This window comes from Aquarana catesbeiana, linkage group LG09 (assembly GCF_042186555.1).
Source record: "Aquarana catesbeiana isolate 2022-GZ linkage group LG09, ASM4218655v1, whole genome shotgun sequence".
Lineage (NCBI taxonomy): Eukaryota > Metazoa > Chordata > Amphibia > Anura > Ranidae > Aquarana > Aquarana catesbeiana.
The window spans coordinates 231663255-231878140 of record NC_133332.1 but is presented as its reverse complement, the minus strand read 5'-3'; the positions used below and the strand labels follow the sequence as shown (position 1 = coordinate 231878140).

Sequence of the window (214886 nt, the reverse complement as noted above, 5' to 3'; positions counted from 1 at the left end):
CACTCAAGCATCAAAAACCACCAAGTTAGTTTTCAAAGCCAACAACAAACTAAGCATGTTATGGATGATTCAGCCAACTTTCCAAATTTCTAATTTCTACATTAGGCTTAGTCACGTAGGGTGATATGTTCACTCATTGAGCAGCCAGGGGAATTAAAGTTCATTATTTTTTACACAGTCAGATTCTATCAAAAGAATGATGGCTGTAATGGAAAAGTATGCCATTTTTCTATTCCTTCAGTTTTTATATAAAAATTACAGTCCATTAGCACCCATGGGCACATATATTTTCCTAGCTGTATGTACTCAAGAATACAGGCCATCTACTGTCAATACAGAGAATTGGGTTTGCACCAGTGTATTGAACCCATCAATGTCTTGGGTTCTGAACATTCCAGTTCCAGATTTTACCAAGTAGTCCATGCCAATGCTCTCTACAAAGGTGTCACTCTTTCACCTCTGTTTTAAACATACTTTATAAGAAGATTCATGTCATCATTTGATAAATAGCAACAAGAGTGTGCACTGCAGTGAAAATAGCTCACCAAAGAGCTTGAAAAGTCATATAAGAAGCCAGCATGTAAGTTGATTTGCCAGCAACCACACAAATTGAAATAATGTATAAAAAAGAATACTAACGTTAAAGTAGATCTTTGCCCAAAAATACAAGGTCTTTCTATTAGATCTGGCCCTCCTTCACCTGTAAAAATCACTGCATATAGGTGGTTAAAAACTGTACCCGTAAGAAAAAAGTTAAGTTAAAACCGTACCTTACCTCCATCTTCCACCATAGTGCCTAGATAAGCATGGCGTCATGTTACTGTTTGGGAAATCCTAATGGAATGCAGAGCAGCCCAAATATTGGTGTAGGCTTAGTATATAAACTATTTTTTTTTGTTACAGGTACAGTTTCAAACCACCTATATGCAGCAAGATTTACAGGGGGAGGAAGTAAATTTCTATTTATTACAATTACTTTTATAGCGCCATCAATTTATGCATTGCTTTACAAGTACAGTATATTACACATTCACATCAGTCCCTGCCCTCAACAAGCTTATAATCTAAGGTCCCTAACTCACATTCATACACACTAGGGCCAATTTGAACAGGAGCCAATTAACCTACCAGCATGTCTTTGGAGTGTGGGAGGAAACCCAAGCAGGCACAGGGAAAACATGCAAACTCCAGGAAGTGCCATGGTTGGGATCCAAACAGACAACCCTAGTGCTGCTAGGTGGAAATGCTACCTGAAGATATACAATTCTAATTCTTCCAGAAACCTAGAATTGTCACAATTTAAAAAGTCATCATTTCCAGCAATCCAGCAATTGCATGTTAAAAAAAAATCACCATTTTGCATCAGCAATTGATAGATTATAAATATTTTGTAGAACTGTATAGGAACCTTAATGCTGTCAAAAATCTGCGTTGCAACAGCTTTGAGAGGTTTTTAGCTAATATGATGACTTTTGTCTAATCGCTAGATCAGAGATTATGTTTTGGATCTTTTGAGGCATACTTTATCTGTTATGTGCATTGTAATTTTGTCTAATTAGGCTTAATTTGTAGAATGATAGAAATAAAGCTATTTATATACAGATGTTTGAGTTTGGTGTCTATCCTGTTATTCCACTTATCTTTTGGTGTTTTCAATGATGTGAAAAAGCAAGTGTATATAAATCTATAGTGGGGCAAAAAAGTATTTAGTCAGCCACCAATTGTGCAAGTTCTCCCACTTAAAAAGATGAGAGAGGCCTGTAATTGTCATCATAGTTATACCTCAACTATGAGAGACAAAATATGGAAACAAATCCAGATAATCACATTGTCTGATTTTTGAATGAATTTATTTGCAAGTTATCGTGGAAAATAAGTATTTTGTCAATATCAAAAGTTCATCTCAATACTTTGTTATATATCCTTTGTTGGCAATGACAGAGGTCAAACATTTTCTGTAAGTCTTCACAAGGTTGTCACACACTGTTGCTGGTATGTTGGCCCATTCCTCCATGCAGATCTCCTCTAGAGCAGTGATGTTTTGGGGCTGTCGCTGGGCAACACGGACTTTCAACTCCCTCCAAAGGTTTTCTATGGGGTTGAGATCTGGAGACTGGCTAGGCCACTCCAGGACCTTGAAATGCTTCTTACGAAGCCACGCCTTCATTGCCTGGGCGGTGTGTTTGGGATCTTTGCCATGGTGTAAGACCCAGCCACGTTTCATCTCCAATGCCCTTGCTGATGGGAGAAGGTTTGCCCTCAAAATCTCACGATACATGGCCCCATTCATTCTTTCATGTACACGGATCAGTCGTCCTGTTCCCTTTGCAGAGAAACAGCCACAAAGCATGATGTTGCCACCCCCATGCTTCACAGTAGGTATGGTGTTTTTTGGTTACAACGCAGCATTCGCTCTCCTCCAAACACGACGAGTTGTGTTTCTACCAAACAGTTCTACTTTGGTTTCATCTGACCATTTGACATTCTCCCAGTCCTCTTCTGGATCATCCAAATGCTCTTTAGCAAACCTCAGACGGGCCCGGACATGTACTGGCTTAAGCAGGGGGACACATCTGGCACTGCAGGATCGGAGTCCCTGACGGCGTAGTGTGTTACTGATGGTAGCCTTTGTTACGTTGGTCCCAGCCCTCTGCAGGTCATTCACTAGGTCCCCCCGTGTGGTTCTGGGATTTTTGCTCACTGTTCTTGTGATCATTTTGACCCCACGGGTGAGATCTTGCGTGGAGCCCCAGATCGAGGGAGATTATCAGTGGTCTTGTATGTCTTCCATTTTCTAATTATTGCTCCCACAGTTGATTTCTTCACACCAAGCTGCTTGCCTATTGCAGATTCAGTCTTCTCAGCCTGGGGCAGGTCTACAATTTTGTTTCTGGTGTTCTTCGACAGCTCTTTGGTCTTCACCATAGTGGAGTTTGGAGTGTGACTGTTTGAGGTTGTGGACAGGTGTCTTTTATACTGATAACGAGTTTAAACAGGTGCCATTAATACAGGTAATGAGTGGAGGACAGAGGAGCCTCTTAAAGAAGAAGTTACAGGTCTGTGAGAGCCAGAAATCTTGCTTGTTTATAGGTGACCAAATACTTATTTTCCACCATAATTTGCAAATAAATTCTTTCAAAAATCAGACAATGGGGGTTATTTACGAAAGGCTAATCCACTTTGCACTGCAAGTGCACTTGAAAGTGCAGTCGCTCTAAATCTAAGGGGTAGATCTGAAATGAGGTGAAGCTCTGCTGATTTTATTATCCAATCATGTACAAGCTAAAATGCTGTTTTTTATTTTCCTTGCATGTCCCCCTCGGATCTACAGCGACTTTACTTTCAAGTGCACTTGCAGTGCAAAGTAGATTTTCCTTTAGTAAATAACCCCCAATGTGATTGTCTGGATTTGTTTCCACATTCTGTCTCTCATAGTTGGGGCATACTTATGATGAGAATTACAGGCCTCTCTCATCTTTTTAAGTGGGAGAACTTACCCAATTGGTGGCTGACTAAATACTGTTTTGCCCCATTGTATATGCATGTTCCCTGTAAAACTTAGGGTGTACTCGCACTGGGTGGGCACAGTTTAACCAAACCATGACCTAGTTTGATTGCTCTCCCTTCTCACTCCCAAAGCTGGTCTGAGGTCACACTGTGCTTTAAGCGATTTTTTCCTAGGCATGCTTACATCATTAACTCTGCTAACCAGACTACAATTCTTCAGCGTAATCTATACTGAGATCTGTTCTCAGGCACAGTTTGTGCTCAAACTGAAGCAAATCATACTAGACTCCAAGTAAACCATGCTCAAGACCACTTTTTCCAAGTCTTCACACAAGTTGCCATTGCCAGTTGAGCCTGTCCCCCTTACAACTTCTACTCAGCCCCTATTCCTCATATATTATACGTATTGTCAGTAAGTAAAGTGATCTGGAAACAATTCACTATGATCAAAGTTCAATATATACAGACAGGTGCAACAACCATTCTCATATGGTATGCCGTCTTTAGAACCTTCTGCCACCATTCAAATAGCTGAGTACAACGCAACACTCTAAAACAAGGATCCTCAAACTATGGCCCTCCAGCTGTTGCGGAACTACATATCCCATGAGGCATTGTAAAACTCTGACATTCACAGACATAACTAGGCATGATGAGAATTGTAGTTCCTGAACAACTGGCCATAGTTTGAAGACCCCTACTCTAAAATAAGGATTTTCAGGTGGGTGGTCTCTCAATGAGAAGATCAATACAACACACAAAGAATCTCATTTATTTCATGAATCCATGAAATCAAATCAAAACCCAATTTTTTTAAAAATCCTATACAGTACACACAGTATGAGAATTGTCACAGAACATCAACCCCCTCAAATATATTTCTAAACAATGATGTCTCTAACCCCCATTGTCGATAAGGTGCCAATTACATGACTATTTATTGTTGATGAACAATTCACAGACAGGAAACCGACGCATTTCGCCCAAATGGGCTTCTTATGGGGAAAGAGGGGTTATATGTTCTGATTAGCTCTCAATCCAAAGTAAACTTGCCCATAACAGCTGAGATCAGAGGCAGCTCTAGGCTTTGTGAGGCAAAACTTAGACATGGGGCCCCACTCACGTCCATAATGGAAAAAATAAGCTCCAGAGCTCCAGAAGTCTTAGGTCATGCGAGAGGTGAGTGTGACAGGGCTCTTAATGCTGCCTGTGCACAGCAGCATTAAAGTGTCCTGTCACCTCTAAAATAAAGTCATGCTGCAGAGTCCTAACTAGAACCCTCAGGGCCCTGGTGCAAAAAAACATGAAGGGCCTCCCAACCTCAGTCTGGGGCCCTTTACTCCCATTACAGGGCCCCTTATTATGGTCTTGTAGCGGGTCCTGCTGCAAGAAAAGACACAAGTCCACCTATTTCAACCATAAAAATAAATTAAAAATATCGAACAATCCCATATACCCACAGTTGATCCAGAGTAAGGCGAAAAACCCCAGCAAAGCATGATCCAATTTGCTACAGCAGGGGAAAAAATCCCTTCCTGATATATTACAGCTTACCATTACTTAATTGTGGAGGCTGAATTAGTTTTATTTTTATGCTTTTTTTGTATTTTATTTTCACCTAATGATCCGGCCAGTAATATACAATACTTCCTGTCTAAGGCCCCTTTCACACTGGGGCGGTAGGGGGCGTCGGCGGTAAAACAGCGGTATTTTTAGCGCTGTTTTACCGCGGTATTCGGCCACTAGCGGTGTGGTTTTAACCCCCCGCTGGCGGCCGAAAAAGGGTTAAAACCTCTCGTATAGCGCGGCTATAGCCGCGCTGTCCCATTGATTTCAATGGGCAGGAGCGGTGAATACACTGCTCCTTCACCGCTCCAAAGATGCAGCTGACAGGAGATTTTTTCTTCTCCTGCCAGCGCACCGCTTCAGTGTGAAAGCCCTCGGGCTTTCACACTGAACAAACAGTGGAGGCTGTTTAGGGGCGGTTTGCAGGCGCTATTTTTAGCGCAATAACGCCTGCAAACCTCCCCAGTGTGAAAGGGGCCTTATGGTGTCTTCACTCTGGATGGAGGGGCCACTGAGCCACCTTTGGACAGCAGCATTGTCAATTTGGGGAGAGGATAGTATTAAAGACGGAAAAAAAAAAAATTTAAAGTCAGCAGCTACAGTATTTGACTTATAATATAAGAGCACTTACCTGTCCAGGGAGCCCGCGATGTCAGCACACGAAGTTGACCCGTCCATTGGCTCCGGGTGCAGGCACCGGCATCCTTCTAAGGAAAACTGGAAGTGAAGCCTTGCGGCTTCACAGCAGGTTTCCTACTGCGCATGCGTGAGTCTTGCTGCTCTTACACACAGGTCCCAGAAGGCGACGGGGGGAGGAGAAAGGCACCAAAAAAAAAGCGGAAGTGATGTACCTTGCTGCGACACCATGGGACGGAGGTCTGAAGAAAAAGGTATGAAAAAAAAAAGAGATCCAAAAATGAGGTGGGGTGGGGTGTTCTTATGTTTTCAATGGAGTTACATTTTTGCCTAGAACTCTGCTTTAAGTACACTAGCAGATTAGATGGACTTGACTAACAAATTAAAAGCGAACTCCAGCTAACACTTTTTAAACAGTTACAGCAACAGTTTTTTTTTTTTTCTCTTGGGATATAGGTTTGCCTCAACCCTCTAACTGCCACTTTTGCTGAACAGCTTGTTCTGCTAAAGGAAGCTGAAAAATGACAGACTTACTGGCCAGATCCCTAGGTGAAAATAAATGAAAAAAGCCTGACAAAAATAAATAGAATGTGACAGTTGATGTACTATTTTCTGGAAGAACACAGGTCTTATTTTCATATTCCAGAACACGGATCTCCTGAGAAAAACACGCTGGTCAGATCATGTTGACCTTGGCAGACGCTCCAACTGAAACTGGCACACTTCATTCCTCAGATTGAATTCTACAAAGGATCCTGTATTCACTGAGAGCCATAAGAGAAAACACAGCATACTTCACTTTCTAAGTCTGTTACATTTTAAAACCAAAAATAAACTTGATGACATGTTCCAATTACATAAATACAGGAAGAATAATCAGTGATAAATGCTGTATTTATGAAATGATGGGGCTGGGTGGGGGTCTGATTAAACCTATTTTACAATCCCAGTCCTATTCATTGGCAACAAGTCTCATTTTACTGGCCAGGCCTGCAAGATATCAGCCAGGTGACAACCCTCAGCTCCATCCACCCAAAACTGATATTACCATTACAGGTAGAATCCCAGTGGCAGAGCATAGTTTAACCACTTAAGGACCGAGCCTCTTTTTGAGATTTGTTGTTTACAAGTTAAAAACTTCTTTTTTTTTTTTTTCTCGAAAATTACTTAGAACCCCCAAACATTATACATTTATTTTTTCTAACACCCTAATGTTACGCCGAGTAAATTGATACCTAACATGTCACGCTTCACAATTGCGCCCGCTCGTGGAATGGCGACAAACTTTTACCCTTAAAAATCTCCATAGGCGACGTTTAAAAAAATTCTACAGGTTGCATGTTTTGAGTTACAGAGGAGGTCTAGGGCTAGAATTATTGCTCTCACTCTACCGATCGCGGCCATACCTCACGTGTGGTTTGAACACCGTTTTCATATCTGGCTGCTACTCACGTATGCGTTCGCTTCTGCGCGCGAGCTCGGCGGCACGGGCGCATTAAAAAAAAACACTTTTTTTTTTCTTATTTTACTTTTACACTGTTCCTTTAAAAAAAAACATGTCACTTTTATTCCTATTGGCCTGAACAGATTTTTTTTTTTGGATATTTATTATAGCAAAAAGTAAATAATATTTTTTTTTTTCAAAATTGTCGCTCTTTTTTTGTTTATAGCGCAAAAAATGAAAACCGCAGAGGTGATCAAATACCACCGAAAGAAAGCTCTATTTGTGGGAAAAAAAAGACGTCAATCTTGTTTGGGTACAACGTCTCACGACCGCGCAATTGTCAGTTAAAGCAACGCAGTGCCGTATCGCAAAAAATGGCCTGGTCATTAGGGGGCAAACGTGCCTGAAAAACATCAACCGCTTAGATGGGAACCTAGACTAATTATCACTCCAGTGGGTGGCAAATCTTCATAAGCTAATTCCTCTGGCCTGCACCTTTTGGGTGTGTTGAGTACCTGTATCCCTCCCATGCACTGTGGTTCCTTCCGCCAGTCCCTACATGCCTTCAGACCACAGCAGTGATGTAGAATCCAGTGGGAGGAACCACAGACCATGGTGGGGGGGGACACAGGTACTCAAAACCAGTGGCGGTGCATCCATTAAGGGTGCACTGACGCCGCTCCCCCTCTCCAGCCACCCCCTCTATGAATAATGGATATATTCCTGCATTGCATGAATCTATCCATGGCCGCCACCGCCACCCCCTATTCAGGCGTCCGGCCCCTTTTTGGCGCCTGAATTCCAGCGGCGGGGGTGTTTTGTTGAAGCACCTGATTAGAGCCATAGGTGAACTGCGAGTGCAGAGCATTGCGCTTGCAGTTTACCCAGGTGTGTTGGCACAGCAAATGAATATTCGCTGCTCTAACACTGAACTGCCTCTCCGCCAATCAGGAAGCGCGGCTGTGTTACCCATCACCTGATTGGCTGAAACGTCAGGCGCTGTGATTGGACACCTATCAGCAGGAGGAGAGGAGATGCATGGAGGACACAGCTCGCCGCCGTCACCCGCTGTCCCACTGAGATAGGGGTAGGTGTCGGGCAGATGGCGAGCGGGGTCACAGTGGCGGTATTTGATGGCACAGATGTTACGTTTGATGGGCACAGTGGATGTTTTTTGTTCTGAATTTTTCAGTTTGTTTGCGCTCCCCTCAAAATTTTGAACACCAGCCACCAATGGTCAAAACCCCCAAAAGTGTGGAACGCTGAAGATTTTAGCACATGAAGACAGCAAAGTTCATATTTACGAGGTAAATATTGTCTTTTCTATTGCAAAACGCACTTTTTTAGAAAAGTATTTATCTATTCATTTATTTCTTTATTTAACGGAGCGCAGAGGTCAGCCACTCCACATTGCCTCAATTGAGCCGCCTCAGCTTTTATACAGCATCCCTGTAGCACGTGACCCCTCCCGGCACCGCCTCCCAGCAGTCACGCGCTCAGTCCCGCCCCTCTCTGTTCATATACCTCAGCCTCGGCTCCGGTCTCCATAGTGACCCCGGAGCGGAGGATACCCGGGTTAAGGAGGCTTGTGCGGTTCCCATAGTAACGGGGGGCGTATGGAGCGGCGGCGGGTGCAGGAGGCCGGGCAGGAGCAGCTGCTGCGCTTCTGGGACGAGCTGACGGCCGGGCAGAGGGAGTCCCTGCTGGGGGAGCTGAGGCTGCTGGAGCCCCGGGAGCTGAGGGAGCACTGCCAGCGGGCACAGGAGGCCTATGTCCGGGAGAAGAGCTGTCCGCAGTGCCTGGACCACACCATGTGCCCGGTACCCGAGGAGTTCGTGGGCAGTGTGAGGAGGAGCGACCCGGGGGAGCTGAGAGCCTGGGAGGAGGAAGGTGAGATCCTAAAGAGACCATACACTGTACAATCTCCACACACTGTACAATCTCCACACACTGTACAATCTCCACACACTGTACAATCTCCACACACTGTACAATCTCCACACACCGTGCAATCTCCACACACCGTGCAATCTCCACACACCGTGCAATCTCCACACACCGTGCAATCTCCACACACCGTGCAATCTCCACACACCGTACAATCTCCACACACCGTACAATCTCCACACACCGTGCAATCTCCACACACCGTGCAATCTCCACACACCGTGCAATCTCCACACACCGTGCAATCTCCACACACCGTGCAATCTCCACACACCGTGCAATCTCCACACACCGTACAATCTCCACACACCGTACAATCTCCACACACCGTACAATCTCCACACGCTGTACAATCTCCACACGCTGTACAATCTCCACACGCTGTACAATCTCCACACGCCGTACAATCTCCACACACTGTACAATCTCCATACAGTCCTACTTAGATCTACCAAAACAATCCAACCACTTTGTACCCAATCACATGGAGATTGTACAATCAGATTGTATGGTCAGCTTTGGGGAGATTTCTCCTCACTCCTTGTCCCTGTGATGTCAGTATAGGAAATAATGGGGGATTATGGATGTCACCAGAATGCACAGACGTCAAAAGTTTGTTTTCATCTGTGTTCCCATTGAAGGGATTTCACATCACTTCCTGTCCTGACAGGAAGTCAAGAGAAATCTCCCCATATGGGACAGAAGTGATAACTAAAGCTTCCCTGCTCCGTAAAAACGACATAGAAAATGTTTTGGCAGGCGCTGGCCTTTAACCTCTTGACCCCCCCCGGCCAATACTGACCCATCTCACATGAAAAAAACTGCATTTTTATGCTAGAAAATTACTTAGAACCCCCAAATATATCTTTTTTTTTAAAGCAGAGACCCTGGAGATTAAAATGATGGATGTTGCAATTTTTTATGGCACACGATATTTGTGCAGCCTCTTGAAAAAAAATTACACTTTTATATTGATTTTTTTTTTTTTAAACACAATATAATACTCAATATTTTGATAACGTATAAAAGATTATGTTATGGTAAATATATACCTTAACATGTCAAACTTTAAAACTGCGTATGCCCATGGAATGGTAACAAACTACAGTAGCCAAAAAATCTACAATTGAAAAGTTTTAGATTTACAGAACAGATCTGGTGCTAGTATTATTGTGCTCACTCTTTTTTTTTTTTATTTTTTTTTTTAACACTGTTCCGTTTTTGTTTTATCAAATTTATTGCTATCACGAGGGATGAACAACATCATTTATGATAGCATGAGCAGTGACAGGTCCTCTTTATGGGGAGATCTGGGGGTCTATGAGATACCAGATGTCTTATCTGACCTCCAAAGAATCTGATCAAACCAAGATCAGTTGTGATAGCACGGACAGTAACAGGTCCTCTTATGGAGAGATTTGGAGTCTATGATACACCAGATGTCTTTTCTGGCTTCCAAAGCTCTGATCGAACTGAGATCAGGTTGATCGTATGTTGTACAAGCCCAGAACTGTTTGTAAACAAACCTGAAACCAGAAGTGAAAATCCTTGTCCCTTCCGGTCTCTTACATCATAGAGAGGAGGCGGGTACGGATGTTCCTTCCTCCCCTCTCAGTGCTTCACCAATCGCGTGGGAGAGCCCTGTAAAGGTGTTAGGCTGAGATGGGAGAGGGTGACCCCCTTCCTCACCCTGTATAAGTGATCAGGGGTTGTAGAACGGCTCAGATCACTTCTAAAGCAAAGCCCATCGCTGGCTGAAAAGTTTGGAACCGGGATGATAACTGCAGCTGCAGCCATTATCCTTGTACAGCCAAAGTGGATATGCATCATTTCATATTTAGCAGAATAACTACAAAAAAAATTTATTTTTTTAATTGAAACTGAATAGAATAAAATAAGGCACTAAAATACTTTCAGTGCTGTTCTTGTTGATACTCGTGTAGTAAAAAAAAAAAAGCAGCTTTGTAAGACCTAGAATGACCTCCCTGTAGCCGGCCCATTGTTTTCCTTCAATCTCCCTTCCTGTAATTGTTTCCAAGTACTTGTCCGCATTGTGTGTAGGCAATAGAATGAGTGGGATGTCAGTGTGGGTGAAACATGCGCCTGACTTTATTGGCGATGGTCACACATCTTGTGTATATGTGGAAATTTAGTTCACATGGAACTGAAGACATTTTTTAAAAAATTTACAAGCAAGGGAGCTATTTATTGCAACAGAGACATGCCCCGTCCCTTCTGCAATAAAATACACCTAACTGCCTGCTCACTGTCTTCTGTGACATGCAAAACAAGCTGCGCAGCATCACCAGTATGGTCTTTGTGATGTGTCCTGTGCATGTGCAGTAGTTACATCATCCCACATTGACCAATGAAGAGGCCCGAAGACTGGCACCCAGAAGAAGCTGGGGAGAAGATGCTAGTGCTAGTGAGGAACCCCTCACAGATTTTGGACTCGTAGAGAGAAGGTAAGTATAGGGAGTTTAGTTCTGCTTCAACCACTTCAGACTTGTGCTATAGCTGAAAGGCAGCTACAGCGTGGCTCTCTTGTTCTGGGAGGGCATACGTGGAAGTCCTCCCAAAACTACACCCCCGCTCCCCCGATCACAGCAGTCCTTTACCACGTGATCAGCTGTGTCCAATCACAGCTCATCACATGTAAACAAACTTTCTGGTTATCGGCAGTCCTTTGACGTGCTGTGACAGCGTGAGGAGAGGAGAGCCAGGAACTGGCAAGTGTGACCGGGGACATTTACACAGATAATCAAGTCAATGATCATCAGTGCAGCCTTATTAGTGCCACCTCATCAATGCTCTGATTATCAGTGCCGCCTCATCATTGCCCATCAGTGCCGCCTCCCCAGTGCTGCCTATCAGTGCACATCAGTGAAGGAGAAAAATTACATATATGCAAAATATTATAACTGCAACTAAGAAAACCTTTTTTTTTCAGTCTTTTACGTTTGTATATAAAAAAAACCCAGCTGTGATTAAATACCACCAAAAGAAAGCTCGATCTGTCTCAAAAAAATGCAAAAAATGTCATATGGGTACAGTGTTGCATGACTGCACAATTGTCATTCCGAGTGTGACAGCGCTGAAAGCTGAAAATTGGCCTGGGCAGGAAAGGGGTAAAAGTGTCCGCTATAAAAGTGGTTAAAGCCAATATCTAGAGATGCATAATATACACAAATGTGACAAATGAATGCAGCTTTGTAATCATTCATACATCATTACACTGGCCGCACTGTAAAACACTCTGTTTTATGTGGGGATGATGTCAGCTTTGCCAGGTGGTGAGGAGGCAGTGCACTGTTTACATTTTTTTTACTTTATTAAGTGTACAAAGTTACACTACACTCAGGTCTTTGCACTGTAGCGTCTTGAGCTGCTGTGCATTGCGGTGACCCGCAGTGCCATCCAATGCCCACATATCGCACCAGCATTGTGAACTATTTTTCTTTCTATGTGCTCTTGAGGTGACTCTTGAGGCTTTGATCAGATGCAGAAAAATACCAGTCACGCCACATATAGTGAACAGGCTCTAGATGTATCTTTTAAATACAAGCAGTGTGAGTACCTGAATATGACCTGGTATCCGCCTCCTGCAGTCCACGTACAGCAGGGCTGGAGTGTGAGAGCAAGAAGCAGAGCAAGTAGTCATTCAGTTCATGTGCTAACAAGTAGCATGCTGGTTTTCCCCTACAGGATGCATGTGAATTTTTTATTTGTTTGGGTAAGTTTGCTGTTTGGTCCTTCCAAGGATGTCATGAAGTGGAGTTAGCCAGACCCTACCCTGTCTGACTGTGTTCACTGAGGAGCGAAGTCCGAGGGACAGGTAGCATTCAAAAGAGATCATAGCTGGGAACTTGCTGAATTTGACCCGGAAATGCTAGAATTTATCTCTGGCTGACAGGTCATTACCAGGTTCCTTACTTGAGACATAAACTAAGATGTAAACGTGTGATGGAATTTTTTGAGCCACCCACACAGCGCTCTGCTGATAAATTCCAGGAGGGGTCGAGGGAGGAGGAGGAGCTGTGCCTCTGTTGGAGCTAGGGTAAAGTGGACCGATGGCTGGTTGTGCCAGCAGCAAGGGCATGGAGGCACAGTGTTGGCAATGTAGTGTACTGGGGTGACACTGCCTGGCTGTAAGGTCCAAGAGGAGCAGAGTTTGGCAAAGTGAACCAGGAACAGTGCCAGCACCCAGGAGTGATAGGTAGAGTGTATCAGGAGTAATAACAGAGGATAGGAGAGATAGACAGAGTGTACCAGGGATAGTGCCAGCACCCAGGAATGACTGGAGGCATGTACCAGGAACTGTGCCAGTGGCCAAGAGCAACAGAGTGTACCAAGGACAGTGCCAGCTCCCTGGAGTGACTGGAAGCACGTACCAGGAACTATGCCAATGGTCAGGAGCAATGGGTGGAGTGAACATGGAGGTAGTGGCTGCGGACGGGTACGGGAACCAGGAGCTCAGAGCAGAAGAACACCACCAGTCTGTCCACAGAGTACTCCAGCCCTTCAAGGCAGCTGTCACATGACATATAGATATATTTTTAGGCTTTTGATGAAGGCCTAAGGCCGAAACCCATCAGCATTTTTGGATGATGTTATTGGTGTAATGCTTAAATAAATATTTTCTATGGAGAAGCTGTCGAGTTGCCGGCCTGTACTTTCTATAGTCACATGACATGGCTCTGGCTGAAACACCGGGACCAACAATCAGTCAGAAGTGAGTGTGTCTGGAACCCTAGGAGATATGCTGCTGGAATGGGGACTGTAGCCCACACAAGGGATTTATATACCTTTTGTGTCATTCTATGTTTCCTATAAGAATGAAAGAAAGCAATTTTCCTTGTTCTGCCCTGGTTGTTTTCTATGTATGCCCACTTACTGTATTTTCTACTGTGAAAGCCTTATGTAATTTGGTGCTATTAAAAGAAAAGCTTACCCTGCTGTTATGATATACCATTTATGTCTGTTTATTTCAGGTTTACACCAAATAGCACAGAATAAAGTGGCGGTTTTGCTGCTTGCAGGGGGTCAAGGTACACGCCTTGGCGTGACATACCCCAAAGGAATGTATAAAGTTGGTTTGCCAAGCGGAAAAACTTTGTATCAGATCCAGGCAGAGAGGATCATCCGACTGCAGCAATTGGCTGGAGAGAAATATGGTACCAACTGCTCCGTGCCGTGGTTAGTATTACATAGTATAACTACCTTAATTCAGATTTGGGGACCTAGATATGGATATTTAGGAAAGGGGAAACTTTTTTAGCTTTTTTTTTTTTAATTTTTTTATATATAAGATAACTCATAGACTAGTGTACTTATATAGACGGTAGTTATATAGCCAACATTTTAGTTTGATGCTGCCTGTAAAATAGTTGACCATTTTAGAATGTAAATTGAGGTTCTACAGTTTGCTGACTTGCATGGCAGTAAGTCCCCTTTCACACCGAGGGCGTTTTGAAGGCGCTATAGCGCTAAAAATAGCGCCTGCAATCCGCCCTCAAACAGCTGCAGCATTGTCTCCAGTGTGAAAGCCCGAGGGCTTTCACGCCGGAGCGCTGCGCTGGCAGGACGGGGATAAAAAGTCCTGCCGGCAGCTTCTTTGGAGCGGTGAAGGAGTGGTGTGTTTACCGCTCCTCCACTGCTGCTCCCCATTGAAATGGGGCGGCGCTGGGATACCGCCGGCAAAACGCCGCTATTGCGGCGCTTTGTGGGCGGTTTTAACCCTTTCTCGGCCGCTAGCGGGGGTTAAAAGCGCCCCGCTAGCAGACGAAATGCGCTGCTAATCCGACGGTAAAACGCCGCTATAAATAGTGACGTTTTACCGCCGACGCTATTGGCGGCCCGGTGTGAAAGGGCTCTTAGAAGTGTAAATCTACACATAAACTCATGAAAACAATAACAGACAAGTGCATTGGTCTATCTTCCCTGGCCCTCCTAATCTTAACTAACTTTAATCCCTTTATTGTAAAGTCTTCAAAAAAATGCATCAGCACAACAAGACAGGGAATACAGCATCCACAGCTAATGCATTTTATGCTAAATCAGCGCTTAATCATAGCTATGAGGACTTTACAATTAAGGTGATGTTTTAGATGTGAGAACGGCCAAATCCTTTCTCTTTTCCCACTATGAAGACTTCTGCAAACAGGACCAGCACCCAACAGTGTGTCAAGGAAGGGGGAACAGTTCTTTTTTTCAACTTTTCAAGTACAACTGTGACCTCCTTTGCTGTTTAGAGCTTTAAAGTCCAAAATGTTCTCCAATGCTGTTGTCCACACTGCTGTGTCATACACAATGAAGTAACATTTATTGGTGGATACAGTCCATATTTTCAAACTGTACTTTGAACAGCAGCAGATTATTTAAAAAAAATGTATCCTGGTACAGGAAAGGTGTAAGATGGCTAAATTGACATGGGAAAGGAGAAAAACTATGATAGCCTTAGGCTCATACATGTCTTCAGATTGTTATCCTGCGGGTAGCCTAATATAAAATGATCAGTCAGCTTGTAGGGTAACCTTACGGGGAAGGGGGTGGGGGGTGGGGGGGGGAGTCACCAGGCAGGGCAGGCCAGACACACCTCTAGCAGGTTATAGCCTCCAGCACCTTCCAGATATACCAAAGTCTGTTCCCGTGAGGATAGAGGTTCTTCTAGTCTGTCTCTAGTGTGTGGTGTGGTCTACTAAATGGTTTAAATTTGAACTCCAAACATACCGTAACATCCATGAATAAAATACATACAGTACATATTAATGCAAAAAATAAACATCTGCTTCCTGAAAATCCATCTAACATCCATCTCTCTATGTGCATGACCATAGCTTTGCCCAGCTGTAATAGTACCATTCAAAAAAGGTCTGCATGCTCACATCCAAGCATGAGAATGTGCTTGGATGTGAAGCTGCTATGTGTCTGTTGATTCAAATAAACTTTCTAAAGGTTGGATGAGTTCATGCACATGACTTTCTTGAATAGAACTAGATTTGGAATTTTCTAGTTATTCCTGTAATGCTTACACCCGCCTTCACCACTTTCTGGTGTGGAATGGCCTCTTCTGGATCAGCTCCTGTTTACTGGACTGAGGGGATGGTGCAGAATTGGTAAACCAGGAAGATGAATTCCTTAAACCGGGACTGTGTGTGTCATATATCTGGCTGTACAGTGTGGAAATTCAGTTATGTATTTAGCTGTTCACCTGGAGTTTCCATGTAATTTGTGTAACCCAGGTGACTGATAAATGCTGGTAACTGTGATCATATAGCCTGTATTCTGCTTCTTCTTCTTAGGTACATCATGACAAGCGAGTTCACCTTGAACCCCACACAGACCTTTTTTGAGGAAAACAACTACTTTGGCATGGAACGGACAGATGTGGTCATATTTGAGCAGAGGATGTTGCCTGCTGTTGACTTTGATGGAAAAGCTATTCTAGAACGCAAGGACAAGATAGCAATGGCTCCAGGTACATGCTGGTTAAAGTCTGCTTTTGATCTCTTTTACTTTCAGTAATTAAAGATAGATTGTTGCCAGACCATTCATTTTAACAACCACGTTCCCATAAGGTTTTATGTGCACTTATTCACCTGTAAAAGCTTCACTTGTGCAAACATTCAAAAACCCTAATGCTGCGTACACACGGTCAGAATTTCCGACGGGAGATGTTTGATGTGAGCTTGTTGTTGGAAAGTCAGACCTTGTGTAAGCTCCATAGAACATTTGTTGTTGGAATTTCCGCCAACAAATGTTTGAGAGCAGGCTCTCAAATTTTCCGACAACAAAACTTGTCGGAAATTCCGATCGTGTGTACATAAGTCCGACACACAAGTCCACGCATGCTCGGAATCAAGCAGAAGAGCTGCACTGGCATTTTTCTCAGCTCGTCGTACGTGTTGTACATCACCGCGTTCTTGAAGTTTGGAATTTCCGACATTTGTGTGACCGTGTGTATGCAAGACAAGTTTGAGCCAACATCAAACTTACATTTAGGGCTTTTGATGGCCACTTTTATAGAAAATAAAGTAAAGATTCACAGTAGAATAGTTTCCCACGTAGGGGTTTTCAAAATCAATGTGTCAAAGCAAATAGTACTCCACCTCGTGGCTCTTCTCTGTAGTTTCTCTGCCTAGGCCTCCTGCCTTGGTCCTCCAAACCGTCAATCACAATGTCCCAGTGCTTGTGCACAAACCGCTGAACCTCAGCTCTAAAAAAAAAATTGACAGGGGCTATAACCCTCCCGTATTCTATCCAAAATGAAAATAAAAAGTGTTGCCTATAGTTCTACTTTAAGCACAAATTACTGATAATGTCCAGGATTACAAATTACTGTCCAGGATGCTAGGACAGTCAAAATTAGAAGCGCCCAACCCCCCCCCCCCACAGTTGCAGAATGCCGGCTGCCCACCTACCGGAAGCAGTGCAGCCCCTTTATGGGGGCGCTAGACTAATTTGCCTCTCAGCCCAGTCCACCCTATAAGACTGGCGCTACACTAAAAGTGTAGCTCAAGCCGGCGGGGACTCTTTCCATGCTGCCCCCCTGCAAAGTGCTGCCCTAGGCCTGGGCTTTGTCGGCCTAGGCCAGGATACAGTGTTGGTGCCAACATACGCATATTTGTTAGATGGGTAGGGGGGCCATTAAGAATTAATGACGTCCACCCTCATCTGAAAAACGCAGCACAGTTTTGTGAAGTGAAGGAAAACACAAATTTTCATGTGTTCCTGAATTGCACACCATAAAATGTAGCTTGTAAGGCAGCTTTAAGTGGTCTGTGGATTGTAAATAGCAGCAAGGAGGAGAGGAGAGCCAGAAGGAGGTGTGGGCTTTGCTTTCCCCCTCCTGTCAGTACACAGGAGTTAACACAGGATCGCCCTCTGGTCAGACTGTTACAGATTGGGGTAGCTTTATGTCATTTTGCTCTGGCACCTCAGTTGAAAAACATTGGTATAGCTACATCGGTCCAAGCTGGACCAATGTAACTAAAAAAAATGCCATGCCTGTAATTCATCTTTAAATAAACATTGTATGAATATTTTTTTTTTGTTTTTTGTTTTTTTTTGTTTTTTTTTACATACCTTGGTCAGATTTTTACATTAAGCTGATCACTTTCAAGTTTTTTTTGTTTTTAAGAATCACACAATTTTCTCCATGAATTTTTGAAATTGCGTTCCTTTTGTAAATCTTTGGTTGCGGAGCTAGAAAAAGTGCAGAGAAGGGCAATTAAAGCTGGCCATACATGGATCGAATTTTGATCCATGTATAGCCTGTTCCCATCCTTCGTTCGTGGGGAAAATGCAATTACACAGTGGTGAGGATTCCTGCATTCACATTGAATATGTGGATTGGGGAATCAGTTCAGTTTTTTTTCATTAAGCTGGCTGGCTGAAAGCAAAAATGGATCCATGTATGGCCATCCTGAAGGAGAAGTATGGCCAAAGCTCTTTTTGCCCTACTTCTATGGATCACAGGAGTGCACTTTGTTCTGCACTCCCATGACCTGTTTCAGCTGACAGCGAGCTGAAGTTTGCTGTCGGCTGATGTCACTGAGCCTTAAAGTTGGGATCCACCCAGATGCCTGGACCGGCAGCTGGCTCTGCCTCTGTGTGCCGCTGTGAGCCTGAGCCAGCCATGCCCAGCACCTCCACAGCCCGGCTCTCCAGTGAGAGCTGGAGGGACAGAGCATATAGTAGAGTCGGTAACGGACAGTCACTGGCTCTCTGCAGGCTGAAGACAGAGAGCTGAGTGATCGGTGATGTTTGATTGCTTAGTTCTCGGTCTTGGAGGGGACAGCTGCAGCATCGGACTGATACTGCATCCACCTAGGTGAGTAATTGATTGTATTTTTATATTCTGGAACTTCTCCTTTAAACTAATAGGTGGTATGGAGCTCAGCTTTGAGGAAAAATTAACTTCACTAAATGTATCCCTTGAAAAGAGGTGTTTTATGCAACTGTGTTTTTTTTCTTTTACCCAACTAACTATGTTAGATTTTTAAATCTTATGTTTATTGTGTTATAAAAACTTATGGCTCAAAGTATCCGAAGAGGGACTTGTTCTTGTTGCCAGGCAACCATCCATCTTCCTTGTACTCATATCTGCTGTTCTAGAATTGTGAAAAGGTGAATGTATCTGGTTCCTGTAAGCAGTAGTTGTGGTCATATTATACTAGACATTTCACTGATTATCCAAGCAGCTGTTTACTGTAACCATTAAGTCTAGTTATTTTGTTTTGGCACTGATGGTGGTCTGCATGCCCAAAGCTTTCAAAGACACAGGCAGTCTGGCATTGAAGGTTTGCATTATTTTAGATGGCAATGGAGGACTGTACAAAGCGCTAGCCGACAACCACATTCTGGAGGACATGGAGGCACGAGGCATTTTGTACATCCACGTATACTGTGTGGACAACATTCTGGTGAAGATGGCTGATCCTGTCTTTGTGGGCTTCTGCGTGTTCAAAGGTGCTGATTGCGGGGCTAAGGTGAGAGAAGACATCTAGTAAATAGAAACCTACACCAAGTTTAGGTTATGGAATAAGAAACCTCTGCTGGCAGGGTATGAGGGAGCCCCACAGCAGCTGGAGTTTTTGTTTGATACCATTTTTATTAGGGATTTAGCCCCCATTCACACCAGTGCATCTTGTCATGCGATTTGACAGGTCCAAATTGCATGACAAGTTGCACCCTATTGTCAGCAATGGAACTGTTCAAGTCAGTGCGACGCTGACTTTGCGGTGCATCGATTTGAAAAAGAAGTTCCTGCGCTATTTTTTGGCGAATTTCAGATGCAACTTGCATAGACGTTTGTGCATGGAGTTGCACAGATGTCAGCCAAGTCGCACTGACATGAGGCTTTGAAATCGCGCGATTTCAAGTGAAGTTGCACGATTTCAAAGCTTCATTCAATGTGAACGGGGGCTTACTCTGCCTGTAATTTTATCTTGAATGTGTTAATAAATATAGAACTTCTGTGCTGGATACAGCTTGTCATGCTGAAGCCCATGCTTTTTACATTTATTCTTGGTAGCAGTTTTTTTTTATTTTTTAATCAAAAATATTATATATTGCAGCTTGTAGACGAGCTAGCTGCATTCATTTATTTTTTTTGTCTGACAATTTTGCTTTATTTTTACATGGTAATCCTGTGAATAGCACACTTCCCGCTCCCTGGGTGGCTACATTTAATTCCTCCTGTGTATCTTTGAAGGAAGCCACCCAGGCTACACTACAAACTTGTCTGCCTTTTTGTTCATTGCCTTTTATAAGGTAGCCGATGGGATTGGTAGTTTACATAAAAGATCACATTTTTGTCTTCAGTTCAGCTTACGGGAAGTGACAAGGACACTACATTTCGGACAGGATCAACAGGCATTTCCTGTACTAGCTGAAAGTGAAAATGTAGCCGCCACATCTAAAGACTGTAAAGATGCAATATATTACTTTTTATTTTCTTGCATTTTATTATTCTTTAAGCAGTTCAGTCTCCTCTCCCTTCATCCTCTGTAGCCTAACAACATAAACACACAATATTCGCTTTCATATACCAGAACTAAATTAGTGTTACAGCTTCATGAATTACTCCTAGTTTTAGATTCCAGTTCTGTTCAAAACCTTCTATCGTTTTGTCTAGAGCAGGAAAAGTTTAAAGCCTCTGCAAGGTTTTTATTGCTGTCTTTGTACCCTTCAGTTTTGTCAGGACAAAAAGTGTTGGGAAATCTTTCCTACTGGAACACAGACAGTAGGGAAGAGTCCGAGCTTCTGACACTTTTTTTTTTTTTTTTTTTTATTGCTGAGGATGCCTTTCTGTCCCGGTGACAACCTTTCCCCTCATTTCTCAACGATACAGGAGGGGAAAAAGGTCACAAAAAAATATGACATAAAAATGTAACTCTTCCCTACTCTTATACAAAACGTAAAAAAATGGAGGGGGTAATGCTTTAACCACCTCAGTAATGCCTTCTGTTTATATACGGCCTCGTTTTGAGGTAGTTACACCAGGATCATGGTTACAGCTACAACCATGATCCGGGTATCAATTTCTTTTAGCTGCTGATTCTTTCTTTGTAAAACACGGGTTTGTGAACAATAATTCTAGCATCAGACTTGTGTCACTCTGTAGTAGTAACCTGTAAAGGCTTTTAAAGTGTCACCTATGGATATTTTAATGTACGGTAGTCTGTTGCCATTCCATGAGCGTGTGCAATTTACTTGGTGTAACATCTTTTTTTTTATGTTTGTTTGTGTTCACTCAAATTCATAAAAAAAAAATTTTTCCTAAAAATGTGTGTTTAAAAAAACAGTTGCACAAATATCATGTGACATAAAAAATTGCAACAACAGCCATATTCTTCTCCGGGGCCTCTGCTTAAAAATATATAATGTTTTGGGATTCTAAGTAATTTTCCAGCAAAAAAAAAAAAAAATAGATTTTTACAAGTGTGTGAGAAATGTCAGAATTGGCCTGAGGGTCAAGTGGTTAAAGTGGTTGTTTACCCCGAATGCGGAAGTTGTACTTATAGGTAAGCCTATAATAAAGCTTACCTATAGGTACTGTAACTATCTCCTAAACGTGCGCTGTTTAGGAGATATTTGCCTTGTAGTGCGTTAATGATGTCGTCAGCGCATGTGCTGTGAAGAAACTACCCTCCATTGCGTTTCTTCACTAGCAAGTGCCGTAACTGAGGGTTCCCACGAGCAGACGCAGGAGTGACATCACGTGACTCTGGCCAGTCACAGAGCCAGAGTTCGTGGCCCCTGAAGGAAGAGGGGCAAAGATGGATGTGACCACCAGCGGGGACAGCGCGGGCTTCGATTGCAGGTAAGTGGCACATAATGGGCTAGTATGCCATGCATACTAGCCCATGATGCTTTTACTTTGCAGGGGGACAAAGAGTAAAGTAAATACCCATCAGGGTTTACTTCCTCTTTAAGTTTGCTCTTGTTGAGGGACAGCGGTGGCTGCTGATTAATTTAATGCAGGTTTGTATGTTTCCTGTTTAATTTAATGTGTACTTGCTGTACTGCACTGCTGTGCAAATCTGGCTGCCTTCATGTTTTGCACATATGAGAACAAAACCATTTTCTTTTCTACATCACAAGATTATTTCCATTCCATTCCAACTTATAAGTTTCACATGAACATTAAAAATGAATTGGGCCCCTTTCACGCGGGTTGTTCGATCAGGTCCGCATGTCAGTTTTTTAGGTGGACCTGATCAGGCCCTCCTTTAACCCCTATGGAGCAGCGGATGTTAGCAGCGACATGTCCGCTGACATCTGCCGATATCTGATCCGATCCAGTCCGTAAAATCCAAATGGATGGTGGTCTTATGGTCCATAGTCACTTGATCTCCCCATAGTGGAGAATGGGATGGTGTCTGTCTCCGCTCTGCACAGTGAGTGGAGACGGACCTGTCATCTGCCTGCTCAGCGGGGATCAGCAGAGCCACCAGCTGAGTAAGCGGATCCCGCAAAACAAAGGCGCCCGCGTCAAAGGGGCCTAAATCTACAGGTTCCCTTTACATTAAAACAGCTGGCTAAAGCTGGGGGAAAGTTTGAACAATATCATAAAAGAAATGTGTAAATGTCAAAGATTCGTGCTGGTATCCTGCATTATGGAAAGTGTTCTCTTCTTGGTGTTTCAGGTGGTGGAGAAAGCATACCCAGCTGAGCCTGTAGGGGTGGTGTGCCAAGTCGATGGCATCTATCAGGTGGTGGAATATAGTGAGATTAATCCAGACACTGCAGAGAAGCGGAACCCTGATGGCAGCCTAACATACAATGCTGGAAACATCTGCAACCATTTCTTTACCCTAGATTTCCTTAAAAGAGTGGCCGGGTATGTAAAACTTTTCACAGACTGTGTGCCATAGAGTGCCGCCACCAAGTTTAATAAATGTTGCCCTATGCTTGTTTATATACCACCATCTTAGCTTGCTGCATTTCACTGGGTACATAGTACCATCCAGCTGTCAACCCTGCCTTAAAAAAGCTGTCGGTCTAATAGTAATAGTACATTGATGACCTTACAGGTGAAACGTGTAGTAGACCAAGTCTATGCCACAGTAGGTGCGCCAATTCTTGTGTGATTTGTTTTTATAGATTTACTGTAGCTCAGCTTTGGTAAAATGTATAAACATGCCACTAGTTTATTTCCATTACTAAACACGTGTGCCTTCTATTCATCAGGACACTGGAGCCCCAGCTGAGATATCACGTTGCCATAAAAAAAATACCATATGTGGACAAAGAGGGAAACTTGGTTAAACCAGTACAGCCCAATGGAATTAAAATGGAGAAGTTTGTGTTTGACGTCTTCCAGTTTGCCAAGTTAGTGCTCTTTCCCTACAATCTGTACTTGGGCAGTAAAGTTTTTTTATTTCGTATGAAGAGCTTCATTGGGGAACACTTATTTTTGTGTCCAACTTGGCAACATTCACGGAATCGTGGGAGTTGTACTGGCAGTTCTTGCAGAGCTTATTAAACACTGTTGGAATTAGGGATCTCTGGAGTCATCACATGCATTTGAAGTCAGACTCAAAACAACTTAAAGAGCACCTATACTGAGATGTTAAAACAATGCTTTGACAGACTCATTGCTCTCCAGGCTCGTTCTGGTGCTGTTAAATAAAAGCTTGACATTTGGTCATGTGGTCTCAGAATTCAGACTGTAGACTGATCCTCCTGGACAAGAAATCGCATGTCCAAACGTCAAGGCTTCTGTTTACAAGAACTGTACAGGGGGTAAATTGTTAAAAAAATATTTCTTTGGGAAAAGTAGGTGTTTTAGTCCTTTTATTCATGTTGTCTATTTGAGCAAGGCTAGTAACTTTAAAGTAAAGAGGTACACCACTGAAACCTTTAAAAGTAAATGTCTTCCCTAAGAGAAGATACAAGATGCCTGCTATGACTTTTCTTAACCAGAAGAGCCCCTTCTGTGATCCTGTCTGTTTCACTTTATTGGTGTCTGACTTCAAGGCTAAGTGTTAGGCTCAGTTTCCACTAGTGCGACTTGGGACTGCAAAGTCGCATGACAAGTTGTACCCCATGATTTGCAATGAGTACCGTTCATATCTGTGTGACTTCAAAATAGTCCCTGCACTATTTTGGTCCCACTTTGATGCAACTTGAGGTCCATAGATCTCAAAAATACACAGGCATTGTTTCAAGTCGCATCAAAATCGCTCGACTTTCAGGTCGCACTAGTGGAAACCAAGCGTAACAGCATATTTTAAGATCTGTGTATGGCATGGCATGTCCTGTCTGTCTGCAGCAAGTGTTTCAGTACTCACAGGAGCCCTTCTAGGGTTTCTAGAGGTCCCTGAAACCATTCTGGATGTGTCCTCTGACCAGAAAGGTATTTCGCCTTTGAAGTGGCTGGTGTTGTGTCTTATCGCCAGCCAGAGCAAAAGCACTATAATGATTACCTGCCAGTTGCCTGTTTTTTGCCAATCCGGATTGACTGAACTGCCCCTCTCACTTGCCACCTGCCCAGACCTCTACTCAACCTTGGCTATTTTGTGTGCAGCCCTGTGAACAGTCTTCACACTATAGCCTTTCCGTTCCAGCCACAGTCCTAGTGGAGTAATCCTGAGGGCCGTGACCTGGTAAGGTTTCCAGGCCATCTCCACCATCACAAGCTCTGGTAAAGACTAGCTGTCACTTAGATGCTGCACATCGGGTCAGCTTGCAGCATCTGCGAGGGGGAAAATAACACTAAGCTTCACTAGCTGCAATTTTCCTCTATGGCATGCGTTCACACTGCTCCATTGCAAAAAACATGGTAAAAACATATGCTTTTTTCTGCATTTCCAGTGTGTTTTGCACTTGTTAAAGACATGTGATTAATAAAATGCACCAAAATCGCATCTGTGGGTGTGTTTTTGTTGCATTTTTGCCACATTTTTCATGCGTTTTCCAGTCATATCAAAGGGGGGGTGCGTTTTTGGTGCTTTTTTAAAATTTATTTTTACACGCACCAAACATGCACTAAAAATGCAGCATACAGGACTTTTAAAAACACAACAGACTGGTGTGAAGAGTTCCATAGGCTTTAATGGTCATGCATTTTTCTTTCTTTCGGAAGAAAAACTGATCAGTGTTAAAGAGCCCTTAGTGAGAGTTCCCTAAACCTGCATTTTGCAGGTTTTTTGGTTTCATTCACAGAACATCCTCTTTAGTCCCCGCGTTCTATGGAGATGCCCCTGACCGTATAGACCGTATAGGCAATGACGTGCTTTTGAATGTGTTATGACAGGTTGTAGGCACCACTTTATACATCAGATGAATTTTGAGTTGTATTTAAAGGGTCTTTTTTTTTTCCATGATACAGAAACTTTGTGGCCTTTGAAGTTATCAGGGAGGAAGAGTTCTCCCCTTTGAAGAATGCAGACACAGCTGAGAAAGACACCCCGACTACAGCAAGGCGTTCGCTCCTATGGCAGCATTACCGCTGGGCAGTAAAAGCTGGGGCCAAGTTTATAGATGCCAGGGGCCACTTAATAGAGCAAAGTTCCAGGTTAGTCCTACATACATACATACATACATACATACATACATACATACATTAATTTGGGTGAACAATAAACAAATGATCATAATGGGGATACAACAGATGTGTCAGCCCTTTCATATCTCTATTTCTTCTTCTGCAGAAACCCAGAACTAGAGGACCCGCCAGCTCTGTGTGAAATTTCTCCATTAGTGTCTTATTTTGGTGAGGTAAGCAGTAGTTTCTTCTATGAGCTATGGGTAGTTTTCCCAGCATGCTGTGCTGGCCACTTAATAGGGCATGATGGGATTTAAAGGGGTTGTATCCTATGCAGTAAGGTGAAAAAACACCTGGCAGTGAGCGCACCCAACCCCCCCCCCCCCCGTTTTTACATACCTGAGCCCCCTGGGAGAGCGCTTCTCCTAGGGGGTTATCTTATGCAGGGAGGAGCCGTGAGAGCCGCAGAGGGACCCCAGAAGACGAGGTTCGGGCTACTCTGTGCAAAACGAGCTGCACAATGGAGGTAAGTATGACATGTTTGTTTAAATAGGTAGGAAGAGGGAAGGGATTTTTACGGTGCGAATTAAATGTAAAGAGAAAAACTGTGTAATTTATCTCGTTTTCTTAAAAAAGACAATTTTATTGTTTACATTAAAAGCAATCACATATACTCGTTAGTTATAACAATACAGTTAAAACAAAGTGGTCAGAAAATAGGGGATAACATATAGGATATATACTACATAATCATAAATGATGGTTTTTGCATACTAGCCCGACATGTTTCGCATTTGTCGCTTTTTCAAGGGGTATGCAATTAAGTAGCAAGTCATCCAATATTTTTAGTGATTCTACAAAGAAAAAAGGGAAGGGGAAAAAAGGGGATTTTTATCCACATATAAAGACATTTAACAGTGGTAATACAACATAAAAGACATAATGAAATATGTGTTGTCACTTTCAAGCATCCATGAAGGCTTACCCCCAACAGATTTGACCCTAGATAGTCTCGTCAAAACCACATGGACAGACGCAGCCAGGCAGGACAGCAAGAGGGCTTATAATGCAACCACAGGGAGCAGTAAGGAGAAGCTGCTGTATAAATAAAAAGTATTCCATATAAGAGGGGAGATATCCTTGTGCAAAGGGTTAATTGGGCTTTTAAAGGCATAACCAACAAGTGGATATCACTTACGCCAGAAGTTAATTGAAGCTGCAGCCTGAAAAATGCAGTTAGGCAACGGAAGTGGTAAAGTAGTAATTACCAAAACATGGATGAGTGGTAATGTACCTTAAGACTGAAAAACAAAAAATAAAAGATAAATGAATAAAGAAAAATTAAAAATTAAAATGAAAATGAAAGTTAGAAAAGATTGCGGACAGAGATATACAATCAAAGCCAAGGACATACTCAGTGGGAGGGCATTGAAAGTGATGCTTTCAATCAGCATCGCATTACAAATATGCTTAAAGTGTTAAGATTTTTTAAAAAATTAATTCAAAAGGAGAGGATATATAATTATGAATGAGACTCAACAAGAGTTCAACAGGTGTGTCCGCATGGAAAAAAAAAAAAATAAAAAAACACATGAGGGCATAACTATATAGTATGGAGCAAGGTATGGTGAGCACCACCAGTCACATTACCTGGCTTGGGTCTTAGCTTGCATCCTCCGGCACTGGCAGACATAGCTGTCAGATCAGCCGGTTTATATACTGCTCCCCATCGAGACGGCGTGTGACGTTGCCGGCTCGATGCGGACGTGATGGCGCCACTGCGCAGGCCCGAGAGACCGGACCTCGCCAGGACTTCAATCCCCACAGATCACTGCGCCAAGGGAAGTAGCCGACATGCGCACTGCTGCGCACGGCAACTCCTCCCACACAGCGATCGCGTCATGGGACGAAGGAGGCGGGGAAGGGTTGCGATGGTAACCAGCAAAGGAGCTGGTTTGGAGGGGATGCACGGCGCGGATTGGGCACATCCGCGCCGTGCATCCCCTCCAAACCAGCTCCTTCGCTGGTTACCATCGCAACCCTTCCCCGCCTCCTTCGTCCCATGACGCGATCGCTGTGTGGGAGGAGTTGCCGTGCGCAGCAGTGTGCATGTCGGCTACTTCCCTTGGCGCAGTGATCTGTGGGGATTGAAGTCCTGGCGAGGTCCGGTCTCTCGGGCCTGCGCAGTGGCGCCATCACGTCCGCATCGAGCCGGCAACGTCACACGCCGTCTCGATGGGGAGCAGTATATAAACCGGCTGATCTGACAGCTATGTCTGCCAGTGCCGGAGGATGCAAGCTAAGACCCAAGCCAGGTAATGTGACTGGTGGTGCTCACCATACCTTGCTCCATACTATATAGTTATGCCCTCATGTGTTTTTTTTTTTTTTTCCATGCGGACACACCTGTTGAACTCTTGTTGAGTCTCATTCATAATTATATATCCTCTCCTTTTGAATTAATTTTTTAAAAAATCTTAACACTTTAAGCATATTTGTAATGCGATGCTGATTGAAAGCATCACTTTCAATGCCCTCCCACTGAGTATGTCCTTGGCTTTGATTGTATATCTCTGTCCTCTGTGCAAGATGGCAATCTTTTCTAACTTTCATTTTCATTTTAATTTTTAATTTTTCTTTATTCATTTATCTTTTATTTTTTGTTTTTCAGTCTTAAGGTACATTACCACTCATCCATGTTTTGGTAATTACTACTTTACCACTTCCGTTGCCTAACTGCATTTTTCAGGCTGCAGCTTCAATTAACTTCTGGCGTAAGTGATATCCACTTGTTGGTTATGCCTTTAAAAGCCCAATTAACCCTTTGCACAAGGATATCTCCCCTCTTATATGGAATACTTTTTATTTATACAGCAGCTTCTCCTTACTGCTCCCTGTGGTTGCATTATAAGCCCTCTTGCTGTCCTGCCTGGCTGCGTCTGTCCATGTGGTTTTGACGAGACTATCTAGGGTCAAATCTGTTGGGGGTAAGCCTTCATGGATGCTTGAAAGTGACAACACATATTTCATTATGTCTTTTATGTTGTATTACCACTGTTAAATGTCTTTATATGTGGATAAAAATCCCCTTTTTTTCCCCTTCCCTTTTTTCTTTGTAGAATCACTAAAAATATTGGATGACTTGCTACTTAATTGCATACCCCTTGAAAAAGCGACAAATGCGAAACATGTCGGGCTAGTATGCAAAAACCATCATTTATGATTATGTAGTATATATCCTATATGTTATCCCCTATTTTCTGACCACTTTGTTTTAACTGTATTGTTATAACTAACGAGTATATGTGATTGCTTTTAATGTAAACAATAAAATTGTCTTTTTTAAGAAAACGAGATAAATTACACAGTTTTTCTCTTTACATTTAATTCGCACCGTAAAAATCCCTTCCCTCTTCCTACCTATTTAAACTTTGTTTTGGGATGTGGTGCCTACTTTGATGGTGTTCTCCCATTTTCGGAACCAAATTTGTAGAATTATGACATGTTTGTTATTTTTAAAAAATTAATGTGCTGTTAGCAGGTATAAACTGAGGTTAACTTGAAGGTACCTGCATGTAATTGCAGCAGCTTTCAGTCCACACTGCTGAGTGCTGAGCTAGTCTAATTGAGCAAAGCATCCTGGTAGTGCTGAAACTTGCCTGTACCTTGCCAACAAGTGTTTTTTTTTTTTTTTCCTGTGTTCGACTTGGCTCTGATTTTCCACCTGATGTTCATATTCCTTATTGTCCCACTATTTATATACCTATAGTTGTCATTGCTTTGGAGTCTCAAAGCCAGCAGAAGGCTAAACACATCACTGCCAACAAAAATGGAGCCCTCGGATTATGGAGAAACTATAACCTTGCCCATGCAGAGCAAAGTGACAGTGTTTATGTAATGGGCCCCCTTGCCTGCGTTATACGTCCCTTATCAGTACTGGGAATGGAGGAGCATGTGATATCCTGCCATGTGACCGTGCCTGAACAAATGGAAAGAGTAACACCACTGTTGCCCTTAGCCTTCAACACAGGTAACAACTTGGATTTCAGGGCCAGCTGCAGTGAAGGCAGGATCTCTGAGGGAGCACTGGTAAGGTATGTATAACTTGGACGTGGGGAATGGAACCATTTCCATAAACTGGAAATTACTTCTTAAAAAAAAAGGCAGAGGACAAAGGACAAGTCACCAGTATTACCTGTGGTCTCCCTGCAGCTGATCTTTTACCTGTTCCTTACAATGTCTCGTTCTGCACGGTGTCGTGGAGGCCACTATCTTCATAGAGGAAGGGCTTGGAATCATATCACAACTTCAAGCAAGAAACAGTGAACAGCACAGTAGTAACTTCGCCAAATCTCACTCCAAAGCTACTGAGACTAGCAGTCAGAGCATTAGAGCTCACACTGCAGATATACAGCTTTGAGGGTATAGGCACATGAGTACCTAGACACCCTTACATACCAGAAGCTCACTGCTATTTTTTTTTTTTAGGAGGATTTGTTTTTTTGAGTTCAGGTCCATTTTAAGGTAAACTAAATGGACTTTGTACAGTTGTAGTACTACCAGGGAAGCATTAGAAAAAGTTGATTATACTTGTTGCATGCATTTGTTCTGTTATCTGACTCACCTCTGTACCTTGAGCTTGTGAGCCAGTTACCCAGACAGGCCCCATGCCAAACATTCTGTCTGCCAGTCATGCTGATGACTGCTTACTGCAATCAGAAGATTTACTATAGAAAAGTCCAGTTAAAGTTCCCAGTCAGGGATTTTAGCATCCATGTTGTGAGTCTGCATCCTGCAGGGTAAAGCATCTGTGTTGTGCTACATGTGCAGGATATGGAATGCGCTGCATCCTGATAGTACAAGTCTACCTTATATGCAGGTGCTATCAGCTGACCCTTCCTGATGGCTAAGAAAAGCATCTTTTTTTTTTCAGCACAACTGCAATGTCAACAGACTGCACTTAGACAGACAGCACTAAACTATTTATTTCCTTCTATTTAAATCTTGCAAAAGTGCCCACTAGCTAACACTGAGAGCATAGCATCCTGTGTGGGCATGTTTGCTAGACTAAGAAAGACTGCTAGACTAAAAAAAAGACTGCCTTACACAGGGCCTGTGGTATCACTAAAGCTGTGAAGATATCTGCTATGTAACACACACACAAGCAAGCCTGTTGTCCTGTTTATTTGTACCCTCTGTTATTACCTGTTGGATAATCCATGGGGAGATATGAAGAGGAAAGCCACGGCCTGACAGCTTGTGACCCTGTTTGCTATGATTGATGGCTCATTTAACATCAAGCAATGCTTGTAAAGCACATGACAGGTAATAGTTCAGGGTATGCTCCTTGCTCATTATCAAAGCCATCCAGAAACCGCTAGTCGCCATTCACTCAGTGCATGTACACTGGTAATGTTTTAAGCAGTCGTCTTTCAAATGCTCATATCATGTATAGCAGGGGTGCTCAACCTTTTGAAGAGCGAGGACCACTTGAGTGACTTGGTAACTGGTCGCGGGACACAGTGAGCAGAGCGATCGGATGATAGGTCCGTGTCCACTCTATATATGCACAACGGACACAGCCAGCTCTACTTTGTGGGCCCTCCGATCCCATCCACCCAGAAGGAAGGGGATTGATCTTCTGTTTTTTTTTTTTTAAATTGGAGGTAAGCGGGTGTAAACAGGCACCACAGAGGTGAAACTAACCAATAATATGAAAGGGTCCTAACGCTGCTTTCACACAGATGTGCTGCCGTTTACCTGCACCCACGGCTGCAGCGCAGTGCACCTGTGGCTTTCCTGTGGGTTAGCTGCACTTTGCCATAGAATTCTATTATATCCAGCAGGTATGGTGCACTTTTTGAAAGTGCACTAAAACTCCTGCATTCAGGAGTTTTGGTGAGCTTTCAGAAAGTGTACCAAACCCGCAGGTAATAACAGAAGTCTATGGCTCAGTGCAGGTAACCGCAGGTGCACTGCGCTGCTCCTGACGATCAGTTTGAAAGCAGCCCAGAGTAACCAGTGCAGAACTAGTACAAATATGCCCATTGCTATGTGATTTTAATAAACAAACGGACCTTTAAACACACTCTTCACTTCAGGAATCATCCTGCAGGTATTGCCGGTAGTGCATTTGGTATCACTTCGCTTGTGACAGGAGACAGCGCTATAGAGGATTGTTCCTCTACTGCCGGCTCCATTCTAAAAACTGACCCGCCATCCTAGAGCAGGAGGTCGCAGGCCACATTAAAGGGCTCTGCAGGTGGCTTGCAGGCCAGCGGTTGGGCACCCTTGATGTATAATTTTCATAACACTCTGGATAGTAAAAGATTGTGTTCTTAAAACTCAGGTAATTGTACAATACAGGCTCTACATCCAGTACTAGTTTTAGGGCAGATATATAAGCATGTTTACTTGACTACATATGTTGTCTATGATACTTCCTTGAATCACCTGGCTGTTAAGAATTTAAATGGGGGGACGTGGCTTAGCAATGGCTGAGTAAAGACGTGCACTGTCTGAGCTCCCGGCCCGACCCGATCTACGGAGGCCACAAGCCAGATAAAAACCTATGTGGGCACGGCATGAGCTCCCCTAACCAATACAGGACACGATCAGCAACTAGGGTAACCCGACACCGGACCTCCCAACCCAGCATCCAGCTGTATTTCAGGGGCTCTCAATGGCAATCGCCAGGCACCATTGTAGCCGCGCCGCGTGAGACCCGCATGGCACAGCTACCCATCCCATCGCAGGAGAACGCATCGGCTCACTCACCGAACTCAGACCTCTTTACACAGACACCGGCAGCTTTCCAACCAGAGATGGAAGTTCACACCCAGAGCCAAAGCTGCTTGGATGCCGGTCTCCGGATTATGCTCCGAGCCCTTCCCACAAGGGCGGATATCGAGGCTCTCCCCACGAGAGAAGATATAGAGGCCCTGATAGTGCAGATAGAGGAGGCCCATAACAGGGATATCCAGGAGGTATGGACGGAACTACATGCCATAGCAGAACGGGTAACCTCGGGTGAAACAAAGGTGGCGTCATTAGAGACCCGAATGCAGGCAATGGAACAGACACAAGCAGCCCACGACATGGTAACTCAGGAGATGCAACTGCACCTCGAAGAGATGGAAGACCGCAGCCGCCGCAATAACCTGAGACTGCAGGGAATCCCTGAAGCCACGGGTTCAGAAGACCTTGTGGAGACGGTCACAGCCATAATTCCACAGAATCTTGGGATCTCAGCCGCCTACACTGGAATTTGACCGAGTACATCGCACCCTGGGTCCTAAATCCACAGATCTTGCCAGACCGCGGGACGTTCTCTGCCGCCTACACCGATACTTACAGAAGGAAGCCATACTACGGAAGGCCTGGGAACAAGGAGAAATTGACTTCGACGGATCGACTATCCAAATCCTTACGGACCTTTCCAGAGCTACACTGCAACCGCGAGCGATGCTGAAGCCGTTGCTGGAGGCTGCAAGAAGACACGGATGTACCTATCGGTGGGGATACCCTTTGGCAGTCATCTTCCGCTCCGCACAGACCTCCTTTACATTGAGATCACCAGCTGACCTTCCGGGTTTCTTCACCTTTTTGGGAACGGAACCTTTCCAGATACCCAACTGGCTACAGAGGCTCCCGAAACCAACAGGCCGTTTAGGCTAATCTACTGGTCGGTTCTCCCAAACTGCCCGACCGCAGAGGAACCGTGGTCGTTCCCGCATTCCAAACAACGACGGATCACGTGAGTCCTAATCAAAATCATTCTAGCAACCCGATTTCAAATTTCAGAATAGGCTGACTATGTTTCTTTCTTGCTGCTGAAACCTGTTACGCTTGTTCTGCTGCATCCCCCCCTCCCTCTCACACTATTGTCTAACTGGAGACATTGCGGTGTGACCGGACACTATTGCCGTGTTATGGCCGAGGGGGAGGGGGGCTGTGGCGTTGTCCCTGCTTGTACTGTTGACTCGACTGCCCCCCCCCCCGTCTCCGTCCTGTGTCCCACTGGCCCGGAGTCGGTACACTTCCACTGTGGTGTCATATACAGGTCTCGGGGAACAGAGAAGGGGACCCTGTTGTTTGCTGTTTACACTTTAGTTGTCCCCTACTGCCTCCGGATGGACCTCCTGCAGAGGGAATGCGCTCTCCCCCCCTCCCCCCCGGCCATGAGACCGACCACTCATGGATAGTCAATAATACTTCATCAAAAAAAGTAAAAAATAACTGCGCATCAAAAAATGTATATAATGTATGCTGCGATGTTCTAAATGTGACACAAACACATCACGTAAATGGGGAAAAAAAGATGACTCGCGCTAAACAAACTATAATGTATGTGGCTAAGAGGTACCACAACCTTAGAAAAGCACAATGCAAAATTGGAAATGTGATAATATGACAAACCACACTTATGCAAAATTGGGGGAGTATTCAAGCCCCCCTTAAACAAATATAGAGATTAAATACAATAATGTATCAAAGTTGGTGCAGAAAATCTTTAGACACAGAAAAATCCGTGTGTGATGTATACAAATAAAAAAAATGTATATAAATAGTGAAAAAATAGTGAAAAAATAGTCCATATGAGAAAACACCCACAAAGTGATTTGACAATCCTAAATTATCCAATTATATGTAATCCAAGGTGTATGGGTCCACCACCATAGATAGAGAGCCTGGCCGCTTACCAGAACCCCATGACCCCCCGTTACAGTGGGTCTAAATGGGCTATGAAATCCTGCTATTCCGGAACTCCCAGGAGTCTGGATGGAGGTTGGGATGGGACGTCAGGAACTGTGGTGGAGATGAATGGATCCACAGGGAAAGGACTTGGCCCTCAGCAAAGTAGTATCATCATAAAGAGAAAAAGAGGAGGGCTCCGATAGTGTTAAATCAAACGATATTTATTTAAAATAATAGTAAACACTCACATGAAAAATAGGAGAGAACATCCTCAGAAGAAGAACAGTCTGTGGCACCGGCCGGATGACCACAGATAGCCCATCCTGCTGGATTTACAACAACAGTGGGAGGTGACGCGATGATACCGCTCAGCCCTACGCTGCGTTTCGCAAGAAAAGTGCCCCTGGAAGACGCAATAAGTGTGGTTTGTCATATTATCACATTTCCAATTTTGCATTGTGCTTTTCTAAGGTTGTGGTACCTCTTGGCCACATACATTATAGTTTGTTTAGCGCGAGTCATCTTTTTTCCCAATAATACTTCATCACCCTCAAGCTGAAGCACAACCTTAAACCACCTTGGTTACCAGTTTTAATAATCCTAGCTTTTTGTGCACACATACGTACTTGATGTCTCCACCAGAGCGCGGTTGAAGTTGTCCTCCCCAGCAATAACAGCTTTCTAGCGCTCCTGGAGTCATTTTTGTGCCTGTCGGTATATCTCTTTTCACACGCCAAGTTCACCAGATACCCCATCGAGACTGGATTATCAGACCTGGGACGATTGGGCGAACCAGAAACATCAGGAAGCACAGAGTTACTCCAATATAGGTCACGTGAGTAACCCCATTGGAAGGTCTCACAATTGGACTCAGTAAGCTGAGACTTTCTTGGATATACATGCAGCTGGAAGTCACTTATTGCAGTGTATAGAACCAAGGGAATCCGACAGAACAGCTGCTATAGGAGAATAACACCATTGTTGAAAACTGAAGTTATTTTATAACTACTAACGATGGGGTAAATGGAAAGACTGTTATGACACATGGGGGGGGGGAGATCGGGGGAGGGGCGTGTCATAAGGAGGAGCCATTTTCTTCTTCATTTTCGGCCCTACCTTCCTGGGTGTCCTTGGGATACCCGGGCTGGGGGGAACCCGGGGCGAGGGCTGGGGGAGCCCGCGGGGGTGGATGCGGGGAGCGGTGGGCGGGTGGCAAGTTTTTTTTTTTTCTATGATAAGTCAGCCTTTATCTTAATTTTGTTGAGCTGAAGTTCTGTTATATTAACGTATAGAATTTTACGCAAAATGTAGATTTTTATGTTTCTGGGTCCTCATGTCACATACACCTTATCACCACACAATATTAACTATTAATCTCCAACCCACACACACCTATGCAGATTAGGCAGATGCGGTCGGGAAGGGACCGGGAGTTCCCTGGTAGCCCTTGCTGAACACATCCCCACCTAGGCCAACGCTCATCACCCAAATGACACTGAGGAGCGCAATAGCAATTGTTTTTTGCTAAAACTTTAGATTCTTAGTTAAATGGATTGGGTGCTCGCTGCGGGAACATTCTCCCGGCGGACACTTCGTCTACCACTAGAAGACTGGTCGACTCTGGTGACTAGTCCTACTTCATGTACTTCTTTCCTACCCCCCCCTTCCCCTATCAGGCTCTGTATCTTCTAATCCTCTCATTCCCATTCTTCACACTCTTTTTCTCCCCACACCCCAGTTCCCTCGAGCATGGACAAGATTAAGATTGTTTCTTTAAATGCAAAGGGTCTTAACATACCCGAAAAGAGACGGATGATGCTTAAAGATATGAGACGACTAAAGGAAGACGTTGTCCTGCTACAGGAGACTCATTTTCGCGAAAACACATTCCCAATTCTCAAAAACAGATATTTTCCAATAGTATATAATTCTACCAATTCGGAAGCCAAATCCAGGGGTGTCTCAATTTTGATTTTGGCCAAATTACCATGTTCCCTAACTGACGTTAGGTCTGATCTGTTGGGCAGGTTCTTATTCAATAAAGGCCAGATTGGGGGTATTGGGGTAACCATTGCCAATCTTTATGCCCCGAACATTCAGCAAGAAACCTTCGTCAAAAAACACCTAACCATTTTGCGAAAATTCTCCGAAGGGCAGCTCATTGTGGGTGGAGACCTCAATACCCCATTACATCCCGAGGTGGATACTTTGACGGGACGCTCCGCTACCACTCGCGGCATGCGTAAAGCTATCCATTTAGCTCTCCATTCATCGCAACTAATTGACGTCTGGCGGCTTTTCCACCACGGTGAACGCGACTATTCATTCTTCTCCCGGTCACATAACGTATATACACCTATAGACTATTTTCTACTCCCCCACAACCAACTACACGCAGTAAAAGATGCCTCACTGGGATCCATCATGTGGTCGGACCATGCCCCGGTCACTCTGACATACGCACTGGCAGACCTCTACAGAAGCCAAAAGAAATTGTGGAGACTTAACGAAAGTCTATTACAGTCCCCCGAGGTACTCACAGATGTGACAAGGGAAATAAACAATTACTTCCAGACTAACAACGACACTGACTGCGACGCGGGCCTAGTGTGGGAAGCCCATAAGGCAGTAATACACGGTACATTCATCAAACATGGCGCAAGAATTAAAAAACAAAGAACAGCACAACTAACCTTACTACTGAACAAACTCCAAGACCTGGAAATCAGACACAAACAAACCCCGACCAATCTCATAGGAAACGAACTTGACGCAATACGCACACAAGTAACCGATCTACTTAACTTTAAAGCTAAAGCAGCGCTCCATTCTTGCGTAAGAAAGTCTCTGAATCGGGTAATAAATGTGGTAAACTACTGGCACAATCCCTACGTTCCCAAACACTGGCATCCTATATACCGTCTCTTCACTCCGCGACAGGTCAAAATGTAACCCTACCCCAACACATAACACAGGAATTCCAATCCTTTTATGAGTCACTTTATAATCTACACAAGACATCCCCATCATTGGACCGTATAAATGACTATATAACCACCTCTCGTATGCCCACCCTGCCTGCAGAGACGTGTGACCTACTGAAAGATCCTATCACACTACCCGAGCTACAATTAGCAATTAAAAACACTAAACTGGGGAAAGCCCCTGGGCCAGACGGCCTCACGCTCCAATACTACAAGACGCTACTACCTTCACTGGGTGATCACTTAGTTAAACTTCTAAATAGCCTCCTCAGAGGAGAAAAACTACACACCACCACATTGCAAGCCCAAATATCCGTCATCCCAAAAGAGGGCAAAGACCTAACTTACTGCGGGAGTTATCGCCCCATCTCCCTGCTAAATACCGACCTCAAAATTATTGCCACAAGACTACAAACCCACCTACCACACCTAATACATCTAGACCAAGTTGGCTTTGTTCCAAACAGAGAGGCCAGAGACAACACCACCAAAGTCCTGAATCTACTCTACACGGCCACCCGCACCATTACTCCTAGTGTCTTCATAGGAACGGATGCGGAAAAAGCATTTGACCGTGTCAGTTGGGCATTTATGTTCGCTACGTTACGACATGTGGGTCTGGGCCCCAACATGATCAGATGGATTACAGCGGTATACGGATCGCCGTCTGCTAGAGTTAAAGCCAACGGCATGCTATCAAATTCCTTTCCGATTGCTAACAGGACCAGACAAGGGTGCCCTTTGTCCCCTCTCCTCTTTGCACTCTCGGAACCTTTTTTATGCCACGTACGATTAAACCCTAACATCACAGGTGTAGCAATAAACCAAACCCAGTACAAGGTGTCGGCATATGCAGACAACCTTATGTTCTCACTCACCAATCCCGTGATCTCCCTTCCAAACCTGCTACAAGAATTTAAAACTTACGGGGCACTCTCTAATTTAAAAATTAATTTCACTAAGTCAGAGGCGATGGGAGTGGGAATTCCGCAGTCCCAGCTCACACAACTACAGTCCAATTTTAATTTAAAATGGATGAAGACGGCCCTGAAGTACCTGGGCACACAAATTCCCTGCACATTCTCGTGGCTATATGAATTACATTTTCCACCATCACTACGGACAGTTAGATCTTTGCTCAACCAGTGGCACGCGGGCCTCCCCTCATGGATAGGACGCTGTAACATTTTAAAAATGTCAATTCTCCCGAAGTTTCTATACCTCATGCAAGCACTACCTATCCATATCCCCCCATCATACTTCAAACACATACAATCCACCTTTACGGAATTCATATGGGCCAAGAAGAGACCCCGACTCCCACATAAACTGTTGATCCTCCCCAAACAACATGGCGGTCTTGCAGTACCGGATATTCGTGCTTATCACCAGGCAGTACACATAGGGAGGCTCATAGATTGGTGTTGACATCAAGAGACCAAGCTCTGGGCACAACTAGAACAACACCAAAGCGAAATCCCCCTCAACAGATCCCCTTGGTGCTACACAAATTTACCAGCAGAAACGAAACGTCACCCACTGATTGGCAACACGACACGAGTCTGTGCCCAACTCATCTCTAAAGTGTTGTTATCCTCTCCCAACACACCTTTATACCCCATCTTGGGCAATCCCAAGTTCTCACCAGGCATACAGGATATTATTTTCCGGAGACTGAGCGATGCGGGGCTACATCAGGCCTCCCATTTTAGTGTGGGAGGAAGTTGGAATACTATAGCAGAACTATCTGATCCCAGAGGAAGGTTTTGCTTGGACTTCTGGAGGTCCCGGCAACTAGGCCATTTTCTCCATTCCATAAAGCCACCTGACGCTGACGATAAACCCCTTACAACTCTAGAGGAACTCTGAAACAGTACGGGACCTATTGCACACACGCTTTCCCTAGCATACAATTTATTAATTACACCAAAGGCAGACTACATACCCCCGGGTTTAGTCAAATGTGAAAAAGACTTAAACTGTCAGTTCAACATGCCCAAACAACAATACATTCTAAAGTTTACACACAAATCTTCCATCTGCAGTAAGATCCAGGAGACCAATTATAAACTCCTATCGAGATGGTACAGGACCCCAACACTGCTTCACAAATTTTTCCCGACAGCATCTGACATTTGTTGGCGTTGCCGGGCAGACAAGGGAACACTAATACACATCTTCTGGTCTTGCCCCAGACTGACCCATTATTGGCAAGAGATACGCAGAGTGATCCAAAAATTTACTGAACGCACCATTCCAGACGACCCCGCATTCTTCCTACTACACGCGACTAACATTCCTGAGAAAACATATCGCTGATTGCTGATAAGACACCTACTGGACGCAGCTAAGGCATGCATACCACTTCATTGGAAATCCACACACCCACCATCTATAGATCTTTGGATAGGAAAGGTAGAGGAAATAAGGCGTATGGAGGACCTCATCCTCACGGCACAGAACAGACAAGAAACCTTCTCCAACACTTGGCAACAATGGAATATTTTCATTTACTCAGATGAGGGTCAGGCCCTAAGAGGATCCACTACTAATACATAAAATGTACCCCTACATACACAGCGCTTTCCCATTAGACGAAGTTAACACAAATTCACATCAATGTACTATGTGAAGACCCCCGCGGCACCCCATGCTCAAGGAAACATTTCCCCCTACCCCGTTTCCTTCCTCCATTTCCCATTACCCCCCCATCTATGAATAACAATCCCCCTTTTTTCTTCGCTTTCATTTAACCCTAACTGCTCTTTCTAACCTTTTCTTTTCCCATAACTGGGTATCCCTTTTTACTAATAAGAGAAAATGAAGGGACTGGAGGCACGTGTCTCAACAACACTTCTCGACATAAATAAACACAGAAGTCAATCACATTTCTGAGTACCAGACTCTACTGATAATGACATATATATCAATAGGACGAGAAATCCAGGAGACAGAAGAAGAAAGTGACATCCTACAGATGTATCCTAGAAGTTGTACCTAATGTGTCAGAAGTTGATGTTAGTAATATTGGTCTCCATTTTGTCTCATGTGTTACCTTGTAAAATGTAGGCCGTGTGGCCCTGTTCCTGTTATAAATAAAGAATTTGAAAAAAAGAATTTAAATTGTATAAAACTTGAGTTTATAGGTTATTAAAATTTGGTTTCCTTGTGTCTTGCCATTCTTACAGTTTTGTGAATTGCACTGAGTGCCAAAGAAATAATATGTTTTAAAAATAAGTAATACAGTTTTATTAATCTAGAAGCCCCCCAGATCTTTTTCTTAAAAGAAAACACCCTATACCTTTTTTTTATTTATTTATTTTTTTTTTGTTCAGTCTTCCAGTGACATCTGGGGTCCTTCCTCTTGACTCGGTGGGGGTTGGGCAATTTTCCTGGACTGAGCAGCCTGACAAGTGTCTCTCAGTCCTGGGGTTATGTGAGCCTAGGCTGAATCATGACATGCCCCAAGGGTTTGTTTCAACGACAGGCTGGGCTCACAGAAAATGGGCAGAATGACGTGGACGTTCAGTCCACTAAGAACCGGCCTCACTGGACCAAGGTGGAAGCTGGGGACAGTGCTGGAGTGTGGCAAGGGTAAGTAAAACATGGCCTTCTTTTTTTTTTTTGCAACATGTTACACTCCTATTTAAAACTCAAACTGAATGGGCTTAAATGCACTGCAGTGAATTGCATAGGAATGCTCATTCCTGTGAGATTAATAGTGTGAACCTAGGCTCACAGAACATCTTTAAATTTTTCAAATGAGTATAATGCATTTTCTGATTGGACAAGGTAGAGAGTGAGATGTTACCGCGCCACCTCATTCAATTAGGGAACGCCTTGTATTAATTCAAATTATTCTGTAAATGGCTGCCATGGTGAGCGAGCGACCCCCTGTGTTCACTATATGAAAGGACCGCTGCTCAGCACAGGACACAAAAGACTGCAGCAATCACTGTAGTAGCTGCAACTACTACAGTGATTTCCCCTTTCTTTAGTGGTCCTTCAAGTAAAGAATATGTATACTTGCATACCTGGATCAATGTAGCTATGCAAAAAAAACCATACGTGGAATTCAGCGTTCAAGTCAGTGTTACGATAATAATTAAAATTGTGTTCTCACTAAATGTGAATTCTAGATTTGTGGGTAGATTATTGGAACTGGGGAACATAATGTGAGTTATTTATATTATATATGGCTTATATTTATACAAATATGTTCTACTTCTAGGACTTGAACTTGCACCTGAATAATAAGGACATCTTCTCTCCCTTCATACTGTAGAGGGATTTGTAAGTCATATACCTAAGAAAATCTACAGCATTGAATACTCCCTGCAGCTACATGCCTTTGGATTCTCACTGATGAAACACTCCAGGTTAGCAGACTGATACCAGAAGTGCCTTACTTTCTCAGTTTAGAATCAATTGCACTTGACTACACCCCCACTTTCTTAATTAGTTATTCATAATTCAGTATTAAATATTAAGGGACTATCCATGAAAGGACGATGTGTTTCAGTATCGGCACCGCAGAATCTTTGCCAGAAACAATAACACGCATCTATAGCCTTTGTCTTTTCAGTTGAATGTAGGGTTCTGTTATTGAAACAAACTTGTTCCACTCAAACCAGCTGCCAAACAGCCCTCCTGTTTGCACCCAACCTCCAAATGACACAAGGCAGCAGCATGTCCAATTGGCAAAATAAGCATTGCAAATTCAGCATACAGGTGAGTATACAGGACGACACATTTTGGACATAACTTCCTCCAGTCTGAAATGCGTCATCTAGAATGATCACTTATCACCTGCGTGCTGAAGTTGTGAAGAGCTATTTTGGTCATTGGACATGTTGCTGTCTTTGGTCATGGAAAAGGGGGGGGGGGGGTGTTTATCCTTTTAGGCAACTTAGTTACCTTGAGAAAATTAAAGTGACCCTGTCCTCCAAAAAGAAATTATCAAGATTAAAGGTTTCTCTAAAATAGGTATTACACTCACTCACTGGCTGCCCATGTCTCCTATCTCCCTCTTTTTTGATCATTGCCACCTCTGTCAGTTCCTTAAGTATTCAACACTTCCTGGGAATGTTGTATGTCTGTGCCACCTGTAATGCAGAGTAGTTCTATCCTCTGACCCATATGGCACTGCCGAGTCCTGTAGTAAAATAGCCTTCTTAATAAATCCTAATACTGTTGATCTAGACAAAGCCAAAATAAATCCTGATTGAGACAGCTGCAAGTTTTAGCTCCATTCACATTTAAACCAAAATTTGGCACCAAACCTGCTTCTCTAGTGCCTATCAAAAAAATCCTGATGCTCTGCTCCTTCAGAGTGCCTAAATACTTGGTGTGCTAAAATAAACATGTGGTACTTTTTTTTTTTTTTTACTATGTATGTGCTTTAAAGCAGACTAGTATTTAAATACTAACACAAAGCACCATGAAAGCAGAACTCCACCCAAAAGGGAAAGTTCTGCTTTATGTCCTCCTCCCCTTGCCACATTTGGCAGTGCAACAGTTTAAACAAATGACTGTTTAGCAGTTGCAGCCTATGGCTATCCTGAATTAGTTGTGGCTAGCTTATAGAACCACTCATTCCAAAAAAAAATAGCATTATGTGAAAAAATTACATTTAACCTGTGTGTGTTTGTGTGTGAAGGACCCCAATCAATATAAGTGTATATTTATTGTGGCAGGGAAGGAGGACTTAAAGCAGAACTTTCCCATTTTGGGTGGAGTTCTGCTTCAATGGTGCTTTATGTTAGTATTTAAACACTAGTCTGCTGTAAAGCGCACACACACATACTAAAAAAAATTAGTACCACATGTTCATTTTAGCACACCAAGTATTTAGGCACCCTGAAGGAAGAGAGTATCAGGATGATTTTGGTAGGCACTAGAGAAGCAGGTTTGGTGCCAAATGTTTGCTTGAACTTCAATGGAGCCAAAACTTGCAACTGTCTCTGTCAGGTTTTATTTTGGCTTCTTCTAGATCAACAGTATTAGGATTTATTAAGAAGGCGATTTTACTACAGGACTCAGCAGTGACATATGGGTCAGAGGATAGAACTACTTTGCATTGCAGGTGGCACAGACATACAACATTCCCAGGAAGTGTTGAATACTAAAGGAACTGCAGAAACTACAGAGTAAGCTGTCGTATGAGACAAGGAAAATTACAGGTTTTTTTAGGGTTGGTTCATATCCGAATCGCACAGGAACACAGGCCACGTTTCTCTGCAGTGTTGCCAACCTACCAGATTGAAATTTACTGACACAACACCCAAAATTTACTGGCACAGCCAAGTTTTTACTGCCATTTCCAAAAGTTACAAAATTACAGTTTTAAGTGCAAATGAGAGTATTTAGGCTACAAACAAATACAATATGCAATTAGCAATATGATTTAAAGTAGATAAGGTAAAAAACATATTTCTTATTTTATTTTCCATATAGTAAGTAAGTAAGTAGCTCAGGGACAGGACTCAGGAGGGCAGGAAATTAGAATGGGCGCACACTCACATAAAATTGACTCTCACAGTGACACTGACAGCAGTGTGCAGCAGCACAGATGATGATGAGACCCCACCGACACAACACTTCCCCTCCTGAGTCACAGTGACAGTCTTTCTCCAAGCCAAGCGCTTCCCCCAGTCCACTCCAGTCTAAACAGCACTGACGGTCCCGGTCCTGGCTTGCCTTGCTCCAATACTGCAGACCCGCACAAGAGGCTCTGGCCGCTCTGCTTGGCTCCATTGCACCATGACATCACACGACATGCTCAGGCACCGCCTCCGCCAGAGCCACCCGATCACACTGTAGCAGGCACTGGGATGGTCTCAGCCAACTCTGAACCAAGCCAAGTGTCAGAGCCATATTTTTTACTGGCAACCTTTTACTGGCATTTTCTGGCAGGAGAAAATTGCCTGTTTTTTACTGGCTGCCAGTAAGAATACTGACGGTTGGCAACACTGTTTCTCTGTGATTACTGCGTGTTCCTCTGCAGTGCAATTTTGCAGCCCATTCATTTGAATAAGCTGCAAATCGCAAAGGGACGCACAAAGTAGTGCATGTACTACTTTTGAAAAATTCGGCACACAAAAGTGCATGGTACTGCAGTACCATGCACTCTGCTGCCTGTAAATATACTATGTTTGGGGTGCCATTAACAACATATTAGCACCTGCAGCAGATAACAAAGGTAGTGCGTTTTGAACATGGTGCTCTCCTTTTCCTAAACCGTGTTTTGGTGTGAACCGACCCTTTCTGAGATTCCTGGACAGGAAGCCAGCTGTATGTTGGTACATATTGCTCACAACTATGTCACCTTGGTTTTAAATACCTCCAACTGTAATAATCTCCTAAAACTTTTATATAGCTAATCTTGAAGTCTACTTAACAGCCCTTCTAAATGATCTCACCTCACCTCAGAATGTTTACTTGTGTACGACCCCAAACCTCTACCTACTCGAAGTAGAAGTCTTTACCTGCAAGCAGAAAACTGTACTCCACAGCAACATTGTGAACACCTAGCCTGGCATGTGGCAGTCCCCTTCAACCCTAAAACCTTTATTATAATTGATTAGTCATACTAAAGAAAAGGGAAGGTCCTTGGGAACTATTGAAGATTTGGTTTTGTACTGTGATGGTCAAAAGGCCAACATTTTCATCTGTATATTTACAGGGTTCCAATGAAACACAGGGGTTCCGATTGATCTGTGAGGAGTGATCAGAATTCCCAGGGATTATTTTTCCATCTGACATGCACCTCTGTTGATCAGATGAATTCTTCACAGGGAATACTAGGCAGTGCTGGTTTATCTACATTATTAGGCAGAAAATAACTCTGTTTTCCAACCTATCCATGTGATCATCTGGCATGCTTCTTAATTGCAAGTTCATTTTGTGAACATGCTTAGCCAGATTGGATCATACAAGAATTTTATTTGAAATGAACACAATACATATACAGTACACAGTTACACTAGAACAAAGGATTTTACTTAATTAGGATGAGTTGTCCTTCTCTAATGCCAAGGATCTCTCGAGGATTGCACTCGCCTTGCCACAATAATGACATAGGATTCTGCTTTTCTAATGGAAAAAGTAGTAAGTGATCATACTTGAAAAATACATAGATATATATACTGCCATATATCTAAACCTGTTAGCTTTTTGGCAGTATCTCAGCATACAAGGCGATGAGCCCACTATATATAAAACCAAAGCATATTTTGTATGCAATTTTTTTTTTTTATTCTGACTTTTTTAACTTGAAGTTTGATTTATGTAATGCTGATCTTGTTTCTTTATGCAAGTATGCACTTTAGTGGGAAGACTTTTCAATAAAGATGTGTTTAACAAACTATGTCTGTTTGTATTTTTAAAGATGTCCACAGTACAGATTAGGTAGGTTGCTGAGATCACACATCACATGACCAGAAGACCATGAACTCTGGGGCTGTACTTTTGGTTCCACATTAAAATGAGTAAAAGGTTTTGTGAGATATATATATATTATATTATATTATATTATATTATATTGGATAGAGACGGGAAGGGTTAAAACTGCTGTCAGTTTTTTTTTTTCTTTTTGCCATCTGTGTCATTAAGGAGATGCCAGGCGGCTTAAGGAAGTACCCTGATCCCAGACCGTTGCTGACTGGTCTTCAGCTGTTCCTTGCTACCCAGTATCCTGCTTATTCTGTTTGACATCCGTTGCTGAACCTGGCTTGCCTTGACTTTGCCTCTGGACTCTGCCTCTGTGTTGATTACTGGTTCCTGATCCTGGCTTCCCATTTGACCCTGCTCCTGTCTGCTGCCTTGTACCTTGCTGCCCGCCTGCTACTGAACGCGGCTATTCTTGAAACCCTGCTACCTTGTACCTTGCTGCCCGCCTGTTACTGAACCCGGCTATCCTAGTGACCCTGCTCCAGCTTCCTGCTTGGTTCCTTACCACCACCCAAGTGTCTGCGACTAGGTCTTAGGACCTGCTGCTACATATTGCTGTAAGCCTGCCAGGAACTCCTACATCATCTGATGTTCCAGTGCCACTGTTCAAGCGGAGTGCCTCTTCTACCCCAGCTGATCCTTGGTGCACGGCTGCCTTCCGGGGCCTGACGATTCTCCTGCTGTCCCGAAGTCGCATCCTCTGCTACAAGTTTCCGGGTCTACAGCTGTAGGCACTCGTGTTCCTCCTGTCCCTCCGTTCGCTCTGTTTCACTCCCAGCGGGACCAGGACTGGAGATACAAGAGAAGCTGACCTCGTCATTTCAGTCTCCCTTCAGGTACGTGAGAGTTTCTTAGTGAATGTAATCAATCAACATACTATATCCCGCTTCCAAAGTGTTTAGCAATAGGAGGACATGGAGGAGGAGAAAGGAGGGAGGGGAGTTTCATTTACCACTGTGTATACGCCCACATGTGTGTCAGGTAGGCTCCACAGATAAATAAATGGAGGAAATGGACAGCTGGAAGGCAACTGAAATAGAAAAAGCTCCGTAGAAGACACCAGCCAGTCTACACAATCTCAGGCTGCAGTGGGGACACAGAGAAGATGGGAGGGGCAGCTAGAGGCAGGATGAAACCGTTGGAAAATCTCCTGTACCACGTCTGCATTCTCTGATCATCGCCTGTACCATGCCCGTAGTCTTTGAACTTCTCTTGTATCATGCCCATAGTCTTTGAATATCCTTTTGTGTCTTTGTCTCTGACTCGGAATATTCACTGACTTTATTGTGTGACCCTTTGGTGATGCTTAGGACAACACTTGAGGCCCTCGTACCAAGAAAGTTGACCATCACTGTTCTAACCCCTCACTATCGAATATAAAAAGTTTACCTTTTGCTTATAATTTAAATGTGTCAAGCTGCACCATAGATTGGACAGGGCCAGTTTGGAGGCTAATCTAGACTGCCGGGGAAAGAACTCCTCCAGTGAGAGTGGGGGGGGAAGCGAAGGGAAAGGAAAGACAGATTCTGGTGGTAGGGGACTCCATTCTTAGAAGGACAGAAAGGGCAATCTGTAACAAAGACCTAAAGCGCCAAACTGTATGTTGTCTACCGGGCGCTCGGGTTCGGCACATCTCAGATCTGGTGGACAGATTACTGGGAGGGGCTAGGGAAGACCCAGCTGTCATGGTGCACGTTTACACCAATGACAAAGTCAGAGGCAGATGGAGTGTCCTAAAGTACTATTTTAGGGACTTGGGAGCTAAATTGAGGAAAAGGACCTCCAAGGTAGTATTCTCAGGAATACTAGCAGTACACCGAGCCACACCAGAAAGGCAGAGGGAGATTAGGGAAGTAAACAAGTGGTTGAGGAGCTGGTGTAGTAAGGAGGGGTTTGGGTTCCTGGAGGACTGGGCCCACTTCTCAGTCGATAACCAGTACTATAGAAGGGATGGACTGCAGATAATTGAGGAGGGTGCAGATCAGCTGGGAATGAAGATGGCCAAAAAGTTAAATGTTTTTTTTAAACTAGGTGACGGGGGGCCCAAAGGTGGAGATAGTCAGCGCGGAACATATTCTAGAGGGTAGTATTGGGGCATTAGTGGTAGGTTGACCAAAGCACATAAATCAAAGGTAAGTATTGTAGCAAGTCCTAGTTGCAATCTCGGAACACCCAATAAGAGGATAATATGCAACCGGTCTAAACTATGTGGCATGTTCACCAATGCCAGGAGCCTGGCAGACAAGATGGGTGAACTAGAGATACTGTTGTACGGGGAGGATTTGGATTTTGTGGAAATTTCAGAGACCTGGTTCAACAGCTCTCATGATTAGCTGGGAACCATTCAAGGGTATACCCTTTATCACAAGGATAGAGAGGGTAAAAAAAGGGGAGGGGTATGCCTATATGTCTAGAATAATGTACAAGTGAGTGTGAGAGAGGACATCGCTAAGGGAGCTAGGAAGGAGGTGGAATCCTTATGGGTAGAGCTCCAAAGGGATGAAGCTAAGGGGAAAATAATACTGGGAGTATGCTATAGGCCCCCTAACCTGAGGGAGGAAGGGGACACAGATCTCCTATCACAATTTGGATTAGCAGCAAGGATAGGATAGTGTTATCATAATGGGGGATTTTAATTACCCAGACATAGACTGGGTGGAGGGAACCACGTATTCATCTAAGGCTTGCCAGTTCCTAAATGTCTTGCAGGACAATTTTATGGGTCAGATGGTAGAAGCACCAACTAGAAATAAAGCGTTACTTGATCTACTAATTACCATCCATACAGACCTGATCACGGATGTGGAAATACGGGGCAATTTAGGTAACAGCGATCACAGGTCAATTGGCTTCAGTATAAATCACACAAATAGGAAATATAAGGGGAATACAAAGACGCTGAGTTTCAAAAGAGCCAACTTCCCTAAACTACGAACCTTGCTAGAAGGCATAAATTGGGATAAAATCTTTGGAACAAAGAACATGGAGGAGAGATGGGTTTGCTTTAAGAGCATATTAAATAAGGGCATTAGCCAATGCATCCCATTGGGTAATACATTTTTAAAAGAGCGAACAAAAGTCCTGAATGGCTTAACTTCAATGTAAAAATGCATATAAAAGCAAAGAAGAAGGCCTTCAAAAAATACGAGGTTTAGGGATCATAATCAGCATTCAGCCTTTATAAAGAATGCAACAAGAAATGTAAGGGTGCAATAAGGACGGCTAAGATAGAACATGAAAGACACATAGCGGAGGAGAGCAAAAAAAATCCCAAGAAATTCTTTAAGTATGTAAACCGTAAAAAAAGAGGACACACCATATTGGCCCCATAAAGAATGAGGAAGGCCATCTAGTTACAAAGGATGGGGAGATGGTGAAGGTATTGAATTTATTCTCCTCAGTCTTCACAAGGGAATCGGGGGGGCTTCAGTAACCAAAACTGCAGTGTTTATCCTCATGACACATCACAGGAAGCACCTCCATGGTTAACAGAGGACAGAATTAAAATTAGACTTGGGAAATTTAACATTAATAAATCACCGGGACCAGATGGCTTGCACTCGAGGGTACTTAGGGAAGTCAGTCAAGTAATTGCCAGAATGGAATGGTACCAGCTGATTGGAGAAAAGCCAATGTAGCACCAATATTTAAAAAGGGCCCAAAATACATTCCTGGGAATTACAGACCAGTTAGCCTAACATCAATAGTATGTAAACTCTTGGAGGGGATGATAAGGGACTATACACAAGATTTTAGTAATGAGAACGGTATCATTAGCAGTAATCGGCATGGATTCATGAAGAATCATTCTTGCCAAAACCAATCTCTTGAATTGAAAACTGGCTACAAGGGCGAATTCTGAGGGTGGTGATAAATGGAGAGTATGGTCAGGGGTGGGTAGTGGGGTCCCCCAGGGTTCTGTGCTGGGACCAATCATGTTTAATTTGTTCATAAACAACCTGGAGGATGGGGTAAATAGTTCAATCTCTGTATTTGTGGACGATACTGAATGAATGAATGATTTGTAGAGCGCTGCAAATGCGAACTGAATCGCCTCAAGGCGCTAGATGCATTCTCTGTAGTCAGCTTCTAGAAAAGGAAGGTCTTTAGTTTTTTCCTGAAGGCCTGGTGGCTTTCTTCCATGCGGATGTTGGTTGGGAGAGCATTCCATAGTCGAGGTCCTTGGACTGCGAATCGTCGTTCTCCCTTAGCTTTGTAGCGGTATTTGGGAATGATAAGGAGGTTTTGGTTAGCTGATCGCAGACTGCGATTCGGTGTGTAGTGTTTTATTTTCTCCCGGATATATAGTGGACCTTTTCCTTGTATGCATTTGTGGGTGAGGCAGAGGGTCTTGAATGTGATCCGATTCTTCATGGTTAGCCAATGAAGGCTCTTTAGGGATGGGGAGATGGATTCCCAGGGTTTTTTTCCTGTTAAGAGTCTTGCCGGCGTGTCTTGGAATGAGTTGCAAGCACGCAAGCTGATATTGTGGTAGTCCTACGTAGAGCGAATTTGCGTAGTTGAGTCGGGAATTGATGATTGTTCCCACAACTGCCGCTTTGTCCTCTTCTGGGATGAAGGGAATGAGTCTGCGTAGCAGGCGGAGGAGATGGTGGGATCCGCTCACCACTGATCCTATTTGTGCATCCATTGTCATTCCTGAGTCAAAGATGACTCCGAGACTCTTGGCTTTGGTGCTGGGGGGAGATGGTCTGTCCGAGGATGGTGGGAGGTGTCCACGGAGTCTTTATTTTGGAATTTTTGTTAGCTTGCAGGAGAAGAATTTCTGTTTTTGATTCGTTGAGTTTGAGGGAGCTAGTGGTCATCCAGTCATCTATTAAAGTGAGGCATTTCTGTAATTGCTGATGAAGGTCTTTTTGTCCATTGATGCGAAGGTAGAGTTGGGTGTCGTCAGCGTATGAGTGGAAGCAGAGATCGGTTTTCTTGATGATATTGAGAAGTGGGCGGATGTAGATGTTAAATAGCACTGGTGACAAGGGTGAGCCCTGAGGGACTCCACAGGAGACTGCCCGAGTTTCCGAGGTGAATGTTCCTAGTTTCACTGTCTGGGAGCGATTCTCTAAGAAGGATGTAAACCATTTTAGAGCAGAATCTGTAGCTCCTGCAACTTCTGCGAGGCGGACAAGTAAAGTATTGTGGTCCACTGTATCGAATGCTGCGATGAGGTCTAACAGTACCAGGAGACTCGGTTCTCCGTCATCTGCTGCTTCAAGGGCGTCATCCCATATTTTGAGAAGTGCTGTTTCTGTGCCATGGCCTGGGCGGAAGCCTGATTGCAGAGGGTCCAGGAGTTGGTGAGTGTCCAGGTGGCGTTGTAGCTGTTGTACTACTGCTTTCTCTATAATCTTGGAGATGGTATTGAGGCTTGTTATTAGTCTGCGTCAGTTAGGGTCCTTAGGGTCGAGATTGGGTTTCTTTAGCAGGGGTTTGACGATGCCTTGCTTGAGGGAGGTTGGCGCAGTCCCTTCTTTAAATGATTGATTTATGAGATGTGTTAGGGTAGGGGCCAAGATGTCGGAACATTCTTTAAACAGTTTGGTGTGGATGATGTCGTTCGGTGATGTGCTGTCTCGAAGGCTTCTGATGATGTTTATAGTCGTGTCAGTGGTGATTGGGGACAAAAAGAAATTCGGTGGTTGAGTGATGTTCGTGTCGATATCCTCTTTTTGCTTTGGTTGAGTGAGGTTGGTTGTTATTTTCTGATGAATTGCTTTCCGAATGTTGTCGATGAAGAAATCTGATAACTCGTTGCAGAATTCTTGAGTATCGTTTGCTGGGGGCTCTAAGCAGGTCGGGTTCATTGACTGAGCAACTATTTTGAAAAGTTCCCGCGGGCGGTTTAAAGCGGATGAGATGGTGTCTGAGAAATGCTCTTTTTTGGCTTTGAAGATTGCCTTGTGGTATTTCACAGTGAGTGCTTTGTAGTTAGCATGGTTTTCCTTGGTGGGATTTCTTCTCCATGCTCTCTCACTCTTCTACGTTCTTGCTTGAGTAGGGTGAGAGTACCATTAAACCAACTCGAGTTTTTTTTGCGGACGAGTGTTCTGCGTTTTGGCGCCACTGAGTCTGCTGTTTGTAGTAAAACATTGTTTAGGGAGTTGAGTGTTTGTTCCGTTAAGAGGTTTGAGTTTAGCAAAAGAATTTTGCTTGATAATGTAGTTTTGAAGAGTTCAGAGTGTAGTTTCTTCTGAGATCTATTCCAGTGTGTTGCTATTGCGCGTTTCTGTTTTTGGAGGATGGGGTTAGTGGTGATTTTAAATTTGATAGCATGGTGGTCCGTCCATGGTAGTGGAGTGTTGTCAAATACGTTGATGTCCATATTCTCTTTGAAGATGAGATCTAAAGTGTGTCCTGAACCGTGCGTGGGATACTAAGCTAAGCAGGGCAATAACTTCTCCGCAGGATGTGGAAACCTTGCAAAAAGATTTGAACAAATTAATGGGGTGGGCAACTACATGGCAAATGAGGTTCAATGTAGAAACATGTAAAATAATGCATTTGGTGGCAAAAATATGAATGCAATCTATACACTGGGGGAGAACCTCTGGGAGAATCAAGGATGGAAAAGGACCTGGGGGTCCTAGTAGATGACAGGCTCAGCAATGGCATGCAATGCCAAGCTGCTGATAACAAAGCAAACAGAATATTGGCATGCTTTAAAAAGGGGATTAATTCCAGAGATAAATCAATAATTTTTCCACTCTACAAGACTCTGGTCCAGCCACACCTAGAGTATGCTGTTCAGTTCTGGGCACCAGTCCTCAGGAAGGATGTACTGGAAATGGAGTGAGTACAAAGAAGGGCAACAAAGTTAATAAAGGGTCTGGAGGATATTGGTTATGAGGAAAGGTTACGAGCACTGAACTTATTCTCTCTGGAGAAGACACTTGAGAGGGGATATGATTTCAGTGTACAAATACCGTACTGGTGACCCCACAATAGGGATAAAACTTTTTTGCGGAAAGGAGTTTAACAAGACACGTGGCCACTCATTAAAATTAGAAGAAAAGAGGTTTAACCTTAAAATACATAGAGGGTTCTTTACTGTAAGAGCAGCAAGGATGTGGAATTCCCTTCCATGGGTGGTAGTCTCAGCAGGGAGCATCGATAGTCAAGAAACTATTAGATAAGAACCTGAACAGCCACAACATACAGGGATATACAAGGTAATACTGACATATAATCACACACATAGGTTGGACTTGTGTCTTTTTTCAACCTCATCTACTATGTAACTATGTAAGATTGTATTTGAATTTAACTTTGCTACCTGCACACTTAGCTTTACAGATCTACTCCTTTCCAAAGATACAGTAGCCAGTGGGGTAGAATTATAAAGACCTGTTCAGTGTTGAAGGAGTTCTCTGGTCACAGCATACATTTTTATTTTATAATATCAGCATTGTAATACCAATACAAAAAAGTTATATTTGACAATCCAATATACTTGAAAAATCTCTTTTCATGTTCTGCCTGTCTCCTGGCCATCTCTTTCCACAGCTTCCTGAATTCCCAGCATGCTTTGCAGCCTCTCTGCTGCTTTTTACCTAAATTTTCTAAGGACAACATATCCCATGGTACCTTGCTGCCTTTAATCTGTGATTGTACTAACTCCACCTGAAACTCCTCCTCTCAGCACTGCTGTAGTTCAGAAGGCAGGCTCTGTAAAATGTGCCCTATATGAGCAAATCTGGTGCTACTACCAAAGTAAAGTAATAAGTCGTCTGGAAAAATAATTACTGGTGTCCATATGACGACTGCACAATCTGTAACATGGTATAGAAGAAATACGAAGGTCCGGCAACTCGGTATAAAATCCAATCTTCTTTACCAGTATTCCATCAAGACATAAAGAAGGTTCAATATACAAAGTGGTTGACGCATTAAATGTGTGACACAGCAGTGCCTGCTCACAGTAGTGAGAACGAGTCACAGAATTCCAGGAAGTAAATGTGTGGGGATCTTCACAAAGTTTACAAACTTCAAGATCGTTCAGATTTTTTTTTTTTTTTAAACCTTTAAGTGTTCAACATTTTTTTTTCTACCCATGAATTTCACTTTCTAACATCACCGGCCGACAAGAACAAAGCTGTGACATTTAGAAAACCTTTAAATAACTTCTCTGCCTTAGGCCAAACAAGTGCACCACTGATGACAGACAATACTTGGTGCATTTCCTCCATTTTCACATTATATATTGCTTGTTACAACATACTTTAAATGGGATCATATCCCCTTGCTAAAATATAAGTGGTAGGAATGATTCACTGATACATTCAGTTGTAATATAAATGCACAGGACTGTAGGTTAAGTGTGTGTGTGTGTGTGTATATATACACACACACACGTGCATCGCAAAACATTTGACTATCATGAAAAAGTTTTTATTTCAGTAATTAAATTCAAAAAGTCATATATTTTATATAGATTCATTACACACTGAGTGATCTATTTCAAGCATTTATTTCTTTTAATTTTGATGATTATGGCTTACAGCTAGTAATATCCCAAAATTCAGTATCTCCGAGAATTAGAATATTGTGAAAGAGTTCAATATTGTAGACTCATGGGGGTTTATTTATTAATGGCAAATCCACTTTGCACTACAAGTGCATTTGGAAGTGCAGTTGCTGTAAATCTGAGGGGGACATGCAAGGAAAATAATCAGCATTTTTGCTTGTACATGATTGGATGGTTCAGTAGGTTACACAATCATGGAAGACTGCTGACTTGACAATTGTCCAGAAGACAGTCATTGACCGCCTCCACAAGGAGGGTAAGTCACAAAAGATCATTGCTAAAGAAGCTGGCTGTTTCACAGAGTGCTGTATCAAAGCATATTAATGGAAAGTTGAGTGTAAGGCAAAAGGGTGGTAGAAAAAGGTGTACAAGCAACAGGGATAACCGCAGCCTTGGGGGGATTGTGAAGCAAAGGCCATTCAAGAATTTGGGGGAGATTCACAAGGAGTGGATTACGGCTGGTGTCAGTGCTTCAAGAGTCACCACACACTGATGTATCCAGGACATGGGCTACAACTGTCACAGTCCTTGTGTCAAGCCACTCCTGAACCAGGGACGTCAGAAGCATCTTACCTGGGCTAAGGAGAAAAAGGACTGGACTGTTGCTTAGTGATCCAAAGTCCTCTTTTCAGATGAAAGTAAATTTTGCATTTCATTTGGAAATCAAGGTCCCAGATTCTGGAGGAAGAGTGGAGCAGCACAGACTCCAAGTTGCATGAGGTCCGGTGTAAAGTTTCCACAGTCAGTGATAATTTGGGGAGTCATGTCATATGCTAGTGTTGGTCCACTGTGTTTTAACAAGTTCAAAGTCAGAGCAGCCCTCTAGCAGGAAATTCTAGAGCATGCTTCCCTTTGCTGACCAGCTTTATGGAGATGCTCATTTAGTTTTTTCAGCAGGACTTAACATCTGCCCACACTGCCAAAAGTACCAATACCTGGTTTAATGATCATGGTATCACATGGGGTATTGTCAAGAGGAAGATGAGAGACACCAGACCCAACAATGCAGACGAACTGAAGGTTGTGATCAAAGCAACCTGGGCTTCCATAACACCTCAGCAGTGCCACAAGCTGATCGCCTCCATGCCACACTGCATTGATGCAGTAATTCATGCAAAAGGAGCCCCAACCACATATTGAGTGCACAGAGCCAATATCTCTGTTTTAAAAATTCTTTTTTTATAGGTCTTATGTAATATTCATATTTTCTGAGATACAGAATTTTGGGTTTTCACTAGCTGTAAGCCATAATCATCAAAATTAAAAGAAAGAAATGCTTGAAATATATCACTCTGCATGTAATGAATCTATATAATATATGATTTTTTTTTTAAATTTATTTAATTACTGAAATAAACTTTTTGGTATTCACATTTTTGTGTGTATGTATCTGTGTGTGTGTGTGTGTGTATATATATATATATATATATATATATATATATATATATATATATATATATATATATATATATATATATATATATCACACAAAAGTGAGTACACCCCTCACATTTTTGTAAATATTTTATTATATCTTTTCATGTGACAACACTGAAGAAATGACACTTTGCTACAATGTAAAGTAGTGAGTGTACAGCCTGTATAACAGTGTAAATTTGCTGTCCCCTCAAAATAACTCAGCACACAGCCATTAATGTCTAAACCGCTGGCAACAAAAGTGAGTACACCTCTAAGTGAAAATGTCTAAATTGGGCCCAATTAGCCATTTTCCCTCTCCGGTGTCATGTGACTCGTTAGTGGCACAAGGTTTCAAGTTTGAATGGAGAGCAGGTGTGATAAACTTGGTGTTATCACTTTCGCTCTCTCATAATGGTCACTGGAAGTTCAACGTGGTACCTCATGGCAAAGAACTCGCTGAGGATCTGAAAAAAAGATTAGTTGCTCTACATAAAGATGGCCTAAGCTTTAAGAAGATTGCCAAGACCCCAAAACTGAGCTGAAACACGGTAACCAAGACCATACAGCGATTTAACAGGACAGGTTCCACTAAGAACAGGCCTTGCCATGGTCGACCAAAGAATTTGAAATTATATGGAGCAAAACTGCGCTTTAGGGCCTGGCTATAGGGTCAGAAACCACAGGTTGCTGCCTCCCTTTACACAAAGTCCCTAATGAGGTTCTTTGCACAATGTATACAAATAGAGAATTAGGGTATATTGGCGCTACCTATAAGCATTATATCCTGGGATAGTCTAAAATATAACACCCCCTTACTTAAAGTAATAAATCTATAAGGTGTGCAACTTATCTAAATCCCCCTTATAGTATAAATAATACCACAGCAAACAAATATATGCCTACTAGTCATATGTTATGGTAAATATGCAACTAACGTCAAGTGTCGCACAGCATAGATGGTCCTACAGCGTCTAGAAAAAAAGCCAGAGGCTATATTCCATTATGTGCATTTGCTAACAACCATATACCAATGCGGTGATGTGCATATAGATAGTATATACTAAATTAATACCATATGCGTTTTAGACATAACTTGAAATTGCATACAAACAAAACAGCTAGTAGAAACACAGAACTTCCAGCCGTTAGATCTCCAGTGTATATTATGACAGTCCATATACTGATGTTACTATAACATTATTCTGATTCCCAATGGTGACTTTGGTGATGCATCAATTTGTCAGGTGACTCTCGTGCTCCCCCTTTTGATTGCCTACTCACCAGCTTCCAGAACCCCACCAGGGGTATAACGCCTGTGGTGTAGTATGCTGGGTCACTTCGCTTGCTGCTTCATCTGGTAGATATTATTGCTGTAATCAGCTCCCCAGACCCCACGCCGGGGTAATGCTCCTGTGTTGGGAAATGGACTGTCTTGCTGTTGTATATTGTGCTGGATGACTCCTATATTTTTCAATCCATAGAGGTGTTGCTTCCCCTCATATATTCAAGAAAAAAAGAGCTTCCATGGCGTAATAAAGTATGACCACTTTATTTAAAAACATGTATGCCCACAAAACAGGAATACTGGGCAAAAAAATATATTCAAACAAACAAGGCTAGACCACAAAGAGTGATTTGCAATAAAAAATTAAAAAATAAATAAAGAGTAAAAAAAGAAGAAAGAAATCCAGGCACTCTTGTATATCTCTGTCCAGGTGGAATAGGACAGCAATAGACCTAAGCAGTGCAAAATTTTAAAAAGTCCCTCCAAACAAGCATAAACAGCGAGGTGGGGGTATGTATCCACCAGCCGCTACACAGCGTTCTCCTCTCTCGTATGCCCTGGAGCTGACTGACAGAGCGTGATGCCGTTGTGCGCGCTTCGTCACATGACGTCCTCAGCAACGGTCTGCATCATATCCAGAGGTTGTCTTTGGGAAATAGACGTATGAGTGCTGCCAGCATTGCTGCAGAGGTTGAAGGGGTGGGGGGTCAGCCTGCCAGTGCTCAGACCATACGCCGCACGCTGCATCAAATTGGCCTGCATGGCTGTCGTCCCAGAAGGAAGCCTCTTCTAAAGATGATGCACAAGAAAGCCCGCAAACAGTTTGCTGAAGACAAGCAGACTAAGGACATGGATTACTGGAACCATGTCCTGTGGTCTGATGAGACCAAGATAAACTTATTTGGTTCAGATGGTGTGAAGAGTGTGTGGCAGCAACTAGGTGAGGAGTACAAAGACAAGTGTGTCTTGCCTACAGTCAAGCATGGTGGTCGGGCTGCATGAGTGCTGCCGACACCGGGGAGCTGCAGTTCATTGAGAGAACCATGAATGTTAACATATACTGTGACATACTGAAGCAGATCATGATCCTCAACCTTCGGAGACTGGGCCACAGGTTAATATTCCCACATGATGATGACCCCAAGCACACCTCCAAGTCAACCACTGCCTTGCTAAAGAAGCTGAGGGTAAAGGTGATGGACTAGCTAAGCATGTCTCGAGATCTAAACCCTATTGATCATCTGTGGGGCATCCTCAAATGGAAGGTGGAGGAGCGCAAGGTCTCTAACATCCACCAGCTCCGTGATGTCGTCACAGAGGAGTGGAAGAGGACTCCAGTGGCAACCTGTGAAGCTCTGGTGCACTCCATGCCCAAGAGGGTTAAGGCAGTGCTAGAAAAATAATGGTGGCCACACAAAATATTGATACTTTGGGCCCGATTTTCTGTTAGGGGTGTGCTCACTTTTGTTGCCAGCAGTTTAGACATTAATGGCTGTGTGTTGAGTAATTTTGAGGGGACAGCAAATTTACACTGTTATACAAGCTGTACACTCACTACTTTACATTGTAGCAAAGTGTCATTTCTTCAGTGTTGTCACATGAAAAGATATAATAAAATATTTACAAAAATGTGAGGGTTGTACTCACTCTTGTGAGATACTGTGCGAAAAAAATGCTATTATTAAAGAATGCTTTTAGAAATAGATGTGTTAATAGTTTATTTTTGGCAATTAGTAGTACTGAAAGTGAATAAACAGAAGAGAAGTCCAAATCAAATCAATATTTGGTGTGACCACCCTTTGCCTTCCAAACAGCATCAATTCTTCTAGGTACATTTGCACACAGTTTTTGAAGGAACTCAGCTGGTAGGTTGTTCCAAACATCTTGGAGAACTTAAAACTGCCACATTCCAATTACATTGTATTTAGAGAAACCACAGGGGGTACCCACCCCTGTCTATGGCAGGATTCTAAAAGTAAATAGGGTAGCTATGATAAAAAATAATTTTATTGCAAAAAGTTGCATATATAGAGAAAATATTGAGCGGCAGACATTTTTTAAAACATTGTATCAACCATAGGTTGACCTTTCCCCTGATAACTGGGTGTAGTGTTCACAGTGAAGCGTTCACAATATTGTTCATTGTTAGGTTCAGCAATGCATCTACTAGGTAGCGTCTCCATATACTCAACACATTTCTTGGATGGGAATCCACTTCATCAGGAGTTCATTGGTGGAGCATTTATATGTCAACTTGATATAAAAAATATGCATAAATGTCAAATATTACAATTTCTTCATCAAAGAAGGGGGGGGGATGTTAGTACATCGCCAACCATTCCAAGTTATATGATAAATCAAAACAGGATTACCTGAACACGAACACAAAAAAGGGAGAAGAAAGAACAGCCACCCTAAAGGAGAACCTACAGAGGCAAATTAATCTTTATTTTAATAATGAAATTATTTATTTATGTTTTTTAATTTTTAAAAATATCTATATAGAACGTCGAATGGGCTTAAATTAAGAAAGGTTAACATTTATTTCACTTTTAATAAATATATTACCTGAATGGGGTTAACAAGATGTTTTGAAAAACCTACCATTAATGTTATGTATATTTGACAGTACTCATAGAATGAGTGAATTACTACAGGGCGGCATGACTGGACAAGGTTAAAGAAATGGCTTGAAGCTAATGAAATCATTCAAGCCTGGTGGTACAGTGGCTTTTAAATTATGAATCCACTTGGTTTCCCGTTGTAAGACTTTTTTTTTTTATCAAAGTCCCCACCTCTTTCATCTACGTATATTTGATCAAGGGCCATAAATCGCATAACTGACACATCAAAGTTGTGCACTGGACCTACATGTCTACTGATAGGAGACACAATTTTTCCATTTGAAATATAATAAACATGATCGTGAATTATTTTGTGGAATGGATGGTTTGTTTTACCTATATAAAAGGCACCGCAGATGCATTCCATAAGATAAACTACTCCAATTTTAGTGCAATCTACGTAGTTTCTTGCTACAAAACCTTTACCATTTGGGAGTATGCATCTGGTGCACTACTTAAAGGAGAAGTCCAGCCTGTGCTTGTTTGGCTGATCTTCTCCTATGGGTCACAGGAGTGCAATCAGTTTTGTACTCCTGTGACCCGTTTTAGCAGAGAGCGGTCTGAAGTCTGCTCTCTGCTGACGTCACAGGAGAATCGGTCCAGGCTCCACGTCATCGCGACAATAAAGTCTGAATCCACCAGGTGCTTGGACTAATACCCGTCTCCCCGCCCCTCCACAGCTCAGCACTCCAGTGAGCATGGAGGAGCAGAGAGGAGAGCTGCTGATTGACAGTCAGCAGCTCTCCACTTTGGGAGCTGTGAGAGCCGAGCTGTCGCGATGTTCGATCGATCGGTTCTCAGTGCAGAGGTGCGGGGGGGGGGGAGAATGACAGATGCAGCATCGGACCAATGCTGCATCCACCTAGGTAAGTATGAATGGGCAAAAACAAACAACCCCATACTTCTCTTTTACCGAAAGTACATTCTGTGCAATGCCCACATTTAAAAGGGCATGGTCGTGTGTGTTCCACATTTCGTTATTTTTGGAAGTGACTTTTAACCAGTTTATTTTTTTATTGAGGTGCTCCTCTCATATACAATTTCCAGCCTGTCACGTACATATTTGCCGAGCGTTTCATCACCACTTGATGAATATATCTGGTGATAAATTTAACAGTGTCTAGAGTCTCAAACTCTCCTAATAGGTAGGTAGAAAATCATACTTCAGTTTATTTAACTGCTAGGTTTCACCTAACAATATGCTGCTTTAAGACACCCATCCTCTGTTAACATGTAGTATTATTTGTCTCTATTAAGGTTTTAACTTTTCTAACCATAGTTTTTATAAGTTCTGACTGTTTCAAACATGGCTAAAATCCACATGGATGTTTAGTTCTGTTTGGCTTTCATAAAATGCTGCTCTGATATATCTTTGATAAACCCAGGAGAACTTGTTTAGTTAGTGATTTTTGTCATTTATTAAGCACATATGTGTGAACTAACCAGGCTATGTCCTATAATATGAGACGCCTGGTATATTGTTCTCAATTACAGCTAGTTAATATATTTAAAGAGCACTGAAAGCCAATAATAAAGTGAATTTTAAATCAATATACTATTGGTTAATTTGTTCCTTTTGTAGACCGATAACATCTGAGGGTCACACTGGTTCAACAATACAAGCCATGCTACTAACTTGATGGGTAAAGTAACCACCAAGTAGTACCTCTTGACCACATAGCAATGTATTTATTTAAGGCAAACCATCACAAAAAAATGTTTCTCCTTCTTTCATAGATGTGGGGTATTTAATAACATATGTGGTGACATCCCATTTGGCTGCAGTGATTGTGGCTCTCCTTTGGCATCTTATCCTCTCTCAGAGGTTTTGCCTCTGTAGGTTCCCCTTTAGGGTGGCTGTTCTTTCTTTATTCTTCCTTTTTGTGTTCATGTGTTTAGGTAATCCTGTTTTGATTTATTATATAATTTGGGGTGGTTGGCAATGTACTAACACCCCCCCCCCCCTTCTTTGATGAAGAAATTGTAATATTTGACATTTATGCATATTTTTTATATGTGGTTGATACAGTGGGGACGGAAAGTATTCAGACCCCCTTAAATTTTTCACTGTTTGTTATATTTCAGTCATTTGCTAAAATCATTTAAGTTCATTTTTTTTCCTCATTAATGTACACGCAGCACCCCATATTGACAGACACAGAATTGTTGACATTTTTTCAGATTTATTAAAAAAGAAAAACTGAAATATCATATGGTCCTAAGTATTCAGACCCTTTGCTCAGTATTTAGTAGAAGCACCCTTTTGATCTAATACAGCCATGAGTCTTTTTGGGAAAGATGCAACAAGTTTTTCACACCTGGATTTGGGGATCCTCTGCCATTCCTCCTTGCAGATCCTCTCCAGTTCTGTCAGGTTGGATGGTAAACGTTGGTGGACAGCCATTTTTAGGTCTCTCCAGAGATGCTCAATTGGGTTTAAGTCAAGGCTCTGGCTGGGCCATTGAAGAACAGTAACAGAGTTGTTGTTAAGCCACTCCTTCATTATTTTAGCTGTGTGCTTAAGGTCATTGTCTTGTTGGAAGGTAAACCTTCGGTCCAGTCTGAGGTCCTGAGCACTCTGGAGAAGGTTTTCGTTCAGGATATCCCTTGGCCACATTCATCTTTCCCTCGATTGCAACCAGTCGTCCTGTCCCTGCAGCTGAAAGACACCCCCACAGCATGATGCTGCCACCACCATGCTTCACTGTTGGGACTGTATTGGACAGGTGATGAGCAGTGCCTGGTTTTCTCCACACATACCGCTTAGAATTAAGGCCAAAAAGTTCTATCTTGGTCTCATCAGACCAAAGAATCTTATTTCTCACCATCTTGGAGTCCTTCAGGTGTTTTTTAGCAAATTCCATGCGGGCTTTCATGTGTCTTGCACTGAGGAGAGGCTTCCGTCGGGCCACTCTGCCATAAAGCCCCGACTGGTGGAGGGCTGCAGTGATGGTTGACTTTCTACAACTTTCTCCCATCTCCTGACTGCATCTCTGGAGCTCAGCCACAGTGATCTTTGGGTTCTTCTTTACCTCTCTCACCAAGGCTCTTCTCCCCCGATAGCTCAGTTTGGCCAGACAGCCAGCTCTAGGAAGGATTCTGGTCATCTCAAACTTCTTCCATTTAAGGATTATGGAGGCCACTGTGCTCTTAGGAACCTTAATGAAGCAGAAATGTTTTTGTAACCTTGGCCAGATCTGTGCCTTGCCACAATTCTGTCTCTGAGCTCTTCAGGCAGTTCCTTTGACCTCATGATTCTCATTTGCTCTGACGTGCACTGTGAGCTGTAAGGTCTTATATAGACAGGTGTGTGGCTTTCCTAATCAAGTCCAATCAGTATAATCAAACACAGCTGGACTCAAATGAAGGTGTAGAACCATCTCAAGGATGATCAGAAGAAATGGACAGCACCTGAGTTAAATATATGAGTGTCACAGCAAAGGGTCTGAATACTTAGGAGCATGTGATATTTCAGTTTTTCTTTTCTAATAAATCTGCAAAAATGTCAACAATTCTGTGTTTTTCTGTCAATATGGTAAGTGTGTACATTAATGAGGAAAAAAAATGGTCTTAAATGATTTTAGTAAATGGCTGCAATATAACAAAGAGTGAAAAATTTAAGAGGGTCTGAATACTTTCCGTGCCCACTGTATATAAATTCTCCACCAATGAACTCCTTCCTAATGAAGTGGATTCCTATGCAAGAAACGTGTTGAGCAAATGGTGGAGCTACCTAGTAGATGCATTGTTGAACCTAACAATGAACAATATTGTGCACGCTTCACTGTAAACACTAAACCCAATTATCAGGGGAAAGGTCAATGTATTGTTGATGCAATTACTTAAAAAATGCCTCTCTCTAAATATTTGTAACTTTTTGTAATAAAATTATTTTTCACCATGTCTGTAGTACTGCCTTTTAAAATCCTAACATAGACAGGGGTGTATACACATGTTTATTCCCTTTGTGTGTATTGGAACAAAACAAAAAAAGAGGAAAAAAAGCAAATTGGACATAATGTCACACAAAACTCCAAAAATGGGCTGGTCAAAATTCTTGGCACCCTTAACTTAATGTTTGGTTGCACACCTTTTGGAAAAAATAACTGAAATCAGTCGCTTCCTATAACCATCAATAAGCTTCTTACACCTCTCACCCGGAATTTTGGACCACTCTTCCTTTGCAAACTGCTCCAGGTCTCTTATTGGAAGGGTGCCTTTTTCCAACAGCAATTTTAAGATCTCTCCACAGGTGTTCAATGGGATTTAGATGGACTCATTGCTGGACTCATTGCTGGCCACTTTAGAACTCTCCAGCGCTTTGTTACCATCCATTTCTGAGTGCTTTTTGACGTATGTTTGGGGTCATTGTCCTGCTGGAAAACCCAAGATCTCGGACGCAAACCCAACTTTCTGACACTGGGCTCTACAGTGCGACCCAAAATCTTTTGGTAATCCTCAGATTTCATGATGACTTGCACACATTCAAGGCACCCAGTGCCAGAGGCAGCAAAACAACCCCAAAACATCATTGACTCTCCACCATATTTCATTGTAGGTACTGTGTTCTTTTCTTTGTAGGCCTCATTCCGTTTTCGGTAAACAGTAGAATGATGTGCTTTACCAAAAAGCTCTGTCTTGGTCTCATCTGTCCACAAGACATTTTCAAGTACATTTTGGCAAACTGTAGTTTTGCTTTTTTATGCCTCTGTTTCAGCAGTGGGGTCCTCCTGGGTCTCCTGCCATAGCGTTTCATTTCATTTAAATGTCGACTGATAAGTCGCGCTGACACTGATGCTCCCTGAGCCTGCAGGACAGCTTGAATATCTTTGGAACTTGTTTGGGGCTGCTTATCCACCATCCGGACTATCCTACGTTGAAACCTTTCATCAATTTTTCTCTTCCGTCCACGCCCAGAAAGATTAGCTAAAGTGCCATGGGTTGCAAATTTCTTGATAGTGTTGCGCACTGTGGACAAAGGCAAATCTAGATCTCTGGAGATGGACTTGTAACCTTGAGATTGTTGATATTTTTCCACAATTTTTGTTCTCAAGTCCTCAGACAGTTTTCTTCTCTTTCTGTTGTCCATGGTTAGTGTGGCACTAATGCCTTGTTTCCACTGAGCGGGTCGGTTCGGTTCGGTACGGTACGCTATTTTGGGTGTTTCCATTATGAAAGCGGCCCATACAACCGAACCGTTCCATTCAGGGTCCTGCTTCAGATGTGGGGCCATAGAAAATGGAACGGTTCAGTTAGGGCGGAGCTACGATACATTCCACTGATTGGCTGACAGAAAATCCTCTGCTGTGCTATGCTGAGGCTTTTTTTCTAAACCCTGTATGGCCCCTTGTGGTCCCACTTGCAGTGGAAACGCTCACCAGAATAGACCGGACCATTCTAGGCCATTCAAACTGTACTGACCCGAACCGATCCGCTCAGTGGAAACAAGGCATAAGTGAACTTCTCTCCTTTTTATTTGCTTTCAGGTGTGATTTTTATATTGCTCACACCTATTACTTGCCCCAGGTGAGTTTAAGGCCGGGTCCACACTAGTGCCACAAACGCTCCGAAATTGGGAGCTCATGTCGCATGACGTGTGAAAATCAATGTTTTCCTATGGGAGCCGTCCTAACTGGTCCGACACAAGTCGGTCCAACTTTGAAAATGCTCCCTGTACTACTTTGGTCCGACTTTGATCCTACTTCAGCCCATTAACTATCGTCGAAGTTGGATCAAAGTTGGATCGCTGTCTTGCATGATTCGACTTTGGCATGCGACTTGTGCTCAGATGATCTTGAGTGGGAACTCCGCACCAAATTTTAAATAAAAAAACGGCATGGGTTCCCCCTCCAAGGGCATACCAGGTCCTAGGGTCTGGTATGGATTTTAAGGGGAACCCCCTACGCCAAAAAAACGGCTTGGGGGTCCCCCCAAATCCATACCAGACCCTTATCCGAGCACACAGCCCGGCTGGTCAGGAAAGGGGGTAGGGACGAGCGAGCGCCCCCCCTTTAATAAGGGGGCCCCCAGATCCCGGCCCCCCACCCTATGTGAATGAGTATGGGGTACATCATACCCCTACCCATTCATAGGCAGCTCTGGGGGTCTTCTTCCGACTTCGGGGGTCTCTTCCTTCTCCGCGGTCTCTTCCTTCTTCTCCGCACTCTCCAGCCTCTTCTCCGTGCGCTCCGGTTCTTCTGCCGGGCTCCTCCGCTATCTTCTGCTCTTTTGTCCGCTCTTTTGCTAGGGATGGCCCAGTCTTCTCCGCCGTCTTCTTCCCTCTTCTTCTGATGTTGACACGATACTCTCTCCCACTGTAATGCTGTGTGCGCGGTCCGCAACGTCCGGTGACCCCGCCCCTTATGACATCACAGGTTAATGCCCTGGGACTGTGACATCATAAGGGGCGGAGTCATCTGGTGACCTCACCTGGTGACCACGCCCCATCCCTATATAAGTCGTTGCAGGCCGCGCACACGGCATTACAGTGGGAGAGAGCGTCGTGTCAACATCGGAAGAAGACAGCGGAGAAGACCGGGCCACCGCTAGCAAAAGAGCGGATAAAAGAGCAGAAGATAGCGGAGGAGCGCGGGAGAAGAACCGGAGAGCACGGAGAAGAGGCTGGAGAGCGCGGAGAAGAAGGAAGAGACCGCGGAGAAGGAAGAGACCCCAGAAGTCGGAAGAAGACCCCCAGAGCTGCCTAATAAATTTAAAATTTAAAAACTTTAAAAACCTGTCTAGTCTGTGTGTTTTTATTGACACTTTTTTCCTAGGTGAATGGGTAGGGGTACGATGTACACACCATCTCTTTTGTTGCCCTTGACTTATATTGTGATCACTTTATTTTAATGTATCGTTTTTTTTAGCAATAAAAGATACCTTTTATCTGCACCATGGGGAGGCTTTATTTTTCTCTTTACATAAGGAAGTGAATGCCCAACCTCCATCATATGCAGTACATCCCAGCCGGCATAATCCAGCCTTGATCCACCGTGAACATCTGATGACCCTACCAGTTTCTGGGAAGTACGTACCTGTGTGGTCTGACGGTCTGGATATCGTTCCACATGCCCTGGGTGGCACCATGTCTTCATGTCTCTTATGTCCATGTCCACTCTTCATGTCTTAGACAGGGGAGTCCACTAGATCCGGTAAAAGTTTATGCCTACCATTCTCTGATTTGATGCCGTTGCTGGTTGATGAGGTGTCCATGCACTGATCCATCCAGTATTTTTCCTATATTCGGAACACACTTCATTGCCAGTGACTTTTTTTTATGTGCACATTTGGAGACTTTGGCCTTTATTAATATTTTTCATGTTTTTCCATGACACATGGATTTATAACATTATTTGTTTCTTTCACCACACCTGGTTGATAGGTTTGTGGTTTTTGTTGCCACATTATATATTTTTTTATGCATTCTACATTTCTTTTAGAGTCCATATTGTTTGTCACACTGTATGTAGCTGCTTTTTTTTTTTTTGTAGCTTTTTTTGTCACCTGTTAGCGCAGTGTTTTTTGACACTTTTACGATGTACCCCATACTCATTCACATAGGGTGGGGGGCCCCCTTATTAAAGGGGGCTTCTGGATTCCGATAAGCCCTCTGCCCGCAGACCCCGACAACCAACTGCCAGCCCCCATGTTGAGGGCATGCGGCCTGGTACGGTTCAGGAGGGGAGGAGCGCTCGCTTGTCCCCACCCCTTTTTCTGACCGGCCGGGTTGCATGCTCGGATAAGGGTCTGGTATGGATTTGGGGGGACCCCCACGCCGCTTTTTCGGTGTAGGGGTTCCCCTTAAAATCCACACCAGACCCAAGAGCCTGGTATACTCTTGGAGGGGGAACCCAAGATTCATACCAAGACATCTGACATGTGTGCAGTGGTGAGAAGGAGGTGACCGTTTGTTGTCTGTGGGAGGTGTATAATGGCACCTAGGAGAAACAGAGGTACCAGATCCAGGCTGCAAAATGAACAGCTCATTCAGCTAGTGAAAGAACGTCTAGTGTTGTATGACACTCATGATGTTAATTACAAGGATATGGCCAAGAAGGAGAGAGCCTGGTAGGAGATTAGGGAACAGTACTATAAGTGATACTAGTTTTTGGAACATAAAAAACATCGGCATAGGGTCCAATCTAGATCGATACCAGGCCCTTAGGTCTGGTATGGATATTGAGGGAAACCCCAACGCCAAATTTTTTTTTTTAAAATGGCGTGGAGGTCCCCCCTAAATCCATACCAGACCCTTATCCGAGCGTGCAGCCTGGCAGGCCAGGAAAGGGGGTGGGGATGAGTGAGCGCCCCCCCCCCCCCGGACTGTACCAGGCCGCATGCTCTTACTTTTTCTTATCCTCTGGACAGCAGCGGGCGGCAATGGTGGAGGAAGAAAGAAGAGGGAGCAGAGACAGAAGATAGCGGGAAGCTACTGGAGACATCGGTGGAGGAGGAGGAAGACCTTGTGACAGACTTTGGAGCAACATGGGGGACATTAATCATAATAAAGGAATTGTCAAAAAATGCATCTGGTTTTATTTATGTTAACACTTTTTTTTGGTGAAATGGTAGGGGTGCAATGTACCCCAATACTCATTTACATGGGGGGCAGGATCTGGGGGTCCCCTTTGTTAAAGGGGTTCCAGATTCCAATAAGCCCCCCGCCTGTAGACCCCCACAACCACTGGGCAAGGGTTGTGGGGATGAGGCCCTTGTCTCCATCAACAGAGGGACAAGGTGCTTTGGGGGGGGGACTCCAAAGCACCCTCCCCATATCGAGGGCATGTGTCCTGGTACGGTTCAGGAGGGGGGGTGCTCTCTCGTCCCCCCTCTTTTCCTGCGGCCTGCCAGGTTGCGTGCTCAGAAAGGTTCTGGTATGGATTTTTGGGGGGAACCCCACGCCATTTTTTTAAATTTTGGCACGGGGTTCCCCTTAAAATCCATACCAGACCTGTAGGGTCTGGTATGGATTTTGAGGGGGACCCCAACGTCATTTTTTTAAAAAAAATTTGGCGCAGGGTTTACCTTAATATTCATACCAGACCCAAAGGGCCTGGTAATGGACTGGGGGGGACCCATGCCGTTTTTTTCAATGACTTTTATCTGTATTGCCGGGACCGACAATTCATTATAGCCGCGAGTAGTTTTAAATAACTTTTTTTCCATTAGAAATGTCATTTTGCTCTCAGACTGTTATAAACACGGGAATCATGCGCCACTTTACAGGCATACTATGGACACCCCCCAGGTACGAAATGTAAAGGAATATTTCACTTTTATTGTTTTACTTTAAGCATTATTAAAATCACTGCTCCCGAAAAAACGTCTGTTTTCAATTTTTTTTTTTGCATTGATACATGTCCCCTGGGGCAGGACCCGGGTTCCCAAACACTTTTTATGACAATAACTTGCATATTAACCTTTAAAAATAGCATGGAAAGTAGCAGTATGGGTAGGTGACAGTGACAGCAAGGAAAGAAAGGCACCAACATCCCTGTACCTAATTGTAAGAAAGGGGGATTTATTTGGCGAGACTTTTAAGGTGCCAGCAAGAGAAAAATATACATAAATTCAATCCATGCTAGGTACGAAAAATATGATTTTTATTGTTACATACAAGACAAATAAAAGATTGATAAAAATTATGTGCACATGTACATGAATACATCTAAAATTCAAAACAAATGATGGAATAATTGTCCTGACATGTTTTGCCACTTATGGGCTCATCAGCGGATATTTGAAAAGCAATTAGATGTAGCACTGCATACAACCAAAAACAAAATTAAAATTAAAACCGTTGCATGGACTGGAAATACAATACAGAAATTTCAAATTAAATTAAAATTAAGAAGGTAATAGTACAAAAGAATAGGCTGTCAGCTACCATACCCATCAGTAGTCGCTCACCCAAATGAGGATCTTTTGTCTGCGCCTCAAGGTCAGGTTACGGAAAACCGTCAAGGGGTAGTGCACATGGAGGGACGCCAAAGGGGCTCCAAAGAAGCTTTAGGGCTGGAATCTATCCAACAGGGTTGTGTTAAAATTAGTAAAAAATAATATAAGTGAAATAAAGGGGTGACCGGGACGGGGAGGATGTAAGGGAGAGGGGAGGAAAGGGAAAAGGGGAAAAAAGGGAGGGGAAAAGAGGGAGGATGGAGGGGGGGTATAGGGGGTGGTGGGAGGTTAGTGGGAGGTGAACGTAGGGGGGGGATGGGATAGGAAGGAAAACAGGGGAGGAGGAAAAAGAAGGGGGAAAAAGATGGGGGAAAGGGGGAAGGGAAGAGGGGAAGGGGAAAAGGGGAGTGATTGAAACAGGGAAGGGAGAGAAATAGGGGGGAAGGGAGGGAAAGAATTGGAAAGTAAGAAGGGGAAATGAAAGAGGGGGGGGGGGGAGAAAGTAGGAGTGAGGGGGGTGGGGAAGTGGGTGTGTATATAGATGGAGAAATAAGGAGGTGCGGGGAGTGCTGAGTAGGATGATAAACATCTCAGAGCCATAGAAAAAGTGATAGCTATAAGTGGACTCATCTAAAGTGATAATGCTAACCTAGGAGCAAGGTAACTTACTTGCATAAATGATAGACATAATTGAAGAAAAAGCAAAGGGTGCCTGAACTACAGACCGAGGTCTGTTGGAAATGTTGACATGAGTAACTGCGAAAGATATAATGAATGAATTGTAACTAAGTAAAAACTGTATAAATAGATATACTCAGGGAACATAGTTCATATTAATACCTAATATAAAATAAGATAGGTCATCTTATATATGAAGAGGACCAATACCTGCTGCAGATCACCCGCCCCCCTCAATTGGGGAGGTAAAGTTTCCAACACAGGTGGCAGCAAGTGAAATATTTTTAAGAAAGTGAACTAAGATGTAGAGCATTGATGAAAAGAATAGTATTTCAACATACTGTCGCAGAAACAGGGGCACATTCTTGGTGCAGTTTTACCTTATACACGGCAGTTTCATAGCGTGGCTATCCTTAGAAAGTATGATGATGTGATGGTAAGGGGAGGCTATATATAGACCTACAGGTGCCAATGAAATTAATGTTTGACGTCATGCATGGGCCGCCGGTATAGGAACCGCACGGCGCATGCGCAAAGCGTCAATGAGATGATGCAAGGTTAAAGAAACTACAGTACCCATGCTGCATAGCGGCCCGCGGTCAGGAGGGGGAGGATGCTTGGGGAGCTGACATGTCCCAATCAGTGGGCATGCGTCTACTCTCCCCTTCGTGCACAGGGCAGGGAGCAGCACAGAAAAAAGGGAAGAAAAATGCAGTAGGAAAGTGTCCGAACCACAAAGAACAAACATTTATGGCTAGGAATATGGGTTGAAGAAAGTAACAGTGTAAAATAATAATGATAATGAAAAAACGTGTATGTGAGAGGCCAGTGGACTGCACCGGATCAGGTGAATCGTATGAAAAGACAGAGAGGAGGCAGATTGGCAATATTAGTGCAATAGCACTATTGACGTATGAATACCAATGAACAATGCCTCCCATGTAATTATTATGCATGATACTTTCCTCAAATTGATTACCATCATGTTGCCTTACAAAATCGTGGAGGACACACGTGGCTTTGACCACAGATCTGGCATTCTCCATATTTAAATTTATTGGTGTATGCAGCAAGCACCACTTATTGGCCAAAATGCCAAAACTACATTCCACCACCCTTCTGGACCTGGTTAAACGATAATTGAATAGCTGCTTGTCAACACTGAGGTTTCAATTGGAGAATGGCCTCATCAGGTGTTCGCCCAGGGAAAACGCCTCATCTCCTACAAACACATATGGAAGAGGAGGCCCATTTGTTCCGGGTAATGGCAAATTTTCAGGGAGGTCCAACTCATTGACGCGCAACATTTGCCCAAAGGATGAGTGCGTAAAGATACGCGAGTCAGAACTGCTCCCATATGAGCCAACATCAACATATGTGAAGCAGTAGTTGGCATCTGCCAATGCCATTAGAACAAAAGAAAAACATTTCTTGTAATTGAACTATCTACTGCCCATAGCCACTGGCATCACAATTCTTACATGCTCGCCATCAATTGCTCCGACACAGTTCGGAAAATTGCAATTTTTCCAAAAAACTTGGGCAATGTTGGACCAAATTTCTTTTGTTGGCTTCCTCATGACTACATCTTTCAGCACTTCCCATAAAACCAGACGTATCATGTACAATGGTGCTGGCCGTGGACTTGCCTACCATAAATTCAAAATGTAGACTAGCAAACGAATGTCCGGTTGCAAGGTACCTGAAAAAAAAAAATTGTGGTTTATGTTTTGCAGTATATTGTTTACAGAAAAGATAGAGGAGTATAAGAGATAGTTTAAGCCGCTTTTTACGGAAATTGAGAGAGGGGAGAAGTGGGTCAGCTGGTCAACATGCAAGGGAGCTTGAATTTTTAAGGCCCTTCGTGGAAATGAGAGAGTAAGAAACAATTTAGAATTTGTAGTTTTCACCATCTACAACTGTGAGATAATGCTATGACTAACAATGATTTTTTTTCAGTAGACAATCTAGCTGGGAGCAGCACCAAAGAGGGGAGACAGATCAGGAGGAACGGGAGGATGAAACCAATGACAAACAGGCAGAAAGAGTGACCCCTTTCAATGTTCCCGCTCGCTCTCCAGTTTTAGATGAACCTGGTCCATCACAAGAGGTCAGACCAAGACTTTGTGCATGTAGACGGCCTCCACAATCAAAAATGGAACAGCACATGGCAAAGTTTAGAGAGGTTGTGAACAAACTGTCCGAAAAGCTTGAGGAAAGTGAATGCCCGGACAGAAACTTTTCAAAACTTTTGAAGAAGTACCTGAAGAACAGAAATGCCAGATGAGAATTGCAGTATTAAATCTGGTAAAGTCTTTTGGACAACGACCAGCCACAACCTCCTCCACCCCTCTCTATGGTCCACCTACACCATCCGAACCCTATTACGTTTCCCCCAACCCTCCACCACCCAGAACCCACACCTATTATTCCCCATGATACTGTCCATATACTGATGATTATGGCAACCTCCCCTACCAATCTGCTACCCCATACCTTATCGGACTCCTTCTCCTCTGTTCTTCACCCTGTTTCAGAAGCATTCCCAAAAAATCCAACACCTTCTATTCAGTTTCAGTCCCTCTACCCACAGTCTGTCCCACAACCCTCTGCTAGACCTAATCCCGCACCATCCACCTCATTTGTGGAAGATTCCGCCAATTATACCAATTTGTAAGTTGGGTTGATTGCCGTAGTTTTGGGCCTTTTGTTGATACCAAAAAATTGGTTTAAAATATTTTTTTTTTCCAATGGGGGAGGAAGGGGGTATTTTTCTATTTTTGTTACAAAAAAATACATACATTTTCAGGTTTATTTATCTAATGTATTTATTTTTACAAATAATATATTTTTATAAATGTATTTTTCAATTTGGAGGGGGGAGGGAGGTTTATTTTTTGTTGAAATATATATATGTTTTATTTGTTATTGTATTTCTGGTGCCAAATAATAAGTGTAAAAATGTTATTTTTCAAAGGGGGCGGGGGGCTGGGTGGTGCCGGAGGAGGGAGGTTGCTATTTTTTTTTATACTAGCATTTATGTGCCACATGTTCAAATAGATTTTGTTCATTCCAAAAATAAAATTGCTATCCATGTGCTTTTCTTTTGAGAGAATGTAAGTGGATGAAAACATTGTCTTATCTTTGCTTACATTTGTTTACAAAGTGGAAAGTGATAATACCTGGCAACTTTGTAAATGATGACTATGTTGCCATTAAGATTCACCTTCTCTAGTTGTCCTTTTTGCTATTATCAATAAAAACGGATGTGACCAAAAATGCAAAAATTGGGTGTTGGCAATAGAAAATAGAATGAAATTATTAGGAAGGGCACAGTAGTTCTGGCGATCTTGTGTTCACAGAATTATTGGTGGTGTAGATTGCTCCTCCCTTTATGAAGTGAAGCGATTTACAAACACTTCAAACAGTGGAGAACGCCCCCTGCTTCTGGAATCTCATGAGAAATAATGAAATTACAGTATACCAAAAATTCAACAAAACATGAGGTGTCCATTTATTCAAGTGGAGGTCTGCCCAAAAAAAAAAAAAAAAGTTAAAAGCCGGCAGCTACACATACTGCAGCTGCTGACTTTTAATAATAGGACACTTACCTGTCCTGAAGTCCAGCGATGTCGGCACCCCAGCTGATATTTCCATCAGCTGTCGGGTGCTGCCGCCACCATTGCGGGTAAGGGAACCCGTCAGTGTAGCTTCACGCTGGGAACTCTACTACGCATGCGCAAGGCCCGCTGCTCTCTCCTACTGGCCAGGCGACACTAGGAGGAGGAGGGAACACTGCAGTGAAGTCATGGGCCACAGCCCGGACTCCCAGAAGTGGGAACAGGAAAGGACTCCCAAAAGGTATCAATTGTGGCACCGGAGGGGGAGAGGTGACAAATGAGCGGAAGTTCCACTTTTGGGTGGAACTCCGCTTTAAGCAGTGAGAAATTATCACTGCTCAGTACACAGACATACGGCCCACCTCATGTTACTAAAAAAAAATAGTCCCTCTACATAATACAATTATATATATATACACACATACATAAATATGACAGGGGGACATGGTTATAGTACTGTATTCGGGGGTCTGATTGAGGAAGAAGGAAGTAATCTTCCTCCTTAGTTCCCCCCGGAATTCTCTCTTCACTCCCCGATTCACCACCTCTGAGCTGGTGAACCGGGGAGTGTGAATGCTGACTCAGATCGCCAGTGAAGTGCTGAGATTGTAGCTTCATAAACTGGCCGTTTCTGTGTCAATCACAGCTTCTCTGTGTGCGGAGATCATGTTCTCCCCCAAACATCTGTTTCATAAACCGTTTATGAGCTGAGATCAGTGGTGATCCTTGGGATCACTGCTGTTCCCAGTTTCATAAATGGACACCTTTGTGTGGATAGGAAGTGAAGGTAACTCCCAATGATGGGAGACAGATATTTAAGAATAAAGTGACAGTGGTTCCAATGCCATGTACACATGACTGGACGTTTCGTCAGAGTGAACTCCGAAGGACTTTTCGACGGAGTTCCGACGAAACTGACTTGCCTACACACGGTCACACCAAAGTCCGATCGTTTCGAACGTGATGACGTACGACTGGACTAGAATAAGGAAGTTCATAGCCAGTAGCCAATAGCTGCCCTTGCATCCTTTTTTGTCCGTCGGACTAGCATACAGATGAACAGATTTTTCAATCGGACTCAAGTCCATCGGAAAGTTTTGAAACATGTTCTATCTCTAAAGTCCGGCAGATTTTTTCAACAGAAAAGGTCCGATGAAGCCCACACACGATCGAATTGTCCGACAGATTCGTTCGGACCAGTTCGGTTGAAAAGTCCGGTCGTGTGTACACGGCATAAGCCTCCCTCTCTCTTTTTACCTAGCAATGCTAATTTATTTGACAATAGTAAAGCAAGGTTAGCAAGGGTGCAATTGATCTTAAAATGTCACAAAATAATGGAGCTAGTATATGAGTAGGTTACCTCAAAGTTATCAGTAGTCTTTCAACGGGCGGAATACTAGCACGTAAGGTCGTTTTCTGACACTCTAGGTGGCTGTAGACTAAACCCAGCAATTCATCAAAGCTGTCCAAAAAAAGTAAAAAAGTGGCCATTAATTACATTTAATTGTGTCCAAGAAACTACTACACAAATTACAATATCAATTGAGATGACAAACTGCAAGAGCAAAATAATTTTTGAAGATTTATGTTTATTTGAATAGTTCAATAATGGGTCTTTTTTCATTGGCAAGTGTGGCACACATGCATTGATGCCAGTAGCACACACACAAAGGGATGACACATCTTAACCTCACATATGCACAATGGTTTTATTAAATTTAACCCATATAAATATCGATAGCAAACTCTTTGGCCTGGTATGGATCTGGATGGGAGTGCCCCCCCCCCCAAGTCCATACCAGATCCTTATCCAAGCAGGGATCCGACTTCAATCCCCGACAATACCAGGCACTGTATCTGGTATGAATCTTTTGGAAGAACTCCACGACAAATTTTAAATAAAAAACTGGCATGGGTTCCAGCGGCGGTGCGTCCATAAAGGGTGCAGGAGCCCCCCTCTCCTGTCACTCTCTAATCACCATAGAATCATGCATTGCATGAATCTATCTATGGTCGCTGCTGACACCCCCTATTCAGGTGTCCGGCCCCTTTTCGGGCACTGGGCACCTATATTACAGTGGCGGGATATTTTTTGGAAGCACCTAATTCGAGCCATAGGCTCTAATAGGCGCCCAAAAATGTAAAAAACGGGCGCAACGCTGTGCGTTCGCTTCTCACTCAGCTGTATGTTAGCAAACTGAAGGAATTAGATCCCGGCCCCCCACCCTATGTGAATGAGTATGGGGTACATCGTACCCCTACCCATTCACCTGGGGAAAAAAAGTGTCAATAAAAAAACCACTAGACAGGTTTTTAAAGTAATTTATTAGGCAGCTCCGAGGGCCTCTTCCGACTTGGGGGGTCTCTTCCGACTTCTCCGCTCTCTCCGGCCTCTTCTCCCGCTCTCCGGTGTCTTCTGCCGGGTTCCTCCGCTATCTTCTGCTCTTTTGCGCGCTCCCTGTGTTACTTTGGTCCGACTTTGATGTGAGTTAAGGTCCATAGACCTCAAGTTTACACAGGCACTCCCTGAAATCGTGGACAAATCACGGTAAAATCGTGGCAGTGTGAAAGGGGTCTTACAAGAAACCTCCAGCATGCTTCACTGTTGCCTGCAGACATTCATTATTGTACCGCTCTCCAGCCCTTCACAACAAACTGCCTCCTGCTACAGCCAAATATTTCACATTTTGAATCAGTCCAGAGCACCTGCTGCCTATTTTCTGCACCCGACTTCCTATGTTTTCATGCATAGTTGATTTAGCCTTCTTCCATGTCCTATGCATGATAACCTTCATTATCTACAAATCAGAGGTAATTATTTTTAATTTGGTGCATTAATAGCACCACTTCTTAAAAGTGGCACTACAAAAAAATCACAATCTGCCGCTGGTTGGTAAAGTTACTGAAATGGGTGGTATGGATTTTTGAATCTGTTACAGGCCATTTTAAAGGGCCATAGTGCCAGAAAAATGTTAATAAATCCCCCCTGTATATTCCTAGCTGTTCCTTGTTATAGACCTGTGCCCACAGCACTTGTCAGAGGAAGGAAACCTGCTTTGTGGCTCTTGGCATTGGGTGACCCGACATCTAAAGGTGACTATACACCATACATTCCAATTGTACAATCTCATTAAGATCTACAATCAACTATGTTGCCTGCCTGATTGGATGCAAATATAAAAGGAGATGTATGAGATGTAAAAAAAAAAAAAAAAACACATGCACATACACACCTTCATCGTACAACTGTGGTGTGATATCTTCAGCTGTTCTACATCGACTCGCATGACTGCTGATCGCCCAGTTTTTGGTCTGCTATGAGCAGAGAGTAGTGACTGTCAGTCAATACTCTCTGCTCTGTCCATCCAGCACTCACTGGAATCCCAGGATGGAGAGGTGATGAGTGCAGCTGGCTCTTAGCCCTGTGCTGAGAGGTGGAGCCAGCACTCGATCAGGTGAATCCCGACAACTTTGTCGGGATCCTTCCAGGGCCTGAAAAGGCTCTGCCCCATCAGCTGAGAGTGGACAATAGCCCACTATCAAATTATTCTGGGTAGCAGGAGAACAAAAGTAAGTGCACTCCTGTGACTCACAGGAGAAGTATGGTCAAAAAAGCTTTGGCTATTTATTGCTGAGAAACGTATACCCCATATGATTTCAGAGTTTTATAAGTTGCTTACTCTGGTTTCTCCCACAATCAAACAGCTTATATCCCTTATGGGAATGGGAGCGTGATTTAGGGTACAAATTCTCTGAGGACCAATTAGCTCATTTGTATCAGTTATCCCACTCTAGTTCTATGGACTCTAAGACCCAATAAAATAATTATAAAATTTTGACACGTTGGCATCATGTTTCAGCTGCTTTGGCAGGTCTCTACCCCTCTGTTTCCGATCTCTGTTGGCGGGGTTGTGGCCAGCATGACACGCTTTTGCACATATGGTGGGAGTGTCCTGTGATTCAAGCTTTCTGGGTGGACGTCAAGACTCAGATTGAGAAAATTCTGGACATAGATATCCCTTTGTCCCCGGACCACTTCCTCTTTAATGTGCCTACTATACAAATGAAGTGCCTTACCACATCTTTTAAAGGCTGCCAAGCGAGTAATACCAATATATTGGAAGCAGATACAGGTTCCTGGTCATGAGGAATGGTTTAAGAAGGTAAACGAGATTATGGAGGTGGAGGATTGGGTAGCGACCCGCAGGGGTACACTAGAGCATTTTTGTATGACATGGGTGGCCTTGGGAACATGCCATTTCAGACTATGTCCCATCCATCCGTTGCCCTCCTGAACTGAGCTAATCCTAACTAGAAGGATAATATAGAAGCAACAAAGTAAGAAGCTTTGCAGCAGTTATCAGCTACAGTCCAGGGTACACTCATACTCCGTTCTAGTAAATCTAAACTGATTGCACAAAGATTGGAGAGTCAGATTGTAATGTATAGTGAGCCTATGGTAGATTACTCTGAGATTATACTAGTAGCTTGTATAGTGTATGGCCAGCATTACCGCTGTTAATTAAACTGGTGTTTGAGGACTTCTCCTGGCCAGGCACTGGGATTGCAGAACCGAATTGGGGCCAGGTATCTATAGAACACCCATCAGATGTCACTGTCTGTGACCCATACTCTGAAAGGGGGGAGTATGGCCACTTATTACCAATAAGCCTACATATCTTCTTTGTATTGACCTGGAGGCTACATGTCCCCCACGTGAGTCCTCCCCTAACTACTTGCTGACCAGCCGCCACAGTTGTACTGTGGCAGGTTGGCACGGCTGCGCAAATCGCCGTCATGGTACGTCGGTTCGATATTGCAGGCGCGCACATGCCCTCAGCGTGTTCCAGGAGCCGATGCCCGTGCCTAGTGGCCGCAATGTCCGCCGGGCACCCGCGATCACTCCTGACAGCCAGAACAGGGATGTGTGTGTGCGTAAACACACAAGTCCACATTCTGGCACGGAAGAGGAGACAGATCGTGTGTTCCTAGTATATAGGAACAACGATTAGTCTCCTCCCCCAGGCAATTCCATCCCCCCTGCAGTTAGAAAACACAGTAAGGGAACACATTTAACCCCTTGATTGCCCCCTAGTGTTAACCCATTCCCTACTAGTGACATGTATACAGTATTCAGTGGCTATTTTTAGCTCTGATCGCTGTATAAATGGCAGTGGTCGCAAAAAAGTGTAAAAAATGTAAGTTAGGTGTCCGATCTGTCTGCCGCAATGTCGCAGTCCTGATAAAAATCGCAAATCACCTCCATTACTAGTAAAAAAAAAAAAAAATAATAAAAATGCCATAAAACTATCCCCTATTTTGTAGAGGGTATAACTTTTGCACAAACCAATCAATATACGCTTATTGCAATTTTTTTTACCAAAAATATGTAGAAGAATACATATCGGCCTAAACTGAGCAAGACATTTTTTTTTATTTGGGATATTTATTATAGCAAAAAGTATAAAATATTGTGTTTTTTTTCAAAATCGTTACTTTTTTTGTTTATAGCGCAAAAGATAAAAACCGCAGAGGTGATCAAATGCCACCAAAAGAAAGCTCTATTTGTGGGGGGAAAAAGGATGTCAATTTTGTTTGGGTGCAACGTCGCATGACCGCGCAATTGTCAGTTAAAGCGATGCAGTACTGTATCTCAAAAAATGGCCTGGTCATTAAGGGGGCAAATCCTTCCGGGGCTGAAGTGGTTAATGTGGTAACTTGGACTATAATGATGTAGAACTTTACAATCTATGACAGTCCTAGAAATCAGGAGAAGCCGGTAAAATGTACAGTGAAACCCAACTCCCTCAATCAACATAGACTATTTTTCACCCATATGCTGCTAGCATTAGTAAATAGGAAAGTATATCATATTTACTTGATTTATAATTTTTTTTTTACATTTCTTCAGTTACTTCCTGGTTTCCTGCCTAGGCAAATGATGTCATACATCCCAGGACTCTTCAGGAGGGGAGGAGGAGAGTTTTTTCAGCTAAGCACACCCTACCCCCTGCATGCCTGAGCTAAGGGCAGATTGATTCCAGGAAGTAAATGCTACATGAATCATTTGCCCTCACGCAAGATGGGCGCAGCCAGAAATTTTAGGGGGTGTATTTAAAAGTGATTTCTCAGCAAAATAAAGCATGGAGACATGGATGGATCGGGGAGTTAGCTTTGAATATTAAAAATAATGAAATAGTCTTTTCAGTTTGTGGCACTAAGATGCAGTGTAGTTCTACTTTAAGTTCAACAGAGAAAAACAAATTCATGTTTTTTTTTTTCTTACAGTTATTGAGAATGTAATAAATATTTTTTTATCCATTATAATATAAATAACTTGTATTTCCCATCATTATTATAGAGTCAGCACCAAGCTCTCTTGTAAATGATGATGAGTGCTGAGGGCGGGCGCCCTTACTAAAGATGGCGGCGCGGGAGCTCTGACAGCCCTACCTTCGCTTCTCCGAGCCACTGAGTATGCGCAGTGTCCCCAGCGTGGCAGCGCTTGTTTACAGCCAGGGGTAGGCCGCAGCCCCGGGCTGTAGTTCCCGCTCCGCCCTCTCCTACTCGCTCCTCCTTTCTGGGGGAGGACTGGCATGGGGACCAGATAGAGCACACAGCCGGCCATGTACTCGCCGCAGCGCCGGGACTTTATGTCCGTCACCCTCATCCAGCCGGAGGGGCCCGGGGGAGGATACAACAACAGCAAGAGCTGGAGGAGGAGGTCCTGCTGGAGGGTGAGCCGGGGGGAGAGACACCAGGGCTAATGTCATCTGTCACCTCACACCCCTCAACCCGCCTGGAGGGGAACACCGGAGAAGAGACCCCCCCCACCACCTGGAGAGGGATACCACAGGGAGGGGCCCCCAAAAGGGTGTGGTGTGACACCCTAAAGGGGATCCCAAATATCTGCAAGGGACCCCCTTTTACCTGAACCCTCCCAACCTGTAGGGTGACACCAGTGGAGAGACCCCAAATATCTGCAAAGGACCCCTTACTACCTTTACTCCCCCCACCTGTAGGGTGACGTCCTAAAGGGGGACCCTAAATATCTGCCAGGGACCCTACTACCTGACCCCCCCCCCCCCCCACACCTGTAGGGTGACACCAGAGGAGAGCCCCCAAATATCTGCTAGGAACATCCTACTACCTTTACTCCCCCCACCTGTAGGGTGACGTCCTAAAGGAGGACCCTAAATATCTGCCAGGGACCCTACTACCTGACCCCCCCCACACCTGTAGGGTGACACCAGAGGAGAGACCCCAAATATCTGCAAAGGACCCCTTACTACCTTTATTCCCCCAACCTGTAGGGTGACGTCCTAAAGGGGGACCCTAAATATCTGCCAGGGACCCTACTACCTGCCCCCCCCCCCCCACCTGTAGGGTGACACCAGAGGAGAGACCCAAATATCTGCTAGGAACGTCCTACTACCTTTACTCCCCCCACCTGTAGGGTGACGTCCTAAAGGGGGACCCTAAATATCTGCCAGGGACCCTACTACCTGACCCCACCCCCCCCACCTGTAGGGTGACACCAGAGGAGAGACCCAAATATCTGCTAGGAACGTCCTACTACCTTTACTCCCCCCACCTCTAGGGTGACGTCCTAAAGGGGGACCCTAAATATCTGCTAGGAACCCTACTACCTGACCCCCCCCACCTGTAGGGTCACACCAGGGGAGAGTCCCCAAATGTCTGCAAGGGACCCCCTACTACCTTTACTCCCCCCACCTCTAGGGTGACGTCCTAAAGGGGATCCCAAATATCTGCCAGGGACCCTACTACCTGAACTCCCCCCACCTGTAGGGTGACATCCTAAAGGGGCCCCCAAAATATCTGCTAGGGACCCCTACTACCTTTACACCCCCCCCCACCTGTAGGGTGACATCCTAAAGGGGACCCCTACTACCTTTACACCCCCCACCTGTAGGGTAATGTCCTAAAGGGGGACCCCAAATCTCTGCCAGGGACCCCTACTACCCGGGCCCTTCCCCCACCTGTACTGTAACACCAGAGGAGGGTCCCCCCTACTACCTGAACTCCCCCCACCTGTGGGGTGACATCCTAAAGGGGACCCCGAATATCTGCCAGGGACCCCTACTACCTGAACTCCCCCTACCTGTAGGGTGACGCCAAAGGAGGCATCCCTACTACCTGAGCCCTTCCCTCACCTGTAGTGTGACACCAGAGGAGGGACCCCCCTACTACCTTAACTCCCCCCACCTGTGGTGTGACATTCTGAAGGGGGACCCCAAATATCTGCCAGAGACCCCCCTACTACCTGAGCCTCTCTCCCACATGTGGTGTGACACCAAATATCTGCCAGGGACCACTCTACTACCTGAACCCCCACATGTGGTGTGAAACCAGAGGAGGGACTCCCAGACCTGAACTCCTCCCCCACCTGTAGGGGAACACCAGAGGAGGGACCTCAAATATCTGCTAGGGACCCCCCCCCCCACTACCTGAGCCACTCCCCCACCTGTAGTGTCACACCCTGAGGAGGGACCCCAAATATCTGCCAGGGACCACCCTAATAATTGATCCCCTCCTCATCATGTGTAGTGTGTGACACTGGAGGAGGGATCCCAGATATTCAGGAACCTCCCCTATTACAGACACCTTCCCTAACTCCACTGACATTGCACTCCAAACTCCCCCCAGGAGGGACAATGGACATCTGTCATGGACCTCCCCACTCCTGGTACCACGATCTGTAGGGAGACACTCCCAGGAGGGGCCCCAGACATTTGCCAGAGCCCCTCCTATACTACCTGATCCTCTCCACCCCACCTGAGGCCACTTTCTGTAATGACACCCCTAGGAGTCTTATCTAGGGACACCCTGTTGTAATGACACCTCCAAGGAGTGATCCCGGCTATGTCAGAGACCAACCTACTACCTGAGTAAGTTGTCCCAGAAGGAACAATACACCTCTCATTGGTCAGCTCCAATGAGAATCATTATATTGGAATCATTATAGTGAATCCCTACTCTGAGCACAGGGCTCCCTGTCTTTGTTCCCAAGGGCTGAGTGGAGCAGAATAGGGGAGCAATAGCTTGTCTCTGGGACAGAAGTAGAGGGGAATCCTTTAATGGGGACACCTGTGACAAATAGATTTTTGTCACCTCCTGTTGTCTCTTGGGAGACTCCCTCACTTCCTGTCCTAAACAGCAGATATCAATAGTGTGTGTGTGTGTGGGGGGGGGGGTCCTTCTGGCTCAGCCAATGAGGGAGCGATTCCATAACAACTGGCAGGCTGTAGCCTAATGATCCTGACACTGGGGATTTGTCACCAACGTTCAGATCACCTGTGTGACATCAACCTTCGGGTACATTCAAATACCTGCATCTTCATGGTGTGATTCATTTTACATGCATTAACCAGCAGCCATTCCCGTGGAAAATGTGCTTTGCTTGAATGATGGAGGCAGGTGGATATTTATTAAAGGTTTCGTTCACACGGGGTGTACTACAGCAAAGGCCTATGGAGGGCGGTGTTTACCCACACAGGAGTCCAGGGCATCCCTGCACACAGTCCCATTGATGTCAATTGGGATGCAGAGGTGCAGGAACACAGCCGCTGTTTCCAATCTGACATCTGTGCGGATTAGGGATGCACTTATGCCTCTTTTTTTTTTTTTTTTAACAGTGGAATCTTGGATTGCGAGTAACGTGGTTTACGAGCTTTTCGCAATACAAGCTCCTTTATTTATTTTCAGGCTTGGTTCACACCTAAACCAGCCACGGATCGCACAGCAACACTGTGCGTCCCTGTTCTCCGTTTCAGCAACGAATCTGGGCAGAATCTGTGCCTGAATTCGGACCTGAAACCGAGCCAAAGACGCCAGTGCGTTTTGCAGCTGCCCTGGAGATATGTGAACTGGCTCCATAGAGAGCTGGTCACGTTCTCCTGCTATGCAAATTGGATGTGGGGAAATCCGCATCCAATTCAAATAGGTGTGACCCCAGCCTAAATCCTGACTCGCATTAGGAGCGTTGTCTCGCAAGACGAGCAGGATTCAAGCCGCTGGGTTGTGCAGTTCCGCATTTGGCCAGAGGTGTGGGGGCGCCGGTGACACTCGGAAATACTCCATTTCCGAGTTGTCTCCAAGCGTCTCTGAGTGTTTTCGGCGCCCCTGCCCCTCTGGCCACATGCAGTACTGCATAGACAAGCAGTGGCTGTGGGACAGATTATCTGAGTTTCCATTATTTCCTATGGGGAAACTCACTTTGATATAGGAGTGCTTTGGATTACAAGCATTTCTCTGGAACAAATTATGCTCATAATCCAAGGTACTACTGTACACGCCAATACCAATTACCGATACGTATCGCCTAGGAAGAGTTGGTAGGGTTGGTTTGGGGGGGGGGTTTAGGTAGCTGGGTGAGGGCAGGGGGAAGGAGTAGGAGGGTAAGTGAGGGCAGGGTGTGGGGAGCTAGAAGGGACTCTGGGAACACAAAGGACAGAGAGAGCAGTGCCATCTAAGTGCGGTATGGCTGCAATTTAATGTAAAAAAGGTAAGAAATACACTCACAAGGTTAAAAACAATTCCAGCATAAATTATGAATGAAGTATTCATCCGCTCTACCCTCAAGTGGTAGCAGCTGATGTGTTGGTGGCCAGAGGTCTGGGGGCACTGGGCTCCAAGAGCTTGTTGGTAAACTCAGAGACACTCCGGGACACTGGTGAAGTACCTGGAAGTGACGTCATCAGTGCATCCCAGTGTCTCCGAGTTTACCAGGAAGTGTTGGCAGCCACCAACGCCCTCAGCCTCTGGCCACCAATACACCAGCGGCTACCACCCGAGAGTAGAGCGGATGAACACCACATTGATCATTTTTGCTGAAATTGTTTTTAACCTTGTTGAGTGTATTTCTTTTATACTTTAAATTGAGGTCATACTGCAATTAGATGGCGCTGCTCTCGCTGTCCTTCAGGATAAGAGGGTAACAGCTGGCGGGAGGGGAAATGTCATTGGTTGTTAAGGACATGGTGGCCCCGCTCCTTAACAACCAATAATTGTCGGCATTCCTTTCTTTACATCCCGCTGACAGCTGAGAGAACCAAGCCAGAAGGTAGTTTTGGGTATCGGTGCATTTGCACGAGTACTGATACCCATGAAAATGGCTCGTATCGGCACTAATACCGGTATCGGTGCAACCCTAGTGCGGATGTGGGTCCCTGAACTCACACTGTCTTAATTTGGCTCCATGCACCTGCACCCACATGGATGTTATATTGGGAGCAGCAGCTGTGTTCCTGCACCCTAATTGACATCTGTGCACCTCTGTGTGGGTAAACACGGCCCTCCACAGGCATATGCTGTAGTACACTCCATGTGAACGAGACCTAACTCATTGAATATTTGTCAATATCGCTTTCTATACATGTTAGTGAAATGTATTCCTAGTTGTATTTGAACCACTTCAACCCCGGCCAATTCTGACACTTCTCACACATGTAAAAATCCACATTGTTTTGCTAGAAATTTACTTAGAACCCCCAAGCATTATATATTTTTTTGAAAGCACAGGCCCTAGGGAATATAATGGTGGGTGTTGCAATTTTTTATGTTACGCAGTATTTGCACAATGGTTTTTCAAACGTAAATTTTTTGGAAAACATACACTTTAATGAATTTCAGTGCGCACAAACACAATATAATACCCAATGTGTTTGTAAAATATAAAAGATAATATAATGCTGAGTAAATAGATACAAAACCTGACACCTGTCAATGCCTCCCTATCAGTGCTGCATATTGGTGCCACCTTATCAGTGCCCGTCGGTGAAGGAGAAAACTTGCTTATTTACAACATTTTATAACCAAAACCTGGAAAAACTTCTTCCCTTTTTTTTGGGTACAGTGTTGCACGACTGCACAATTGTAATTCAAAGTGTGACAGCGCTGAAAGCTGAAAATTAGCCTGGGAAAGAAGGGGGTATAAGTGTCTAGTATTGAAGTGGTTAGGGCTAAACTCCAGGGACAAAAACATTCGTTTTAATATACAGTAAACCTTAAAGTGATTGTAAAGTCTTGTTTTTTTCTTTTTTCATTAAAAATAACAAACATGTTATACTTACCACCTCTGTTGCAGTGGATTTGCACAGGGCAGCCAGGATCCTCCTCTTCTTGGGTCCCTCTTCTGTGATCCTGGAACCTCCCTCCTGTTCAGTGCCCCCACAGCAAGCAGCTTGCTGTGGGGGCACTCAAGTCGAGTCACAGCTCCATGTGTCCATTCAGACATGGAGCCCCGCCCCCTCACTCCCCTGATTGGCTAACTGACTTAGACAGCAGCGGGAGCCAATGGCGCCGCTGCTGTGTCTCAGCCAATCAGGAAGGAGAATCTCGGACAGCTGAGACACTCGTGGACATCGTTGGACAGAGAGGGACCTCAAGTAAGTGTGAGGGGGGGCTGCTTCACACAGAAGGCATTTTATCTTAATGCATAGAATGCATTAAGATAAACCTTCTGCCTTTACAACCCCTTCAATGACCACAAAGGAGTGACATCACTGGGTTGTACATAGCCTGAGCATAGCTGTGGGAGGGACCCAGAAGGCTCCACCTACTACAGGCTACCTGCAGAAAACTACAGCAGATGAGACCGGTCACTCTGCACAAGGAGAGAGAGCAGCAGTGGCCGGTCTTTATTACAGGAAGCTCCTACACAGAGGCAAATTTGGCCTTTTTTAAAAAATCGGTCGATGTTTGCACAAAAATTACCTCCCTTCCCCACACTCCACTGACACCTCTCTGCTCAGTGTGTGAAACAGATTTGCAACTGAATGCAGGAAGAGGAGCTGTCAGAATTCAGCGTGCTGTCGGGGTGGACGGGACCCAGATATCAAGCACCAGCCAATGGGATGGGATAGGATCTGAGCGGGCCGCTATGTGTATGTGGCCCCGCCCACTTTCTTAAGCAGCCCAATCATTGTCTGGTGTTTGGTAGCCGTAGGGCCCCGCCCACCCCCGACATCACGCTGAATTCTGACAGCTGGTCTGTCTCTGCATTCACTTACATATAGTGTAACTGAAGCTGACGAATCGGCTCAATGTGAAACCTGCCAGTTCCAACCAGTGCCAACCATTGCCACATGCCAGTGCCAATCGCCAGTGGCAGCCAGTGCCACCTGCCAAAAAAAGAAAAATCAGCTTAAAATATCGTCCACAAAAATCGGCCTCATATATTGGCCATTGGCCGGCCTGATTTCTAAATATCGGCATCGACCAGAGAAAAACCCATATCGGTCGACCTCTAGTTTCAAGCCAGATTACTGCACATATATGGAGGAAATACACAAGGGTTACAAAGTAACTGACAATACACATGGCTCTTATGCATAAAAATTGACCTTTAGCATCTGGCTGCAACTTTGTTTTGCACCTGTTGAATGTATGAATGTGCATCAGTCTGCACAGATAAACCTGGGAACTGAACATATGTATTCTCCACACTGCTATTAAAGTCACTGCAGGCTTAAAGTGTACACAGGCATTACATCATGTGTGTGACATGGCCCAGTGTGTAATTCATCCCTCCGGTGGGTTTTCCTGAAGCCCAGGCATAGAAGCAGGGAATTTGCATTGGGGGTATAATGTTACCTGTCTCAGCAGGGAGGAGATTGCAATATATAGAATATATGATTCATTGCTGTCTGCTGGTTCCAGTCTTCTGGTGTTTATCAGCCATAAGTGGATGTATCATATACATTGGCAATGGAGAAGGTAACTCAATTATTGATTTTTAAAGCACTGTGGGGATTTCATTATTGAAAAGTACTTTTGAACGCTAAAGCAAATGCTGAAAAGAATTGGTCAGGATGCCCCTGAACATCCTAGAAGCACTTCAGTCTTAACTGGCTGCATCCTCCTTGGTTTGTGCGAGGACGGGGAACGTAAATCAACTTGGCGTTAGATTGTGGGGGGGTCTTCAATGGTTAATAAAGAAACTTGCTGACACCATGGGATTAATTTACTAAACCAGGAGAGTGCAAAATCTGGTGCAACTGTGCATAGTATCCAATCAGCTTCTAACTTCCGATTGTTCAATTAAGCTTTCCCAAAAAATTGCTTTTAAAAGACCGCTACGTAAATACTGGGAGACGTAAAATATTGCAACAACCGCCATTTTATTCTCTAGGGTCTTTGCTAAAAAATTATATACAGGTCTTCCCACCGACCTTGTATATAAAGAAGAAAATCCGAAAGGTTGCTGCACTTAAAAAAATCTTTTGCTGCTTTATTTCATTAAGTCTTGAAGGAAGATTACAAAGCAGGCATAATCATTCCAGACAAAGTAATGCAGATATGAATGGATCCATTCATATCTGCATTACTTTGTCTGGAATGATTATGCCTGCTTTGTAATCTTCCTTCAAGACTTAATGAAATAAAGCAACAAAAGATTTTTTAAGTGCAGCAACCGTTCGGATTTTCTTCTTTATATACAAGGTCGGTGGGAAGACCTGTGTGTGTGTGTGTGTGTGTGTGTGTGTGTAGATAGATAGATAGATAGATAGATAGATAGATAGATAGATAATGTGCACAAGAAGTGTCAAAAAAGTTTTGGTTTTTAAGTGGTTAAACTGCCCTCATTTGCAGACCAAAGTTCATTCCTTTTAATCTAAAAGAACCAAGAGATACATTGTTTCTCTTTTATCTCAGCACTGTTGATAAACATTTGCTGGCTGAGGTGTTTTGTTTTTGTTTTTTGACAGTTCTGCACTTGTTTAACATGAATCATGGAAATTACAGATTAAAGCGGGATTCTCGCTGTAAAAAAAAAAAAATTTAAAAGTCAGCAGCTACAAACACTGTAGCTGCTGACTTTAAATAAGTACTTACCTGTCCTGGGTGCCCGCGATGTCGGCTCTTGGGTCCCGGCACTGCCATCCTAGGTAAGGGAAACAGGCAGTGGAGCCTTGCAGCTTCACTGCCAGTTTCCTACTAAGCACGCGTGAGCGGCGCGGTGCTCTGTGAATGGCCCTGTAGTGTTCTGGGAACACACACAGTCCCCAGAAGACAATCGGGCCGCTTACCGAGGAGCAGAACACGCCGCGGACTAGGAAGAGGCAGATTAGGAAGACTGCCTAGCAACAAGGGTTTACGTAAGTTTAAAAAAATGTTTTTGTTTTTTTTATTATTTTTTTTTTTAGGCTTTTTGGTGAATTTTTTTTTTTTTTTTTTTTCAGGGTGGCCCTCCACTTTAAGATCGTGAGGGGGGGGGGGGGTGTTTAAATCAAGATCACAATTTTTTATTTCATTTTTGTAACGATTAATCGTGCAGCTCTACTACCCAGTATCTAGGCGTTTGGTCATAATGTTATGGGTGGGTGTGTGTGTGTGTATATATATATATATATATATATATATATATATATATATATATATATATATATATATATATATATATATATATTGCCAATGAATGTGTTTTGTTCAAAAAGTGCAAACATTATCCGTTGATCCTGCCAGAAATCCAGTGAGCTGGACTTCCTATAGTGAGCTGAAAATGTTGCACTGAAACTTCAAAGATTGCTGTCAGCCCTATCGAGGTTTTTTCTGGACTACAGAACACCTCCTCCACAAGTTAATGAGAAGCTGTGTCCTAACATGCTTTCCTGTGACAATGCTGATCCACCAGATACAGTGCTGATCCTAAGGCAGCCATGCAATATATATTACATGCTTGATACTGGGTTTAGATGCACTTAAAGAAAACATAAGGTGGAGCCAGCTAAGTTTATTTTTTTTTTTTTTTCTGGTAAAATCAAGATCTGCTTATGAGTTCAGCTGCCCACATCTATCTGTATGTGATTTTCACTGAAGCTAACCTCTACTTACATTCCTGTTCATCATATGCGCAGTTTAAGTTTCTCCGGTTTGTGATCGGTTTACTTTAAGCTGTCCAGAGACATAAAAGAGCAGGGTGACCATCTATAATCTGCAATACCAGCAAGTCCCTGCTGGCTGAGACTTTTGGGGGGGATCAGTCAGGTTAGAAAATGATTGTCCCCTCAATGACACATACATGATAGAAGATTTATGAGGAAGTGACAGGTTCTCTTTAAGCATTTTATAAAATGATATCTAGTAGCCCTTTGCTTAAAGTACTTTTAAACTTATACATAGTACTTTTTTTTTTCAAAGAACTGAAAATTGTTTCTGCAGAAAATCACACCTTTAGATGTATGTTTATAGCTGATAACCTCTGCTGTGCTCATAAGGCTAAAGGTTTGTATAAGTTAGTGATTTGTTGTGTTCCCTAAGCAGGAAGAGCTGGGGATGTCAGAGCCGATATACGATGACTGTGTGTCTTCTTTTTCCGGTGAACATTTAGTAATTTGTGTTTCCTGTTTTATCTTATAGAAATGGAAACAGCTTTCCAGGCTGCAGCGCAGTGTCATCCTCTTCCTGTGCGCCCTGCTGGCGGTTTGTGGCGTCGTCTCTTTCTCTAACCTGGGAGAGCACTGGAGAAGTATAATGGATTTTTACTTTTCATAGTTAATTGTTAGAAATCCCTTCTGGGCAAGGTGTGCTGATTGCAGCTGTATAAAACATGACTGTAATCCCTTGGGGAGGCTTAGAACTATGCGTATCACCTGTACTATGCTCATTATATACCTAAAGGAAACCTGTGCATTTTCCTTTAAAGGATAATTCTACCTTTTGCAAAATAAATAAATGCATCCACATTGATTAAAGCGGTTGTATACCCGCTGGCTTTTTTTTTTTTTTTTTTCCCCTACACCTGCAAGGGAAAAGGCATAATGAGCTAGTATGCACCGCATACTAGCTCATTATGAGATACTTACCTTAGAACGAGGCGCCGGCATGTCATCCTGTCCACGCCGAGGGAGCTGACATTTCCCCTGGGCGTGTCTTCCGGGTATCACGGCTCCAGCGCTGTGAGTGGCCGGAGCCGCGATGTCGTCACTCCCGCGCATGCGCGCGGGAGACTTCTGTCCGGCAAGCTCTGGAGTTTGCCAGGCTGTCAGCCGAGAATCCCCTGTGTGCATGCGCTGCTGCAGTCAGCGGCTCATTGCAAGGGGAATATCTCCTAAACCGTACAGGTTTAGGAGATATTATTTTTTTTTACCTACAGGTAAGCCTTATTATAGGCTTACCTGTAGGTAAAAGTTTAAAAAAAAGGTATACAACCACTTTAAGAAAAGAATTGTGCATTTATTATTTTTTTTTGCATTTGAGCCTGTAAAGCATTGCATTCAAGAGCAGTGGATCCCTGGTGCAATGCTCCTGCAGATTATTTTTCCAGCCATCTCCATTCTGAGGTATGGACCTTTTGGTTACCAGGCAGAAGGATTTTTCAGTGAACTGTAGGTGTGATGTTACTGCACTTGTGCTCCTTTGGGATTAACGAGTTCCTCTGTTGCAGTGGCAGATGGATCCTGTAGCATTTTCATTCCCAGACCCTGTGAATAACTGATATGACTGTGTGGGCACAGGGCACTCCAGGGAAGGAAACTCTGGGTTCAGTAAGGTGGATTTGGCCATATAAAGAAGTATATCCAGTAGAGCTGCACGATTTAGGCTAAAATGAGAATCACGTTTTTTTTTGCTTAGAAGATAGATCACAATTCTCACAGCGTAACATCATCTTTCTCATTAAACAAAATAATTAGGCTAGCTTTACTGTTTCCTTTTTTTTTTTTTTATTCATTGAAGTGTATTTCTCCCAAAAAATTGTGTTTAAAAGACCACTGTGCAAATACAGTGTGACATAAAATATTGCAACAATCTTGTTCTTGAGATAAAACTTGACAGAGAAAAACTTTATCAAATCCTCCCCCTTGCTGTGAGTGACAGATGATTTACATATCTCGTGCCCTAGCCTAAGACATGCATTATTTTTTAATTCCCACCCCCACTCCTTTCTTCAGCAGCTCTGCAAGGATTGGCTGTTCCACACCTCAGCATGATTTGGCATGCTGAAGTCATGTGGTTACTTTCCTGTCTTTTCACTGGATGTTAGAGATCATAGCAGAAGTTCAGTTTTAGAAATAAACAGGAGAAAATGCATATTGACAAGGGGAGTGTAGAGGTGGGCGGGGAGTCTACTGACATCACGACTCCACCCACTGAGCTCCAGACAACAGACCCACCCACAGAATATGCAGTTTTTCGGGTCTAATAACAGACAGAGGGGAGACATTTGACAGGTAGATACATGCAGGAGGCATGTATATCCTTATAGATAACCCCTATGGCAGTAGTTTAGAAAGGATGACATTGGGTTTGCATTCACTTTAAGTGGTTAAACTTCCTGCATATTCACACAGAAGTTTTATCCCTTTGATCTAAGAAGGAAAAGTTACAATGTTGTTAAAAACTTGACACACTGCCCGGTTTGGCAGACTGCCAGAGTGAGCAGTGAAAATTCTCTCTACTTGTTACATGAAAGAATCTGGAAACGCCGCAATACGGATCGTCAGAGGGGGTGAATCGAGATCACGATCTTTTAATAATTAACTGTGCAGCTCTAATATCCAGTGTATCCAAAACTATTTTGGCTGTACTTCTCTTATGCATCACAGGAGTGCATAGTTCTGCACTCCTGTGACCTGCTTTCAGCCTACCTCAGGCTGAAGCCTGCTGTTGGCTGACGTCACAGAACCGGTCCAGGCTCTTAAAAGATCAGGATCCACACACAACCTTGGATCGGCAGATGGCTCAGCCTCTCGGTCAGCCGCTCACCTCCCCTCCACAGCTCAGCGTTCCAGTAACAGTCCCGGGCTCTCTGCTCACAGAATGCTGAGAACTGAGAGATCGGCAGTGTTTGATTGCTCAGTTCTCAGTGCAGAGCTGGTGGGGGACAGATGCAGCATTGGATTAATGCTGCATCCACCTAGGTGAGTAATTTTTTCTTTTTTTCTAAAACCTTTTCTTTTAAGGTTCTTAAAGTGATACTAAAGTCTCTGTTTGTTATTTTTAACAAACAAAAAAAAAAGTGTTATACTTACTGCTCTGTGTAATGGTTTTGCACAGAGCAGCCCAGATACTCCTCTTCTCGGGTCCCTCTTCGTTGCTCCTGGCTCCTCCATCCTATTGCTTGCCACCACAGCAAGGAGCTTGCTGTGGGGGCACCTAAGCCAAGCCGCAGCTCTCTGTGTCCGTTCAGGCACAGAGCCGCGGCCCGCCTTCCCTCTCTCCTCATTGGCTCGCTGACTTTGACAGTAGCAGGAGCCAATGGTGCTTCACTGCTGTCTAAGCCAATGAGGAGGGAAAGTCCCGGGCAGCCCAGTCTCATGCAACATCGCTGGATCGAGAGGGGGTTCAGGTAAGTATTATAAGTATTAGAGGGGCTGCTGCACACAGAAGACTTTATCTTAATGCATAGAATGCATTAAGATAAATGTCTGCCTTTACAATCACTTTAAGTACTGACTGAACTTATGCTGGGTACTCACTGACAATTTTTTTTTTTCCAGCCAGCAGGTTGAATGAAAAAAACTGACATATCCCCATACCAACACAAGCAGTGTAGAAAGTATGTTCTCCCCTGTTGTTTGTTTGAATACTGACAGCGGGGAGGTTTTCTTGACCCAGCAAAGGCTCCCCCCTGTGCGCCAGAATTCACAGATTAGCGCTTGCAGCCATTGACTGCAAGCGCTGATCAAATGCTGATGTTCTGACATGTTAGCCTGGCTTCTGTCAAGAGATGGCGGTACACATGGTTTCGGCCAGTGTGTATTAGGCTTTAGGGCATGTATTTTAAGTTATTATTAACGGAAAGCTCTTGGCAGACACTAAACCTGTGAGTCTTATGTGTTCTTAAAAAAAAAAAAAAATCTAATTTCTGCAAAGTATGGGCTTGTTGGTTTACCTTTTAAGGCCTCATGCACACTGGGCATAATAAATGCTGCTTATACAGGCTTTAGGCGTTTTTATTTCTTTACATTTTTTTTCAGCCTGTTGAAGCAACTCCATATTAGCCTATGTGTCCGTGCACATTTAGGCTTTTACAGGCATATTTGTAGAGGAGCATTTACAAGCTAAATAAAAAACCCAACAACAAGTGAATGTTTGTGGAGAGCATTCGGACAGAAAAAAATGCTTGGCATGCCTAAACGCTGTGTTTAGGCGCATAAAGTCTTTTTAGGTGTACATTGATCTACTGTTTTGTGGGGGTGGGGGGGACACTTATAAACGCAAACTCACCTAAACGCGTGTACAGTATGCTCCATAGGAACGTTTTTATGCTGCTATATACCAGCAGTTCTGAATTTTTTCCGCTGCCCAGTGTGCATAAACCTTAAATCTACATCTGCTTACCTGGAAATGATGTCTGCACTGTGTGTTTGGTTGCTCATTGTATGCACACAATTGGTGTTTTTGAAATTTTATGTTTATTCATAATGCTCGGAACTCTTCTTTTCTACCTTCTCTCTCCTCCCACTTTCTGTTCTCTTTACCCTATTCTAACTCTTTCCTCACCTGTGTTTGATTTACTGATATCCATTTAATGCTGGTACTCTCATGTGTTGAGATTCACTGATACCTTGAATATAGCACTTTGGAATTGTACCTTTTTTAAACCACTGGTAATGTTCATTCGCTTCTTTCCTTTCAAGTCTTTGATTGTATGCTCTTTGATCTCTTTACCTGTAAAAAAAAAAAAAAAAAAAATGTTGTCCTCACTAAGCAATTTTATTAAGATCACTTGTATACTAATAATGGGTAGGGCCTCACTTGCTTGTATAGAACTTCAGTTGTTTCTGGCATGGATTCCACAAATCTTCCTTGTGGCGGTTATGCTCACATAATTGTATGACACAATTTCTGCAGATTTGAGCTACACATTCATGCTGCAAAACCCTGTTTTTACCATATCCCAAAAGTGTTCCATGGGATGCAGTTCCTGCGACTGGCTTACCAGCTGTACCTCAGCAGAAATCGAGATTCATCAGACCAATCTACATTTTTGCATCCTTCAGCTCTCAGGATTTGGTGAGCCTGTACCCACTGTGCCTCCGTTTTCTAGCTCCTGGTGAACAGGAGTGGAACTTGGCGTGGTCCTCTGCTGTTGTAGCCCATTGATGTGCATTAGGAGATGCTTTTCCCCTCAGTTATATAGAGTGCTTATCTGAGTTCTCATAGTATTTCTGTGAGCTCCAAATACTTTAGCCATTCTGCTGCCTCATCGAGGCATTTTGTTTTCCGCATCATTTTTGGTAAATTCTAGAGAATGTTTTACATGAAAATCCTGAATTGCAGAAATACTAAAATACCGCCAACCCATCTGACACCAACAGTCATGCCACAGTCATAATCACTAAGATCAGTTTTCCCCATTCTAATTTTGAAGAACTGAACCTCCTGACTGGTATCTTCATGATATTATGCTGCTTTCACATGAGTGGATAATTGTATGAATATGCAAGTGATCTAATAATTGCTTGCTTGGTGTATGTCAATGTTATATAATCCCTTGTCATGCTGTATTAATTTAGTGTAGGACACATGTAATTACAAGCTTCCAACTTTTATTTTCTATATGAACGGCCCCACAAGTGGTAATTACAAGTCAGATAATTAGGGCCGTAAGATGCCAGAAAAGGGCTATGAATGGAACCAGGTCGAACCTTCAGCGCCACATACAACAATCTCATCAATGTGACATCATGTGAACGCATCCTAAAGTCTGGTACACACCATGAGGTTTTTTTTTTTTTTTTTTTTTTTTTTGTATTGAATGAAAAAAAACCCAAAAAACTGTCAGCTCCATGTAGAGCTGCTGTACTAACTATGCAAAGTTAGTACAGCGATCTCTCCTGCTATGCTGTTGTGTTCCGACAGGGGCATAGCCACTCTGCCAGAACACTCTGATCAGCGCTCTGCGCCATTGGCTGAGTGCGCTGATCGTCAGTCGGCCGGCTTCTGTCGGACAGGGTGGCATACACACGGCATTAAGCCCGTGTACGGTGCTTTACATGGGGAAGGGGCTTTCTCTGCTGGCTAATCAAGCTCTTTCACAGTCACTTACATTGAACATGTGTGCATTCCTGACATCTTTGTATGGTTTCTTGACTTATCTGTATCATTGACCCACAGGGGGAGATTTGCTAAGGCTAGGTTCACATCTGTGCAGGTGGGACCTGCACAAATACTGGCAGCCGCAACCACACACACAGAAATCCTAATGGCATGCCGCCCGCACTTGAAATCACACCTGTACTGAGAACCTCCGTTCCCGTGTGAGCTGCAATTTAAAAAAATAGTGCAGGGACTTGATTCTAGTGTGTCGCAGGGCACGGCAGCCCATTCAGATGAATTGGCTCTCGTGCCCGCCAAACTGTGCCCCGCACAGGTGTGAACCTAGCCTAAAACGGGAGCACTCAAAATCTGGTACAGCTGTGCATGTTGGCCAATTGGCTTCTAACTTGAGCTTGTTCAATTAAGCTTGACAATAAAACCTGGAAGCTGATTGGTTTCTATGCAGAGCTGCACCAGAGTTTTAGTAAATCTCCCCCACAAAGTACCTAATGTGGAGGAAGAACAGCAGATAGCATTTGCAAGCTGGAGATCAGAAACGTCAGCACAACTATTTCTATCTATACAAGCTCTCTTGTAGGGTCCTAGAGAATGGTGCTTTGTTTTTTTGGGGCCAATACATAAACTATGGAAACGTAGAAGAGTGATGGCAAAAAATGGCCCATTGAGTCTGCATCTCTTTATTTTAAATGCTGACTCTATTCCATCAATGACAGCTGCTCCAGTTTCAGAAGTGACAGCAGCTGTTGGGGTTCTTTTCTTCCAGCAGCTGCTGTCACTTCTGAAAATGAAGCAGCTTCATCTGCACAACCATGCCATGTATTCACAGAGATCTGTGAATGAACTACAAGTCCCATCTTCCACAGTGTCAGAGGGACTTGTAGCACCTATAGTCCATTGACAGGAGCCTGGCATTGGATCCACAATCTATGTAACAAATAGTATTTTATTTTATAAGCTCTGGATATATGGTAGGCCACAAAAAGCATGACATGTTGACCCTTCAGTTGTGCCGTCTCTTGGGGACACACAGCAGAAGTAACCTACATCCATATATTTAGAAATCAACCTGTGAGCTTTGGAAAATGTCTGCCCCACCATAGTGTATTCGTGACCACTATTAAATGTTGCTAAGCCACCAAACAAAAACATGGCTTGAGTAAATAGCAGGTTACATAAACTTTATTCTACCTCTGTTTGTTTGCAATTCTTGCTTTTTTAGGTTTTACCAGCCAGTTGGATGGGACTTATGAAGGTCAAGATATACCCGGATTTCATCATGTACCTCCTGCAGGATTACCGGCTCCCAAAGAAGCTGAGGAACCTGATCTCAAGCTACCAAAGCCTCCTCTGCAGGTGCAGTGACAGCTTTGGGAGGGGAGGGGGGGGGGGGGCAGGGAGATTTTTGTTTCAAGAGAATACATTTGCTATATACTGTAAGGAAAAGATTCACAGCAAAATCAGTTTGCATGCAATTTTAATGTGGCTCTGTGCGGTGCGATTTGAAAGCCATTCATTTTGAATGCCCTTAAATTGCACTGTTGTGTGCTAAAAGTAGTGCATACACTACTTTTAAAACGCACTGTAACCAGATTGCATAGTACAAAAGTACCATGCGGTCTGGTGTGGGCAAATGCACTTCCTTTGGGGTGGTGTTGGCATTTTGCATGCAGGTTGAATAGCACAAGAACACACAGCGTGTTCCGGTGCAAATCTAGTGTGGGCATGGTGTGAGCAGGCGCAGCCTTTTCGTAGGCCAGTGTGTATTTAAAGCCCAATTGATTTCACAGAAATAGATATTCGGTTAAATAAACTTTGGTACTCACAACCACAACTTACTTCTACATTCCTATTGTTATAGCAGTTGTGCAAAGGGTCTAATTATGACACCAGCTGTATACAAAGCCCTTTTTAGGTTGCCATATTGCATTGAATTTTACAGAAAATTTTAGCGCTGACAAAGGAGATGTAATATTTTTTATCAACATTCAATTACCCCAAGAGATCTCTATGACCCTTGGAGGCCAGAAGCAACGTTGCCTCCGGCGCCGGCAGATGTAAACACTGTCGTTTTCCTTAGGCTTTCCAGCATAGAGGAGATATGTGGGGACTTGGAGATCTTAGATCTCTCCGTAAAGAGGACCTGTCATGCACTATTCCTATTACAAGGGATGTTTACAATCCTTGTAATAGGATTAAAAGGGATCAAAAAATGAAAGGGAAAGTGTTAAAATAAAAAAATTGAATAAAGAAAAAAAAAATATTTTTTTTAATAGAGCTGCAGCTCCCTACGTTCATTCAGACACAGAGCTGTAGTTCGCCCCACCCCCTCTATCTCCTGATTGACTGACTGACTGACAGTAACGGGAGCCAATGGCGCCACTGCTTTTAGCCAATCAGGAGGGAGATAGAATGGATAGAATGCATTAAGATAAAAAAAAAAAACCTTTTAAGCAATTTTCTAGCAAAAAAAAAATATATATATATTTTTTTTAAATATAGGAGAGGAGTGCCAGAATTGGCTTGGGCTGGAAGTGGTTAAATGAAAGCCTGCACTTATCTCCTTATCATACACAGAAAGAGATCAGATGACTCCACACTTGCTTTTCTTATTAACTCAATTTAAATGTAATGTAGAAAAAGGCTTCCAATGTGCCAAGAACACATACACAGGTTATTTATGGTATTAACAATCGCAAAATCATCTGTGTATTTACATCCGGGAGCCATGTTGGTGCAAGTGCCTCATCATGCTGCACACAGGCTGTTTTCTTCCAAAACTCTAGACTAAACATAAAGGTCTTTAGCCATAATGTGCAAGTGTGCACAGCTTATTTTCACATTATGGAAGCCTTACCTGCCAAAGAACCCATATAGCGCTGTGGCAGTAGATGGTAGAATTAAAAACACAAATCTATATGCATTTTTGACACTGTACAGCGCTGCATGGTTTTATTTTATAGTAGATGTTAGAGACTGAGAGTTGCATTTCTCAGCTGAGTCACAGAAAGCTCTGCTGCCCACATGGACATGTATGTGTGAGTGTTAAAGTCAATCCTCTTTGCCGCCACGCATATTTGTTAACGTGGGGGGCAAAAGGCTGATTACTTCGTGGTACAGGCAGCTTTAGAGGTCAGTGGGGGCTTGTTTTAAAAAAGTTATATTACTGCTTATGAATATATAAATAATAATAATATATAAATACTTTAATGTTCATAGTTCTGGCTAGGGCTGGGCGATTTTCTCAAAAAAAAAATCTGCGCTTTAATTAAAAAAAAAAAAAAATAACTCGATTCACGATTCGAATCGAGTTTGTTTTTTTTTGGACACAGCACCCTTCCTGAGGAGCTGTGGGCAGGAGTTTTTAGGCTGCGGCCTAGTCCGTGGCGTCCGGCCTCGCGGACTAGGCTGAAAACTGCCCGCAGCTCCTCAGGACCGGCGCGGTGAAAAAAAAAATCGATTTTTTTTTTTTTTTTCTCCAGCCCTAGTTCTGGCACAGGTGCACTTAAACAGCAGACACCATATGATGCCTGCTTTCACCTTTTATAAGACAGAAATGTTCTATCTGTGCCCCTCTCTGATTTTGTTTTTACATTGTTACCAGGGCATGACTTTCCCATGCTTTCCACTTGCCATTCTCCAGTCCATTGAGCCTGCCCTAGTGGTCAGCCAGTTTGTGCAACATTTGTATGTGGCTTGGACACATTACTGACTGTTTATGTAATGGAATATGTTTGAGAAAATTGGAAATGCCTGTTTGGAAGTCCAATATCAATTCCAGACTTCCTGGGGTGGCCACCACACTCTCCACCAGTATTTCATTATCAGTGTCCACCAGTAGGTAGTTATAGGAGGAGTTCCTTTTTATAGTGCAGTTTAAGCAGTGGAATCTGCAGCTAGCACACTTCTCCCATGGTTAAGAAAAGTGCGATATATCGTTCTTTCTATGAATATTGTAGGACCTACTGAAAATGGGGCACTTTGATGCAGTGGTGGGCTTAAGCATGGTATGGCCATATGGCGTGACTAAATCCCCATAGTTACTTATTAAGATCAGGTGTTTCTAAGTAGCCCTGTAAGATTAGATTTTTTTTTTTTTTTTTTCTCTTTTCGCTATTCTCTGTGGTTCTTTTTTTTATTTGGACTCTAAAATGTTAATTGTGTTCCTTCATCTAGAAAAATAAGAGACCAAACAAGCGCGGACCACCAATTTTACGTCCACCTCCTACAAAGAGCCAAACACTTGAAGATAATGAGCAGAGGCCGGCGGAGGTTGAAAACAATGAACCTGTCATCAGGTAGACAAGAAGGGTGTGAACTAAAGGCACTGCTGAAATCCAGTTGGGTGGGGGGGCTTTCCAAATAATCGTCTGCTCAGCTCATAACAGACAGTGAAACATTTGTGGGTCTTGTATCTTGGCAGGCAGCAATACCTGCTGGTGTTATGTTGCGGTGAAAGCCGTGCTGTTTCTATATTGCAACAGTTGATGAGACTGGTATTGTGATGGCAGTGAGACCTCTACTGGTCCTATATGGCGACGGGTGGGGAGACCTCTGCCAGGCAGTGTATGGCGACGGGCAGGGAGAACTTCTGCCAGGTGGTGTATGGCGACGGGTGGGGAGACCTCTCCCCGAGGGTGTATGGCGACGGGCGGGGAGACCTCTGCCCGAGGGTGTATGGCGACGGGCGGGGAGACCTCTGCCCGAGGGTGTATGGCGACGGGCGGGGAGACCTCTGCCCGAGGGTGTATGGCGACGGGCGGGGAGACCTCTGCCCGAGGGTGTATGGTGACGGGTGGGGAGACATCTGCCGGTGGTGTATGGCGATGGGCAGGGAGACCTCTGCCGGTGGGGTTTTGCATTACTCAAATGCTCAAGGAAAGAATCATTCACTTCAAAAGAGATTTGCCAAAAGCTGTCATCTTTGATGGCCATAGAAGCAGATTTTATGTTTATGTCAGAAAAGGCATCACATGGAGTTCTTGAATTGGAAGTACCACATGCCAAATTTAAAAAATAACAGGCAGTGAGAGAGCTGCCAGCCATTACTGGATTCACCAGAACCTGTTCCAGTAATCTGCTCAGTTCTAAATGGAAGCATTGTACAAGCATTGACCTATAGTAAGGCTTTGTTTATTTATGAAAGAGTTATTATTAACATGATACTTGGATGAAATTTGTGAGTATGTTTGCTATCCTGTTTTTAACCTGAAGAACCTCTTCTGTAATATTAGAGTCAGGGCTTGTGTGGATGACGCTTGCTTTCTGTTTGACGCACTTTTTAATCACAGTTCTGAGGATTTCAGTTTAGTTTAACTGCGTGGTGTAGGTGACTGTTTTTAGGCTGCTTTTTTTTTTTAGTTGAGACATAACTCGTTCCATTGGAATCTGTTTCTGACACTTCAAAAGCTTGTCACTCATGTGCAAAAACCGGTCAGACGCTGCTCCGGTGCTGCGATTTGCTACTGTCACCGCCTGTGGTCGAGTAGTGCTGCATTCCAGCATGTGTTCAGAAACAGTTCATCTACTTGATGATAAAAGAAAACACTCGATCGAGTTCTGTTACTACTATTGTTCGTTGCTGTATTTGTTCTACATGAAGGATTATTTTCTTCTCGGGAATGTTAGGCTTATATGACCAATATGTATTTCTCAGCTTCATGTTTGTGTTTGTATACAGCTGGAGGGGAGCCGTGATTGAACCAGTCCAGACCTTGGGACCGACTCCAAACAAAGCTCCGGAAGCCACTAAACCTCCTGCTCAAGACGTAGTAGATCAGAAGGAACCAGGTATTGTCTATGTGAGATACAAGATCACCATTTAGAGCAGAACTTGTGCTAGCTGTGTTTGTTCAGCTGTGATAGAACTACCAGTCTCAGCATGCCTTACTACTGTCTGAGAACTTAAAGTATAACTAAAAGAAAACTTTCTTTTTTGTTTTAGATGTGGATAGCATGGAGAGGGATTAGAACACCTGTAAAGTTTTTATTGCTGTCTGTGTCCCCATTAGGGAGATTCCACCTTTCTATTGGTCCTTTTTACCAATATCAGCGAAAGTTGAAAAAAAAAAGAAAGACATTTTGGGTTGTTATCAGAACAGGAGTAGAGGGGAAATCCTCCAACGGGAGCACTAGTTCTGGTGGCCCTGGTGACAACCTGGGATTTCTTCATTTTGGAGGAATTTCTTCTCACTTCCTGTTTTGGCTATTAGACAGGAAGTGAAGGGAAGTCTCCCGAATGGGGAAACAGTTGGCAAAAATAAAACTGACAGGGGTTATAACAATCCCGTACTCTGAAATCAAAAATAAAAATGGCCTATAGTTCTAATTTAAAGGATAAGTTCACTTATTAGCAAAAAATAATCCATGAACATTTTTTTTGCAGATAAAAAAAAAAGTGCATTTAGTACAGTTAGATCCATAAATATTGGGACATTGACACAATTCTAATCTTTTTGGCTTTATACACCACCACAATGGATTTGAAATGAAACGAACAAGATGTGCTTTAACTGCAGACTTTCAACTTTAATTTGAGGGTATTTACATCCAAATCAGGTCAACGGTGTAGGAATTACAACAGTTTGTATATGTGCCTCCCACTTTTTAAGGGACCAAAAGTAATGGGACAGATTGACAATCATCCATCAAACTTTCACTTTTTAATACGTTGTTGCAAATCCTTTGCAGTCAATTACAGCCTGAAGTCTGTAACACATAGACATCACCAGACGCTGGGTTTCATCCCTGGTGATACTCTGCCAGGCCTCTACTGCAACTGTCTTCAGTTCCTGCTTGTTCTTGAGGCATTTTCCCTTCAGTTTTGTCTTCAGCAAATGAAATGCATGCTCAATCGGATTCAGGTCAGGTGATTGATTTGGCCATTGCATAACATTCCACTTCTTTCCCTTAAACTCTTTGGTTGCTTTTGCAGTATGCTTCAGGTCATTGTCCATCTGCACTGTGAAGCACCGTCCAATTAATTCTGAAGCATTTAGCTGAATATGAGCAGATAATATTGCCCTCAATTCATCCTGCTGCTTTTGTCAGCAGTCACATCATCAATAAATACAAGAGAACCAGTTCCATTGGCAGCCATACATGCCCACGCCATGACACTACCACCACCATGCTTCACTGATGAGGTGGTATGCTTTGGATCATGAGCAGTTCCTTTCCTTCTCCATACTCTTCTCTTCCCATCACTCTGGTACAAGTTGATCTTGGTCTCATCTGTCCATAGGATGTTGTTCCAGAACTGTGAAGACTTTTTTAGATGTTGTTTGGCAAACTCTAATCTGGCCTTCCTGTTTTTGAGGCTCATCAATGGTTTACATCTTGTGGTGAACCCTCTGTATTCACTCGGGTGAAGTCTTCTTGATTGTTGACTTTGACACACATACACCTACCTCCTGGAGAGTGTTCTTGATCTGGCCAACTGTTGTGAAGGGTGTTTTCTTCACCAGGGAAAGAATTCTTCGGTCATCCACCACAGTTGTTTTCCGTGGTCTTCCAGGTCTTTTGGTGTTGCTGAGCTCACCGGTGCGTTCTTTCTTATTAAGGATGTTCCAAACAGTTGATTTGGCCACACCTAATGTTTTTGCTGTCTCTCTGATGGGTTTGTTTTTTCAGCCTAATGATGGCTTGCTTCACTGATAGTGACAACTCTTTGGATCTCGTATTGAGAGTTGACAGCAATAGATTCCAAATGCAAATAGCACACTTGAAATGAACTCAGGACCTTTTATCTGCTCCTTGTAAATGGGATAATGAGGGAATAACACACACCTGGCCATGGAACAGCTGAGCAGCCAATTGTCCCATTACTTTTGGTCCCTTAAAAAGTGGGAGGCACATATGCAAACTGTTCCTACACTGTTCATCTGATTTGGATGTAAATACCCTCAAATTAGAGCTGAAAATCTGCAGTTAAAGCACATCTTGTTCGTTTCATTTCAAATCCATTGTGGTGGTGTATAGAGCCAAAAAGATTAGAATTGTGTAGATGTCCCAATATTTATAGACCTGACTGTATGTTTTGTTGCAGGAGCCTGTATAGCAATGCACCGTGCCATGCAGGTCTCCTTCAGATCTGTCAGTGTATCGGATTCCTTGTACGAGGACACTGATACAGTCTGACCAAATCAATGAACTACCACAGTGCTCACAGCGCCATGGCAGTTCATTGAAAACTACAAGCTGACAACTGCAAAGACTGCCGGACCTTGTCGTTTTCCATTCAGAGAACTGTGAATGAGTGACGTGGGCAGAGCCTCGCATCTTTTTTTAAAATTCTGTTAGCAGGCACTGGGACAAGATCCCGAGTCTGCTTTCACAGCTGGGATCGAGGGGGTGCAGGGTCCAGTGCATTCATAACATGTTACATCCTGAATATGGGTGTATCGTGTTGTTAAAGGTGAAAGTATCCTTTAACTCCTCTGCAGCTGAATGATTGGCACGGTTTTCTGTACATTTTTGTTCTTTTAGCAACTGAGGTTCTTTTCACTGAGGTTTGTGTACCTAATGTAGGCTGTTAATTATATACCTTGGAGAGCTGTGATGTAAGGCAGCAACCAATCAGATTTTTGCTTTGTGTAGTTATTTAGGCTTACTAAAAAAAAAAAAAAAAAAGTGATTGCTGTGAATTCTCTATGCTTTCATCTTTGCCTTAGTAGGCAGTTGTGTGTTGCTAGGAACTGCCTAGTGGTCTTAATGTGAAACGTTAGTGGAGAAAAAATGAATTGCCAGTGAAAGTGGTTTTATTGCAGAAGAGTCTCTTTATGTATGTATGTCTCTTTTGCAGTTAATGTTCCCACCTGCCTGCCAACAATTATTTTTTTTATTTTTTTAAATTTTGCACTGAGCTGCGAATAAGGTCTTTACTATGGAACCGTTCTGCATTAGCAGGCCATACATTGTGCAATTTTCTTTCCACAGGTCGAAGGAAAGAAAATTGCACCAGTTGCACAGCTCCCGATGTACACATGACAATGTCTTTTGGCAAACTGACTTACAAAGGTTGGTGCTCCCTGTGACAGTGCTTACAGCCTTCTGCTGTCATCTGTTGGCGTGTTACAAAACTGGTCTCAAAAATTTTTGATATTCCCTGGTACTGCTCAAATGTTTGCTCTTTAATCAACCGGTTTAAAAAGAAATATACAGAGCATTTATGAATTTCAGACTTTTGTCTTATTCATAATTATTTGTTATCAAAATATATCTGTAGTAAAAATAAGAAATGATAATAAAAATGACATCTGAGGACCACCTGTTCTAATATATAGTAACTATACAATGTTGAATTTCCCCCCCAAAAAATAAAACAAATTGTAGTGTGCTAAAAGTGAACTGGTGTAGCACAGAAACTTAAAGGTGTACAATTGGCATAAAAGAAACCAACACTATGGGGGTTAATTATTAAAACCAGAGAGCGCAAAATTTGGTGCAACTCTGTATAGAAACCAACCAGTTTCCAGGTTTTCTTGCCAAAGCTTAATTGAACAAGCTGAAGTTATAAGCTGATTGGCTACCATGCTCAGCTGTACCAGATTCTGAGTGCTCCGGTTTTGGTAAAAATCAACGCCAATATATGTTTTGGACTATACGCCGTCAGAGATGTGATTCTTTCTTCTTCTTCTTCTTCTTAACACAAGCCACCATGGGAAAATCCAGCCTCAGAACAGGAGATGTAAAAAGCAGAGCGCAGGGCAATGTCAGCAACTATGCATATTTTTTAAAATGTAAAATAGGCATCCACTTACATGCACATTAGAGAGTATCAGCTAGAGTAAGAAGCAGAGTCATTGGTTCACCGGATGTAGCAGGGGGACAGGTAAAAGAAGAAAAGATCCAGGATCCATGGGTATTCATGTAATCGGATACTTATTTTGTTTTTAAAAAAGTTTGTCTATTTTCTGACATTGCCCTGTGCTCTGCTCTTTATATCTCCAACCTAATGTTGGATTTCCCATCACTTTCTGCACTGGTGACAGTGGTCATCGGGACAGAGAGAAAAAACTTCTCCAGACAGCACTATATCCAAAAACCAGGCCTCCTCCTTTCCATGGGAGCAGTTCCCCAAAGCTTGCTATTGGTACTTGAACTCGAGAACCCACCCATAATTGGGAGCAGCAGTTTCCATGGGACTGATGAATACAATACGTATTTTGTACTTATTCTTTTCCCCCCTAGCCAAATGTGCATTTAACCCACGCCATGGGCCAAATTAGCAGATGCACTGAATGGGGATTTAAAGTGTCACTAAAGAACTAGAGTGGGAGGGGTTACAACTCCTGCCAGTTGTGTTTTTTTTTTTTTTTTTTTTCCCCCCAATCTGTGCCCTATTGCAAAGATTTCTCTTCCCTTCCTGTCCCATAACCAAAACAGAAATTGAGAAGAAATCCCTCCAAAGTGAGGGAATCCCAGTGTGTCACCAGAACTAGTGTCCCCATTGGAAGATTTCCCCTCTAATGCCCCGTACAAATGGTCGGATTTTCTGATGGAAAATGTGTGATAGGACCTTGTTGTCGGAAATTCCGACCGTGTGTGGGCTCCATCACACATTTTCCATCGGAATTTCCGACACACAAAGTTTGAGAGCTTGCTATAAAATTTTCCGACAACAAAATCCGTTGTCGGAAATTCCGTTCGTGTGTACACAAATCCGACGCACAAAGTGCCACAAATGTTTAGAATAAATAAAGAGATGAAAGCTATTGGCTACTGCCCCGTTTATACTCCCGACGTACGTGTTTTACGTCACCACGTTCAGAACGATCAGATTTTCCGACAACTTTGTGTTACCGTGTGTATGCAAGACAAGTTTGAGCCAACATCCATCGGAAAAAATCCATGGATTTTGTTGTCGGAATGTCCGATCAATGTCCGACCGTGTTTACAGGGCATTACTGTTCTCATGTCAACCCAAAATTTGAGATTTTCTTCTATTTTCACATAGGTAATAATGGGAAACGGGACAATTGGGAGAGGGGTATTATCCCTACCAGGGACACAGACCAGAATAAAACCTGACCTGTGCTCTAATCCCTCTCTGCTCTATCCAAAAAACTAACAAAAAGAGTTTTGCCTTTAGTGACACTTTAAGTGCATTGCAAGTATATTGCTTTATTTGAAAACACAAAATGTAAAATATTTTTCACTGAATTGTTCTGCTCCAAAAACATCATACAAATAAACTCCTCAGGAATGTAGATGTAAATGTGAATTGGAGGATGAGTTCCTGGTCTAGTCTGGGTACTGTCATTCAGTCTAGATAATGAAGTGTTGTTGTATTTGAACCTGCAAAAGTTGTTTTGGTGACACAAGACCAGTGAATTGCTAACTTATCGCCTTTTAGTTCCCATCAGTGAGCGCCAGGAGGCAGTGATCGAAGCATTCCAACATGCCTGGAAGGGTTACAAGCAGTTTGCGTGGGGTCATGACGAGCTGAAGCCGATCTCCAAGGCGTACAGTGAATGGTTTGGACTTGGGCTCACTCTCATAGACGCTCTTGACACCATGTGGATATTAGGCCTAAAAGAAGGTGAGTACAGTCAGTGATTGTTGGATATTAGAGTGCCAAAATTTCTCTATTTTCCTTACTGGGGCAACTTAACATTTTGTGCATTTTTTTTTTTTTTTTTTGAGAAGTAGAGAAGACTCCCCTCTCCTGTCTTAGGAGTACAATGGGTTACCTGATGAGTTTTTCCAACCCAACTGATAGCTTTTTGTTTGTAAGTCCATCGATCTTTTATGCTTTGTTATACCCCATGGACATCCCTATTATTTTCTTATTCTGACAAATTTGCAGGGATTGGGAAATGGTCATCTACCTTTACTTTGTATAAATGGGATGGTTTTTGACTGTAGTTGGGGATAAGATGACCACACACTGATTGTACAACCATTGTTGGATTTATCAAAAACTATGTAGTAGAAGCCCAATGTACACAATCCATTTGTGACCAGTCAGGCAGACTTTCATACTACATGTTGGTAGATCTAAAGGAGATCATACCAGATTGCATCTTAGGAGAAAGAAGCTTAGAGCTTCCGTGCTGGTCACCCTTTGGTGCCTGTATTTTCTGGACATACTCATTTTGGCCCTTTTAAGTAAAATGTATTAAGACCCCCTACAGTTGCTGCCTTGCAAAATGCTGGTTGCCTGGCTGTTATGTTGACCCTCTGTCTGTCTAGGAGTTACTGACCTGGAGCAAGTAAATTAAAGCAAATCAAGCAAGTCAGTGAAAAGTCATAAGTCAGAAAATGGGTCAGTGTGGCAGCCAAGAGCTCAGCAATAACTGCCCACATGTTTTTCGAAATATCAGTGTTTTAACCGCTTGCCGACCGCTGCATGAACATTTACGTCAGCAGAATGGCGCGGACAGGCAAATGGGCATACAGGTACGTCCCTTTTAGATTTGCCGCTGTATGGTCATGTGCGCGCCACCCTGCTGCGAGCTCTGTGAGTGTGATCGCGGGTGCCGCGGACTTGATGTCCGCGGGGATACCTGCGATCATCTCACGAAGAGAGAAAGAACGGGGAAATGCTGATGTAAACAAGCATTTCCCCATTCTGCCTAATGACACTGATCACAGCTCCTGGGAGTGGTGATCAGTGTCGTGTCACATGTAGCCCCTCCCCTCCACAGTTAGAATCACTCCATAGGACACCCCTGCAGCGCCCCCTCCTAGTTAACCCCTTCACTACCAGTCACATTTACACAGTAATCAATGCATTTTTAATAGCACTGAACGCTGTATAAATGTGAATGGTCCCAAATTAGTGCCAAAAGTGTTCGATCTGTCCGCCATAATGTCGCAGTCACAATAAAAATCGCAGATCAGCGCCATTACTAGTAAAAAAAAAAAAAAAATTATTAATAAAAAAGCCATAAAACTATCCCCTATTTTGTAGACGCTATAACTTTTGCGCAAACCAATCAACAAACGTTTATTGCGATTTTTTTTTTCCTTAAATATGTAGAAGAATACGTATCGGCCTAAACTGAGGAAAAAAATGTTTTTTATATATATTTTTGGGGGATATTTATTATAGCAAAAAGTAAAAAATAATCAGTTTTTCAAAATTGACGCTCTTTCTTTTGCTTATAGCGCAAAATATAAAAACCGCAGAGGTGATTAAATACCACCAAAAGAAATCTCTATTTGTGGGGAAAAAAGGACATCAATTTTGTTTGGGAGCCACGTCGCACGACCGTGCAATTGTCAGTTAAAGCAACAGTGCTGAATCACCAAAAGTGTTCTAGTCTTTGGCCAGCCAAATGGTCCGGGGCTTAAGTGGTTAAATAAACCCTTAAGTCGGCCATAGACTGTTTGAATCTCGATTTGAACCATTAATGGGCAGGCTGAATGTACCCAAGTTGATCGATCAATCAACTTGGGTAAACCCAGCCTGACAGATTTTACATGTGATTATTGCTAGCAACGGGACAGCGGCTGTGAGAACACAATGGCTCCACAGGAGGGATTCCCCTGTCAACACTATCTGTGTGATAGTGAATATCGCTCCATCTATGGCCGGCCTTGTACACTGCCTTGTTTGGAAGCAATGCATTACTGAATGTTTGTATCGTATTTTGGGTACTGCCTGAGATCAGTGTACTGTTGGCTTTACTGATTTTCTGTGGTCTCAGAGTTTCAGGAAGCCCGAGCGTGGGTGGCCACCGAGCTGACGTTTGATAAGAATGTTGATGTCAATCTGTTCGAGAGTACGATTCGGATTTTGGGAGGACTGCTGAGCACTTATCACTTGACCCAGGACCCTCTTTTCCTGGATAAAGCGGTACTGTTCTATTCCATTGCTTGTCACATTTTTCCTAAATTGTCATGATGTCTGTTTGTGCCAGTTTGTTCAGCGTCTAGTACAGTGTAATGATATCGGTACTTTTGTGTTTGCCCCCCTGGCCCATTTCCTTTCACCTTTCTAGCTTTCTAGCTTTCTAGTTGGCCACCAAATGCAATGAGTGGCCTTGTGGGTCAATAAGGAAGCACAGAGTTTGGAAGGAGGCAGGCCAGAGTGTAACCACAGAGGCTGTAAAATGATCTGCAGAGGTGTGAACCAGCACTTGAGATGCCCGCTGTTGATGAAGGGAGCACTTTAAGACGTGAAAACTCCCAACATGTTGACTTTAAGTACTTGTTTACAGGGTATGTCTCTTTATTATACCTGCATGCTGGGCTTTCTGTTCAGAAAGCACAGCAGTTCCTGCAATTTTGGAGGTAACCACTGCTGGTAGCTATTGGCAAGTTGGGTTAAATCTGTTTAGTAGGCTTTGTGAGAAGAGACCTCAGAAATGTTTTGAGACTTTGCAGGCAATTCATTTCTGGTGAGACTTGCCACTTTCTGGTGATTGTAGGTATATATGGAATATTGGCTTTAAATGGGTCCTAAACAGATGCAGATTTATGCTCAGCATTTCAGAATGAGCAAAAAGTCTCAAAATGTTAATAATTCAGACTTCTTCACACATTCTCATTATAATCCATCTTCTGTGTAACTTTAGAAAGACATTGGCACACGCCTGCTGCCAGCTTTCAACACCCCATCCAAGGTGCCTTACTCTGACGTGAACATTGGGAAAGGAACCGCCCATCCACCACGTTGGACCTCGGACAGCACGGTGGCTGAAGTCACCAGTGTCCAGCTGGAGTTTCGGGAGTTGTCCCGACTGACAGGAGATGAAACATTTAAGGTACATTTTGCATTTATTATTTTTAAAAGCTATCTACTTTTTTCAGTGATGGTTTAAAGTGGTATCTAATATGCATTTCATCTCTAGAAAGTGGTGGACCATGTCACCCAGCATGTTCATACTCTATCTGGAAAACGGGAAGGCCTAGTACCCATGTTTATTAACACAAACAGCGGGCAGTTCAGCCATCTTGGAGTCTTCACTTTGGGAGCCCGAGCTGACAGCTATTATGAGTACTTATTGAAGCAGTGGCTCCAGAGTGGGAAGAAGGAGACAACGTAAGCATCCTATAGAAAGAAAGCTAACGATTTTGTTGTCTTGCTATGTTTATTGGGGACAGCACAGTAAATGTTGTCACCTCAGATGGGAATACAGGTTATCCTTTTTGCTTTGTGTCTATTAGGAGATGACATTGGGCATAGAGGTCCTCAAACTTTGTAAACAAAGGGCAAAATGTCCCTGTATCGGTAGGGGTAAAAATGCCCCTGCTTTATTGAGCGTAAAACATACCCTTCACATTGGAAATAAAAAAATACCCCGCTGTCAGTTGGATAAAAAAATAGGCTCCTGTATTGTTTGTCAGTGGCAGTAAAAACAAAAAACGCTCCATGGTCAGTGGATGCGGGGCTTTCTCACTGCAGGTGCCAGTTTACAGCAAGCTGCAGACCATAACCAGCCAGTGGGATGTAGTCTGAGGACTGCTGAAGACATGGTATACCTCCTATGCCCAACACGCTCCACTCCTCACACACAGAAATGTGAATGTAGCCTTCAAGTGTCAAATTAATAAAGGCGCCCCAGCCATTCATTTGTTTGGGGGACATGATAATTCACTGTATTAAATTTCCAAAGGCTGTCTTTGAGACAGTTGTAAATTATTGGGCATCAACCATGGTCCACGAAAAGCTCACATCCATACTTACTGACACCCTTGGCAAATTTCTAAAGATTTGGCATCCTTGTATAACCTATAACAACCACTGAAATTTAGACCGTCCTTTACTCTCCATTTGACCGTTTATATTTGTATTTTGTAACCGGCTGATCCGCATGGGATTCTGCTCCCTCCCTCTTCTCTTTTTTCCTTCTCTTTGCTGTCTGCTTTACTCTTCTCTCCCACCTTTCACTCCTGTCTTAGGTTCTAGAATGCCCTATTCCTTCTACTGCTCCCATCTGTGCATGCCCCCCATATGTGGTAGTGTTACTGATGGAGCTTACGGTCTCCATTAAAGTTATGTACAGTTCCCTGTGCCTTGTGGTTTGTGATGTCACTTGCAGTGTCACCTCTGCTCCAATTGGTGATCCTGTTTGTTGTTTATTTGCTTTTCTAGCCTTACCATTGTTGAATTCTTTTATTTGAGAGCACCTTTCATACTTTGTATTATTACTTAAAAACCCCAATGAGGGTTTTTTTTTTTTTTTTTTTTTTTTTTTTTTTTGCAATAAAACATTGGGCATCATGTCATATTGCTGTCTTGTCTAGCCTTGTAAAATAATGATGCAAGGTATCTAAATCATTATGGTTAGTCTGTGATTCTGGTAATTTTATAATTCCTTTTCATAGCACAGTCTGGGTATTTATTTGCAGGTTCTTGGAGGACTATATGCAGGCCATTGAGGGGGTTAAGAAGAATTTGCTCCGGAAGTCGCAGCCCAGCGGATTGACTTTTGTGGGTGAACTGTCTCATGGCCACTTCAGCCCAAAAATGGTATGTTCTCGTGTTTGTTTCTAAATTGCTTGTTTGAGTCGCTACCCTTTTTAGAAGTTCTGGAAACTATAGGTATTTGTTATACAGTTCTGCTCCTATTTTGCTCCTTACAATTAATGAGATTATTTAAAAAAAATTTTTTTTTAATACAGTCATATGTTGTGTAGTGGCCGATTGCCATCAACCTGAGTACCGGGTACCTGCTCTCAACTATCCTTAGTAATGCTATTGCATGGAGTTTGTATTTTCTTCCTGTTTTGTGAACTTTCTTCATATTGAGAAAGTATGGGTGCATTGAAGAAACTTTTTCCCAAAATTTCAGATGTATACAGGTGTATATGACCTTAAAGAGGAGCTATAATTTGCAAATACAAGGTAAAGCAATAGGGTTCACTTCAATGTTGTCCCCACCAAAATCGCACACACAAGGGTTCTGTGTTTAGCCTCTAACATATCCGGGACTTCCAGGTAAGGGGGAGCATGTGACTGGATCCCCTCATTCTATGGGATAGTGCTGGTGATTGACTACTCAGGCACCCAACACTCACACATCACATGGGGGGGTGGGGATAGAGTCTTCAGCCCTGTGTAAGCTCCAAGTTGTATCTACGAGATTGTATTGAATTTACATTCCTTTGCATCCTGCAGCTGGAATGGCAAGTGAGTAAAGGTAAGGCAGATATGGGCTGGTGTGGCCTGAAATATGGTGAAACTTCTGCTTTGGCCTGCATGGGCAAAGAACAGGTTAATTTAGCGATGCAAAACCCTGACATGTACCACCTAGGTGTCGTTTGGGAGTTTAAAGGGAATGTATAGTGATTTTATACTTATTTTCTTTATTTACCTTTTTTATGGCCTGGGCTAAAAAAAAATAAAAAAAAATTAAATAAAAATGTAGTAGTAGTCTTTAACCTTTAGGTTATACTGCTGCCTTTATGAGGATTGGACACTGCAAAACAAAAACTAAGCCAGGCCAGTATAACCCTCCTATTACCAGTGCAGCTATTGTACCAAGAAGGATGCACATCCCTTCCCCAGCTGTGCCATAGTAAAGGCTAACACTAGCCCGTTTATTGTAGCCTCTTTTTTCACTGTTGTTTTTTTTTTTTTTTTTTCAGTCAAGACTCTTAATGTTTTCTTCAATTGCATCTGTGTGGCATGGTTGCCGTCTAGCTGGTTTTTGGAGTACTGTGTCCAGACCCCATTGGAAAGGACATTGCGAGGATAGCCTGGAAATTACCTTACGAGTACTGAGTTCTGCAAAGGGGAATTTCCAGACTCTGTTCTGGTAAACGTTAGCTGCATAACTCTTTCTAGGTCCAGTGACAATTGCCATAACTTAGATTTTGCCTTGTATCAAGTAAGTAAGATTGGACCAAGTGCAGATGATTTTTTTTTTTTTTTTTTTTCTTGTCATGACGTTTTAAGGCTATGGAAGGGCTTAATGCTGTGGGACAGAGTGCTGACATCGTCCTTGGTGCCATACAGCATCAAGGAAGCATCTGATTTCCTTGTCTGATTTTATACATGAGATGGGTGGGACTGTCCTGCTGTTTCAGGTGCCCCCAGCTTATCTTATACAAATCGCACCAGGGCTGCTTGCAGCATACAGCATTGCCCTCTACCTACATAGTCTACTCTGTCCCTAGAGTCCTCTTCTTTTGTCACGTGTGGCTGGGTCCTCTGCACATTCTGTTTAGGTCTTCACAATGGATATTGCCCAAATCGCCTAGTTATATGCCGATTCTTATCGCAGAGGCCACAAACATGCTCCCATGACTGCTCCTCCAGAATCTATTTCTGGTTTACCCGTGGCTCTATTGGCTTCTAAACCATTTGCTGCAGAGGCCGTCTGATTCTGAGTTGTTCCTGCTCTTGACTGATAAGCTTGTCCCAGAGAAGTCGCAGTCTATTGCAATTAAAGGCAGTGTGCAGTTGTTCACCACTCGAGTATCAGCCTGTTGCTTCTACCAGTGCTGTCTCAGGGTTCAAGTCTGCAAAGCCTTTCTCTGTCTGCTTTTCCAACTATTCTTTATAGGAGCATCCTTATAAGTTATTTGCTCCCATCAGTAACTTATTAGACTTTTATGTGTGTGTTTGAGGATTTCCCACTGTGGATCCAGACTTGTCCTATCCTAACAAGATGCTTACTAAACCAGCGGAAAATGTACTTGTCTTAAAGCATTTGTTAACCCAAATAAAAAAATCGATCATGTCCAGTACTGTGTGATTTGGCCCCCCCCCCGTAACACCTGGCTGATTCTGCCTGGCTAGCCCTCCCCCCCTGTAAACTGACCACGATAATCAGGGCTGCTGAGCCCTGACACCATGGTCAGTTTATGTACTTCTGTCATCTGCAGCTCTCCTCTCTGCTCCTGTGTCCTCCTCCTCCCCCCTCCCCTCTCTCCCTGTCAGCTCTGTGTGTGACTGTGTGAGCCACCCCTCCCCTTCTATCACTGTCCTGAGTAGCTTGCACAATACTGATTCCAATCACTACCAGCCCCTCTGCTAGGATTACATGATGTATAATACTATATGCCATTTTCTAAAATTCTTCTTATAAATACTGTTTTTCTTATCCCCGATCAGCGGTCAAGTGACCGCCCAGCGCTGTCTTCCTCCAATGTTTGTATTACAGAGGGAGGTCATGTGACCGCTCGGCAGATGTCAGAGGGAGAGCTCAGCTCCCCACATACATCGGAGGAAGACGGCGCCTGACGGTCACCTGACCGCTGATCAGGGATAAGAAAAACGGTGTTTATAAGAAGAATTTTAGAAAATGGCATATAGTATATACATCATGTAATCCTAGCAGAGGGGCTGGCAGTGGCTATGTGCACTGCCTTAGCAAACACTTTAAAGGACCCAACCAGTTAGTGTTTGGAAGGCCATTTTAAAGCTCTGTTCTATCTGGTGGGTCTTATCTTCCACTTAATCATGAATATGATGGTTGTAAAACCATATCTGGTACTCTTTCGGTGTAGAGGATTTGTCATTGCAGAAGTCTTGTCTCCTGATCAACATCCTGGAACTATAGGCAATTTGCCTGTCTCTGCAGTGTTGGACTATCCTGGAGGGTCTTTCGAACCAGGTGATACAGTACATCATCAACACCACGGTGATGCAGTACATCAGTCATCAGGGAGGAAACAGAAGTCTCTCAGGATCTGATCTCTGGCAAGATCAGATCCTTTCCTGGGCAGAACTTCGTTTCAGTCTTGTCAGCCATCTGAATCCAAGACAGACAATTGAGAAGCAGATTTCTTTAGCCGACAGCACCTGGACCTGGGGTAGTGGTTACTAGACCCAAAGGGGCTTTAGGACCAATATTGGAGGCTTGGGGACAATGGATGTGGACCTTTTGGACAGGTTAGTCTTCAGGTACAAGGATCCTCCGGAAGAAACAGTAGATAGCTCTCTTATCTGTGCCTGTATGCCCCTGAAACCTCTCTTGCTTGCTTCGCAGGATCGATGAGGGCATGGTGGTGATCCTCACTGCTCCAGACCCACTCAGGTAATGTCTTCAGCCAGCTTGGTAAGACTTCTGGCAGACTCTCTGTGGGCACTGCCAGACTGTCAGGATCATCTGTCTGAAAGACCAATTTGCCATCCTGCTTCACGGCATTTGTCTTTAATGCCATGGCTGTTAAAGCCCAGGATCTAAGAAATAGGGGCATCTCTGAGGATCAGGTTCACCCTTACAAGTCAAAGCACACTCTACTAGATCCGTAAAGGCCTCTTGAGCTTTTTGGCATCAAGCAACTGTTTCCCAGATCTGTAAGGCTGCCGCTTGGACTCCTGTTTACATTTTCATTTTCTGTTCTACCAGGTGGATGTTGGGTCCCTTTAGAAGGCTGAAGGCAGTACCCAGTTCTCTGTTGTGTTCTTGGGCCTACTAAAGTTTTTTTGGCTGTTACCCACCCCGCAGTTGGACTGCTTTTGGAAGTACTGAATTTTGACTTTGTTTCTTTCAAGGGATAAGAAAGAAAATCTGATTTTTGTGTTTAACTGTAATATCTTTTTCTTCTTGAAGTCATAATTGAGGCATGCTGTTAGTGGGAGGCGGTTATCCTGGGCTGGCCTGCAATATTTTTTTAGTTGCCAGTCTCCGAACCTTCTGTAGGTGGCAGCATAACCTCAAAAGTTAAACATTTTCTGTGCCTCCCACCAATGCATTCCAAGAAAAGGATTTTACTATGTGTTAAAAAAAATAAAACGGTGCTATGTGTGTTTATTCAGGTACGTATGAAATAATGCATTGCATATGCTGTTGTCTTTTGAAAATCTATAATGCACTAGGAAATCTTTGTAATGATTGCACTCTGTTAAAAACTAAAAAAAAAAACACAGTTTTTAAACAAGTGACCCAAAACCATTAAAGTTTCCCTTTAGAGCATGCTCTGATTTAATGTATGCTGTGTAATTGTCTTTATAAGATTATTTAAACTGTATGACAACTGCTGTGTAATTCCAATGTTTTCTGCTCACAGGATCATCTGGTGTGTTTCCTTCCTGGTACTTTGGCATTAGGTGCCCACAACGGCATCACTAGTGATCACATGGAAACCGCTGTGGCCCTAATGGAGACCTGCTACCAGATGTACAAACAAATGGATACAGGTCTAAGCCCAGAGATCTCTCACTTTTTCCTGCATGGGTCAACAGGGGGAAAAGACATTGATGTCAAGGTGAGAGCTCCTCTGTGATTTTCAGATTTTGATTTACTGGTGCTTCTGTTTGTTCTATTTGGCTTTAGTACTTTCTGAAAGCCTGTACAGGAACTGGTATGCAGATCAAGAAGGTCTGGGTAAAGTTAGATTTTATGTTTTATAGAACGTAATGAGACATCACATCAGTGGATCTTCTCTCATCAGACTGCTCACCGCTTCATGCAAGCTTTGTTTGCTGTTCTGTCTTTTTAGATAATCCATCATGCTTTGCAAATCCTTTTTGTTATGTATAGTTTTCCTTTAACGCTAAACCACCACTCCTTATTCTTAAAGTAGAACTATGACCTCCGATTAGAAAAATATGTGCTGTAACACTTAAAAGCACATCTGCATTTAGTTTCCTCCTAGTCCCCCTGCAAACTCGCACAATTACTTGTTCATCCTACCAGTGAAGTCTACCTGATGCAGATTCCTGTGATGGTGTTTGACAATGCTCCTAAATTCAGAGCAGAGTTGCCACTCATGTTGATTGTGTGAAAGACATTGCAGGGGTGTGACTGTCAGCATTGTAACTACTGATTCCTAAGTCTGTAGCTTGTCATTCTGCACCTGCCCACAGCTTTTTGGATTGGCAATGCTGCTTTCTGGATTGGAAGCCTTCCCACTGTAAGCTGCAGTGTCATGGGTTGAGGGGAATGTGAAGCACACCTATAGGAGAATTTGATTATACAGGGGGAAGGTGAAGAGGGTTTTTTTTTTTTTTTTTTTTTTAATTTAGGAGGTTGTGCATCACATAGTAACTAGATTTCTTTATCATACATCATGGGACACAGAGCCTAATGGGTTATAGGCCACCTTCAGGTGTTGACACTGGTTATACCTAATCAAGGAAGTTTACTCCCTATATAACCCCTCCTCCTTCTAGGAGCACATCAGTTTTTTCGCCAGTGTCTAAGGTGTCGGTCACGAGTGAAGATGTGCTCTGAGGCTCCACTGGAGGGATCCATGCTGGATTTATATAGATTCCATAAAGACCAGATCCATCCAAAGTGCCATTGAGGCCTAAAGGGATGGTACCTGGGGCCTCGTATCTGAAGCACGTGGTTTTGCCTGTAACGCCTCTTTGTAGGGCTGGACCCCAGGAACCCAGGGCTTAGGTCTTGTTACATTACCTAAACTTCCTGATGGGGTGCTCTTTACAGGTCCAAGGCAGTTGGAACCCCGTTTTAGGGACCCAGTCCTTGAAGGTTTGCTTCGCAGCCCGCTGTGATGGGTGAAGGTTGGATCGTCTGTTAATTCAGCCAATCCTGCGGTGAGGATAAGGTACGGAAAGTAACTTGGGTATTAAAAACATCTATGTATTTTTTCCATTAGGGAAAAAAAATTTGTCATGCCTTAATTCTCCACTAGAGGGAGTCTATGCACATACCTTACTCTGTTGTCTTCACTGTAAGCTCAGTCCATGTCTGGTTGCAGCAGCGTGTGGAGGGAGACTTTGCAAGGACACGAGCTGTGGGACATGTAAGGGTTGCCAACTGGCATTCCTGATACAGGAACAACACCTTTTTCCCAGCACTAGGCTGAATTTTATAGCAGCTTTAAATGTCATGACTATTTTCAGCGATTAAGTGCAATTTGTATAGTGCCTCTGTTTTTGTACTTAGGACTATGCCTACCAAAAAAGACACAACAAAAAAGTAAAGGTTTCACCCCCAGGCGCTAGAATACAGAGTCGCATTTCTATGCTGTCACCCTCGCCTGAATTACCAGTTATGGCAAGCAAGGGTGAGCCATTGGAACAAATTGATGGTGCAACTGCTTCTCACATCTCGCCCCTGTATACGTGACTGAAGATGTCCTTTCCTTCACCCTGCAGGGTCTGGAAGGAAGAGTAGCAGCTTTAATCGCATCCTCCATTCAGATGGATGGGAAGCTTGCTAGACCCCCCTCCCCCACTTCAGAACCTTTGCAAGGGGAACAGTGGGCACAGGATGAGGTGTTACCCTCAGTCCATCAGGAGAAAAAACAAACCGATGATGATTCCTCTGCGGAGGAAACAACGGTAAATGAGCCTTTTTCAGCCTCTCAAATCTGAGAAATTGCTGATACGATCTCTTAAGGAGATGGTTCGTTCTACTTTCATGCTATCCCTAACGGAGTCTCCTGAAAGTTCGGTTTCTCCCTTGGGTTCCTTAAAACCCTCTCAACCTCTGCATGTGTTTCCTGCACATGCATTACTAGAACAGCTTATTTTTTCTGAATGGGATCACCCGGATAAGCATTTTCTCCCTCCTAAGAAAATTGCAATTCTCTATCACATGGAGGAGAAATTCTCCAAAAGATGGAAAATACCAGCAGTTGACGCTGCGATTTCCAATGTGAATGAAGGCCTAACTTGTCCAGTAGACAATGCACAGATGCTTAAGGATCCAACAGATAAGGAGTTGGAATCCCTGTTAAGATCTACTTTTTTCATGGCAGGTGCCATTACTCAGTCTGCAGTTGCTGCAATAAGCGTCTGTCAATCCCTAAAGGACCAATTTAAACAGGCCCTTAGAGAGCTTCTTACACAACAAGCCCGGGATTTGGCTGAACTACTTAAAGCATTATGCTTTGCCATAGATGCTATTAAAGATTCTATTCACCAGGCGTCCCGCCTTACGCTTATGCTTGTGCTTATGCGTAGAATCCCGTGGTTAAAAAATTTTGGTCAGCTGAAGCACCATGTAAAGACCTCCTATAACTGGGCTCTTTTCATGAGGAGTGACTATTTGGAGAAATATATCCAAACAATTTCTAATGGGAAAAGTACTCTTTTGCCAGTCAAAAGAAAGTATAAACGCCCTTCATTTAAACGGGCTCTTTCCCCTACGCCAGGGACTTCTGCCTCTAGGCAAGGGCGGCGGCCTCTGCCGTAACACTCTAGAGGAAGATCTCAGAGTCAGACCCAGGCTCAAAAGAAGTCCTGAGGTCGGAAACCTGCAAGCCAGAATCCTAAAGCCTCATTATGAAGAGGCAACCCCCCTCACCAAGGTGGGGGGAAGACTTCTGCAGTTTTAAGAAGTCTGAAGAGAAGAAATTCAGGACAGATGGGTCATCTCCACGGTAACGCTGGGGTACAAGCTGAAATTTCAGGACGTTCCACCGTCTTACTTCCTGAGGTCAAGCGTTCCCAAAGATCCAGCGAAAAGACAATCTCTTGTTCAGGCACTAGACCGATTAATATCTCAAGGGGTGATCATACAGATCCCCACAAAAGAGCAAGGTTTGGGGTTTTATTCCAACTTTTTCATGGTACCGAACCAAAATGGAGATGTCAGACCCATTCTAGATCTAAGAAATCTAAATCTGTTCATTTAAGATCCACTCCTTTCGCATGGAGATGATCATGTCCGTTTTCTATCCTTGGAGGAGAACTTCTGGCATCAATCGACATCAGGGATGCATATCTGCATGTCCGTATATTTCCTGCTCATCAAAAGTTTCTGAAGAAAAAAGAAGGTTGGATTCTCAACCTAGAGAAATCTTCCTTAATACCGCTAAAAAAGCTGGCGTACTTGGGTCTGATCATGGACACAGCCCAGGAAAAGGTGTTCTTCCCTCAAGATCAACTCCATAAGAGAGTTAGTGCGGATGGTCAGGTCCAATGGCGATCCCTCCATTCGCCTTTGCATGAGGTTGCTAGGAACCATGGTGGCTTCATTCGAAGCAGTTCCCTATGCCTAGTTTCATTCAAGACTGTTGCAAAACAGTATCCTTTCTGCTTGGAACAAAATTCAAGCTTTAGACTTGCCAATGCAGCTGTCCCCAAGAGTGTCCCAAAGCCTCACTTGGTGGTTATTAACCCAGAATCTGCTGAAAGGAAAACCTTTCAGACCAGTCATCTGGAAAGTGGTAACGACGGATGCCAGCCATCAATATTGAATAATAGAGATTTGGGCAGTACGTCTGGCCTAAAGATCTGGACTTTCAGGTTACGGGATTGTCCTGTCAGGATTCAATCCGACAATGCCACAGCTGTGGCTTATATCAATCACCAAGGGGGCACCGAAAGACTCTCAGCGCAGAGAGAGGTGAACCATATTCTAACTTGGGCAGAAAGGAATGTTCCATGCCTATTGGCAGTCTTCATTCCGGCAGTAGAGAATTGACAGGCGGACTACTTGAGTCACCAGCAGTTATTTCCAGCGGAATGGTCTCTTCACCCCGACATATTTCGGGCTGTTTGCCAAAGACCGGGGACTCCGGACGTAGATCTTCTAGCATCCAGGTTCAACATGAAGTTAGTCAACCCAGAAGGTCATGGTATGCAGAAATCGTAAAGATGGCAGTGGAGGGCCCATGGTCCCTCCCACTATGGCCAGATCTGCTCTCACAGGGACCGATATTCCATCCTACCTTATGGTCTCTAAATTTAACGGCTTGGCTATTGAAACCCACATTCTGAAGAAACGTGGGCTTTCCGGGTCAGTTATCTCTACCCTGATTAATGCAAGGAAGCCAGCTTCCAGAATTATATATTATAGGGTCTGGAGGGCTTATGTTTCCTGGAGTGAAGGGTTGGCACCCTCGGAGATATATCATAGGCAGAATTCTTGCCTTTCTACAATTAGGGGTAAAAATGAAATTGGCCTTAAGTACTATTAAAGGCCAAGTCTCAGCTTTATCGGTCTTATTTCAAAAGACCACTTGCTACTCATTCTTTAGTCCGGGGTTTTATACAAAGGGTGACGTGGCTTATTCCGCCCGTCAAACCTCCCTTGAACCCTTGGGACTTGAACTTAGTTTTGTCTGTGTTACAAAAAACAGCCATTTGAGCCAAATCAACATATTCCCCTAGTCCTTCGGACAAGGAAGTTGGTATTCTTGGTTGCTATATCCTCAGGAAGGAGGGTTTCGGAATTGGCTGCTCTTTCTTGTAAAGAGCCATATTTAAATTGTCTAGGGGACAGAGTGGTGTTACGCCCTTGTCCAGACTTTATCAAAAGTGGTTTCAGGTTTCACCTGAACCAAGATATTGTCCTGCCATTGTTTTTTCCAAAACCATGTTCCAGGGAAGAAGATTCACTACATTGTCTTAATGTGGTGAGAGCAGTGAAAATCTATTTTAAGGAAACTGCTCAGATTCGTAAGACTGATGTCTTATTTATTCTGCCAGAGGGTCCTAAGAAAGGACAGACAGCGTCAAAATCCACTATCGCTAAGTGGATTCGACAAGTGATAATTGAAACTTATGATTTAAGGGGTAAGATTCCCCCGTTTCAAGTTAAGGCGCACTCTACCAGGTCGGTTAGTGCTTCTTGGGCAGTGCGTCACCAGGCCTCCATGACTCAGATCTGTAAGGCCGCAACTTGGTCTTCAGTGCATACATTCACAAGATTTTATCAGGTGGATGTAAGGAGGTATGAGGATATCGCCTTCAGGCGCAGTGTGCTGCAGGCAGCAGTATAAATCCTCAAGTCTGTGGGTACCCTGCCGGTTGCCTCTCCCTCCCCTCAAGTAGCATTGCTATGGGGCGTCCCATTAAGTAATTACTTAAGGCTCTGTGTCCCATGATGTACGATAAAGAAAATAGGATTTTCATTACAGCTTACCTGTAAAATCCCTTTCTTTGAGTACATCATGGGACACAGAGGTCCCGCCCCTCTTTTGGGATTAAGTTTATTGCTTTTGCTACAAAACTGATGTGCTCCTGGAAGGAGGAGGGGTTATGTAGGGAGTGAACTTCCTTGATTGGATATAACCAGTGTCAACACCTGAAGGTGGCCTATAACCCATTAAGTAATTACTTAAGGCTCTGTGTCCCATGATGTTCTCCAAGAAAGGATTTTACAGGTAAGCTGTAATAAAAAATCCTATTTTCACACTTTTATAGACTGTCATACAAACCTTTTAGGAGTGCTTTAATTGCCCTCCTTAATCCTTAACCACTTGACAACTGCAATACGTAAATATATGTTGCGGATTTAAGTGGTTTACTGAGGTTATGGCTGAAGCTATCAGCCATAACCCCTGCCTTTCTCTTTTCAGTTGGCATTTCTGTTTCTCATAAGAGCGATCTGAGCAGCTGATTAGCTTCTGGATTGCTTTCAGAAGCTCACTGGTGTTTCTCAGGCTCCTGCTCTTACCGACGAGCACGGGAAAGGATCCAACATTCCACTTGGCTGGCCATAGAGGTAAACAGAGACCAGATCGTCTCTGATCACCTCTATGATCTAGGAGGACCGGAGAAACATTGTGATGTCACTTCCAGTCTAGAAAAAAAAATGTTTTTTTCTTTGCTTTCAAAAGTAGAGGAGAGATTTGGGGTCTTATAGAACCCACTTCTTTCCATGAAGAGGACCTGTCATCCCTTATTTCTATTACAAGAGAATAGGAGGGAGGCAATTCCCCTAATCACCTCCCAAGGGAGGAAAAAAATTAACTATCTTGGTACCTCAGACACAGTACACATGAAGTAAAAGGGTGTTTTATTTATACAAATGGATAAAAACAAGCTATGAAAATACAATCAAAGAAACACAGATTCAAATTCAAGAAGATGTGTTGGATGTTTACATTCCTTGTAATAGGAATAAGAGCCAGTATCCAATGCGGGTTCTGACATCGCATGTCTCCCGACGGCAGTTCACACTGTCCTATGCGAACTGCTGGGATTGTCAATTAAATGTTAATTTAAAAAGCAATATTTTTTACTAGTAATGGCGATCTGCGATTTTTATCGGGACTTTGACATTATGGCGGACACATCGGACACTTTTGACACTATTTTGGGACCATTGTCATTTATACAGCGATCAGAGCTACAAATAGCCACTTATTACTGTATAAATAACACTGGCAGGAAAGGGGTTAAACACTAGGGGGCAATCAAGGGGTTAAGTGTGTTCTAGGGAGTGATTCTAACTGCGGGGGGGGGGGATGGGCTCACTACAACATGACAGAGATCACTGCTCCCAATGACGGGGAGCAGTAGATCTCTGTCATGTTGCTAGTTAGAACAGGGAAATGCCTTGTTTACAATAGGCATCTCTCCGTTCTGCCTCTCCTCACCGAAATCACAGGCCGCCGGCGAACATTGATCAATCCCGTGGCGCGCGGCAGATTGGCGGCAAATTCAAAGAACGTACAGGTACACCCATTTGCCTGCCTGTGCCTTTCTGCCGGCTTATATGTGTGTGCGGCAGTCGGCAAGTGGTTAAAATGGTTGTAAAGGCTTAAGATTTTTAATGTTCATGCATTCTATGCATGAAGGTAAAAATCCTTCTGTGTGCAGCAGCCCCCCCCCAATACTTACATGAGCCCTATCTCAATCCAGCGATGTGCACAAGAACAGAGGCTCTCCAAGGTCTCTTCCTCCTCATTGATTGAGAAAGCCATTGGCTCCTGCTACAGTCAATCGCAGTAGGTGAGCCAGTGAGGAGAGGGCGACAATCCGTGTGTGAATGGGCACACAGAGCAGCAGCTTGTGAGTGAGCTTGCTCCATAGCAAACTACTTGCTATGGGGGCACTCAGGAGGGAGGGGCCAGAAGCTCTGACTGGGGGCCCAAGAAGAGGAATCTGAGCTGCTCTTTGCAAAACCATTGCACAGAGCAAGGAAGTATATTACATGTTTAAATAATGATATTTGAAGCGCTTCACAATGTGCATAAAAATGAATATATATGAATAAATATAAATACTCAAATAAACCCAGCGGTGAGTAAAAATTGATTTTTTTTAGGAATTTTTACTCACCGCTGGGTTTATTTGAGTATTTATATTTATTCATATATATTCATTTTTATGCACATTGTGAAGCGCTTCAAATATCATTATTTATTCTTTTTAAGTGACTCTGAAAACACTCTTTTTTGATAGCAGCCTCACTTGGTTTTCTGTGTAATTATCAGCTATTTAGCATCACAGCGCTTTGTGTTTTATATATTCTATATTACATGTTTATTATTTCATGAATACAATTTTTGCCTTTTTTAATATCGCTATAAAACTTGTAATCCCTGACCCTAAGAATATTTTTTTTTTAAGTCCTAAAGTTACACCCAACACGAACAAGCCCTGTTCTGCATACTTACTATGCCCTGCACCAGATGCAGCACTACTGAAACCAAACAGAGTCAGACTGCAGGCTCCAAGGGCAACTGATGACCCTTCTGCCTTGTCCTATTATTGTAATACTGATCCTAGAGCTAGTCCTATACAGGAAGGTTTGATCTGTTTGTAGCAGCAGCGGTGTAGTTGGGTTCCTATACCAACATGGAGAAGATTTGAATACAGTGTTTAGATCGATCCTGCATCCTATGGTGTTGGTAAATTAAGACAGATCAACAGTCAGTTTTACTGATAACTAGGCCCCAGCTAAACCAATGTTTCAGTTTATATCTAATCAACAGGCTCTCGTAGTTATTGGTAAATTTGACTGATCGATCAGATCTGCAGAGCATCTAATTGGGGTGTGGCCAGTTAGTTGTTGATCTTGCTTTGTATTTCTGTCTTGTACAAATGTTGTCCTTTTTATATTTGCAGACAGCAGACCGGCACAACCTGCTAAGACCAGAAACGGTGGAAAGTCTCTTCTATCTCTATCGGTTTACTGGTGACACCAAATACCAGGACTGGGGCTGGGAAATTCTCCAGAACTTCAACAAGTTCACACGGGTAATTAAAGCCACTTGTTTTTTTTTTTTGTTTTGTTTTTTTTCTCCGTTTTATATTGTACATAGCATTGTGGGCACATGCATATGTTTTATATATGTTATATAATGCAGAATATTGCCATGTTTTTACTACTACTATATGTATTTTGGAATCTTTTTTTTTTTTCCCCTGCCTTTCTTATCCACAATCCTGTGCACACTAGAACTCTAAAGTGATAATTGGGGGCAGGGTGGATGGGTGAGCCATTTAGGGTTCTGTTGCTTTGCATAGTGCTGTCAGTGTGGAGTTGGGAAGCAGGTGAACACAGGATTCAGTACTTTGTTGCTATAGGGCTGAACCCTCATTTATCCAAGCAGTTCACTTTTGTGACAGTGAATTGTGAGGTCACCAACCTGGTTAAACTGTAGCAGAGGTGTGTTAATCACAAGACAGACCAAACAGAATTACAGTTCACCTATTACCAGTAAATTGTCAGCAAATACCCAAGCTTAACCGCATATTTGGCTTCTAGTGGCTGAGGACCGTTGCTCTGGCTGTAGTGCTCCGGCACTTCAACGATCAGATCCAAAGTAACCTCAAGCTGGCAACTTGGTGTAGTCCATAAAATCTAATTCTTTATTGGCTACATGCTAAAACACACTGGTAGCACTGTGAGAAAGACTGCTGCAACCGAAAAGCGTTGGCTTGTTACGAGTGTGTTTTTAGTATGTAGCCAGTAAAGACTTTTTGGTTTTATGACTGTCTGCCCTCTGCAAATATAAAAAGGGTTGAGCTTTCACCGCTTGCCGACCAGCTGCCGTCATTATACTGCGCAGTTCAGCTTGTTCCCGTGAATCGCTGTTGCTGTACGTCGGTCCCTTTTTAACAGTTATAGCAGGCACGCGCTGCACGGCTGGGGAGCTGATGCGCGTGGCCGGCGGCAGTGCTGTCCGCTCGCCACCCGCAAATCGCTCCACAGAGAGCCAGAACAAGTTTCTATCAATGTAAACAAACAGATCCCTGTTCTGACAGGGAAGTACTGCGTGATCGTCTGTTCCTAGTGTTTAGGAACAGCGATCTCTCTGTACTCCCTGTCAGTCCCCTCCCCCCACAGTTAGAAACCCTTTCCCTGCCAGTGTCATTTTATACAGTAATTAGTGCATTTTTATAGCACTGGTCACTGGTCCCAAAAAAGTGTCTGATCTGTCCACCACAATGTCTCAGTCCTGTTAAAAATTGCTGATCACCGCTATTACTAAAAAAAAAAAAATCATAATAAAAATGCCATTAACCACTTCAGCCACTTCAGATTCGGATGCTCAATGACTAGGCCATTTTTTTGCAATACAGCACTGTGTCGCTTTAACTGACATTTGCGTGGTCGTGCGATGCTGTACCCAAACAAATTTGACGCCTTTTTTTTTCTCCACAAATAGAGCTTTCTCTTGGTGGTATTTGATCATCTCTGTGGTTTTTTATATTTTGTGCTATAAACAAAAAAAAACACTATTTTGTACTTTTTGCTATAATAAATATCCCCATTTTTTTTTTTTAAACAAATTTTTTCCTCAGTTTAGGCCGATATGTATTCTTCTTCTACATATTTTTGGTAATAAAAATTGCAATAAGCATATATTGATTGGTTTGCGCAAAAGTTATAGGGGATTTGTGGCATTATTTATTTATTTTTACTAGTAATGGCGGCGATCTGCGTTTTTTATTGGGACTGCGATATTGCAGCGGACAAATTGGACACTTTTGACACATTTTTGAGACCATTGTCAATTATACAGCGATCAGTACTATAAAAATGCACTGATTACTGTATAAATGGAACTACATTTCCCATGATGCTCAACTACACTGCAGAGTGCATGAGCATCATGTAGTGCCAAGGTTCACCATCACTGGGCCCTAAACCGATGAAATATATATATATATATATATATATATATATATATATATATATATATTATAATATATATATTTTTTTATAGTGCAAAAAATAAAAACCCGCAGAGGTGATCAAATACCACCAAAAGAAAGCTTTATTTCTGGGGGGAAAAATGAAGTTTTTGGGTACAGAGTCGCGCAATTGTCAGTTAAAGTGACGCAGTTCCGTACTGCAAAAAATGGCCTGGTCATTAGGGGTGAAATCTTTTGGGGCTGAAGTGGTTTAAGTATAATTAAAGACATTTTGTTTTGGATAGCGTGGAGAGGGATTAGGACCCCTGTCATTTTTTATTGCCTGTGCTCCCATTAGGGAGATTCATGCTCTTTTTGCCCTGTTTACCATTATCATTATAAGTGAAAGTAAAGAAAATCCCAAATTTTAGGTTGTCCTCAGAAAAGTAGTGGGGGGGAAATCTTCCCATGGAGACACTAGTTCTGGTGATCTGGGGTACCCAAGGAATTCCCTTAATTTGCAGGGATTTCCTCTCACTTATGGATTGTCTATGGGACAGGAAGTGAAGGGAAATCTCTCCAAAGAGACACAGATGGATAGAAAAATTTCTGATGGGTTATAACCCTCCCTTGCTCTATCCAAAAAAGGGGAAAAAAACCCATTTTGTTCTACTTTAATATGCTGCGATAATAATATTTAAAGGTGGTGCATTTTCATTGAGAACAAGTGTTGACTTATTGTTGCAATTATCTTAACCCCTAGGCGCTGACATTACGCAAATGAGCGGTCTCTCTCAGCATGTGGCCTTGGTGCAGAGTGGCCGCATATTTGCGTACCACTTAGCCGACACATTTGTGCCGAGACCACTCCTGGCACAGTTACTTAAACTACTTAAACAGCTCCCAATTGCTGCTTACGATCAGGAGCTTTCCGATCATGTGATTGCAGTGACAGCCAATCACGGTGGTGACATGATCATAAACCCTGCCTCCCTGCATCTGAAAGCTCTTAAAGGACCGAGAGGTGCCAAATGGACAGTGGTTAAAGTGACCTCTTCAGTACAGAGTCACTTTTGAATAGTGACTCTGAGTGTCTTTTATTTTTCTGGCAGTCCATTTGATAAAATGCCGATCCCTGGCCGCTGCAAGTATTCCCAGCTCTGAGTGTGCTAAATGGTTGCTGCCGCTGGAATATACAAGTCAGCAGGAAGAACCACATCATGTGTCGGGGAGCAATCCTGGAATCGTTGAAGCCATTTGGCAGCGTTTCAAAACACAGACCACCAGAATAGTATTCACCCAATACTTGGTCGGGGCTCCTTTTGCATGAATTACTGCATCAGTGCAGCATGGCATGGAGACGATCGGCTTGTGGCACTGCTGAGGTGTTATGGAAGCTCAGGTTGCTTTGATAGCCACCTTCCGCTCGTCTGCATTGTTGTTTCTGGTGTCTCTCATCTTCCTCTTGACAATACCCCACAGATTCTCTATGGGGTTTAGGTCAGGTCAGTTTGCTGGCCAATTTTCCAATGTCTGCTGGAAAATGAAATCCGCATCTCCATGAAGTTGGTCAGCAGAGGGAAACATGAAGTGCTCTAGAATTTCCTGGTAGAGGGCTGCGCTGACTTTGGACTTGATAAAACACAGTGGACCAACACCAGCAGATGACATGGCTCCCCAAATCATCACAGACTATAGAAACTTCACACTTGGATTCTTGCCTCTCCACTCTTCCTCCAGACTCTGGGACCTTGATTTCCAAATGAAATGCAAAATTTTCCATAGCCTGACCTAAACCCCATAGAGGATTGGCAGCCACAGGCTGATCGCCTCCATGCCACTCCGCATGGATGCAGTAATGCAAAAGGAGCCCCGACCAAGTGTTGAGTGCGTACTATCCTGTACAAGGACATACTTTTCAGTAAGCCAACATCTCTGTATTGAAAATTTTTTTTTTTTTTTTTTTGACCCCATTAAATATATTCTAGTTTTTTGAGATACTGAATTTTGGGATTTTACTAGCTGTAAGCCATAATCCTCAAAATTGAAAGAAAGAAAAATGCTTGAAATATCTCACTCTGTGTGTAACGCAGCTTTATAAAATATGAGTTTCACTTTTTGAATTGAATTACTGAAAGAAATGAACTTTTTGATCTAGTTTTGAGATGCACGTCTGTATGTATATATTACACATTTTATGTATAATATTTTATTATATTTTGTCATGTGGCAACACTGAAGAAATGACACTTTGCTACAATGTAAAGTAGTGAGTGTACAGCTTGTAAAAAAGTATAAATTTACTGTCCCCTCCAAACAACTGAACACACAGCCATTAATGTCTAAACCACTGGCAACAAAAGTGAGTACACCCCTAAGTGAAAATGTCCAAATTGGGCCCTAAGTGTCAATATTTTGTGTAGCCACCATTATTTTCCAGCACTGCCTTAACTCTCTTGGACATGGAGTTCACCAGAGCTTCACAGGTTGCCACTGGAGTCCTCTTCCACTCCTCCATGATGACATCGCGGAGCTGGTGGATGTTAGAGACCTTGCGCTCCTCCACCTTTTGTTTTGAGGATGCTCCAGAGATGCTCAATAGGGTTTAGGTCTGGAGACGTGCTTGGCCAGTCCATCACTTTTACTCTCAGCTTTTTTAGCAAGGCAGTGATTGTCTTGGAGGTGTGTTTGGGGTTATCATGTTGGAATACTGCCCTGCGGGCCAGTCTCCGAAAGGTGGCCATCATTCTCAGCTTCAGTATGTCACAGTACATGTTGGCATTCATGGTTCCCTCAATGAACTGTAGCTCCCCAGTGCCGGCAGCACTCATGCAGCCTCAGACCATGACACTCCCACCACCATGCTTGACTGTAGGCAAGACACACTTATCTTTGTATTCCTCACCTGATTGCCGCCACACACGCTTCACACCACCTGAACCAAATCAGTTTATCTTGGTCTTGTCAGACCACAGGACATGGTTCCAGTAATCTATGTCCTTAATCTGCTTGTCTTCAGCAACGTGTTTGTGGGTTTTCTTGGGCATCATCTTTAGAAGAGACTTCCTTTTGGGACGACAGCCGTGCAGACCAATTTGATGCACTGTGTGGCTTATGGTCTGAGCACTGACAGGCTGACCCCCCATCAACCTCTGCAGCTTTGTTGGCAGCACTCATACGTCTGTTTCCAAAGACAACCTCTGGATATGACACTGAGCATGTGCACTCAACTTCTTTGGCCTGGTCTGAGTGGAACCTGTGCTGTTAAATCACTATATGGTCTTGGCCACCGTGCAATGCTGCAGCTCAATTTCAGGGTCTTGGCAATCTTCTTATAGCCTAGGCCATCTTTATGCAGAGCAACAATTTTTTTTTTTTCAGATCCCCGGAGAGTTCTTTGCCATGAGATGCCATGTTGAACTTCCAGTGACCAGTATGAGAGAGTAAGAGCTAAATTTAACACACCTGCCCCCCATTCACACCTGAGACCTTGTAACACTAACGAGTCACATGACACTGGGGAGTGAAAATGGCTAATTGGGCCCAATTTGGACATTTTCACTTAGGGGTGTACTCACTTTTGTTGCCAGCGGTTTAGACATTAATAGCTGTGTGTTGGGTTATTTTGAGGGGACAGCACTGTTATACAAGCTGTACACTCACTACTTTACATTGTAGCAAAGTGTCATTTCTTCAGTGTTGTCTCATGAAAAGATATAATAAAATATTTACAAAAATGTGAGGGGTGTACTCACTTTTGTGAGATGCTGTGTATATATACACACACACATTTTATTATAGATTGCCTTGCTTGATATATTCACTTATTTCCTTTGCAGTGTTTCTAAGCCCAGGACCCTGCATTCACTATATCTGATCTCCCACAGTACATGGAAATTCAATTATTTTAGTAAATTTAAACTGCTAAATACCTTTTCTTTATCGTACATCATGGGACACAGAGCCTTAAGTAATTAATGAGTTATAGGCCACCTTCAGGTGTTGGTTATACCTAATCAAGGAAGTTCACTCCCTATATAACCCCTCCTCCTTCCAGGAGCACATAGTTTTTTTCGCCAGTGTCTAAGGTGTTGGCCACGAGTGAAGATGTGCTCTGAGAAGCTCCATCCAAAGTGCCATTGAGGCCTAAAGGGATGGTACCTGGGGCCTCGTATCCAAAGCACGAAGTTTTGCCTGTAACGCCTCATAGTAGGGCTGGATCCCAGGAACCCAGGGCTTAGGTCTTGTTACATTACCTAAACTTCCTGATGGGGTGCTCTTTACAGGTCCAAGGCAGTTGGAACCCCGTTTTAGGGACCCAGTCCTTAAAGATTTGCTACGCAGCCCGCCGTGATTGGTGAAGGTTGGATTGTCTGTTAATTCAGCAAATCCTGTGGGGAGGATAAGGTAAGGGAAGAAACTTGGGTATTAAAAACATCTATGTATTTCCTCCCCCCCGCCGCGAGGTCTCGCTAATACTGCTAATTGTTTTTACTGTAGCTGATTTCACTGTTATTTGTGCCTGCTGCTGGATGGGTCCCTGCTCCCCTCCCAAACCCCCCCCCTCGTGTTGGGTCCGTGGACCCGCAAACGCAGCGCACAAGCGCGGGAACATTTTAAAAGTAAAAAGGGGCAGAATTTTTTTTTTTGGAGGGGGCGGGACTAAGCGCGATGCCGTGAACGTCCGCGAGGACACACGGCAGGCTAAAAACAAAATACAACACAGTTGTGACATTCTCTTCTCGGCTAAAAAAAACAAGCAGCCTGCAACACAAGGACACAACAGCTTTGGGACATGTGAGGGTTGCAAACTGGCATTCCTGATACAGGAACGACACCTTTTTCCCAGCACTAGGCTGAATTTTATAGCAACTTTAAATGTCATGACTATATTCAGCGATTAAGTGCAATTTGTATAGTGCCTCTGTTTTTGTACTTAGGACTATGCCTACTAAAGAAGACACCACAAAAAAAGTAAAGGTTTCACTCCCAGGCGCTAGAATCCCGAGTCGCATTTCTATGCTGTCATCCTCGCCTGAATTATCAGTTATGGCAAGCCAGAACCATTGGAAAAAATTAATGGTACAACTGCTTCTCACATCTCAGCCCCTGTATACGTGACTGAAGATGTCCTTTCCTCCTCCCTGCACTGTCTGGAAGAAAGATTAGCGTCCTCCACTTCAGAACCTTTGCAAGGGGAACGGTGGGCACAGGATGAGGTGTTACCCTAAGTCGATCAGGAAAAACTTTCCTCTGCGGAAGAAACAACGGTAGATGAGCCCTTTCAGCCTCTCAAATCTGAGGAATTGCTGATACAATCTCTTACGGAGATGGTTCTTTCATGCTACCCCTAACGGAGTCTCCTGAAAGTTCGGTTTCTTCTTTGGGTTCCTTAAAACCCTCTCAACCTTTGCATGCGTTTCCTGCACATGCGTTACTAGAACAGCTTATTTTTGCTGAATGGGATCACCCGGATAAGCACTTTCTTCCTCCTAAGAAAATTGCAATTCTCTATCACCTAGAGGAGAAATTCTCCAAAAGATGGAAAATACCAGCAGTTGACATTGTGATTTCCAATGTGAATAAAGGCCTGACTTGTCCAGTATACAATGCACAGATGCTTAAGGATCCAACAGAATAAGGAGTTGGAATCCCTGTTAAGATCTACTTTTTCCATGGCAGGTGCCATTACTAAGTGTCTGTCAATCCCTAAAGGACCAATTTAAACAGGCCTTTAGAGAGCTTCTTGCACAACAAGCTCGGGATTTGGCTGAACTACCAAAAGCATTATGCTTTGCCATAGATGCTATTAAAGATTCTATTCACCAGGCAGAATTCTAAAGCCTCATTATGAAGAGGCAACCCCCCTCACCAAGGTGGGGGGGAAGACTTCTGCAGTTTTCAGAAGTCTGAAAGGAAGAAATTCAGGACAGATGGGTCATCTCTATGATAACGCTGGGGTACAAGCTGGAATTTCGTGACTTTCCACCGTCTCCCTTCCTGAGGTCAAGCGTTCCCAAAAGATCCAGAGAAAAGACCATCTCTGTTTCAGGCAGTAGACCAAGTAATATCTCAAGGGGTGATCATACAGATCCCCACAAAAGAGCAAGGTTTGCGGTTTTATTCAAACTTTTTTATGGTACCGAAACCAAATGGAGATGTCAGACCCATTCTAGATCTAAGAAATCTAAATCAGTTCCTGAAGATCCGCTCCTTTCGCATGGAGACGATCAGGTCAGTTTCTATCCTTCTAGGAGGAGAATTTCTGGCATCAATCGACATCAGGGATGTATATCTGCATGTCCCTATATTTCCTGCTCATCAAAAGTTTCTGCGGTTCGAGTTAGAACAGCAGCATTTCCAGTTTTGTAGCCCTGCCCTTCGGGCTAGCCACAGCACCCCGGGTGTTCACCAAAGTGCTGGCCCCACCTCTAGCCAGGTTAAGGGCACAGGGCATAACAGTCGTAGCGTATCTAGACGATCTATTACTAATAGATCAGTCGGTGGCTCATTTGGAGCAAAGCGTACGCACTACAACCAACTATCTGAAGAGTTGGGTTGGATTCTCAACCTAGAGAAATCTTCCTTAATACGGCTAAAAAAGCTGGAGTACTTGGGTCTGATCATAGACACATCCCAGGAAAGGGTGTTCTTGCCTCAGGCAAAGATCAACTCCATAAGAGAGCTGATGCGGATGGTCAGGTCAAATGGCGATCTCTCCGTGCTCCTTTGCATGAGGTTACTAGGAACCATGGTGGCTTCATTCGAAGCAGTTTACTATGCCCAGTTTCATTCAAGACTGTTGCAAAACAGTATTCTGTCTGCTTGGAACAAAACAATTCAAGCTTTAGACTTGCCAATGCAGCTGTCCCCAAGAGTCTCCCAAAGCCTCACTTGGTTACTAACCCAGAATCTGCTGAAAGGAAAATTCTTCAGACCAGTCATCTGGAAAGTAGTAACGACAGATGCCAGCCTTTCAGGCTGGGGAGCAGTACTAGAAAAGACAACTGTCCAGGGACAGTGGTCAAGAACCGAAAAGAATTGTGTCCATCAATATCCTAGAGATTCGGGCAGTACGTCTGGCTCTAAAGACCTGGACTTTCAGGTTACGGAATTGTCCTGTCAGGATTTAATCCGACAATGCCACAGCTGTGACCTATATCAATCACCAAGGGGGCACCGAAAGTGTCTCAGCGCAGAGAGAAGTGAAACATATTCTAACTTCATTCCAGGAGTAGAGAGTTGCCAGGCAGACTACTTGAGTCGCCAGCAGTTATTCCCAGCAGAATGGTCTCTTCACCCCGACATTTTTTGGGCTGTTTGCCAAAGGACTCCAGATGTAGATCTCCTAGCATCCGTGTTCAACATGAAGTTAGTCAACTTTGTGACCAGAACAAGGGATCCATTCGCATGCTTAACGGATGTGTTGGTGACCCAATGGGATCAGTTCTCTCTGATCTATGCAGCCCCCCCTATTCAGGTATAAACAAGGCCAAGGATAAATCCAAGGGAAAACCAAGCTTAACTTACCACCAGCCTGCAGACAACCAAATAACCTGTCTAACAGTATGCGTTAAAAGCAGGGGTTTAGTCTGCTCACATTCCCCCCTATTCAGTTGCTGCCTCAACGACTTTGCAGGATCAAGCTGGAAAGAAAACCGGTAATTTTGGTGGCACCAGCATGGCCCTGAAGGTCATGGTATGCAGAAATCGTAAAGATGGCATTGGAGGGCCCATGGTCCCTCCCATTACGGCCAGATCTGCTCTCACAGCGACCGATATTCCATCCTACCTTACCTAAATTTTAACTGCTTGGCTATTGAAACCCACATTCTGAAGAAACGTGGGCATTCCGGGTCAGTTATTTCTACCCTAATTAATGCAAAGCCAAGAGGGGGGAATTTGGGACTTTAAATGAGGCACAATATTTGTGCCTCCATCCCGGGTTCAAGTACATAAAAAAAGGGGAATGTGGGACTTTAAATGAGGCAATTAACTTGTGGAGGTAGAGTATATAGTAATCTATTTGTAACAATAGTAAAAAAAAGTATTTTCATATGTATACATGCATAATGGCATAAACATAATGGATACATATACATTGATACATAGGTACACATTGATAATTGCATAGTACTCAGTGTATCAATGTATATGTATCCATTATGTTTATGCCATTATGCATGTATACATATGAAAATACTTTTTTACTATTGTTACAAATAAATAAAAAATGATTACTATATACTTTACCTCCGCAAGTTAATTGCCTCATTTAAAGTCCCACATTCCTCTTTTTTATGTACTAATTAATGCAAGGAAGCCAACTTCCAGAACTATATATTATAGAGTCTGGAGGGCTTATGTTTCCTGGTGTGAATCCAAGGGTTGGCACCCTTGGAGATATATCATAGGCAGAATTCTTGCCTTTCTACAAGGGTAGAAAAAAAATTGGCCTTGAGTACTATTAAAGGCCAAGTCTCAGCTTTATCGGTCTTTTCAAAAGACCACTTGCTACTCATTCTTTAGTCCGGGGTTTTATACAAGGGGTAACGCTGCTTAATCCGCCCGTCAAACCTCCCTTGAAGCCTTGGGACTTGAACTTAGTTTTGTCTGTGTTACAAAAACAGCCATTTGAGCCGATGCAACATATTCCCAAATGCCGCATACACACGACTGGACTTTACGGCATACTTTGCCCGGTGGACTTTTCGACGGATTCTCCGAATGAACGGACTTGCCTACACACGATCAACCAAAGTCTGACAGATTCGTACGTAATGACTACGACCGGACTAAAACAAGGAAGTTCATAGCCAGTAGCCAATAGCTGCCCTAGTGTCGGTTTTTGTCCGTTGGACTAGCATACAGACGAGCGGACTTTTTGACCGGACTCGAGTCCATCGAATAGATTTTAAACATGTTTCAAATATAAGTTCGTCAAACTTTTGAGAAAACAAAGTCCGCTGGAGCCCACACACGATCGAATTGTCCGACGAAATCTGGTACGCCGGACCAAGTATGCCGTAAAGTCCGATTGTGTGTACGCGGCATTAGTCCTTTTGACAAGGGAGTTGCTATTTTTGGTTGCTATATCCGCAGCAAGGAGGGTTTTGGGATTGGCTGCTCTTTCTTGTAAAGAGCCATATTTGATTTTTCATGAGGACCGAGTGGTGTTACGCCCTTGTCCAGGCTTTTTTTGTCAAAAGTGGTCTCAGGTTTTCACCTGAACCCAAGATATTGTCCTGCCATTGTTTTTTCCAAAACCATGTTCCAGGGAAGAAGATTTACTACATTGTCTTAATGTGGTGAGAGCAGTGAAAATCTATTTTAAGGCAACTGCTCAGATTCGTAAGACTGATGTCTTATTTATTCTGCCAGAGGGTCCCAAGAAAGGACAGGCAACGTATGAAATCCAGTTAAGGCCCACTCTACCAGGGTGGTTAGTGCTTCTTGGGCAGTGCGTCATCAGGCCTCCATGGCTCAGATCTGTAAGGCCGCAGCTTGGTCTTCAGTGCATACATTCACAAGATTTTATCAGGTGGATGTAAGGAGGTATGAGGATATTGCCTTCAGGCGCAGTGTGCTGCAGGCAGCAGTATAAATCCTCAAGTCTGTGGGTACCCTGCGGGTTGTCTCTCCCTCCCCTCAAGTAGCATTGCTATGGGACATCCCATTAAGTAATTACTTAAGGCTCTGTGTGCCATGATGTACGATAAAGAAAATAGGATTTTTATTACAGCTTACCTGTAAAATCCTTTTCTTGGAGTAGATCATGGGACACAGAGGTCCCGCCCCTCTTTTGGGATTAAGTATATTGCTTTGCTACAAAAACTGATGTGCTCCTGGAAGGAGGAGGGGTTATATAGGGAGTGAACTTCCTTGATTGGGTATAACCAGTGTCAACACCTGAAGGTGGCCTATAACCCATTAAATAATTACTTAAGGCTCTGTGTCCCATGATGTACTCCAAGACAAGGATTTTACAGGTAAGCTGTAATAAAAATCCAATTTTTCTTATCAGCAGTATATAGCAGTCTTATGACTTCCATTAGTGCCTGGTTAAAACTTTGTAGGAGGAGTTTTCATTCTACTCCAGCCTACCTGGACAGTGCTGATTGGCCCTGTGCCGATCACATGCACTCTCCCCAAAAAACAAAAAAAAACTCTGCACATGTTCACTTTGGTGTGTGTATTGCTAGAGTACCCGCAAGGCTCTGTACTATCAGCAGATGGTTTGGGGACAGTAAAAGAAGGAGGATCAGAGAAAACTGGCTCAAACAGCCATTTTACACAATGCAGAGGATTAGACCCTTGGGTTCCACAGTGAGTATAACAAGCATGCTTTACTGCATATACGCAATGATTCTACTGTTGTGGGTTTAGTAACACCTTAACAGAACAGTGTTTTTCTTCCTGGAGACTTGTTCCTTGTACTATATATGATCTTATTCTTTACCAGGTTCCATCTGGTGGCTACACCTCCATCAACAATGTGCAAAATCCCAGCAACCCTGAGCCCCGGGACAAGATGGAGAGTTTTTTCCTGGGGGAGACCCTCAAGTATTTGTTCCTTCTTTTCTCTGACGATGTGGATCTCTTGAACTTGGACAAGTTTGTCTTCAATACAGAGGCTCATCCCCTTCCAATCTGGACTTCCTAGCATAAGATCAGTGTTAGGTCTTTGACTGAGCAAGTGCTCCCCCTGGTGGTCAAAGCCAGATGTTTTCATCCGCTAAAGCTGCTGTAGATAAAAGGCCGTTCGTTTTGAAGCTGTGCGATGAGCCGATAATTTTATCTGGAATATGAATAGGTGTAGTCGACAAGAGGCAGATTTTTCCAGTCCGTCTCATCCAGCGCTCTGTTCTTGACGGTTCTAATGAATCTTCCAGTGACTTGATTCAAGAAGTGACCATTGGGGAGGGCTCTGTGAAAGTCGTATAAGTTTACTTTTTTAATGTGATTTATATCTCAGGAAGGGGAAGCACATGTCTCCAATTGTCACTATGAACAAATTGCAAGAAAATGACCTGCTACCCCAAACTGGACACATATGGTCCCACAAGCCGTCCCTTTGTTTTATATGGGAACACTGTGAGCAAACCCTTACAAAGCTGTCAATGTATCTTGCTTGCTTAAAGGGTTAGCCTGCTTCTAACTGATGTTTAAGTTGTAGTTGGAAGTTGGTTGGATGACCCGCCCTCGGAAATTTTTAGATTTTAAGTTGTAAGATGTTACCACCTTTACTTGCTGTACCATCGAGTCTTACTCCAGGAGGTAGAAGACGACTCCTCTGAAATGGCTGTGGCCTCAGGCAAAGCTGGGAACTCGGAAGTATGATCTCCCTGTTGGAATCACTGAGACCTAAAGTTCTGAATGGTGAGTGAAACCAATGGCACTCGCCAAAGCTGGGAACATCGGGTTTTGATGGATCGAGCCATTAAATTGTTACAAGCAATTTACTTTTTGCTCTCACATTTTCCCTGTGTGCTTTACAGAAAGTTCCAGCTCACCTACTGATCGCTGACAAGGCGGTGCTTTATTTTACTTTTTTAATTAATGGTTGTTTAATGTGATTTCCAGACATTCATGGGATGCTGCTGCCCAGTGATTGTTTTTTGTTTTTATTTTTTTTTTAATCATGTTTTGTTTGGTGCAGGTTAAAGCCGATTTCCATGTTTCCTGTCACTTTAAATAGTTTGTTTGGGCCAAGCCGGTCCAAACAAACCATTTCCTTCACTAAGTGCTGCACTGAAATTTTCCATATGTCTAATAGTAAAAGGTTCCATTCACACAGTGCTCTGCCTTGTCAAGCAGCAACAGTGACCTAATTAAAACCTTTTACTAACCTGTTGCTAATAAAAGGTATTCGGGCTTTGCCAGATCTCCTCACACGGTACCAGTACCACTATGCGTAATTCAGACCAAACTATTTGATAATGTGATGCCAATCTTGGCTGCCATCTTGAGTGATGGCAAGCCCTAATAACTTGATTCTTGGTAGGAAACAGTTCAGGGAACTGGTAAAGATTGCAATTGTTTTATGTTATGTATTACAGAAAGCTGATAAAATATAATATATATACAAATTTATTATATATTTTTAAGTTTTATTTGCAGTTAGAGGAGGGTTATATATTTTGGTGTGTGAAATGTATATATGTGTATATATATAAATATTTTGGGTATTGCCCATGTTCTTGGGCCAGTAATGGGAAGCCTTTGTGGTACTTGGGACACTTTTTTTATGTACTCTTTTTGAGTATATTTAAAAAAAAAAAAAATACTTTCCACTCCAGGTCAAATATATACATTTCAGGGATTTTCATAAATGTCATTACAGATTTTATCCTGCTTCTGTTGTGTAGATTCGGAGATGGGCCATGCCTGTACACCTGCTGAAAATAGGTGGGGGAGGTTCTGCCTTAAGCAATCATGTTCATCTCAGTTTTGTAATAAAATAAATTGTACTCCCCATGTCCCTGTAGAATTGCAGCCAACTCCCTGTATCTCGCCAAAGATTAAATCTGTAATGCAGTTGCACACCTGGGGATGCCTTTTCATTTGATGTCTGGTGAAAGCAGTGAGCCAGTTACAGAAACAGTGGTGGGAAAAAAAAAATATATTATACAGTTGGGCTCATATATACCTGGACACAGGCACAATTGTCATACTTTTGGCTCTGTATGCCACCAAAATAAAATTAAAACAAAACAATCCAAATGAATTTGAAGTGCAGACTTTCAGCTTTAATTCAAGGGGTCGGACATAAATATAAAGTACAAATTTTAGGAACTCCAACCATTTTTATACACAGTCCCCCCCCCCCCCCATTTTCAGGGGCTCAAATGAAATTGGACAAATGAATATAATCATGAATGTTCTTTTTTTTTTAATATTTTGTTGTTGTCTGGAACCCATTTACATTACCAAGGACTGGGTTTCCTCCTTTCTGATGCTTTGCCAGGCTCTAACTGCAGCTGTCTTCAGTTTGTTCTTTGTGGGTCTTTCTGCCTTTAGTTTTGCCTTCACCAAGTGAAATGTATGCTCAATTGGGTTGAGATCAGGTGATTGACTCGACCATTGCCACACTTTTTTTTTTTTTTTTTTTTTCTGGTCATTCTGGTACAGATTACTCTTAGTTTCATCCATCTAAAGAATGCTTTTCCAGAACTGGTCTGACTTTTTTAGATGTTTTTTGGCAAAGTCTAATCTGGCTTTTCTATTCTTCAGGCTTATAAATGGTTTGCACCTTATGGTGAACCCTCTGTATTTGCTCTTATGAAGTATTCTATTGATTGTAGACTCTAACAATGATATGCCCACCGCATGGAGAGTGTCCTTCACTTGTCTGGATGTTCTGAATAGGTCTTTCTTTACCATAGAGTGGATCATGCGATCATCCACCACTGTTGTCTTCCGTGGTTGTACAGGCCTTTTTATGTTGCTGAGCTCACCAGTGCATTCTTCTTTCCTCAAAATGTACCAAACTGTTGATTTGGCCACTTCTAATGTTGCTGCTATCTCTGATGGATTTGTTTCATTTTTGAAGCTTTACAATTGCCTGTTTCACTTGCATGGACAGCTCCTTGAAAGCATGATGTAGGTTCACAACAATAGATTCCAAATGCAAATACCACACTTAGAATCAACTCCAGACCTTTTACCTGCTTAATTGATGAAGAAATAACGGAGTAGCCCACACCTGGCCATGAAACAGCTTTTGATTCAATTGTCCAAATACTTTTAGTCCCTTGAAAAAGGGGGGTGGCTTTTCTTAAGAGCTGTAATTCCTAAACCCTTCCTCCGATTTGGATGTACATACCCTCAAATTAAACCTGAGAGTGTGCGCTTTCAGCTCATATCCATTATATACAGTAACTATAGCTTGAATATGTTTTGGTAAATACCTGAAAAAATCTAAAATTGTGCCTGTGTCCAAATATATATATGGACCTAACTGTAAATTAATGTAGACATGATGACTTCTAAACACCCCCCCCGCAGTGACACTACTTTTCCTAGTTGTGAAATCCTCATCATTATCGACATCTCTTCAGTGTTTTGCTTGTGGTTTGAAAGAGTCCTATGGGAAGCCCACGCTTCAACTTTTCAGAAATGTTAATTTGCACATGACTTTGGGGTGTAGTTTCAGGTTCTTAGTCACACAGAGCTTTGATTTATGGGATGCCTGTGATATCCCAGCTAGGGAAATCAGTGGTACGGGGGTTGTGGCTTAGTGACGCTTTTGAGGTGGGCAGCCCCATAATGAAATGTAAGGCACAGTCTGGCACATCGTGTCTGCTTCGCTTTTTTTTTTTTTTTTTTGTACAGGAATCCTGGGTTACAAAAATATGTATTTGACATAACTGGGGTTTTAGGGACATGTTCATTTTCTAAGCTGTGGTGGGAGATATAATGGTGCCCTTTGGGAACCGTCACATTTTTAAAGCCCTTTTGGTTTTTTAGTGATATTTGCATTCAGCTTCTGTATACAACATATTTACTGAACAGTTCATTCCTTCATACTAATCTATAATAACTGGAGCAAAGACCATGAAGCTTCATAAAGACGTTTTTTTAAATGAGCTCTTAAATTACACATCATTGTTTGCAATGCTGTACATAACACCATCGATGGTTGTCAGTCTGTCTTCACATCATGGTTGAGTGTAGAGCTACCACAGAGCAAACCAATAAATACTTGCATTGGCCCATGGGGGCTGAAAAATATGCATCTTGAGAGTCATGGGGTCACCATAAAATGTATTATGAGATTCTGTTATATTGTTTTTTGTGCCTAATTTAGGGGGTTACAAAAGTTTTCAGAGCTCTGAAGCCAGGGAACGTATATTCCTATATAGTAGAAAAGGCTTAGAAGGAAAATTTGTTTTTAGGCCTCAGGGTAACTACCTTTATGACATGGCCACAATAACACCTCCCATTAAAGGACTGTATAGCTCTTTTTTGATGTTGAGCATTCAGCTGTGCAACCTTCCAACAGGTCCTGCAGCTTGTGTTCCATTTTTACGTACAAATTTAATGGGAGCGCTACAGCATGCATGGTACAAAGCTAGGATCTGTGATAGAGTACAGAGCTAATGCTCCAACGTCCCTTTTTTTTTTTCTCTGAACAGCTTTGCTCCTGGTAGGAAAAAAGCAGCTTAAAAAAAGGTGTCTAAATCTGCCATTTGCACACATGTTCAGGTGAATCAAGCATTTGAGTGTTCATGGATTCCATTTGCCATTATTAATTTATTCTGGCCATTGATGTGAATGGAACGCTCATGTGCTAAACACGTTTAGCATTATTTTTCTGCCCAAAAGCTCCTCCCCTTAATGCACTGGTAATGGTTTTTCTTTTTTAGGACTCTTCTTCTAATATGCCTGTAAACGCCTATGCGTTCATAGCCACATAGGCCATAGAGGTATGTTCACAGGTTAAAAAAAAGTCAATGCCTGCACACAGGGCTAAAAAAACACAGCTGTTGCATGAGGCCTTATGCAGAATGGAGTGCAAGCTGTAACAGTTGTGGGTAAGTTGTGCACCTGACCACTGAATTTTTGAATAAGCTAAAGTATTTATTTTTTAGGCATTTTATCAAGTCTGCGGGGGGGGGGGGGGGGGACGACATATAAAGGGACAGCTACTCTTTAAAGGAAGGTTTACATTCAAACACACCTTAGCACCTTTTATAATACATTCAGATCAAGCACGCTTGCAAATACATATAAAAAAAGGGGAATGTGGGACTTTAAATGAGGCATTTGACTTGTGGAGGTAAAGTATATAGTAATCATTTTTTATTTGTAACAATAGTAAAGTATTTTCGTATGTATACATGCATAATAGATACATATACATTAGCTAGGCAGCACATAAAAGATAGTAAATGTTAATAAATATAATACAAGGTGTTTCATATTAGCAGGCATTAGTACATCATATGCAAAAGAGCTGCTATAAGCTAGGTACACATTGATAATTGCATAGTACTCCATGGATCTTAGATGTATAAAAAGTATATATGGGCCAGTGAATAAGTAATGAGCCAGACTTGTCTGAGTACCCCATGGAACCTCGACGCGTTTCATGGCTATTTGCCATTCATCAGGAGTTGGGTACAGAAGTAAACTGTAAATATAAATAAATATGTAATATTAGTAAATATGTTCTACCCCTTTAAAGGGAGAAAAGACCTCATGGGGAGAAAGATCTGTACTCACAGGTCGGCTATAGCACTGTGCTTGGCTAGCATTGAGGAGGATGGGACCCCAAATGGTTGTCTGTTCCGGAGCTGAGGCAAGGAACCCCACCCCAGCCAAGAAAACCTCCCACATAGCATGGCCGATTGCTGCAATACATTCCACATGTGTGGGGATGATAGAAAGTGTGGTGTTCTGAAAGAACGCTTGCAAATACACCTTTTTCTTTTTTCCTTCTGCTGTCCATAGAGAGCTATCTGGTTTCCTAAAGGGCCCTTGATGCTTCCGATTTCCTGCTCCGTCTTCATAAAGTTGTTTGCAGACACATTGCTCTCTGCACTAGAGTTTATCAAAGAAAGCAAGTGTGGTATCTCTTTTCATATGCATGCTCCCTGAGCTATCATCCTTAACCTCCAGGGATGAGCAAGCAGCATCATAAAGATGCCAGGGATGCATCCTTTCATATGAGACTGGAAACATCTACAACTAGGCACATAGACTAGCAGTATAATGATAGTGACTGTTGGCACTGAATCAGCTAGTGAGGAGAACTGGACTTAAGCTGGACTTTGTTCAGGTATGTTGCCTATGGCTACCAATCAAGTCTTTGCTTTCATTCTCTAACCTGCACTGAAGAATGAGAACTGATATCTAATTGGTTTGTCTGAGAGAGGCTTTCACTTTTCTTTGCTCCAGTTTTTTTTTGAAAATGCATAACCTATTCCATTACTCAAACCTTATTCAAGCTCAAAACTGTGAACCATTTTTCTTTCTATTGTATTTTTCTTATATGCAGCCTATAATAATATATCCTGTATAATACTGGAATAGCCTTGATGATCAAATCATGTAAAATATAAATTGCCGATCTTAATAAAAAACATTTAAAGTATCTCCTGTGTGGGATTTTTTTTTTTTTTTTTTGTTATTTGGTCTTTGGTGGCCCACCTTCCTGCAACCAGCCCAACGTATTTGTAAATCAAGTTACTACAATCAAATTATAAACTACAGAGACAGTTTAAAGCTTAGCAAACCCAAGAAGAAAAATATCATATATTGCAGCTTACCAGTTCTAACTGGTATCATTTAATTTTGGACAGTGATCTTGCTAGTAACATACATCCATTTGTAGGGTGACATTTACTTGGTGGACTATATATAGGAGCAGTATTGTTACCCTAGGCTGATTTGAACTAAAAATGCCTTCCCTTGAGCCTTTTACACACAGGCCGAATGTTGGGTGGCATCAGCTGGTTCAATGAAAGCTGGCCAACATTTGGCCCTTGTGTATGGCAGCCGGTCTGACAGAAGCCATCCGTTTGACCAGCTTCTGACGAAGGCTCATGACCCAAAAAGGACTGCCAATGGCTGAGAGTGCTGATCGGAGGATTCTGCCATGTGGGCAGTCCCCCTGTCGGAAAACAGATCATTAGTACAGCGGCTCTGACCTGAGCTGTCAGTTTTTTGAACAAAAAAAAAATGGTGTGTACCAGGCTTTATACTCTTCTTAATAACATAGGAGATGGATGTTCTGTACTTTGCAACACAGAAGAGAACGACAAAGAATGTTTGAGATTTCAGTTTAGTACACAGGAGGTTACAAAGCGACTGGATTTCTGACTGGATTGGCTAATCTTTTTCTGTATTTAGAGAAATGTCCTTAGCCTAAAAAAGGAAACTAGTGCAGTCACCACCTCTAAGGTGGGTATGCAGCAATATTATAGGATTTTTGTTCTCTTTGTTAAATTCTTCTTTTTTTTTCCATTGAGGGACACCTTTCTAACCTTTCAAATCATACTGAAGCTTAAAGGAAGATTGGACACTGGCAAATAGAAAATATGTAGGTTAGCCCAGGATAACCTCTCACTATCATCAGGTCTCAATTTTGTAGTAAAGCAGTACTGAGAACGTGATCAAAAACCGAAAGTGGGACCTGTGTCCCTCAATGGACTCCAGGAAAATTATTAAATGGTGAGTAAAAAAAAATCCCATATTTTTTTCTTTCTCGAACATCACGGGACATAGAGCCACAGTAATTACTGATGGGTTATATAGGGCATCACTGTTGATTGGACACTGGCACATCCTATCAGAAAGTTCAACCCCCTATATAATCCCTCCCCCTGCAGGGATACCTCAGTGTTTACGCCAGTGTCTTAGGTGATGGACGTGTAAAGATGTCCTGTGCTGAGCTCCAAAGGGAATATCCTATATCCTATACTGGGGCAAGCCAGGCAGACCGGATCCATTCAAAGTGTCTTTTCATGGCCGAATTGGATGGTACCCGGGCCTCGTGTCCGAAGAAACAAGGTTTTACCTGTAACGCTTCTCTTTTTAGAGAGCTGGACCCCGCAGATTAGAAAATGGTTTTCTAGCCTAATTTCTAGCCGGGTGCTTTACAGGTCCAGAACTGCAAGATCCCCCTATTCGTAGGGGGCCCCAGTCTCTGATGGTTTTTTCAAACTGAGCCCACCGTGAGAGGTGAAGAATGGGTCTGTATTAACTGAACCCTGCGGTTGGATAAGGTAAGAGGAGATTCCACAGAATTTTTTAATTCTAGTAGGTTTTCTCCTTTAAGGTAAATGCATGCTATGCCTATTGTGACCACCGGGGGCTGCCAAGAGCACAAACCTTGTCATGCTGATGTCGGTCTGTGTTCATCGCTGCACAGCGTCTCCGGCCGGTTCAAGGTAGGATGGATGGGGGGCATTTCTCCGGTTTGAATGTTCCCCCCCAGGCTAGGGGGAGGCCACAGGGGTATAGACAGCGGTTAAACCGCTCAGGCACCGCCGCCATTGCTGTTTTTTTCAGGCAGGTCCATCACTACCGGCCTGTCTCCTGCCTCCCCCTCTCCCAGCCTTCCTCCATGTCATTTACGGAGGGTCGGCCAGCGCGGGAAGCGCTCGTTTTTTCGAAACTCGAGGGGGGGGCGGTAGAGGGGGAGGGCGGGACGTCAGCACAGGTGCTTAGACTCCCACTCAGGCCAGCTGCAGGCTATTTAAAAGCACTCTGTACAGGTGCACACAGCCTTTGGAGGGACACAGAGCTGACGGTCGCATGTAAGGTGGGACACGGGCATTCTCCTAGGCGCGCATTTACTAAAGTAACACCAGACTGAGCATATGGTAGCAGGCCTTTTAGCCGGACTACATCGCTCAGCCGTCAGTGTTCATTTTGTGATACCTCCACCTTGTTGCTTTGCACTATGGGTAGAAGAGGTTCAAACACCCCAAGAACCAGAGACTCTAGGGGATCTCGGTCGGGTTCTGAGGGCCCCCTGTCTGCAGCATCTTCCCCCCCCCCCCCGAGGGGCCAGGGACGGCTAGCCAGGGAGAGCCATTGGGTTTAGGGGCTATACCTGCCTCCGGCACTTCAGCCCCTGTATACATTACACAGGAGGTTTTTTCCTCAGCCATTAATGGTTTAGAGGAAAGATTAATGGCCGTGATTACATCTTCATTCGGTGAAAGAAAACGCACTAGACTTTCCTCTGCTCCCCAAGACCCTCAAGAAGAGGAACTCTGGGATAAAGGAGAGGAATCCCTTTTGGAGGGTCAGGATCGGACGGATGATTCCTCTTCGGAGGAATCAGGTGGAGAGGGACCCTCTGCGACTTCTCAAGAGGAGAAAGTCTTAGTGCAGATCCTTACTGGATTGGTCCGCTCCACATTTAAGTTGCCCGTATCTGAATCAGTTAAAGAACCCTCTTCTTCTTTGGGGTCACTGAAGCCTCCTCATACAGCACATGCTTTTCCTGTTCATAATTTACTTGAAAAGCTCATTTATTCTGAGTGGGATCACCCAGACAAACGTTTTTTCCCGCCGAGAAGGTTTTCAACACTTTATCTGATGGAAGAAAAATTTGTTAAGATGTGGGGAATACCGGCCATTGATGCCGCCATTTCCTCCATAAATAATAGTCTGACTTGTCCTGTAGACAATGCTCAGATGCTCAGGGATCCTGTAGATAAAAAGATGGAATCGCTATTGAAGGATGTTTTCTCCTTAGCAGGTTCAGTGGCTCAACCTGCAGTAGCAGCGATTGGAGTCTGTCAATACCTAAGAGACCATGGTAAACAGGTCATCAAGGTTTTACCTGAACAGCAGGCCCAGGGGTTGGCTAACCTTCCTGTGGCCTTATGTTATGTTGTTGATGCCTTCAGAGATTCTATCGTGCAAACCTCTCATCTTTCACTGGGGTTGGTGCATATACGTAGAATCCTATGGTTGAAAAATTGGTCAGCCGAAGCACCATGTAAGAAGCTGCTGGCTGGGTTTCCATTTCGTGGTGCAAGGTTGTTTGGAGATGACTTGGATGACTATATCAGGAAAATCTCTGGTGGGAAAAGTACTCTTACCTGTCAAGAAGAAGAGTAAGCGTCCCTCCTTCAAACGGACTCTTTCCCCAGCGCCAGGGGCTTCAGCCTCCAGGCAGTCTCGACGGCCTCCTCCGTCTGGGTTCAGAAGCAAGAGTCAACCCCAGGAACAAAAGAAGTCCTGGGGGAAGAAGCCTACTAGGCAAAGCACTAAGACCTCTTCATGAAGGGGCGCCCCCCCTTTGCTCGAGTGGGGGGAAGACTGCGACAGTTCTCAGAACTCTGGCAGGAGGACTTCCAGGACAGATGGGTAATCTCCACAGTAAATTTAGGGTACAAGCTGGAGTTTCAGGAATTTCCCTCTTCTCAGTTCCTCAGATCAGGTGTCCCCAGAGACCCAGAGAAGAAGCAGTCGCTCCTTCTAGCGCTAGAGCGACTTTTGTCACAGGAGGTCATTATGATGGTTTCCGCAAAGGACCAGGGATTGGGTTTCTATTCCAACCTGTTTACGGTCCAAAAGCCAAATGGGGATGTCGGACCTATTCTGGATTTAAGGGATCTGAACCGATTCCTAAGGATTCAGTCCTTCCGCATGGAATCAATTCGGACAGTAGTTTCCACCAAGCAGGGAGGAGAATTTCTGGCATCGATAGACATCAGAGATGCATATCTGCATGTGCCCATTTTTCCTGCTCATCAGTAGTTTCTGCACTTCGAGATAGGAGGGCGCCATTTCCAGTTTGTGGCTCTGCCTTTTGGGATAGCCACTGCACCTCGGGTGTTCACAAAGGTCTTGGCCCCTCCTTTGGCCAGGTTAAGGGCCCAGGGTATAGCTGTCATAGCATACCTAGACGAGCTGCTATTAATAGAACGGTCGGTAGCTTCCTTGAACGGAAATTTGAGGACCACAGTCAGGTATCTGGAACACCTGGGTTGGATCCTCAACCTAGAAAAATCTTTCCTAAAACCAGTAAGAAGACTGGAGTATTTAGGGCTGATCATAGATACAAGCTGGGAGAAAATATTTCTACCGCAGGCAAAGATCACTGCTCTAAGAGAGCTGATTCTGGCAGGCCAAGAAGGGTCCTTCTGTCCGCCTTTGTATGAGACTACTAGGGAAGATGGTGTCTTCATTCGAAGCAGTTCCCTATGCTCAGTTCCATTCAAGAATGCTGAAACACTGTATTCTGTCAACCTGGAACAAGAAGTTTCAGGCATTAGACTTTCCGATGCACCTGTCACATGCGGTGCGTCAGAGCCTCAGTTGGTGGCTCATACCCGAAAACCTGCAGAGGGGGAAATCCTTTCTACCGTTTCCCTGGACGGTGGTAACAACAGATGCCAGTCTGTCAGGTTGGGGAGCAGTTCTGGAACAGTCTGCGATTCAGGGGCTATGGTCCAAGACCGAGAGGACCTTACCCATCAACATTCTGGAGATCCGGACGGTATACCTGGCCCTAAAAGCCTGGACTATCAGGCTACAGGGTTGCCCGGTCAGGATCCAGTCCGACAATGCCACAGCAGTGGCTTATGTCAATCATCAGGGAGGCACCAGGAGCCGAGCTGCTCAAAAGGAGGTGAACCAGATCTTAGTCTGGGCAGAGATGCATGTGCCATGCATATCGGCAGTTTTCATTCCAGGGATAGAGAACTGGCAGGCGGACTATCTAAGTCGCCAGCAGTTACTTCCAGGGGAATGGTCTCTACATCCCGACGTCTTTTGGAATATATGCCAAAGATGGGGGGTCCCAGATGTAGATCTCTTTGCATCCCGATTCAACAAAAAGATAGACAGATTTGTGGCAAGGACCAGGGATCCTCTTGCATGCGGGACGGATGCGTTGGTGATTCTGTGGCAGCGGTTCTCACTGATTTATGCATTCCCGCCTATTCTGCTACTGCCAGGACTCCTTCGCAGGATCAGGCAGGAAAAGAAGTCTGTACTTCTGGTGGCCCCCGCTTGGCCCAGAAGGACTTGGTATGCAGAAATAGTAAGGATGACGGTGGGTTCCCCGTGGACCCTACCGGTACACCCAGACCTGTTATCTTAAGGTCCAGTGTTCCATCCTGCCTTACAAACGCTAAATTTGACGGTTTGGCTATTGAGACCCATGTTCTGAAGAGTCGCGGGCTTTCAGGTCCTGTCATATCTACCTTGATCAATGCAAGGAAGCCAGCTTCCAGAATGATTTATCATAGAGTCTGGAAAGCTTATGTTTCCTGGTGTGAATCCAGGGGTTGGCATCCCAGAAAATATGTCATAGGTAGAATTCTTGATTTTCTACAATTAGGATTAGAGATGAAGCTGGCCTTGAGTACCATCAAGGGCCAGGTCTCGGCTTTATCAGTATTATTTCAACGGCCACTTGCTTCGCATTCTTTGGTCCGAAACTTTATGCAAGGGGTGATGCGTCTTAATCCTCCGGTTAAAGCGCCCCTAAACCCCTGGGACTTGAACTTGGTCCTGGCTGTGTTACAGAAACAGCCTTTTGAACCAATAAGTCAGATTCGTTTGGTTTTGTCGAAAGGAAGTTAATTTTTCTGGTGGCCATTTCTTCTGCTAGAAGAGTGTCAGAATTAGCAGCCCTTTCCTGTAAGGAGCCTTATTTGATTGTACACAAGGATAGAGTGGTACTGCGCCCTCATCCTAGTTTTTTTTACCAAAGGTGGTTTCTGTTTTTCATTTAAATCAAGACATTGTTCTGCCTTCTTTTTTCCAGATCCCTGTTCGCCGGAAGAGAGATCACTACATTCGTTGGATGTAGTAAGAGCAGTCAAGGCCTATCTTGAGGCTACTGCTCAGATTCGCAAAACGGATGTTTTGTTCGTGCTGCCAGACGATCCCAATAGAGGACAGGCAGCGTCAAAAGCTACCATTTCTAAATGGATTCGTCAGTTGATTATTCAGGCTTACGGTTTGAAACAGAAGATTCCTCCGTTTCAGATCAGGGCACATTCCACAAGGGCTATTAGGGCTTCTTGGGCAGTGCATCACCAGGTCTCTATGGCTCAGATCTGCAAGGCCGCAACCTGGTCTTCAGTCCATACATTCACCAGATTCTATCAGGTGGCTGTGAGAAGGCATGAGGATATCACCTTTGGGCATAGTGTGTGCTGCAGGCAGCGGTACAGGGTCCTCAGGTCTGATTGCACCCTACTTGGTCGTGCCCCTCAGATAGCATTGCTCTGGGACATCCCATCAGTAATTACTGTGGCTTTGTGTCCCGTGATGTTCGAGAAAGAAAATAGGATTTTTTTTAAGACCGCTTACCTGTAAAATCCTTTTCTTTCGGTGGACATCGGTTGGAATAGAAACCCAATCCCTGGTCCTTTGCAGTAACAAGTAAATGTTAACAGACTCAAGAAAACAGCAGAGAACTGTTAACTGCTTGGAGCTGAAATCGGCACCTTTTGGTGAACTGGTCCTGGACAGAGACAGAAGAACAATGTCCTGGTCACGGTGAAAGGCAAGAAGGGAATCCTGGACCTCAACATCATTTTGTCCATTTGCGAAAACAAAAAGGGTTCTTTGCAGGACAAAATTACCAGCTCAGTCACTTCAGAGGAACTGATTGGGTAAAGGAAGTGGGGGAGGGTTGAGGATTTGAGCCTGAGACTGAAGTTTCCATTGTAGAAGAAATACTCTGATTTGAGGTTTTTTTTTTTCCTTAGGACTCGACCCAGATACTTCAAGTTATGTGATACTTTCAGCAATGATTTATATAGGTTCAGGATCCACTGAAATTGCTGTAATGTCTAAGATCCAAAATGGGGTGAATGCCCCCTCTGGGTTTGAGAACAGTGAACAACCATTCTACGACATGGATTCTGACAATGACACAATGATCCTCAAGAAAGCTTGATGGAGACCTGTTAGGTAACACAGGAAGGTTGGATGTAAGAAACTGAGGAAGGAACATGGAGTGAAACTCCAGCTTGTAGCCTTGGAAAACCACCTCCTGCACCCAAGGGGGAGCAAAGAGGAGAGGAGAACTGCTCATGGCACAGACTACAGAAATTACAGGGGGAGGGGGAGGGGGAGAGAGGGAGATGCAGAGACTCTGAACACACAGCAGGATGACTGAGGCACGTAATCTGACCACGCTATCATATATCGGCAGCCATGATTAGCATGGTCAGTACACATAGGGGAACACAGGATCAGACAGGATCAACCAGATTTTACAACGTGTATTGGGACAAATGATACTGCAAAAGCTCTGTGCTATACTGTAAATCATGCTTTAAAGGAATAGAATTCTTTTTTGGTGTTACAATGCTTTTAACCACTTCCCTACCGCGCATAGTGATATGACGGTGGCAGGAACCCTTTGTCCCTCCGGGCCGCTGTTATTTGACGTCTTTTACTTCCTGAGCCTCTAGGGGGCGCGCGCACCCACCATGTCACTAGGCACCCAATGCACGTGCCCAGGCGCCCACGATTGCCTGTGAACACAGCAGGACCGTGGATCTGTGTGTGTAAACACACAGATCCATGTCCTGTCAGAGGAGAGGAGACCGATGGTGTGTTCCCAGTACAGAGGAACACCGATCGGTCTCCTCCCCTTGTAAGTCCCCACCCCCTACAGTTAGAATCACTCCCTAGGAAACATGATCACCCCCTAGTGTTAACCCCTTCCCTGCCAGTCACATTTACACAGTAATCCGTGCATCTTTTATAGCACTGATCGCTGTATAAATGTGAATGGTCCCAAAATAGTGTCAAAAGTGTCCACCGCAATATCGCAGTCACGATAAAAATTGCAGATCGCCGCCATTACTAGTAAAAGAAAAATAACAATAAAAATGCCATAAATTTATCCCCTATTTTGTAGACGCTAAAACTTTTGCGCAAACCAATCAATATACGCTTATTACGATTTTTTTTTTTTTTTTTTTTTTACCAAAAATATGTAGAATACATATCGGCCTAAACTGAGGAAGAAAACATTTTTTTTTAATGGGATATTTATAATAACAAAAAGTAAAAAATATTGTGGTTTTTTTTCAAAATTGGTGCTCTTTTTTTGTTTATAGCGCAAAAAAAAAAAAAAACCACAGAGGCGATCAAATACCACCACAAGAAAGCTGTATTTGTGGGGAAAGAAATTATCAAAATTTTATATGGGTACAGTATTGCATGACTGCGCAATTGTCATTCCAAGTGTAACAGCCTGGAAAAAGCACTGGTCAGCAGGCTAATTTTCTAGTTTCAGAGTGGCGAACAGTGCTGCAATAAGGACCAAAGTGGTCACCTTTAATTTGGGAGTAATGGAGGTACACCACAACTCCTCAGGGGAAAGTTCATCACTCAAGGACTGGAGAATCAGACAGTCTCTGCCAAAGGCCATAGGCAAGTGGATAGAGAATCTGCTGGAAAGGGTGTGGAAGTGAATTTGTAGCCCTGGGATCAGAGTCTGCAATTAACTGGATGGTTTGGGTCATAGTTTTGCATAACTGTGCTAAAAACCTCAGCCAAACAGGGAAGAGAACCAACCCACACCTGACAGAGCTATAGAGGACTCGGAGGGCAGAATATACTTCAGGGACAAAGGCCATATTGCCAGGCATTGTCAGTAGGACCACTGTAAGCAGCCGTGAGCTGAGGGCACCCAGTACAGTGGGACTCTCCCCCTCTGTATATATAATCAAACATGTGGCCGTGTGTCTTTAAGGTAACGTATAGACTTCGAGCAAGAGGCAGGGCGTCAGGTACTCACAAAATCCAGACAGCTGGTAGCAAATGAGGGTTGGATGGTCAGAGGTGACCAAAGTCACTGTAGGTGGGCTGTGGGAAGAGATCAAAGTTCTAGGTGGCTCTCTGCAAGCAGGAATTGGGGACATGCTTCCTTAATGCTCTGTGGTAGAAAAGACAGCACAGAGTGCATGCGCAACATTCCACCCAACAGATAATGTCAGTACTCAGTCCCACAGATTTAATTCATGCTGTAGCACAGCCAGTGGGGAAGCATGGCACCCAGCAAATTATGAAATAAGATTGCTCCTGGTGCCCAGTCTGACTTGCCTACTCACTAAGTGAGACAGGGCAAGAGCTGAGTCAATGCAAATGGCTCTCAGCCTGGAAAGCTTTAAGCAGCTATTACCAGAATTGTCTGGAAAGCTCCCCATGTGGAACCCAGTGCTTAAAGGTTACTTCCAGGTTATCCAGTCAACATCCAGTCTAGCAGGCTCTGGTTGTAGCACACCAAAAGCCATGATGAGGATGACCCTGTTGGAGAAACTCCAGCAATGGTGTATAAAGTACCTTGACTGATGTACATTCTCTTTTTTTAATTACCGGAAACTGTCACCTTCAAGGCCTGACCTGTTCATGAAGAATCTGAATAGACTGCATATGCAGGCCATCACCTGACATAGTCATGACCAAAAAGATTGGCACCCTTGCATTTCTGTCAGATACTGCCCCACTTCACCAAGAAAATTGTTGCAATTACAAATGTTTAGGCATTCTAATATTTATTTATTTTGTTTATATTTATATGACACAAAAAAATAGAGCAACAAGAAGCCAAATGTGACACATTCCACGCAAAAAATGGAGTGGACAAAATTATTGCCATCTTCTCAAAATTGTAAGAAATAATTGCTTCCCAAGTTTGTGATGCTCCTGTAATTTGTAATTAAACTTACCTGTATCAATTAACAGGTGCTGACAATTTAGAAATCTCACCGGGAAACAGTTAAAATAGTGATAAATGACTCAACCTTTCAGTTGTGTGTCTCCATGTGCCACACTGAGCATGGAGAAAAGAAAGAGCAGCAGAGAATTGTCTGAGGGTTTGAGAACAAAAATTGTGGAAAAGCATGGACAATCTCAAGGCTACAAGTCCATCTCCAGAGAGCTTAATGTTTCTGTGTCTGCTGTGCGCAACGTTGTGAAGAGGTTTACAGCCCATGGCACTGTAGCTAATCTCCCTGGACATGGATGAAGGAGAAAAATTGATCAAAGCGTTTTCCAAAACTTACCTGAAAAAGACAAAATCCTTTTGAGAGAATGTGCTGTGGACAGACGAAACAAAATTACAGCTTTTTGGCAAAGCCCATCATTGGCCCATCATTCTACTATTTTCAGAAAAATAAATGAAAACGTTAAAGAAAAGAATACAGTCCCTACAGTCAAACATGGTGGAGGTTCACTGATGTTTTGGGGTGGTTTCCTGCTTCAGGTACTGGATGTCTTGACCGTGTGCATGGCATTATGAAATATAATGACTACCAAAAAGTTCTGGTTTCCAATGTAGGGCCCAGTGTCAGAAAGTTGGATCTCCGTCAGAGGTCATGGGTGTTACAGCAGGACAATGACCCAAAAAGCACCCAGAAATGGTTTAGGACAAAGCACTGGAGAGTACCGAACTGGCCAGCAATGAGTCCAGATGTAAATCCCATAGAGCACCTGTGGAGAGATCTCAAAACGGCAGTTGTGAAAAGGAACCCTTCCAATCTGAACGACCTGGAGCAATTGGTGAAAGAAGAATGGTCCAAAATTCCAGTAGAGGTATAAGAAACTCATTGATGGTTATAAGAAGCTATTGATTTTAGTTATTTTGTCCAAGGGGTGTGCTGCCAAATATAAATTGAGGGTGCCAATAAATTTGTCCAGGCCATTTTTGGAGTTTTGCGTGAAATGTGTCAGATTTGGCTCTCTACTTTTTCGTGTCATACCAATGCCAACAAAAGAAATAAACTTAAGAATGCCTAAACATTGGTAATTGCAACAATTTTTGAAGTGGTGCATTATCTTCCAGAAATGCAGGGGTGGCAATATTTTTGGCCATGACTGTAGTAAATAGTAAAGATTTAGTATTAAATGAAAAGTTTGGGATTTTAAAGGTGTTGCCTCCTTCTGCCAGAATATTTGAATTATTCTGGCAGAAGGAGGCAACACCTTTAACCGGTTCGCGACCGGCGCACGCTGATGTACGTCGGCAGAATGGCACGGCTGGGCAAATGGGCGTACCCTACGTCCCTTTGAATTTGCTGCCGTGCCATTGAGTGCGCGCTGCCCGGGAGCTCCGTGAGTCGGGTCGCGGGTCCCGCGGACTTGATCGCTGCGGGGATACCCGCGATCGCCTCACGTAGAGGACGAACGGGGAGATGCTAAAGTAAACAAGCATCTCCCCATTCTGCCTAGTGACAGTGTCACTGATCTCTGCTCCCTGTGATTGGGTGCAGAGATCGGTGACGTGTCATATGTAGCCACGCCCCCTCCACAGTTAGTAACACATCCCTAGGACATAATTAACCCCTCCCTAGCCCCCTAGTGGTTAACCCCTTCACTGCCAGTGTCATTTACAATCAGTGCATTTGTATAGCACTGATTGCTGTATAAATGACAATGGTCCCAAAAATGTCCGATGTGTCTGCCATAATGTCGCAGTCACTATAAAAATCGCTGATCGCTGCCATTACTAGTAAAAAAAAAATTAATAATAAAAATGCCATAAAACTATCCCCTATTTTGTAAATGCTATAACTTTTGCACAAACCAATCAATCAACGCTTATTGCGATTTTTTTTTTTTTTACCAAAAATATGTAGAAGAATACGTATCTGCCTAAACTGAGGAAAAAAAAATGTTTTTTTAAATATTTTTTGGGGATATTTATTATAGCAAAAAGTTTAAAAAAATGTGTTTTTTTTTTTTCAAAATTGTCGCTATTTTTTTGTTTATAGCACAAAAAATAAAAACCGCAGAAGTGATCAAATACCACCAAAAGAAAGCTCTATTTGTGGGAAAAAAAGGACGCCAATCTTGTTTGGGAGCCACGTCGCACGACTGCGCAATTGTCAGTTAAAGCGACGCAGTGCCGAATTGCAAAAAACGCACAGATCAGGAAGGGGGTCAATTCTTCCGGGGCTGAAGTGTTTAAAATCTTGATCTCGTCATTTAATATTTTTTTTTATTTAGGGGATGTGTACAGCTGGACTCCTTTATACATTAAATAGTAAAGATTTCTCATTTAGAGTGACACTATTGTTCTCCAAAAATGATACATACTGTACACTTCCATTACTTAATGGCTTTGTAATCTAATTTTCATTAAATTGTCTCCAAGGCCCCTTTCACACGGGCTTTCCGATCAGGTCCGCCTGTCAGTTTTTCAGGCGGACCTGATCGGACGCTCCATTCAGCCCTATGGAGCAGCGAATGTCAGCGGTGATATCCGATCCTGTCTGTGAAATCCAGACGGATGAAAACCCTATTTCCTGGTGCCTCCATGGCAGCATACTAGTGATAGAGCTCCGCCTCGACTCCTCCCTCAGGACCAGTGAATAGCATAAATTAAAGACGTAGTCCCTCCCCCAACATTCTCCTTTTTTTCCTCATACCTCTTGTGCTGGTGAAGAGTAGCAGTATGTCCATACCTCTGCATTCGGCAGCATCCGCCGGGTTTAGCCTTTCCCGTGCGCAGTCCCTGTTCTTGGGCCGCTCACAGCGCTGATAAGACTGGGAACCCCTCTGTGGATCTGTTGGGGTCTTCGTGCAGAGTTTCCTCAGGAACGCAGTCTGCCACCATAGCCTATGATGAAGGCAAAAGGAGTCGCATAAGGATCAGCTCCCTTTTCTCCCAGGCCTGTGATTTTTCATTTTTTTCTTTCCATCTCTCATTTTAAAAAAAAAGAAAGAAAGTTGCATTTGTCTTCCCCCCCCTCTTTTCCTTTGTTGTATCATCCCTTTTCTTTCTTTAAATGAAAATATGATATAAAGGCTGTAAACATGTTCCTTTTGTTTGATACTTAATGTGTTCTGGAGACATCCTTTATCCTGTTATTGTGGGGCCGTGTTGTCTGTTTTCCTTCTCTTGCAGACAGCGCGGCTCCGCGTCCCCTTCGTTATACTGCGCATGCGCGATCCAGCCGTCGCTCTCGGCTTCCCGGCGTCTTCTCGGCGGCCCGGCGGCGGTTCTACTGCGCATGCGTGGGCGCGGTCTCGCGATGCCGCGGCGGCCATCTTTGATTCTGGAAAAAGGGCCAATTTTGCCCTTTTCTTCCAAAAAATTAAAAAAAAAAATAAGGGAGCAGAAGGACTGGGGGTTAATGGGACTGCCCCACCCACCCTTAGGCTATTTAGGATTGTTTTTGGGAGCTGGTGGTCAGAGCTTCCTCGGCTGCCCTGCTAAGGTCTCTCTGGCTGCTCTGTGGTAAGTTTTTAAAAAAAAAAAAAAAGAAGAGGAACAAAATGGAATATGTGCCTCTTAAAAAAAAAAAAAAAAAAAGAGAAACAAAAACATTCTTTTTCTTCCTTACCTTTCCTGCTATTTTTTCTTCCGCAGCTGATCCTTATGCCCAACTCCGAAATGAGCCACTCATCTCGCAACAAAGATCCTCACACCTCCGTTAGGTATGGGACCACCTATACGTGAGTATAAAAAAAAAAAAAAAAAAAAAGTGCGCTCGCTGGCCTGACATGATTTTTTTCTTAAAATCATAGCCCTACCCACTCCAAGAGGACCGAAAAATCCTCAAGGCACCACGATGACGACAGCTCAAGTCGCAGATCTCGTTCTTCACGCCACCGGTCCCGCTCGTCAAGACATGAGTCCCATTCTTCACGACGTAGATCAAGATCCAGAAGACGGGACCGGTCCCCCTTTCCTAGATCCTATAAGAAGAAGAAGTGCTGGACCTGTGGGGCTAGTCCGATGCCGAATAAAGTAGTCTGCAAAGACTGTTTTGCGGACTATGCGTCCAGCCGCGAGTTAGAAAACCAACAGGTGGTGGACCTGCTCAAAAGAACTATGAAGGACTCCTTCTCTGAGGTTGCGGCCTTGGTTCCTGCCCAGCCAGTCCCGCAGATGTCCCATGCTCAGGAGATTGAACTTAATCTTCCCGGTCCTTCGGCAGCCAGTACGCCTCTACCTCCATCAGGCCGACCGGCCAGAGATTCCCCACCTGAAGACCTCTCGGGGGATTCGTCAGATCCTTCCGGCTTCAGCCATTCATTGGTAAAGCCATTCATCCAGGCAGTAAGAGCCGCAATAGCTTGGGAGGATACTGAAGAACCTCCCCAGGAAGCAAAAAGCTACTTCCCATTTCTTAAAAGGAAACAGGCTTTATTCCCTTTGATGGGAGAAATTACGCAAATCATTCAAAATGAGTGGTCTAGGACTGATAAAAAGCTGTCGTTGGGCCGTTTCAATAAACTGTATCCCCTACCGGAGTCGGGAACACAGTCACTGAACTCCATGCCGGTGGTAGACGCATCAGTGGTGCGACTCGCAAAGAATATTACCCTGCCTATGGAAGATTCCGCTTCTTTCAAAGATCCTCTTGACAGAAGAATCGATCTGGATCTCAAGAGGAGCTATTTGCAGGAGCGGCATGTAAGCCAGCGATCGCCCTCACCTCCGTATCCAATGCCATTAGAGCTTGGACGGATAACATTGAAACAGCTCTACGCCAGGATGTCCCCAAGGAAGACATAATTAAAGCCTTGGAAGAAATTAGATTGTCAGCAGACTTCGTTGGAGTAGCAGCCATAGACACGATTAGGTGTTCAGCAAGATCTATGCTGCACTCAGTAATGGCGAAAAGGGCCTTGTGGTTAAAACCCTGGACGGTGGTTTTGGCTTCCAAGCAAAATTGGTGCAAAATCCCGTTCGACGGGAAGGCATTATTTGGAGACAAGATGGATAAAGCCATATCTAGGCTGTCAGGAGGAAAGTCAGGTATGCTTCCTCAAGACAGAAGGATGCGAAGATCCAGAGGGGGTTCTTCCAGGTTCCGCCAGTCAAACCCTAGAGATTTCAGACAATCAAGGCAGCTCAGAGACGGCAGAAGACCCTGGAGGGGCACTCAGGCATCCTTCTTGGGCAGAAAGTCGAAGGCCCCTCCGACTCAACATGAGCAGAAGCAATCCTTTTGACGCCAGATTAGCGCAGACACTCCCGGTGGGAGCCAGACTAAAATTCTTTCTTCCAGTCTGGGCCAGCAAATGCCAGGATCCCTGGGTTCTCTCAACAATCCAATGGGGACACTTTTGGAGTTTCTGTCATCCTCCACCTCAAAATTCGTTCACAAGAACGGAAATTCCATCCTCTCCGCTGAAGGCTCAAGCCCTAAGACAATTCGTATCGTCACTTCAACTTCAGGGAGCAGCTGTGCCGGTTCCTTTGGCGGAGTGCTTCGCAGGCTTCTATTCCACTCTATTTCTGGTTCCAAAGAGAACGGGTGGATGGAGGCCTGTGATCGATCTAAAAAGACTCAACAGGCACATACACCCAGAAAGCTTCAAGATGGAGTCTCTACAAACGATTATTCAGGCAGTACAGCCAACAGATTGGATGATCTCAATCGATCTGCAGGATGCGTACTTACATGTGCCAATTCTACCTGCCTTTCAGAAGTATCTCAGATTTGCAGTAGGTCGGATCCACCTGCAGTTTCAAGCCCTGCCCTTCGGTCTGTGCACCTCCCCCAGGGTGTTCACCAAGATTCTAATATCCGCTCTGGTTCCCCTGCGGGAGAGGGGTTTGAGGATATACCACTATTTGGACGACATCCTCCTCCTAGCAAGCAGTCCGGGTCAGTTGGTGTATCACCGAGACATTCTTCTCCAGTCCCTGAGAGAACTAGGATGGTTGATAAACTCAGAAAAGAGTCAGCTTGCACCTACACAGCGGATGATCTATCTAGGTGCGATGTTCGACACCCGGGAGGGGACAGTGTCATTACCATCCCTGAAGATGAGGATTATTATCCAGAAGATGGTCAAAACCATCGCGAGCCGGTATCTAACGGCATCGCAATGCATGAGCCTCATTGGCACAATGCTTGTATACCGATGATTCCTTGGGCCCATTGGCATTTGAGGTATTTTCAGATGGGTTTCTTGGCGCAGTGGAAGAAACAGCGACTCTCTCAGACAATTCTGCTGACGGGAGCAATGCGCAGGACCCTTCATTGGTGGACTCTTCCGGGAAAACCTCTCCAAACCTCGTCATCTGGGTTCCCTCTTCTGGATCACAGTTACGTCCGACGCAAGTGGACAGGGCTGGGGAGCCCATTGCGGGGAAACCAGGATACAGGGGAGATGGTCCTGTTCCACCCAGGGAGTAGTATCCAACATACTGGAGATGAGAGCAGCGTTCTTGGCACTAACTTCATTGGCTTCTCAGATCAGGGGCCAGAGAGTACTTTTACGCCTGGACAACAGGGCAGCTGTCGCATACCTGCAGAGGCAGGGGGGCACTCGCAGCACATCACTCCTCAGGGAAGTAGAGCCGATTATGCTCTGGGCAGAGAAGAACGTCCTAGACCTCAGGGCGATGTATGTCCCGGGAAGGTTGAACACGGAAGCAGACACGTTGTCGAGGAAATTCTTGGACAACAACGAGTGGGCTCTTCATCCCCAGGTCTTCCATCAGATTGCCAACCTCTGGGATCCTCCTCAAGTAGACCTATTTGCCACTCCGGGGAATGCCAAACTGACCAGATTCGTCTCTCGCCTTCCGTATACGCAAGCGGAGGAAGTAGATGCCCTGTCATGCCCCTGGAGGTTCACCACCGCATATGCCTTTCCCCCCCGGCCATTAATATTCAAATTCCTCCTGAGACTTTTCAGAGAAACAGTCCAGGTACTGGCAGTACTCCCATATTGGCCGAAGAGACCCTGGTTTCCTCTAGCTATGCGCTTCAGTGTGAGCTCTCCAATCAGGATCCATCCTTTCCCTCAACTTCTGACGCAGGGCAGTTTAGTTCATCCAGACCCGCAGAAGCTGAACCTTCGAATCTGGAGGTTGAGAGGCGAAGGTTTGAGTCCCTAGGATGCTCCCCAGAGGTCATAACAACCCACCTGGGATCCAGGAAGCCAGCAACCAATGCTATATATTCAAGAATATGGGACAAGTTCTTGTCATTTGCTGCCTCAAGTGAGTTTAATCTAATCTCTCCTTCTACATCAGGTGTTCTCGGTTTCCTCCAGTCAGGACTTGATCTGGGTCTTGGCCTAAGTTCCCTCAAAGTCCAAGTAGCAGCAATTTCTGCCGCAACAAATAAAAGATGGGCGGAAGAGCCCTTAGTAGTCACTTTCCTTAGAGGAGTGTTAAAGATCCGGCCACCTGCCAGACGGTCTTTTCCCAAGTGGGATTTATCCCTAGTCCTTGAAGTCCTCTCTGACCATCCATTTACCCCAGTGGAACAACTGACAATATGGAACATAACACTAAAAACGGTTTTCCTGCTAGCCATTACATCTGGTAGAAGGATCTCAGAACTCCACTCGTTGGGAATAGGTGATGACCACATCTCTTTTTTCCACGATAGAGTAGAGCTTCGTCCCCTTCGGGGGTTCACACCTAAGGTCACTACTCCTAGCCACCTTTTGGAGCCCTGGGCACTACCAGTATTTGCTGAAGCAGATTCAGGATCATGTCACGAGCTGGACATATCCAGAGTGCTCAGAGCCTACCTAGAGGCCACTAGATCCTTCAGGAACTCGGAAAGACTCTTGATTGTTCCATTCGGTAAATACAGGGGCAAAGAAGCTTCCATCAGAACTCTGGCATCTTGGGTGGTAAAGTTAATCCAGAAGGCCTACAGGATAAAGAATATGGAACCTCCATCCCGAGTGAGTGCTTATTCTACAAGGGCAGTCTCAACCTCCTGGGCAGCAAGGGCTAACGTGTCATTAGAGACGGTGTGCAGGGCCGCCACCTGGTCTTCTCGCAATACTTTCCTCAGACACTACCGTATCGACCCAGGAGCTCTCACAACGGTTGAGTTCGGGAGAAGGGCAGTTCAGGCTGCAATGTCTCATTCTAATTAAACATTTATTGTTAAGCATTATCCCACCCGTGTCAGCTAGTTATTTATCACTAGTATGCTGCCATGGAGGCACCAGGAAAATGGAAAATTGTATCATACTTACCGTAATTTTCCTTTCCTGGTGCCTATCCATGGCAGCATACGCTCCCACCCTCGGTATTCTATTTTACGGAGAATGTTGGGGGAGGGACTACGTCTTTAATTTATGCTATTCACTGGTCCTGAGGGAGGAGTCGAGGCGGAGCTCTATCACTAGTATGCTGCCATGGATAGGCACCAGGAAAGGAAAATTACGGTAAGTATGATACAATTTTCTGTTTTTCCATCGGTCTGGAGAATCGGATCGGAAGAAAACGGACAGGCGGTCCATTTTCATCTGCTCTCCTCATAGAGGACAGCAAGACTTTGACAGGTCCATCTCAACACAGTGAGCGGAGACGGATCTGTCATCCGCCTGCTCAGCTGGGATCAGAGTATTGATCCATAGCAAAGCGGAGTCTGTACACGGAAAAGTCCGTGTGAAAGGATCCTTACTGTGGAACACACTGAGTGTAGCTGAAAACCTCAGCACCACTTCCCAAAAAATGAACATAAATCAAAAATCATGCAAATGTGGGAAATGAAAGGTTCTGGAAAATCCAACCTCAGGAAACAACGCACTGTTTTGGATAAAAAAAAATCCAAATTTATTATTGCACATTAAAAGAAATAGGGGGTACAGCGTATTTAATTAGACATTAATACAATAGCTAAGAACAGTACCCCATACACCCTCCTCATGGTACATACAGCTAGGTATAATTTGTAGTAACTAATCGTATAATTAATTACTTATGAATAAACCAAAAGAATTGTGAGGTAGCAATGTAGTTGACCCTGATGCGTTCCTGACGAATTATAGCTAGCTGTAAATGCCATGAAGAGGGTGCATGTATAGTATTGAGGTATTTTGGTCTTATTAAATGGGAGTGTTTTTTTTAATGTGCAATAATAATAAATCCCCTTCACGCCAACCGTATGCAAATTTGCGTTCATGGTTAAAAGGGGTTAAACGGAGGTGATGTCTGCAGCTGGGACTGTTTTTTAGAACCAGCAGTTAGCTTTTTAGTGATAACAACCGATGCGGCTAAAAGCCACCCCCCCCCCACCCCCCGCCGCTCTTCCCGGGCCTCCCGAGCCACCAGCCGGAGCGTCTGCAGCCAAGGCTGAGACCCAAACAAAGCCGGATTCGGCTTTGTTCGGGTCTCCGATGTAAAGCAACGTCACTTCTGGTTTACTCGGCTGCAGGTGCTGATTTAAAAAAAAAATACAGTATTCAGAATCGCCAATTTTGCCGATTTGAATACTTTTAAGTGCAAAGGAGGGATTTGGGGTCTTTTAGACCCCCGATCCCTCCATAAAGAGTACCTGTCACCACGGATGTTTACATCCCTTGTGACAGCAATAAAAGTGATCAGAATTTTTGTTTTTTAAAGGGACTATGTAAAAAAAAAAAATGAATAAAATAAAATTAAAATTAAAGCGACCCTATCCCCACGTGCTCGTGCAGCAAAGAAAATGCATACGTAAGTCACGCACGCAAATGTAAACAGTGTTCAAATCACACATGTGAGGTATCGCTGTGATCGCCAGAGTGAGAGCAATAATTCTAGCAAAAGACCTCCTTTGTAACTCTAACCTGGTAACCATTACATTTTTTTTAAAGCGTTGCCTATGGAGATTTTTAGGTACCATAGTTTGTTGCCATTCCACGAGTGTGCGCAATTTCAAAGCATGACATGTTGGGTATCTATTTACTCAGCGTAACATCATCTTTCACATTATATAAAACATTGGGCTAACTTTTCTGTTTACATTTTTTTTTAATTCATGAAAGTGTCTTTTTTCTTTAAAAAATTGCGTTTGAAAGACTGCTGCGCAAATACCATGTGACATAAAATATTGAAATGTTTGCCATTTTATTCTCTAGAGTCTCTGCTAAAAAAAATATATATATCAATAATTTTCTAACAAAAAATACGGAATTTAACATGTAAGCAACAAATGTCAGAAATAGGCTTAGACCCCTTTCACACTGAAGCGCTTTACAGGCGCTACAGCACTAAAAATAGCAACTGTAAAGCGCCGCTCCTGTCGTGCGCTTGCAGGACGTTAAAAAAAAATCCTGCAAGCAGCATCTTTGGAGCAGTGTATACACCGCTCCTGCCCATTGAAGTTAATGCCGCAGCAGCGCTTTACGGTGGTTTTAACCCTTTTTCTCGGCTGCTAGCGGGGGTAAAAGCGCCCCGCTAGCGGCCGAATAACGCAGCAAAATTGACGGTAAAGCGCCGTTAAAAATAGCGACGCTTTACCGCTGACGCACCCACCACCCCAGTGTGAAAGGGGCCTTAGGCATGAAAGGAATCATTTTGATTTTTTTATCATAAAACGATGAGTCGTGTTTTCTGAGGTTGGATTTTCCAGCACCTTTTAAAGTCCCACATTTTTAAATTTATTTTTCTTACTGTGATTTTCTGCCTCCTTGTAACATCCTTCATGAGGTCTGAACCTCTCCTTTCTACTCACATCTATTTGTTTTATGTTGTTGTGGTCATGCGCACTGCTGCATGCACACTACAAGTGCTAGAGTCCATCTCAGTAGCCAGAAAAAGAGGGTCCCTGCATTTCTGCAATCAGTGGAACCATAAAGAATGAATGTAGCCACTCTCTAACATGAAGTCAGATCACAGCAGCAAAAAAATAAAAAAAATAGAGAGATTTAGAATTATTATCACGGTTATAGTTGTGAGGAAAGCAACTTGGGCCATTTGCACCAGTTCTCCCAAAGACATTGGACCATGCTTTATAAAAGGCCTCACCTGCCATGCCTTCACTGGCCAAACCAGCAAGGTGTTGAGGTTTCACTACCTACTTGCTGGCAATGAAAATTTTACACTGCCCTGGGAGTAGGTAAGTAGTCTCTTTAGAAGTCCTGTTGCTATTAAGTTGCTGTCAGTGACACGTCCCCAAGAATTTTTTTTATATAAACTTTTTTATTTAATTTCTTAATAAACAAACAGACATCATACACATTGGACCTATATATTAATGCAATTTCAAGATCCAATCACTCTGCATAACAACTATCAATTCTAAATAAAGATTAAAAAAAGAAACGATATAATGATTAACAAAAGGGTATTTTGTCTAGGCTTAAATCTAAGCCATCCTATTTGACCACTTACTGTAGGTGTCGCTCTACGCCCAATGTACTGGGGAGGGGAGAAGAAAAAAAAGGTAAACATCAATCCCTTTTATCCCCAATGGCCCTGAGCAATCCCTATTTTAGGACCACCTATATCTCAGTTAATTGCCCCCATGGACATTAGATGCCGTAAATGTTTTGTCCAGCCACTTTGCCCAGACTTTGTCGTACTTACTTGGACAACCCCTATTCATATAAATGTCTCTATACAATGGAAGATTATTATTTATCAATTGTTTCCAGTATAGAAGCGTGGGAGAACATGGTTTCTTCCGATGCAGAGCAATGGCTTTTCTTGAATAAAATAATGTGTTAGCAAACACTCACTCAGACACTGTAGGAAGAATAGCCTCTAACAGACCCAACAAACAAACGGACATTGAGACCGGTAGAGGTGCAGAAATATTAGAATTCAATAGATCCACTACATCCACCCAAAATATAGCTATATGTGGGCATGTCCAGAAAATGTGTGCAAAATCACCTTGAGCTGCTCCACACCGCCAACACTCAGAAGAGGACACAGGATTTATCTTTTTAAAGTCTGTGTTGCGTGATATATTCTCTATGTACAAATTTAAATTGGGTCATGTGGTCTCTCAAGGAAACCAGAGATCGCAGAGGGAAATCCCGCACACCTCTCCAATCCTCTATATCTGGTATATCTCGCATCCACCTAGCTCTAAGACCCTCTAATGGCAAAATTGGAATAAGATGGGAATACAGTCTCAAAGTGGGTTTATCCAGACACTCAGACCTAAGTACTCTTTCTAAAGTGAATTGTATAATAATTAAACTAACCTGTGGAAACTGGGCATGAAAAGTATTAACCACTTCAGCCCCGGAGGATTTGGTTGCTCAATGACCAGAGCACTTTTTACAATTTGGCACAGCGCTGATTTAACTGGTAATTGCGCGGACATGCAATGCTGTACCCTAACAAAATTTGCATCCTTTTTTTCCCACAAATAGACCTTTCTTTTGATGGTATTTAATTGCCTCTGCCATTTTTATTTTTTACGATATAAACGGAAAAAGGCCGAAAATTTTGAAAAAAAATTATATTTTCTACGTTTTTGTTATTAAAAAAAATGAATAAACTCAATTTTAGTCATACATTTAGGCCAAAATGTATTCAGCCACATGTCTTTGGTAAAAAAAAATGTCAATAAGCGTATATTTATTGGTTTGCACAAAAGTTATAGCGTCTACAAACTAGGGTACATTTTCTGGAATTTATGCAGCTTTTAGTTTATGACTGCCTATCTCATTTCTTGAGGTGCTAAAATGGCAGGGCAGTACAACCCCCCCCCCCCCCCCCAAATTACCCCATTTTGGAAAGTAGACACCCCAAGGAAATTGCTGAGAGGCATGTTGAGCCCATTGAATATTTTATTTTTTTGTCACAAGTGATTGAAAAATTACACAAAGTTTTCACTAAATGATATATTGTTCAAACATGGCATGGTTATATGCGGAATTACACCCCAAAATATTCTGCTGCTTCTCCTGAGTATGGGGATACCTCATGTGTGAGACTTTTTGGGAGCCTACCCACGTACAGGACCCCGAAAACTAAGCACCGCCTTCAGGCTTTCTAAGGGCGTAGTTTTTGATTTCACTCCTCACTACCTATCAGTTTCAAAGGCCATAAAATGCCAAGATAGCACAAACCCCCCCCCCCAAATGACCCCATTTTGGAAAGTAGACACCCCAAGCTATTTGCTGCTGCTTCTCCTGAGTACGGGGATACCACTTGTGTGGAACTTTTTGGCAGTCTAACCACATGGGGGGGGGGGGGTGCTATCTGGGATTTTTATGGCCTCCGAAACTGTGATAGGCAGTGAGGAGTAAAATCAAAAATGTACGCCCTTAGAAAGCCTGAAGGCGGTGATTGGTATTCGGGGTCCTGTACGTGGCTAGGCTCCCAAAAGGTCTCACACATGAGGTATCCCCGTACTCTGGAGAAGCAGCAAAATGCATTTTGGGATGTAATTCCTCATATAACCATGCCATGTTTGAACAATACATCATTTAGTGACAACTTTGTGCAAAAAAACTTGACAAACTATAAAATATTCCATGGACTCAACATGCCTATCAGCTAATAGCTTGGGGTGTCTACTTTCCAAAAAGGGGTCATTTGGGGGGTTGAACTGTCCTGGCATTTTATGCACAATATTTATAAGCTTATGTCACACATCACCCACTCTTCTAACCACTTGAAGACGAAGCCCTTTCTGACACTTTTTGTTTACATGAAAAAATATTTCTTTTTTGCAAGAAAATTACTTTGAACCCCCAAACATTATATATATTTTTTTAAAGCTAAGGCCCTACAGATTAAAATGGTGGGTGTTGCAATTTTTTTTCGCACAGTATTTGTGCAGCGATTTTTCAAACGTATTTTTTTTTTAAAAAACACACTTTTTTAAATTTTAATGCACTAAAACACACTATATTGCCCAAATGTTTGATGAAATAAAAAAGATGTTCTTAAGCCGAGTACATGGATACCTAACACGACATGCTTTAAAATTGCGCACAAACGTGCAGTGGTGACAAACTACATACATTTTTAAAAGCCTTTACAGGTTACCACTTTAGATTTACAGAGGAGGTCTACTGCTAAAATTACTGCCCTTGATCTGATCTTCGCGGTGATATCTCGCATGCATGGTGCAATTGCTGTTTCCATATGACACCAGGCCGATGCTTGCGTTCGCCTTTGCACGGGAGGACAGGGGTGCTTTTTTGTTTTTTTTTTTTATTATTTATTTTGCTTTTTTATTATATTTTTAAACTGTTCCTTTCATTTTTTTTTTTTTTTTTTTTTTATCATTTTTATTGTTAACTCAGGGAATGTAAATATCCCCTATGATAGCAATACGTAGTGACAGGTACTTTTTTTTGAAAAAATTGGGGTCTATTAGACCCTAGATCTCTCCTCTGCCCTCATAGCATCTGACCACACTGAGATCGTGTGATAAAATGCTTTGCCAATTTCCCAATGGTGCTGTTTATATCCAGCGAAACCTAAGTCATGAAATGCTCGTAACTTCCGGTTTCTTAGGCCATAGAGATGATTGGGGCCATTCTGGTCTCTGATCATCTCTATGGTCAGCTGGCGGAACCACCGGCTGCATTCTCGGGTTCCTTGTTGGGACAGGAGAGCCTGAGAAAATGTGGGGGGGGGGGGTGTTCCCTCCCACTCCTTAAAGTCCAGCAACATACCAGTACGTTGCTTGTCCTTAGGCATATATTGTAATGTTCTTTTTTTTCATGCAGCCTGTGGGCTGAACGAAAAAAAGACATTGATCGGTGGGTATGCCCACCATTAGAATACCGCCCTTCATCCACCCACTTCTAATGATGGCAGGGCCGTCTTTAATATTGATTGGACCCTGGGCAAACTTTTTCCTTGGGGCCCCCCCAGCTTCAATCAAGCCCCCCCCCCCTCTGAGACATACAATAAATAGCAGCCAGACTCAAAATCAGGTCAGGCAGCAATTGCGATTGGTTGCCAGAGGTTACAGCATATCATTACTGTTCATTAACTTGATGCTAGATGTTACAGCACATCATTTCTGCTAACTGATTGGTTGCTAGAGGTTACTGCACATCCTTACCGCTCACTGGTTTCTGGAGGTTATGTACTTACCGCTCACTGGTTGCAAGAGGTTACTGCACATTATTACCGCTCAGTGATTGGTTGCTAGAGGTTACTGTGCATCATTATCACATGCTTATTGGTTGCTAGAGGTCACAGCACATCAATACAGCTCATTGGTTGCTGAAGGTTACAGCACATCATTTTCTCACTGCCTTCACACCTGGACTGGGGAAGTGAGGGGAGCCGCCAATAGACAGAAAGCTCCTAGAACTTATTAGCAATGAGCACAGCAAAGCACACACAGCTATGAAGATTAACTGAGTGCAGCTAGGAACAGAGCCCAATAGGAGAAATATCCCTGAGGACAGGCTGCCAGAAATAAATGACAAGTCATGCCGCCTACCGTATAGCAGTGTGGAGGGGTGAACTACGTACAGAGTGCAGGGTTAAAGAGTGTGCTATCTACAGAGTGCAGGATTGAGGGATGAGCTATGTACGGAGTGCAGGATTGAGCGGTGAGCTATGTACGGAGTGTAGGATTGAGGGGTCAGCTATGTACGGAGTGCAGGATTGAGGGGTGAGCTATGTACCAAGTGCAGAATTTAGGGGTGAACTGTGTACGGAGTGCAGGGTTTAGGGGTGAGCTGTGTACAGAGTGCAGGGTTTAGGGGTGAGCTGTGTAGGGTTTAGGGGTGAGCTGTGTACGCTCCGTACACAGCTCACGGAGGATTGAGGGGTGAGCTGTGTACAGAGTGCAGGGTTTAGGGGTGAGCTGTGTACAGAGTGCAGGGTTTAGGGGTGAGCTGTGTATGGATCGCAGGGTTTAGGGGTGAGCTGTGTACGGAGTGCAGGGTTTAGGGGTGAGCTATGTACGGACCGCAGGATATAGGGGTGAACTGTGTACGTAGTGCAGGGTTTGGGGTGAGCTGTGTATGGACCGCAGGATTGAGGGGTGAGCTGTGTAGGGAGTGCAGGATTGAGGGGTGAGCTGCGTACAGAGTGCAGGATTGAGGGGTGAGCTTTGTAAGGGGTGCAGGGTTTAGGGGTGAGCTGTGTACAGAGTGCAGGATTGAGGGGTGAGCTGTGTATGGAGCACAGGATTGGGGGTGAGCTGTGTACAGAGTGCAGGGTTTAGGGGTGAGTTGTGTATGGAGTGTAGGGTTTAGGGGTGAGCTGTGCAGGATTGAGAGTTGAGCTGTGTACAGAATGCAGGACTGAAGGGTGAGCTGTGTAAGGAGTGCAGGATTGAGGGGTGAGCTGTGTATGGAGTGCAGGATTGAGGGGTGAGCTGTGTATGGAGTGCAGGATTGAGGGGTGAGCTGTGTACGGAGTGCAGGATTGAGGGGTGAGCTGTGTACAGAGTGCAGGATTGAGGGGTGAGCTGTGTACAGAGTGCAGGATTGAGGGGTGAGCTGTGTACAGAGTGCAGGATTGAGGGGTGAGCTGTGTACAGAGTACAGGATTGAGGGGTGAGCTGTGTACAGAGTGCAGGATTGAGGGGTGAGCTGTGTACAGAGTGCAGGATTGAGGGGTGAGCTGTGTACAGAGTGCAGGATTGAGAGCTGAGCTGTGTACGGAGTGCAGGATTGAAGGGTGAGCTGTGTAAGGAGTGCAGGATTGAAGGGTGAGCTGTGTAAGGAGTGCAGGGTTCAGGGGTGAGCTGTGTATGGAGTGCAGGGTTTAGGGGTGAGCTGTGTACAGAGTGCAGGATTGAGAGGTGAGCTGTGTATGCCTGCAGGATTGAGGGGTGAGCTGTATATGGAGTGCAGGATTGAGGGGTGAGCTTTGTACGGGGTGCAGGGTTTAGGGGTGAGCTGTGTACAGAGTGCAGGATTGAGGGGTGAGCTGTGTATGGAGCACAGGATTGGGGGTGAGCTGTGTACAGAGTGCAGGGTTTAGGGGTGAGTTGTGTATGGAGTGTAGGGTTTAGGGGTGAGCTGTGCAGGATTGAGAGTTGAGCTGTGTACATAATGCAGGACTGAAGGGTGAGCTGTGTAAGGAGTGCAGGATTGAGGGGTGAGCTGTGTATGGAGTGCAGGATTGAGGGGTGAGCTGTGTATGGAGTGCAGGATTGAGGGGTGAGCTGTGTACGGAGTGCAGGATTGAGGGGTGAGCTGTGTACAGAGTGCAGGATTGAGGGGTGAGCTGTGTACAGAGTGCAGGATTGAGGGGTGAGCTGTGTACAGAGTACAGGATTGAGGGGTGAGCTGTGTACAGAGTGCAGGATTGAGGGGTGAGCTGTGTACAGAGTGCAGGATTGAGGGGTGAGCTGTGTACAGAGTGCAGGATTGAGAGCTGAGCTGTGTACGGAGTGCAGGATTGAAGGGTGAGCTGTGTAAGGAGTGCAGGATTGAAGGGTGAGCTGTGTAAGGAGTGCAGGGTTCAGGGGTGAGCTGTGTATGGAGTGCAGGGTTTAGGGGTGAGCTGTGTACAGAGTGCAGGATTGAGAGGTGAGCTGTGTATGCCTGCAGGATTGAGGGGTGAGCTGTATATGGAGTGCAGGATTGAGGGGTGAGCTGTGTACGGGGTGCAGGGTTTAGGGGTGAGCTGTGTACGGAGTGCAGGATTGAGGGGTGAGCTGTGTACAGAGTGCAGGATTGAGGGGTGAGCTGTGTACAGAGTGCGGGGTTTAGGGGTGAGCTGTGTATGGAGTGTAGGGTTTAGGGGAGAGCTGTGTACGGAGTGCAGGATTGAGCGCTGAGCTGTGTACGGAGTGCAGGATTGAAGGGTGAGTTGTGTAAGGAGTGCAGGGTTCAGGGGTGAGCTGTGTACGGAGTGCAGGATTGAGGGTTGAGCTGTGTACGGAGTGCAGGATTGAGGGGTGAGCTTTGTACAGAGTGCGGGATTGAGGGTTGAGCTGTGCACGGAGTGCGGGATTGAGGGGTGAGCTGTGCACGAAGTGCGGGATTGAGGGGTGAGCTGTGCACGAAGTGCGGGATTGAGGGGTGAGCTGTGTACGGAGTGCAGGAATGAGGGGTGAGCTGTGTACGGAGTGCAGGAATGAGGGTTGAGCTGTGTACGGAGTGCAGGATTGAGGGGTGGGCTGTTTCTGGGGTGCAGGATTGAGGGGTGAGCTGTGTACGGAGTGCAGGATTGAGGGGTGAGCTGTGTACGGAGTGCAGGATTGAGGGGTGAGCTGTGTACGGAGTGCAGGATTGAGGGGTGAGCTGTGTATGGAGTGCAGGGTTTAGGGGTGAGCTGTGTATGGAGTGCAGGGTTTAGGGGTGATCTGTGTACGGGGTGCAGGGTTTAGGGATGAGCTGTGTATGGAGTGCAGGATTGAGGGGTGATCTGTGTATGGAGTGCAGGATTGAGGGGTGATCTGTGTATGGAGTGCAGGATTGAGGGGTGATCTGTGTATGGAGTGCAGGGTTTAGGGGTAATCTATGTACATCCAAGCCCTCCCCCCAAGTACAGAGCTCTCCTCTCCCCAGATTCCAGTTTGAAGCCCACCCCCCATCAATACACAGCTTTCCTCTGGCATCAATTCCCCCTCCTCCCCCTTCCAATACTGAGCATTCCGACCACCTAAATAACATCAGAGTTGGGGCTGCAGAAGAGAAGTTGTAACTTACTGCATGTCCGTGGAGCAGTATCTGCCTGTGTACATCCCCCCGCCCCCTCCCCCGTCCCCCTCTGCTCTCTCCTCTCTCTATTATAGAGATAGATAGACAAGTTGTTTTGCAGAGCAGAGAGGGTTCTAAATGGCCGTCAGGAGGAGAGCGCTGTCACTTGTAAATACACAAGCAACACTTGTGTATTTACAAGTATCAGTAGCGAGCAGCTCAGCAGCCAGTGCTGGATCATTGAGGTGGAGTAACTCAGCTGAAAAAAGCCAGCGGGCAGCACAGGCTCCAGCGGCAGCTGCTTTGGGCCCCCAACAATGGCCAGGCCCTGGGCAGATGCCCCGTTTGCCCTGAGTTAAAGACGGCCCTGAATGATGGGCATACATGCACCATTTTTTTTAACTGTGGTGGTGAAATCACCTCCAACAGCGCTGGAGTCACAGCTTTGCGTATCATGGGAGCAAACACTGTTGCTGTCAAGGTAAACCCGTGCTGCAGCTGAATGGCGTAACTGCTAAGCAAATGATGGTTAACAATTAAGCAAAGTAACATTACTGTATAACAGTAAGACTTACCATACCTGCAAAAGCAAATACAATAAAACATAGTAAAAATAAAACATTTTTTAATGCAATCTGTGCCTAAAAAATATATGCCGAAGGATGGGGGAAATCCGCCCCTAATGTTAGGAGCAAATTGCTTCTCCACCCCTGCCCCCATGCTTCGGCATACATGCTGTTTTTTTTAACTGTGGTGGTAAAAATCACCTCCGACAGAGCTGGAGTCACAGCTTTATATATCGTGGGAGCAAACGCTGTTGCTGTCAATATAAATAAACCAGTGCTGCAGCTGAATGGCGTACCTGCTAAGTAAATGATGGTTAACAATAAAACAAACATTACAGTATAAAATACCATACCTGCAAAGCAAATACAATAAAACATAGTAAAAATAAAACAGAGAGAGAGCGATAGATATAGAACAATAGTGAGCAAACATAAGAGAGAGAACAAGAGAGAGAGAACAATAGAAAGAGAGAGAGAAGAAAAATACAACCACAACTATTTTTGCCTTTTTTATTTTTTTTGTGTTTTATTTTTCTTTTATAAAAACTATAAAAAAAACTGTAAACTGAACGGATTAGGGTCTCTTAAAATGTGATGGCCATCACATCTTTCGAGACCCCGAAACCCTGTGTATATGTGCTTAGGACTGTGCTGTACCTTACGCTAATACTCAACTAGTGTGTGGTAGCGTTCGAAACCAATGCAAAGATCAGGTTGGTCAGGACAGGAGGGACAATAATAGAGGGTGTCACGCCTATATCCGCGCTTTCTACAGACACAACATCTTCTTTGGGGGTTTATTTGGGTAGGGGTACCAGAGAGGACATGCGGAAAATGCCTTTTATGCAGCCGGCTTACTGCATTTGGATTGGGAAGTTGGGCCAAAGCACCGTATGGGAACAGAAGGGCTCTGATGATCTCTTCCTGGAATTTAAGGAAGGATCCAGTTCGTCCTGAAGCTTTGTATAGCACAAAAGCTTTCAGCAAAGCCAACTGAAATAAATAGACACTTTTTTGTACCAGTGTCTGGCCTTACGGGCAATTAGGTACGGCGCCAACAACTGGTCGTTGAGGTCCACCACTCCCATGTTAAAGTTATATTCGTGTTCACAGAGGGGTTTCTCTACAACACCAGTCGCCGTAGGAATTTGGACCATTGTGTCTGCGTGAAGGGAGGACAGAAGGAAAACATTCTTATTATCCCTCCACTTCACAGCGAGCAAATTATTACATCTCAAGCAGGCTCTCTCCCCCTAAGACCGGAATCTAAAAGTTGCTGGGGAAAGCCCCGGTGATTAGATTGCACGGTGCCACATGCGCCAATTTGATGATCAAACAAGTGACTAAAAAGTGGCACGCTTGTGTAATAATTGTCCACATACAATTGGTACCCTTTTCCCAATAAGGGTGACACCAAGTCCCACACAATCTTACCAGCGCTCCCTATGTAGTCAGGGCAGTTCTCCGGCTCTACGTAACTATCTCTTCCCTCTTAAACCATAAAACTATATGTATAGCCTGTGGTCCTGTCACAGAGCTTATAAATCTTGACCCCGTATCTGGCACGCTTGCTGGGAAGATACTGTTTGAATGACAAGCAGCCAGAAAACTTAATCAGGGACTCATCAACGCAGACAACTTGATGGGGAGTAAACAAGGCTGCAAAACGTTGGTTGAAGTGGTTTACGAGGGGCCGAATTTTGTAGAGCCGATCAAATTCTGGGTCACCCTGAGGACGAGAGAGTTCATTGTCGTTGAAATGCATGAACCGCAAGATCTGCTCGTATCGTGTCCTGGTCATGGAGGCAGAGAACATGGACATATGGTGAATTGGGTCAGTGGCCATGAGGAGGGATAGGCCCAGGAAGGTCTTAAATTCGGAAACCGTTATTGGTTTCCATTCTCTGGCAAGGGTCAGTGGGGGATTAGTGGAGATGAATTGACCAGCATATAAATTTCTTTGGTCCACAATAGATCTATAGAGATCGGTGAAAAACAGCGAATAAAAATCAAGTGACGTAAAATCAGCTGTTTCTACCTGAATTCCGGGTTGGCCAGTGAAGGGGGGAAGCACGGGTGCTGCAGAAGTGGTGGGTTCACAATTAGGATTGGCGAATGCAGTAGGAAGGGAACTATGGGCTCGATGGGCCTGTCTTTGTCTTCTTCTTGGTGGCAGCCACCTTGCCACCTCACCAGCTTGAACTGCACTTATGGGACTCGCCACATCACCAATTGTTACTTCAGTGCTGGATGTACAACCAGAATGTACTAGGCCGCTGGTGCTTGCCAGTTCACCAGAAGGATCAGCGGCGCTAGTACTGGCTCTCTGCTCCATACGAGGGACCTAGAGTTCTTGCACCTCAATGACAGCAGAAGAACGGGGTCTGCTACGCCTGACCTTGGCAGGGACCACAACTCCGTCGTCAGACCTATCTGTCAGGGTGCCGCTGCTGTCTACAGGTTCGTATTCTGAGTCTGAATCTGACAGATGAGTGACTTCCTCTTCAATATCTGTCATGCTCAGAAACGTGTAGGTCTCTTCACTACTGTACCTTCGATTTTGACATTTTGGTCTCTAAATTTACTGATACAGTAGTGAGACTCACAAGAAAAAAAGCACCTGACTGTCAGCGACTGATTCAAACGCTACCAAAAAAACTTAGCGTTCGCAGGGATCAGGCCTGACTCTGCAAACGCTGCAGTTATGTGTGTTGTGCTTTGTAAGTGACAGTGATCGATTGATACTGCACTTGGGTGGGCTGGGCTGGGCGGAGGGGCTAAACGCAGGTGTTAGCAGGTATCTGGGCTGATCCCGCTAACACTGCGTTTTTGGGAACCCTAAACTGCTGGGGACACTAATATAGTTCTGATCAGATCAGATATCGATCCGTTCAGATACTATACTACTAAGGGAGGTGTATGGTGCGTGCGTGGGTGTTAGCGCTACTGGCATTAATCTGATGCTGCCTGGGGTGACGCAGACCCTATCTGATGCTGAAACTGAACTTTGATCACCTGCCGGGTGATCAGGGGGTTAAACCTTTATTGGGTAAAATACGGCGGGTGCCCTGATGCTATAAAAAATAAACTAGCGTCACCCATGACACTTATACAGTGATCACAGGTGACAGGGGGTAATCAAGGGGTTAAACCTTTGTTGGGGGGGGGGTTAGGGAGGGTTCTTAGACCTATCTGGGCCTAAGACTAATTACCCTAAGACTGATTAGTGTCACTAATAACACCAGTACAATACAAAAAAATATGAATGCTGTACTGGTTGACACAGTGACAGGTGGTGAAAGGGTTAACTGGGGGGGGTAATCGGGGGGGTGAATTGTGTGCCTACGTGAACTGGTGTCAGTGGAGTGTTGTGCAACTCACTTTTAGATGTTATCTCTCCTCGGTTTGGAACGGAAAAGACCGACACGAGGAGAGATGACATCACTTCCCCTGTCGGTGTTTACAGTTACACGACAGGGGAAGGATCTCATTCGCAAGGACCGATAACCAGGTCCAGGCCAGATTTCATTGGCCTGGGCCTGGAGATTGATCGGTTCTGGATCGAATATGATCATTGCGGCCGTCGAAGGGGTGTGCGCGCACACCCGACGTAACATAACGGCGGTTTGCCTGCCCGTGCCATTCTGACGCAGTACAACTGCAGCGGCTGATCGGGAACAGGTTAAAAAGCAGGAACTATCTGAAAAAATGGGAACTAAGTAAATTAAAAATTAAGGTAAGTGTAGAGAAACTAATTTAATATTATACTTAGTCCATGCAATAGGCTCTGGTAGTTTAAAAAAATTGAGGAAGAGTAGGATTAAACCATAGAGGGGCACTTAGAGAGATTGTACCTTGGGATAATGCTCACATCTAAGACCAGTCTCCCAAGTTTGAATAGTATTGAGCATTGAAGCAATCAACTAATAGGTAGGGATGAGCTTCGTGTTCGAGTCGAACCCATGTTCGACTCGAACATCGTCTGTTCGCCGAATTGCGATATGGGCCGTTCGCGCCAAATTCGTGTGGCGCGTCACGGCCCATAATTCACTGCGGCATCGCAGTGCATTGCTGGCTGATGATTGGCCAAGCATGCACTATGACCCGCATGCTTGGCCAATCACAGTGCCGTCAGTAGAGAGAGCTGTAATTGGCCAATGCCAGGGTGGCTTTGGCCAATTATGGCTCAGGGGGTTTAGAACACGCCCCACACTATATAAGGCCACCTACACGGCGGCCCTGTGTAGTGTGTTCCGGCGTGCTTAGAGATAGAGAGACAGTGTCATTTCATTTGAGTTAGCTAGATGAGGCAGAACAGTCAGTGAGTTAGCTGCACTTACAGTGTATTGTGTATATATATGCATCCCAGGTGTTGTATGTTGTATTTATATATCTATATATATATATATATAGATATATATATATACACTGTATTCAGTTTAGCTAGATCCATTCCTGTTATCTTCCTACTGACAGGCAGGCTTGTCTTGTTACAGTATTTACAGCTACCTGAAGAAAATTGCTGGTGTTCTTTTGATCCTATTAGTACCACAGTCAGGCAGCTAGACTATTTACAGTTAGTGTAGTGCGTCCTCCTCACAGTGTTCAGTTAAAGCTACAAGTTAGTTTAGTGTGACCTCTGCACAGTGTTCAGCTAAAACTACAAGTTTAGTGTAGTGCGTCCTCTGAACAGTGTTCAGCTAAAGCTACAAGTTAGTTTAGTGTAACCTCTGCACAGTGTTCAGCTAAAGCTACAAGTTAGGGTAGTGCGTCCTCTGAACAGTGTTCAGCTAAAGCTACAAGTTAGTGTAGTGCGTCCTCCTCACAGTGTTCAGCTAAAAATACAAGTTAGTGTAGTGCGACCTCTGCACAGTGTTCAGCTAAAGCTACAAGTTAGTGTAGTGCGTCCTCTGAACAGTGTTCAGCTAAAACTACAAGTTAGTGTAGTGCGACCTCTGCACACTGTTCAGCTAAAGCTACAAGTTAGTGTAGTGCGTCCTCCTCACAGTGTTCAGCTAAAACTACAAGTTAGTTTTTTGCGAGCTCTGCACAGTGTTCACCTAAAGCTACCTGTAGAAGGTTGGTGGTGTTTTCCTGATCCTATCACTACCGCAGGCAGCTAAATAAGCTACAAGTTAGTTTTTTGCGAGCTCTGCACAGTGTTCACCTAAAGCTACCTGTCGAAGGCTGGTGGTGTTTTCCTGTTCCTATCACTACCGCAGGCAGCTAAATAAGCTACAAGTTATTTTTTTGCGAGCTCTGCACAGTGTTCAGCTAAAGCTACCTGTCGAAGGTTGGTGGTGTTTTCCTGATCCTATCACTACCACAGGCAGCTAAATAAGCTACAAGTTAGTTTTTTTGCGAGCTCTGCACAGTGTTCACCTAAAGCTACCTGTAGAAGGTTGGTAAGAAGGTTGGTGGTGTTTTCCTAATCCTATCACTACCGCAGGCAGCTAAATGAGCTACAAGTTAGTTTTTTGCGAGCTCTGCACAGTGTTCACCTAAAGCTACCTGTAGAAGGTTGGTGGTGTTTTCCTGATCCTATCACTACTGCAGGCAGCTAAATAAGCTACAAGTTAGTTTGCAGTATCAGTATATATATATATATATATCCCAGCTTAGTGTAGCTACAGGCCATTAGTATGTCTGGAAGGCCAACAAGGAGAGGCAGTCACAAGCCAATAAAAGAGGGCAAGCAGGCTCTGTGTCTAGAGGCAACAGTGCTGGTCGTGGAAACAGTGCATCCTCATCAGCACATGGCCGTGAGACACGCTTGGCCTTTTTTTTGGCAGCTGGCCGTGTTGAGCCACAACATGCGGAAGACTTGGTCCAGTGGATGACCAAGCCGTCCTCATCCTCCTCATCCTCTTTCACCCATGCTCAGGGTACTTTGTCTGGCAAAGCAGCTGCCAACGCGGCCTCTTCCCTTGGCTCAATGGCATCAGTGACTCCTTCCCTAGCCCCACCATGTCCTCCTGAGGAGTCCCTCGAACTGTTTGACCACAGTGTTGGGTACATGCTCCAGGAGGATGCCCAGCGTTTAGAAGGCTCTGATGATGATACTGAGCTAGATGAAGGCAGTAACGTGAGCACGGACAGAGGGGGTGCCCAAGAAGGACAGCAATCTGGCAGTCATGCTCCCCCTGCTGCAGCATACTGCCAGGTTTGCTCCAGTGATGAGGAGGGAGGGGATGATGAGGTCACTGACTCAACGTGGGTGCCTGATAGGAGAGAGGAGGAGGCACATCACCAACGAGGCAGGATGCCCTCCAGGGGCCAGCCTAAGGGCAGCACACTGACTGCATCACACCCCAAAGCTCTGCATGTGCAGGGCGCTGCTGTCTCTGCGCGTTATTCCAAAAGTTCTTTGGTGTGGGCCTTTTTTGAGACGAGTGCATCAGATCGCACCACTGCTATTTGCAACATATGTCTCAAGCGTATCTCGCGTGGCCAAAACATCTCCCGCTTGGGCACCACATGCTTGACCAGACATATGTTGACCTGCCATGCAGTTCGTTGGCAAGCGTATCTAAAAGACCCACACCAAAGAACAAAGAGGACCTCTCCTTGCTCCTCATCAGAGAGATCTCCAACCCCACTATACCTTCAGTTCTCTCTGAGACCTGCACTGAGAGGAATGAAGGTGTAGAATTAGGTGTGTCACAGCCAAGTACTTGTGGGCAATCTGCTTTCGGTACACCGACGTCAGATTGTACCAGGCAAATTTCCCTGCCCCAGCTGCTGCACCGCCAAAAGAAGTTCGCTCCCAGCCATCCACATGCCCAGTGGTTGAATGCTAGCTTGGCAAAATTGCTAGCACTTCAACTGCTGCCTTTTCAGTTGGTAGACTCTGCCCCCTTCCGTGAGTTTGTGGAATGTGTGGTTCCTCAGTGGCAGGTACCCAAACGCCACTTTTTCTCACGGAAGGCGATTCCGGCTCTCTACCGGCATGTGGAAGGCAATGTCCATGCCTTGCTGGACAGGGTGGTCAGCGGTAAGGTGCATATTACCACTGACTCATGGTCCAGCAGGCATGGACAGGAACGTTTCACTGCACATTGGGTGGCTCTGCTGGCAGCTGGGAAGGATGCAGGACAAGGTGCAGTAGTGTTGGAGGTTGTTCCACCACCACGCCTCCAAAATGCCACTACTAATGATTGTAACACACCTCTCTCCTCCACCCCCTCCTCTTCTTCCTCCATGGCCTCTTCCTGTGCTTTGTCCTCAGAACCAGCGGTGCTCCGTAGCCGTTCAAGGAGCTACGCAAGTATGCAGGCCAAAAGATGCCATGTGGTGCTTAAGCTGGTGTGCTTGGGGGACAGGAGCCACACTGGGGCAGAGGTTCTGTCAGCTCTGCAGGGGCAGGTTCAGAGGGGGTTGACGCCACGCCAACTTAAGGCAGGGATGGTGGTTTGCGACAATGGCACCAACCTCCTCTCTGCCCTCCGACAGGGACAAATGACCCATGTGCCCTGTTTGGCTCACGTCCTTAACTTGGTGGTGCAGTGATTCTTGAGCAGGTACCCGGGCTTACAGGATGTCCTGAGGCAGGCCAGGAAAGTCTGTGTGCATTTCCGGCGGTCATATAATGCCAGTGCTCGGCTGGCAGACCTCCAAAAGGAGTTTAACCTGCTCAAGAACCGCCTAGTCTGTGACATGCCCACCAGGTGGAACTCAACGTTGGTCATGCTGCAGCGGCTGCACATGCAGCAGAGGGCCATCAATGAGTACCTGTGCAACTATGGCACCAGGACAGGGTCAGGGGAGCTTGTTTTTTTTTTCCCACGCCAGTGGGCCATGATCAGGGATGCATGCACTGTCCTGTCACCATTTGAGGAGGCCACGAGAATGGTGAGCAGTGACAGTGCATGCATCAGTGACACTGTCCCCCTTGTCCACCTGTTGGAGCACACGCTGCGTGGAATAATGGACAGGGCACTTGAGGCAGAACAGAGGCAGGAAGAGGAGGACTTCCTTAGCTCTCAAGGCCCCCTTTATCCAGACAGTGTTCCTGCGTGCCCGCCGATTACACAGGAAGAGGAGGAGGATTGTGTCAGTATGGAGGTGGAGCCTGGCACTCAGCATCAGCAGCAGTCTTTAAGGGATCAGTCCCAAGAAACACATGGACTTGTACGTGGCTGGGAGGAGGTGGCTGCGGACCATGTCGTCCTTAGTGACCCAGAGGACTCCTGACCGAGTGCCTCAGCAAACCTACGCTGCATGGCCTCCCTGATCCTGTAAAGCCTGCGTAAGGATCCTCGTATTCGTGGTATCAAGGGGAAGGACCAATACTGGCTGGCAACCCTCCTTGATCCACGTTACAAGGGTAAGGTTGCGGACCTTATCTTGCCGTCGCAGAGGGAGCAGAGGATGAAACATCTTCGGGAGGCCTTGCAGAAAGATCTGTGCAACGCGTTCCCAGAGACTGGGAGGTTACAAACTCCTGTTTCTGGACAACGTGTTGCTGAGGCTTCGGTCAGTCAAAGAAGGAGCGGTGGAGAAGGTGGCCGTCTGACCGATGCGTTCAGACAATTTTTTAGTCCGCAGCCCCAAGGTATGATCGGTTCCAGCAACCATCGCCAGCGTCTGTTTTACATGGTGCAGGAATACCTAGGGGCAAGATCTGACTTGGACACCTTTCCCACCGAAAATCCTCTGGGTTACTGGGTCTTGAGGATGGATCACTGGCCAGAGCTTGCACAGTATGCAACTGAGCTACTGGCCTGTCCTGCATCCAGCGTTCTTTCGGAACGCACATTCAGTGCTGCTGGAGGCTTTGTAACCGATCACAGGGTGCGTCTGTCCACCGACTCGGTCGATCGACTGACCTTCATAAAAATGAATCAGTCTTGGATCACCACCAGCTACCAAGCACCTGATGCTGATGTAACCGAATAATTTTTTTTGAAATCTCAGATCCCTTCAAAGACTGCCTATGCTGATACTGAGTGACTACCCTGAGTAATTATCCTCTTCCTCCTCAATGATCACGCTGATAGCTTGTAAGAACATTTTTGGTTCTGGGCGCCGCCACCAGTGCCTAAGGCCCAATTTTGCAGCCCCTGTTCAACAGGGGCGTGTAATTACAATTTTTGATGCAATACTTTGCAGCAGGGCTCATTTCTGCATTCCAACTAGAGTATCTGTGAGGGGTTGCAGTGTTGTAGCACCAGCACCAGTGCCTAAGGCCTAATTTTTCAGCCCCTGTTTGACAGGGGCGTGTAATTACAATTTTTGATGCAATACTTTGCAGCAGGGCTTGTTTCTGCGTTCCAACTAGAGTATCTGTGAGGGGTTGCAGTGTTGTGGCACCAGCACCAGTGCCTAAGGCCCAATTTTTCAGCCCCTGTTCAACAGGGGCATGTAATTACAATTCTTGCTCTAATATTTCACAGCAGAGCCCTGTGAGGGCTTACAGTGTTGTGGCCACAACAACACCTAAGGCCCAAATTTCTGCTGAGTATATAGGGCAGGCCCCTACTTTCAAACATCCAACTTACAAAGGACTCCTACTTGCAAACGGAAGGAGAGAACAGGAAGTGAGATGAAATCTACCCCTAGGAAGGGAAATTCTCTCCTGTAAGAGTTAATATGGGAAAAATATTTCTCCTTTCCACTGATGCTTTATCACCAATCCTTGTTTCACAAAAAAAAAACAAATTTTCAAAAAACATTTGTCATTGGGACAAAAAGTGAGGTGAAATCTTCTGAAGAGGAGCACAGACAGCAAAACAAATGTCACAGGGGTGATAACCCTTCCCTATGTTTTCCAAAAAGCTTAAAATAGATTTTTTGGCTGGAGCTAAACATGTTAAAAATGTACCAGTTCAAAATTACAAACAGATTCTACTTAACAACAAACCTACAGTCCCTGTCTTGTTTGCACCACCTGTATACTGCTGTTCAGAGTACAGAGCCTGTATACTGCTGTTTCCTTTTAATTTGGGTGCGGGGTTCCCCTTAATATCCATACAAGACCCAAAGGACCTGGTAATGGACTGGGGGGTACCCATGTCGTTTGCCTCACTGATTTTCATCCATATTGCCAGGACCCGACATTACATTAAAGCCGTAAGCAGTTTTAAATGACTTTTTTTCCTTTAAAAATGACATTTTTTGCAGGGACTGTTCTAAGCATGGGAAACACGTGCCACTTTACAGGCATACTATAGACACCCCCCAGGTACGATATTTAAAGGAATATTTCACTTTTTTTTTTTTTTTTACTTTAAGCATCATTAAAATCACTGCTCCCAAAAAAACTGCCGTTTTTAAAAGTTTTTTTGAATTGATACATGTCCCCTGGGGCAGGACCCGGGTCCCCAAACCCTTTTTAGGACAATACCATGCAAATTAAACGTGGTAAATGTTTTCCACAAAACACCTCAATGGTGAAAATCGTGGGTGATTAATATCAAAAGCAAATAAAAATATAAGTGAAGATAAAGTCCATATGAATGAACTTGGAACACATAAATGTCTCTGCAGATGTGTATAAACAGAATTACTGGCTGTGAAAAAGTTTGTGATATAAATAAAAACTGGGTGGGTCAACACATGGATGCGACTTCCGTCTAGGATTCCAACAAGGCAAGACAATAATAAGCTGGACTCTTACCAGATCTTGTGGACTCCCCTGTCGTATGACATGGGTCATGTAAGCGTTTCGCCACTCCGGGCCTGTAGATCGATATCCGGATCAACAAGGGTCATAAGTGTCGAGGGCTTTTTTACCTTCTCTTAGGTTGCCCCATATATATATTTTTTATCCAGTGATCACTTTGTTTTTATGTATCTTGTTTTATTACAATAAAAAGATACCACCGTTTTATCTGCACTATGGAGAAGCTCTTCTTTTCTTTCCACATATGATTGGGAGAGGATTAATATAGCCCATCCTTGCTATACATCATACACTTCAGTCGCCAGAACTTCACTTATATCCACTACAAGGATTCGTTTGATGATCCCGTAAGAACCTGGGGAATCGACACTTATGACCCTTGTTGATCCGGATATCGATCTACAGGCCCGGAGTGACGAAACGCTTACATGACTCCATGTCATACGACAGGGGAGTCCACAAAATCTGGTAAGAGTCCAGCTTATTATTGTCTTGCCTTGTTGGAATCCTAGACGGAAGTCGCATCCATGTGTTGACCCACCCAGTTTTTATTTATATCACGAACTTTTTCACAGCCAGTAATTCTGTTTATACACATGTGCAGAGACATTTATGTGTTCCAAGTTCATTCAGATGGACTTTATCTTCACTTATATTTTTGTTTGCTTCTGATATTAATCACACACGATTTTCACCATTGAGGTGTTTTGTGGAGAACATTTACCACGTTTACGCGCTACATTTTTATCTACATTATTTATTGTTGTTTGTCACATCGTATGTAGCTGCTCTGTGTATTTATTTTAGCGCAGTGTTTTTCTGTTTTTCCTCAGCATGCAAATTAGCCTTTAAAATGAGCACTTTTGATTTCGAACGTTCGAGTCCCATAGACATCAATGGGGTTCTAACTTTCGTGCAAATTTTCGGTCCGTTCGCAGGTTCTGGTGCGAACCGAACCGCGGGGTGTTCGGCTCATCCCTACTGATAGGGTGCCCTTCGGCCCCTAAATAAAAATAACTTAAGAGCTTCTATAAAGCCTACCACTGCTGCCTCCCGACAAGTAGAGGAATTATATAAGTCTGGGCTCAGCCACCATGTGGCCGTGACTAAAAAAGTAGCTAAAAAGTACTTATATAATTCCGGAAAAGTTAAACCTCCCTGTTTAAAGGGCACATCAGAGTGGTTAATTTATAATTAGGGTTCTCCGATCCCCATGAAAAAAGTTGATTTAACCTGGTAAAAAAGGATACAGGGAGCCACTGAGGAGAGTGTCTAAACAGATATATAAATTTTGGTATTATTTTAATTTTTAAAAGATTAATACGTCCCAGTAAAGACAATGGTAGAGAATTCCACACTTTAAATTTTTGCCCCATATCTCCTAGGATCGGTGTCAAATTCATGGAAATAATTTCAGAAGCTTGACGTGAAATTACAACTCCTAAATACTTGAAATTCTCTACCCACTGCAATGAGATATCATTTGAAGCTGTACTTCGAGCCTCCATATCTATTGGGAACAACAACGACTTGGTCCAATTACCTTTAGCCCTGTAACCATTGAAAAAGAGTCCAATATCTTTAAGGCCCTTTGGAGAGAGTGTCCAGCGTCATTCAAAATAATAACAGGTCGTCTGCATACAAGGCTACCCTCTCCTCCAACCAGCCAATCCGCAAGCCCTTAATATTGGGGGAGGTACGTAAGGCCTCCGCCACAGGCTTCATGGCAATGGCAAAAAGGGTCAGGGATAGAGGGCAGCCCTGCCGAGTTCCCCTAAACAGCAAGAAAAGAGTTGACAACCCTCCCCCCATTTTCACTGCAGCTGCAGGATTGCTATATAGGACCTGCAACCATTTTATAAATACCATTGGAAAGCCCATTCTGCGGAGCACCTCCCAAAAGAAGGGCTACTCCAGAGTATCAAAAGCCTTCTCTATATCTAGGGAGGCAATGACACTAGATCCTATATTAAGATGTGAAGCATAAATAATAGTATATAACCTCCTCAAATTCACATCAGTAGCCCTGCCGGACATAAACCCCGTCTGATCTGAGTCAATAATATTAGACATCGTAGCTTGTAATCGTCGAGAGATGAGCTTTGTCAAAATCTTAAAGTCTACATTCAAAAGAGCAATAGGCCTGTATGAGGCACAAGAGGGGTGGATCTTTTGTATGTTTGTATATTAAAACTATATGGGCATGACTCATTAAGTCCGGCAAAGCTCCCTCCTTCAGACAATCAGAGTAAAGAGAAGCCAATACAGGAGCTAATAGGTCTCCATGGGCCTTACAGAATTCAATAGGAAGGCCCTCCAGTCCTGGTGACTGTCCCAAAGAATTTAAACCGCACAGAAAAGGTATTTTTATATCCAGCTACAGGAATGGTTCTTCATTTTTAAAGCTATGAAAATGTGTAATGGTCTTCAACAAGACTTGGTTCAGATTTTGTGTATTGTTTCAAAAATAGTAAAATAGTCCTAAACAGGGGCGTAAGTACAGGGGTCGCAATTGTGACCCAACCCCATCCTTCAGAGGGCTTGTATGGCTCCCCTGTATACCTGGATAGGAGGGGCAGCAGGGGTGGCATAAAAAGGAACTGATGCCCTCCGTGTTCCTCCTGCAGCTGATGCATGCCCCATAAGTCCTCCTTTCTTCCCGAAGTTGTTCAGCAGCTGCAGGAGGAATATGGAGGGGATTGGTTCCTCTATATGTCTCCCCTCCTATCCAGCTTCTTTCTGCTGCGCCCGGCCCCTGTGTTCTCTCCCGGCCCCCCTTCATCCCCTGCAGCTCTGCCAGGTTCCTCCTTCCCCTCTCTCGCCGGCTGCTGTGGGGGATGCTGTCAGGATGGAGAGCGGGGAAAGGTCTGGTAGACATGTAATGTACCGGCCCCTTCTTTGTCTTAATAGACAGTTAGTGATCGGTACTGATCACTGACTCTGTTCATTTATAACTGAGAAATAGTAAACTGTGTTTACTATGCTTCAGTTTGTGAATGAATAGGAAGCTCTGTACAGAGCTATTCCTGTATATTTATTCTGTGCTGCTGGGGCTGCAGAGAATGAGATTGAGGGCTGTGTCCTCAGTTTCAATTCTCTGTCTCAAAGGTTGAACATCAGAGGTCTGTTTAGACCCCTGATATTTTGCCATAGTCTCCCAACAGGGCTCCTTAAAAAAATTAATTAATCAATTAATTAATAAAAAATAATATTGCAAAAAATAAGTAATAAAAACAAAATGGTTAAAAATGACAAAAATAAAAAAAACTACTGACAGCAGTGGCGGAACTCCTAGGGTTGCAAAGGTCGCACTTGCGACCAGGCCCTGGCTTTCCAACACCAAGCTCGGAGGTAAGGGCCTCTGCCAGGGGTCAGGGGGGCCTTTCGTGGTTTCTTGCACTGGAGCCCTGAAGGTTCTAGTTACGCCTCTGGTCCTAAAGTAAAATATAAAGGGGTACTAAGCATGTTAAAGGATTTATCAGATTACCATTATAGGGAAACAATTGCATTTTTCCCTGACAAAGCAAACAGTTCCATGTTTAAGTATTATTTTTTCTTCTGTCTTAGTGATGGTTTCTGAGGATGCAAAGTGATTTATTTTTCTGGTTGAACTTGATGGACCTTTTTTTTTTTTTTTTTTTTAACGTAACCACCTATACCTTGTTTCTCCAGTGAAAAGACAGCCAAAAGAGGAAGTAAAACAAACCCTGTTGCATTGAATGCATTCCTCTTTAGATCTATTGCACATACCTAGGATTGCCAAGCAATTATAGCTAACCTGTACTTCTGAAACATTCCTTAAGCCCTTTGTTTAACTATGCAAGTCTGGGCTTGCTAGGTTTACCTGACCTCGCTCAGCCAACTGGGCGTTAAACAAGAAGCTCCAGGGGTAAATTGTGTTTCTTTTGTCAATTATTCTATATGGGACATTGCCAAGTGCTCTGGAGATAGGGTGGGCGTGTTGTAACCCAACACTAAAGCTAGTAAATATTTCTCTGATGTTCTGGCTTCTTGTTGGTAAGGCTCTGCTGGTCATTTGGTGACAGCTAACTTCTCGACAGCCACTGGGAAGACAGCTATGTAACAAGATTGAAAAAATAATGCAAATGTGAGCCAATATTTAGAGGGGCATTTAATAAATTTATCTTCAGAATGCAGAACGGTGAAGATATCTGCACCTTTGCCTCGGATAACTATCATGAAAAGCTGCTGGAAAGGATATGGCAGTTTCGATCCAACCGGGACCTTTGTGATGTAACACTCGAAGCTGAAGGGGTCTTCTTTCCAGCTCATAAAGTCATCCTAGCTTCTGCCAGTTCATATTGTAAATTACTCTTTGGGGACTCCAGAGCTGACAACACCATCAGACTCAAGGGCGTCAGTGCTAAAGGGCTCTGCAATGTCCTAGATTTCATCTACTCCAGCAAGCTTTCCCTGTCGTTGTCCAATATTGAAGATACTTTAAAAGCAGCAGAAGTCTTGCTGGTTCGGGAGGCGTTAAAACTGTGTTTCCAGTTTCTAGAGAATGGTTTAAACCAGGACACATGTTTGGGCATCCTAAATATTGTCAGAAAACATGGTCCTGAAGAGCTGAAAGTGAAGGCCAGCGGGTACATTGGCCATCACTACAGATATATTCCAGGACATTCTGGAGATCGGAACCTATTAGACAAGAGGACACTCTGTGAAATACTAGAAAGGGAGGATGACCCAGGTTGCAGTGAGCTTGAACTGTTCCGTTCGGTAGTTTCGTGGCTGCAACATGACAACTCCAGGCTAAAAGAGGCAGGAGATGTCCTCAGGCGGATCCGTTTTCCACTTATCCCTCTAGAGGATCTCCAGACATATGTAAAAGAGACTTCAATAATGAAAACAGACTCCAACTGTTTCAGATACCTACAAGAAGCTTTAAGATACCATTCCCAAGTATATGCTCAACCTATTCTTCACTGTGAAGGTGCGACCATAAGGTCCAACACAGAAAGCCTCCTAGTTTTGGGTGGCAGGACAACCGATAACCAAGTGTGCAACAGTATCTGGGTTCAAAATCAAGATGGCAGCTCCTGGTCTGAACTTGGACAGATGTATGCTCCTGTGTACAATCATTGTGTGGCAGTCATCAATGACTTCCTTTTCGTCATTGGAGGGCAAACCATGTTTGACCCCTCAGGCAAACATCCATCGAATGAGGTAGGAGTGTCATATTGTATTCTTAGTGTGTGGGCTGGCCTTTTAAACCACGCTGCTTAAAGTGAAATTTTGAACACATTTTTTTTTCCATAACGGAAAGCATGCTATAGGCTAGGTCGCCTACAGGTTTATATTGTTAGCTGTGTCATCACAGCAGTAAAAACCTGGCAGAGGTTCTTCTATTGCAACGTGTGATGTTTGGTAACTACTGCCTTCCATTTGGTTAATAAACATTCAATGTTCAGCAAGTTACCGTGGAACCATTTATTGTTTTCTGTACTTGATGTGGCACAATTAGGCACTTTTTGGAAAGCGGCGATTGCCTTTGCTACAATGGATTAAAAAGCTGGTTTACCTGGCAGGAGCAGATTTCAAATTAATTACTGTATTTATTAAAGCTGAACACCAGGTATGAATTTTATTACAAGCTTGGACCAATGTAATTATGCATATACCATAACTGGGACTATTGTAGAAGCAGAGTCACTATAATAATCCCTGTGTTTTCTGGGCCATGTGCTGCCATGCTGCATAGTAACCGCAGGCGGTTGCTTGCTTGGCTCAGGCGACATTCCCGGAAAAATTTGCATTTTTCTCAATGATTGCAAGGTGTTCTCTGATTGATTGGACAAGGTGAAGACTGTTATGTCACCACCTCGGTCATATCAGAGAATGTCTGAGACCCAGAAGACGGTAGCGTTCACGTATCTTAGTGCTGACCTCTACAGTCATTGTCCGCTTCCCCAGTAGTCCCACAGGTAAAGAATGTATAATTACATTGACCCAAGCTAGGCCAGTGTAACTATGCAATAAATTCCATATCTGAAGTTCAGCTTTAACTGTTTATCTATGATACAGAATTCACCTGAGATGGGCTATGTCACTATATTGACAACTTAAGTTCTGGGGGTTTTTTTCCCCTGGGTCAATGGTTCTCAACCTCAGTCCTCAAGTACCCCCAACGGGCCATGTTTTCAGGTTTTGCTTTACTTTGCACAGCTGCTTTAAATCAATATCAATGACATGGTATTGATGAGAGTTATTCTATCTAAGGGAAGTTCCCAAAACATGGTCTGTTGGGGGTACTTGAGGACTGAGGTTGAGAACCACTGCCCTAGATGACCCTTGAGTGCCAGAGCGTTTTTTTCTTGCTTCGGTTATGTCTTGATTCTGCACCTTAGATCTTTTAACCATTGTAGTCACCCCTTACATATCACACATCCTTTGACAGATAGGGCATATTTGATGGTTTTACTTTCTAGTTTTAATTAGGAAGAAACAGAGAAACATTAGAAAAAAATGTATATCTACAACTCATGATACTTTAATGTGATGGTCAGTGTGAAGAATGCTCCTTACACTGGTGATCATTGGGAATAATCACCCCCTTACAAGATCAATGGTGTGAGTATGAACTTATCTAAAAGGGAGAAATTGCTCATTGCTCAAGGAACCCCTAGGAACCTCTGGAGGAACCCTAGGGTTCCATGTAACCCTGGTTGAGAAACCCTGCCTTATGCAGTAAATGCAAATGTCAATCGTGTGAGCAGACATCATGTCACTTCCTTTCAAATGTAAAGCCAAGGAGATGATCCTTTGAGATCCTGAAATTACTGCTAGATGCCAGTTGTCACTGACAGCCAGCATTTCCAGGCTACATACCACTTTGTACCCACTGAAGCTATTGAGTCTCAATGCTACTAAAATGGCATTGGGACACATGGACGCTGTTTTCTTGCTGTTTTAAAAAGGCACCCAAGACTCAAGTGCTTAAAAACAGAAAAATAGCCTCTCTACACCTCTAATGATTGCTCAGTTGCAGAGCTATGATGCATGAAGAATATTTAGTATCTATCACACTTCCAGGAGTATCAGAAGCCAGATCTTTGTGCTCTGTGGTTTCATCTATGCAGGAGGTTGGTGGGTGAACCACAGAGCACAGAGATGGACCAGGCATGGAATACCCCTTGAAGTGTGACAGATACTAAGTGGTGTATTTCTAAAAAAAAAAAAAAATCACAGAGCAATTCTCTCAGTTAAAGTGCAAGTACATTTGTTCCGTCAGAATGGGAAAAATGAAATTATCATGCCGCATACACACGAGCGGAATGTCCAACAGAAAAAGTCCAACGGAAGCTTTTTATCGTATATTCCGATCGCGTGTGTGCCTCATCTGACTTTTTTTTTTAGAAAATTCTGACGGACCTAGAAAAAGAACATGTTCTAAATATTTCTGACATAACCAATTCCTATCGGGAAAACCGCTCGTCTGTATGCTGTTCCGACCAAAAACGACGCATGCTATGAAGCAAGTACAAGACGGAAGCTATTGGCTACTGGCTATTGAACTTTCTTTTTCTAGTTTCGTCGTATGTGTTGTACGTCACCGTGTTCTTGACTTTGGTTTGACCGTGTGTAGGCAAGACCGCTTGAATGGATCTCCGTCGGAGTTCCGTCAGAGAAACCTTCTGAGTTTATTCTGACGGCAAAACCGGTCGTGTGGTCAGGGCATTAGGCCATTTTCTGTGCTGGTAGAATATTTTTTCATTCATTTAAAATGGAGAATATCACATTTGTTCACTACATGGCGATAAATATAATAGGAATTTCCTATATGTAGTGCCATCTAGTGGCCAAATGAGTTATTTTCTGTTTTAAATCAATGCAGCAGGAAAAAGCCTAATAACATTTATTGTTTGACCTATTCTCATAGAAAAATCTACCTGCACTTTAATTGGGCCAATTGCTATGCACATATTTTATAAAACATACCACAGGCAGTGGAACAGGTTTTCCTTCTCTTTGCAGGAAGGCAATTTCTAGTTGTTTACAACAGAAATGCATTAAAAGCGTAAGCTCACCTTTACCAAAAAGCACACTATGCTGTTCCATATGGATATAGTGGCATAGTGCGCTAAACCTACCCTCCAGCCAGGGCCCCCTTTCTGTTTAAAGAATGTACTCCAAAAATGCATTTAAAAGAAGCCTTCGTAAAATTTTCTGCAGCCTGTGATGGCTCCAACTCAAGTTATTGTAGAGATAAAGCAGCCGCTGGGACCAGCGCTTTGCAGTGCCACGGTAGGGAAGCGCCATCCTGTTTTTTTTTTGGCCACACATGCTTAGTGTTTACTCTTTTGCAGCCGCTGAGCACATCATGGGCAACAGGAGGAGTCGATGTGTAAGGTTAGACAGCAGCAGTGGCTGGTGTTTTTTTTTTTTGGGGGGGGGCGACAAACCCAGGGGTCTCGTGGTCGGTCGGTCATCCACTTAATCCCATCTAGGTTCCGGGTCAACAGGCGACGGGTGGGCATCTTCTCCTCCTCTGCATCACGGCGGCTTCCGCCAGGCGTCTCCTCCCTCCTCCTCCTCCTAGGCATCCAATAGTATCACCTGTCCTTTTGGCCAATCGGGTGATGGGACTCAGGACCTGCTTCCCGATTGGCTAGCAGGAGGATCAGTGTGAGGGCAGTGCTCTGCTGCCCAACCTTTTTTGAAGCCTATTAGAGCCCCTGGCTCTAATCATGTGCTTAACACCCCCCCCCCCTCCATTGGAATGTATTCGCCCGATGCCCTGCATGTAGATTAGGAGGCCAGATTCATGGATGGGGGGGGGGGGGTGGCGCTCGTGCGCCCATAATGGACAGGCCGCTACTGTTAAGATAAATAAATGGAAACATACACACCTTTCACAGGCTAGTCTGCACATTTATAATGATATAAGGCTGGCCATACATTATGCAATTTTCTTGTACAATTTTCCTTTAGATTTTCCAAAACCATATAATAATATGAGGTCACACCTAAACACTTTCAATTTGTGTGCAATCAGGCAGGCCCTTGCATTACATAGTTGCAGGTAAATCTAAAGGAAATTGAACAAGAAAATTGTATAATGTTTGGCCAGCTTAAATGTTCAGATTCTTGGATAAGCCTAATCAATACAGATTCACTTTAAAGTGGCCATAAAAAGTCCTGGTTGCTATGGTTTCCACATAACAAATGCTCCTTGTATTGTCTTCTTCAACACACCTGTGCATTCTTTTTATGATTAGCAGAATTCAAGCTTTCCCATAGCACCACCTAATGGTACAGATTTATTGCTGCATTGATTTGTTCTACTCTGAATACTATGGCTGGCCATACATGAATCAGGTTTTATAATCAACCAATGGGCTAATTGAAAAAAAAAAAATTCCTCCATCCACCTCACTTTCGCGGATGGCGGAATCCTCCACACTGTGTTATTGTATAGAAACCCGAAGCCTGTCAGAATACACTGATCAGCGCAGCAGCCTTTTAGTTGCAGTGCTGATCAAAGGAAAGTTTTCCAACAAGCCAGTGCGAAAAAAGTCAAGCATTAGATCGACTTCTCTGGAATGGGAATGGCCATAGATGGATCAAGATTTGGCCTGCTGAACTTGTTGAATTTCGATCCATCTATGGTCAGCTTAAGACTTCATGCACACTGGACATTTGGCCTAAGCCTAAGGTGGTCAGATTTTTAAAATGAAATCCGGGGACATATTTATTTTTTATTGGCAAATGGTAAACTATTTTTTAAGCATATTTTCCTCAAATGATATATGTAGTGTATGTGGTATGTGTTTATGGAATGATTGTATGATATATACGTTATTTCTCACATGTCATCCATGAGATTAAAAAAAAAAAAAAAAAGAAAGAAAAAAAAGATACTTCTTAACATTTGGTAGTCATAGCAAAAAAAATTTCCAAGAAGATAATATAGAGAAAAAACTTGGAGGGAGGGATGGGGCGGCAAAACTCAAAACCAATCCGGGCAGGGGCAGCTCCAGACAATTTTTTTTGGGGGTGCTATGGTGGTGCTTGAGGGTTGTAATGCGATGCGCTACTGCAGCCTGTAGGCGTGGCCAAAAGTGGGCGTGCCCAGCAAGTGGGCGTGGTCAGCAAGTGAAGGTTTCTTCATGCCGTGCAATGGTGATCAGCATGTCCTGGCCTCTGTATACCAATAAAAAGCCAGAAAATGTTGCACAACCCTACACTTCCTTTATTCAGTTCTACAAATGGACTTATAAGTGCAATGGTAAAACCTATAAATAAATATTGAGTGCAAATCAACCAATGTATTGCAAAATATTATTATTAGCTTGTGACGTCATCTCCGGTGACAGGAGCGGCTTCCTTGGTAGAACAACAGGCTCCACCGAAGAAGCCGCTCCTGTCGCCCGGGGATGACGTCATAAGCTGGTAGAAGTAAAAGATGGTGAGCCATGAGCTACGGGCAGCACTGGGATGGTTGATTGGTCCGGAAAACACTGCAGCCGAGAAGGCAAGGGATAAGGGTTGACATCAGCAGCAAGGACATGCTACTGTATGTGAAGTCACAGCGGTGTATAATAAACCTGAATTATATACCACTGTGGGTGCACAAACAGTAGTTACAATTGGTCCTGACCCCTGCCACCTTCTTCCCAGCCCACCAATGTATAAACGCCGGCTGTTTGTCTATGCACGAGTTGTCTGACAACGGGGGCGGAGCTCCACATATTGGCCCTGCCCATATCCGATATCAGAGCTTCGATTTGACAGCTCCACTCACTCCCACTGTCATTGCGGCTGTATGCCCCCGGCTTCCCAACAATCCCTGGCTGAGCTGGATGGATGTTCACACTGCTGCAGGTTCTGTAGGCTGTCAGCCATGGGTATGGGTGCCACCCCTGAACCCGGGAAAGTGTCCACAGTCCTGGGGGACGTCTGGTCACCCTAATTTAGCCCCACTGCTGGCAACCTATAAAAGTCTATAAGAGGCTGCCGCTGCTCCAGCTGAGTGGTGCACTGAGTGGTACTAATGTTTATAGCAATATGCACCCAGGGACGAATGCCCAGATCACAAACTGCTTGCATTCCTGGCATTCGTCCTTAGGGACATACTACCTTAATCATTAATATTGCTGGCGCACTATCTAGCTGCAGTAACTGCCAGCAGTGGAGCTGGACTGTACACCTGCATACCTCCCAACTTTTTGAGACAGGAACGAGGGACACCTATTAGCCAAAGTATGCAGGCATAGGACACACCCCTTGCCACACCCCCTTAAAGAAGAATTATACAAAAAAAATTTAAACCCACAAGTGCTTTTTTTTAACACTACTATTCCTTTATACTGGCTTTTGAAATTTACAAATGCAGCAATGTGGAAATTGGATGAAAAGTTTAGCACTGAGAAATAATTTTTGAAAGATAAAAAATGCATTTTATATACAACTATATAGATCAGACCAAAATGAGGAGGAAAGAGGGACAGAGGGACTTTCTTTCAAATCAGGGACAGTCCCACAAATTTAGGGACAGTTGGGAGCTATGCACCTGTGCCTTCTGCTTACACCTAAATGCCGGAATCTCATGCAGTGGGGCTAAATGCCCATTTAAGGAAATTCTTAAAAAATGTGCTGTTACTCATCATGTCCTTCCTACAGGTTTTCCGGTTTGATCCGCGCACTGGAACTTGGTTGCAAGTTGCAGCAATGTTAGAAAGGAGGACACGATTTCATACCGAGGTGATTGGGGAACGCATTATTGCTGTAGGTGGAGGATCTTTACTGGGTCACCTGAGCCAGAGCGTGGAAGAGTACAACCCTGCAGAAAACAAGTGGGAATATACCTCCCCCTTCCCACTTCCAGTGGCAGATCATGCTGGCACTACTCAGAAGGGTATCTTGTACATTTCAGGTGAGTGTGGCTACTGGGCATGCTATTATAGTTATAGGTTGAGCTCCTGGATTCTTATATGTCTTGATTGTTCCAACAGTGAACAATTATGGATTATTCCAACTGTAAAGATCAATAATTCTCTACCTTATTCCTGTCTACCTGAAAAATTTGTGTGTTCCCACCTTTGTGTGTTCTGACTCCTCTTATGACATTCTCCATCTTATAAAGTAACTGAGAGAGGGAGATTAGGGGCCACATAGGCATAGCTGGTGTGCAGAACCATTAATTCAGTATAAAGTCTATAAACAATTGGCAAACAACTTACTGATTCTTTTCCTGTCAAATTTCATGGCATTGTTTTTACATATACAGGGGGTTATTCCACAAGTAAAACTCTGAACGACGTGTACAGTTATTTGCCGAGGCTCAAGCGCTGGGTTGTGAACCGTGCTATGATGTACGCTCGATGTGACCATGGTATGGCCACTATTGGAGACAAGATCTTCTGCATTGGTGGACGAACACTGAATGCGGTAAGACCCCAACAAACCCACCCTTCTCAAGAAAAATTTAAGGAGACCTGTACTGAGAAAAATATGCAGGCTGCTATTGCTGTGACCCTGGAAATGATAGCTGCCTGGCCATGGCTTTAATAGATCTCAAACAAGCATGCAGATCAGGAAATTCAAAGTAAAGTCAGAGATTCTTATCTTATTCTTTGTACCATACAAAACAGAGGACAGTGCGCCGCAGTCTAGAGTATGTGAAGCTGAAAATGATGTGCTGGTTCGAATGCAGTGATGCAGCATTGTGTACAGAACCCAGTTTCAGTGGGAGGAAAACATACCCTAATGTCATTGGTCAGTTAGAGGGAAAAATGCTCTGCGCTATTAACCGGTTGAAGAAATAAAAACTTTGGTTTCAGCAGCTAGTAGGAGAAAAAAACACCCCAGCTTCAGTGGTCAATAGCTGAGAAAAATACAGCAGTATCAGCGGTCATTACCTGGGAAAAATATCCCAGCATCTGTGGTCAATAGCAGGGAAAAAAATACCCCGGAATCATTGGTCAGTAGCAGGGAAAAATACCCCGGCATCAGTGTTCATTAGCTGGAAAAACTATCCTGGCATCATTGGTCAGTAGCAGGGAAAAATACACTGGCATCATTGGTCAGTAGCAGGGAAAATTACCCCGGCATCAGTGGTCAGTAGCTGGGAAAACTACCCTGGCATCATTGGTCAGTAGCAGGGAAAAATACACTGGCATCATTGGTCAGTAGCAGGGAAAAATACCCTGGCATTATTGGTCAGTAGCAGGGAAAAATACCCTGGCATCATTGGTCAGTGGCTGGGAAAACTACTCCAGCGTCCGTGGTCAGTAGCTGGTAAAAAAAAAGCCCAGCATCAGTGGTTACTAGTAGTACAAAATACCCTGGCATTAGCTGTCAATAGCTGAGAAAAATACCCCAGCATCAGTGTTCAGTAGCTGGGAAAACTATCCTGGCATCAGTGGTAAGTAGCAGGGAAAATTACCCTGGCATCAGTGGTCAGTAGCAGGGAAAAATACCCTGGCATCAGAGGTCAATAGCTGAGAAAAATACCCTGACATCAGTGTTCAGTAGCTGGGAAAACTATCCTGGCATCAGTGGTCAGTAGCAGGGGAAATTATCCTGGCATCAGTGGTCAGTAGCAGGGAAAAATACCCTGGCATCAGTGATCAATAGCTGAGAAAAATACCCTGGCATCAGTGTTCAGTAGCTGGGAAAACTATCCTGGCATCAGTGGTCAGTACCAGGGAAAATGACCCTGGCATCAGTGGTGAGTACCCGGAGTAAATACCCCATGTGTTGGTGGTCAGTAGGAGGAGGAATGTCCTGGTGGTCAGTTTGAGGAACAAATCCATGGCATCAGTGGGAGAAATACAAATATATAGGAGAGGATTTTGAGGTGTGCGTGGGGCTTGTGTTACACTCAGCTTCTGGTGCAAGTTTCCCGGCTGCTGCCATTGTGCAGGATCCAAACCTCTTGAAGCCCTATGACTCATGTGGGAAATCCAACAAAAACCAGCATGTGATTCAACTTACCAACTGTCACACTCCTACAGGAAGGAGTTGCCTTTAAGTGTTTATCTCAGGTAACATATGAAATGAGATCACGGTCTGTTTTACTATGTCCAAAATCATCAAAGAAAATGCAGTCTTTTTTTAATTTTTTTATTAGAGGCAATAAAGCTTTCTTTACTTTACCCAAAACCAACAAAAAAAGTTTAATCTGCACCTTCTACATTATTATAGGCCAAGGAATGGATCCATGTGAATGAAACAGAGTTCTACTGTCCCACAGCTGATCAATGGAGCTCCCTGAAGCTTTCTCCTTTTGATTGCTGCCAGTTTAGTATCGTCACCCACGGGTCCAAGCTCTACATCACTGGAGGTGGTTCCCTAAGACGCATGAACAAAGAGGACGGTGTCTTCGTATATGACCCAGAGACGAAGGCGTGGAAGAAGTCAGGGTCACTACCCAGGCCTTTGGTAGACCACGCTTCCTGTGCCATTAGGCTCCCACAGGGAATAACAGAGAAGCAGCAAGTGAAGGAAGAGGAAAGACCTTCCACCTCCAACAAGAAGAGATCAACTCTCAACTTATTTATTACTGGCAAAAAAGACATATAAGAGGCGCATTTAGAGGACTAGTAATCCCCAAATATTATTTCACATTGTAGTGATGTAGTAGTGGGATGTGTATATACACACATAAAATGTACTACACACATTAGGTAAAAGATCATCCACAATGTAAAGTTTCCCATACCTGTACATAAAGGAAGAAGGTGCACTAGTCTAGTGCAGTACTGTATAACTGTTTATTAAATTGTAAAAAGAAAAACCATGGTACTTGCAAAGGGAGAATAGAAACAGGTGTTAAATTGTACAAGACACCGCCAGATGCATGACCATCGGATAGGGCACAGCTAACGCGTTTCGAGGGCCATGCCCTTTTCCTCGGAGCTCTGAGAAAGAGGGCATGGCCCTCGAAACGTGTTAGCTGCACCATATCCGATGGCCAGAACAAAATATTACAGTGCACACATGCAAAAAATGACATTTACCTCCTGCAAGGCTATTTAAAACACCTCAACATTTTCAAAAAATATGGGGATTTGGTCATACCATATTGCTATATGGTGCAAAGCCCACTTACTGCGACAAAGTACCCCATTATTAGTGGGCCCTACGCTGTCCATAGAATAGTCCTGTTTCTCTGAACCATGGGAGAAATACACTCCTCTATATGGGAGAACTAAAGGACTCCACCTATAACACAGGTTTGGAGAAGCAGGATCTTCCATTCTATGGATAGCATAGGACCCACTAATAATGGGGTACTTTGTCGCAGTAAGTGACCAAATCCCCATATTTTTTGAAAATGTTCAGGTGTTTTAAATAGCCTTGCAGGAGGTAAATTTTTGGCATGTGTGTGCTGTAATATTCTGTAATATTTTGTTCTGTTTTATGGTCTTATGGCTGCACCATCTTTGATGCATCTTTTGGGGTGTGCCCCCTAAATATTTTGTTTGTCTATCCGATGGTCATGCGTCTGGTGGTGTCTTGTACAATTTAACCCCTGTGTCTAGTCTTCTTTTGTGAGTACAATGGTTTTTCTTTTTACAATTTATTAAACAGTTATACAGTAATGCACTAGACTGGTGCGCCCTGTTCCTTTGTTTGCGTTCTAGTTTTGGTTTCCCTGAACCGAGGAAGGCAGTAAGGTTTCGGTGCATATATCGATTGTTCCAGTTGGTGGAAGCCTATAGTTACCCCCGGGGCTTTTTTTCTCAGAGAATAGGTGCAGGAACTCCCCTCTCTCGTGGAACCATTTGTCTCTGCCCCTCTACCCACCTCCAAGCACCATTCCTTGTTTCCACCCCATAACCACCTCCCAGAACCATCTTTTTTGAGAAAACATAAACAAGTTTCTTTTTGTGGTGCTAAGTAATCTTTATGTATACACATACATGTTTTTTCAAGCACTTTACATATTAATTTATTTGTATTGGTTGCGCACTTATTTTTTGTATATGTATTTGGGTTGAGTGTTTAAGCCTTTTATGAGTTACGACACCTCTTTATATATTCAATAAGTAGATAGATGTGTAGGGTAAGGGCGAGATAGTTACTTTTTACACAAGTAATCTTTATGGAATTTGGTAATTAAAACAATAAAGGTAGTAAAATGGATCCTATGCAGCCAGCAACAATAGCCCCCTCCCCAGTAAAAGACACCTCCAACAATAACAGATTCCCCTGGCAACAATAGACCTCTTTAAACAAAATACCACCTCGCAATAACAGACCCACCCCAGGAACGATAGACCCCACCAGCAACAATAGACTCCTCCCTTAACAGTAGATCCGCCTATCCACAATTGACCCACTAGCAACATAATGCCCCCCCCCCCCCGCAACAATAGATCCCCAGCAGCTGGCATCATTGGACCCTTCAGCACACCCCACTACCCCTTGCCACTGCATACATTCAGTGCTGGAGGTGCCGGAACTGCGTTCCCCCACGTTCCCGCTGAAAAAAAGCCCTGGTTACCCCTACTGTTTCCCCAAGGTAGAAGACTGTCTATTTGGGATCCATGAAGATCGGACTACCAAGAAGAGTATTACACCTTTAGTGTGGACATTGCTTTCACTTATCTGTTTTCCCATACCTGTACCAATATGGAAATATTTGGGTTTTCGTTTTCTTCAAGCAGCCCTTGGCTCTATGTTATCTTGGGCCACAGAAGGCTACCAGTTAAATCTGGCAGGTGGAGTCTGACAGTCACCAAGAACCTGTGTACAGCTTCTGAATAGCTTCTAAAATTTTTACATATACATCTTGAAAAATTCTTAAAGTGTATGTATAGCCAAAACTGTTTGTTTAGTTTTAGAGATGGTTACAACTATTCCAGTCAAAGCTGACCTTCTTTTATGATCTGTGTTGCATACTTGGTCCGGCTTGTAAGTATTCATATCCCATACCTAGGGAAGCTGACAATAACTGTAGTAGTCGGCACTACTACAGTGATAGCCGTGATCTTCCGAGTCCTGATGTGGTTCTACATATATATACGTAGGGGTACGTGGTAGGGGGCGTGCATGCGCACCACCGGTGGCTCACTCCCACTGTGATCACGCACAACGGGAGCCCAGTGGCGGAAACTCAATGTTCTGCTGGAACCCTCTGTTCATCGAGCAGAGTGTCAGAACAGTGGTCTGCCTATGTAAACAAGGCTGATCGCCATTCTGACAGGAGGGAAGGCATGGATCATGTGTCTCTGCAAAGCAGGGACTAGGATCCATGTCTTCCCCTAGTAAAAGTACCTCCCACAGTTTGGTAAAACACATGTTAGGCACACAGTTAACCCTTTGATCACCCCTAATGTTAACCCCTTCCTAACCAGTGTCATTAGTACAGTGACAATGCATATTTTTTAGCACTAATCACCGTGTTAGTATCACTGGTCCCCAAAAAAGCGTCAAAAGTGTGTCTGTCAGTGTCAGAATATCCGCAGCAATATTGCAATCCTGCTATAAGTCACTGATTGCCGCCATTACTAGTAAAATAAATGTAAAAATCCCATAGTTTGTAGACGGTATAACTTTTGCGCAAATCAATCAATATACGCTTATTGGGATTTTTTTTACCAGAAATATGTAGAATAATACATATTGGCCTATATTTATGAATACATTAGATTTTTTATTAGATATGTATTATTGCAGAAAGTAAAAAATATTGTTATTTTATTTTATTTTTTTCAAAATCTTCAGCCTTCTTTGTTTATAGTGAAAAAAATAAAAAACGCAGGGGTGATCAAAAGAAGGCTCTTTTTGTGGGGAAAAAAAAGGACATACATTTTATTTAAGTACAGCGTTGCACGGCCGCGCAATTGTCAGTTAAAGTAACGCAGAGCCGTTTTGCAAATAATGGCCTTGTCATGAAGGGGGGTTAATCTTCCAGAGGTCAAGTGGTAAAAAAAAAATAGACACAGGACCCGGAACATTGTGCTATTACTGTGATAGCATGGATGACAGTGATTGTCCTCAGCGACCCCTCAGGTATGAGCTATGCATACTTACATAGTACAAGCTGGACTAATGTACGTATGCAATACAGATCATACCTGGAGCTCAGCTTCTACTTTTGGGGAGATTTCTTTTCACTTCCTGTCATTGAGGTGCAGCAGGAAACAATAGGAAATCTCTAGTTGAAGAGTCTCTACAAAAATGGCCAGTTGTCATTGAAACCGGTGCCCCCATTGGAAGATTTACTCTTAGTTCTGGTGACAACTGAAATATTTGGGAATTCCCATTCCTTTTGGCTAGGTCTCCATGGTGGATTGCTTTTTAGATGCGTTTAACAGGCGACGAAGAGGCGATATGTCGCCTCCTCGCCACCTGCTTTAACCTGGTAAATGCATTACATGCAGTTGCAGGGCAGCTCAACCACCTGTTTTTACCACCCTCCAACCTCAAATGTAAATGAGCCTATTCTGTCTGGAGGACAGTGGTCACCCGGATCAACAGAGAGGATGGATCCACCCAGTGGGGGCACAGACAGCAATAACAACCTGACAGGGGATCTTATGCTTCCTTCCCTTTTTCAAAACTTAAACAAGAAGTTTAGACTATGCATACAATTTAATCCTTATGCTAGGCAAATCACCCGTCCTTGACTGTCTGTCAGGTATGCACAGTGCAGCTCAATAGCACCCTAGGAAGAAGAGCAGAGCATGCAAGCCCCCACCACTACCAAATCCAGGGAAATCTAAATTGAAATTTATGGATGGAACAGAGATGTGGAAAGTGAAGCATAAATTTAAATTACAATTTATTAGCACATATAATGCAGCTGCGATTTATTTATTTGAGGTGCGACAATGAGCTTTCTAAAATAGTAAATGACATAAGTAGTGAGATATTACATAACTGCAATAATTGGGCCAGTGAATGATGAAAAGTCACTCCAATGGGGTCACACACAAAAAAATGAATATATTTTGAATAGCCTGGGGAAGGGTCAGAACTTATTGCTATCTTCATGTCCTGCCTTAGTATTAACTGCTCCCCTATTTCTTGTATGAGCGTCAGAGAGACAGAAAATGGGGGTACAGCTCACCAATGGGATCACAGACAGAAATAAAAAACAGACAAATTTTAAAGCTTAAGTGTAGTCCTTCTTTAACCCAGAAGATTGGTGACCTCTAGTGGCAGAGAAAATGTACTACAGAGGACAGCTCTGGAATGAAGGTGAGTACTGTGGTAAAAAGCTACATTATTTTTACATGCCTTGGGCTCTTTGCTGTAGTTTTAAAGATGAATTCCATGTAACAATACTTTTACATATGTAGCGCTACCGCTGAAGGAGCTGTTGGAGATGTAACTGGGTTCTTTTTTCCAGTAACTGCCCGGCAGCCAGGCACATGGTCACAATCACTCTTTGGCTCAATGACAAGTCCAGGGGTGTTCTTTTTGGGATTTTTATTTTGGGGTAACTTTGACATGTACAAAAAATGATCCGCACTCCGGTTGTTGCTCTTAAAATTTCTTCATTTTATTGAATAGCCACAGTGAACAAACGCCGATTAACCACTTAAGGACCGAGCCTCTTTCTGAGATTTGTTGTTAACAACAGTTTTTTTTGCTAGAAAATTACTTAGAACCCCCAAACATTATACATTTTTTTTCTAACACCCTAGAGATTAAAATGGCGATCATTGCAATACTTTCTGTCACACCATATTTGCGCAGCTGTCTTACAAGCGCACTTTTTTTTAGGAAAAAATACACTTTTTTGAATAAAAAAATAAAGACAACAGTAAAGTTAGCCCAATTTTTTTTATATTGTGAAAGATAATATTACACCGAGTAAATTGATACCCAACATGTCACGCTTCAAAATTGCAGCCGCTCATGGAATGGTGACAAACTTTTACCCTTAAAAATCTCCATAGGCGACGTTTAAAAAATTCTACAGGTTGCATGTTTTGAGTTACAGAGGAGGTCTAGGGCTAGAATTATTGCTGTCTCTCTACCAATCGCGGCCATACCTCACATGTGTGGTTTGAACACCGTTTTCATATGCAGGCGCTACTCACGTATGCATTCGCTTCTGCACGCGAGCTTGTCGAGACAGGCATGTTTAAAATGTTTTTTTTTTTTTCTTATATATTTTACTTTTTATTTTTACACTGTTCTTTAAAAAAAAATTGTGTCACTTTTATTCTTATTACAAGGAATGTAAACATCCTTTGTAATAAAACAAAAGCATGACAGGACCTCTTAAATATGAGATCTGGGGTCAAAAAGACCTCAGATCTCATATTTACGCTAAAATGCAATTAAAAAAAAAAAGGAAAAAAAAGAAAATAATAGTTTGGTCATTTAAAAAAAAAAAATGGCCCTTTAAGAGCTATGAGCTCTCTATGTCACTTCCATCCTGCAATGATATGGAGGCGGGTGGGGGGGCCACCTTCCCACCACTCAACTCCATGTCACACAAGGGACAACATCCGATCGCTTCCACCACTGCCGAAGGCTCCGGTAAACGGCGGAGGGCACCGGAGTGCGGCGGGAGGGGGGGGGCCTCTCCCACCGCTGATAAAAGTGATCTCGCGGCAAATCTGCTGCAGAGACCACTTTTATCTTGAAGCGGACCGCCCGCTGAAGAAGAGGATACCGGGGTTATGGCAGCTAGCTGCTGCCATAACAATGATATTCCTCTTCAAAGTACCAACGTATAACGACGGTGGGCGGTCCGGAAGTGGTTAAAAAACACTGAGAGGTAGGATTTTTATGACAGAAGAGACCCCATTGGTCGTTTCTGCCATAAACCCTTCTATGAACTGAAGAAAATGGCTGCACACTAAAGAATTAATCCAACGTGTTTATTTCCAGAACATGAGACTTGACAGCCACAAGGACAAGGTTACAGGACCCAGAAGGTGACGCGTTTCACACTGAACACAATGAGTGTTTCTTCAAACCTTCTACCTGCCTGTCAGTGTTAATATACACTGAGCTACGCATGCACAGATTAGCATACACTTACGGCACAACTCTATACCATGATGATGCGACTCATGTGCCCATGTGTGGAACTCACTTCATCATGGCCCAGCTTACCAAACGGCTGAAAAGTGAAAACCCGGAAGGAAGACCATCAGAAGGTGGCAGTGGCCATAACTGATGGAAGCACTGACAGCACAGTGTTGGAGCGAATCACTCACCAGGTAATCTACTATAATGTGATAATATGCTGTGTATACTAGCACAATATGGATAAAAGCTTCTGGGCCCAATAAAAAAAAAACATTTTGAGGGAGGTTTACTTTTACTTTAAGACAAATTAAGTTGACTTGCTGACTCAAACAGGGAGAAAGTTTTCCTGCCTGGTACCAGCAATGCACTGAAATGTTAAGTGAAGCCTTGAAAAAACATCTTTGTGATTAATGATTGCACAAATTATTGCAACACATCACCACTAGATGGTGCTATGACACACTGCAATAAAAATCAGGCTGTCAAAGGCTACTTCTAAGAGCTTCCCCTAGCCTGCCATAGCTCCCATATTCCCCTCTCCATAGGTTTCCTTTAAATGACCAATGTATATTTTTTTATGCTACTTCTGGTAGCATGTGACCATTTTATTGGGGATTATGTGTAAAAAGTGTGCTAACAAGGAAATTTCCTTTTGTTTGCAGCAATAACACAGGTCCCTACAATTCACTTTATTGAGGTAGAGATGATTGTCCCATGGCCATCATGTGGCTTCCTGAGTTTATCTATAACTTGAAGAGTGACGAGTAGCGAGTGAGCAGATTTTTTAAACCTTTTTTTCACAATTTTTGTTTGTATTCATCCAATCTAATGCATATCACACACACACAAAAAAAAAAAAAAAACAATCCATGCATGGCCAGCCTAAGTTATTTATAATATTAGCCAGCAAAGAGCCAGTCCAACTAATTCTGGTATATATTCCGAGATAGATTGGGAAACGGGGGACCCACAGGGGAAAGGTGGACCCACCGTGCTCAGCGCACGGTGGCAAAAATGGTTAAATAGAGTTTGTGCATACCCACAGCACACATTGCACATGTAATGTCTCTAACTTAAAAGCCGAACTCAATGCACTGTCTGATTCAGCAATGTAACGGAACGTCCCCACACTCCGCTAGAGTGCTTTCGTCATATACCACTTCCTCCCAGTCTGAATACAGATATCAGATATTCCAACTGCTCACAAGCACAAAACAAGACAATACTTGTTTAGCTGCTCAACATGGCCTAATTTATTTGAGATGACACACAAATATATACAGCAGGCTTACAATAAGAACTGTAACCATAAACCTAAGTAACATGAGCTAATTAACTAATCCCTTAAAGCAGCCAATGTGACTCCGTGCCCTCCTGAGCATTGTTATGATTAATCAGGATTTCACTACAGGTCAGACTTGTCACCGAGCTTCACACATTAGATTAGGGAGATATTGTGGATAAATATTACTGTCCAATTTTAAGCAATCCAAGACATACCCTCCCAGTTACCATTTCTAATATTTCATACACAGGGTTCCCAGAGTCTGTGTGTCCTGGGCGACAAGGACCCGAATCCAAAGTAACACCACCTCAAGGGTCCCCAGGCATACAGCTCACAAAGCGCACCGTTCCCCCAAATGCCAGGGCCCATAATCGGTAGGCAAGAGGCCAGCATTCAGTCCCCTCCAAAAGCCTCTGTCCCGGGTGAGTCTGTCACAAGCAACAATGCGGCAAATGAGGTTTAAAGTGTAACCAAAGGCAAAACATTGTTTTTTTATCTTGGATAAAGCAAGTGAAGGTCAGATTTTTTTTGTTGCTGTCTGTGTCCAGTGTTGCCAACCTCCCAAAATTAAATTTACAGACAGGACACCACAAATTTACTGACAGCACCCATTTTTTTAAACTGACAACACATGAAATTTACTGACAGAGACAACTTTTTTTTTTTTTACCGACACTTCAAAAAAGTACATAAAATTACCGTTTTCAGTGCAAAACAGTACAAATATACTGTAAATATTTAAGCTAAAACATGTAGCTGGTGCTATTAGCACTAACATAACTAAGCATAACAAAAAGCAAACAACATATTTCTCTGTTTACATGAAGGTCAGGGTAAAATAATCCAACACAGTGTTCCCCCTTACATCAGAGTCTGCATGGTTCCCCTTTACAGTGTAAGGGGAAACTCTGTGGACCCTCAAGTAAAAGGGAACACTGTGGACTGTGATGTAAAGGAGAAATCTTTGGATTCTGATGTAAGGGGGAATGCTGCAGGCTCTGGTGTAAAGGGAAACTCTAATGTAAGGGGGTCTCTGGTCACCTGAGCCCCTTTCACAAGATTACACAGAGCTCCCCTTTACATCACAGTCCACAGAGTCCCCCCCCCCCTTACATCAGACTCCATAGTTCCTCTTTACATCAGAATCCACAGGGTAACTCTGCGGACCCTGAAGTAAAGGGGAAGGGCAGAAAAAATAATTAACAAAGATACCTTTGCAGACCCCCTTATTGTTAAATAAAAAAATGTGAAATGTAAACAAAGAAAAATAAATAAATAAATAAAAAAATAACTAAAAATGTGCTGATCAAATATTCCAGTGCACCGCACAATTTTCTACCAAAGATATAAAATAAAAGTAATCCTGTGCTGCACTATATTAACCACATATTGTGGGAAAACGAATAAATAAACCAAAAACACCAAAACCAAAAATGAAAAGTCCACGTGTTTGTATTACTGAGTGATAGTCTTTCTAAATAATATTTCACTTTCCAGTCTCCATTTCTGTGATATGAAAAAACACTGCATGCTGCACACACCGCCACCACTAGCAGCTCACCTTCGTTTTTGACCCATATGCAACATGTCATACACGAATATCTCTTTAAGGGATATCTCAGATGCACCAGAGTGGTTAATAACTCCACATGATCCAATCAGGTTTAATACACACTCCCACATGTCATGCAAAAATAAAGTAAATCAAAAAACAGCTGTACTCCTAAGCTTAGGAGCAACTCTGCAGACCCTGATATAAAGGGGAACTCTGATGTAAAGGAGAATGCTGCAGACCATGATGTATGGGGGAATGCTGCGTGCTCTGGTGTAAAGGGGAACTCTGATGTAAAGTGGACTCTGGTGACCACACACAGACCACCTTCCGCACAGTGAATATACTAAGGTAAAAGGGGGGGAGGTTACTGATATTCACCCCAAGTCCCCCTTTACATCAGTGACCCCACCCAGACTTTGTGTGGCCTGGGCGGCTGGACCTGTCACTGACCTGCCTCCTCTGTAGGACTGCTTGGGTGCAAGTGGGGGCACTGAGGGCAGGCTCATTCAGGCCATGGTCCTCCTCTGCTTGTGCAACCTTTCATCCTCCAGCTGGACTCCTCCCTGGCGTTACCGCTCCTGAGGCTCCTTTCTTGATCCTTGCTTTCTATTCCGACAATTGTCCCCCATCCTGCACTCCCTCTCTCGGCTCCCCCTCTGCTCCTACAAATTGTAAAAGGCACCAAGCGGGCACATGACATCACTCACCACGCGCCCGCCCGGGCCGCACCCTGCCTGTACCCTGCCTGAGCCCGCCTGGCCAGCTTCGGGACTGCGCATGCACAGTTCCGAAGTTGACCCGTGGCCATGTTTTTTATGGCCAGCCGCCATCCATAACAGACCTTTACGGACAGTGAAAAAATTGCCTGATTTTTACAAGCTGCCTGTAAATTTACAGATGGTTGGCAACCCTGTCTATGACCTGCTGGGGAGATTTACCTTCCCTTCCTGTCCCATAGCCAAAACAGGAAGTGAAATCCCTGCAAATTAAGGGAATTTCATGGGGCCCCCCAGGTCACCAGAACTAGTGTCCCCATTGGAAGATTTCCCCTCTATTACTTTTCTGGGGACAACCCAAAATATGGGATTTTCTTTTACTTTCACTTTCATTGATAATGGTAAACAGGACAAATAGAGAGGGTGAATCTCCCATGAGCAGCACAGGCAGCAGTAAAAACCTGACAGGTGTTCTAATCCGTCTCCACTAACCAAAAAAGAGATGGTTTTGCTGCGACGCCAGCATTGTTACTGTGGGCGCCCGGCTGTGGCTTTGAGCTGTGATTGCCCGGGCAATCTTCTGGGACCTGTGACGTGTCCCAGAAGATTGCAGGGCGGGAGGGGGGGAGAGGTGATCTTCCTTTTGGCGCCGCGGTGCCAGGGAGGAAGTGGGAGCCCCAAAAAAATGACATGCCAAATGTGGCATGTCAGAGAGATCACCTACACTTAAAGCGGAAGTTTCATTTTTGGGTGGGAGTCCGCTTTAATAGAAATCCTCAATTAAAAGAAAATACATTTAAAAAAAAAAAAAGGAACCTCACTGGTCACATCAGTGAACAGTAGCTCTCAGGTCCACCTGCCTTTTGCAGCCATGATTCAATTTTGTTGCAAGACTTTGTATTTATACAACGTCGTGAAAAATGTAGCAGATTGTTATGTAGGTACTAAGGCTTCGTCTTGCATGATTACGCCATGTTTCAGTTGTATGAAGCAGATCTTTACCACATGCTACCTGTGTAGCCTATACAATAGGCAGCTGATTAACAGAGCCGGGACAAGGTCATCTAGAGCCCAGGGCGAACATGCCAAATTGCGCCCCCCCCCAAGATGTATTGGCATTATGAGCCCTTTCACACTGGGCCACCCATAGCGTCGGCGGTAAAACGCAGTTATTTTTAAAACTGCCCGCAATACACCGCAATAGCAGCGTTTTGCCGGCGGTATCCCAGCGCTGCCCCATTGATTTCAATGGGGAGCGGCGGTATCCCAGCGCTGCCCCATTGATTTCAATGGGGAGCAGCGGTGGAGGAGCGGTAAACTCCTTCACCGCTCCAAAGAAGCTGCTGGCAGGACTTTTCCTGACGTCCTGCTAGCGCAGCGCCCTCGGGCTTTCACACTGGAGCCAATACTGCAGCTGTTTGAGGGCGGATTGCAGGCGCTATTTTTAACGCTATAGCGCCTGCAAAACGCCCTCGGTGTGAAAGGGGCCTATGTGTAAGCGAAAATCCGCTCTTCTCCAAAAAATAATTGAGCACTAATCTTCATGCTCACCCCCTAACTATAAATTCCCCCTTCTCCCAGTACAAATCTACCCCCTGCTGAAATCCCCCATCCCACCACAAATCTTTGCCCCCCCACCCCCCCTCCAAAAAAAGAAAAAAAAGAAAAGTCCCCCACCAAGCACAAATCCCCCCCTCACTCCAAATCCCCGTTTCCAACACAAATTTCCTTATCCCAATCCCCATCCTAGCACAAACACCCCCCCCCCCCCCAAATTTCCCCTCCTAGCACAAATAACCCCCAATCATCCCTACTAGCACACAATTCCCCCGCCCCCCCAAAAAAATTTTCCCCTCTACCATATTACTTTTATAGAAAAAAAAAAACCAAACCCCCCTCCTAGCACAAATCCTCTGCCTCCATCCCCCCTCCCATCACAAATCTCCAAATCACACCTCCCCAAGTTTGCCCTCCTAGAACAATTCTTACCTCCTGCCCCCCCCCCCCCCCACAAATTCCTCCTCTCAACACAAATCCCCCCCCACCTCATGATACCACAGTGCCCAGGACAGCCGTCCCTCCTGCCCACCCCTTGTCCTGGCCTGATGATTATTACCTGTTATTAGTGATTAATCATCAGCAATTTTAGAAGTATTATTTAGACCCAAAAAATCCCTTGTGTAGCTCCAGGATAACAGGATAAGGGCCAGGATAATTTTGTAGCAGCAATCCTTTTTTTTTTTTTTTTTTTTTTTTTTTTTTTAATAAAAAGTTTTCTCACTAAGCAGTTAACCACCAGCCCCGGAAGATGTTACCCCCTTAAAGACCAGGGCATTTTTTGCGATACGGCACTGCGACGCTTTAACTGACAATTACGCAGTTGTGCGCCCCTGTACCCAAACAATTGATGTCCTTTTTTCCCCACAAATAGAGCTTTCTTTTGGTGGTATTTGATCACCTCTGCAGTTTTTATTTTTTGCGCTATAAACAAAAAAAGACTGACAATTTTGGAAAAAAAAAACAGTATTTTTTACTTTTTGCTATAATAAATATCCCCAAAAATTATATAAAAAAACAAATTTCTTCCTCAGTTTAGACTGATATGTATTCTTCTACATATTTTTAGTAAAAAAAAAAAAAATCGCAATAAGCGTATATTGATTGGTTTGCGCAAAAGTTATAGCGTTTACAAAATAGGGAATAGATTTATGGCATTTTTATTATTAATTTTTTTTTATTAGTAATGGCGGTGATCTGCGATTTTTATCAGGACTGCGAAATTGCGGCGGACAGATCAGACACTTTTGACACTATTTTGGGACCACTGACATTTATACAGCGATCAGAGCTAAAAATAGCCACTGATTACTGTATAAATGTCACTGGCAGGAAAGGTGCTAAACACTAGGGGACGATCAAGGGGTTAAATGTTTTCCCTCAGCATGTTCAAACTGTAGGGGGGATGGGCTTACTGAAACATCACAGAGATCACTGTTCCCGATGATAGGGAACAGAAGATCTCTGTCATGTTACTAGGCAGAACAGGGAAATGCCTTGTTTACAAAGGCATTTCCCTGATCTGCCTCTCCTCACCACGATAGCCGGCAGACATAGAGTTCGCAGGTACGTCAGTTTGCGCAGGGTTGCCATTCTGCTGACGTATATCGGTGTGAGTCGGTCGGCAAGTGGTTAAAGTTATTTTCCATGGAATCGCTAACTTTACATTTTAACAGTGACCGGTAGCTGAATTGCTCAGCGACTGATTTTGTGTAACGTGATGTCAGCAACGAGCTCGCCAGTGACAATCGCTCTGCATTCACTTGGTGAAGGACAGCGATTTGTAGCAGCAAATGCTTATGTAATGATGTAGCAAGAGTTTAACCTGTAGCCGCAAAAAAAAAAAAAGCAGCAAATTGGCAGTGACTGTAGCAATTATGTTGCTGTGAAATGCTAGTATCACCAATCTGTAGTGGCATGGAGTCGCTTCCACAAAATCAACCGTCTGACATGGCCCTAAGACAGTTCTGCAGGAGTCCCTGAAATCTCAGCCTTTAAAATCTTACTCCCTGAGATATCAGGGATTTCAGTACACAGCGGTGAACGTCCATCATACATCCGGGGTATTAGTGGTTCGCAGTTTTCTGTTTGCTGTGAATTTCACACGTCCTTGACTAGTGTGGCAAACAACATGTGACGTCTGAGTGGTTTGTGACATAACAAATGTCCTTCTTTAGCGCCTGAAAATCTTTCCAGCATGAGTAACGTCCATTATTTTGGCTGCTTCCCAACACTGGAATGCAACAAAAGGGGCCTGAACTTTGACCATACAATGGGAAATAACAAGTGTCCTTCTTCGCAGGGACATAAGAATTCTGCACTTACTAACCCGCACTACTCCACCCTCCAGTGTGGATTAGTACAAATTCACTTTAAAGACTTCTCAGAAACCTAATAAGTCACCATTTACTACATACAAAGTACATATTCATTGAGCAGCCTCAGCAATGGAGTCCCAGGCAGCGGTAAAATCCTGCTAGAGGAACTATTTCTGAAAATAGTAAAGTAAAAAAAAAAGTTTTGATTGAAGATACTAATAGAGAGGGGTCATAGGGTTGCCATGTTAGTTGCAGGTGGATTTACTGTATATTGTGAGGGTTGGTAATGTTAGAGTAGTATTAATCCTTCAGAGTTTTTTATGTTTAACACATTGAGCACAAGAAAATAAACATTCCCCTGTAAACTATTAACATTTTTACCCCAGCACTTGCAATTTACAATGTTCTTTTTTGTAAATGATCACATTCCCTCTGTTCTCAGTTGCATAAGAGCTGGGGGGATGAGAAGCAGCAGTACGCTGAGCTTGCCAGTAAATAGCTGTGCAGGGGTGGGGGGGCGTGACAAGTCTGATCATTGGAGGAGAATACATGGAGTTCCCAGCATAGCTAGAGAACTGACCACGGGTGTGCTCTCCTGCATAGCGTGGCCAGTTTTTAATAGGAAAGCAAGGGGGCTAGCAGGAACACCTGGGATTTCATACAAAGGAAGCAATAAAAAGAGAGCAGGATATTTTCTCATACAAGTACATAATACAGCAGGCACATATAAGGAATATGAAGTGTAAGGGGTAACAAATGAACTAGCACTAATGTAGCACTGCCCCCGTAGGGGTTGCTGTGTGTAGACTTCCCTGGGCTTTTCCCCGTTTTCTCTTGCAGCCAGTTATTAGGGGTATTCACACAACCGCCCGTACTCTCATCCACTCGTATCCAATAATCAATCCAGGGATTTTTTTTTTTAGTATTTATTGTTGGAACTTGGATAGGAGGAGAAGGGAATAGTGGGATACTCCAACTGGAACTAATTACAGATGAGGACAACTCTCACTCAGCCTCACTAGGTTAATTGTGGTAACAGCCTTCTGTTATACCATACGACGCTTGTATGGGAAGAATAAGTCCTTTGCTTGCTCTGGCAGCAGACTTGGTAAAACTGTTTTATCTTCAGGACACTCACTAGGATCCCCTTTGACTGACAACTGTCCACTGACTCTACTAGCTGAAGGAGTGGCCCTCACAGGACAAGCCCCGTGACACAGACCTGTACTCACTGTAGTCCGAAGCAGATTCTTCCTGGCGTTTCTCCCTTCCAGTCATGCAGGACATCTGGGTTGCAGCTTTACTCAACTTCAGGCCCTCAGGTCAACCCCCTGAAGCTGCATGGTAACTTCTACAGAAAAGAGGCAGCCGCCTCTCTCTCTGGGACCCCACACTCCAGCCAAAGACCCCAGGCACATGTGCCCTTGGCATATATAGTCACCCAGCATGCACAGAGGCACTTTCCTTGGCCAATCACCAGGGCTGTAACTATGTCTATGCTCTTATTTGTCAGGTTTATCCCACTGTCCAATATGCCCCCCTATTGGACCAGTGTGAAACACTCAGACAACATGAGCAGCATCTGAGCACCATGAGCAGACCCTACCAATAGATCCCTGCTCCTTGGTAGGCAGAGACCATCTAAATTTTCCTGACAGTCTTCCTGGTAAGCAGAAAGACCCAAAAACTATACTCTCTTTTAGTACCTATCTAGTGTTAGCTGAGTATGGAAATTATACACTGGAAGCTTCTTGGATACAGCAAACGGCTTTATTTTCATGGAGGATTAAAGAACATATCTTCACATCATGGTAACAGGAAGCAGAAGTATAAGAGAACAGTGAGGAAAGGAAACACTTCCTCTCATTACATTACCATAGATAACACACTATAACACTGCAGTTCCACCTGCTGCATAGACAGCTATAATGCATACAGTATATAGCCAGTTTATAAAAGCAACTTTGCTGTTGTTCTTTCAACGCCCCTTCTCAACAGCATGTGCTTTGTCAAATTACATTCAGCTTCTTCTGGATATAACTATGACGTTCCTTCGACAAAGGCTTGTTGAGTGCATCAGCAGTCATCTCCTCTGACAAATGTCAATAACAC

The 214886-nt window shown here is 43.8% G+C and overlaps 3 protein-coding genes across 5 annotated transcripts; all 3 read left to right on the top strand.

The window, feature by feature from the left end:
• The first annotated feature begins 8636 nt into the window (after window positions 1–8636).
• Window positions 8637–72148, top strand: LOC141108370 (UDP-N-acetylhexosamine pyrophosphorylase-like protein 1). Of its 2 annotated transcripts, XR_012236056.1 has the most exons (10): window positions 8637–9043; window positions 14092–14296; window positions 16402–16577; window positions 19418–19590; window positions 22753–22946; window positions 23297–23437; window positions 25440–25625; window positions 25762–25828; window positions 41508–41655; window positions 72132–72148. XR_012236056.1 is itself a non-coding variant. In XM_073599932.1 (9 exons), exons 1-9 carry the CDS (start codon window positions 8770–8772, stop codon window positions 41559–41561), a joined length of 1470 nt encoding a protein of 489 aa, XP_073456033.1. In that variant the 5' UTR covers window positions 8637–8769; the 3' UTR covers window positions 41562–41898. The 2 variants fall into 2 exon arrangements, 1 of the variants encoding a protein (XP_073456033.1); XM_073599932.1 differs by lacking the exon at window positions 72132–72148 and having other exon boundaries at window positions 41508–41898.
• An 8107-nt stretch (window positions 72149–80255) lies between these two features.
• On the top strand, window positions 80256–144549 carry MAN1B1 (mannosidase alpha class 1B member 1). Of its 2 annotated transcripts, XM_073599929.1 has the most exons (14): window positions 80256–80529; window positions 90173–90281; window positions 97038–97171; window positions 99992–100113; window positions 101496–101605; window positions 104753–104833; window positions 107172–107357; window positions 109471–109619; window positions 110341–110529; window positions 110617–110807; window positions 112118–112238; window positions 116729–116926; window positions 125436–125567; window positions 137914–144549. In XM_073599929.1, exons 1-14 carry the CDS (start codon window positions 80419–80421, stop codon window positions 138112–138114), a joined length of 2034 nt encoding a protein of 677 aa, XP_073456030.1. In that variant the 5' UTR covers window positions 80256–80418; the 3' UTR covers window positions 138115–144549. The 2 variants fall into 2 exon arrangements, with proteins under 2 accessions (XP_073456030.1, XP_073456031.1); XM_073599930.1 differs by lacking the exon at window positions 104753–104833.
• A 43679-nt stretch (window positions 144550–188228) lies between these two features.
• Window positions 188229–199137, top strand: LOC141108368 (kelch-like protein 9). The gene is made up of 4 exons (XM_073599928.1): window positions 188229–189563; window positions 196020–196272; window positions 196627–196787; window positions 198546–199137. Exons 1-4 carry the CDS (start codon window positions 188526–188528, stop codon window positions 198921–198923), a joined length of 1830 nt encoding a protein of 609 aa, XP_073456029.1. The 5' UTR covers window positions 188229–188525; the 3' UTR covers window positions 198924–199137.
• The last annotated feature ends 15749 nt before the right edge of the window (window positions 199138–214886 follow it).

Coding starts and splice junctions, on each gene's coding strand:
- LOC141108370 (XM_073599932.1), top strand. CDS start 8,770: ATGGAGCGGCGGCGGGTGCAGGAGGCCGGGCAGGAGCAGCTGCTGCGC. Junction 19,591..22,752: donor GTGCTGATTGCGGGGCTAAG/GTGAGAGAAGAC, acceptor TTGGTGTTTCAG/GTGGTGGAGAAAGCATACCC. Junction 23,438..25,439: donor GACGTCTTCCAGTTTGCCAA/GTTAGTGCTCTT, acceptor TCCATGATACAG/AAACTTTGTGGCCTTTGAAG.
- MAN1B1 (XM_073599929.1), top strand. CDS start 80,419: ATGTACTCGCCGCAGCGCCGGGACTTTATGTCCGTCACCCTCATCCAG. Junction 107,358..109,470: donor GATATTAGGCCTAAAAGAAG/GTGAGTACAGTC, acceptor CTGTGGTCTCAG/AGTTTCAGGAAGCCCGAGCG. Junction 110,530..110,616: donor CAGGAGATGAAACATTTAAG/GTACATTTTGCA, acceptor TTTCATCTCTAG/AAAGTGGTGGACCATGTCAC.
- LOC141108368 (XM_073599928.1), top strand. CDS start 188,526: ATGCAGAACGGTGAAGATATCTGCACCTTTGCCTCGGATAACTATCAT. Junction 196,273..196,626: donor GGGTATCTTGTACATTTCAG/GTGAGTGTGGCT, acceptor TTACATATACAG/GGGGTTATTCCACAAGTAAA. Junction 196,788..198,545: donor GTGGACGAACACTGAATGCG/GTAAGACCCCAA, acceptor ACATTATTATAG/GCCAAGGAATGGATCCATGT.